The sequence below is a fragment of the Helianthus annuus genome, chromosome 13 (genome assembly GCF_002127325.2).
Source record: "Helianthus annuus cultivar XRQ/B chromosome 13, HanXRQr2.0-SUNRISE, whole genome shotgun sequence".
Lineage (NCBI taxonomy): Eukaryota > Viridiplantae > Streptophyta > Magnoliopsida > Asterales > Asteraceae > Helianthus > Helianthus annuus.
The window spans coordinates 72,794,016-73,082,373 of NC_035445.2; the positions used below are offsets into that span (position 1 = coordinate 72,794,016).

A 288,358-nucleotide genomic window follows, 5' to 3' on the forward strand; every position below is an offset into this window, starting at 1 on the left:
TAAACAATTATATTACAGTTCAAAGTAACTAACCGTGTGAGTGGAGGTGTTATGTATACGAATTTCTGAATGAGCAAGAAGTACACGAAATATGGGTATTTATAGGACTTTCATCATATAGTGGATATCAATTTTGGAAACCTTAATTTTTTAATATATGATTTCACCAAATAATGCAAAACTTATGGAAGATTTATTTAGATCATCTAGACTTATGATTAATTAGTGTTTCGAAATTTAAAAGAACATATATTTTAAACTATTTTTTGATTTTTTGTTATTTAATCAATTACATTAATCAAATAAGGGATAAATATTATTTCATCACTATTAAATTTCAAGTAACATGTTCTTTTAGAAACAAAGTTTAATATTTGTTACAATATGTGTATTATAAATTGTAAAAGATTATTCTTTAAAAAAAATAAAAAAAAGGCAGGGAAGGAAATAATCTTTTTTAATTTTGTAAAAGTATATTACAGTTCAAATACATTGAAAAGTTAATATCATAACTATCCAATGTAGATGTAGATTATAAATATGTCAATAATAACATCAAATAACATTTGCAGTTTATGATCTCATTGACTCTTTAAAAAAGTATATAAATATAAGTTTATACAATGCCATGTAACATAAAATAGAAACGGGTGACTTTTATTTTACAATCGGTTGGAATAGATGATCGAATATTAAGACCAATAAGATGTGATTTCGAAATTTCAGACAAAAAAATGATGTTAGTCTAATTCGTTGATCTCAAAATGTTTATTGTAAATTATATTAAATAGTTTTACAAAACTAATTGTGTAAAATTAAATGTTATGTAACAAAGTAAATTAATTATTCTCGTTATGTAAAATAATTTAATCCATAAAACTATACAATATACATGTAACAAAATAAAAAAGGTTTGAATTGATGCAATAAAGAATACGCAACTTAAAAAAAATTAAAGCAATCAAATCATCTTTTAATACCACGATAATAAACGAAATATCCATAAGAAACCAAACATCAAGTACTGAAATAAATGTTACGAAATAAATAAACCAAAATAAAACATCTCAAATTGTTCGAAAAAACTGAAATGACTGATAAAGGTTATTACTAATCTTCCAGCTTTGCTTTCAGCTTCAAACCTTCATTGTTCTCACAATCACCCTGACGCGGTTTAGTTGAAGACTGAGAAGAACAAAGATCCACATCATAAACCGCCTCCAAATTGCGCTTCAGCTCATTGTCCAGCATCTTTGAAGAACAACTAATATGAGCTCCAGATGGTGTAGTAAAGATGCTGTTGTTCAAATTGGACATTGGAGTGTCTTCATCAACAACACGGGAAACAGAATCCTGTACAACAAAATTAAAAAGGTAAAATATATAAATGGACATAAATGTTTAATACAAAAAAATAATACAGGTTTAATGAAATAAAAAAGTTGCTTAACAAACCTGGATGTTAACGTTAACAATTGGAGTTGGATCAGAAGCATGAGGACCTAAAGGTTCATCATCACTAGCCTGTATGCATTCATAAACAACAATACTTATTCATAAGTGGTACAAAAGATTTCTATAACAAAAAATTTAAGTTAACGTGTAGGGTACATATAGAACCTGGTAAACATCAAAATGAGCATCAAGATCTTTGATGATAGAAGGATTTTCGGTCAACTTCGAAACAGAGTAGCCATCTAATTTCTTATTTATATTAAACGAACCTATGGCTATCTTAAACGCAAACCTCCTGTTTATCAATGCCCTCAGCTCACTCGGAAAATTGCCTTCGCTTGCTAACTGTTACAAATGAGTTAATATATAAGTTAGATACGTAATGGAAAATAAGAAAATATATATACGTATAAAGAAATTAACATTTAGGAGTTTAACAACTTATATTTGGATACCATAACTTACCTCCATGTTATTATCCAAAAGTTGGTTTGCGTTAACATTTAGGAGTTTAACAACTTCACGTTCAAACAACGTCAAAGTAACAATCCCGGTACAATCCTGAACACGAATAAGCAGTTTTATCCTAAAAAATTAACAAAATAAGATGGTGTTAATAATCAGTATGTTTTATAATATAGCAACAACGGATTCAAGTAATTTCACCTGGGAACAGAGACAACTGTCCTTTTATTGCACCGATCAGTTTGGCATTCCAAGACAGTTACTTCATCATATCCTTCGCTACCATCTTCCTTGGCCTTGGAAATAGTGTTGGTAAAAACCTTTTTGTTGCAAGTTTTACATGCATTGTAAAACCATGAGTCTTCTGAAGCAAAGCTTTTAATTGTTCCAAGTATAATAACAAACTTTTCCTGCATACATATTTGTATTTAAGTGAATTACAGGAATTTTCTAAAACAAAGGGTATATCAATAAAATACTATTAAACGTAATATTACTTCTGATATTCCGGTTAATGCTCCAATTGTACTGAAGGAAATATCAGAAAGATACTCCTCAGCCATTGACTTCATAACAGGGGAACTCAAACCAGAGTAACCGGAAGACGTTGACGTATTCATCTGAGCAAGGAAACTGTACAGAAATAATGCCATTTTTTAGACTAATATGTACATAAAGTAGACTATAAAACAAAATCGTAATAAGATTACGTGCCTTCTTTTAAATTCCAAAATCTCGGGAATTTCAGTGTTTATGAACACTCGAGTTACAGTATACAAATTGGATACGAACAAATTTCCTGTACAGTTATATGAAAGTATAAAAAAACATATAGTTCAACAATTTAATATGAAGTTTTTTTAAAATTGACAATGAATATAAAAAAAATACCTCCCCAAAAACGGTACTTGCCAAACTGAACAACCACAACAACATTTTTTTCATCCTTATGTTCTCTTTGAAACTCAATAATCTGATCGGCATAAACCCCCCACAGAGTAACGTAAATCTGCTGGTGTCTACAACAAACAGTTTATAGAGTTTGGTTAGAAGGTGTAAACAAAAAAATATTTAATAAAGCGAATTAAATTTATGTATGTAGTAGACGGTACTGCAAATCCTCCAGAATAAAGGTAGCCTTCTTCTCATCTTTCCCGTTATTATTTTCAGTCTTCTCCTCTGACGGAAGACACTTCACCACAAAACCGATAACGTCTACATAATGTACAAACAGAACTATAATTAAAAAACGTCAAATCTAAAAAAGATTTAATATTAATTATGCAATAAAACATTTTGTTAAAACGTACCAATAGGGCTTTTGAATGACTTGCCGTCATTATCAGGGTCTTCAACAACTGACTCAAATGGAGAAAAATCAAATCCCCATTCAGCACCAACAGGTTCGGCAGATTGCTCGACAATGGTGTTCTCATTTAGATTTATCTTGAACGAACTATGAACGTATTTGGTTTTCTCCAAGAGAAGGATTACGAATAGTTAAACACTGATTTTCTTTCAGCAAATGCTCGTAAGCAGTAGTGTTTTTTTGTAAAACAAAAGCCTGCATTTTGGTGCCCTACACCAAGACATTGTATAAATAAAAATTCATAAAACATAATAACATGTTAGAATCATAATAAAATATGATGTGATTCAGACAATAAGAAAACCTCCTGATCCATGAATATCATGTCGTAGCAATAAACCTTCCTAGGATTGTTGAAAGAAGGTCTTGTCCATAGCCGAACAATACGGATTCTTATAGTGTAATCATCAACATTAAGATCAACATTATTTAGAAGCGTTATAGCTGCCTGTTCCATTTCTGAAATCAAAAAATAAAATAACATCACATTATAAACATTTAATATATAAATCAATTAAGACAGGTTTGTAAAGAACATAATTTGTTATATAATAAAAACAATAACCATGTGAAATGTATTGTAACTCTGCAAACTCTTACCAGAAGTAATGCAGTCAAATTATACCAAGTCCGTAGCTGGGTTGTGTATGAAACATAAGTAATTAGACTTATTTATAACAAAAGACACAAAATACTTTTGCAAACGAATTTTTGAATTTTAATTATAAATAGTCAACCTTTACTAAATTAAAAAAATACCCGTAAAATAAAGAATTATGGTTGACCAGTTTCCTTAATTCTGAAAATCATTAAAAGGAAGGACATATTTTGTTTTTAAAATAAAAATATATGATTGAACAGTTTCCAAAATTATATACAATAGTGTGTGCGACCAAAAAAACAAATAATGACATCCATTCATAATTCATACATACGAAATAACAACTGCAAATAGAAACTATAGTACCTAAACAACCTATACTAACAGTAATAATTATAACAATTATACTATATCCACTACCTATACTAAGAAATAAAAATAAAGATCGATTACAACCAACACTATGTATAACAGCGGATAAAACATTTAGTAGCTAATACCATAAATATCAAAGGTAAAAATGCATTTACCATTAGCCGTTTCAATCCTAACGTCAAAGGTTTTGTTGGATATCGATATCGTGTATATTAGATCAATGATTGTATAACGTCAATACGAAAGGTTACCGGGGTTGATAAATTACCGTATGACCTGTAAGATAAACAACAAAACAACTTATAACTTTAGTTTTAATATAAATAAAGAGCTAAATAAAGGCTTTAAGATAGATAAATTAAATAAATGACTTACATAAAATTGAGATGAGATGTGGTGATGAAAAGTGATTCGGATCAACTTTAATTAAGAAATTAATCTTAATTGAGTCTTGATGTAATAACAATACACGGTCAGTCAAAACAAGTTAAGATGATACAGGTTCAGTTAACAAAAAAAAAAAAAACCCTCTGTTGAAGAAGCAACCGGTTTGAGAGTTTTGATGGAGTTTTTAAGAGGGGTCGGTGACATTGTCGAGGAGTATAAGAAAATGCTATCACTAAGCATTCCCGGACACTCCTCGACAACATCACCGACACATCCATCTTTTAAGCAAAACCCTAAAAATGGTTGCTAATTCGACAGAGAGTTTTTCTTATTAACTTGAACATGTATCATCTAAACCGTATTTGACATATCCTTTGTGTATAGCTCACTTCCTTAATAGCTAAAATCGTGTCATTTACATCATCAACAACATCCTGAAAACTCCCATTAATAGGTGTTTAGAAAAGGTAATAAAATTACATATGTATTTTGTATAATTAAGCATCTTACTACAAAAAACGTGAAACAATTATACAAAAATTAAATCCTTCAAACGATATAAAACGATAAATTTAGTGAAATTGTAACAGAAATAGCATTCGAGTAACTAAATTCTATGTAGCATTAGTGAAAACAAACCAGGAATACATATAAGCAATAAGCATATGTAGCATTATCGTAAAGGTGTGACTTATACATAATACATAACGTAACACATAATCAAGAAATTTAAATCAACAGTATTGAAAAGTTATTACAATTGGAAATAGGTATTTTATCAAAATTTTGATGATAACATTGTACACATTGGATTTTTAATAATTTAATATTATCATTTACAAATCAATTTTATTGGTTAAAATAAAAAATAACAAAAATTAACATGTACTATTTTGATATTGAAAACCATAACAATGTTGAAAACAAAGAAACCGTAAAAAGTTAAAATATATAATAATGATAAAGGAAAAAACAACATCGAAAGAGTCAAAAAACTAAATACGACCACTAACGTAAGGTACAACCTTTTCAACAATTAGCACTTGCTCATTTTCGTCAAAACAATAGTCAACGGTGTCACGGACCTTAATTCCAGCAGTTTTCATGAACTTAGAACATCGCGTTAACGCATATCGAAAACCGTTATGTGTCCTTTCACGTCTTGTACCATTGGTAAACTGAAGTGGAGGTTCCAGATTCAAAAGTCTGACGGTTATATCTTTCAAACAAATATTAAGTTTGGCCATTTCAGAGACACGATCGGGAAGGATCTGTATTGTTAACAAAACATAATTAATAAAAAGAAAACGGATTATAAATAACGAAATGAATCTAATTAAAAAAATATTAATAGATCTTACAAAATCGGTACCAACGGTACGGGAAAAACGATACACACGACTATGTGGTTCTTCATAAATTTCATTCAAAGCATCAATAGGAGGAACTAAAGGCTGCAAATTAAATAACACATTTAGTGCAATATATTACATTAATAAATTAACAATTGTAACATATAATAACAAAATGTAACCTTACCACATCAACATCTACATCATGAAAGTTCTTTTCAACACAATTTTTTCCAAATACTTTTAAGTTAAAATCATTACCAAAATACTTTGTAAATATCAAAAAACAACCAGGCTCTAAATGTAACAAACTAACAATAACGTCGATACCAGCGGTAAATCCGAATTTACCGCCATACGTTTCAATCCTAACATGAAACGGATTGTTGTTTATCATTATAGTGGATATTAAATCAATGGATGTAGAAAAGGTTTCTGGCAGGATAACTTCAGGTATTACCTATAAAAATAATAATTAAATCATATAAGATAACTATTTTTAATATCAACAAATATAAAAAGAAATACTTTAAGATGCTTAAAAGTAAATGATAACTTACATAAAAATGCGATCATGTGCGTAGGAGATAAGTCCAAAAAGAGCTACCGCTAACACCATCAATGAAATGGGTTAATTTAAACGTAGTGCAATCGATGGGGTTGAATACTATAAAACATCCTTCTGATAGTCCCAAATGTTGTGTTACATTGGACCATTCATAAAAAAGGAAAAAATTTCCTTTAGAGTAGGTTAACCCTACATTAAAAATGCGGCCATCATCAGTATGTATGTCCACATTAATAGGGCCCATATCAACACCCCACAGCTTGCAAGCAGCATCAGAAGGAATAGACTAACAAACCAAAAAGTGGAAGATGAGAAATAATTAGAGAAAATAATTATAAAAAAAAATAATATAAAAAAGTGTAACAAATTTAATTTAATAATAACAACAGAAAGTATGAAATATTATTTACCAGCATTATCTCATCTGCTTTTTTCATATGCCTACAGAAACAGGGTTCTCTGATACTGATTTTAAAAATAGAATGTTAGTAAACATTTTATATATTATTGTTCGAAACAAATGATACAGAATGAAAGAACAATAAACAAACAATACAGATATATATATATACCTTAATGAAGAAGAAGATGACCCAGACATATTCTAAACCTGCATTCCAGTATGAAAAAGTTAACATAAGGAAGAAAATTAAAAGTGATGTATCGGTTTAGGTCTATGAGTAAGAATGAAAATCTATAACAAAGAAATACACAATAAATAAATATAAAGAACATGTATACATTGACAATCGGATTTAGGGTTTGTAATACATAAAAATTAAAAACAGTTTAGGATTATGAGTAACAATAAAATTGTATAACAAAAGAAGACATTAACTAAACATAAACAACAGATATTGGATGAAAATCAGATTTAGGGTTTTTAGAACAGAAAAAATTCTTATACTATATAATCGTTTAAATCTATGATAATCAATCAAAACATATACAAAAAAACTTGCAACAAATAAATATAAACAACAGATCGATGATGACAATAGGATTAGGGTTTGTACAACAGAGAAATTACAATCGATTTACGGCTAGGAATAACAATCACAAACAAAATCTATACATAAAACAACAGATCTATGCTAACCATGTTTCTAGCACAGAGAAATTACAATCGATTTAGGGCTAGGAGTAACAATCACAATCAAAATAATTACCTAAAACAACAGATCTATGCTAACAATACGATTATTAGAGTTTCTAGAACAGAAAAATTACAATCGATTTAGGGCTATGATTAACAATCACAAACAAAGTCTATACCTAAAACATACAGTTATTAAACATAAACAACAGATCTATAATTAAAGTCCGATTACACCAAAATTTTAAAAAGCAATACTTACAGATGTCGATATGGATTAACGAAAAAAAGACCCAAAATAGATGGATGAAAAGACAGACGAAGATGAAGAGGATGCAGAAAACAAATCTTTACATGAACTTCACTGCGAAAATGGATTGATATACGGAACGATATGATTACAGATAAATGAAGAGAGAAGGCGGTGTTAGGGTTTTGGTAATGAAAGGCATTGAATTGAATTGAATTGAATAGAATGAATATTCGTTTTATATAAAGAGCGCGTATGAAAGGAAAAAGAAGAGCCCGCCTTTGGCTGAATTATCAAGCTTTTGAGCAATGCCACATCATCAAAATGATTGGCTAAGATTAAACCTTGTGGCTAAAGAGAATTCATTTAGTATAATAGATAGATTGGTTTTTTCCCCTCACATGCACCCTCATTGCCAAACATCATTTTGGAGCTTATGACTTTTCAAAAAGCCAATAAGTCAATAAGTTGTTTCAAAAAGCTTAGCCAAACATGCCCTTAATCAAAATGAAACGGTAACATTGGTTCATTATGGTACGGGCTATTGGTTCCTTATGCATAATTGTAAATTTTATATGTTTTATATTTTATAAACTTGATTAGTAGTTATCATTTCATTTGTCTCTAAGATAATAATTCAATTTATACGAACTTTTATTAAAATAGAAGTTTAGAAAATTATTTCATTTATAAACTTTTATACAATGTTGTCACAGCTATAATTATCAAAGATGGTAAGAGAATTCATTTTTATCAACTTTAAATTATAAACTATGTCTTTAAAGATCCTCTTATTTGTTCCCATATCAACAAATAATAAAAACCCTTAATTTCATCTGACAGTTTTTGACTGAACAGATTTGAGGAACAAAAATCACCACCACCATCAAAAGACTAAAACCCAACCACTCTCACTCTAAAAACCCAGCCACCATTGCTCACCCCTACATGCAACCAACGCACCACCATCAAAATTGCCACCGACACAAACCACCGCAGCACTGCCACCACCGCAACACCACCACCTCCGTAGCACCACTAACACAACACCATCTCAACCGCAACACCACCAATAATCCGCGAGACAGTTTTAATGATATGTTTAGCCAATCTCAATGTGACAATGTCGCTAACCACAACCTACCACCGCTGCCGGAGCATGGCAGCGGCCATTTACCATTGTCAAAAGCTCTCGGATCCACATGATAACTTGAATGGTTGGGGTCATCGGATGGAAGAAGAGAGCTTGCAAACATTGTGCAAGTCTAAATAATGAGAGGAGAGAAATAGAGAGATGAGAAACAACAAAGAATGAGTGTCTGAGAGTTAGAGCTAGAGAATACATATGAAAAGCATAGTGCTTAACTTACTTGTACCTAAAGCATTAATAAGTAGTAAAAAATAAACAGTGTAAAGTACTCACAATACCTTTTTACAAAATAATATAGGGAAAAATGTAGCTAATGTTGTGTAATAACTAGAATCTATTAGCAATGTATAGAAGAGAATAGGAGTACAAGAGATGAATTTCTTATTGATATCACATATAAAATACATGAGCCACTATATATATAGGCTATAACATTAATACAAACATAAATATAACATGGGGTTAGAAATGTGGATAGTCACTAATAATGGATGCATTCATAACACTCCCCCTTGACTATCGACATGATGATATACTATTCTTTAATACGCTTGGTGATGCTGTCTCGTTAAAAACCTTGCTAGGAAAACCCAGTGGGACAAAACCTCAGCTAAGTGAAAAAGAGTGCAGCTCGTATTGTCTCCCCCTGATACTTCTGGATCAGGTATGTTGCCTCATTAAGGAAAAAGAGTACATACACTGTGTATATTATGGGTACATTACTCCCCCTCAATTTTACTTGTATATCTTGATGATGTTGAATCCAATCTTCTGTGACAATTGCTTGACTTGATATTTGGCGTAGTGTTCTTTGATTTAAGTGTTGTTGTCTACATTGTCTTCATATAGTATGGCTTGAGCTTCTCTTGATCAACTCTAATTTACATACTTCTTAAATATGCTGAAATCTTCGACCATCATAACTTGTATCTGGATTGAGATCGAACTCTATGCAAGTCTAATATATATCAATCATAACCCAGGACGCCATATTGTTCTTGTGGAACTATCCCGTGTCTCGAGATTGTAAATATGTCAAATAATTATTTAATGCGCTTTATAATTCTGCCTCGTTAAAAACCATGCCAGGAAAACCCAATGGGACAAAACCGTAGCTAAGGGAAAAGAGTGCACTACGCATTATACATAATTAACAACATGATTTATGATGATGTTAAATTAGTACTTCGGGACCTATAAGATAAACTGATACTACTGGATCAGTTATGTTGTCTCGTTAAAAACCTTACCAAGAAAAACCCAATGGGAAAAACTTAGTGAAGGGAAAAAGAGTGCAACATTTGAGATTAGAACTGTAATCTTACCAATACAACGTAATATCAGATGTCGTCTTGTTTGCAAGATACGTCAATGCTCTGATCGCAATTAAGTATGGTACTTCTTGACTAAGTAGTTCAACATCCTTTTCTTGGGGTTGATAAGAATAATTTTTCTATGTCAATCGATCAGACAATCGTTCATGTTCTCAACGAATGAGCTTTTTCTATATAACATCTTCTAGATGTAGTCAGATTGATGAGCAAAAATAGTACATATATACTCGAAACTACAGGTCGAGGATAACTACACTTTGTAAAGGTCATTCAAAATTTTCCTCTTTAGTTTGAGAGTTCCCTCTCGATAATGTTTACATTATCATTGTAAGAGTGAAATCTTGTTAAATAGATCTAGCTCATTTTATCAAAATTATACCTCTATTTTCAGAGTATAGTCGAATGTACCACATACGAGTAGTTTCCTTTAAGATTCATATATATAACACATATGGGGTTATTGTTTCATAATGCTTTGAGCATTTTTAATCCTTCAGGGGTTTTCATACAGATGCCATTTGCAATTGTCTCGTACATGTATACGGTGATGACATCCATAAGTTGTTTTATCTGAAGTCATTCTGAGATTGCGAGGCCGCTTAAACATCTAAAGATTATCGCATCCACTACAGGGGTATACGTTTCCTCATAATCAACTGCTGGGATTTGGGAAAAATCTTTATGTTAAAATGCGTGCCTTACATCGCAAAAACTCATTATTTACGTTTCCTTTAATTTAAAGACACCCATTTATAACCTACTGGTTTGACGTCTATGGGTGTTCGAACTGCTGGTTCGAAAACGTTTAGTTTGTCGAGCAAATTTAGTTCAATCTTAAGTCATGTAGCCATTTTGACTATTTGTGTGAGTACACTCTTGCACACTTTCTATATATGTAATCTTTTTCTTCATTGATTACATCTATTGCTATAGCATAATCAAATATATCATTTTACACGTGTTTCATTACGGTTCCATAGTGTACTTATTTTGTACATAATTCATCGCGATCTCATATTTGTTTGGTACTAGAGTTTCTTTTAGAACTCCATTAGCCTCTTTTGGGGTTTTGACAACAACCTTCTTTAAGGTTTAGTATGCAACCACTTCTGGGGTTTTGTATGCAACCACTTATGGTGTTTTGTGTGCCACCTCTTTTGGGGTTACACCAACTGCGTTACTCTGCTCTGTTTGTGTTTGTGGGTTATGTCTTTTTGGAACCGATTTATCTCTCACAATTTATTAATATGATAATCATTTTGTGAGTACTTCCATTCGAGCAGATAAGTTTAAGCTGGTATATGTGACTTTGTCACCTTATTTGTGTTAGTGAATGCATCTTGTATTTCATTTGTTATTATTTGCAAATACACGCTCTTTCTTTTGGACTTCAGATTTGTATTGACCACTTCAGGGGATTTTTTTTATGTTACCAGTCTTTCATTTTCTTGTCTCCCCCTAAGACTGGGAATACGATGTACATATCCCATTTATATGTTATGGTGGTGCTATTGGTACATAGGTTGCACAACAAAATATAAAAAAAATGGAAACTTGGTTCTCTTCAGGAGACCAGTTGTAATGGGGAGTATTTGTGATAAGCAGTTGGTTTTGAATTGATATAATCAATCGACGAATTCCGTCTCGACTACGTATGCCTCTCATTATATTTCACATTGTGCCCAACAATGGTCCCTACAATTGGGTTGTCAAAGAACAGTGTTAAACCATGTAAAAAAACAACGTTCCATAGTGTTGGGCATATGCTACATACGGGTAGCTAAAAACTCACATGTAACCATGTATGAATGCCACAATCCACACAACTGTACATTTCAATGGTCCCATATAAAGAGGGATTGTTTGTAGGAGTCTATTGTTTGGAAGGGCATAAAAATTTATTTGCCAAAAAAAAAAAAAAAACTAATTGTATTTTGGTATACAACAAAGTTGACTAATTAATGGTATTTTGGTATACAACAAAGTTGACTAATTAATGGTTAAACCATATAATGATATACAACAAAGTTGACTAAGTAGTTGTCATATTATAACATATTATCATATAAACATGTGCATTATTGTAATACCAATTGTATTTTGGTAGTTCATCATAAATTGTCTTAATACTAATAAAAAAACTAATTAATGGACTAATCAAGACTCATAACCATAATAATAAAAGCACATAATGATTTAGAATTTGTAATGTCTCTTTGAAACCCTAAAATCTAATTAATGGACCAATCAAAACTCATAACCATAATAATAAAAGCACATAATGATATCAAAATTCATAACCATAATAATAAAAGCAAATAATGATTTAGAATTTGTAATGTCTCTTTGAAACCCCAAAAACTAATTAGTTGACCAATCAAAACTTATAACCATAATAATAAAAGCATATAATGATTTAGAATTTGTAATATCTCTTTGAAACCCCAAAAACTAATTAATGGACCAATCAAAACTCATAACCATAATAATAAAAGCAAATAATGATTTAGAATTTGTAATGTCTCTTTGAAACCCCAAAAACTAATTAATTGACCAATCAAAACTTATAACCATAATAATAAAAGCAATTTATCCCACAAAGTAATAAGTTGATTACAATTCAAAAACCAAAACTAAATCTTCCAAGAGTTAGTAGACATACAAGTAGAATTATATTATTAAAATCTTTAGAGTGGTTTCAAAATGAACAATTGTGGAGATTTAAATATATATTGCATATTTGGGACAACTAAATTAACGCATAAATTCACTAGATACTTCAACTTTTCAAACCGTTAATGAAACATACCTATTCAGTTTAGTGTACCAAAACTTATCTTGAAATCCAATAAAATATTTAATGATAAAAGGGAGATAACCAAGAGGTGTAAGAAATTAGTTACAATACTGTAAATAATCAATTAGATAAACTAGAAAAACCATTGTGTTTCTGGTTTACTTTTACTTTCTTTTCTTCACATCTCAATGTTTTTCATAGGTGTTTGTTTGTGAAAAGAAAACTATTCAGATATGTTAACACATAGTAAAGTAAACAAAGAAGTAAAAGCATTATGATCCTGGTTAAATAAGGATGCTATCAATGTTGTTCATGATAATTCTAATCTTAAATCATAACCAATAAAAAAAATCAAGAAAATCGTAAGTTAATTTTAGAGTTTTATCATACCAACAATCGATGAGAAAAGAGGAAATAAAATTAAAACAATTAAGGGTTTTCATACCAGATCAACAATTTTGTCTTTTATCTCTTTCGCCAACGTTGATACGACATGGTGTCTTGTGTTGATACAATCCAACTTCAAAAGCAATTCGTGCTGATAACGTGTTGTGTAATAACTAGAATCTATTAGCAATGTATAGAAGAGAATGGGAGTACAAGAGATGAATTTCTTATTGATATCACATATAAAATACATGAGCCACTATATATATAGGCTATAACAATTAATACAAACATAAATATGACATGGGGTTAGAAATGTGGATAGTCACTAATAATGGATGCATTCATAACACTCCCCCTTGACTATCGACATGATGATATACTATTCTTTAATACGCTTGGTGATGCTGCCTCGTTAAAAACCTTGCTAGGAAAACCCAGTGGGACAAAACCTCAGCTAAGGGAAAAAGAGTGGAGCTCGTATTGTCTCCCCCTGATACTTCTGGATCAGGTATGTTGCCTCATTAAGGAAAAAGAGTACATACACTGTGTATATTATGGGTACATTACTCCCCCTCAATTTTACTTGTATATCTTGATGATGTTGAATCCAATCTTCTGTGACAATTGCTTGACTTGATATTTGGCGTAGTGTTCTTTGATTTAAGTGTTGTTGTCTACATTGCTTGACTTGATATTTGGCGTAGTGTTCTTTGATTTACATACTTCTTAAATATGCTGAAATCTTCGACCATCATAACTTGTATCTGGATTGAGATCGAACTCTATGCAAGTCTAATATATATCAATCATAACCCAGGACGCCATATTGTTCTTGTGGAACTATCCCGTGTCTCGAGATTGTAAATATGTCAAATAATTATTTAATGCGCTTTATAATTCTGCCTCGTTAAAAACCATGCCAGGAAAACCCAATGGGACAAAACCGTAGCTAAGGGAAAAGAGTGCACTACGCATTATACATAATTAACAACATGATTTATGATGATGTTAAATTAGTACTTCGGGACCTATAAGATAAACTGATACTACTGGATCAGTTATGTTGTCTCATTAAAAACCTTACCAAGAAAAACCCAATGGGAAAAACTTAGTGAAGGGAAAAAGAGTGCAACATTTGAGATTAGAACTGTAATCTTACCAATACAACGTAATATCAGATGTCGTCTTGTTTGCAAGATACGTCAATGCTCTGATCGCAATTAAGTATGGTACTTCTTGACTAAGTAGTTCAACATCCTTTTCTTGGGGTTGATAAGAATAATTTTTCTATGTCAATCGATCAGACAATCGTTCATGTTCTCAACGAATGAGCTTTTTCTATATAACATCTTCTAGATGTAGTCAGATTGATGAGCAAAAATAGTACATATATACTCGAAACTACAGGTCGAGGATAACTACACTTTGTAAAGGTCATTCAAAATTTTCCTCTTTAGTTTGAGAGTTCCCTCTCGATAATGTTTACATTATCATTGTAAGAGTGAAATCTTGTTAAATAGATCTAGCTCATTTTATCAAAATTATACCTCTATTTTCAGAGTATAGTCGAATGTACCACATACGAGTAGTTTCCTCTATTTTCAGAGTATAGTCGAATGTCGCTAAAAAAATGCACATCAACGGAAACCGTTGGGAATTATCTTTTACACGCAATGTCCCTAAGTACCCATCAATGGCGACTGCATTCAAATTGGTATTCTTTGCCTAAAAACGTAAAGAGTTTTGGTTGCTCACTCTTTCCTTTCTTTTGATGTCGTGACCAAATTTTCTATTTACACTGGCGTTTCATTGAGGTATGCCTTCAAACTTATTTTTTTCTTGTTATAGGATCCTAAAAAAAGGCCCAAAACCTTTTTTTTGTTATAGGGTCCTAAAAAAGGTGGGCTAATCACGAGAATAGCCAAGACTTCGCCAAAGTTTCAAAAAAGCCAGTTGACACCCCATAAAATGGGCTTTCACGAATTCCCACGCGGATTAAATTAAAACTTAAGAACTTTCCCCACGACCAATGTTAGAGCTTATGAGATCGTTGATACTTGTGCTGGATTAGTTTAAATAGTAGTTTGTAGGTATTTTGAATGTTTAGGGGCTTATTTTGTAATTGTCTAGAAGTTGTAATCCTGACTTGGTGTAGTTAAGATTCCAGCAAATTTATAAATTTGCTGGCAAGTCAGGAGTTCACTATAAATACCCCAAGCATTGTAACCTAGCTAAGCTTTTGGCTCCTTGATGAATATTAGTGTTGTTACTTTCTCTTGTTGATCTTGTGCTCAAATATGATATCCAAGGTTGTTTAATGCTATATCTTATTGTTTGGATTCAATACAACACTTGTTGTATTCATTAATCCATTAGCTTCACCTTCATCTTTGATTCTTCTTGACTTTTCATATCTCAAACACCTAATCAATAGGTGTTATGGGCTAAAACAACCAACCACTGTGATCCGGATACGTTTTGGGATCTACAATTTGGTATCAGAGCCTTTGTGCTCTTGGTTGTTGTGTTCTTGTTGAGATTTTTCATTGTTTTGAAGGTTTTTCAAAGTTTCAAGGTTTTTCAAATTTTTGAGCTTAAAATGGATTGATTTGGTGTGTTTAATCGATAGGTTGTTGTTAATACTTGATTAGGGAGTTATTTTGGACATTTTGTTGCATCAAAACATGGTTTTTGAGCTGTTTTTGAGTGATTAGAGGGTTTTAGTTCGTGTTAAACCCTCTGTCCAGCGAAATTAACTTGAAGCCAGCGAACAATATTTGAATGTGGCGAAATTATTTATTGAAGGCAGCGAACTCAGCGTTGAATATAGCGAAGTAAACCTAATCGTTGAGAGTCTTATCGCATAATCATCAATTTCGCTGACCATTGTTCGAGCGAAATTGTTGATCATTAGCGAAATAGTGTCAATCGTCCCTTGAGCGAAATTATCGAAGGCGACTTCGAGAGCCGTGATAGCGAACCACAGCGTTCTTATCACGGTTATCGGTGAAATTAACCTAACATCTGTCTGTGTTTTGATTTGTCAGCGAAGTTACGTGATCGCTCGTGCAGGATTACATAACTCTCCAGCGAAGGTAGCGGATTAGCTAGCGAAGGTCTTCAATCATCATTGATCATCGGCGAAATTAAGTCTCCTGTCAGCGAATTTAAGATCTGATCAGCTCACATTTGTCCAAAACAAGCAAAGATGTCGCTAAATCAACTAAGTCCAATTGCTCAAGCGGAACTTGAAACTGGAACTACCACTCGCCCACCAAAGTTGAAAGGGGCGGAAGACTTTAGCACTTGGAAAACTCGCATTCAATCGTTCTTCGAGTACACGGACTACAATCTGTGGCTCTCTGTTACCGCTGGACCTCACATTCCAACGGTAGTTCGAGGAGATGCAGTAGTTGCTAACAATGATGCTACTACCTTCACTGATGAAGACAAGGCTCTCATTCAACGTGATCGTCGCGCACACGCTGCTCTAACTATGGCTCTATCAACCAACGATTGCAACATGTTTGAAGAACACCGAACTGCAAATGCACTCTGGAATGCATTAATCGAGTACTATGAAGGAAATGAAGAACTGATCGAAAGCAAGAGAGATATGGTGCAGAAACAATACGACATGTTTTGCGGAGTTCGTGGAGAAAGTCTTTCTGATCACATTAGTCGCTTCTTGAACATGATGACCAAAATGAAGAAGGCAGGAAATCCTGTTACAAATCGTGCTGCAATAAAGAAGCTGCTTGATTCACTCCCCAAGGAATGGAGTCTACAATGCATGATGATCAAGAAGGATTTCCTCAACAATCCTAATCCCGTCACTCTGTCAGATCTGATCAACACCCTAAGAGCCTTTGAAATGGATGTTAACAAAAGAGAGATGAACACTGCTGGATATCAACCTAAGTCAACTCAACCTTCAGCTGGATTGAAGAATGTGGCATTTCTCGCTTCAGGGGGCATCACTCCACAAGCTTCTGACTTAATTTACGCGAACGCTTCCACAAGCGCATCAAAAGCCCCACAACTTGTTGAGAAGACCATCACTGTTGACACTCAAGCGTTGAAAGTATCCACTGAAAATGTGGCACTCTTCAACACATTTCTGAGCAGCTACGAAGCCCTAATGTCTGGGGAACTGAAAAAGGAGATGTTCACTGCTGAAGACATGTATCAGGTTGATCCAGATGATATGGAAGAAATGGATCTGAAATGGCAAATGGCCATGATCACTTTGAGGTTAAAGAAATTTCAAGACAAGACAGGAAAGCGTTTGGGTCTTGGAAAAGCTGGCTTTGACAAATCTAAGCTGAGGTGCTACAACTGCAAGAATTTAGGACACTTCAAGCGCGATTGTCCTCTGTTGAAAGAAGGAAACAGTGAAACTACTCCTGCTGTTAAGCAAATCACAGTTGAAGAGAACAAAAACAATGCGTCTCCCAGCACGCCAAAAGCTTTAGTCGTTGAAGACTATGATTGGAGTGAAGAAATCACTGGAGCAAAGGAGCAAGTTAACAAAGCCCTGATGGCCAAGATCTCAGGTGGATCATCTGCCAGGCAGTTTGAGAAGCAGACAGCTGGAATTCCGACTGGAGACAATGCTGCTGACAAGGGATTGAAAAGCATTCTTACTCCTGTGGAGACTTGTGATCAAGCAGAAAAGCATGTTGCTAAAGAAACATCTGAGAAAGGCAAGGATAAGGTCCAAGCAGCAGCCATGAAAGCAGACTCATCAAAAGAAAAGGCTGACAAGGACTTGGTAAATAGTATTCCACTTAGTTTTAAAGAAAAATTATGCTCACCAGCATGCGTTGATGTCGTGGCACATTACAAATTCTTAAACCTGGAATTTGAAAGGCAAAAAGACAAAGCTTTAAAATTTAACAACGAGCTTAAACAGAACGAGGCTGCATATCAGAGAAAGTTGAACTCAACTTTGGCTGAAATGCAAACTCTTAAAGAATTTGTGTTTAGAAAAGATTTTATCAATAATGATCTTACAGAAAGGTTAGAAAAAGCTTTGAACGAAAAGAACAAACTTCAAATTATAATAGATAAATGGAATGTCAGTCAAAAGGCCTTTACTGACATTAAAAATTGCCAACGACCAACGTTTGTGAAAGACGGGATTGGATATAAGGATAGGCACGGAAATGAAAGAAAACTCTTCTTTCCACCTCACAGTAAAAACTACGTGCCTATGCCGACTCCTCATCCCGAAAATGATCTCATAAATGAAAAGGCCTCAATTGAACAAAATGAAGTTTATGAAAATGAGACAACCGCTAACTGTTCTAAAAGCAATGCAGATACCATTGAGTGTAAAGAAGATGTGTGCGATGAGGATGGAGACTGCGGCGGGTCAAAAATAGGAATTGGATATTCAGGCGACAGTTATTCCACCGTTAACTGGTTCGTCTGGAATTGTTCTAAGAAAAACAATGTTAAGGATGAATGTAATAATTTAAGTAGGATGGATGACTGTAATGGCCAAGTGCCTAAATTTAAATCCTTGGATGACTGTAAGGGCCATGTGCCTACATTTGAGACCTGTGATCGTGAACCTTATGTGTCTGATTGTCATGATTTGAATTATGCGTGTTGTGATGATAAAGTTGCTTGTGAATCTCCTGTATTTGTGCCAGAACTAAAAAGGAATAGCTTTGGAAAATTCCTTACAAAGGAAATTCCCGAATTTATTCCTTCTAGAACAGGTATGACAGAATCAGAAAGGAGCGTCACTGAAAACCAAGATAAAGAAGATTCAAGCGTCACTACCACAGAAGACGAACAAACATCAGAAAGTTCAACTGAAGATCAAACAACTGGTGATGAAAGCTTCGAGTCTTCAAGTTATGAAGCAAGTGAAGAACAAAGTTCGAGCGAGGACAACACGTCTGAAAGCTCACTCGATTCAGACAGTGATGAAGAACATCAAGAAGATGAAAGCAGAGTGGACAAGAAAATGAAGAAAGCAGAAAGCTCAAGACTCTCATCACATACATCATCTTCTCACACCAAAAGACCCAGACATAAAAGATGCTTTCGCTGTGGTCATTTAGGACATACAGCGAAACATTGTAAAACCCAAAAGTTTCCTAAACCAGAGCATGATTTTATTACAAACGTCACACATCAACTAAATTATCTTAAGAAATCTGTTAAAAATCTGGTTGAGTCAACTGCGTATCTTTGGAAACAAAAAGAGGTCAAAGTTGGTCAAAACCACGATAGATTTGAAATGAAGCAGATCTGGGTTCCCAAATCAAACTAATTTGTATATTTGTGAATATCAGAATAAACTTCAGAAATGGCTTCGAATGCTCATGGAATACATCTGGCACGTCGACAGCGGATGTTCAAGACACATGACTGGATTGAAGGAACTGCTGAAAAACTTCCGCTTTATTGATGGTGATTTCGTGTCTTTTGCTGGCGACGAAAAGGGAGGAAAGATTGTTGGAGTAGGAGATGTGGTGTCCGAAGCCCTTACGTTAGAGAATGTCAACTATGTTCCTGAGCTGTGCTATAATCTCATGAGTGTCTCTCAAGTCTGTGATAAAGGAATCTCAGTGCTCTTCAATGATATGGAATGCTTGTTCCTGAAGCCCGGTTATGTTGTTCCTGCAGAAATGATCATGCTCACTGCTCCAAGACAGAACAACACATACGTGCTCAACATGAAAAATGCCAAGACAAATGACAACTTGACATGCTTAATCTCCAAAGCTTCAGAATCGGAGGTACTGCTTTGGCATAGACGACTGGGCCATGTTAATTTCAAAAATATGAACAAACTCTCTAAGTTAAACTTAGTTAGAGGTCTTCCAATTAAAGAATTTCCATTTTCTGAAAAATGTATTGCATGCGCCCAGGGAAAGCAGCATAAGAAACCACACAAGTCCAAAGCAGTGAACACGATTTCTGCACCACTTCAATTGTTGCACATGGATCTTTTCGGTCCTATCAGTGTTAAAAGTCTTGCTAAAAGCTCTTATTGTTTGGTTGTAACAGATGATTACTCTCGGTTTTCGTGGGTATATTTTCTTGAAGCAAAAAGCGAGACAGCTGAAGTATTGAAAACATTCATTCCCCTGATTGAGAACGTGACCAAGCTGAAAGTGAAGTCTATCAGAAGCGAAAACGGGTCCGAATTCAAAAATCAGACCTTCATATCATTCTGTGCAGAAAAAGGAATTCATCTTCAATATAGTGCAGCCAGAACTCCCCAACAAAATGGAGTTGCTGAACGCAAGAATAGAACGCTGATTGAAGCTGCAAGAACCATGCTGGTGGACTCCAAGCTTCCAATTATCTTCTGGGCAGAGGCAGTTAATACGGCATGCTACGTTCTAAACAGGGTACTCATCGTGAAACCTCACGGAAAGACAGCATATGAGCTTCTCTTCAAAAGAAAGCCACTTATAGATTTCTTTAGACCGTTCGGATGTTCGTGCACTCTTTTAAACACTCAAGAAAATCTCGTCAAGTTTGAAGCAGTGGGTGATATCTGCTACTTTATGGGGTATTCATCCACACAGAAGGCTTACCGTGTTTACAACAAACGAACGAAGATGGTAATTGAATCTTACTACGTTGACTTTCAAGAAGGAAATTACACCAACACCGGAAGTACTCCTGATTGGTTCTATGATGTGGGAGTGATCTTCAACAACTTTGAAATTCCGAAGATTGTACCAGACCATGAACCAGTTGAAGACACTCAAGTTGAACCATTGTTTGACTCGTCTGACATTGGCTTGACTCCTTTCACCACCCGCTTATCCCCATCATCCGCTGATCCCATTCTGGCTGTAAATGAAACAACTAGTGACACTTCGCCTGAGAACACCCAAGACAACTCAAGAAGATGATCCACCAGTGATTTACGTAGACGAACACTTCACCAACCTTCCGCAGTAGATTGAATCTCTGACAAATGCCGGATACAAGACAAATAGAAATCATCCTCTTGAAAACGTCATCGGCGCTGTAGAAGAAGGAGTACGTACACGCGGGCAGTCGTCTAGCATCAACAAAGGTCTTTTCGCAGCTTTTCTATCACAATCAGTTCCACGTGACATCGAAGACGCTATTCAAGACTCCAGTTGGGTTCAGGCAATGCAAGAAGAGCTGTCTCAGTTTAGGAAACTTAAAGTTTGGGAACTAGTAGATTTACCTGAAGGAAAGTTTCCAATTGGCACTAAATGGGTCTTTCGAAACAAGATGGATGATCGTGGAGTGGTGATCAAGAACAAGGCCAGATTGGTCGTACAGGGTTTTCGTCAAGAAGAAGGGATTGACTACGAAGAAGTTTTTGCTCCAGTCGCACGATTGGAGGCAATCAGAATATTCCTGGCATACGCCTCATATAGAAACTTCAAAGTCTTTCAAATGGATGTTAAAAGTGCGTTTCTGTACGGGAAAGTAAAAGAAGAAGTTTACGTATGTCAGCCTCCAGGGTTCGAAGATCCACACTTTCTAGGTCGTTACTTCAAGCTAGATAAAGCACTTTATGGTCTTCACCAAGCCCCACGCGCTTGGTACGAGACTTTGTCCACATACTTGTTAGAATGTGGATATACCAGAGGGAAGATCGACATGACCTTATTTACCAAGAAGATCGGAGAGGATGTAATGCTTGTGCAAATCTATGTCGACGATATCATCTTTGGGTCAACCAACGAGGCACTGTGCAGAGAATTCGAAACGGTGATGAAGGCGAAATTCGAGATGAGCATGATGGGAGAGCTGAATTTCTTCTTGGGGCTAGAAGTGAAACAAAAGGAGGATGGGATTCTTATTCATCAAGCAAAATACATTCGAGATATTCTCACAAAGTACAACATGAACGACTGCAAAGTTGCAAGCACGCCATTCGCCTCTCAGACAGAACTCACTCTAGATCCTCAGGGAAAGCCAGTAAACAAATCCTTTTATCGCTCAATGATTGGTTCCCTGATGTACTTGACGGCCAGTAGACCAGACATCATGTGGGCAGTTTGTCTTTGTGCTCGTTTCCAAACAAATCCCAAGGAATCTCATGAAATTGCTGTAAAGCGTATCTTCCGCTATCTCAAAGGAACTCCGAAACTAGGGCTTTGGTATCCTAAAGATAGTAATTTTGATTTAATTGCATATTCTGACAGTGATCATGCAGGTTGCAAAGTAGATCGCAGGTCCGTATCAGGAGGATGTCAATTTCTGGGAAACCGTTTGATTTCATGGCAAAGCAAGAAGCAAACAACAGTATCCACCTCAACCGCTCAAGCTGAATACACCGCGGCCTACAGCTGCTGTTCACAAGTTCTTTGGATACAAAATCAGTTGCTGGATTACGGAATCAACATCATGAAGACTCGTATATTCATCGACAATGAAGCGTGTCTAGGAATTGTGAAGAATCCCATACACCACTCAAGAACAAAGCACATCGAAATTCGTATTCACGCAATTCGAGATGCTTATGAAAAGGGATATATTCAAGTGGTGCCAGTGGATACAACACAGCAACGGGCCGACATCTTCACAAAAGCTTTCGACAAAACTCGTTTCAACCAGTTGGTAACCTGGTTGGAAATGGTCAATTTCCTTGACTGGAAATGAATCTTGTGTTCCTAAAAAAAAAAAAAAAAAAAAAACGTTTGTTGAAAGTAAAACAAGTATCGGAAAGCGTTGCTCACCAAAAAGATTTTCTTTTTAAAATTTTATTTTCGGGAAAATGGACTCACGAAAATAAAGATTTTAGGGGGGATATATTCAGAAAATCCAAACGATTGCTTATATCTGACTCCTGCGAGAGGAAGTGATAGAAAATTGCTAACACTCTGTCATTTCTTGCTATCACAGAAAACAAAAAGAAATCGGGGTACCAAGCAACGACATATCGGTAGATTCAGCAACACCAACGAGTAAACTGCTGTTAGGGAGCAAAACATAATGTCTACACAAGAATTCTGGCTTTTCTCAGACATTACGCATCTCAGTGGGTAACACGTTGCGGCATATGGCTTAATGGTCTTAAATCTTGCGTTGATAGATTGCCAAAATCTGAGATTTCGGGTCTTTATATTGGTATTTCATTCGGGGGATATCATAGTCGTTCTTCTGCTGCATCCAGATACATGCTGACCTAGACGCTATGATATTCCTTTAATAATAAGTGCCTTAAAAAAAAGGCCAAACCCTTTCTAATAAGCGCCATTTTTGGCCAAAATCCATAATAAGCGCCATTTTTGGCCAGAATCCTTTGATAGATTAGTTTGGCAACTCTGCTGTACGGTGGTACTGACCTGTTAGCCGAACTGTCTGTCTCAGCCCTCGATAGCTCTTAGGATCTCTGTTGTACGAAAGTACAGACCTGATCTTCGTTCTATCGTTGAAGAGAATGAAGCCAATATACTCACCCGTTATGAGGAATCTTTGTGCATACCTTGATCGCGGGGGTATGTCCTGATGTGGGACCCACGAGGGCGTAATGATTCTATTTTCAATAGCTTGTGTGGGGGCCATCGAAGACTTGTCAATATTACCGAAAACATGATAAACACGCTCTCCGAAGGTATGTTGAAAGAAGGATGCATGGATTTAAGCGGACAAACATACTGACAGTTTTTCTTGTGCCCTGGTTAGTAACATAATAATAATAATATATAAAGAATTTGGCGAGTGTTGGCAGTATGATTCTCTGCAGGTAAGTTCGGTGAGTGTCAGACATTTCAAGGAAATCTGCTTTAAATGGATCCTCCCAAAGCAAGTAAATTGAAGTTCGGAGTCAAAATGGCCCAATTTTTGGCAATATTGTAAATATTTCGAAATAAACAATGTTTTAAACAAAAATGGGCACGTTTTTCGAGAAAGTTTGAAATCAACAAGCGAAATTAAAAACTGGTTGAAAAGGTGTTCATAGCGGCGAAATTAAGATACCAGCGAACTTATAAGTTCGCTGGTTATCCTAATTCGTACATATATATATGCTTTTTAACCGTCAGTTAAAAATTTCAAATCTTTTCAAACAAGTCACAACCATCTTCTTCATCTTTCTAATTCATCACCGGTCACTCTAATAAAATTCTCACAAGATTCGAATTCAGTCAAGATCTTCAGGTAATCTTCGTTTTCTTATCATCGATCAGTATCATCTACACTCTATATCACATGATTGATGATTAATGTAACCTGATTGAATGTGTCTTGTTCATAATCTTCGAATATGGATTGTTAGTCAAGACTAGTTAATCTTAGGAGTAGGGTGTTAGTATGAAACCGATTGTTCATAAGATATCATAATGTTATCTGTATGCCGGGTTTAAATGTTGATATGTTAAAATCTGAGGGTAGAACAGTCGGCGTTTAAAGGGTTTTAATGGGGTTTTATAAGAAATTCTTGAAGATAGCGAATTTAACATAATGCCAGCGAAGACAGCGGATTTACGTGGGAATCTCAAAAGTCTCGAACGCGAGTTCGAGCAACCAGCAAACGATCTATTTCGCTCGTGTAGCGATTTAGATTGTTGTCTTCGCTGGTAAACTGTTTTCGGAAAAGAAACGTTGTCATCGTTATGTTCGCTAGCGAAATTATCCTAGAAAACATGTCAACAAGATCCAACTTCGTTGTCGGCAAACTTAAACCAAACCTCTAGCGAACTTAGCGAAGTTAATCAGGGTCTGATCAGTCAGCGAAGTCAGCGATGATCAATCTTCGCTTACCGATCTAGTGACTGACCCCGATAACCAGCATCAGCGATGACAATGCTTGTCTTGACAGCGAAATTAAAGTTTTTATTCATTTAATTCTTTTAATTAAATATTTAAATATAATTATGTATATTTCTTGTAAATTCTATTCTATGTACAGTTTATCGGGTAATTACCCATTCTAACTTGCCTCGTTTTTCGTGTAATGTGCAGTATGGTGAAGAATCTGGAATAGGATAAAACGCTTAAGCACAATCAAAGCATAAATCTAGATGAAGTGCCTACTGATTTTGAAGATGTTACCAGATGGGTGCGTACCAGTAGGATTGGATACGCTGTGGAGACATCCATTACAGTCTACCCCATACACATTCAAGACTTCTGGCAAAACGTGAAGCTAGAATCCATCAACAACAAACCAGGGATAGTATCAACCGTTCGCAACAAGAGAGTGGAAGTGACTGAAGACAGGATTCGCCGAGTTTTGAAGTTCCAAGACAGTGATCAGGATCCGTTGAGTCTAAGTCAAGATGATATCCTCGATGGTTTTAAAGGAATGGGGTATGCTGGAGACTTCCGCAGTAAGAAAGAAATCAAGAGAGGTGGACTCACCCGAGATTGGAGATTCATTGTTCATGTGATCTCTATGAGTCTAGCTCATCGAAAAGGTGGATATGATGGATTGAACCTGGAGTGGTCGGCGGCCATGTTGAATTTATGCCTAAATCAGAAGTTCAACTTCTCGGGCCTAATATTCAACTACATGCGTGAAAATGCAAACGGAGCTACGTGGGCGATGTACCCTAGATTCATTCAAATGCTTATCAACGATCAACACAAGGATCTCCCGAATGATGGAAATGTTTACAAGTTTCACGTCCCGACCAGCCGACAGTATACTGAAATAAAGACCAATGAATGGGTGTTGCTGCATGATTGGATGTACCGAGCAGAAAGAATACAAATTGTCAAGGCAGCTTATCAGAAGTGCAAAGAGGGAGTAAGAGAAAAACAGCAGAAAGCTGCTCAGGCTCAAGCCGAAGCAGCTGCAAGAGAAGAACGAAGTAAAGGGAAAAGAAAAGAAAAACAACCTGCTGAAGGGGAACCGCCCAAGAAGAAAAAGACAACAGAAAGCTCTGAACGTTTCATGGGTGCAGCCATAAGGGCAGCTGAATCTGAAGAGCAGCACCGTCAACACATCAAAGATTTAAAAGCAATTCATGCTATGCAAGAGAAGGAGAAAAGAGAGAAAAGTTTAAAGCGTAAAGAAATATCTCCCACTGAAAGGCCAGAAACGATACCTGAAGAGATTCAAACAATGAATGATTTTGTTGACACCATACTTGTTGATCCCGAAGAAGCTCAAGCAAGTCAAGGCCCATCAAATGTGTCACCAGTAAAACCCACAAGGATTTCAAGGCCTCCGGTTGCTCCGCAAAGGCTCCGTCCCTTCCAAGAGCTGTACGACAAATTAATCAAAGACTCCGGGCCGTACATGGCAAAGCAGTCCAAATTTATCAGATTCCAACAAGCAGGGCTGGAGAAAATGTACAGGATGATGCGAGGGATGTGTGAGAAAATGAAAATCGAGCCAATGTTCACGTTTGACAAAATCTTTGACTTTGATGCTTTTATTGAAGAAGAAACTTCTCGGAAAGAAAAAGAAGCTGAAGCAAAGAAGAGGCGGTTAGAGTCAGTTGACAAAATATCGGAAGGTGATGAAAGTGAGGAAGAAGCGATAGATCGGGACGATATGCCATCAAAGTTCCTTGAATGGGGGCTCGAGGATGAAGTTCTATACGAGCAAGCAAATGGAAAAACTTTCGCTCCCGAGCATCCTGAATGGTTCAAAAAGGAACGAGAACGACTTCCTGATTTCCATCAAGTTATAAAAGTTGAAAAATCTGAGGCTACTGATAAGATTATCAGTTGGATGTATGATAATCTTAGAGGAATGTTCGTGGTAAAGAGACGTGGTGGAGTAATTCAGTACTTTGAAACTGGATTTGATCTTTTCTTTCTTCCAAGGTGGGATCTACGAGAACTTGGGCGTCTAGACTTACTAAACCATGAAGACAGAGGAATCGGGAGGGATTTTGAACGGATAATCGCCAAAGAATGTAACAAAGGTTTTCAGAATCACACTCCGCAGCGCCCTAGACGCAGAGTATCAAAAACCACCATCGATCCTGTTACTGGCAAAGGAAAAGTGACGTGGATAATCAACCCAGCTAAAGTTGTCACTAGAGTTAAGCTTCCAGAAGAAATCCCTGTCGCTCTCAAGGATTTCAAGAAATGGTTTTACGATAGCAAAACCGGTGAAGCTGTGATCAGGTCGAATGAAAATGTAGATATTCGCATTATGGATCCGATGGATGTGTTTAAGTTCGGGCTCTCAGATCTAACCATGTTGAACGCTAGCCGTATTAATGTTGGAGCAGGCAATGCTAACCTGGAAGAGGCAGCGTTATTTCAACAAGCGGTAGAACGCGCCTGGAGATTGAAGAGAGAAATGCTTGATGTGGTAGACAAAATGGAGAAAAGAAAGGAAAAGGAACAAAAGAAGAAAGAATCGAGGAAGAAAAAGAAGCACGAGCAAACGAAGGAAGGAAGTTCTGTTTCAACAACTGATCCAAGCATCACAACCTCACAAACAACACCAACACCTCCGGCCTCATCCACATATGAGGCCACTAAGGAGGACCAACCATCGTGTGAAGCTAATGTCACTCAAGAAACTCCAGAAGCACCGACAGAGACCGTGACACCACCAGAAACAATAGTTATTGAAGAAAATCCAACCGAGCCCGAAAAGCAAGCTACTGAGAATCCAGCGGTTACTACCGAAGAATGAGAAGACAAGTAAGCAACGATCTAGGGGGGATATTGTTAGAGCTTATGAGATCGTTGATACTTGTGCTGGATTAGTTTAAATAGTAGTTTGTAGGTATTTTGAATGTTTAGGGGCTTATTTTGTAATTGTCTAGAAGTTGTAATCCTGACTTGGTGTAGTTAAGATTCCAGCAAATTTATAAATTTGCTGGCAAGTCAGGAGTTCACTATAAATACCCCAAGCATTGTAACCTAGCCAAGCTTTTGGCTCCTTGATGAATATTAGTGTTGTTACTTTCTCTTGTTGATCTTGTGCTCAAATCTGATATCCAAGGTTGTTTATTGCTATATCTTATTGTTTGGATTCAATACAACACTTGTTGTATTCATTAATCCATTAGCTTCACCTTCATCTTTGATTCTTCTTGACTTTTCATATCTCAAACACCTAATCAATAGGTGTTATGGGCTAAAACAACCAACCACTGTGATCCGGATACGTTTTGGGATCTACAACCAATCACCTTTTGCCACATGTGCAACTGCAAACAAAATTCTTGAAGCATATGTGCAGTCCCTGTCTTCTGCCCCTCTGTTCAGTCCCTGTCCCTATCTTCTTCCTCTTCACCGAGCACCACTACCACCCTCACGAAGCACCACCACCCTGCAACCAACCACCACCCTCACCGAGCACCACCACCCTCCACCCACCACAACCACCACCGTAAACCACCACCACTCTCACCGAGCACCACCACCCTGCAACCAACCACTACTCTCACCGCGCACCACAACCACCACCGTAAACCACCACGGTCCACGGTCACGTACCAACCAACCAACCACCATCATCACCTACCAACAATCGCCACTCTCCGCCCACCACAAATGTGACACTTGTGCCTTCAAGGCTGACAAACAAATACCAAATCAATGAAATATTGTATTTCATATTTGGGATTTGTATAAATATGTGTATCATTTGCACATATCAATTCTTGTTCGATTTCGGGCTCTAAATCGCTTTCTGGAAGGTTATACGCGCACTAATGCGTAAATATAACCAGTTTAATGCAACAAACACTCCGGAATAGTGACATAGGCTTAACATACCTTAAATAACCTTTACATAACTTAGAAATAAGTTTTGGAAGGTTTGGTGTGCCGAAATCAAGTTTATTCGCTTACAGGGACTAAATTCCACAAACTGCGAAAGTATGCCGATTTGTACTGTAACGAACATTCCGGAACATGACCATAAGTTAAACATACCCTAAATATCCTTTACATAGCTTAGAAATAGGCTTTGAGGGGTTCGGTGTGCTAAAATAAACTTTATGCTCATTCAGGGACTAAAAGCGTCAAAAAGTGTATAAGTTTGCATTTTCGCGCATAACTTACATTCTGAATACATCCGGACATCCAAAAATTTATGTAAGCTATAAAATATTTTGTTTTAGTGTTTGGAATGAGAAAAATCCATTCGTCGCGCAATTTGGATCGTTTTTCGCGTTCATGCGCATTTCGTCGTAATTTAGCGAATAACGCATTCGTACGACCAAATGAACCGACATCCGGCATATTTTTGAGCATGTTTCATGTCCCTCATACTTAGGCATCATTGTAGAGCCTTAAAATGGTTTAATGGGCCTTAAACGTATCGAAAAAAAGGCCTTAAACACATGCAGGGACTAAAACTGCAATTTTTGAAACTTGGTGTGCAGACCTGAGGCCCAGGCGGCCCGCGTAAGCTCCCATTAAACCTTACGCGGCCCGTGTGAAAACATCAGATGTGCAGAAACTAGTTTCCAGCTGTTTACAGCCTGTTCCAACTTGATCCAGCACTTACAAATGGTTTTTATACAAACTATGGGCTATTTTCATGTGCCCATGGTATTCTAAAACTATGGGTACATGTGTACGGCTCATATTTAAGCTCGGGAATCGAGGAACGATCCTAACGGTCCTAAGAAATCTATAAATACCCAACCCCTTTGCACTTGAAACCTACATTTGATCAGATTTTTCCCTAAGTTGAAGGATAAAACCTTCATACTGGGAATTATTAGATCAAACTTCCATTCTTGGACCCTTTGTAAGTCCTCTTTCATTCTTTTATGCGTTTTTAGCTTAAAAGTTTGACTTTCTGCATTCACCAGTTTATGGTCAATGCGAAGTTCGTTTGAACTTCATAACGTGAGCGTAATAACGATGGTTATAGTCCCTAGTGACTATACCTACTGATTACCACGTTATCTAGGCTTAGTGACGAGTCGTAGTTTCGGCCAAAATGCGTATTCTTGCGTATTTTGTAACCAAACTACTTTTAGGTGTCAAAACCATTTGTTTTGATACCAAACCTGTTTTCAAACCTCGTTAAACATATTTTAACATGTTTAGCTCGTCACTTTTAGATTTGTGCTTATGTAGGGTGTAAGGTAAGCGATCTAAACAATCGCTTATACTTTCGAACCCGACCCGTTTGGTCGATCATTATGATCCGACCAAACACATTAGGTGACCATAGTTGTATAGGGAATAACCTTCCGAGGTTATACCTTATGATCACTTCGTTTAAGTAGTCGTATGATAAGTAGTTATATGCCTTAGGAAAATTACCAAAATACCCTTTTTGCGCCAAAATTCATTTTAAACCTATGTAACTTAATTTTTGACATCTAAACTAATTTAGCAACAATATTAGACATGTTAAGGCATATTTTACTTGTCATAGGACTAGTTAGGCGGTCCGAACGCGTTTTACGCGAACGACGCATTAAAGTAGCGTAAGCCACCTAAACGAGTCGTAATGGGTCGTAAGCACTTAGGTTAGGTTTCATTTTAGTATGTAGGCTTTGTTAAACCACATCATATGAGTTCCAATACTCATTTGGTTTACGAAACCTCATACTATCTGATCTCCCAATTTAGGTCCGATTATTTACATAGTTATCTATATTAGGTGCCGTTTGATTTCCGTGATCCCTCTGGCCTTGCTTGGTTGTTGTTCAAGACTTCTAAGCACCCCCAAGTGAGTACATAGTCCCCTCTTTTACTGTTTTTCAAACATTTTGGGGTGAAACACATGTGCCTACTTGTTACTTTCGTGCTTTTCATGTTTTCATATCATATACTTGCTATGTTCATTAGTACACTTATAGTACATGATTTCATTATGTTTTGCTATGTATGTTTACTTAGCATGCTAGCACATTGTTTTACATTACATCTTCTTTTGCTATGTGTGTTTACTGAGCATGCTAGCACATTGTTTTACATTACTTTTTCTGCTATGTATGTTTACTGAGCATGCTAGCACATTGATTTACATGACTTTTCTGCATTGTATGTTAACTTAGCATACTTAGTACATTGTTTTACATTGCATCTCTGTTGCATATGTTCTCGTAACATATGGACACATTGTTTTACATCTCTACCTTGTATGTTTACTTAGCATACTAGGTACATTATTTTTCATAAAACATGCTTACATTTGGTATAACATTTGGTTTGTTTAGCGAGACTAATACATTCATTAACACGGATCATGTCGCTCGGTAGTAGGTAGTGGTACCATAGGACTTGACATCTCCCGTTCCTAAAATCCTAGGTTTGTTTGGGTGGAAGGAATGACCGAATCCGAAAACATTTTTGATAACCTTTACTCTAAGGTTATCTTACTGTCTCAAGGCTTGGATGTAGACGTTTTACAATACCGCATAGATGTTTGTATCAGTAAAGCATGCATTATTTTACAAAGCATAACTTTTGATTTATTCAAATACTTTGTTTTGTACATTTTTACATTTGGTTTAAGCAATCACATTTTACTTACCATACATAACATTTCTTTACACATTACATGATTTACATTTGATGGTTTTCACATAAACATTTGACATTTGACTATACATAAACATTTACATTGGTGGTTTGTTTGGGTAAGTGATTTGAGTAACGAGACGTGTGTAATATGATACAAGTATGGTGGATACGCTGCTGGTACTTCCTATATATAAGTGCTTGTATGATATTACATGTCGTAGCGTTATTTAAATCATTTCTATTTAGACATATTACATTTGACATAAACAACTTATTTTCACAAGATATTGTTTTACAAAAATAGTTTATTTTATTTAACTCATTTTACTTGGTTATTTAATTAACCACACACCTTTCTTTTATATAATCTGTTTCCTATTGAATTTTCATATGATTTATAAAAGAAAACACTAAAACAGATTCATGACTAAATTTTATTAAACATTTCTTTAAACTCAAGTCATGAATCCTATTTTCACAAAACCTATGTATCTTACAGACATTTTTATGCTGACGTACCTATTTTCACATGTGTTTCAGGATATGATGCATAGGATTGATCAAGATACACTTAGGTGGACTTGGGCCTTAGTGACGTTAAAAGATGCAAGACTAGTTAATCATGTTATACTTCTTTGTTGTTAAGACATTGTAACTCTTTTAATCAATAAAACAAAATTTCAAATTTCCATGTGTTATGAAACAATGATTCTGTTACAACACTCCCCGACGTTTCCGCCACGATTTGTTGTTTTACGTGGTCAGGGTGTGACAACAACCACCACCCACCACAAAAACTGTCACTAACCACAACCCCCACAAAGATTTTGTTATGGGGTTTTGTTGCGGAAGTGAAGAAGAAGATGTGCAGAGCATCATTAAAGAAGAAAGAAGATGTGCAGACAAAATTCTTGAAGTATATGTGCAGATCGAAGTTCAAGTCTTTATGCTGGCAAATGTGGTGTAGCTCCCCTGTATCATGTTTTGATTGATTTGTTGTTCTGTTTATTACCTTCCAAAAAAATGTATATAAACGAGATAGAGAGAGAAAAAGGAACAATTGGTGATGACAGAGAGGGAGACTGAGGGGGACAGCTGGTGATGACAGCAGCACACGTGGCAAAAGGTGATTGGTCGTGAGGAAAGTTCCTAACTTTTAATTTGCGCCGCGTGGGAATTTGTGAAAGCCCATTTTATTGGGTGTCAACTGGCTATTTTTTAAACTTTGACCAAGACTTGGCTATTCTCGTGATTAGCCCAAAAAAGGCCCAAAACACTTACTTTAGTGTCAAGTCAATTAGACCAATCTAGAGATGATGTCTATGCTAAAAATCAATGAGTAAATTGCCAAAATCGTCTCTGGGGTTTAGGCATGTTTATCATTTTCATCAAAAACAACTTTTTTGTGTCATATATTCGTTCATTTTTTGGATGTTTTTCCATTTTCATCCAAACGTCCGACTTTTTTTTGCCAAAATCGTCCCTGAGATTTGAGATTTTTTGTCATTTTTATCTAAATGTTTAATAGAAAAAATAAAGCAAATTAGATGTTTTGATGAAAAAGGCAAAAAATCCTAAAAGTGAAGGACTATATTGTAAAAAAAAAGTTGTTGGATGAAAATGTCAAACTTGCCCAAACCTCAGGGACGATTTTGGTAATTTACTCAAAATCAATTTATTAAACTCATTTCCCAATCTTTATCATGAGCATTTTTTACCAACTGAATCGATACCGATCAAATAAAATCGATACCGGTATTGATATTTGTTTTTAGGGTTTCGATTTCAGTACTAGTCGGTTTCGGTATTTTTACACTATTTGTACCCTACTGCTATAATCAATATGATTTTACTTATTATTTATAGTAGTGTTTTTCAATACGAACCGGTACAATACCGATCTCATCTTCCTTGAGAGGAAGTCCAGGGGCGGATCTAGGGGTATTCTGGGATACCTCTCAACTTTCTTGACCAACTAGCTTTTCTTCACCGGAGATCTGACGTCTGATGGTTTTCTTGGTACGTGAGCTCTTAAATTGCAGGTAAAGTAGGCAAAATGAAAAGAGAAAGTTGAATAAAATGTGGATATGAAAACGTTTCAACTGAAGATAGAGGTGTACAAAAAAACCGGTGTTAGAACCGAAACCAGAAAAAAAAAACCTAAACCGGTTTTTTAAATAACCGGTTTCAAACCAAACCGAACCATCGGTTTTGTATGTAGGTTAATATGTTTGATCTTTCTAACCGGTTTAAAAACCAAATTCGGTAAAAAAAACCGGTTAACCGGATAAAAAACCGGTTTTTTGGCCAAAACTGGTTTTTAACCGAATGGAGTAGCCCAGTTTGGGTTTCAACCATGTAAAACCGGTTTTTTTAACCGAACCGATTATTAAAATAACCGGGTTTTTTTTGAAAAAAAAAGGTTTAAAAACCGGACCAGTTATTCCAAAAAAAAACGATTTGTACACCTTAACCGAAGACGAAGGACTTAGGCTGCTAAGCATAGTGAAGAGAATTGGAGAAGAAGTGGGTTCGTGTCACTTTTCTTAGCATAAAGAATATTTTAAGACTCATTTTATTCTCACATTCTTTTTCATTCTATCTCTCTTTTTAGGTATTTCCACACCTTTTTTTTTACTATATCTCTCTCTCTATATATATATACTAGCTTATATCCCGTGTGACACACGGGTTTTAAAAAGTTAAATTTAAAACACTAAAAACTTATTTGTATACAATATTGAAATAATATTTAAACTGTGTATAATAATATTTAAATGAAGACAGGAGATTGGAACATTTTAACTACACTTACACCATGTGCTCCAATAGAAGGAAATACACCAGCTTTAGGAATAGGTCCGGCAAGGGAACTGTTGGTAGGGGGAGGACCCCAACCCCCATTGTTAGAATTACAAGTATGATCGATAAACAGAGTTTTAATATCAGGATTGGGACGTGGATTCTTGCAAAGCTGATGATGCCAATTGAGACTGAAAAATAAGATCATGTTAAATGAGATCCCATTACACATTGTAAATTTAGATAATAAAAAATGCAAAGTTCGGCTGAAGACCTCTAATTTATCAATGTCCTCTGTCGCGAGCTTTAAAAACTAGAAAAGCAAGCTTCCCTCTAAACAATGGATTTGCTTCTATAAGTTTTTTCAGCTCAACTAACATTATGCTTTGAGCTGATTTTGTATCCTCGTAGTTTGAAAGTTGCTCATTCTGCCTAATCACGCGTAAGGAGAATAATAAGGTCAACCTTGCAACAAACTATGATAAGTACATATAGTGAGATTTGAGACTGAAAAATAAGATCATGTTAGATGAGATCCCATTACACATTGTAAATTTAGATAATAAAAAATGCAAAGTTGGGCTGAAGACCTCTAATTTATCAATGTCCTCTGTCGCGAGCTTTAAAAACTGGAAAAGCAAGCTTCCCTCTAAACAATGGATTTGCTTCTATAAGTTTTTTCAGCTCAACTAACATAATGCTTTGAGCTGATTTTGTATCCCCGTAGTTTGAAAGTTGCTCATTCTGCCTAATCACGCGTAAGGAGAATAATAAGGTCAACCTTGCAACAAACTATGATAAGTACATATAGTGAGATGGTCATAAAAGTACCTAAAATTGTCAAGTGTTAGTAGCTGGGTGATTTCCTTGAAGAGCTCTTCATTAAAGGTGGAAAAAACCTTCAAATCCTTACAAAGAATTTCAACAGCTTTTGCTCGGTCATTCCTGAGATTAACAGCTCAAATATTAATAAGACAGACTTTATGTAGAAAATTAACTTGTAAAGGACGTGAGATTTAAATGTAATATTTGACTTGCCTATCAAGGGCTTCCAGGTACTTTTGTTTCCTAATTTCAAAGAATATCTTCATCGAGTACTGATTATTTTCAACCTTTGTGAAACCACATAGATATCGTTCCACTTCATCGAGTACTTTTTTGACAACCCACATTAAGAAACTCAAAAAAACTATATGAAAAATCTTTTAAGTTTTACCTCTACAAGTTTGTAGAATTTGTAGATGACTTCGACATATTCGCCTTGCGCCAGTTCATTATCAACGTCTCCGGCATCAATATCAACAATGTTTTTCGGTTTATAGTTCAGTTGAGTGTAGAAGTAAGTGAAGACTGAGGCTTCTTGTTTCGCGATCGCGATGATTCGGGCCTCTCTTTCTCGTCGACAACCCACATCAAGAAAACAATAAATTAATCCAAATTTGTGACTTTTTTTAACAACCCACATCAAGATACTTAATACAACATTAAGAAATTCAAGAAAACTGTAAATTAACCCAAATTTCATGACTTTTTTAACAACCCACATCAATTCAAGAAAACTGTAAATTTAACCCAATTTTGTGATTTTTTTTTTGGCAACCCACATCAAGAAACTTAATAAAATAGTAAACTTAACACAAATTCAATAAAAAAGGTAAATCAACCCATATTTTTTACTACCCACATCAAGAAATTCAAGAAAAGTGCAATTTTAACCCAATTTTGTGACTTTTTTTGACAATCCACGTTAAGAAACTCAAGAAAACTATATAAACAATCTTTTAAGTTTTACCTCCACAAGTTTGTAGAGTTTGTAGATGTCTTCGACATATTCGATTTGCACCAGATCATTATTGACGTCTCCAGCATCAAAAGTAGAAATAAAATCACTGTATGCGGATTCCCTTGAAGTCTGTCTTGACTTCCATTGATTAGGCGGTTTTGCATAGCTAATGAAAGGGGAAAACAAACTCAAAAAACATTTTATCATATTAAATGTGGTTCTTAACTCTAAACATGTATGACAAATATATAAAAACATCATGTGAGCCCTGCTTTGTTTCAGGAGCAACTTCCAAGATGACCTGCATTAAGAAAACAAAAAATGGAAAGATTAATTTAATAGTTTCAACTCAATATCTTTTTTAGCAGTTTTAAGAAGACTTAAAATTATCTGCACCTTTAGTATCCACTTCCATTTGATCAAGAAGACTTAAAATCTATATGCATTCAATAAAACAACAAACATAGTCGATTATATACATATTCAATTCAATAATCAAACTGTAAGGGTCAAAGATATTTAAAATCAAAGTTTAACAAAAAAACCCACAAACACAATTGATTAAATTGTTAAAGGTAAATTAGGGTTTATTGGCAAATAAATCAAAGATATCAAGCAAATCATCAAAGAAAAACAGAAAACACCAAACATAATTTATTAAATCGGTTGGCAATTATTAATTAGGGTTTCAAATCGAATAGATCTATGACGTATAAAGCAGGGTTTTGGAAAATGAACGACATACATGAATCCTACGATTTCCCAATAGACTTCCCGACTAAGTTCATCAAAAACACCAAAATTATCATCCTTTGTAATGAGATTAATAGATCTGAGATGAAAGAAATCTTACATGAAGAACAGGATCGAGAGGTGGTTTGCAACATATATGTGAAACACAAGCTTGCAATGATTTTACCCCAAATAAATCAAAGTCAATCAACAGAAATCGAACATCCAAATCGCTATTAGATTGCGATGAAGGTGAAGAGTAGAAAAAAAAAGTAGATCTTTGATGTAGGAGAAGCATCTTACAATCGATTGTGAACAAAAGAGAGAGAGGCAAGATAAGATAGAGAAATGGCAGAAATTTTGGGGAAGTGATTAGGGTTGGGAAGAATACATGGAAAAAAAACCGGTTTAAGAGAGTGGATAGCGTGGATAATCTAAATGATGAACACGTTAGCAAATTAAAGGAGGGGATGACATGTGTCTAAATGAATGTAGAGGGAACAAGTGTCCCAACATTTGTTCTTTTATTATATATAAAGATAAAGATAAAGATATCTATGTGTATATAGCAAGAGATAGAGGAGAGAGGTATAGAAATATGAACATCCTATTTTAAATAAAAAAAAAATATTTTATCTCACTTTTCTAAAAAGTTTTAAACGTGTATGGTGGGTTTGTGTCCAATAATAATTTATATTTTATTTGTATTTCTTTTAACAGTTTTATGTTTAAAACCTTTTACTTTACTTAACTGCTTTAAAAAAATGGGTTTTTATTTTTATTGTTTTTTTTTAGTTTTAAGTTTATTAACTAATGATTTTGTTTATCTTTTATGGATTAGTAACAAATTTATATATATCAATGTGCAAATGGTATAAATAATTAGAATTACTTTTACGTTATAATTTTGAACCCGTTCAGATTGTTGTAGAGTAATAAATTTTACACTAGATTGTATGAAAGTATGATAAAAAAAATATAATTTTAGGTAGGTCTCTGAATTTGTCTATCCGACACTCGAAAAAAAAGAGTTAAATATCATTTTAGTCCCTGTGGTTTGGGCCATTTTGTCAGTTTAATCCAAATGTTTCATTTTTCGTCTTTGAGTTTAAAAAAGTTTTATCGTTGTCATTTTAGTCAACTGGGTTAATTTCATCCAATTTTTCTGTTAACGAGAAGGACAATTCGATCATTTTATATGGCCGAATTGCCCTTCTAGTTAACATAATTACATATAAAATGACCGAATTGTCCTTCTCGTTAACAGAAAAACTGGATAAGTTAACCCAGTGGGCTAAAATGGCAACAGTGAAACCTTTTTAGACCTACAAAAGAAAAATGAAACTTTTAGACTAAACTGACAAAGTGATCCAAACTAGTGGGACTAAAGTGACATTTAATTAAAAAAAAATACCATAAAAAATATCTTTTTAGACCGGGGATTGGTCCGTTGGTACGGCGGGAGTCAAAGTAATCATGCAAAGGTTCATTACTTCATTTGCTAACCGCCCAGGGACATAACAGTAATTTCACATGGGTTATACCATAGATATTCGCAGGCGAGAAGAGGGAATATGTGGTAACAGATTTTTCTTGCAAAAATGTATTAACCAAAACTTCCACAACTCAATCACTCACAAATTCCAACAAATCATCTCAAATTCATCAAAATCTTCAACAAATTCATCAACATCGATCAAACGCTCGAAAAATCACATCAATCAATGGCTGAATTCACCGCAATCCAACGCCTGATGCCGATCTTCACTATCGACGAAATGCCGCTAGGTTTTGATCCAAAATACGTCATCGGAGCCGCCGTATACGGCGGCGGAAGTTGCAGAGGACTGAGAACAGCAGATAAACGGAAGATCACGAAGTTAAGCAGTTATAACCGTAATCGTACGGCTCGGAGTATGAAAGTTTTCGCGTCGATGTCTGGAAGTAAGTCGAAGAACATGAGAGGTAAGGATGTTGATGCAGTTGTTGATCAGGAAGCGATTTATGATGATCTGTTGGGAGATCCGGATTATGAGAATGATGATCTGTCGTGTTTTAGAGGTTTAGTGTTGGACATCTCGTATAGGTTTGTTTTTTGAGATTTTATATTAAGTTATATGAAGATATAAGTAGTTTAATTTGAAATTGATGAGGTGTTACTGCAGATTTGTTGTTAGTTAACTCTTTATATATGTTTTGATGCATTGCTGTTGCTTAATGATGAGGTGTTATGCAGACTCGTTATTAGTTAACTGTTCATATATGTTTTGATGCCTTAGAGTTGCTTAATTATCGTCTGTCTATCGATGTTGATGTCTGTAACTTTTTAGCACTTTAGCATGTATCTTATATTCTTATGTGCTGTTTGAGTTGATGTTGCGCTTTGTTAGCTGTATTTGTTAGAATTACTTTTGATCTGAATTGTGATGGATATTATTGATGGCTGTAAATTGATCTAATTGTGATTATCGTGTTAGGCCTATAAATGTTGTCTGCTGGAAACGTGCGATTTGTTTGGAGTTCATGGAAAAGGTTAGACATGTGTATACTTGTAACGATTTTGAATTAAGAAATCAGTTGATTTTAAGTCTTAATGCAGTTTAGAATGTGGTTGTACATTCTCCAGTTGAGACTTTTGATCTGCAGTTCCTGGATTTTAATTTTCTAGAGTCTTTGGATGTATGATATGCAGGCTGATGTTCTTGAATACTACGATCAAACTGTGAACTCTGTTAATGGATCATTCTATATACCTGCGGTTTTAAGGGTAATCTGTTGCTAACTACCATATTATCAGTTTCTGAATCCTTCTGGTAGATACATTAATCTATCTGAACCGTAATGCTTTATTTGTCTGTTCTGCCAGGTTCCACATTTGCTTCAAGTTGTAAAGAGGAGAAAAATCATCAGTACGCTTAGTCGAAAGAATATACTGGCCCGTGACAAGTTTTCTTGCCAGTAAGTACTCTGCAAAGTTATAGATGTTGAAATCTTTATTAAATTTAGCTATAATACCTGATTGTTGCTGAGAGATGTGAAAGTATGAGATTGGATTATCCATGTTGATATAGTTTGACTACTATGACTTGAGTCTCGAGCATAATTACATATATCTCCTCGCTGTTCCAGCAGTATGAGTAATGGTGAAAAGGATAAACATTGATTGTTTATATATAGGTTTACAGCTAAAAGTAGATATTATGTTTAAAATGTTTCAATTTCAATTTGTAGTATGACACATTGACGCGATGACATGTTATTTCTTATATCTACAGGTATTGTTCTTCAACCACAAACTTAACTATTGACCATGTTTTACCTATATCACGTGGTGGCGAATGGGAATGGGAAAATCTGGTACGACAAAAGATTTGTCACATTTGCACCCTATATACTATTTACTATAATAAATCAAAGTTATCGTATTATGTAGATGTTTTTATCAAGAGTAAATTGCCAAAATCGTCCCTGAGGTTTGGGCATATTTGCATGTTTCATCCAAAACTATTTTTTTGTGCATTGCAGTCCTTGAGGTTGGTTTTTTTATTGCGACTTTCGTCCCTTGAAAAATGGCTCAGGGATGAAAATGGCAAGATTTCAAACTTTTTGGATGAACATGGCACCTCAGGGACGAAAGTCGCAAAAGTGGCCAAACCTTAGGGATGAAAATGGCATTTACTCTTTTATCAATTAGCATCAGAAACAAATGTATTTCAACTTTGGTTTGATATGAAGAGAGCAATATTGAAATAATAGGTTGGAGTAATACTTCCACAAATAAACAAGTAGAAATCATGGGTACAAAGTATAACCATAGCGGTCAAAGTCGCAAGGCACAAAGGTGAAAAAAAAGCGCACATCGAGACAACAAGTCTCAATAATAGGAAAAATGAACAATATATAATAGGCATGGAAAATAAAAAAATAATTTCTATTACCTTAAAGATTAAAAAAAACCTGTGCTTCGCCGTCCTTGCCTTGCGTCTACTATGGTCATAATACTTGTGCACTTTTGACTACTATGGATGTAACACATTTATATTGTGTTTATGTTAATTTTCTTTCTTTAAAATAGTTTTTTTTTTAAGCAAGTGCTACTCTGATTATTTATCAGGTTGCTGCTTGTTTAAGTTGCAACTCAAAGAAAGGTCAAAAAACTCCGGAGGAAGCAAACATGAAGCTGCATAAGGTCCCAAAGGTATTCTTAAGTTTCCTTAATCAGAATTTGTATGTCGACAGGGCTCAGTTTCTAAACTCATCTAACTTTCAAACACCACATCTTAAACTAATAAAAGTACCAAACTTCCACTGAACAAAAACTTAACATACACTACTCTGATTTTTATGCAATGAAGTGTTTACTAACTATATGGCGGCGTTGCAGGCTCCGAAAGACTATGATATAATTGCCATACCCTTAACAAACACTGCGATAAAGATGCTACAAATGAGAAAGGGGACCCCAGAAGAGTGGCTTCAGTATTTGGGAGGGCCATCTCCTTGATTAAAACTTGTACATGTTCATTGATTCGACCCGGACATAAGTTTATATATATGATCTAATGGCCGAGGTAAGTGCCTAAATGTATATAGAATTATATAATTTAAGTTAGTATTATATGTATGTTCATGTAGGATATGATTCTACATTTATGAACATATATGTATAAACTCAAACCCACTTGTTAATAAACTGATATATATAGGCTCCTTTTACTCTTGATATATGATAATACTTGAAAACAAAGTTATTTTTTTGAGGGGCTACGATTTGACATACATACGTGCAAATGGTGTGGGACTAGATTAGAGGGGGTGTGGGTATGGTCTGCCGTATAGGTGTAAACAAGCCTAGAGACTCGAGAGCTACTCGGGATCGGCTCGGTTAAAATCTCGAACAAGTCAAGCTTTAACAAACCCGAGCCTGAAATACAGCTCATTTAGTTATCCAGCCCGAGCTCAAGCATGAAATACAAAGCTTGTTTAGATTCGCGAACCTAGACGAGCCCAAACAAAATTTTAGTTTTTTATATATATATATATATATATATATATATATATATATATATATATATATATATTATGATGATAATGATGATTATAACCCAATCCTAAAAGGCCCAAGTCGATTTCAACTTAGGCCCATATGATTTAAACTAATACCATTGGTGAGCCGAGCTCGAGCCGAGCTTTGGCTTGTTTAAGCAATATTAAAGCAAGCTCGAGCTTTTGGTTTTACTCACAAGGCGAACTCGAGCTCAAATAAGTAGACTCGAACCGAGCCGAGTTCGAGCTTGATCTTCATAAAAACATGACGAGCCGAACTCGAGCCTAGTCGGGATCAGGCTCGGCCCGGCTCGTTTACACCCCTTAATACATTACTTTACTTGGAATTTTTTTTGGAGGATAATGAATGTGTTAATGGCTCATCTTTGAGTGATGTAGACGGTCTTACGGTACAAATAAAATTAAAGATGTAGAAATTAGTACGGTTATGTTATTTGGATATGACATCATAATCTAGAAGATATGAATTGAGGTTGATTCAATGGCGTTTGGGATTTGCTTGTTTACAACTTATTTTATAAGATGGAAAATATAATCCATCATATTTATTAGATACAATAAGAATAATTTGTTTGAAATAAACTTTTCTATAACTACTTATTGAAAAGAATTTGTCTCAAGTGGAAAACGAGCCTAACATTTTTCTTAATTTAGTCACTAGTAAATGTTTATCTTCTTTTAAAACATGTGTTTAATTAAGCAATCCCTGTTGCTACATGGATCCGTCACGGTAGAGATCAGGATCATCATAGTAGCTTAGGAGATGAACCAGCCACACTTTGTCTTCTCCGTCTCGTGGTAAAACCATGAAGAACTTGTGACAATGGGTCAGAGAGTGGGCCTTTGGACCACTCTCCGACATCCAATGCAGTATTGATTATTGAGTTTCTCATTGATACGTGTATGCATTCGTAAGTGAATCACGGGGAATACGAGTATATCATGTATGTATTATTGAAGGAGAGCTCCCTCATCTTGATGAAGTGCCCTTATGGGGAATAGATGGGCTACGGTTTTCATGGGTTATTGTGTGTTAGACGTAAACATGTTGGACTAGGCCCATTCAGCGTATGCTCTAAGCCTCTAAGAGTCTATGGCTAAGAACATGTGTTTAATTAATCAATGCTGAATACGTGTGTAAACAAGCTGAGCTCATTTAATTTATTGCACTCGATGAATTGTTTGAAGTTGTATTTTTAAGCTTGAGCTCGGGTCGTGGGTAGTATTTTGTTTACATACATTTATAATGATTTGTATTTGTATTTAAAATTGAAATTTTTATATTAACATATTATATGTTATTTATTTATTTATTTATTTTTCATAATTTACATATAACTATTATATATATCTTAAAACAGGTCGGTGACTATCACATCACAGCCACCACCTTTGTTTATATATAACAATGTTTGCGTAAACAAATAATCAAATTGACATTGTACTTCAGTGGTTTGTGTAACACTTGATAAAGTAGAGGTCAAGAGTTTGATCTTTGGCACACTTCTTTATTACTGAAACTAATTATTAACACATAATTTCAAATTTATGTATATATTATAAAAATAAAGGTTGGTTCCTACACTTTCGAATTTGACCCACATACCTCTAACTTGACACCACAGTGTGACACATTATTATACTTCTTTTTATCTATGCCTAACCACGTTAATGTCTAAATTAATTTTAAGACTCTACAACGCAACGAACGAGGCATACTCTTTTTTATCTATGTCTAATAACGTTAATGTCACAAACGTGTAATGTAATGTCATGTGTAGGCGCCACACATTAATGTCATCATTGTAGCCGCAATGCTTATCTAGGTTAGACTGAGTTAGATCGGATACGTCAAAACACGCGTTTTTATATGGTTAACGCATCACATAACGTGTCGCAATCTATAAATAGCTAGGACGTTACCGCCGCAACGCGTGACTATGGCAACAATCTAGTTATTATTTGTAAATATACATTAAATGAAAACCCATATGAATAAAAGGTTCCTTCAAGTCCGTTCAAGCTCGCGAGACTAGTCAAACTCAATATGTAAAGCTTGGAATCAAGCTCGTTAATTAAATGAGCTTCAGTATAAAACCGTTCTCGTTTAAACTCGGCTCAATCCAATTTTTAGCGACCCGGTTTCAAATAACTCACGAACGACTCAACTTATTTAGACACATCTTGAAATCCTCTAGTTGATGATATGTGCTTTTTAAAATAGGAAAAAATGTTTATTCAAAACAGACACAACTATAAACACCATAAAAAGGTATACTTATTATATCCAATCAAAATAATGAGATTGGATTTTTCTTAAAGTTGTTGGTGCAATTAAATGAGCATGTGTCATTTCATGTCAACAGGCCATAGCCCATATGTATACCACATCAAACTTTGGTATTTTTACACTTTAAATACATAAGGCTAAACGGTATGGCGTCGTCGCCATCACCGTCCTCCCTCGGCGACGCCACATCACCACCATCCTCCCATGCCGCCGCCCCTCCGTCCCTCTCCGTCCCGTCGTCGCCGTCCGAGTTTAGCCGTTTGAGACGGACCAAAGATGTGGGCCTCCCCCTCGGCGACGCCGTCCTCCCACGCCGCCCCGTCGGTCTTGCTCCGGCGACGTGCTCTTCTCCGGCACCATACCGAGTAGCCTAAGGTACAAGCTATTACAGCATGATTATTCTTTCTGGTGCTACAAACAAGATTGGCCTACACATCATATGAGATCTGACATCAAGAACAGGAATTTAATTGTGAATTCAATGTTCATTTGTTTTTTTTTTTTTTTTTCTTTTTTAGTTATCCTTTAATAGTTCTTAAATTTTCAATGTCACGTCAAAAAAGAAAAAAAAAAAAAAAGAAAAAAACGATTTCACATTACTAGCACGTAGACATAAACTTAGTCACTTTTTTTCAACTTTGGTATGTAATGGCTTAATAAGTTTTGAACATCCACCATCTATTAAAAAAATAATAATTAAATAAATTTTAAAAAATAAAAAGATAAAAAAGGTCATGTGTTGTATGAAAACCTCCACCCCCATCACGCCCCTATTGAGGCGGTGTACGACCAGTGGCGGATCTTGCCCGTTGAACGTACCAGGGCCGAAAGACACGGGCACTAAAAAAACCCGGGCAAGCCCGGGCCAAACATAATATATATAAAAAATTCCGATCGAATGTGTGGGTGAGGTAATGTCGTTTCATTGGTGGGTGGATTTTGTGTTGGTTAATGTTTATTTTATTTTATTTTTTTATAAAAACGCTACTTGTCACGCCCTGTTCCACTCATTTTTTTGCACCATGCCATTTTTTTAACGCGTGCTGACGTGACACATGTCGTATAACGTACATTTTAACGCCCCTCCACACACACCCCGAATGGTCTAAGACTACATGGTATGGTGATGGACCATCCTTGGAGGATGGTCCGCCACGTAGGCGACACGTCACAATCCTCACTAAGATGGTCCATCCTCCAAAACTACAAGGCATGGTAGGATGATCCTAGTCATAGTTCTCACCATGTTTTTTTTATTTTTTTATTATTTTATTTTTTTTTAAATTTGACAAATATACTAATAAAATATTTTCATTAATATTAAACACACAATACATAAATGGCCGAGTTCAATTTTCGCCACTTCGAGGAAACCGAGTCGATATCTCTATACGGGCCTTGGTCCATCATGACGAGAAACTTGGCCAATACTTTGGACCAAAACCCGTCACCCGGTTGGTTATTACCTATAAAAAAACGAACAAATAAAATTAAATAAACAAAACAAACCTTAAAACATATAAAATAATAAAAAAAACTTACTGTTATGAATAAAAAATTAAAAACCTTAAACTAAACTTACTGTGAAGAATTAAAAAATTATTAAATTTGAAAACTTAAAAACTAAACTTAAAAAAACTTACTGTTATTAAAAAAAAATTAAAAACTAAACTTAAAAACTATTAAATTGAAACCAAAAAAAAACTATAACACTTAAAATGTAAACTTTATTCAAAATATAGAAATTTAATTTTTTTTTTTATATTAACGGTCATATTTTAAAGGGGGGGCCCACACTTTTTGCATCGTCGCCAACGTCCATTTTCGGACGGAGAAGACGGGGACGTATGGGGGCGGCACGGTGTGTGGACCGTCGCCGACCCGCGACGGGCCGGGGCCGACCCCCATACCGTATAGCCTAAGAGATGACCTTACTTCAACACCAATAATTATTGCTGAAAGCAACAGTTGAAGGTGCCAATGGAGGTACAACCTCATCTGCATGCTTTCAATTTAGTCTCTGTATTATTGCACAGGTATGGTCTACTCTAATCTGCATCAACACTTGTACATCCTGCTTTGTTAGTTGTTTGCATAGTAAAACTACAAAAATGGGGTAATTCATTCAAGTACAAAAAGAGGTTCTTTACGGGAAACTATGTACATCAGTACATATATAAAGTAAAAAAGCATTTTTACATCATAAAGTTGAATTGAACTAAGTTACAACTTTTAATGCATGATGTACAAAGAATCGTAACCCGATGTTATTCAAAACTGGTTATCTGATCATTGTTGTCGATAATTAGCTTATAGAATCTGATTCTAAAGTTTTTATGTGGGACACATGTGTGGACCTACATAGTGACATGGTAAAGAGTTACATCTTATATAGCAACTAGTATCAAGGACCTGCGCTTTGCGACGGGACCGTTAAACAAGCAAAATGTAAACGTAAAAATGGTGAATTATGCACATACGTTATAACGTGTTAACTCGCAAAAAAACTCTTGAATCTACACAGGAATACCCAAATGCTCGAAACAATCCTACTAGTCAGTATCAGTCGTTGGTTATCAACGTGTCATAATGACCAGTAGTTTTATGTCAAGCATTATAATTGAAATAAAAAAGTAAATTGTTCAATTGGACCAGTTTTGAGTTTGTCCTGGTCCGGATCATACGTTCTAGGGTTTTGAGTTGGTCCTAGTCCTGCTAGAGGAATGTACCAAATCGAACCATTTGGTTTCGTGCTAAAGACATGTGGTGAAGGATCAGCCAATGCACAACGTCACACTTTCTACCTTTTCCACCAATCAGAGCAGAGATGACGTCAGCACGCTCATACACATCTTGAGCATGGAATGCTCCCCACCAATAAGAGCATGGTAGGTGTCGTTAAAACCGTTAGAGCCATGGGGACCACCTCACCTGAAGGAAAACGACGTCTAACCAAATCTCCTATAAATAAAAGGAAGATTTACACCTCACAGGTACGGACTCTCTCTCTCTATCTCACACACACACATTTTTACTTTACAGAAATCCTAACTCACGAATAAGTATTAATTCTCACGCCTGAATGTCGATTAAGATTCAACGTTGCCGTCAAGGTACGACCCAAAGAGTTACACTTTGGGCAACGAACATTTAATGGTGTTTTAATCATTAATCACCGGATCACGAAATAATAAGCGTAATAAAAGAAACGGGTAATTATTTGGAATAATTACGTAGAGCCGGATTTGATAAGATATATTATAATTAATTTGTTAATTATAATAAAAAATTATATATAATATATATGTATTATATTATATATAATGTTAATGTTAATTATGAGTTAATTATGGAGGAGTTGTGTTTAGAATACAATTGGTTTAAAATAAAAGATATATATATCTTTTATATATTTACTCCCAAAAAATCTCAAGATTGAACTATCAGATTAATATGTATACGGAACTTTTTAGTTGAAAGAGTTTGCATGCTTTTAAAAGGTTTGTCATACTTTCATAGAAGTTGAAAACGATACATAGGATACGAACTTCAATTTTGGTGCTTTTCTTGTTCGTCGCAAATAGAGAAAGAGTAGCTTCTAATTGATCTTAACTCTTTAAGTTCGTGTTTCTTCAATTACGCAAAAAGGTAAGTAAAGTTTATGAACTTTATTTTTCTTTAATTTAAAGGTTTCGTTTGAAATCGTTTCAAACGAACAAATATGATTTCGTGGTCAACGATCATCTAGCGAGATCGTTCGTTGAACCAAGGTGTCTTTCTTGGATGTCACGATTCTTTAATTTTATTATAACCTATTTTGATTGTAATGAGATCGCTGGTGGAAACGGTTTAGAACCGAACCTCGTGTACATGTTTTCCGCTGCGTTCAGTTTGTTTGACAAATTGAGTAAAAATTATTTTCTAAAAGTTACACGAAAATTCCAACAGTGGTATCAGAGCCACCTTACAAATCAAAGTAGGTTATTTTATACATTTGTTTGTAGATCTATAAAATAGTTATAGGATTGCATGCTTAAAATCGAGTAGATTTGGCATAGGATCCTGTCACGTATAATAGTTATAGGCAAGTTTTATTAAGGCCAAACATGAACACTTGTCAAAGTTCTCTTTGACAAAATATTTGGCCTTAACCTATTTCGTTTAGCTTAATGATCGTACGATACAAATCCGGGTAAAGACTTACTTTTATAACACGCGTACTAATTAGTTTTTGGAGCTACGCGCGTTAAATAAATAAAAAAAATAAAAAAAAGAAAAACATAAATATTAAAATAATGATTTTTAATATACACCAAATTAAAATTTTAAATTGAAATTTTGTACGGAAATTTAAAATTTTGTTTTGACTTTTCCTTTTGAATATTTAAAGGAAATTTAAGTTTTCTTTATATTAAAGTTTATTTTATTAATTGGATTGGATCCAAGATTAAGTGGGAGGACAAAAGGGTTTGTGCTACACTTAATGGGCTCGGTTCATGTTCTTGGGCTCGAATGAACCGAACATAATTTGAACCCGGAATTGCATATTTATTTATTTTATTATGCGTTTTGCCATGAGATGTTTGTTACGTACATAAAATTAATAATTAATACACGATCATTAAAACGACAATTTTAATAAAAGGTTTATTAAGTATTGGATAGGTAATTAAAATAAACAGTTTATTTTAAAATACAAAATCAAAACAGGTTTTTCAAAAATTAAAAGTTAATTTGAAAACCATAATTAATAAAAGTTATTAATTAAAATAAATTTGCGACACGACCAATTTAGATTAAATAGGGTATTTAAAATTAATTGGTCGAGTGATTGAAAGGTGTTTCAAGTCGTCACAAATTAAAATGTAAAATTGACTTTTACAAAGGAATTGTATAGCCTATGTTCATGCCATAGGCCGTACAAGTATTTTAAAACGACCCGAACTGGTAATTTTAAAATATAACCCAAATTAAAATCGATATTCTACGCCACCCTAAATTAAGAACACCCGAACTGATCTATCCGAACCCCTGGTGCTAGTGTTTACCCTGCATCCAGGCCTACGGTTTTGGTTAGGGGTAGTTCCGCGATTTCCATGCTTACATGGGCCGGGCTACAGTTCTGATTTGAGGACAAATATCACTTTTGCGACACGAGAGCGAATGTTAGTGTTTACCCTGCATTCGTCTTTTACGGTTGTGAAAGTGGGTGTAGTTGGGGTTAACGTACCAATGCTTGACAACACTCGTCATGCGACCCCAAACCGAGAATTGTGTAGCTGACACAATTGGTGATCGTCACCTACCTTTCAATCTATGCCAGTGAAGAGTGCTAAGTCCATTCACTGAGTTATGGGGAGATGGGATCTCATCCTAATTCCTAAAATTTTGTAAATCTTGGGTCAAAATTGAATTAGGTTAATGCATGAAAATTACTAATAAAATTTTCTTCTAAATTCTACAGATGTCTACAAACAATTCTGATAACACCAAATTCTCGCTTAAGTCCATCCTTGAAAATGCTAAACTTGATAATTCTAACTTTATGGATTGGTATCGCAACCTGAAAATTGTTCTCAGGGCGGAGAAAAAGGCTTATGTCCTTGAAGGACAAATTCCCGAAGCACCTGCTTCTAATACGGGTGCAGCCCGTAGGACATGGGAAAAACATGTTGATGATTCCCAAGATGTGACATGTCTTATGCTTGCTATGATGATTCCAGAACTTCAGAAGAATCTGGAAAACTTGGGTGCATATGAGATGAGTGAGCAGCTGAAAAACATGTTTCAGCAGCAAGCTCGTCATGAGCGTTTTGAGGTGATGAGATCTCTCATTACATGTCGCATGCAGGAAGGTACTTCGGTCAGTGCTCATGTACTGAAAATGAAGTCTTTCGTTGATCAACTGGAGCGTCTGAACGCACCCCTTAGTAATGAGTTAGCTACGGATGTGATCCTTAACTCGCTACCCAATTCATATCATCAGTTCGTAATGAACTATAACATGAATGGGTGGGAAAGAACGATCCCAGAGTTGCATCAGATGCTAAAAACTGCTGAGACAAACATCCCAACTAAGGGCAATCCAGTGCTGGCGATCAGGGAAGGAAGAATTACCAAGAAGAAGCAATCCAAGGGAAAAGGCAAGGCGAGTAAGCAAGACAAGGGCAAAGGCAAAAAGGTTGCCACTCCGAAGGCAAAAGCCTCATAAAGATGCCAAGTGTTTTCACTGTGATGAGATCGGGCATTGGAAGAGGAATTGTCCCAAGTACCTGGCTGAGTTGAAGCTTAAGAAGCTGCAGATTGGAGAATCCTCAGGTATACATGTTATTGATCTATTTTCCTTTTCGAGCAAATCTTGGGTGTTTGACACCGGATGTGGTTTTCACATTTGTAATGATTTGCAGGGACTAAAAAGGATTAGGAAGCTGAAGCAGGGTGACTTAGAGCTGCACGTTGGGAACAGGCAGAATGTTGCTGTGAAGGCAGTTGGAGAATTTATTCTTGAATTACCTTCTGGATTGTTTATTACTTTAGACAATGTTTTTTATGTTCCTAGTTTGACTAAGAATATTATTTCTGTTTCTGCTTTAAGAGAACAAGGTTTTAATTATGCTTTTGATATTGTTAATGGTAGCATTTCTGCATTTTTAAATGGTGTGTTCTATTTTGAGGCTAAGCCTCACAATGGTGTCTATGAAATAGATACTTCTAACAATAGATCACATAATTTGGTATGCTCTCTTTCCTCTAAACGTGTTAAAACTAGCTTTAATCAAACATATCGTTGGCATTGTCGTCTTGGCCATATTAACATCAATCGCATGAGGAAGCTTCAGACCGCAGGGATTCTAGAATCCACGGGTCAAGAGACTTATGATTTATGCGAATGTTGTCTAAGTGGCAAGATGACTAAGGCCCCTTTTACCGGAACTAGTGAAAGGGCCAAAGACCTGTTAGGACTCATACATACTGATGTATGTGGTCCATTCAGGACTATGTCAAGGAACGGGGAAAGATACTTCGTTACATTTACTGATGATTATAGTAGATATGGATATGTTTATCTTATGAAGTTTAAACATGAAACCTTTGAAAAGTTCAAAGAATTCCAAAATGAAGTACAAAATCAACTAGGGAAAACGATTAAGGCACTTCGATCCGATCGAGGTGGTGAATACATTAATCAAGAGTTTGATGAACATCTCAAGAAGTGTGGGATTATATCCCAACTAACTCCACCTGGAACACCACAACTTAATGGTGTGTCTGAGAGGAGAAATCGAACCTTATTAGATATGGTTCGATCAATGATGTGTCGTACAAACTTACCACACTCCTTTTGGAGTTATGCTCTTGAAACCGCTACACGTCTTGTTAATATTGCTCCTACTAAAAAGGTAGAAAAGACACCATATGAGATGTGGCATGGTAAACCACCTAAAGTCTCATACCTTCGCATATGGGGATGTAACGCTTATGTTACCAGTGAGTCTTCGGACAAACTTGATCCTCGCGGTGAAAAAGTTGTTTTCATTGGATATGCATACCCGGTTGGTTATTATTTCTATAATCCTACTGAAAATAGAGTTTTCACTAAGCGTCGAGGAACATTCCTGGAGGATGAGCTTATGGCGCGAGGAATTGGAGATAATCTTGTGGATCTTGAGGAAATTCGAGAACCACAAATTAATCAACCAATAGTCGAATCTGCCTCTCAACAAAATATTGTTGGACCTGAACCTGATAGGATTCAGGAATCTGATGTAACACTAGGCGTACGCAGAAGTACGAGGGATCGTCATGAACCTAATCGGTATTCACCTGATAGGTACGTCTTGATAATTGATCAAGAAGAGCCCTCAACCTACAAAGCTGCGATTTCAGGTAACGAATCTGAAAAATGGCTCGAAGCCATGGGCATCGAGATGCAATCCATGTATGACAACCAAGTCTGGGATTTGGTTGAACTTCCTCCCGAATGTCGGACTGTAGGAAGTAAATGGGTTTTCAAGTTGAAAACAGACATGGATGGAAATGTGCAAACCTATAAGGCTCGGTTGGTTGCTAAAGGATTTACTCAGACTCAAGGAGTTGATTATGAGGAAACCTTCTCGCCAGTAGCCATGCTTAAGTCTATTAGGATTCTACTTGCCATAGCCGCGTATTATGACTATGAGATATGGCAAATGGATGTCAAAACCGCGTTCCTAAATGGACACCTTACAGAAGATGTCTATATGGAGCAGCCTGAAGGTTTTGTAGATCCTAAGAATCCTAAGAAAGTTTGCAAGTTGAATAAATCCATTTATGGATTGAAACAAGCATCTCGAAGCTGGAATCTTCGTTTTGATCAGAAAATCAAACAATTTGGTTTTATCAAAAATGAAGATGAGCCGTGTGTTTACAAGAAGGCAAGTGGGAGTTCTATTACTTTTCTAATCCTATATGTAGATGACATACTTCTCATTGGAAACAATATCTCGATGCTGCAGGACGTTAAGTCCTGGCTTGGTAAATGTTTCTCAATGAAGGATCTTGGAGAAGCTGCTTATATTCTAGGAATAAAGATTTATAGAGATAGATCTAAGCGGCTACTTGGACTTAGTCAAAGTACATATATTGATAAGGTCATTCGACGTTTTTCAATGCAAGATTCCAAGAAGGGTCTCTTGCCAATGGCAAGTGGAACCGTACTGAATAGTCATCAGTGTCCCAAATTGGACAAAGATAAAGAGGATATGAAAAAGGTTCCATATGCCTCTGCTATCGGTTCCATCATGTATGCCATGTTATGTACTAGACCGGACGTATCGTTTGCTCTGAGCTTGACTAGCAGATATCAACAAAATCCTGGTAAAAGTCACTGGATTGCTGTGAAAAATATCCTAAAGTACTTAAAAAGAACTAAGGATATGTTTCTGATATTTGGCGGTTTGGAAGAAGAGCTGAAAGTAAAATGTTACACTGACGCAAGCTTCCAAACGGATCGTGACGATTCACGATCTCAGACAGGCTTTGTTTTTACTTTAAATGGTGGTGCTATAACTTGGAAGAGTTCTAAGCAAAGCGTGGTGGCCCAATCGACCACTGAATCAGAATATATAGCGGCTTCAGAAGCTGCTAAGGAGGCTGTTTGGATAAAAAAGTTCATTGCTGATCTCGAAGTTATACCAAGCATACAGAAGCCTATCGAGATATTTTGCGACAATACAGGTGCAATTGCTCAGGCAAAGGAACCAAGGTCGCATCACAGCACGAAGCATATTCTCAGAAAATTCCACTACATACGGGAAGTTTTGGAAAGAGGAGACATCGTAGTAGAGAAAATTGATACTGGTCAGAATCTAGTAGACCCGTTTACTAAGCCTATACCTCAAGTGAGACACGAGAAGCATGCTGATTGTATAGGTCTTAGATATGACAGACAGTGGGTCTGATTTTGTAATTTAGTAATTTGGTGCATTTTGAACTGTAAACAGTATTTTATGTTTATTTGAATTTAATGGTTGAATGTCTTTTAAACTATTATATTTGTGTTCAAATATTAGTACGTTAAGTATCTATGAATATTGTATTCTAAAATGTCCGTAGTCTATCAGATTCGTGAGAACCAATCTGGTAAAAGACTATTGTGAATTAGATGGTTGATCCATATCATGGATACTCAAAGTGTTGAGAACCATATTCACTGATACGATTAGTTGAATCATATTGGGCGTAACTCGTTTCAAAATGATCTTCATGGATCTTAGTCACAAGACATTTTGAATAGGTATGATCATTGTATCCTTAGACCTGCGGTACATACTAGAACTAACTTAAATGAATGGTTGCTCTTTGATTCTATCTAACGCTGTACGTAACTGGCAGTAATAAGGATAGTTTTGGGAATGATCTGAAGTTTAGTGGGAGTTGTTTGTAGCCAAAGGGATCTGTGCTTCTATACTTAGGAGAGGAACACTCTGGCGCCTTTCGTTGGTTTGAACTGGTGTTAAACGCGTGGCCACGCCCGAACTAGTAATAGTTTGATAAACCACTTACAAATCAGGAACGAAATTAGAAATGGTTGAATAATATATGAGAATGAATTCGATCCATGTCTCATGTTCAACAAGTGTTCAATACAGAGGGATAAATGAGTCGATTACCAAGGCTATAGTATTTGCATAACCAAAGGTTTGATTAGTGCAAAGAATTAGTTGACATAAATTTGTCATACCTTGCCGGGGGCAATATGATGCAGCTAGGCACCCACTATTGTCTACATTGAAACTTAATCGGCCAATCGACCAAGTGGGAGATTGTTGGATATAATGTTCAATTGTCGATTAAGATTCAACGTTGCCGTCAAGGTACGACCCAAAGAGTTACACTTTGGGCAACGAACATTTAATGGTGTTTTAATCATTAATCACCGGATCACGAAATAATAAGCGTAATAAAAGAAACGGGTAATTATTTGGAATAATTACGTAGAGCCGGATTTGATAAGATATATTATAATTAATTTGTTAATTATAATAAAAAATTATATATAATATATATGTATTATATTATATATAATGTTAATGTTAATTATGAGATAATTATGGAGGAGTTGTGTTTAGAATACAATTGGTTTAAAATAAAAGATATATATATCTTTTATATATTTACTCCCAAAAAATCTCAAGATTGAACTATCAGATTAATATGTATACGGAACTTTTTAGTTGAAAGAGTTTGCATGCTTTTAAAAGGTTTGTCATACTTTCATAGAAGTTGAAAACGATACATAGGATACGAACTTCAATTTTGGTGCTTTTCTTGTTCGTCGCAAATAGAGAAAGAGTAGCTTCTAATTGATCTTAACTCTTTAAGTTCGTGTTTCTTCAATTACGCAAAAAGGTAAGTAAAGTTTATGAACTTTATTTTTCTTTAATTTAAAGGTTTCGTTTGAAATCGTTTCAAACGAACAAATATGATTTCGTGGTCAACGATCATCTAGCGAGATCGTTAGTTGAACCAAGGTGTCTTTCTTGGATGTCACGATTCTTTAATTTTATTATAACCTATTTTGATTGTAATGAGATCGCTGGTGGAAACGGTTTAGAACCGAACCTCGTGTACATGTTTTCCGCTGCGTTCAGTTTGTTTGACAAATTGAGTAAAAATTATTTTCTAAAAGTTACACGAAAATTCCAACAGTTACAGAGATGAATCTCATCCTGTGGCGATCCTAACGGTGTTATTGTTTTGTAGGTTACGTTGGTGAACGAGTTTTGGATCTGTCTTAGAAGTATTTTGCTGGTGGAACTGATCTAAGTCACCCCTGGCTAAGATTTAATTCTTTATATGTCAAGCATTATATTATAATTTAAATAAAAAGTAAAATGTTCAATTGGACAGGTTTTGAGTTGGTCCTGTTTCGGATCATACGTTCATGGGTTTTTTTTTTTTTTTTGAATCAATATACCAAAATTTGGGCAAGCTCACATTCAAAGCATTTAAACGAGGAATCAATGAAAAAACAGGATGGCGACGTATGTTTCGAAATAAAAGCAACAAATCAAAAAGAAATATTGTGTGACAGAACACAAAACTAAAATTGTCGGTCGCATTTACCTTCAAAATGAAATAGTTAATGTTCACTTTTAGATAACCCTTTTGCAATGTAATTATATTATTAGAAACAGTGGCGGATCTAGGATTCGCGCCAAGCGGTAACGTTTTATAAATAAGCGGTAACGAAATCGAAAAAAGGTCAAATTTTTCCAAAATTTACACTAATTTTACACTACCGCCAGAACGCCAAGCCGTAGCGGACGCCACCCCTTAATATATAGTACATCCGCCCCTGATTAGAAACCCATTATATTTAACGGGCTTAAAAGGTCATGTTTGTGGGGTTATTAGATAATGAATGTTTGATCAATGATGAGCTTATTAGATAAGCAAAACATCACATGCCTATGCCAATGCGCTGCTCTTTGGCCTAAAAGCAGCATATAGGTTCCGTTGAAAGACAAAGACTGACGGGTATCAGTCACCGGTCGTTGATCTGGTACCTATGCACTGCTCTTAGGCCAAAGAGCAACACATGGGATGTGAAAACAAACTAAAGAGGTGTGGGAATAGACCGACACTTTTTTTATTAAAAAAAACACTAACATATCTTACGTTTGGTTCCTTTTATCAAGGCTAAAAATAGTAGTTCTATGATAAGGTACGACTTTTAAGACGCAATTTACAGATCATCTATTGTTATTCATATGGATTTAGAATAAAGATGGCTCCTTTTCACCTTTTTCTACTTTTAAATAATCATAATCGTTTGAATTTGAATATTTTCCGAAACCAAGAAACTGGTAACTTTCAGTTTTTGCAGTAATTGTTTTGGGGAGGTGGTTAAAACTTAAATGCAGGATTTTTTTTACGGGTTGCCCCAAACATATGTCTATCTCCTATTGACTTTACTAATTGTACCATCATTACTCCTTCTAATGAATCAATCAAGTTCTCAACGGTGCTCAAAACGTTGGAGCAGAGATGAGCACGGTACCCGTTCGGTACTGAAAAACAGGGAAAGTGGGTACCGATACCGGTATCAAATACACCGGTTCGGTACCAGTATTTACCGGTGTTTTACCCGTAAATACCGGTACCAAAAAACAGGGAAAGTGGGTACCGGTAGCGAATATACCCGGTACGGTTCGATACCGATGCCAAATGCTCATCCCTTTGTTGGAGACTTAATTGCTTAAATTAAAAAGGTAAGGGTTCAACGTGCAACCATATTAGGTACTCAAATTGTAGCTTACTCCATAATTACTATATTTTTACAATTTAACTTGCCCAGGGGAGGGGGGTGCATTAAGCATATAAGAGGTACGTTTAGCCTCACACGTTAGTAATATGAGTGTGATGAAAATGAATTATTTAATATAGAAGTATGTCGTCAAAGGGCGAGTAGCCTAGTGGTATTAAAGTGTATGAAAATATGTAACTCTCTGTGAGGTTGAGGGTCCAAGTCATGTAGTGGACAAATGTGTAGATTTAGAAGAATAATTAGAGACTTTAAAACTCAATAAAAATTATTGTTTCTGTGTGAAAAAGATTTAAAAATAAACGCCTAGTTAATAAAAAATAAAAGAACAAGAAAACTCTTTTTTTTAAGTTAGGAAAAGAAACTTTCCTTTATCAGAAGTGAAACCATTAACAAAATTCTTTAAAAGATATTTCAAACATTTGATACGAAAATGATAAAAACTAAAATAAAAGAAAACCTATGAAAATAAAAATATCCAACAAAACCTTCAGTTATGTCCAAAACTAAAAACTGCTATCGATTATGCATTCGGTTTGATTAATTCGCTTAAGCTATATTGGTTAAGGGGTTGTTTGTTTACCTCTTAATGAGCCTCTTAATGGTTCAGACATCTTACTGATTCAGCACTTAATGGTTCAGACTGTTTGTTTCGTGAGCACATGTCTGAATGGTTCAGACATTTGTCTCTGAATGGTTAAGTTTTATACAGAGTCTGAAGGGTTAAGACCTCTAATCTTAATTGGTCAGACATTTTGTCTCTAAAGGGTTAATCATTATATTGGCTCTTAATAATTCAGACCTCTTACTGATTCAGCACTTAATGGTTCAGACCTCTTACTGGTTCAGCACTTAACTATTCAAAAGTTGCCAAACAACCCCTAACTCAAATTCGGCCCAGATGAGTGCCTTTATGATTTTGGGGTTTTAAAATGATGCATTTAAGATGAAATATTTTGAATTCCCATCTCTTTTTCTTTTAAAAAGTTATTTGTTATATATTTATAGTACGTATAAAAATATTGTAAAAAAGGAGGAACTATTTCATGTATTTGTTGCCTGTGGGCGAGTAGTAGGAGACTTAGGTTTTTCAATAGAGACTGAAGTTCAATTTCCATTTGTGTCCTATTGGGTGGATATTGGGCAATGATGGTGACAAACCCACCGAGGGGGGTTCGATCCTAAGCCGCACCTCGGTTTTCATCCGATTGTTACTTCAGTAAGGCTTCTCGTGTGGAGGCAGTACGGTTTCCGAGGAACACCATAACCAAGTCTGACCAACCCCGTGCGGGCACGGTTAAGACAACGTAGTCTGGACAGATCTTGGCTAGGGCCGCCGTTTAGATGGTGTGACATTGAGTCACACAAAAAGAAAGTCACCGTTCAAAAGTTGCTTTCTTTGTATATAACAAAAAATGTTTTAGAGCGTACAAACATATTCGGTTTTAACTATCATTTTTTACAAAAATAAATAAATAAATTCCCCCTTATCTATTTTTATGTTTGTGAGGAACTTTATGATATATCTTATATCTAAACACATTTTTAGATTTCACGTATAGGGAAAAGATCAAATAGGAAGTTAATTTTCGCTAGGAAGGATAGGAAGCCATAGGATTATGACATGTGGCAAATTTTAAAATAAAGAGAAAGGGTATTTTAGTCAATCTCATCATTTCTTCTTACTTCTTCTCCCCAGTTACTTCAAAACCCACCATTTTCAAAACCCACCATCTCCATCCTTTTCTTCACTTACTATCTCAATAGTCACTACATTATAGTGTGATTTTCGTCATCAATCAATGATTCGACCACCCGATCAACGTGTTCTTCAGCTTTTTTTCGAAGAAAACCCAGTTTAATTTCATTCAAAATCTCGTTTTTTTCTGATGATTTTGAAGATAATCACTTGATTGTTCGATTCAATCGCTGATAAGTGTTTCTATCATTCAAATTTCGTCAATTGATGAAGAAACCGGCTTCGATCCATGTAAGAAATTCTTTAATTTCATTTTCACGATCTGGGTTTTTATTTAGTCATTGCGTTTTACGATCTTGGCGGGGGTCCGGGGGCGGCAGCCCCTGGTAGCGGGGTCCAAGGGGCAGAGCCCCTGGTTGGGGTTGAGCTGCTAAATTGCTGTACTAAAAACGCATCAGAAAAATTAATTTTCCAGAAATTGACTCATTTCGAAGACAGTAATTCGTAGACAATTCAGACAGTTCACAGACAATTCAAAAACAGTTCATGATGTATTTTGCAATACATCAAACACAAAAACTTGATGTGTGCTAAACAGACTTGATGTGCGTGAAGTGTGTTATATTTTAGATATATATTTAATCCCTTTTTACACTTTTAGCCAAGTTTTAAATTTATAAAACACGATATTTACTAACACTAAACACACATATGGGCAAGTGCACCCATCGTGGACGTAGTATAGTGTTGGTAAGATACCGAGATCGTCCAAGGACACAAGAGCTTTTATTACCGGTTTATCCTCAACGTCTAACCAAATCAAAAAGTTAGAAAAGATTTTTAAACTAAAAAAATAAAAACTAACTAAATGCCGAAAAATAAAATAAACTAAAAAAAACAGATAGACAAGATGAATCACTTGGATCCGACTCGTGTATTAGTATAACCTTTGATTATTTTCGCACTTTTGCACTTGTTTAAGAGATTATCTTAGCTATTGTAGTAGGCCCCTCTTTTGAAGGCGACGTTACCCTCAACCCAGTAGTTTGAGTCAGCAAGGATACAATCCTAAAGGGTCGGATTATTGAAAGATAATGAATTAAGTTATTAATGCAAATTATGGTAGGCCTCGCTTTTGGCGGTGACGTTACCCTCGACTAAGTAGTCTGAGTCAGCAGGGATACAGTCCTAAATAGCCGGGTTATAGTATTAATAGTAGTTAACTTATGAGGGGGTCAAAGAGTTTGGATCCCCGCCATCCAATACCTATGGGCATTGAAGGAGATCCTACTAAATTTGACCCAGGTCCCTTGCAGGACCTCTAAACGCTGAACAAGGGCAAGACCCTTACCAAACCGTTCCCTTAACCCCCGACCAGGTAGCCAACATACCTCCATATAGACCGTGGAGATATGAATGGTGAAAATCTTTTATTTTGTATAGACAGTAAAATAATGCCAAAACACCACGGACAAACGATAAGGAAAGATCACCTTCAACATAAGCAACTAGTTATTAAAGTCATTAATACAAAACCAAATAAAAAGTGCAAAAGATTGAAAATAAAAAGTATTATACTAAACACTTGTCTTCACCAAGTGATGTAAGAAACTTAGGCAAACATAGCCTTGATTGTCAAGAACTCTTACGATCAATCTTGGATCCCGAGACGAGTCACACATTCTATGATGGACAATGGATGATGGTGGTGGATGATGGTGTTATTGTGGTGGTGGGTGGTGGATGAAGTGTGAGAGAGGTGGTGTGCCAAGGGATGAGTTGCAATGAAGCCAAGCACACCTATTAATAGGCTGAACAGAAGGCTGGGCACGGCCCCGTGTCCGCTGGACACGGCCCCGTGCCTGTCTGACACTCTCTCTCTTCATTAATTGTAATTCGCAATTACAATTAATGCGCCTGCTGTACTTTCGCCACGCCCCCGTGTTCACTGGGCACGGCCCCGTGGTGGGCAATAGAAACTTCTACTGGTTTGTCTTTTCTTCTGCTTCTTGGGCACGACCCCGTACCGGCTGAGCACGGGGCGTGTTCAGTCTTCTGCCTTCTCTATTTTGCTTGGGAGGATGCTGTTGAGGGGTCGGGCAATCCACTTATGTTCCTTTTCTTGTATTTATGTTAGATTTAGCTATCTTTTTACTTCTTTTGTGAATTTGAGCTCATTTAATCCTGAAAATACAAAAGGAAGACAAAAAACACTTTTTTTCCAACATTAGTACTTAAAAAGGGTTAGTTTTATGCCTCATTTGATGTAATTTATATGTTGCATTTTATACACATCAAATACCCCCACACTTGAATTTTTGCTTGTCCTCAAGCAAAACTCTTTAATACGTGGCTTACACTCCCAAAGAGAAGGTTTTGGCTTGTCATAGAGTGTCGGGAATCCAAGATCTTTTTTGGTTTTATTTTTATTTATTTACAATTCTATTCGTTATGATTTATTTAGAACGTTTCATAGGATAAATTACTTATTTGGGCATAGCATGCCTTTTTAAAATTCCATTTATATACAAGTTCACATACCTCACGGGAGAAATCACTCACACTCGGCCGGAGGTGTATTTTTAGTGAATCACTCGAGAGCGGCGTGGAACTTATCCCTACTATAGGCTTGCCAAGCAATCAATCCTCCTCCTTTTTAACTTGTTACCTTTGTAAAATATCAAGAGGACTTTTTTGGGTAAAGGCTTGGGCTAAAGGTGGGTAGTTGGGTTAGTGGTTAGTAGAAAAGGGCGAAAAGCGTAAAAAGCGTCGGTTTTCGTAAAATATTTTGTTTTAGTGACTTTTTATTTTTCTTATTATATATATATATATATATATATATATATATATATATATATATATGATGTGTGTAAAATGCAACATATAAATCACATCAATTAAGGCAAAAAACTAACCCTTTTTAAGTACTAATGTTGGAAAAAGAGTGTTTTTGTCTTCCTTTTGTATTTTCAGGATGAAATGAGTTCAAATGCACAAAAGAAGCAAAAAGACAACTAATTCTAGCATAAATACAAGAAAAGGAATAAAAGTAGACTGCCCGGACCCTCAACGGCATCCTCCAAAGCAAAGAAGAGAAAACAGAAGCCTGAACACGCCCCGTGCTCAGCCAGCACGGGGCCGTGCCCAAGAAGCAGCATAAAAGACAAACTAGTAGAAGCTTCTATTGCCCACCACGGGGCCGTGTCCAGTGAGCACGGGGGCGTGGTGAAAGTACAGCAGGCGCATTAATTGTAATTGCGAATTACAATTAATGAGGAGAGAGAGTGTCAGACGGGCACGGGGGCGTGTCCAGCGGACACGGGGCCGTGCCCAGCCTTCTGTTCAGCCTATAAATGGGAGTGCTTGGTTTCATTCCATCTCATCCCTTGGCACACCACCTCTCTCACACTTCATCCACCACCCACCACCACCATAACACCATCATCCACCACCATCATCCATTGTCCATCGTAGAGTGTGTGAGTCGTCTCGGGATCCAAGATTGATAGTAAGAGTTCTTGACAATCAAGGCCATGTTTGCCTAAGTCTCTTACATCACTTGGTGAAGACAAGTGTTTAGTATAATACTTTTTATTTTTAATCTTTTGCACTTTTTATTTGGTTTTGTATTAATGACTTTAATAACTAGTTGCTTATGTTGAAGGTGATCTTTCCTTATCGTTTGTCCGTGGTGTCTTGGCATTATTTTACTGTCTATATAAAATAAAAGATTTTCACCATTCATATCTCCACGGTCTATATGGAGGTATGTTGGCTACCTGGTCGGGGGTTAAGGGAACGGTTTGGTAAGGGTCTTGCCTTGTTCAGCGTTTAGAGGTCCTGCTTGGGACCTAGGTCAAATTTAGTAGGATCTCCTTCAATGCCCATAGGTATTGGATGGCGGGGATCCAAACTCTTTGACCCCCTCATAAGTTAACTACTATTAATTCTATAACCCGGCTATTTAGGGCTGTATCCCTGCTGACTCAGACTACTTAGTCGAGGGTAACGTCACCGCCAAAAGCGGGGCCTACCATAATTTGCATTAATAACTTAATTCATTATCTTTCAATAATCCGACCCTTTAGGATTGTATCCTTGCTGACTCAAACTACTGGGTTGAGGGTAACGTCGCCTTCAAAAGAGGGGCCTACTACAATAACTAAGATAATCTCTTAAACAAGTGCAAAAGTGCGAAAATAATCAAAGGTTATACTAATACACGAGTCGGATCCAAGTGATTCATCTTGTCTATCTGTTTTTTTTAGTTTATTTTATTTTTCGGCATTTAGTTAGTTTTTATTTTTTTAGTTTAAAAATCTTTTCTAACTTTTTGATTTGGTTAGACGTTGATGATAAACCGGTACTAAAAGCTCTTGTGTCCTTGGACGACCTCGGTATCTTACCAACACTATACTACGTCCACGATGGGTGCACTTGCCCATATGTGTGTTTAGTGTTAGTGAATATCGTGTTTTTATAAATTTAAAACTTGGCTAAAGGTGTAAAAAAGGCTTAAATATATATATAAATTATATATACACCAACACACATCAAGTTTTTGGCGCCGCTGCTGGGGACACAAGTATTTTAAGATAGTTAAGAATCAACGGCCTAATCATATTTTTACTTTTCTTTTTAATTTTTAGGATTTTCTTAGTTTTTTTCAGCTTCTGCAGAGCTCAGCACGGGCCGTGCCCGCTGAACACGCCCCCGTGCTCAATCATTGGAACTGGCAATCCTGTTTTAAGTCAGACAGTAAGCTGAACACGGGGCCGTGTCCACTCAACACGCCCCCGTGCCCAAGATTCTCTTACTGAAAACAGAACCGTTAGATCCCGGCGGTTGGTAATTTCTGACACAACCATGAGTGATAGTAATTCTTTTTACTTTCGGCACTCTTATGGTATGTGGTGTCAATTATGTGGAGGCGAACATGAAGAATTAAAATGTTATTTTCTAAATTATAGGCCCCACTATATAGACCCACCGATTCCTTATAGCCTTAAGAGGGGCGAAAGTAAAAATAAGCACTATCTCTCCCTCGAATGCGCCCAGCCAGATATTCTAGGGGAAATGCTCCTTGACGAGTTATTTCAACTAGAAGAACTAATTCTAAATTGGTCAAAGGAACTTAGGAAGGATTTTATTGATCCGCCCCAAGACGATGACCATGAGGAAATGTTGGAACCGCATTCCGACAACCTCGTTGCTCCCGAAAATACCTTCATACCTAGAAAAGACTTGGACGATAGTCGTCCCTGTGCCGATTGTGCCGTGAAGGACTCTCCATCGACTTCGTTCGATGCATACATAGACCTGAGCGATTCGGCATACACCTTCTTTAACGAGAGCCCGGGAAAGGGTTGGACTTGTCCACCTAAAATGAAAATAGGAATTACCCTCACCGATAACCTCTTGCGTTCTCGCCTTAGTATAGGACAATTAAGGTATCTTAGGCACTTTGGGGTTGTTCCAACAAATCAAGAACCACCCGATATAAATAAAATCCTTAGGAGCAACAAAACTCCATAAAAACAGCCTCCCGACACGGGGCCGTGTCCGGTCAACACGACCCCGTGCTCACCCAGAAGATTCTCTGCTGATTTTGTCAGAATACGGACAAAATGTGTCAGGATTTTCTCTGCACACGGGGCCGTGCCCAGCGGACACGGGGCCGTGTCAAGCGTGCTGTCGTTTTCTTTAAATGCAGCCTAATTCCTGCTCATTTTTGACCACTTCACTAGACAGAGATTCCTGGGATCTTCACATATACCATCCTAGGTAAGTGCTAAAAGAAGGTTCCCAAGGACCATCTTGTCCCTTCCACTTTTGTTCATTTCCCCTTCTTTCAAAATTTTTCAAACATCTCCTCCATGGAAGCTTGGAAACCCCATGATTCCAACCTTCTATGTAAAGTTTGTAAGATTATTTGCTACGGATTCTTGTTTAAAGTTGATTTTATAAATTTGTTTTAAATTATCTAAGCTTAAACCACAGTTAAAAGATGTGAAAATAATTTAAAACCCAAGAATCCTTAGCCAAAAATCCTGCAGACAACTGAACACGGGGCCGTGCTCAGTGAACACGGGGTCGTGTTCGAGGTGCTGTTTTGCAAAAATTTAGTTATCTTCGGTTTCTTTCACAGAAAATGGTCAGCAGAACTAGCGGATCATCTTCAAGAAATAACCGAAATGGAAGAATGTCGTCCACAGCAGAAGACTCCCTAGTAAACTACGTTTACGCCTTAAGGGAAGCCATAGACGAGATGACGGGAGTAGAAGAAGCGCTAGTGGACCGTATTAATCATCTGACGGTGGGATTGGAAGGCTGTCTTCGAGAAGTGAACCTCCTGCACCAGAGGTTAAACCTTCTCGCCTCCCCGCCTTTGGTTCCCGTAATAACCCAAAGAGCGTGGAATGTAGTACCCGAGGTCATCATTCCGGCCGAATGGTATGCCATACACCAAGGGCCTCAGCCAAGGGTGGTACAAGGAGTCCCGGTGAATGTTCCTCCTCAAGCCACTGAAGAGAATGAAGCTGCTTTCTTCCTTCCAAGGGAGATAGAAGAGTGGCTTTGAACAATAACCGAGGAGCCATCGGCTAAAGGTCTTACTACATCGGGAAGCTATTCCCGAAATTTTCTTAAATAAGTAGAACCCTTTATGATAACCTCATGTATCCCCTAGTTATTTAGTTAAAAACTATATGTAACTCTCTATGTTTGCAATGATATGATGGTTTCTAAGGTTTGATGGTTATTGATGAATAAAACACACTCATGGTGGTAATGGATGAAAAGGGGAACGAGAAAAATGGCCCCATGCACAAAGAACAGAGCAACCCGACACAAATCTCCATCACAGAAGGCTCAACACGGGCCGTGCCCAACCAACATGGCCCCGTGCTGAGCCACCTGCAGAAAAACGCCCAGTTCAGGTAACTGGACACGGGCCGTGTTCACCGAACACACCCCCGTGTCCAGGCTTCTGTTTCATTTCTTTAATTTCGGTTACTGGCACCTGACCACGGGGCCGTGCCCGGTCACCACGGGGCCGTGTCCAGACTGCCAGTAACATAAATCTTTGCTTTTTAACACCACACCACACATCCAATCAACCTAAAAATTTATTTTTGGGACACATTGAGGACAATGTGTAATTTAAGTGTGGGGGGGGGGGGAAGCTAACACTTTGAAATTTTGCAAGTCCTAACAACAAGCCTTACACAAAACTCTATTGGAACCGCTAAACACCCCAAATTTTTTTTTTCAAAAATTTTCATTTTTTTTTCCTACTTGTCTAAAGTTTAAGTTGGGAATCACAAGATTAATAAGGTTATATTTTTATAAAATTTACAACCGAAAGCGTCGTGATAACAAGAACCAACATAAGAAAATTATGAAACGGCATAACAAGTCTAGTTAAAATTTAATTATATATACTTGATCACATTAAAAATCCATTCCCACAAAAGTGAGTTTTGAGCCTTTATTGAGCATACAAATTTACATCTTTAGACTAAATGCTCATTTTTCGTTTCTTGTGTGAATAGCCGCTTGGTTCTTACAACTCTAGAACTTGCCACGACGATTCATTCCCGGTCCTTACCAACTTAAACCTAAGTAAGTAAATGATGGAGACATTAGGACTAACCATTTTTCTTTCTACACCATTATTTTTCATTTTTTTTACCACCTACCCAAAATCCCCCTAGTTAACCCCTTTGAGCCTAAACCTTTCGTTTCTTTACCCTAAACCTTTTTTACCCACCAAAAACCCTTTTTATTTTTCACCCTTTATTTTATTAACAAGCTCGGTTTTTCGCAAGCTCGTTCTTTTATGTGACTAAAAAAAAAAACAAATATATGATGATGAAGTTAAAAACAAACAAAGCTATACAAACAAAAGCTTGTTTGGAGAAATACTTCAAAATAAAAAGTCACTAAAAAAAAATAAATTTGTGTTACGAAAACCGACGCTTTTTACGCTTTTCGCCCTTTTTACTAACCACTAACCCAACCACCCACCTTTAGCCCAAGCCTAACCCTTCACCCAAAAAAGTCCTCTTGATATTTACAAAGGTAAAAAGTTAAAAAGGAGGAGGATTGATTGCTTGGCAAGCCTATGGAAGGTGTAAGCTCCATGCCGCTCTCGAGTGATTCACTAAAAATACACCTTCGGTCGAGTGTTGAGTGATTTCTCCCGTGAGGTATGTGAACTTGTATATAAATAAAATTTTAAAAAGGTATGTTATGCCCAATAAATAATTTATCCTATGAAACGTTCTAAATAAATCATAACGAATAGGATTGTAAATAAATAAAAAAAATAAAACCCAAAAAGATCTTGGATTCCCGACACTCTATGACAAGCCAAAAACTTTCTCTTCTACCTATTCCATTTGGGAGTGTAAGCCACATTTAAAGAGTTTTGCTTGAGGACAAGCAAAAGTTCAAGTGTGGGGGTATTTGATGTGTGTAAAATGCAACATATAAATCACATCAATTAAGGCATAAAACTAACCCTTTTTAAGTACTAATGTTGGAAAAAGAGTGTTTTTGTCTTCCTTTTGTATTTTCAGGATGAAATGAGTTCAAATGCACAAAAGAAGCAAAAAGACAACTAATTCTAGCATAAATACAAGAAAAGGAATAAAAGTAGACTGCCCGGACCCTGAACGGCATCCTCCAAAGCAAAGAAGAGAAAACAGAAGCCTGAACACGCCCCGTGCTCAGCCAGTACGGGGCCGTGCCCAAGAAGCAGCATAAAAGACAAACTAGTAGAAGCTTCTATTGCCCACCACGGGGCCGTGTCCAGTGAGCACGGGGGCGTGGTGAAAGTACAGCAGGCACATTAATTGTAATTGCGAATTACAATTAATGAGGAGAGAGAGTGTCAGACGGGCACGGGGGCGTGTCCAGCGGACACGGGGTTTCATTCCATCTCATCCCTTGGCACACCACCTCTCTCACACTTCATCCACCACCCACCACCACCATAACACCATCATCCATTGTCCATCGTAGAGTGTGTGAGTCGTCTCGGGATCCAAGATTGATAGTAAGAGTTCTTGACAATCAAGGCCATGTTTGCCTAACTCTCTTACATCACTTGGTGAAGACAAGTGTTTAGTATAATACTTTTTATTTTTAATCTTTTGCACTTTTTATTTGGTTTTGTATTAATGACTTTAATAACTAGTTGCTTATGTTGAAGGTGATCTTTCCTTATCGTTTGTCCGTGGTGTCTTGGCATTATTTTACTGTCTATATAAAATAAAAGATTTTCACCATTCATATCTCCACGGTCTATATGGAGGTATGTTGGCTACCTGGTCGGGGGTTAAGGGAACGGTTTGGTAAGGGTCTTACCCTTGTTCAGCGTTTAGAGGTCCTGCTTGGGACCTGGGTCAAATTTTGTAGGATCTCTTTCAATGCCCATAGGTATTGGATGGCGGGGATCCAAACTCTTTGACCCCCTCATAAGTTAACTACTATTAATTCTATAACCCGGCTATTTAGGACTGTATCCCTGCTGACTCAGACTACTTAGCCGAGGGTAACGTCACCGCCAAAAGCGGGGCCTACCATAATTTGCATTAATAACTTAATTCATTATCTTCCAATAATCTGACCCTTTAGGATTGTATCCTTGCTGACTCAAACTACTGGGTTGAGGGTAACGTCGCCTTCAAAAGAGGAGCCTACTACAATAACTAAGATAATCTCTTAAACAAGTGCAAAAGTGCGAAAATAATCAAAGGTTATACTAATACACGAGTCGGATCCAAGTGATTCATCTTGTCTATCTGTTTTTATTTTATTTTATTTTTCAGCATTTAGTTAGTTTTTATTTTCTTAGTTTAAAAACATTTTTCTCACTTTTTGATTTGATTAGACGTTGAGGATAAACCGGTATTAAAAGCTCTTGTGTCCTTGGACGACCTCGGTATCTTACCAACACTATACTACGTCCACGATGGGTGCACTTGCCCATATGTGTGTTTAGTGTTAGTGAATATCGTGTTTTTATAAATTTAAAACTTGGCTAAAGGTGTAAAAAGGGCTTAAATATACATATAAATTATATATACACCAACACACATCAATATATATATATATATATATATATATATATATATATATATATATATATATATATATATATATATATATATATATATATATATATATATATATATATATTTTAATGAAGTATTTCTTCAAACAAGCTTTTGTTTTAAGAGCTTTGTTTGTTTATTTCTTACTTCATCATCATTTTTTTTTCACATGAAAACCGAGCTTGTTACTAAAATAAAAGGTAAAAATAAAAAGGGTTTTGGTGGGTAAAAGGGGTTTTAAGGTAAAGAAATGAAAGGTTTAGGCTCAAAAGGGTTAACTAGGGGGAGTTTTTAGGTGGGTGAAAAAAAATGAAAATAATGGTTTTGAAAGAAAAAAGGTTAGTCCTAATGCCTCCATCATTTACTTACTTGGGTTTAAGTTGGTAAGGACCGGGAATGAATCATCGTGGCAAGTTCTAGAGTCGTAAGGACCAAGCGGCTATTCACACAAGAAACGAAAAATGAGCATTTAGTCTAAAGATGTGTATTTGTATGCTCAATAAAGGCTCAAAACTCACTTTTTGTGGGAATGGGTTTTTCTATGTGATCAAGTATATATAATCGAATTTTAACTAAGCTTGTTATGCCGTTTCATAATTTTCTTATGCTAGTTCTTTTTATCACGACGCTATCGGTTGTAAACTTACAAAAATATAACCTTATTAATCCTAGAATTCCCAACTTAAACTTTAGACAAGTAAAAAGAAAAAAAATTTTGGGGTGATTAGCGGTTTCAATAGAGTTTTATGTAAGGCTTGTTATTAGGATTTGCAAAATTTCAAGGTTTTAGCATCCCCCCCCCCCCACACTTAAATTACACATTGTCCTCAATGTGTCCCAAAAATAAATTTTAAGGTTGATTGAATGTGTAACATGGTGTTTAAAAGCAAAAATTAATGTTACTGGCAGTCTGGACACGGCCCTGTGTCCATTGGACACAACCCCGTGGTGAACTGCCAGTAATGAAAACTTACAGAAGCTGGACACGAGGGCGTGGTGGCTAGACACGACCCCGTGTCTGGCAAAAATTGCAGGAAAGTAACTAAACAGTAGGTCTGGGAGATGAGCACGGGGGCGTGTCGGCTGGACACGTCCCCGTGTGGACAGTCTGTAAGCCGAAAAATAGGTTTCTTCTTCCGGTTTTTCCATCCTGGCCTTATGAGTGCTAAGGCTTAGCACTCTAAGCCTCGGTTTGTACCTGTTTCATCACTTAATACCACACCAAGCAACACAAACATCCTACATTACCATAGTTAATTGTTCCAAGCATAAAGTAAAAGAAAAATAAAGCGGAAAATAAAAGTAGTCAAGGAAAGTAAATTGTTCAACACTTGGCTCGCAGGCCACAAACTGTTCGATAGATAAAGGGACTTTAACCTGTGGGCTTGCCATCAACCCGTTCCTGCCATCACCTCCATCCCCCTGACCCGCCATGTACTCCCGGATGCTACCGATATCGTCTTGTATATCGTTGATGTTTCGTTCGATAGCGCCGACCCGGTGGTATGTATTGTTGGCAAGGTTGTAGGTGTTCCTGGTACACATGAGATTTTCCTGCAAAAGATCATGTAAGCTTTGAAAGTTAGGAAAACCGCCTCCTTGTGAGGAGGATTGACCCGAATCACCATGGGGTTGATACTGGTAGTGGGGAGGTGGTGCGTGAAGAACTAGGGCCTCCTGCGGGTTCCATGCATAGCCTTGCGTCCTTTGGAAACTCACTGACCCGTCTTCCGGCTCATAAAGTAAGTTCATGGCTTGGCAAATGTGATTGTCAACTCGTCCCGACCATGGGCTTCTCTCGAAGGACCTAGGGATGTGTATGAAGTGCTTGAAGAGGCGGTACACCCATCCTCCAAAGAAGATCGGTGTTGGAGCACGAGCAAGGCGGTTGAGATGCATGTTTCGTAACAGGAGATATGGAACATCAAGAGGCTTCCGGTTGTGGATACAGTGAAGGACAACCAAATCTTTCAACCCTACAACACCACTACTGTCGTGACGTTGGCTAAGAGAGTAGGTGAGGAGCCTGTGAATGTAGCGATAGAGTGGGTCCCTCAACTTAGTACTCTTGGTGCTGCTAGGGTTGTAGATTCCTTCACCGATTTGGGCCCATGCGGCTTAACGTTCATTTTCATCCAAATCTCTTAATCCCCCGGTATTTTACTCATTTCCCGATTCCTCTTCCCCGTACAGTCCCACTATAGCTCCAAACTGTGCCATAGAGATCGAGTACCTCGTCCCGCCACAACGAAATGCAACCCCTTCATTGTCAAATGGGTCACACCTTGAAGTGAAGGTAAAAGTGCTATAGAACTCCAAGGTGCATTGATGCACCGACCTAAGCCGAGTGGTTAATGCAACCCTTAGTGGTCCCGTAACGATGTTGTTGAATCGGTCCAACTGGTTTACCAAGGTTAACAGGTCCGTGCATGCTCGTCTGGGGTACTCCTCGGGCCTTGTTTGAAGTGGCTCGTATCTTGCCCTAGCGTCGAGCTCACTTGCATTGAAACTTGTGAACTTTGCCATCTGAAAGAATACACCAAAAGTTAGCACGAAACAGTAAGATTTTGAAAGAAACTGCAACCAGTGGGCTAGACACGGCCCCGTGTTCAGCGGGCACGACCCCGTGTCCAGGCGTCTGTAACCCAAAAACTTCATTTTTCGTCCCGGTCCCGAAAATCTGAAAATTTTTGGCCAAGTAGGAACGGTTTCCCCCGAAAATGAAACCCCAAGTGCCGTTTTTCCCAAAATAACCCGTTTACCCCTTCAATTTTATCTTTTTCGGTTAAAAAACAAGGGTTTGAGGTTTTTGTGAGAAATCGGGCAAATCTATCAACAATACAAGTGTATTTACTTCCTATTATACTAATCTAAACTAATACTAACAGATTACATCAAAAATTTGAAGTTTGATCCGGATGAACTTGAAGAACCCTAGATTTTCCCCAAATTTTTGATGTTTAACTACATGCAAGTAACTAATCTAACTACTAATGATGATAGAATCATACCTTGATGTTGTTAAACGTGGAAGTAACGTCGGAAATCTGCGGAAAATCGCCTTGGACCAGAGCGTTTTCGGCAAAACGGGGCGTGTGGAATGAGGTAACTGTTATGAAATGGGGGTTTTATCCCGTCAGTTGCGTCGACACGGCCCCGTGTCCAGCGGACACGGCCTCGTGCCGAGCAAAATTTTTTTTTTTATTTTTTTTTATGTGCTCGTGTGAGTGCCCAAATTTCCGAAAACATGGTTAGAAGACTTACTGGTTTCGATGTATACTCTCTTGCTTGTAACATATTGGGTATGATGTGGGTGATTTTTATTCGTCAACCGTTTGAAGCGAGATCTCCTCCTCTTCATCCTTAATGGATCCTCGGTAGAGTTTTAGCCGTTGACCATTGACTTTATATGGACTACCATTTCGAGCTTTAATTTCTACTGCACCGTGAGGAAAAACATGGGTGATGGAAAAAGGTCCTGACCACCTAGATTTTAGTTTACCAGGAAATAATCGAAGTCGTGAATTAAACAACAGAACTCGGTCTCCTTTTCGAAATTCATTAGGCTTAATATATTTATCGTGTAAATTTTTCATTCTTTCCTTATAAATTTCGGAGTTAGAGTATGCATAATTCCTTAATTCGTCTAATTCATTCATTTGACAGAATCGATTTTTTCCTGCAGTTTCTAAGTCTAAGTTTACGCTTTTTATTGCCCAGTAGGCCCTGTGAGCTATTTCTACTGGCAAATGACAACTTTTTCCATAGACAAGCTTATATGGGGTTGTGCCTATAGTGGTTTTATAAGCAGTTCGAAAAGCCCACAAAGCATCATCTAATTTATCAGCCCATTCCTTTTTATTTAATCCTACGGTTTTTTCAAGTATTCGTTATAAACCTCGGTTAGTCACTTCGGCTTGCCCATTTGTTTGAGGGTGATATGCTGTTGAGACCTGGTGATAGACCCCATACCTTGTTAAGATTTTTTCGAGTTGATGATTGCAAAAATGGGTACCCCTATCACTTATCAAAGCTTTTGGTGTTGCAAAACGAGAGAATAGTTTTTTCAGAAATTTTACCACTACTCTTCCGTCGTTTGTTGGAAGAGCTTCGGCCTCTGCCCATTTAGACAAGTAATTGACTGCCACAAGTATATATTTGTTTCCTTTTGACGGTGGGAAAGGTCCCATAAAATCGAGTCCCCACACATCAAAAATTTCACAAACGAGAATGCCATTTTGAGGCATTTCGTTTTTGGAAGAAATATTACCTGATCTTTGGCAAGCATCACATGTCTTTACAAGATCTTGTGCATCTTTGTAAATGGTTGGCCAATAAAATCCTGAATCAAATACCTTTCGTGCGGTACTAGCGGCACCATGATGCCCTCCGTATGGACCTTCATGACAATGACGGAGAATTCTTCGTGCTTCATTACCATGGACACACCTTCGGATGAGTTGGTCGGCACACATTTTGAAAAGATAAGGGTCTTCCCAAAAGTAATGCTTTACATCAGCAAAGAATTTCTTTCTTTGATGATATGGCCATCCTTTGGTGACTATACCGCTAGCTAAATAATTAGCATAGTCGGCATACCACGGTTCCATCATTTCCAAGGATTCTGTGGGAAATTTTTCGTTGATCTGCTCGTCCCTGGTTGCCTCCAAAGCTGGGTCTTCTAGGCGTGAAAGATGATCCACAGCAGTGTTTTCTGCTCCTCTTTTGTCTTTGATTTCAATGTCGAACTCTTGGAGGAGTAGAATCCATCTGATCAAACGGGGTTTCGCGTCTTGTTTCTTGAAGAGGTATCGAATAGCTACATGATCTGTATAGATTACAGTTTTAGAAAGGACAAGGTAAGAACGGATTTATCAAAAGCAAATACCACAGCTAGTAACTCTTTTTCTGTAGTTGTGTAATTTTCTTGTGCATCGTTAAGTGTTTTACTAGCATAATAGATTGGGTGGAAATGCTTCTCTTTTCGTTGTCCCAAGACTGCTCCAACAGCAAAGTCACTTGCATCACACATGATTTCGAAAGGAAATTTCCAATCAGGCGCTATCATGATAGGTGCATTGACTAGCATTTCCTTGAGGGTTAGAAATGCTTGATTGCATTCCTTGTCAAAGATGAAAGGTGCATCTTTTTCAAGTAATTTTGTTAGAGGTCTTGAGATTTTTGAAAAGTCCTTGATAAACCTTCTATAAAATCCGGCATGCCCTAAGAAACTTCTGATTGCTCTAACGGAGGATGGTGGAGGCAATCGAGAAATAGTTTTTATTTTTGCTCGATCAACTTCCATACCTTCGGTTGAGATTTTATGACCGAGTACTATTCCCTCTGTTACCATGAAATGGCATTTTTCCCAGTTAAGGGCGAGGTTAGTTTCCTCACATCGGGATAGCATTCGTTCAAGGTTATCGAGGCATTGGTCATATGAGTCTCCAAAGATAGAAAAGTCGTCCATGAAGATTTCCATTGTCTTTTCTATCATGTCATGGAAAATGGCCACCATACAACGTTGGAATGTTGCAGGTGCATTACATAGACCGAATGGCATGCGTTGATAGGCGAAAGTTCCGTAGGGGCATGTGAAAGTTGTCTTTTCTTGGTCTTCAGGTGCTATTGGGATTTGAAAGTAACCTGAAAAACCATCCAAGAAACAGTAAAATTTATGACCGGATAGTCATTCTAACATTTGATCAATGAAGGGCAAAGGAAAGTGGTCTTTCCTGGTTGCTTCATTTGATCGTCTATAGTCTATACAAACTCTCCATCCTGTGACGGTTCTTGTCGGTATTAATTCATTTTTTTCATTAGTTATTACCGTCATACCTCCTTTCTTTGGGACTACTTGGACGGGACTTACCCATGGACTATCGGAGATAGGATAGATTAGTCCGGCGTCAAGTAGCTTGATGACTTCATTTTTAACCACCTCTTGTACATTGGGATTTACTCTTCCTTGTGGTTGAATTACTGTTTTGTAGTCATCATTCATTAGAATTTTGTGCATGCACATGGAAGGACTTATTCCTTTAATATCTACAAGCTTCCAAGCAATCGCATTTTTGTGTTTTTTAAGAAGATTAACTAATTTCTCTTTTTCCACGCTAGTTAATTTAGATGAAATAATTACAGGTAAATTACCATCTTTGTCTAGAAAAGCATATTCCAAACCTTTAGGAAGTTCTTTGAGCTCAATGGGTGGGTCTTTAGAAGACACCTTATTTTGTGGCTCAATTAGATCAAGAACCTTAAAAGTTTGTTCTATGGCAACCTCTTCTTCAACAAAGTGGTCATCTTCTTCAGTTGTATCGGTGGCTCATCTTCATCTTCAATTAGGGGGTCATTATTGCCAAAAGGATATTTCATTGAACGCTCAAGATGTATGCTCCTTTTGAATGCCCCTAATTGAAGAGGTAGGTTGTTAAATTTCCGGTTTTTCAAAGCTTCATGAGTTTTCACAAAAGGCTTTCCTAAGACTAGAGGAGCGTCATCGAGGATGACAAAGTCGGTTGGAATAACCATTTGATTTGTTTGAACCAAGACATCCTCAACCACACCGATTGACTTTATTACCTTTCGATCGGATAGAAAAATGGGTATTTGAAGTGGAGAAAAATCACTAATACTTAATTTTTCAAAAATATAGTTAGGCATTATGTTAACACAAAGATCTTTATCAATGGTGATATTACTAATAAAGGAATTTTGAAAGAAACATGGAACTGGTGTGATGTTAATTTCAAAAGGATCTTCTTTTATTAGCGAGGTTTGATCATTAGTTAACTTAACACTTACCATTTCTTCAATCTTAGTATTAGTGTTTAGCTCTTTTAAAAACTTAGCATGGGTGGTTACTAAACAATGATTTTCAAAAGAAGGTGACAAGAGATTAATTTCTTCAAAATTAGACTCTTCTTGTAATTTAACGTTATCGACCTCACCTCTTTCGTTGTTTAACTCATGTGTCGGTTTTTCACGTAGTTGTTCTTCCATTTTTACATTTTCAACTATCTTTACGTTATTATTACAATTTAATTCTTCTCTTGCGCGGGACTCCTCTTCCCTTGCGCGAGATTCTTTTATGCAACGTTCGATAGTTTTAATGTGTTCTAATATCCTATTGGTCACTTCGGTGATAGAAAAAGGATTGGGATCCTCAAAGCTTGAATCTGGTTGTTCGATCCTTGGTTCCTCATAATACCCATATGAAGTAGATGGTTCACACCATTGTTCTTCATTGTAAGCATATGATGGATAAGGGTCGTAATTTTGTTCTTCATAGTACTCATATGAGGTGGGTTGTTCACGCCATGGTTCCTCATAATAAGTGTATGAAGGTGGTGGTTCATATCTTGACTCCTCAAAGTATGAGTACGAAGGCTCATACCTTGGTTCATCAAAATATGAGTATGAGGGAGAAGGTTCATTCCTTGGGTCTTCATAGGATGTGTATGAAGTCGATGGCTCGTACCTGGGCTCCTCATAATGGTTGTATGAAGTGGATGGTTGAAACAAGTTACAATATTGTACCTAGTGCGGGTTTCCACAATTAGTGCAATAGTCTCTCATATAATCATCCTCCTCATAGGTGTAGTTGTAACCTCCTGAGTATTGATCCATAAGAATCACTCAACAGACTACAACTGAGTCTCGGGACTAGAAAACAAAAACAAAGACGGAAACAGAAGCTAGACACGGCCCCGTGTTGGGTGAACATGGCCCCGTGTTCAGGGTCTGTATCTGGGCGTTTTAATTAAAGTTACTGGTCTCGTTGGACACGGGGGCGTGTTTAGTGAGCACGGCCCCGTGTTCAGACTCTGTATCTGGGTATCTAACTAGGAAATATGCAGCACAGGGGCGTGTTCAGTGAGCACGGCCCCGTGTTCAGGCTACTGTAAATGCAAACTAAACTAAAATGCAGAAAAATGTGCGCGCGTTTTGAAAAGGTTTTGAAAAATAGATTAGGCCGTCGATTTTAAGCTTTCTTAAAATCCTTGTGTCCCCAGCAACGGCGCCAAAAACTTGATGTGCGTGAAGTGTGTTATATTTTAGATACATATTTAAGCCCTTTTTACACTTTTAGCCAAGTTTTAAATTTATAAAACACGATATTTACTAACACTAAACACACATATGGGCAGGTGCACCCATCGTGGACGTAGTATAGTGTTGGTAAGATACCAAGGTCGTCCAAGGACACAAGAGCTTTTAGTACCGGTTTATCCTCAACGTCTAACCAAATTAAAAAGTTAGAAAAGATTTTTAAACTAAGAAAATAAAAACTAACTAAATGCTGAAAAATAAAATAAACTAAAAAAGCAGATAGACAAGATGAATCACTTGGATCCGACTCGTGTATTAGTATAACCTTTGATTATTTTCGCACTTTTGCACTTGTTTAAGAGATTATCTTAGTTATTGTAGTAGGCCCCTCTTTTGAAGGCGACGTTACCCTCAACCCAGTAGTTTGAGTCAGCAAGGATACAATCCTAAAGGGTCGGATTATTGAAAGATAATGAATTAAGTTATTAATGCAAATTATGGTAGGCCCCGCTTTTGGCAGTGACGTTACCCTCGACTAAGTAGTCTGAGTCAGCAGGGATACAGTCCTAAATAGCCGGGTTATAGTATTAATAGTAGTTAACTTATGAGGGGGTCAAAGAGTTTGGATCCCCGCCATCCAATACCTATGGGCATTGAAGGAGATCCAACTAAATTTGACCCAGGTCCCTTGCAGGACCTCTAAACGCTGAACAAGGGCAAGAACCTTACCAAACCGTTCCCTTAACCCCCGACCAGGTAGCCAACATACCTCCATATAGACCGTGGAGATATGAATGGTGAAAATCTTTTATTTTATATAGACAGTAAAATAATGCCAAGACACCACGGACAAACGATAAGGAAAGATCACCTTCAACATAAGCAACTAGTTATTAAAGTCATTAATACAAAACCAAATAAAAAGTGCAAAAGATTGAAAATAAAAAGTATTATACTAAACACTTGTCTTCACCAAGTGATGTAAGAGACTTAGGCAAACATGGCCTTGATTGTCAAGAACTCTTACGATCAATCTTGGATCCCGAGACGACTCACACACTCTATGATGGACAATGGATGATGGTGGTGGATGATGGTGTTATGGTGGTGGTGGGTGGTGGATGAAGTGTGAGAGAGGTGGTGTGCCAAGGGATGAGTTGCAATGAAGCCAAGCACTCCTATTTATAGGCTGAACAGAAGGCTGGGCACGGCCCCGTGTCCGCTGGACACGACCCCGTGCCTGTCTGACACCCTCTCTCTTCATTAATTGTAATTCGCAATTACAATTAATACGCCTGTTGTACTTTCGCCACGCCCCCGTGTTCACTGGGCACGGCCCCGTGGTGGGCAATAGAAGCTTCTACAGGTTTGTATTTTCTGCTGCTTCTTGGGCACGGCCCCGTGCTGGCTGAGCACGGGGCGTGTTCAGTCTTCTGCCTTCTCTATTTTGCTTGGGAGGATGCTGTTGAGGGGTCGGGCAATCCACTTATGTTCCTTTTCTTGTATTTATGTTAGATTTAGCTGTATTTTTTATTCTTTTGTGAATTTGAGCTCATTTAATCCTGAAAATACAAAATGAAGACAAAAACACCCTTTTTCCAACATTAGTACTTAAAAAGGGTTAGTTTTATGTCTCATTTGATGTAATTTATATGTTGCATTTTATACACACCAAGACTATAAAAATTAATCAAATGAGACTCTCTAAACTAGACACTACAAAGCTTTAATTCTAGACTCGACCTAAAACCACACAATCGGCAAGTGTACCGATCAATGTAGTATAACCTAGGAAGTCCGGATATCGAACCACGATATGTATCACGTAAACTAGACTCTGACGGACGCTGACAGACGCGACTTAAACTTGTTTAATTGTTGGGGGGGGGGTTACGGAAAATCTAGGAAATCTATATTAAACTACTAAATTAACTAGAACTAGATTAAACACGAATAAAGACTGAGGACTTTTCTTATATGAGAACAAGACCACCTAGACGAGAATCCTGGATTGTTTTTAAGAGAATACCGATTAAGTTAAATGCACGAGTTATGGAACCGGGATCTTAAAGTACTAAACCTATTAAGAACCATCGAGGCCCCTCGACCCTTCTCAAGGAGAAACCTGTGGAACTACCTAGGCCGTTAATCCTACCGGTTATTAGACGCCTTTCCAGTTGTCTAATTATTGTGTAAGTACCCTAATATTGACCTACTCTTTTCCAATCATAGATCTAGGGTAGTTTGAAGTAATCAATTTGACTTGATAGACTAATAAAACCGACAGGTAAACCAAGACATGACCTTTTCCAAGGACTATCTAAAGCAATTCGCCGGGTAAGACCTACCAATAGCCCCTCACTTTCCAGGTATTAGGACTAGTAGAACACTAAGACTTAGCAAATTATTACCAATTACTTCTAGGGTTTATTGGCCAATTCTCCCTAAAGAGTTAAGGTTTTCTTACGTGATATAGACACTCACCGAAATCCTAAACTCTAATATGACTCTATGTTGTGATATAGACCGTCACTAAGAATCATATGAAGCAAATAATAACAATAAACCGAATCAAAGCATGCATACACATCAAACCATTAAATCAAACTTTTTACAAATCACAATTAATCCATAACAATCATGCAAATAACATAAACGGTAAAAACTTTAAATTAATCCATTCATCAAGTCTAGGCGGTTAATAAATTTAGCCGAGCATACTAAAACATGAAAACAATTCAAAGATGTCTGAACACGAATTCATCATAACAAGTTTTGTAAGAAAAGTCAAGAACAAAGAACTAGAAAACCCGATTAGATCTTCAAGTTTTCTTCCCCGAACTCGTACCGATGATTCCTAGGCTTCAAAATCTCCAAAAATGCTCCAAGAATGCTCAATAAGTCGCCCCAGAAGTCCCAAATTCGAATTAGGGTTTTTTTCCACGTTTTTGATCCTTATATATGACTTTCCAATACAAACCCTTACAAAATTCGCACAATTTGGCAGCTATAGGCTTCTGGCTGGGCGCCACCCACTGAAGGAATGGGTGGTGGGGTGCCACCTTGTTTTTTTTCTCTTGTAACATCTCCAGTCTCTCGCCAGGTGCCAGAAACTCCTCACGGGGTGCCAGAAACTCTTTTTTCAGCTTTTTAACTCTATTTCAACTCCCCGACCTTCCAACATGCTCCAAGACTTGGTGCATCAATCTTTTAACTCATTTTATTCGATTTCCCGCAAATTTAAGCATCAAGATCTGCGAAACACGATTTTATCAATAGTATGCATATTCTAACGAAAAACAAAACTAAATATAATGAAAACTATACAAACTGTACACGAATAAATGATGTATTTTGCAATACATCAAACATCCCCACACTTACTCTTTTTTCGTCCTCGAAAAAGAATTATGCAACGGAATCAGAAACAAATATTCACTCGGGTCAAAAGCATAGGTATATTTAATTAAAACCAATGCTTGCGTTAGCCGCGATTGCGAATATACTTGTCCCCTTAAACCCGAATCCAATCCTAAGCCCTTATCATGTGAATTTAATTTAAGTGCGGTCAATCTACCTAGGGTCTCACGCTAGAATCTACAGTCCACCTATTCCCGCCTCAAGCTTATAGGACTAAAAGAACGATCACTGGACCAATTCCTAACCGTCTTATATCAAAACCAAGAGAGTTTACAATCATATTTTTTTTCTTTTTCCATTTTTTTTCGCTTTTCTTTCTCTTTTTTTTTCATGAGCGTAGACGATGCTTTCCCTAACCAAGAGGCAATCCGGCTGTAGAGTCGCTATCCCCAACCACAGATTACTTAGGTTTCAGTACTTTTTACTTTTTTTCTTTGCACGATCGATTTCACACACCCTAGCGGTAATCTTGCTGTAGAGTCGCTATCCCCAGCTCAGACTACATAGGAATGCATTACTTTCATTTAGTTTCTAGCTCACTTTCTATTTAATTTTTTTCGCATGATCACAAACTCTAACGGTTTTAACTTATAACGGTGCCCCTTATACTATTATTGGCGGTTTTAATTTCCCATATCTCCCAGGCGAAAACCCACTAGCGGACCGACAATTAAGGTATATTAACTCAAAGGGACTTAAAACCAAACCCAGGCCTACTCACATATCCCTAACTAGACGCAAGCTCGATTTATTTAAATCTCATATTATTATTATTTCAACCCGAGCAAAAATTCATCTTTTCTATCATTTTCCGTGTAAATTTGCAAACTTTTTTATTTTTATTCGAAAAACATTTTCTATTTTTTCAATTTTTTTGGATTTTTCAATTTTTTATTTTTTATTTTTTTTTTGTATTTTTCATATTTATGACTCAAATATTTACAAGTATCCCATCCCCACACTTAGAGATTGCATTGTCCCTAATGCAAGAACGAAAACACGACTCAACAACTACCTAAAAATAAAAACTACAAACGAAATAGATAAAAATATACAACAACAACAAAAAGGGAAACGACTTAGCTGAGTATCTGAGACTGTCAAAGTGCCAGTCGTTTCCACATAAGCCCTCCAATTCGATAGGCGCTCAGCAAACAACTCCTAACCTCGGACACGCGAACGAAAACGGCTACAAATACCAACCTAAACACGCAAACACCAAGCACTAGCAAAAGATAATATGTAATATCACGTTCAACAACCATCCACAAGTGTACCAACCAACCCCAAAACCCAACCAACCTGTTTAAAATATTAGTACAGACCAAGATGTGATGAAAACAGCATAAAAGAAAAATATAACAAAAAAATATGCTCAATCACTGCTGCATCATCCTCAAACCACACCATCTACTTCTCATCTCAAACCCTGCTCCACGATAACTGACCACTCTCAGTGGTAAATTCGCCGGCTGCTCCTAAGCAGCCCCCTGAGATCTCGTGGAAGCACCTCGCCTGCGTTTGGTGCCTGACGAGGAACCTTCACCTGACATCCTGTAAAAATAATTCAAAAACGCGCAAAAACAGGTGAACAGTCAGTAAACACAAACTATTTTTGTTATTTTTGAGTTTTTTTAATATAATCTTGTACATTCAAACAACGGTCGTATAGCATTTAGTTCGCGGCCGTTGTTCGAAAACAAGTGACTTTATGCAACACAATTACAAACCGACTCCGCCCGAATGGAGATTGAGTACGAGCGAAGCGGTGTGAATATCAAGTGAGCATATCGACACTACACGACACTAGCAAGACTCGAAACACACTTAAAACGACACAAAGGACCCTAAAGACGCAAAACTCAACTCGACCGAAACTAAACGCAAAATACAAGACTTACAACCCTACCTCCTCCTGGCACTTTACTTTCACTCAAGTAAACCCAAGTGCCTACCAAACCAAAATCCGACTCCTAAGTATGGAAGCAACGGAAACGGGCCGCAAAGTTAGATAAAAATCACCTTTTATAGCAAAAAAATTAGCCGGCCCGGTATCCCCACACTTATTTCCAACTATGCCCAAAACAAATCAACCGTTAAATCCAATAAACAAACCCGAACAGCCCCTCTAGAACCTGTAAACAGCCTAGACAAACTCACACATGGTATCCGAACTCACAATAAAGGACGTTAGGTGTCAATAACTTGAGTTTCAAATTTTTGAATACAGCCCATATATTGAAACCATGTTAAAAATTCAACTGCTTTGTAAAAATATGCACTTCATCTTAACCCAAAACCAACCGACTCCTATACCATTCCTGTCGAAAATAACTTAACATGACGAAACCCAAAAAAAAAATAAGTCTCAAAGATATGACCTTTAGTTGCCAATCCATCTTCCCGCAACCTGTAGCAAACAACAACTAAACCGAGCCTCCCGCACCCAAAACTCATCATTACTTGACAAAACTGGACCAAAACTTGACCTGAACTAACACAAGGATCTGACCCGACATCACTGACCAAACACAGACCTAACCGAACACGACTGCAGACAAATACCTCACTAACTCGACTCAATAAACAAACAGAACAGACTACTCGACTAGTAAACTAAAATACAAGAAAAGTTTTGCAGGAGAACATACCTTATTGTGACAACCCGAACTTTCAAGGTTAGTGACGTGTGACCTTGTAATCTTAACTTCATTAAACTTAAACGTTCGGTAACCAGATTAAATAACTTATTGACATTTTTCGGATCGTGTATAGGTTGGGCTTTATAACTATACCTATGATATCGACCCAAATAGAACTCCTGAGCTCAACTAGTCCTTAACGTGCCTTGAATGATCATCATGTGTGTTTTATTAATTTCGGCCCATAGGGAGTAACCAATGTAAACTTGTAACCGGCCCACTATAATTAGATATTAGCCCACTTTAAATGGTTGTTAACCCTTATATGTCATGAACGTAACTTGTTGGTACGCATATCACAACAAACCCTACCCTACCTTACCTCCTACGTGCGGCAGTAGCGAAACCCAAGACCCCCAGTCGAGATCATCACAGTCGGTTAGTATCTTGTTTTATTTGTCTAACTTGTTGATGGCTTTGATTAAATGTGAACGTGTTGATTGTGTGACATATACTTGATTGTGTGAAAATGACTAAATGTTGGATAATAATGTTGACTATCATCGATGTGTGTGCATGTAGTAAGATCCATAATAAATTTTGATGTAATAGTGGAAGATATCAAATCAATTTTGGTGCACACTAACCTTAAAGGTCCAATAGAGTTGTAGAATGGTGGGTGAGGATTTGATAGGGTTGACTGATTTTGAAGGTGTAAATGGCGGTCATGTAATTGCTAATTTTGATGTCACCAAACCATGTGCATCCTAAACATATCACAATAGTCAAAATATTAAATGTTGATGACAGGTGCATGTGATGATAGTGTAAAGAATGGAGGTCCAATAGGAGTTTATTTGTTTTCATTATCACTAGAGATGTTATTCAAAATTGCATGATTTAGTTAATGTTAGGTCCTGGCATGAACATTGTACTCATAATTGGGGATTTTTGCTTGTGCCGAGTGTAGTAACAGTTGGTATATATATACACATATATTAGACTGGGCACATTAACAGTTGATATATACACATATATTAGACCGAGCACATTAACAGTTGATATATATATTTTGCTTGGACTGACATTTGTTATTTAGATTGTTAGAGTAATGAGATTGGTTGTTAGATAGGGCCGCATATAACTATTGGATACACAGATGCATACAATGTGATTGTTCGATTTGGGCCAGGTGTGAAGCCGTTGGGCTGCATTTAAGCGGGGCAGTGCCTAAGGCATAATTGGGCTGGGCTAGTTTGGGTCATAGGGTGCGGAATGGTTGTGGTCTAGTTGACCCGGGGTCACACCCGCACCTATGTAGGTAAGACTAGTGGGCCGTGTCTTTAGTAGATTGATGAAATGGATGGTTAAGTAGCTATTCATCGGTTATAGTTGTGAAACAAAATGACGTGTGACCTAAATGTCTATAGTGTAATGTGTGGTCTAGCTTGAGAATTCGACTATGTGATTGTATGATATTGGGAGTATGACTTGCAACATGAGGGTATTAGGGTCCGTACACTTGCTATGATAATCTGTCGGATTATGTGCTATATGTGTTTGTTACTTGTGGAGTCTGTAACGATCTATGCGATGCAATGTGAATACAACACTGATGAGTAATGGTAATTATTCTAGGGTTTGTCGGTCAACGGTGAACACATAACATAACAAACCGAGCAAATCTAAGGTGAGTTCACTACATTCGAGCATGCGTCCCAGTGGTTGGGGACAGTCAGTGGTTTGGGTAAAAACGGGTATATTGGTTAATATTCTCACCTATCATTTTTGTAAGTCCCTTATTATGTTACCTGGAGGGTAACGGGTATTAGTTGGTAGCGCTACTTAGGTTTGGCACCCTCACACCGCTCCTAGATAGGACGGATGTGAACTAATGACCCAGTCGTTGCCCAGTACTAGATAGGAGTACGTGGGAAGGGCAGTCATGTATTTCAGGAGCCGTCTTGTTCGGAATTGAGATATTAACAATATTACTTTCATTGGTTATCGAACCGTTTTACAATCAACGGGTAACAAACGTTTTCTTAAACTGTAGACTCGCCAGCTTTGTCTGATACACTTGTTACATGCTCGCAGGTCGTTAGGTACTTGGGAACAGGAACTTGCTGGCTGGAGGGCGTGAGTGGTCATGGTTGCATTGATGAGTTATTTATCAAACATTTATTTACTATGGTTGTTTGGAAAGTATTTACAATATGTCACGTTAACGCTTCCGCTGAACTTGTTGGTTTTCGAATTACTTATGTTTGGATTTTATTACTACTAAATGATGAAACTTTATTTTAAATTTATGGATTCAATGTAATTGGTGGCTCATTACTAGTGGTCACACGCCTAACAGGGATACTCCCTAGGTGGTAATTGAGGGTGTGACAGTTTGGTATCAGAGCCACTGGTTATAGTGAACTTGGTTTTAAAACGTTTTATAAAACCAGACTATAACTGAACTGATCCGACATTGACCATGACACTCAGCTCCAGGCAGCAAGGTTCGTCTCTTATTTACTAATGCATAGCATATTTAGTACATACTCATGATTAGTATCACACTCAAACGCACACTTGACATTACAATACGAACTCATATGTTATCGGTCTATGCTACGTGTTTTAAGAGTAGGACTCTTCTTGAACTTACATGCTCTATGTTGTGATGTCATTGGTCGTGCTGCTTGAATTTGGGGAAACCATTTAACACGAGTTGGGAGGAACTGAGATAAACATGCAAACTGGGTTATTATTATGGGTGCACACATAATAACAACGTGGGGTGCATGTGAGTCCCAGTAAATCTCGACTAGTGTGTAAAAGGAATTCCGCGTTGTTAGTCAATCTTGTATTAGAACGTCGAAAACTGTGAATCCCATAGCAATACTTGACATCTACTTGAACTTGTCTGTTAATTCGTTCCTTTTCTCATATTTATAGAATCATGAACGGAGGTGGTGGAGGCCGCGGTGGTGGACGTTGCCATATTGCTATGACTCAGGCTGAGTTAACCGATCTTATTAACACTCGCGTGGCTGAAGCCTTAGCGGCTTATCAAGCTGGTACGATGTGTACCAAACATTCTTTATCCTTGAGTCGCATGCTTGAGTCTTACCCGTTTGTTTTATGTTCTTTCTTTAATAGGTCAACAGGTGCAACAGAATCCGCACCATCCGCCTGTTTGCACGTTTAAAACCTTCATGGATTGTAAGCCGCAGACCTTCAGTGGGACTGAAGGGGCTGTAGGACTCTTGCGCTGGTTCGAGAAGGCAGAGTCCGTATTCGCGATGTGTAACTGTCCGGTTGGGGACAGAGTGAAGTATGCTGCGGGCACGCTCGAGGATGGTGCCCTGACATGGTGGAATGCCCAGGTTCAGCTGTTGGGCATTGAGGCGGCGAACGCCACTACGTGGGACGACTTCAAAGAGTTGATGAGGGAGGAATATTGCCCTCGTGATGAAATACAGAAATTAGAAAATGAGTACTATGATCTGAAAATGGTGGGGTCTGAGATTGAAGCATACGTGAAGCGGTCGTACGAGTTGGCTGACTTGTGTCCGAATTTGTCCCGACCTATGTCTCGAAGGATTGAGTTGTTCATTAAGGGGTTACCTCCACGGGTGAAGGGTTTGGTTACTGCGGCAAACCTTAATAACTTAACTCAGATTGTTCGTTTGGCTCACAAGATCGTTGATCAAGAGGTGGAGAGCAACTCACTGCCACCACGTATTTCTAGTACTACTACAGCCGCTACTACTTCCACTGCACCTACTACTGATAGCAAACGTAAGTGGAACGATATGGACAAGGGGTCCAACTCCGCACAGCCTCAGAAGAGAACGGATACTGGCAGCAGCCGCAGCTTCAGCCAGTCATCATCAGTGAATCAAAACCAGAGTAACAAGTCAGGGCAGGGATCATATGCGGGGAAGCTACCTTTGTGCAACAAGTGTAACTATCATCACAAGGGACAGTGTGCTCGGGTTTGTCATCGGTGTAACCGATCAGGGCACGTGGCTAGGGATTGTAGGGCTACACTTCCAGCTCAGCAACAGCCATCACAGCAGTCGGGTAGACAACAGACTCAGTAGAACCAGGGTACTCAAAAAGGGTGTTATCAGTGTGGGGCCGAGGGGCACTTCAAGCGAGACTGCCCTCAGCTGAAGCAGAACAAGGGGGTAACAACGGGAATAATAATGCTGGAAACAATGGGGGTAATGTTGCGCGTGGGCGCGGGTTTGTTATAGGAGCAGGGGAAGCACGAAACGACGGCAATGTGGTTACTGGTACGTTTTCAGTAAACGGTGTATACTCTTCCATTTTATTTGACTCTGGTGCCGATTGGAGTTACGTGTCTTTGGGATTCAGTCGTCAGTTAGGGTTAAGTCCTACACCTCTTGTAACGAAACACATAGTAGAGATAGCAAATGGTAAAACAATCGAAGCTTCGCATGTCTTAGTTGGGTGTAAACTCGATCTTCTGGGTCACGTGTTCGACATTGACCTACTTCCCATTACTCTTGGAAGCTTCAACGTGATTATCGGTATGGACTGGTTGTTCAAGTATCAGGCGGAGATTCTCTGTAAGGAGAAGATCGTACGTGTCCCCCTTCCTGGTGGAGAATCTTTATCGGTTCAGGGTCATCGCAGTGGGACCTCGGTTAGCATTGTTTCAGCAATGAAGGCTCAGAAGTACCTGCGTAAGGGCTATCCTGCTATTTTAGCCCTTGTCACTGATTCACAGTCTGATGAAAGGAAGATTGAGGATCTTCCAGTTGTTCGTGAATTTCCTGACGTCTTTCCTAAGGAACTCCCTGGTTTACCTCCACATCGTCAGGTGGAATTCCAGATCGACCTCGCCCCAGCGGCAGCCCCGATTGCTCGTGCTCCTTATCGTCTTGCGCCAGGGGAACTGCAGGAATTGTCAAACCAACTCCAAGAGCTGTTGGATAGGGGTTTCATCCGACCTAGCTCTTCCCCCTGGGGAGCCCCAGTCCTATTTGTGAAGAAGAAGGATGGGTCTTTTCGGATGTGTATAGATTATCGCGAGCTCAACAAGATGACGGTCAAAAACCGTTATCCTTTGCCTCGTATCGACGACCTGTTTGACCAGCTGCAAGGGTCAAGTTTTTACTCTAAGATCGACTTAAGGTCGGGATATCATCAGGTGCGAGTCAGAGAGGAAGACGTTCCCAAAACAGCGTTTCGGACGCGATACGGTCACTATGAGTTCTTGGTTATGCCATTCGGGTTGACCAACGCACCAGCGGTCTTCATGGATCTCATGAACCGCGTGTGCAAGCCATACCTTGACGACTTCGTTATCGTTTTTATCGACGACATTCTAATTTATTCCAAGAACAAGGAGGATCATGAGCGGCATCTACGCCTTATCCTAGAACTCCTGAGGAGGGAGCAGTTGTACACGAAATTTTCTAAGTGTGATTTTTGGATACGGGAGGTACATTTTCTGGGGCATATAGTTAATGAGATGGGCATACATGTGGATCCTGCCAAGATCGACGCCATTAGAAATTGGGCGGCACCAAAGAATCCTTCGGAGGTGCGGCAATTTCTCGGTCTAGCAGGGTATTATCGTCGTTTTATTCAGAACTTTTCGAAGATTGCTCAGCCACTCACCTCATTAACACAAAAGAAGGTAGTTTACTCTTGGGGAACGAAACAGGAGGATGCTTTCCAGCTTTTGAAACAAAAATTATGCAGCGCGCCAATTCTATCTCTACCAGATGGTACCGAGGATTTTGTGGTTTATTGTGATGCTTCGATTCAGGGTCTCGGTTGCGTGTTGATGCAACGCGAGAAGGTAATAGCTTACGCTTCTCGACAGTTGAAAGTACACGAGAAGAACTATACGACACACGACTTGGAGTTAGGAGCAGTGGTCTTTGCACTGAAGATTTGGAGGCATTATCTGTACGGTACAAAATGCACCATCTATACGGATCACAAGAGCCTTCAACATATCTTCGACCAGAAAGAATTGAATATGCGTCAGCGTCGTTGGGTAGAGTTGTGCAATGATTACGAGTGTGCCATCAAGTATCACCCAGGTAAAGCTAACGTTGTAGCAGATGCTCTTAGCCGCAAGGAAACGAAGCCGAAGCGTGTTCGTGCTCTACAGCTTACTATTCACTCTGATCTACCCACACGGATTCATTCAGCTCAGGTCGAGGCCTTAAAGGTTGGAAACATTGAAGCAGAGGGCTTGCGTGGTATGAACAAGAAGTTCGAGCAAAAGTCTGATGGCATTTACTATTTTATGGGGAGATTATGGGTTCCTCTGTTTGGCGATCTCCATGAACTTGTGATGGATGAAGCACATAAGTCACGATACTCTATTCACCCGGGGTCTGATAAGATGTATCAGGATCTCAAAGTCTTGTATTGGTGGCCGAATATGAAAGCTATCATCGCAATATACGTGAGTAAGTGCTTGACTTGTGCTAGGGTCAAAGCAGAGTACCAGAAACCTTCGGGTCTACTCCAGCAGCCAGAGATACCCATGTGGAAATGGGAACAGATCGCCATGGATTTCGTTACGGGATTACCGAGAACGCAGGCTGGGAACGATACTATTTGGGTGATTGTCGACCGTCTCACGAAGTCAGCACACTTCCTGGCAATCAAGGAAACAGATAAGTATTCACAGCTTGCAGCAGTCTATCTTAAGGAGGTTGTATCTAGGCACGGGGTACCAACTTCTATCATTTCAGATCGAGATCCGCGTTTTACTTCTAAGTTATGGCAGGCTATGCACAAATCGTTCGGTTCACGCCTCGACATGAGTACTGCTTATCACCCACAGACAGATGGTCAGAGTGAGCGCACCATTCAGACGCTTGAAGACATGCTACGGGCGTGTGTGATTGATTTTGGGAAGGGATGGGAGAAACACTTGCCGTTGATAGAATTCTCCTACAACAACAGCTACCATACTAGTATCAAGGCAGCTCCGTTCGAAGCATTGTACGGGCGGAAATGTCGTTCTCCTCTTTGTTGGGCCGAAGTGGGAGACAGTCAGATTACGGGTCCTGAGCTTGTACTAGAAACTTCGGAAAAGATTGTTCAGATCAGGAACCGCATGGCAGCAGCGCGTGACCGCCAGAAGAGCTACGCTGACAAGCGTAGCAAACCGTTAGAGTTTGCAGTAGGTGATCGTGTTATGTTGAAAGTTTCACCGTGGAAGGGTGTTGTACGTTTCGGGAAGCGTGGCAAGCTTAATCCGCGATATGTTGGGCCATTCAAAATTCTGGAGCGGATCGGTAAAGTCGCTTACAAGCTTGAGTTACCTGCTGAGTTGGGTAATGTTCACGATGTCTTTCACGTTTCACAGTTGAAGAAGTGTTTGGTTGACGAAACACTAGTTGTACCGTTTCAAGAGCTCAAGATTGATGACAAGCTGCAGTTTGTTGAAGAGCCTATTGAGATCATGGATCGGGAGGTCAAGGTACGTAAACGTAGTCGTATTCCGATTGTGAGAGTTCGTTGGAACTCAAGACGTGGACCGGAGCTCACATGGGAGCGTGAGGATCAGATGAAGCTCAAGTATCCTCATCTTTTTCCTAACGACAAGTCTAAACCGGGTGAAACAAGTGGATTTCGGGACGAAATTCCCCTTCAAGTTGGGGATGATGTAACACCAGAGCAAAATCCACAGCAATCTTGATTCCTCACTTCACTCCTCTGTACCTATCTGTCAAATTTCGGGACGAAATTTCTTTCAAGTTGGGGATGATGTGACAACCCGAACTTTCAAGGTTAGTGACGTGTGACCTTGTAATCTTAACTTCATTAAACTTAAATGTTCGGTAACCAGATTAAATAACTTATTGACATTTTTCGGATCGTGTATAGGTTGGGCTTTATAACTATACCTATGATATCGACCCAAATAGAACTCCTGAGCTCAACTAGTCCTTAACGTGCCTTGAATGATCATCATGTGTGTTTTATTAATTTCGGTCCATAGGGAGTAACCAATGTAAACTTGTAACCGGCCCACTATAATTAGATATTAGCCCACTTTAAATGGTTGTTAACCCTTATATGTCATGAACGTAACTTGTTGGTACACATATAACAACAAACCCTACCCTACCTTACCTCCTACGTGCGGCAGTAGCGAAACCCAAGACCCCCAGTCGAGATCATCACAGTCGGTTAGTATCTTGTTTTATTTGTCTAACTTGTTGATGGCTTTGATTAAATGTGAACGTGTTGATTGTGTGACATATACTTGATTGTGTGAAAATGACTAAATGTTGGATAATAATGTTGACTATCATCGATGTGTGTGCATGTAGTAAGATCCATAATAAATTTTGATGTAATAGTGGAAGATATCAAATCAATTTTGGTGCACACTAACCTTAAAGGTCCAATAGAGTTGTAGAATGGTGGGTGAGGATTTGATAGGGTTGGCTGATTTTGAAGGTGTAAATGGCGGTCATGTAATTGCTAATTTTGATGTCACCAAACCATGTGCATCCTAAACATATCACAATAGTCAAAATATTAAATGTTGATGACAGGTGCATGTGATGATAGTGTAAAGAATGGAGGTCCAATAGGAGTTTATTTGTTTTCATTATCACTAGAGATGTTATTCAAAATTGCATGATTTAGTTAATGTTAGGTCCTGGCATGAACATTGTACTCATAATTGGGGATTTTTGCTTGTGCCGAGTGTAGTAACAGTTGGTATATATATATACACATATATTAGACTGGGCACATTAACAGTTGATATATACACATATATTAGACCGAGCACATTAACAGTTGATATATATATTTTGCTTGGACTGACATTTGTTATTTAGATTGTTAGAGTAATGAGATTGGTTGTTAGATAGGGCCGCATATAACTATTGGATACACATATGCATACAATGTGATTGTTCGATTTGGGCCAGGTGTGAAGCCGTTGGGCTGCATTTAAGCGGGGCAGTGCCTAAGGCATAATTGGGCTGGGCTAGTTTGGGTCATAGGCTGCGGAATGGTTGTAGTCTAGTTGACCCGGGGTCACACCCGCACCTATGTAGGTAAGACTAGTGGGCCGTGTCTTTAGTAGATTGATGAAATGGATGGTTAAGTAGCTGTTCATCGGTTATAGTTGTGAAACAAAATGACGTGTGACCTAAATGTCTATAGTGTAATGAGTGGTCTAGCTTGAGAATTCGACTATGTGATTGTATGATATTGGGAGTACGACTTGCAACATGAGGGTATTAGGGTCCGTACACTTGCTATGATAATCTGTCGGATTATGTGCTATATGTGTTTGTTACTTGTGGAGTCTGTAACGATCTATGCGATGCAATGTGAATACAAAACTGATGAGTAATGGTAATTATTCTAGGGTTGGTCGGTCAACGGTGAACACATAACATAACAAACCGAGCAAATCTAAGGTGAGTTCACTACATTCGAGCATGCGTCCCAGTGGTTGGGGACAGTCAGTGGTTTGGGTAAAAACGGGTATATTGGTTAATATTCTCACCTATCAGTTTTGTAAGTCCCTTATTATGTTACCTGGAGGGTAACGGGTATTAGTTGGTAGCGCTACTTAGGTTTGGCACCCTCACACCGCTCCTAGATAGGACGGATGTGAACTAATGACCCAGTCGTGGCCCAGTACTAGATAGGAGTACATGGGAAGAGCAGTCATGTATTTCAGGAGCCGTCTTGTTCGGAATTGAGATATTAACAATATTACTTGCATTGTTTATCGAACTGTTTTACAATCAACGGGTAACAAACGTTTTCTTAAACTGTGGACTCGCCAGCTTTGTCTGATACACTTGTTACATGCTCGCAGGTCGTTAGGTACTTGGGAATAGGAACTTGCTAGCTGGAGGGCGTGAGTGGTCATGGTTGCATTGATGAGTTATTTATCAAACATTTATTTACTATGGTTGTTTGGAAAGTATTTACAATATGTCACATTAACACTTCCGCTGAACTTGTTGGTTTTCGAATTACTTATGTTTGGATTTTATTACTACTAAATGATGAAACTTTATTTTAAATTTATGGATTCAATGTAATTGGTGGCTCATTACTAGTGGTCACACGCCTAACAGGGATACTCCCTAGGTGGTAATTGAGGGTGTGACATTAGGATCGACGACTTGGAACAAAATTTGACAAGAACGACCACAAAATGGAACCCCACTTCGAATTGAATATGAAATCAGTGGATTAATGGCGGAGGTGAGGTGAATCGGTGGTTATGGTGGAATGTTGAGGACTGATATGGGGTGTTCGATGACATTATTTAGGCATATAAGAGTAGGCGGCTGACATTATTCAGGAGAGGCACAAGGACGCACCAACAGAAGGCAGCATCAGAGGTCAGACGGCCGTGTTTGAGTGGGTATCAGTGGTGAGGAAAGGGGGTGGTATGTGAAGTGGTGTAGTAGTTTATAGGTGCTAATGGAGCACTTAACAATAAACCAAATCATGTGACTCGATTAGGGTGATGAGTGGAGAGGAAGGGTTAGGTGAGGGTCGGCGATGAATGGTGGAGGGTAATTTCAGGTGATAGTGGAAGTAGATTAAATTGAAAGGCCTTTATTTGGGGTTCAAAAGTCAAAGGGCTGCAAATGATAGTGGAAGTAGTTTTTTAGTGGAAGTGTGGGGATGGGAATTTTTGGTGAAAAGCGGTGAGGGTGTAAGGAGTTTACGGAGGTAAAGGGGGGTGAGATATGGGGTGGTCGGTGGTATAGAGGTAGGAGAGAGGTTACGGCGGTGGGGAGGTAGAAGAGTAAGGTGTGGCCGGCGGTGTAAAGAAGAACGTTAGGTCGGCAGTGGCATATTTTGGGCTTTAAAGTGTTTTGGCTACAGTTACACGTTCTGGCGGCCCACCAGAAAAGTCTGATGTGGGTGGCGGACCGCCAGCACGTTAAAAAAACAACTACGTAACTCTGGCTACGTTCTGGCCCGGGCGACAAAACTGTGGAGTTGGTGGCGGCCCGCCAGTGTGTGTTTTTCACAGAACGGTTTGGCACAGTTTTTTTTTCAATGCCTTAGAAAAAAAATTTGAAGCTTTTTTTTTTTCAAACATCCCAAAAATCAACCAAAATTTTCCAATGTATAAAAACTCACCTGGAACCTTAATTTCTCTCGCAATTTCCTGCAAATCCTCGGTAATGCTCTCCTGCAAATGACTCAAACCACAAACAAGGACCCGAAAAACTACGAAGAACAACTGTTAGCTACTGAAAATTACGAAAAATTATGAAGATACAAACGGTACAAACTCTACAAATGAGTAACAACTTCTCACATAATTATGGGGGATCATAGAGATGCAGCTCACCTCCAAACACACACTCACGGGCTGTAGCACCATTATACTTATTGCCCGAATCAACCCAAACACCCTTATCTCTCTCATAACCTCTCAACTCCTCATCTGGCGGTTTGAATCTAGACTCGTCATATCGAAATCTCTCCCCAAACTGAACTTTTCTTAGTATCTCTAGCTTAGATTCTAAACGCACCATTCTCTCTTCTAATTCCTCTACTCTCCTATCAGGTGGGTCCCCACACTTAAGTCCTATTACTTTCTCTAGACTCGGATCACTCACCACCTTCTCCTCCTCTTTCTCGTCCTTCTCACACTCCCCTACTGACGATACCGCCTCCATTTTATCACTAGGCCCTCTCGAACTCATAACCTTAAAAATTACCGATTCCTCGCCCGCTCTAAGTGTGATGGTGCCTAAAAAGACATCTATGAGAGCTTTAGCGGTGTTCAAGAACGGGCTTCCTAAGATTAACGGTACGTTTTCATCGGCTTCCATGTCGAGAAAGACGAAGTCAGCCGGAAAAACGAACTTGTCCACCTTAACAAGCAAATTCTCGACTATGCCCCTAGGGTGTTTCACGGATCTATCAGCTAAGGATAATGTCATTCGGGTGGGTGAAAGCTCGCCTAAGTCTAGTTTTTCGTAGAGAGAATAGGGCATCAAATTGATGCTAGCACCTAGGTCGGCTAAAGCTCTAGTATTAGTGTTACTACCGAATAGACAAGGAATTGTGAAAACACCGGGATCGGTAAGCTTTTCAGGAAGCTGATTTGAGACAACGGCCGAACATCCTCCATGCAATGGGACATTCGACAACTCCCCTAACTTCTCCTTATTTCTAAGAAGGTCCTTTAAAAATTTCGCGTATTTAGGCATGGACTGGAGTGCCTCGATAAAAGGAAGATTAATCTTCAATTGCTTGAAGATGTCTAAGAATTGTCCGTATTCCCTCAAGTATTTTTGATTCTTAAGACGGGAAGGGAACGGGACATACGCATGGTTCACTAAAGGCGAAGGCCTAACATCCACGGGAGGTTTCTCTACTCTCTTCTCACCTTGAGACTCACCGGGCTGTGCGGTACTTGCTGGGCGCAGCCTCGATTGCACTTTGCCGGGAGCCTCCATCTCTATCTCTTCGTCTACAATATCCTCATCCTCATCGACTACTCTCTCCTCTACGCTCGGGTCCCCTACGGTTTTGCCACTACAGGTGGTAATGGCCTTTACATGAGCATTCGGGTTAGGTTGGGTGTTACCCGCAAACTGACCGGGTAATCTCTCCTCTAACTTCCTAGACATATCACCTACAACCCTTTGAAGGTCTTGGAAAGCAGCTTGGTGATTCTTAAGCATAAGGTCATGTTCGCTAAGTTTCTTTTGGGTGGTTTGATCCCTAACAATTAATTGACTCATCATGGACTCCATCCTTTCTAGACTACCCCCAAGATCATAGCTCGACCCTTGACCTGTTTGAACCTGACTACTTGACCCCCCATCATTAACCTGCCCATTTGAACCCCCACCAAAGAGTGAACCTAAACCCCTATTTGGATTTTGAGCTATTTGAAAACCAGGGGGTCCGTTTGAGCGAAAATTGTTGTTAGAAGCAAAATTATTATTATTATTACGCCAACCCGAACCAAAGTTATTATTACCAAACCCACTAGGTTGACCTCTACCTTGACCCCCCCTACAAAATCGACTTGCACCTCCCCTACTAGCAGCGGACACGCACTCGTGTCGTGACCCCCTCGACAATACTCACATTTGTCTACCTTAGCCTTAATTTCCTTAAGTTCCCTAGACATGTTTTCCAATACAGCGGCTAAACTAGGATCCATGGTGACATGGTTCACCCGTCGGGTGGGTGCACTAGTAGTGGTATTAGAATTACCACTTTGATACCGCTGATCGGATCGTGATTAGGATTGAGACTGAGCAAATGCCTCAAAACGCTCTAGACACTCAGCAACTGTAAGAATACCCATCATGTGCCCCCCGCATTAGTATCGAACCTATCACGAGTCTCCTGGGTGAGACCGTTATAAAATTTCTCACATAACGCCCAATCAGAAAGACCATGCTGGGAGCAACGAGCACACAGGTTCTGGAACCGCTCCCAAGCAAGGTAGTAAGGCTCGTCGGGCTCCATGCGAAAAGAGTGGATTTGGTCTCTAAGACGTGAGGCTTTAGCGGGCGGGAAATACTTATTCAAAAAGGCTTGACGAAGCCCCGCCCATGTGGTGAAGGTACCGGTTGGTTGAGAGTCCAACCAAGTAGCCGCACGGCCAGCTAGTGAAAACGGGAAAAGCTGTAAGTAGGTGGCATCATTGGGTGCACCATGAAGGCTAAAGGTGGCTAGGATACGGGAGAACCGGTTAATGTGGGCCAGGGCGTCCTCATCCTCGCGGCCATGGAACTGGATGCTATTGGTAATGGCCTGCATGGCGTAAGATGGAATCTGCCATGAGTTCTCGCTGACTATGGGTGGAACGGTGATGGGTGAAGCGAGGCCGGTGAAATTCTGGGTGGCTTGTTGGTGAACGGTTTGCTTAGGGTTGGCCATCTTTTCTAGGTTTTCTGGGATGGTAAAAGCGCTAAAAGTGGGGCTATCGGGTGGGGAAACCTTAGGTGATGTTTTGGGTGACTGAGGTGGGGTGGGTAATGGAGTGGAATCGAAATTGGGAAACTGAGACGTGAATGAAATACTAACCTGTGGGCCTTGGCCCAAACGAGACGATGATGATGACTCGGTGACTGGTGGCTTCGGTGGCGGTCCGTGCGAACGCAGATGTGGCATCCACTATCAGCAAAAACCTGAATGTAAGAAAAGCAACACTAGTCACTATGACTCAAACGAAAATAAAAACACAAATAAAAGACTCAAACAAACAAACTAAACACGTAGCACGTATATGAAAATAAAGTCTATCAAAGCTAATGAACGCGATTGCCAAGAGTCCCCGGCAACGGTGCCAAAAACTTGATGTGTGCTAAACAGACTATAAAAATTAATCAAATTAGACTCTCTAAACTAGACACTACAAAGCTTTAATTCTAGACTCGACCTAAAACCACACAATCGGCAAGTGTACCGATCAATGTAGTATAACCTAGGAAGTCCGGATATCGAACCACGAGACTCTATGTATCACGTAAACTAGACTCTGACGGACGCTGACAGACGCGACTTAAACTTGTTTAATTGTTGGGGGGGGGGGTTACGGAAAATCTAGGAAATCTATATTAAACTACTAAATTAACTAGAACTAGATTAAACACGAATAAAGACTGAGGACTTTTCTTATATGAGAACAAGACCACCTAGACGAGAATCCTGGATTGTTTTTAAGAGAATACCGATTAAGTTAAACGCACGAGTTATGGAACCGGGATCTTAAAGTACTAAACCTATTAAGAACCATCGAGGCCCCTCGACCCTTCTCAAGGAGAAACCTGTGGAACTACCTAGGCCGTTAATCCTACCGGTTATTAGACGCCTTTCCAGTTGTCTAATTATTGTGTAAGTACCCTAATATTGACCTACTCTTTTCCAATCATAGATCTAGGGTAGTTTGAAGTAATCAATTTGACTTGATAGACTAATAAAACCGACAGGTAAACCAAGACATGACCTTTTCCAAGGACTATCTAAAGCAATTCGCCGGGTAAGACCTACCAATAGCCCCTCACTTTCCAGGTATTAGGACTAGTAGAACACTAAGACTTAGCAAATTATTACCAATTACTTCTAGGGTTTATTGGCCAATTCTCCCTAAAGAGTTAAGGTTTTCTTACGTGATATAGACAGTCACCGAAATCCTAAACTCTAATATGACTCTATGTTGTGATATAGACCGTCACTAAGAATCATATGAAGCAAATAATAACAATAAACCGAATCAAAGCATGCATACACATCAAACCATTAAATCAAACTTTTTACAAATCACAATTAATCCATAACAATCATGCAAATAACATAAACGGTAACAACTTTAAATTAATCCATTCATCAAGTCTAGGCGGTTAATAAATTTAGCCGAGCATACTAAAACATGAAAACAATTCAAAGATGTCTGAACACGAATTCATCATAACAAGTTTTGTAAGAAAAGTCAAGAACAAAGAACTAGAAAACCCGATTAGATCTTCAAGTTTTCTTCCCCGAACTCGTACCGATGATTCCTAGGCTTCAAAATCTCCAAAAACGCTCCAAGAATGCTCAATAAGTCGCCCCAGAAGTCCCAAATTCGAATTAGGGTTTTTTTCCACGTTTTTGATCCTTATATATGACTTTCCATAACAAACCCTTACAAAATTCGCACAATTTGGCAGCTACAGGCTTCTGGCTGGGCGCCACCCACTGAAGGAATGGGTGGTGGGGTGCCACCTTGTTTTTTTTTCTCTTGTAACATCTCCAGTCTCTCGCCAGGTGCCAGAAACTCCTCACGGGGTGCCAGAAACTCTTTTTTCAGCTTTTTAACTCTATTTCAACTCCCCAACCTTCCAATATGCTCCAAGACTTGGTGCATCAATCTTTTAACTCATTTTATTTGGTTTCCCACAAATTTAAGCATCAAGACCTGCGAAACACGATTTTATCAATAGTATGCATATTCTAATGAAAAACAAAACTAAATATAACGAAAACTATACAAACTGTACACGAATAAATGATGTATTTTGCAATACATCAGTTCACAAACAGTTTTATGTGCCCATTGCGTTTTAGAAATAAGAGAGTTTTATGTGTTTTCTGGCTATTGCGTTTTAGAAAAAACACATTTTTAAGTATCTTTAGTCATTGCGTTTTAGGTAAAACACATTTTTGAAGTGTTTTTAGTCATTGCGTTTTAGGTAAAACACATTTTTAGGTGTTTTCAGTCCATTGCGTTTTACAGAGAACACTTTCTTTTGTTTTTTTAGGTCATTGCGTTTTAGAAATGAGACATTTTTAAGTGTTTTCTGGCATTGCGTTTTACAAATAAAACATTTCTTTGTGTTTTCTGACCATTGCGTTTTACAAATAAGACATTTCTTTGAGTTTGTTGTGCATTGCGTTTTAGGTAAAACACTTTTCTTGAAGACATGCTCCGAGCGTGTGTCATAGATTTTGGTGGTAGTTGGAACAAACACCTGCCATTGGTGGAATTCTCATACAATAACAGCTATCATGCCAGCATCCAAATGGCACCTTTCGAGGCTTTGTATGGTAGAAGATGTCGATTGCCTATTGTGTGGCATGAGATCGATCACTCGCAACTAACCGGTCCCGAGATTCTACAAGAAACGACTGACAAAATCCACCAGATTCGAGACAACTTGGTGAAAGCTCGGAACAGACAGAAAAGTTACGCCGATAAAAGACGCAAGCCCCTTGAATTTGAAGTTGGTGACTACGTACTCCTAAAGGTATCCCCTTGGAAGGGTGTGGTCAGATTCGGCAAGAAAGGAAAACTAGCGCCTCGATATGTTGGACCGTTTAGGATTCTGGAAAGGATCGGAAAAGTTGCCTACAGACTCGAACTACCGGAGGAACTCAGTAACGTCCACCCGACTTTCCACGTCTCTAACCTCCGAAAATGCTTTGCTGATCATGATCTAAACGTACCACTCGACGATCTTCAGGTCAACGAAACCTTACACTTCGTGGAAAAGCCTATCGAAATCATGGATCGCCAAACCAAGCAACTCAGGCGCTCACGCATCCCTATCGTGAAGGTCCGATGGGAAGGCAAACGAGGCGCGGAGTTCACTTGGGAACTCGAAAGCGACATGAAGGCCAAGTACCCACAGTTGTTTAAATAGATCTGGAGCGTCAAATTGGTTAAACGATGCACGGTGATGTGCAGCTTCGAGCCTAATTTCGGGACGAAATTCCCTAAACAAGGGGAGGCTGTAACACCCCGTGTTTTCGAATGTCAAAGTCAAAGTCAAAGTCAAAGTCCAAGTCAACTTTGACTTTCTTTGACTGTAGATAGTCTATTTTATGTTTTAGTTGTATTATGTGGAGTAAGTGTTGTAATCCGCAAGAATCGAAGTAATCGAATGTTTTTTAACGCGAACCGATCTACGACTGTAAATGATAGGAAGTAACAATGCGATAAAGTTAACTAATCAGTAATCAAACCGATCTAACAATCATCGAACTCGAGACTCGAATTATGCGAATTTTGGTATTGTTATACGTGTGTGTGTACCTTATATGTTACTTGTGCGTGTTTACTTTATGTTTGGTATGGTATTCAAGCAAATCAATCGAAAATCGAAAGGCAATCGAACTCAATCGAAACCGACATCGAAACGTGACCTATAGAAGATTGTATGTTAGATATAGTAGTTGAGACTGAAAGTAATTTGACTAGGAACTCTATCGTATTCGTATCATCGTCCATCTAAATCGAAACGTCAAAAATCGTCGCAAAATACTCAAGGTGTGTCGCGGATCGAACAGGAGGTATCCTGATCGAACAGGCCAGCCGATCGGCTAGCATCTTGCCAGCCGATCGAGCAGCCCATTCGATCGGAGCTCCTGGCCGATCGGCTACCACTTTCCCCTTTTGGAAGCCTATAAATAGGGCTGTCCTTGTCTTCATTTCCACTTTTGGAAAGTTCTGACCGGCCAGCTCTTATTCTTCATCTTTTCTCAGATTTCTCTCAACTCCGGTAAGTTTTCACTCTAACTCTTGTACGTTTTTTACCATTACCTGATTCTACACCTTTCTATCTTTCAAAACTTGGATTTTAACCGTGAAATCACCAAGATCTAAGTGTTCTTGAGTGATGTCATCATGGTGTTCTTGAAGAACATCAAACTTTGGCTTCATTCAACCATGAATAGCTTAGATCTAACCGATTTCCACATAAACAAGTTAAGATTTATCAAAGGTCTAAACATCCACAAGTTGTGAAGGATTGAAAGAAGGAATCCCAACTTTCTTTCAACTCTTTTACACTCAATGCCCTCAAACCAATAGAAACGGAGCTTGAACCGGCTAACAAATCATTCAAACAGTTAAAAGGTTCAAGATTCGGATTCTATGTACAAGGTTCACCGACAATGGGTTAAACTCTAACCAACGTTCCGAACCGTTCACCGGCCGGACTTGGGTGATTCCTGTCCGAGCCAAAGAAACAAGTAGGAACGGAGGGTATCATAGTTCAACTTGTTGTCAAGATACCTTGAAAGAATGACAAATAATCAAGCAGCCAAGTGTTAGACGAAAGGCCGACCAGGTCAGACTTGCTGGCCGAACGGCTAGGCTGTTCGAACAGCCCAGCCGATCGGACATACCAGCCGATCGACCGGGCCAGCCGATCGGCTAGAACATGGTCCCACACTTTTAAAATTTCATGAAGTATAGTATTGAAGAAGAGATGTTAAATTGAACTGCGTTTGGTGAACATTACTCTTCGGATCATGAGATACTACTCTTCAACACTTAATCGTTTTTACAACTCGTTCGTAGTTTAGAATGCCACCCGATCGAACATGCTGTCCGATCGAGTGACATTCAGTTGAGGACTAATTCTGAAGTTCCTAGCCGATCGAGTGAGCTAGCTGATCAAGTGATCTAGCCGATCGAACGAACCGTTCGATCGACCGACTTGAAAGGTAAGAACACTTCAGTGTTCTCATATACTACAATGAAAAGTTCGAAAGTTCAAATCCTCAAACACAAACACACCAGAGGAAGAAACAATCCACTCGAATGGCCCAGCCGATCGAGCCAGCCGGCCGATCGAACAGGACTGTTCACGGACTTACCAGTCGATCGAACAGCCCGCTCGATCGAACCTGCCGTTCGATCGACCAGTCCATTCGATCCATCTACACTTGTTTACTTTTCCGCGTTACTTATCGTTATGCTATCAAACTATTCGGGCTAATCTTACTCTCAGCGCTCCCTTCAATCCACAATCAATCACTGTGAGTATACTCGATCCCTTTTTGCTTTTAGCACTTTTGGGTGTTGCATACGTTACCTATCAAATCAAAATCAAACACAAACTATTTGAATGCTAACCATTTGCATGTGCTACTTGACTAAATGAATGTTGTTTATTATGTTTACACGTGGAGTGCTATCTACCTGCCTTAGCAACATAGTACTATAGTTTGGACTCAGCACCCGTTCATACGGGGGTTGTTAAGGACAATTACTTGCATGGATTACGGTGGTAATCATGTATTGCGAACCATCTCGGACGGTCAACCCACAGTCGTTGGTATCGATGGTCCCATGTCGATAATTAACATGCATCGTTTTCCTCTGTGTACGTGCCTGGTTATGCGTAAACTATTCGAACTCTATATGCTATTATCAAACTTGTGTGCTCACCTTTACATTTTATGTATTGACTTTATTTTAACGTATGTGACAGGTGCTTAAGTTGCTAGGATGCTTAGGCGCGTGGTGATGAAATCGAGGCTAGGGAGTCTAGAAATAATAAACAATTTGTCTGTAATAATAATTGAATCTGAGTTGTCGGAACGGAATTATTTGCCTAGTTGCTTTCTATGATAACTTGTTTATTTATTTGGGACACGGTATGGGACGTGTCATTTAAACTGAATTTATATAATAGTTGTTGTGGAAACTTCTAGACAATCTGTTTCGCTCAGTGCCGCGCCCAGATGATTCCGCCATCGGTTGGGGTGTGACAGATTGGTATCAGAGCCATAACTATAGGGAATTAGGTTAGACACGACCTAGTTCGGGTCGCTGTCTTAGAGACCTAGACTATAGTTAGGAACCATCAGACCAAGTTTATGTGCTTACTTTGCAATTCTTCACTACCACTGCACTCAAATTTTCAACAAAAGTCAGACGATTCAGTCAGGAATAGATGTGAAAACCGCAAACTCCCGACTAAATTTCCTGACTTATGGGGATTTTACTCCTTCATCTCGATATTTTCGCCAATAAACGAGGAGAATTATACCAAATCAGGTGCGAAACCCCCATTTTGAAGAAATTCTCCTTAAAATTTTCTTAAAACAAGGAAGAAATTGCCAAGCCAAGGGGTGAAACCCTAACCTTGGCAGTTTGTTCTGGACTTTATTTATCTCACCAAGGCCTCGATGGACTCCAACGACCTGAACTCACAAGTATGACCTAGGGAACGCGTGTGGAATGCCCAAGAATCAAGGCAGAAACACGACCTCTAGAGTCGAAAATGATGACAAGTCTACTCTGAATAGTCGAGTTGCCTTGGGTAGTCGATGTCTAGTAGCCGCAGACAATCTACCTCTCGATTTTTATATGTTTCGATTCTGAGAACCGCAGTCGCGTACTCGGATGACTCGTTGATTTTATGTGTTTTTGTGTGCTTTCTCTATTTTGTGTGTTTATATTTTGGATATTATTCGATTTTGCTACCATTTCAATCGACACACACGACTCGTACTGTTATTCTGTCCCTATTCGATCTCCAGTTGCTGCAATCCAGACGATATCATGCGATGTTATGCTATACGACTAAGTTAGGCTATACCATACGATGTTATTCGATACGTTATACGAACGACACGCGAACTTTGAATGATAGGTTTCTGTATTCTGACTGCCTCTGTAATTAAATAGGAATACGTTCTGTGTGTATGTGCTTCTGTGCTTCTGTGTTCTATGTGCCTATGTGCTTCTCTGTCTCTATGATCCTGTGCTCTGTGTACTTCTGTGCTCTATGGTTATGTGTATCTGTGATTATGTGCCTACATGTTACGTGATGTATGATTCGACGTGATTCTAAGCTTTAGTCGTCTAGACGTGTGAGGTGAGATTCGATTTCGTTTTGTTGAGTCTCGTGACGATGTCTAATGCAGACCATGTCGTCGTCCGGACACCGAACCCCACTGACTCGTCAAGAAAAGAGAGACCGACGCCTCGCTGCCATCATCTCCAAGCAAGTGGCGAAAGCCGTGAGTGAGGTGTATGAAAATGCCAGCAAAACGTCTGAAGAATCCCGAGCTGAAAACCCTAAGGATTCAAGCAAGGCTGCTTTCAGCTTCAAGCAGTTCAAAGCATGCGGACCAAAAGAATTCACTGGCGAAGATGGTCCTACAGCTATGTTTCACTGGTTCGACTCAGTCGAAGTCACTCTGCGCCAGAGCGGATGTCCTAAACATCTCCGCACTCTCAATGCTACAGGCGTCTTCCAGTCCCGTGCACTAGACTGGTGGACGGCCGAACGAAACAAGCGCGGAAATGATGCAGCTTACGAGCTAACATGGGAGGAGTTGAAGGTAATTATGATCGACGAATCCTGCCCTCCTCATGAACGCCAAAAGCTGGAGGACGAATTCTGGGGAATCAAGCAGAAGGATGGAGACAACGCTGCTCTCACTGCTCGCTTCAAGCAGCTTAGTATCATATGTCCCGATCAAGTCAAGACCTCAGATCAAGCCATCAAGAAGTACATTCGAGCTCTACCCGACTGTGTAGCCGACTTTGTTCACGCCGCCAAGCCAGCAACGATCGAAGAAACCTACCTGCTAGCCGCTGAGATTAACGACAAGCGGGTAAAGTCTGGTTTCTGGGATAAGCAAACCAAGTCCATGCATCAAGCCACCGCAACACCCACCGACCCATCTGCTCAACGCTCCAAGTCATCGAGAAGAAAGAAGAAGCACAACAACAACAGCTCCAGCAACAGGAACTGTGCTGTGACAACTACTGCTGCTCCTCTTCAAGCTGTACCAGCTCAGCAGCAACAAGACCCTCGCTCAGCCCCAGTGATCAATGCACCGCCAGCGAAGCGTGCATACACAGGCCCTCACCCACTCTGCCCGACATGCTCTTACCATCATCCAGTGGGTCTGGCTTGTCGTTTTTGCGCTCACTGTAACCTTTACGGTCATTTCACTGCGAACTGTCGCTATGGTCCCCGTCAAGCCCCAGTTCAAGCCACTATCAACCAAGCTCTTCTCCCTGCCCCTCAAGGCCAACAAGCAGCTCCAGCACCTGCAGTCAATGCTCGAGTCTGCTTTGCATGTGGTGACCCTAACCACTTTGCAAACAGGTGCCCGAACAGGGTGGTTAAGCAAGAGCCCCAGCAGCAACAACCACAACAGCAGCCTCAGCAACAGCAGCAAGCAGCCCATGCCCGAACCTTCAACATCAATGCCCGTCAGGCTCAGGTGGATAACAACGTGGTTAATGGTACGTTCCTTGTGAATGGTATTTATGCATCATGTTTGTTTGATACTGGAGCCGATAACTGCTTTGTGTCATTTGAATTCGAGAAGCTCCTTAGTCGTAAGCGCTCTTATCTGTCCTCGTCATTCGAAGTCGAAGTCGCTGCGGGAAGAACTATTTCCGTTAATTCAGTACTCCGTGATTGTACTCTCGAACTCAACAATCACATTTTCCCAATCGACCTTATTCCAATGCAACTCGGAAGCTTTGACATCATAATAGGCATGGACTTTCTTCGTGAAAACCATGCCGAAGTTGTGTGCTTCGAAAAGATGATTCAATTCTCGCTCGCGAATGGTGATCTATTGTGTGTGTACGGTGAAACAGCGTCGAAAGGTCTTAAGCTCATGTCTTGTATTCAAGCCAGCAAGTATCTCCGCAAGGAATACCAAGCCTTCTTGGCCAACATTGTAGTAGCGGAGAAGGAAAAGAAAAAGAAAGTTGAAGTCAAGGACGTTCCAGTAGTTCGTGAATTTCCTCAGGTGTTCCCTGACGATCTTCCTGGACTACCACCGAGTCGTGATATCGACTTTCGTATCGACCTCATTCCTGGAGCTAACCCCGTTGCCAAAGCCCCTTACCGACTCGCACCATCCGAAATGAGGGAACTCTCGAATCAACTCCAGGAATTACTCGAAAAAGGCTTTATTCGCCCAAGCACCTCTCCTTGGGGTGCGCCAGTCCTTTTCGTCAAAAAGAAGGACGGGTCGTTCCGAATGTGCATCGACTATCGGGAATTGAATAAGCTAACCATCAAGAATCGATACCCCTTGCCCCGAATCGATGATTTGTTTGATCAGTTACAAGGTGCATCATGTTTCTCTAAGATCAACTTGCGTTCAGGATATCATCAGCTACGGATTCAAGAGGAAGACATTCCTAAGACCGCTTTTCGAACCCGTTATGGCCATTACGAATTTGTTGTTATGCCCTTTGGTCTAACCAACGCACCCGCGGTTTTTATGGACCTAATGAATCGCGTGTGTAAGCCTTATCTTGACCGTTTCGTCATCGTGTTCATCGACGATGTCTTGATTTATTCCAAAAAGAAAGCCGAACACGCGCAACATCTACGTTTGGTTCTTGAGTTACTCCAGGGGAACCAACTCTACGCCAAGTTCTCCAAGTGCGAATTCTGGTTGGAGGAGGTTCAGTTTCTGGGTCACATCGTGAATAGTCAGGGTATCCATGTCGATCCAGCGAAGATTGAAGCTGTCAAAAGCTGGATTACGCCTAAGAACCCGTCTGAAGTTCATTCTTTTCCCGGGCTCGCGGGCTATTATCGACGATTCATTGAAGGATTCTCCAAGATCGCTGTGCCACTTACCGCTCTTACTCATAAGGACAAGCCTTTTGTGTGGGGAAACGCACAAGAGACTGGCTTTCAAACGCTCAAGCATATGTTGTGCAACACTTCGATTCTTACGCTGCCCGACGGAAGCGACAACTTCATTGTCTACTGTGATGCTTCTAACCTTGGTCTCGGCTGTGTCCTCATGCAGCGAGACAAGGTTATAGCCTACGCATCTCGTCAGCTCAAGATCCATGAGAAGAACTATACAACCCATGACCTCGAGCTAGGCGCAGTTGTCTTTGCATTGAAGATTTGGCGACACTACCTGTATGGCACTAAGTGTACAATCTACACTGATCACAGGAGTTTACAACACATCTTTAATCAGAGGGAGCTTAATATGCGTCAACGCCGATGGATAGAACTTCTCAACAATTACGACTGTGAGATTCGTTATCACCCAGGCAAGGCGAATGTGGTTGCCGACGCGCTCAGCAGAAAGAGTTACGTGCTCAGTACCCGAAACATCCAAGCCCAGCACAACCTCGAAACCCTTATTCGTGAAACTCAACATGCTTGCTTTAACGAGCGTACATTGAAGAAGGAGAGAATCTATCACGATGTAGCTCAGTTAGTAAGCAAATCAGATGGGATATTCTATTATCTGGATCGAATTTGGATCCCTAAGCGGACCGAATTGCGAAAGATTATCATGAATGAAGCCCACAAGTCCCGATATTCTATTCATCCCGGTGCAGCCAAGATGTACCAGGACCTGCGTTATAAGTACTGGTGGTCGGGTATGAAACGGGATATCGCTCTTTATGTTGGAAGCTGTTTAACTTGCGCAAGAGTCAAGGCTGAACATCAAAGACCTTCTGGCTTACTCGAACAAACGCCGATACCTATATGGAAGTGGGAGAGTATAGCTATGGATTTCATAATGAAACTCCCGCCCACGCCATCAGGTCACGACAGTATTTGGGTTATAGTTGATCGTCTCACGAAGTCAGCCCACTTTTTGCCGATACGAGAAGACTACAAGGTGGAACGACTAGCCCAAATCTACACCGACGAGATCATTTGTAATAATGGTATGCCTCGTGACATCATTTCAGACCGTGACGCTCGGTTCACTTCGCGATTGTGGGAAACGTTTCAAGCGGCCCTTGATACGTCGCTTAATCTGAGTACTGCATTCCATCCTCAAACCGACGGACAGACTGAAAGAACGATCCGTACTCTTGAAGACATGCTCTGAGCGTGTGTCATAGATTTTGGTGGTAGTTGGAACAAACACCTGCCATTGGTGGAATTCTCGTACAATAACAGCTATCATGCCAGCATCCAAATGGTACCTTTCGAGGCTTTGTATGGTAGAAGATGTCGATCGCCTATTGTGTGGTATGAGATCGGTCACTCGCAACTAACCGGTCCCGAGATTCTACAAGAAACGATTGACAAAATCCACCAGATTCGAGACAACTTGGTGAAAGCTCGGAACAGACAGAAAAGTTACGCCGATAAAAGACGCAAGCCCCTTGAATTTGAAGTTGGTGACTACGTACTCCTAAAGGTATCCCCTTGGAAGGGTGTGGTCAGATTCGGCAAGAAAGGAAAACTAGCGCCTCGATATGCTGGACCGTTTAGGATTCTGGAAAGAATCGGAAAAGTTGCCTACAGACTCGAACTACCGGAGGAACTCAGTAACGTCCACCCGACTTTCCACGTCTCTAACCTCCGAAAATGCCTTGCTGATCATTATCTAATCGTACCACTCGACGATCTTCAGGTCAACAAAACCTTACACTTCGTGGAAAAGCCTGTCGAAATCATGGATCGCCAAACCAAGCAACTCAGGCGCTCACGCATCCCTATCGTGAAGGTCCGATGGGAAGGCAAACGAGGCGCGGAGTTCACCTGATCTTCTTTGGCACATTTACTTATTGCAATTACTGCTTCGGTTTTCTCTAACCAACGCAGTGTTGCAGTTGCCCCTTCATTACCTGCAAACTCTGCTGGTTTACAGGCAAGAAATCCTTTGTAGGTGCAACCAGGTGTTGCAGCTTTCATTTTCTTAAGGAGTGGGGCTTGCCGTGGATCGTCGTTATGATTATCATGATTGCCGCCTCCGTTTACACTATTACTAAAATTATCTTCCTGAGTACGTTTACTAGGAATAATTTGTTGCGGTTCAACAGGTTTCTGAGCAGCAGCCATGATTGCTGGAATAGCATTGGCTATCCCCTGAGTAATGATATTTTCAATATCTTGTCTAGTCATATACTGGTTTTCCTGGTTTTGCTCAGATTGTTTCTCTTCATTAACTGGTTCATTATTAGCGTTTTCCATCTGATGATTATTATAGATATAAACTATTAGTGTCAAATAATTGATAATCTAACAAACAATTACACATAATCACGAAATCTTATCAACACACATATCTAGCCAAAATTGTCGATGCTTCGACTTCTATTTTGTTTTATAAGTTGTATAGGCATCCATACACACTATTTATCTTACAAGGTCTTATTTCCCATTTTACAGAGTTATATTTTACTACTATTGCTATTATACAAACAACCTCCCAAACCCTTTCATTTTTTTGTCAACAGGTAGATTAGTAGTGACGCTCCCTCTCGTCATACTTCCAGGAGATTTGTTCTCCCATCTCCCGAATTCTATTTCCTGTACCTATCAGCTCTTCACCAAACTGGCGAAGTTCGGCCAAGTTTTCATTGCTCAGTGGCTGGTTTGGTATGGGTTCTAGGTCAAATTGTGGGAGAAAGGAATAAGGACTATTAATCATGTTTTGAAATTGCCAGTCATTCGTCCACCATTCTTCCATTTGGCCTAAGGGTCGAGTGTGGATTAGTGGGTCTGGAATAGATGGTTCCAGATTTATAGGAAGTTGAATTTCGGCTGGGTAAGGGTATAGATTATTGTGAATAGGGCTAATGATATCAGAATTTGCCAGTAGACGGTCTATTTCGTCTTGAAATGTGATTTCTTCAGGTTGTCTAGAGCTCTCTCCAATTTCTATTCCTTTTTGTTTAGGACTTTCCCTGATTTCTATCTCTGCTGGTTTAGAATTCTCTCCGATTTCGATTCCTTTTCCTTTGTCTATAGGGTTTTCTACTTTAGGGAGTTTCCTAGTGGCTGGCTTCCTCCTGCGCACTTTCCTCCAACCTACATATCTTCGTCTTTTCTTAGCTTTTGCTTTCTCAGGAGGTGGAACTTGAAATTCCACGGGTTCCTCCACATCAGCAAAGTAACCAATAAAATCGTGAGAGACTTCGATTGGTACTGGGTATAGATTGAGATTCTGAAATGCTTCTGATATCTCATTCATGTTGTTTAGCATATATGCAAAATGCACAAAAAATGCTAAGTTAAAACTTTGGAACAAAGTTTAACAAATAAACATTGAAGTTTTTTATTGCATACTAATTTGTACAAAAGACAACGGGAAAGTGAACACGCGAGGATTTATTTATTTACTGGGTAGTATTTCTAGATCAGGCTTATTGATAGTTTAGATGTTGGCATTTTCTGCTACAGTAGCTAGCATATAAAGATTTGCCCATTTTTCGTCTAATTTGTCTTCCCAGGGTGGAGTATTGCCTATTTCCTGGGTTTCTGGGTTAAACCTCACTTTCTTTGGTTGGGATTTCTTTCCTTTTTCCTGACTCTTTCTAAGTATTGAATTTCTTTTATTGGGAGAAAGTGGTTTTTCAAACTGGACTTTACGAACAAATATTCCCTCATCCATATTTGCGGGATATTTTGAGGAGGTTCCTTTTTCCTTGGGTGCAGTATCTAATTTATGATAGATATCTGAAAGTCTCTGCTTACCCATACTGTAACTAACAATTAATCAGTTAATAAAACAAATAATCACAAAATAGTAATTGATAGAATTAAGTATTTTGCTAAATACTTAATTTATCTAAATCAGTAATAGGCTTAAATCAGTGGCTCTGATACCACCTTTTCCTGTCACGACCCTAGCCCTGGTTTGACTAGGTCCAGAGCCGCGGGACAGGAATCCCGTGGTATCTAATTTAGGCGACAGCGGAAGTCTTTTTAATACAGGATCTTTTAATATTCAAATGCTCGTTTACTTTATTACATAAAGTTTAGGGATAAACCCTGTAATTTACAACAAGATGATTTCCCGGGGAAATCTTTATTTCTTAAAACATGTTTCGTTATTTATTTACATTGAGCCAGTTCTCTAAGCTTTGTAGTGCTTCACGGCACTTTTCTTGGATCACAACAGATCACCTGAAACATGTTTGAAAAAGGTTTTGTCAGCGGGGAAATACTGAGTGAATCATTCTTTTTATGTAAAACAACATTTAGTTATAATCTACAGTATTAAGAGCGATTACAATGTTTCTAATATCAAACCAACTACCCACGGTACTTTGTCACTCGACCCATTGGCCCTCTCAATGTCCAATGGTGTCTGTGATTATGGTCATATCACCCATTGGCTGCCCCAATGGTGAAGATTATCAAGTAATGTATACAAAACCCCACATACCGGCTGTAACTTGGTGATTACAAAGACTTAATCCCTGTAATTATAACTTTGAAAAATAATTTGGAGTTTTGTAAATTAGTTGATAAAAAGAGAATGACTCACATTGCAGATTTAACGAGCAGAGTATAAGCCTACTGATTAGCCTTGATTAACCTAATTTAAATAACAATGCACACAACTGGGTTAGTAACTAATACAGCAGTTACGACAATTCACGAGATTAAACCCTCACAACGATTAACCAAGTGCAATACTTAAATATCCAGCGGATTCACAACGAATAACAGAGCGTAGTCCGGATTTGGACAATACTCAAATATTCAAGTCGAAATCACGACGAATAACAAAGTATAAACTCAATTTGAGCAGCACTCAAACAATCGTTGGATAGTTACAATCGATCTGACGTTGAATCGTAATAGCGATCGAGTTATTACCCTGTTTTGCGGCAGCGATTCGTGAATCGTGTGTGTTTTTATAGCATTTCGACTATATCTCAGCGGACATTTGGAATTTTAACGTCGTTTCAGTGTCAGAATTCAAGTCCCAAGGCCCTCTATTTATACCCGAAATTGGCGCCTCCCGCTAGTCGCGGAAGAATTCGTGGTACGTGCCGCGTATCGCCTGGGGTGACAATTTAGGGTAGGGTAGGTTAGTCACCTGCCTAGCCTTGCTGAGTTGCTGGTTTCGCGAATTTTATTAGTGACAACGAATAATAAGGATAATCGTCCATTAGGGTTTACCCCCCTCGGGTTTTAGGGGCCCTGATCCTAATTCCAATTGTTATGAAAATTTTAGGGTTTATGCAGAATTACTTGGGTTTCTCAATTAGGGTTTCCTTAATAGACAATTAGCATAATAAGTATTGATTTTAGTGAGAGTTGTTACATCTATCGTATTCGTATCATCGTCCATCGAAATCGAAACGTCAAAAATCGTCGCAAAATACTCAAGGTGTGTCGCGGATCGAACAGGAGGTATCCTGATCGAACAGGCCAACCGATCGGCTAGCATCTTGCCAGCCGATCGAGCAGCCCATTCGATCGGAGCTCCTGGCCGATCGGCTGCCACTTTCCCCTTTTGGAAGCCTATAAATAGGGCTGTCCTTGTCTTCATTTCCACTTTTGGAAAGTTCTGACCGGCCAACTCCTATTCTTCATCTTTTCTCAGATTTCTCTCAACTCCGGTAAGTTTTCACTCTAACTCTTGTACGTTTTTTATCATTACCTGATTCTACACCTTTCTATCTTTCAAAACTTGGATTTTAACCGTGAAATCACTAAGATCTAAGTGTTCTTGAGTGATGTCATCATGGTGTTCTTGAAGAACATCAAACTTTGGCCTCATTCAACCATGAATAGCTTAGATCTAACCGATTTCCACATAAACAAGTTAAGATTTATCAAAGGTCTAAACATCCACAAGTTGTGAAGGATTGAAAGAAGGAATCCCAACTTTCTTTCAACTCTTTTACACTCAATGCCCGCAAACCGATAGAAACTGAGCTTGAACCGGCTAACTGAATTTATATAATAGTTGTTGTGGAAACTTCTGGACAATCTGTTTCGCTCAGTGTCGCGCCCCGATGATTCCGCCATCGGTTGGGGTGTGACATGCAATTTCCTCCCGTCTTTTTTAAACGTCAATAACTTTTTATAGGTAACTTTTTTTTAAAAAAAAAATTACACCATAATAACGAGCGTTTTTTTATCTTTAATATGAGTACCATATTGCTATACTTATATAGAGAAAAAATGTTTTTCGATTAGATGATTTGTCTATGTTTATACAGTGGTGTTTTAATTGTATTATGATTCAAAGCGTGGTGTTTTAAACACATACTGGAATGCTGGTGTACTATACGATGAACATGCGAAGAACATCTACTGGAATGTAGGTTTAAAATGCCATGGTGTTTTAACATATGGAATCTGGAACATCTACTAGCATGCAGATGTAAAACACCATTCATGCAGGTTTAAAACACCATGTACAATAATCATACTATGAACATTATACTAAGAACACATTCTGGAAATGGAGGTAGTGTTTTTAATAGTGTTATATACTTATTGATTGGTGTTATATAATTATTGAATGGTGTTTTATACTTATTGAATGATGTTATATAATTATTGAATGGTGTTATATATGTGCTGAATGGTGATTTTGCAGTGTTATTCGTAGTGTTTTTTTATAGAGATCTTTAAAATGGTGTTATATATACTTATTGAATGGTGTTATATAATTATTGAATAGTGTTATATACGTGCTGAATGGTGGTTGCAGTGTTATTCGTAGTGTTTTTATAGAGATCTTTAAAAAAAATCATGTTCCTATAAATAAGGTAGCGGTTATGAAAAGTTTTGAATTAATTGAATCAATGATAAAATTACTTGTTTACCCTTTAAATTAATTTAGATTGATGACACATGTCATCTCCGCAATATTTCTCACACTTCTCACACTTTTAACCTTTTTACAATAACCTTACCCCCCTAATTCATCTATTTTATTTTTTTAACTACGATTTCTTGTGTTTTGGTTATCCCACTCCTCAAATTGAAGAGCATTTTTGTCCCACTTCGGTCAGATTATGTTGTTTTAACTGAGCTCATGTTGGCTTCAGAGTTTGGTTTGAGCGTTCACCCAGGAAATCATACCACCCACTTGACAGTTGTGTCACCATAAGAACATAACTCTCTAGCACACGGTAGGACGAAAATCCGAATAAACTAAGGATACAAACTGACAAATTCGCACAAGTACTAGCTCAAATCTTTCTTTGCAAGTTCATCGGTTTTATAATATTTTTTTTGATATTCTCAATTTAAATTTGATATTCTCCATAACTAATATTCTTGCATTTAAATTTGCTTACATTTTATTTGCCGACACGAAAAAGAAGAACAATAAAAAAAATCGCTTTACTCCAAATTTTCTCCATAAATAATATTCTTGCTCCAGTTTCATCAGTTTATTTATATCACTCTCTCAACTCTGTTTAAACCTCTATGGATTTCTGCCAGAATATCTCTCTTTCCGGCGGTCTTCCGGCCACCTATCCGCCGGAGCAACACCTTCATTGCAGCCTTGATAACCTCCTTTCCGGTCACTCCACCATGGTACCTTTCATCTCTCTCCTGTTCTTAATTCAAATGCACCTTAATCTATATGTGTTTTATTTGAACTTATTTAAAAAAAAAAAAAAATCTATATATGTTTTATTTGAAAAAAGGTACAAAAAAACAGAGTATGAGTATCAAATAAAATAGGTCCTAACATACAAAATACCCTTAAGGTAAGGAATGAAAGAGAATTTTTTTTCCCTACTAGTTAAAAAAGATGTTTAATTGTAAAATGTAAAAATAAATTCGTGATTTTATAGTTGTAGAGTAATTATTGTAGGGTAATTATACTTACTCTACAATTTTGTAGAGAAATTATAATTACTCTATAAAATTATATAATTACTCTACTAGTATAAAATCACGATTTTTTTTTTTGAATTCTGGGACTAAATACGTAAAAAAAAGTTTTATAAAAAACAAAACATCTCTTCTTATTTTTTTACGTTGAGGGTATTTTGTATGTTAAGACTTATTTATACAATAAGTTAACCATAAGTTCAATCAACTACCTACTTCTAGTCTTTTTGTGGTCATATTACCTAAAAATCTCATTTTAGCTTTGCCGGTTACAACTAGACATGACACGAACCAAAAATTTACGGATATCTAGTTAAGAGACATTCGATCACCCAGAAAAAAAAAACAACCCTAATGATTTTTTTTTTTTTTTTTGAATTTTTTTGTTGTACCTCATGAATTTATTGTTGTACCCATTTTAAAATGCAGGAAGAAGGTGATATCAACATGGAATGGCTATCAGTTTTTGTGGAGGATTGTTTATCCAGCAGTGGAAATTGCATGCCACCAGAACCAAAACCAAAACCCGAGAGTACAACTTGCAATGCACAAGGTACAAACACATCAACACAACCCGAAGTGAAAGCAACCCATTCCACGCTTAAACTAGTTGTACCTTGCAAAGCAAGAAGCAAGAGAAAAAGAAGCCCAACATGTTGGTTAGCCGAGAGTGAGCTCATTTTACCAAAAAAATGTACAAGTCCATACAGCAGTAGTTTCGGGCAGGACAAGGGGAGCGAAGGGCAGGGACCAAAAAAATGTACAAGTCCCTACAGCCGTAGTTTCGGGCAGGACGAGGGGATTGGCGGGCAGGGGCAAGGAAGGAAATGCACACATTGCCTCTCACAAAGAACTCCACAATGGAGGGCAGGACCACAAGGGCCGAAAACATTGTGTAATGCATGTGGGGTGAGGTACAAGTCGGGCAGGCTGCTGCCCGAATATAGGCCTGCCAAGAGCCCAACTTTTGTGAGCCATAAACATTCTAATTCTCATAAGAAAGTGTTGGAGATGAGAATGTCTCTTTTGCCCTCTTCCTCTATCAATTCCTCTTCTTCTTCTCTTTAGTTAGGGTGAGGGCTTAGTAGTAATCTTCCATATTAGCCCATCATGTAAAAACTAATGGTGATGGTTAATTTTTAGAAACTTGTGTTTTTACTTATTATCTAGCTAATATACAATGATTAAGGTAGTTTTTATTCTTTTGGAGTAGTACACAATAACTTTTTCCATTAAAAATTACACGAATAAATGCCGTGGTTAATTAAAAAGTGCAAAAGTTATTGTCACGTAGAAAGTAAGATTTTAACTAAATTACGTCTTCACATGGCTAAAAAACTCTCATGCCTCTCCCTTCACACTCATAAAGGGCATAATGAAAACAGGGGGCGTGAGCCCCTTGGTGCCCTTCTCATTTGGAGTGTAATGGTTTAACAGAGAGGATGGTGGTGACTTGGCATGGGCTTAACGCCCAAAATGTTCAGTCTAATGACAAACCACTTAAAAAACCGTTACAAAAGTTTATTTTTTTTAACACCAAACTAATATACTTTTAATCTACTTCCATAACCACCGATAGATGTAACATACATAATTTGAACCCTCCACCGTTGGTTACGTCAATTTTATCCTCTTAAAAATGTGACTATTTTTTAAAACAAGAATGAAAAATATAATTTCTTTACCTTTAATCTGTTAGAAATATTTTTAATAAACATTTGAAAAAAATGCTAATTAGACCATGTGTAGTGGTAAGTGAAACAAATGCCTCACCCTTGGGCATGAAGCGACACGTGGCTGCCTAGTAAGCAAAGGGGCATTTGTTAAAAATGGTGTAGTGGTATAATGCCCCGTGATGCCCCAACAATGATTACCCAATTATTATTTTTTTTAGAAAAAGATAAAACAAATAAATGAGTTGGAAATTTGTTATTGGTCAAAGTTTGAAACTTTTGAACAATCCAGCGTTTTAATCAAAACGTCCAAAAAAAAAGCAAAAAACACACTACTAGATGGTGCACAGGCGTTAAAAGGCATGGATGGGGGAAAACACCCAAATTAATATCCACTACGGGTGATCTTAGGTCGATGGAAAGAAAAAAAAAAACCTTTTAAAGTCCTTTAAAATGAATAAATTTAGGATAGAAGAATGAGATGGGGATGTCAAAACACAAAACTATTTTAGGAAGGTCATAAAAGTAGGTTTGACAGAAAAAGTAGGAAAAGAAAAGATAAAAAAACTGTAGCCTATAGGTTTGCAAATCAATTGATTCCACAAAAATGAGTTTAATCACTCCAACCATTTATCATTGTTTAATTTAAGGGACCCGGGGCGGTCCATGATGGATTCCAAGCACGCGTGATCGAAAAAAAAAACACGATCACCGGTTGATTTTAAAACACGTTGACTTTATAACGCGTCATAACTATCACGCGTGAAGAATGATAAAGATGTGCGATGATAATGAACACTCTGATGAGTGACGATAATGATGATGAAGTGATAGGCATTTTCACTAAAATCCATCACTAGTTATGGAATAATGCTTGATGACATGGCGGAACTTGATTGGAAGTTATGAGTGAGTGATGAGTGATGGGCGCCCCTACCCCCTAATCATCCTAAAAAAAACTCTGGACCAATTGATTTTTGATAGTATACTTGACATATGAAAAAAGTGTGAGGTTGCTTAACCTCGGTCCCTTTAAGATAGATCTACCCTTATTGAAGTGTCTTAATGTTTAAGATGTATTGTGTGTTACAATAGCAATAGCGTAGTTACCTCAGCACCACACTAGTTGAAAGTTGAGGCACTCACTTAAAAAGGTCAATACATGATAAAGCTTTAAAAAACCTCAATTTGTTGTATCCAAATTAAATATTTTCGGACTTTTTTAACCGCAAATTTGAATTATTGAGAGACAAAAACTAAATAATGTTGAAAAGATCTTATTTTATAATATATTTTATATTAAAACATAAAAAAAAGAACTGAATAAAAAAGCATATTTAAAAATATATTAAATATTATAAGTTATTTGAGAAAAACTAAATAATATCTTGAAGAAAATAAAAGGGGGGGGGGGGGGGGGGGGGGGCTCGAGCCATTGACGTTCTCACATTAGCTCATGCACTTTAGTTAAAGAATCTCACGTGTAACCCATCCTGCTTGGGGCTATGTCAAAGGTCGACTTCTCGACCGCTATAAGAGCGTGCCCCCTGATGCGCGGGAACCGGATGGAATCCGTAAACTCCCGCCCCCGTTAGGTTCGGGTTGACCCGTATTAAAAAACGGGTCAACTTCAGGTTGACCTGTACAAAAATGGGTTGACCCGTTAATCCGTTTAACTATTTAAAAAAAAAACTTTTATATTTTTGTTTTTTCCGTTTTTATTCTATATGGTTAGTCATAATAACGTTAGTTTGACACATTATATTATTTACTTGTCACACTCATACTCAACATTAAACACATTATCGATAACCCGCTTAAAACTCAACAACTCGCTTATAAATCGTCAACTTGTATGACTCATTCAAATATATGGGTTAAACGGGGTGGGTTCGGGTTGACCCACATCTATATGTGTGCGGGTTAGGGTTGAAATCTTTGACCCAAATTATAATAGGAATATTGGATTTTAATAATCCCAACTATTCGTTGTTGGCCGCCAACAGTCCCAACTTAAAAAATAACCACTGGCACTCCCAACTATTGACATATTGGCCATCAATGGACCTTGAGTAACAGAAATCTAACGCCGTTAGTTATTTTTTTTCAATGTTTTATGTTTCGGCTTAATTTCTTTGCATTAACACGCCACAACGGGCGTACATGGTTCAAAGATTTTACTTTGCTTTTCGTTCGGTGTTATTTTTTTCTTTTTAATTTATTTTGTTTTTATGAGCTTTTCCGGTATTGGTGGTCACCGACAGTGGTGTAGTATTGGTGCTACTTGGCACGATTTACGCCCCTGCCGCAACGCGAGGATATGTTAATACTAGTTATTATTAATTAGTAACATTTTTGTGCATGAGATGTTATACCTCATGGGGTTTTAGAAAAACTATTTTTTTAGTTTTAACCCAAAACTTTTCTTCTTTTGTAATTTTAACTCTACAAAATTTGTTTTTCTAAATTTTAACCCAAAACTTTTCATTATTTGCAATTTTACCTCACAGCTTTTTTTATCTTTCGTAACTTTTGTTTACGTTTCTTTCTAAATTTTGCGAGTTAACATGACACACTGTATGTGTGTGGTTCAACGTTTTTACGTTTCGTTCAAAATTTTGCGACTTAACAAGGCGCAATGTGCACGTGTGGTTCAATGTTTATACGTCTATTTTTTTTGTTTGACAGATTCAACGCAACATGCGGCTTCTAGATCGAACCAGTGTTAGTAGTTGCTGGCAGTGGTGTGACATTAATGTTATTTGGCACGGCCGCTTAATTGTAGTTATATATAATAAAATGAGTCAGATTTATACATTTTATTTTCATGGTACCCAATAAACCAATAAATATTTCTTATCTACGCTCTTAATAATTTTAATAAAAAAAATGCTAACTTGTTTGCAATAATACACCGATTTTCAAATGAATAAAAACAAAATCCCTTTGCAAGATTTCTCATGTAAAATTAAAGAATACATCCTCATCATCATTGTATATGTACAACACTTGCTGCAAAGTGTACAACTGCTAAAGAAGCAGATTTTGGCTTCTTGTGCTGGATTTTGACTATTGAGACCATCTCTATTCTTTACACATATCATCATATCAAATGCACATGCGAGATTTCAAAATTGGAGACACAAAAGGTCCCAAGAAAGTACAAGCACCCATGTTCACCTTTATAGTTTTTATGAATATGAATATCAATTATGAATATGAATTATGAATATGAATATGAAATATGAAATGAAAAAATATATATTAATATATTTTAAATTCATCTGTTAATTTAAGTTATCTAGTTTTATTTGATTGTGAGCAGGCCCACTTCTTTCATTTTTTAGTATCATTGGGAAGATGAACCAAGTCACTCGTCCTTGATATGGCGTTTGCAATGCTACATCCTTGGGACAAACGGCACGCATTACAAACGTTAATTTATGTCCTCTCTGGATAGACAGAGTTAGCCAACAAGTCAAAACGAGCAATCTTAGAGAAGAAACAAGTCGTTTTTAAGAAGTATCAATTGGGTTCGGGTCAAATTAAGTTCTAACCAGTTTAGACTCTGTTGACATGAGTTGTTTTAGAATAAGACATAAAATATCAAAGTGGGTATACCAATTCATCTCATATGGTGTAGTAGGGAGGTGGGAAGTGGTGTGGGTCCGGGTCAAACCGAGTCCTAACCAAAACTGACTCACTTGAAATGAGTTGTGTTAGAGTATTCACATCCCTTTCACCAAATTCCGTAAGGGTGGTCTATATATTATAAAAAATGGTTGCAAGTGGATAAGAGAGAAATGTCCATTTATATATTTTAAATCTTATTCAAAACCAAACTAAATTTGAAACATAACCAGAGAAACCTACATCATGGTAACCTTTATACGAGCTCGCCTGTTTTGTTATATACACATTTTAACAAATTTTTTCAAACCATTTTCGAGCCAAGTACTGGTTCAAGATAACTCGCTGGTTAACACGCTCAAATAATATATAACATAAGACAGCTAGCCATTGGCAGAATTTGGCACTTGTAAATTTTCAAACCCATCCTTTGATTCTCACTTGCTTTCCTTAGGCAGTTTAGTATAATGTAATGTTATTTGAGACTAATATAATTTTTTAATAAACACGATGACGCAAAATTATCAAAAGTAAAAAAAGAACAGGTCAACTTATCTTGTTACGAGCTGACTCTAGTTGAATATGAGTTAGGGGCTGTTTGTTTACCTCTTAATGAGACTCTTACTGGTTCAGCACTTAATGGTTCAGACTGTTTGTTTCGCGAGCCGATGTCTGAATGGTTAAGCATTATACTAAGTCTGAATGGTTAAGACCTCTAATCTGAATTGGTCAGACATTTGCCTCTAAACGGTTAAGCATTATACTGGCTCTTAATGGTTCAGACCTCTTACTGATTCAGCACTTAATGGTTCAGACCTCTTATTGGTTTAGCACTTAACCATTCAGAAGTTGCCAAACAGCCCCTTAAACTTCTATCTCGGATCGTATTGTCTCCATTACCATTGAGGAGACAAAATTTTGCGTCTTTTCTAATAGTTTTACGATTGAAGAGAGTTTGAATACGGATGTGGTTGACATCATGTCTAACTACTTATTTATATATCTCTTCGGTATTAATAAACCTAGAAAAGAAATCTGACCATGTAGGCGGCAATGCAACTATGCAAAACTTGAAAATATGCTAAAACATTAAAAGCGGCCACAAGTGTTTACACAAGGAGCTCATCTTCAAGAAAACTGTACTCGAATTTGAATTCGTTTTTGATTCTTTGGCACCTGCAAATCAATAACCAACTGTCAGCATGATGACCTCGTGCATTTGAATTCATTTTTTATTCTTTGGGTACATTTGTTTGTTTGGTAATTCAATAAGATAAACGATACATGAAAAGCGAGATTTTAAGTAACCATACCAGCCTTGTTGCATCTCTTCATTGCCCATGTGAAAATCAAAGTAGACATAAGTTCCGAGTTCATAATCATCGGTAGCAACCTTGGGTTCTTCATGTCGTTGAAACCATGTGTTGAACTTTTTATGGTATCTCCATGATTGTTTCTTCAGTTCTTTTGCAGCTAAATACTGTTGATACGTGTTCTGTATAAAAAAACAAACACATTAAAGAGCAACATTCATGTAATTTTACCCAATATGCGTGGCTATATGTATAACTGTAAAAGAGAAGTACCTGCTGATAGTAAAATGCAAAAAACAGAGTATCGGTCCCAGTGTTATCAGATCCGTGACGTTCCCAAAAGGCTGGATTGCTAACGATCGGAGCCTGCACTTGGGGATAGCTTTGAGGGGTCACAGCAGGGTGCCTCTGAAATCCAGATAAAGAAAAATAACAAAAAAAAAAAAAAATACAAGATGCGCACAAATTGTAGAGGTGGCAAAATGAACGGGTCAGGTAATCTGAAACACTTTTTTGTTAGCATTACTTCTAAAATCTTTCATTGATAATTAGCGTCTCAGATACTCAGATAGTTTAGGATTATTGGTCTAATAGAGTAAGAGCAAGCGTTGCTATTACAAAAAAAAAAAAAAAAAAAAAAAAAAAAAGATACTCAGATATGATTACCAAACTATATCATTTAAAAAATAAACTTTTTTAACAGAATGATTACAAATACATAACATGAACTTCACCATGGGTACATTTTTGGTATCGGTCAGGTTGACGTGAAGCATTTATGTCATTACATATTTTATATCTAACTAGGGTCGGATATTATTCAAAAATATTATCATTTCAGCAATAATCTAATTTTTAGAGTACTGGAACGGGTACGGGATCGGGGTACGGGGACGATACGGGAACGAGGAACGGCAAAACTCAAAATTCCAAGATACGGGTACGGCAATAAAAATTATAAAAGAATAAAAAATATATTAAACAAATTCCAAAAATACTACATCTTCCAAAGGTAATTAATTATCAATAATCAAATCATTTTCAAATTCCGGTTCATCTAGTGAGAGATCGGCAATCGATAGAGAATTAGAGATGATGAGACTTGAGAGTTTAGAGATTAGAGAAGCCGAATATGATAGTTCTATTTATTTCATGGCTGGTTATGGAATTTGAAAGGGTTAAAACCCTAAAAATAAATGGAAACGGGCTGGATACTTCTACCTGATACGTCCCCGACATTGGAAACTTTTGGGAAACGTCCCCGACGAGTACCCATCGCGTTTCCGTCCCCGACAAGTACCCGAGACGGGTACGACCAAATAAATGGAGTCCCCGTGCTACATAGCTTTGGGAACTTTCAACCACACGTCTGACATGTTTCTTTTCAACCTACTTTTTTTTTTAATTTCAGCTATTTCACCGGTTAAAAATCAAACAAGAAACTAATTCACCATTTGGTATGGGTCAGGTTGGGTTGACCAGATCAGATGCACTTTTGTCTAGTGTGCTTCTATTAAATATTAATGTGTCAAGATATGATTACAAAGAACTATATCATTTCAATAATAATCTAATTTTTTGAACAAATGATTTAGGGGGTTTTATGCGTTAAAACTATACTTAAGACATCTTTCAACCCATCTAACCTGTGCTTTACCTAATTTTTAACAGTTACAGAAAACAAAACCGAAACTAAAAGATGCAACTAAAAGTAGTATAGCACAAGGAAGACAAAGTCTTCATACCGGAATGTAAGTCTTTGCACGTTCAGAATCTTTGGGTTGTGGAAGCTTGTAAAAGGAAGACTCTAGCAACTGCAAGATGTATTGCTGATCATGAGTGGGTCCCACGGTCGAACTTAAGCCACTGGGGTTGTCACCAACTGCACCAAGGTCAGACACACTTCTTCTACCAATCACCCCCAAGCTAGCAGTTTGACCAGGCTGTAATGGTTGACCAGGAGAGAGATCCACATCTCGGGTCACTTTATCTGCCTCGGTCACTGAGCCAGGTACTCCAGCCTACAGTAACAATTGCAGAAGCAATTAAAAATTACAAAATTTTTAAAGTTTTGACAAGCAGACACCAAAACTTGCTTAAATATAAACCTGAGTATCTACTGTGTATGACACCTTTGAAACATCCTCATTGGCGGTATTTTTGTCAAGCACATTACTTGTGACAGAATCATCCAACTGATTTTGATGTTGCTGAGGTTCATCTACTTGAGAGTACAGATTGTTATTTACAAAATTATTATACACTTTTTCAAGGCAAATATCAACTTAGACCGCTATGTTTAAAACACAAAAGAAGTCAAAGGCTATTATTTAATCATTTAAACATACCAGTATCTTTCGAACCCGTTGGTATGAGTATTGAACTTTCTTTTTGCTGTTCTGATGTGGCAACAATAAGGCCTGCACCTTGAGGTGATGCAGCTGAACTTTGAGAGTTGAGCTGTAATCATAAACAAAGTGAATAACATCCAATTATCCAAACACATTTAATAGCGTTATATAATAACGGACAAGACAAAAGACGTACCTGTTTAAGAAGTGGGTTCTGCTGTGTAGTAAATTGTTTATGATTTCCACCAGAAAGGGAAGGCATGCCAAGTAGGGTACCCTGACCCTGTTGCACGTGTTGTAACCGTTGCAAATAATTCTCCCTTTGGTCTGGTACAATTTCAGGTCTTCTATGAATCTGTCATAATAAGTAGCATAAAGATATCTACGGTTCATAGCTAGCAAACTATTTATACCATATTATCATTAAACAGTTTTATGTATTACAATTCATAAAACTTCTTTTTTCTTCGTAACGTCAAAGCTCTTGTGATTTCTAATTAATGATACAATCAAAAACCATTGGCAAGATGGCTAAAAATGTTGATGTCAGTATATATATATATATATATATATAGAGAGAGAGAGAGAGAGAGAGATTAGCAACATACCCCTTCATGTTGACTTTGAAAGGGGCTTCCAGGCCTCCATTGTAAGCCTGAAACTCCAGAAGCCGAAAACACCCTGCTTGTAACCCCTGCCGCCTCACCATTACTGCCACTGTCACCGCCGCTAACAGCATCACCGGCCTTGCCACCTGGCGGCAATACCATTCTACTATTCAAAGAAGAAACCAATGGCGACACAATTCCACTACCACCAAGTCTCTCATCAGCTCCTAACATAGCTCTCCGTGGCGTTTCTAACGAAACTCCAAGGGACCCACTGCTAGAAACCGTACCACTAGCGGTAACTGGTATGGAGATTGCGGGTATATTGGTCACACCAGTTCTACCAACATTCCTTAACCCTGATTCGGGAAGGGCTGGAGATGGTTTTCGACCGATCTCTTCCCCCTTGGCTGCAATGTTTATCGAAGAGGGAGAAACGGAAGAGGTTGAATTGTCCAAAATGCCCTTAACGGAACTTGAACCTACAGGGATTGCTTGGGTTCCTGTTGGGGAAGCAGACAATATTGAAGCGTTTTTAGGGCCCGCATCATTAACTTGCTCCTGGGTTGTATCTCCCTGTTGAATAGATGTTGTAGTTGTGGCCTAAAAAGGTTTAAAAAAAAAGAAGATGAAGAAGCCAAGACCACATTTGCATATTAGAAATATATAGACAGACACATAACAAAAAATAGCATAAAAGTCAACTTGCTTAAGGAACAAATTTCGCATATTTACAGTATTACCAAGAACCATATAGGGAGTAGGGGTGTTCATCGGTTCGGTTTACGGTTTATTTGGTTTATTAGGTTTTCAAAATTTTCCAAATTCAACTAAATTTAATCGGTTTGGTTACGTTTAAAAACCAAAAAAGCGGATTTCAACCAAATTCAACCGAATTAAACCTAACTCCTAAGTACTTTTTTCCTATATTATATTCTTGTTTGTGTTCCGAACAACAAGTCAGCAACTGATTTAAACCGAATAATCAAGCCACACAACATATTAATAAACCCTAGTTTATACTTTGAAGTTCAAAGCCTAGATTGCATAAGAAATGAGGGGGCTTTATTTTGAATTGGGCTTTAGATTTAGCATTTGGGCTAATAAATTTTATATGGTTTATTTAAATATTATTACTTTTATTTATTAATTAATAAAATTAGCGGTTTATTCGGTTATCCAAATAAACCTAATAAACCAAATAAAAAAGTTGTGGAACCAAAAACCAAATTCACAATTCGGTTTCGGTTAAAAACCAAACCGAACACCGAATTCGTTATTCGGATCAGTTTTTTTGGTTATGACTATGGTTTTATTTGGTTTTGGTTTTTTGCTGAACACCCATAATAGAGAGTATGAGCTGTAAGCCTGTAACTTGAAAATATAATACCGCAATTTAGAATTCATTTATATTTCTAAGTAGAGGTGTTGCATACCACAGACGGAGCCGATGATGGAGACAACGCAGATTTTATGCTTAAACCAGCACCAGTAGCGCCAGCACCCTGCAAAAACATAACATTAACTATGAATCTATGATAATGGCATATTCTTTCATGATATACTGACAGTTGGTATTATCAACAATCAATTACTGTGTGATGATTGCAATATTACAAAGGGTGAGCATAAAACCGAAAAAACCAATTTAACTGAACCGAAATTTACGGTTCGGTTACGGTTTTACATCTTTTAAAAACCGGAAAAAAAACGAATAACCTAAAACACCATTTTTAATGTTTGTCATATACTGATTTAGGAATTATTAGTTTTATTTTTGAATGTTAAGTATTTATCATAAAAACATTAACATGTTTATCTATCTTTAAAAAAATGTATCTATTGCCTACAAGTAATAACAAAATCTAACATATAAATTAAACGATTTTCAAAGTATTATAAAAAACCGTCTTAATTAAAATTTTTGGAGAAACATAAAAATAGATTAGAAGGTTAGGTTTATGTGAACAATATTAATTAAAAAGCTTAAATATAAAAACTTAAATGTAAACAACTAAGAAAGATTCTTGAATCTTGGATTATACTTTTTTATTTTGAATCTTGCGTAGTTTTGTTCCAAAAACCGAAAAAACGGAACCAAACCGTTGCTAAAACCAAAACCGAACGGTTTTCAAAAACCAAAAACCAAACATTTCAGTTTACGGTTTCAGAATTACCACAAAACCGAACCGAACCGTACCGTGCACACACATACCCATTGTCGATAGGTGTCTTAAAAAATGTATGATAGATTAATATCATAAATAAAGAGATGAAAAGGAGTGTGAGTTAAAAAAGAACTCAAAATTAACGGAACAATAAAACATGTTTTCAATTTACCTTAACAAGACCAGGTGGACCGCTGGTAACTAGATCTTCGAGTGACTCAACCTTGTCCAACGGTAAGGTGCTGTATAGCATGTCCACGTCATCAAATTCATCAAAATCTTCCTGTAAAAGAAATGAAAAAAGTCCTTAGTATTGAAAAACGAGCAAGAACCCAAACTTTAAAAAATCCATGAAAAAATGTAAAAGAAAAAACCTGATTTCGTTCCACATAGTCGTCCAAGAAATCCTTAATATCATTAACTTGCTCGGGACTCAACTCATCATTATCCAGCAGTCTCAATAGCAACTCTAACTTCATTATGTGAGCTTTGTGCCGAGTAATTGATGACTCTAGATGGGTCTGTGAAACATAATTATCGGATCATGCGATTGTAACATATAAGTATATAACTGTCAAGACGTTGAAGTTCTAATTTATCTTACCAATCTTGGTGGCCTTGTTTTCCCCTTTTTAACAGATAGTCCCTCCATCTCAGCTTCAAAACTATCAATTTGAGATTCCAGCTCAGACACCTAATAAAAAAGTATACTTACAAGTTAATGTCCAATTGATGCATATAGTAACAAAAGCAATAGTTTCATACCGTATTGTTCAGCCAGTCTCTGGTCTCTGACTTCGCTTTCTCTTTCGGATCCTACAACAGAAAATCAACAAACAAGCCTCACTAAAACAAACTTAAACCCCTTGTTAATCTTACATTTTATCAGCATATGTAGAAAAGGGCGATGTCCACATATGCTCAATCCAGATTCATAAAACATAATGGAATATATCAATGCCTACTGTTTTAGGCTGCTGTCCGAGGCCTTCCTTAGAGAATGCTTTTGTCTTTGTTTCCTTTTCACAGATCTTAAACCGTTCCATTTCTTTTTCAATAAGCTTCCGTGCATCCATCAGAGCCTGCTCATAAGACGCACTAACCTATGTCAACATTCGTCAGAATGAAAAATTCTGTTGTCAACAAAGAAATGGACATTCAATAAAGAAACAAGTATCTTTCTGTATACTTGGTATTAAAACGCGAGAAGCGCGCAAAAGCGACAAGGTCCAAAACCAAGAAATGAAGCACCAAACGCAAGAGCGCACCGCTTTTCGTACCCGAGGGCCGAGGCACAAATAATTATATATATTTTTTTATATGTTTCCTATAAGTTTCTAGCATCATTTACATATATTTAGACACAAATAAGCTTTATATATGTTATAAATTATAATACTGAAATTACATACATGTACAACCTAAAAAGCACGCTATACAACAACCTGCTGCAAAAACGCGCCTCAGGAGCGCTTCTTGTAAAACGCACGCCTTGTGTAGGCTGAAGCACTGCACGCTTTTTTAAACAAGCATATACAAACTAATACTTCACTACTTAAGACAGAATTGTGAAAGAACTTGAAAGACAATTAGACAAAACAGCTCTGCAAGAATGACAGAACAACATTTAGCTAATGCTGCAGATTTCACAATTATTATCAATACTACAACACTAAGGCAAACAATAATCATTACTTCTATAACTTATACAAACAAAATTCATAATAAGCATCTATGAATATTGTTAGTGTGGTAAAATATCGGACATCGGTCAAGGACCAATATTTGAGATATCGGTTATCACGGTGGGATATCGGTAATTTTAATATCATGCTAAATTTATATATATAGCAATTTAACACTAACAACTCAGTATACTCTCCTACCATTAACAAATTAACCTTTTGCAACTAGCAAAACACTAACAATTGTAGCAAGTAGGAACTGACTAAGACTTAAAACACAAACATTTAACAATTAAGACTTAAAACACTAATAACAACAACAAGAAGAAGAAAGACGAATGGTAGAACCATGGTTTTAAAAAACGCCTGAGGCGTGCGTCTCAAGGCGAAACGGCCAAAAAACGAGTCTGAGGCGCGCCTCATCGGGTTTTTACCTGCATATGCGCCTCAGAGGGGCTGAGGCGCTAAGAAAGGCTGCATGTATGTTTTTGACCTTTTGTGTCAATTTCAAGCATTACATGTCTTTTTTATGTATGTTTTTGATGAATCCGATGATGAAATTAGTTAGTATTATTATTTTTATAATATATATAATTTTTATATTTATTTATTAATACCGCCTCGGCCTTACGTCTCGTTTCGCCTCGAGGCTTACGCCTATGAGGCGAAGGGAAAACGCCTCGAAACTCGTTTCCGTTCCTTTAAACCTTGGGTAGAACTAAGAAGAAACGTATTGATATCGGGAAAATCAGTGATATATTGGTCAACTATCAGTCCATAATCGGTTAATATCGCCGATATTATCGGTACCGATATTTTGCACCGATATCTCGGCAGGGGACGGATAACCGATATAATGAAACAACCTAACTCCAATAGCAAACAATATAATAAAAACTAAACTAAACTAAAGTGAACTAATCTAACCTTCTTATCCTTGATCTCACTAGACTGTATCCATGTCTTAATCTGATCTCTATACCTCTGCAGCTTCTTAATCTCCTTCTTCAAATCAGCCTCAAACTTCTCCTTCTGATTCGCATTATCCGTATCGTAAACCTAAACAACAACATTTCAACCAGCGATCGTTACACATTAACACACTCAAATCAACAACAAATTGAAGAAGATCACTCAACAATCACCTTGTTCCAGATGCTATCGAACACATCGACGCCTTCTTGAACCTTTTTCAAAACCCTATCGATCTCAATTTGAAGTTTTCTACTGGCTCCCATTGAGTGATTGTTGTTGAATGTGGTGATCTGGTTGAGTTGTTGGAGAGGGTTATCATGCAGAATATGAGTATGGAGAGTGTAGGAGTTGTGTGATTTGGGGAATTAGGGTTTTGATGTTTGTAGTGTTTGTTTGTTACGTGAAGAAGAAGATGATAATGACGGATAGTGTTTTGTAACAAACAGTTTATATAAAGATTTGGGTGTCATTGTTAAAGATTTGATTTTATATGAGATGGAATGAGTATTTGAAAATATTTGAATGTTATGTTTTTCTTTTTTTTTTTTTTTTTTTTTTTGTGAAATAAAGAAAAAATATTAGATGGTTTGTAATGTTGACATTATGACATTGTTAATTTAGAATGTTACATAATATATACATTATTTTAAATGTCGGTTTTTATCACATTCATCTAGTGTTTATAAATTTACTTCTAACCATCTGTCTGCTGTCTGCTGACAAGATTTACAATTTTCTTCGGTCACCCTCCACCCCCTTAACCATGGACAACATCCAACATGCACTCGGGCATTGTTGATTTTGATTGCTTCGACTAGTATTTGACGATGACGTGGTATGCACATTTTTAATTAAGTTATTTTTTTCTCGTATCTTGGTGGAAAGTTTAGAGTTGCTTTTCTGCCATACATGTTAAACATGATTATATTGGAATTGTGCAACTCCAAGGGTGATATTAAAAGTTTCCAAGCATACTCAAGACTTCAAATCATCATTGTTTATAAGATCTTGGAACTCGAATGTGTACTTTCCCAATAGTCCCTCAAAGTATCCTTTGTAGCGTGTATCTTCTCAACATATTGCTTGATCTTGATTGTTGATTTTGATGAGCTCGACCTAACCATATTCCGTAACGTTAAATCAGTTACTTCAAATTTGGATTCGGTAACTGAATTGAAAGCCCTATAACAAAGAAACGATATATAAATTGAAAGTCTTTAAACAAAAGAAAATTTAACTAAGGTGTTGTTTGTTTTTTCTGTAGGAAAAGGTCTGCAGTCTGCGGACCACATCTGCAGGCATCTCCAGGAGAAGAGGTGGACCAAAGGTCTGCAGTCTGCAAGAAGAAGAGGGTTTGTTTTTTTTTCTACATAAACCTCTTCACACACACATTACACACACAACACACACACCAGACTTCTCTCTCTCTCTACTTTCACCACCGCCACCACGTCACCACCGCCACCACTTCACCACCGCCACCACTACACAACCGCCCTTCACCGTCTCTCTCTCCTCTCACAGATCTCTCTCTCCTCCCTCGATCTCTCTCTCTGCCTTCATCACCACCACCAAGCACCACTGCAAACCCACCACCACCACCGTCACCTCCTCCCTCTGCCTTCATCTGCCACCACCACAACCAACAGCCACCACCGCCTTACACCACAACCAACAGCCCCCGATTTTTCATCTTCGACACACAACACACAACCGGTCATCTGTTTCTCCGGCGAACTGAGAGGTGAGCAGCGGGTTCGAGTTGTCTCACCGGTAAGTTGCTGATGATGTTCATTGATTCGATTTGGTGGGTTTTATTCGATTTGGTGGTTTCGATTTGGGGGTTTTAGTTTGTGGATTTGGGGGTTTCGATTTGGTAGCGGAGCAGGTGTGGGAGGTGGTGGCGGAGTGGAGGTGGGCGACGGAGGTGGAGGTGGAGGTGGTGGCAGGATGTGGGGGTGGAGGTGTGGAAGAAGAGCCAAGAAGAGGTTTGTGTCTGTGTGGTGAAGACATGGGAACATGTCTGTGTGGTGAAGAGGTCTCGCAGACCTTTTTTAATGAAAGGTCTGCGAGAAAACAAACAATCTGCGGCATCCAAACGTCTGCCCGCGTCTGCGCGGCGCAGACATAAGTGGCCAGAAGTACTTCTGGCCAAAAAACAAACAGAACCTAAATTAGAACCCTAAAACAAGAGAATCCATACTTAAAAAATAGTGAATTCTCACATGTGCTAGAAAGATTGCTTGTGCGTGAAAATAAAACAGTAGTTTTTTTTTTTTTTTTTTTTTTGAAGGGTAGTCGCTTCTTCTAATATTTGAAGATGAAGAAAGGAGAATGGGAGGGGGAGAGGTTTTCTTTCTATTTTATATCAACTAGGATTGCGACCCGCCGCAATGCGGCGGGGATTCTTTAGTTATAACTAAGTGGATCTAGGACCCGCATGTTATGTTAAACCTGTCAAACGTGGAAAAATAGACGATGTAAAAACGTTCACCCACACACGCACGTTGCGTCGTATTAACTCGCAAAATTTAGAATGAAACGTAAAAATGTTAAACCAAAGACACAGTTGCGATGTGTTAAGTCACAAAATTTAGAACCAAACATAAAGCGAAAAATTTGCGAAAAATGAAAACTATAAATGATCAAAGTTGAAAGTAAAAAAGTTATAATGATAGATTGCAAAAGATAAAAAGTTTTGGGTTAAAAGTAAAAAAACAAATAGTTTTGGGTTAAAAGTAATTTATGAAATATTTTGGGTGAAAAGTAAAAAAAAACATTTTTTTTTGGAAAACCCCCAAAGCCAACGTTACAACAACAATATGCATAACCATTTTTTCTTTGAAAACCCCCAAAGCACACCTCGCGTTGCGGCAGGACATAAAACGGTGTCAAATAGTACTAATGTCACACAACCGTCATCGACCACCAACACTGACTCGACCTAGGATATGCGTGTTGTGACGAACCTGTCAAACATGAAAAAATAGAGGTAAAAATGTTGAACCACACATGCACGTTGTGTCGTATTAACTCGAAAAATTTAGAACTATACGTAAAACAAAATTTTGCGAAAAATGAAAAGCATAAGTGAAAAAAGTTGTGAAGCTAAATTGCAAATAATGAAAAGTTTTGGGTTAAAACTAAAAAACAAATTATGTAGGGTTAAAATTGAAAAAGGTAATAACCTTGAGGTTAAAAGTAAAAAAAATCAAGTTTTTTTTTAAAAAACTCACAAAGCACAAGTTACAACTAATAATGCACAAAAAACTTGTAAACTTATATATGGAATAATTTTGTTTTCTAATAAAAAAATAAGAAAACTATGAAATGATAATTTTATACTTACTCGTTTTTAGTGTTTGCTATTTATATAATCTATACTATATAATAAAACAAACCACTTTGGGGACACTTGTCATCATATTAGAGCATCTCTTATAGATAATTATTATTTTAATTTAATATTTTCTAATTAATTATAGATAATCCTTTTATTAAATATTATTTAGTTTAATATCTTATGGATAATTATTATTTAGTTTATTCTTCTTCTCCTTTATAATATTATTTAGAGAAAAATACGATTTTGACCCCTGTGGTTATATCACTTTTACCCTTTTAGCCCAAAAAATAATCTTTTAACATCTGAGCCCCCGACTTTTTTTTTCTAACTCTTTGACCCATAACACTAACCCCATCCATTAAATGTTAGGGGGCCAAAAGGGTTAAAAAAGACGTATTTTTATCATTTTTACCCTTTTAGCCCAAAAATGATTTTTTAACATCTAAACTCTCAACGTCTATTGTTCAACCCGTGTAACACACGGGGAACTAAACTAGTTAGTAATAATAGTAATTAGTACCCGCACGATGTGCGGGAGCGTTAGAAATGTCGAACTATGCACGCACGTTAACTCGCAAAATTAGACAGAAATATAAAATATAGAAAAAGGTACAAGTATTATATGGTTTTCACAGTCATCTACTCAAAGCTAATTATACTTTATTAATCCTTCATATGAAATTTAAATGAATTAATTATCGACTTTTATTATTAGAATTACAAAGTACAAAATCAATAGAGGCAACATGTAGTTAAATCCAAGCAAGATTTATCAATTGCACAACTAGCAAGGCGCTAGAACACAACAACAACTGAACAAATACATCACATTCACAAACCACATGTAATCAAACTTCTTTAATATCACATATCTAATGATTCCAATTTGGATCGACTTTTAATCCAAAGGAATCCTAACGCCTTGATCTCCTCAAAGCATTTAAAATCCGCCTTTTTGCTATTGAAAATAAGGTTTTACGAGCCTTCCATATATAACCCAACAAGCTAAAAGCAACACCTATATTGAACTTTCTTTGATGCATCTTTTTTTCTTTTTTAATCTTTTTGGTTCTCTCTTTGATGTGCGTAATCACTAGATGTGGTAATATCGACCCATTTAGGTATGAACAGATTGACCCGGTTATGTTCTTAAATGGGTTGAATGCTAAAAAGGGAACGTGTCAAATCAGTATAATGGCTTGAAACTATGGTGGCAATTCATCAGGTTTGGGTTGGTGAATTCGTATATGTCTATACAATATAAGTCTATAACCAAAGGTGAACACAACCTGATTGCTTCAGCGTGTTGAAAAACTTGAACCCTAGCTCTCCCTCTCCTCTTTTTTTTAGTTTCTTACTTATCTAGACTGCCCAAACGCGTTGCTTTCTCAACGGCGATACACATCTCGCGACACCTAATACAAGAAGCAATAGAAATGCCTTAGATAAAAAGCGACCGCCTCAAGCTACTTCTCAAGATCACTCCATTTCAAAGCATATGAGTGATTTCCATGTTGCCTCACGCCGGCCTGAGGCGCGCTTTTTTTAAACCATGTTTACTATAGCTTTAAGGGTTATGTTTATCAAATTTCTTAACAATTTTTTATCTATGTATTTAATTTACTCAAATACTATCTTTATTACAGATGACTGGACTAGGGTTTTAGTAGCTGATATTAACATGATCAACTATGCAGTTAATGCAGTAAAATACCGGATATCGGTCAAGGACCGATATTTGAGATATAGGTTATCTCGGTGAGATATCAGTGGGATATAGGTAATTTTAATATCAGGCAGAATTTATATATATAGCAATTTAACACTAACAATTCAATGATATATCGGTCAAATATGGTGATATATCGGTTATATCAGTCAAATATCGGTGATATATTGGTCAATATCGCCGATAATATCGGTACCGATATTCTGACCGATAACCGATATATCACTGATATCAACTGCATAGATCATCAATATATAGACTAAAATAACAACCATTTTATCTACCCTTTTAATGGTTAAAGAATGTCTTGCCTATAATCAAACATGACAAGCATCAAGCATCTATATCACCAAATTTCTAACTTATTGTCAAAAACAAAAATGATATAACTATTGTTACAAAATTCGTTCTAGAATGAATTACCTCTCATTCTTCTAACGTCATTCGACTCGCTAGCTAATCCCGATCAGAAGCATCATCAAACTCTTCATCTTCATCATCATCTTCAACCCATTCGCCACTAGATTCAACCTCTTCATCCCCCGAAGACTCTTCTCCATCGATCCCAACCGCATCATCCTCAACCAACTTATCCAACTCCGGCAACATCTCCAACCCTTTCTTCCTATAAATCAATCCAGTCCTCATAACATGATGAAACTTCCCTCTATACTTGGCAATCCGACACGGATTCACCAACTTCCCTCTCCTATACCCTTCTTTAAGCGCCACAGACGTCGTCTTACACTTCAACGAAAGATAAAAAATCCCGGGGTACCTCGTAAAGATCCGCGTAAACCTAAACGGCATATTATACTCATCAGTCAAGTTCCTCAAGTAGTTCCTTTTCGTCTTTTTATAAACAGTCAAACTCAAAAACTCATGTAACACACCCACAATCCTCTTCTCCATCAAGTCACTTTCCGGATCGATTTTACTCGAATCCTCATACGGCGATATGTACGGCAGCTTTTGAAACTCATCCATCCAAGTTTTCACCTTCTTTTGGCCCCCATAACCTCTAGGAAAACTTAAAGGAAATTCCAACACACTTTTCCCCCTTAGAAACCTTTTATAACCAATTTCTACAACTTCATTACTCTTTTGAAGCTCAGAAACAGCAAACTCATCAACCCACTTGACAAGTTTCAAACTTGACGACAACCCATTTGAGCTTTTCACAATCTCAAACATATCCCCATACTTTCCCGCCAAAACCTGATCATAGTCGTACGGAAACCCTAGATCCCATCTTAACAAATGAAGCGATCGAAGCGGCAATTGCTTGTTTCTACTCATCATCAAGACTCTACAGAGTCTTTCAACGATGTTGGGCTCTTCAATTTCGTAAATCTTTTGTTCTAATTTGTGCAAATTTAGGGCGATATGGGTGAGGCGAAAACAGGGGAGTGAGGCGTATTTGGGGTGTGGGAACTCTTCGAAGAGAGTGGGGTAACGGCGGATGAAACGGAGGGTGGGGATGGTGATTCCGAGGAGTTTTTGGGTGTCGGAGAGTGATTTTGCAGTGAGGAATTGGGTGGGGCGGTGGAATATGGCGTCTTTGAGGATGTTTGCGGCTTTGAGATCGGTGTGGATGTCGATGATGTTGTCTAGTGATCGGTTTTTGACCCATTTTAATCGGACTTTTGTGATGCTTCGTGATTGTTGGTGGTGGTTGAAGATGATGGGGTGGAGTGATGATGAGAGGAAATGGAGATCGGCAATGGTGATTCTGTGTTTCATGGTGTTTTCTGAATGTCACTTGTTTGCGGCTTAGAGTTGAGTTAACTCAGTTGCAAGTTCTTTTTTTTTTTTTTGGTTTTGGGGACTGTTTTCTTTATTAATTTTCTGTTTACGATTTAGGGTATGACGCGTGTTACGAACTTAATCGTTACCGATTGATTCAAAGAAAGAGAATTCAGATTTTTCATTCATAATAATATCAACACGACTATGGCTTATATAATAGCCTTACGTGTTACGTATGAAATAAAACGTGAAGAAGGAGAAGGAAAATGGGAAACTCTACCACTCCACTACTTGTAATACTGCACCACTACTTGTATAATTAACTACTCATAATAATATTACTAAAAAGAAGGAAAAGATCGTGGACTAGGTAAAAGTAATCCGCACGTCCACCACCTGGCTCACTTTACATCTTGAATCTAGAGAGAAAGAGAGGATTTCATTATCATCAAGCTAACCAACTATGACTCTTACATCCTGTTATTATACCCTCTAACTACCAACTACCTTCTAACAACTAACTAACTAAACATTTACCATTCTAGTCCTTCAACAATCACTTGTTTTACAAACTAGACTTACTATTGATATTACACTTTTAACCCTTTGACTATTCAGTCGTAACACAACCTAAGTACCTAATAGGCTAATACCTTAAGTAAATGGCTAGAAAATCATTCATAATGCCTTAGAAAGGTCATACACTGATCAATTTAAACATACCTAACTAAATTAAACGCCAACGTTTGTTAATGTTGTCTACCAAATTTAAACATACCAAACCCTATACAGAACACCCACACTAAACGTTTGTTAATGTTGTCTACCAAATTTGTCCAAAGTTGATATTGTAATACAACTACACGCTAATCAGCAAAAATGTGTGCTAACTAGGGGTGTAAACAAGCCCAGAGACTCGAGAGCTACCTGTGATCGGCTCGGTTAAAAGCTTGAACGGGCCAAACCTTAACGAGCCCGAGCTCGACCCTTATATAGAGCTCGTTTAGCTATCGAGCCCGAGCTCGAGCCTGAAATTTAAAGCTCGTTTAGGCTCGAAAGCCTGAACGAGCCTAAAAAAATTTAGTTTTTTTATATTATAATAATAATAATAATAATTAATAAGGAAAATTGGTATTTAATAAACCAACCTTTGCCCAGTTGGTAAATAATAATCCAACGTACAGAATTGGTATATAATAATCCTACCTATCAACATGTTGGCACTCAATGGACCTCCGTTAGTTTTTTTTAACTGAAGTTAGTTTTTAAGTTTTATTTATTACACAAACAGTCCCTGTAGTTGTAATTTACTAGTTTTAACTATGAGTTAATAGCCAAAATGGTCCCTGAGGTTAATAGCCACAGCACTGCCACCACCACCACCACCGCACCGCCACCGCCACAGCACCGCCACCACCACCACCACCACCACCACCATCGCCACAGCACCTCCACCACCGTAACCATCGCCACAGCACCACCACAGCACCACCACAGCACCGCCACCCGTCAGGACTAGCACCACCGTCGCCGGCCGCCAGAAAATACAGCCGTCGCCGTCTCCACTGCTCCGTTTCTCTGTCTCCTCACCGACACTCTCTCTCCTCGCCGTTCTCTCTTCTTCTACGATCTATCGCCGGAAAAGCAGGGAACCGGGGTGTGGTTGTGGCTGTCGTCGAAGATACAGAGGGAGAGAAAGAAGTTGAGGGTGAGGCAGGAGGTGAGAGGGGAGGCTGCCGGAGTCTTGAAACACCACCATAGTCGCTCAAATCGGCAAACTAACTTCAGAAACGTGCTCGGGAGGTGGTGGTGGTGGTGGTGGTGGCGGTGATCTGGTGGTGGTGGTGCTGTGGCGATGGTTACGGTGGTGGAGGTGCTGTGGCGATGGTGGTGGTGGTGGTGGTGCGGTGGTGATGGTGGTGCTGTGGCGGTGGTGGTGGTGGCGGTGCGGTGGTGGTGGTGGTGGCGGTGCTGTGGCTATTAACCTCAGGGACCATTTTGGCTATTAATTCATAGTTAAAACTAGTAAATTACAACTACAGGGACTGTTTGTGTAACAAATAAAACTTAAAAACTAACTTCAGTTAAAAAAAACTAACGGAGGTCCATTGAGTGCCAACATGTTGATAGGTAGGATTATTATATACCAATTCTGTACGTTGGATTATTATTTACCAACTGGGCAAAGGTTGGTTTATAAAATACCAATTTTCCTTAATATAATAATAACAACAACAACAACAACAACAATAACGACGACATTGGCGAGCCGGGCTAGAGCCAACCTTTGGCCCGTTTAAGCGATATTGAAGCGAGTTCGAGTCTGTTTGAGGTTGTTCTCAAAATAGCTCGAGCTTTTGTGTTTTACTCGCGAGCCGAGCTCAAGCTCAAATAAGTAAGCTCGAACCGAACCGAGCCAGCTCAAGCTTCATTAAAACATGACGAGCCAAGCTCGAGCCTAGTCAGGCTCGGGCCGACTCGTTTACACCCCTAGTGCTAACCCATGATTGAGACAATGTAGACTTTAATTTTGGACTTGAGCCATATTTCAACGATTCAAACATGTACTTCACAGATATCTTCTTAACTTTTATTCTTAATTTGCAAATCCAATTACAAAATACATTGAATAACCCTACAATCACCAACACAAAAAACTATACTAAAAACAGAACCCAGAAACTGCAAAAAAAAGAACAGATCTTCTACGTCGAAAAACACCAAAACATACCCAAAAAACTATCACATTCATCAAAATTCTGGGACCGTAACCAATCAAATCCATAGCACAACTCGCAACTGTAAACACTAAATATATTTGTTGTTTTGTACAAAAACCAATTTTCAGTGTCGATGGGAATGCTTTCTACTGTTTCGGTTTCTTCTTTCCATAATTCTGAAAATAAATGATACCACTCCTATGGCAGCTATAGCATAGAAAGCTTTGTAAGGAGCTAAATCTAAACCCCAAAGATAACAACAATACCCAGCAATCATGTACACAAACCCTTGTCTAATTTCATACCCTCTCGTTCCGGGTATCTGAAAGAAGACGTTAAACTCGGGTTTCGAGTTGCAGATACCGTGCAGAATGATACCCATGCAGAGCATGGAATCCAAGAGCCATGGGAAGTTGTGGCTCATGCTTAGCCTCTGCAGACAAAAACATTCATAAGAAATTGTCGAGAAAGCTTCCAATTGCACACCTGTATACTTACTAGTTACACCCATTGATGTGACATTTTTATTTTTCTGTTTATAGTTTAGATTGTAGTTTTGTCTTTTCTTATATAACTTTTAATAATATATAAAAATACAAGTATAATGAGTTTACGTTTATCTCTAACGAGTCAAATTAGAAAAATAAAATAAGTAGCTAAAATAAAACAGGCTGAACTGGTTGAAGGGCACACAGTGTTTTTTACTTTTTCAACGCATAAAACATCCCAAATCATTAATTAAAAAATAGTTTTTTTAGATATTATAACGTTTAACCGGATTGGGTAAGGTTATTGTACAAATGAGCTTAACATACTAAACGTGAGAAGTGAAGGAGAATTTTTTTATTTTTTTTTTATTTTTATTGTTCATCTTGTCAAGCACGTATTTAGTCTCAAAATCTAAAAAATATAAAATCCGTGTATTTACACTAGTAGAGTAATTATGTAATCACTCTAGTGTAATTGCACATAATTACTCTACTAGAGTAAATACACTAATTTTTTTTTTTTTTACATTTTGCAACTAAACATCATGCTTAAGTAGATGGAACTATGGATTATACCTCCAACCAAGCAACGAGTGAAGGAAGAAACATGAGCAGACAAAGAAGATCGAGAATTAGCAAGCCATGGCGGTGGTGGAACATCTCTAGTTGTGTGTCACCATAGCTTCTCGTAGAGTCCGGGGAGCTGGAACTGTGGTCATCCACAGGTAATCCCACCTCCGATTCAATTTTCTTGATTCCACTTCCAAACCCGAATAAATCTTCGGCCCGAGCCTCACTGGACGCTGTAAGAAAGCTGTAACACAGAAAAAAAAAATCCTTAAGTTGTTTACAGAATTATGGATCCAATCGACCTTGGAGGTCAAGAGGGGAAGAAGTGGTATTTTACCTGCACAATGCATGGTGACAGCATAGCACATGTGAGAACACCAGAATAAGGAGACCTAAAGCTGGATGGACAAAATAGACTAAAACGATAGCAAGAAGTGATGTGGCCAATGACGGATTGGCGTTTATGACCCTAGTGACCTGTCACAAAATGAAAATAAATACTTTTTAGACAATTAAAAAGGAAAAGGGAATATTTGTAACGCTAAAAACCAAATAAAAATTACCTTAAATGAGAAAAAACTAGTGGAGAGATCAAGTATCCACCATCTCCACCTGCAAAGGATATTCATGAAACGAGTTGATTTGGGTTATGCTCTATCTCTAACGGGTCAAACGGTCATATATAAAAAAGTTGAAAAAAACATTTCTTTTTGCTTTAATGCATACCACACCCTAAGTCAGCTTTAAGCAAAAAAGAGATTAGATTTAAGGCGTATTAATATAGTGTGAAAACTTGAGAACAAAAACATCACTTTCTACTTTATTAATGATTTAACACTTGTTAATATATAGATATAGAAAAAAGAGTAAAATGTCATTTTTGTCCCTGAGGTTTGGCCAGTTTTGCGATTTTCCTCCAAAGATTTTTTTTCCCGCATCTAAATCCAAAAGGTTTGAAATCTTGCCATTTTCATCCTGCTTGTTAACTCCATCCATTTTTCTTAGTTAAGTAGGATTACTTTCGTACATAAAGTGAAAAAGACCGAATTGCCCTTTAAGTGAATACTTGTACATTATGCTAAATGCTTGTACATAACATTAAAAAACCCGAATTGCCCTTTAAGTTAACAAAAAGACGGAAATACCCCTGACTTAACAGAGAAAAATGGATAGAGTTAACGAGCCGGATGAAAATGGCAAGATTTCAAACCTTTTGGATCCAGATGCGGAAAAACAAACCTTTGGACGAAAGTCGCAAAACCGGCCAAACCTCATGGACGAAAATGGCATTTTACTGTAGAAAAAGTATGAGAAGCTATTTAATACTTATTGCTAGTGCACACATGGTCACACGTTTTAAGTGCAGTCTTTTTGACGACAATAAAAAATTTACGTGATTGATAGTGGTTCTTTTCTCAAGTTCTCAAATAACTTGTGGTTCTCTCAGGATCCTCACCCTATATATATATATATATATAGAGAGAGAGAGAGAGAGAGAGAGAAAGTATAATGTACTTCAAGGCTTAACCTACATTAACATACATGACAAAAAATATAACGTGCGTTATTATCGTAGAACGTGCGTGATTATAGTCCCATGCGTGATTATGTGGTCCCATGTGTGATTATGTGGTCCCATGCGTGATTATGTGGTCCCATGCGTGATTATACCCCTGATCCAACGGTTACCATTGTCTCCTACGTGATGTATGATAAGGCTTTTTGTATGTTAACCTTACTCTCTCTCTCTCTCTATATATATATATATATACACACACATATATATATAGTGAAAGTGTAAAATACAATATTTCTTAACGTACGAGCGTACGCTATGGAAATTACGCATGTTGAAAGGATTCCGAGTTTGTGAAGTAGATTCCGAGTTTATGATCTTTTACGCATGTTGAAAGATAATTACGCATGTTGAATGAAGGTTCCGAGTTTGCCAAAGAGATTCCGAGTTTATGAAGTAGGTTCCGAGTTTGCGAAGTAGTGTTCCGACTAACGAGTTTATGTCAACACGCGTGATTATGTTTTTCACATGCGTGATTAGGGTTTTGAGTTTCACAATGTGCGTAATTTCACAGCGTACGCTCGTAAGTTAAGGAATATTGTACGTTAACCGGCCTCTATATATAATAATACTGTTACTTTTAATTAACCTAACAGGGTAGGGAGAGATTTATGAACTTCATAAAAGTTGTGTTTAACAAAAGGAACAACCATTTTTATGATAAGAGACTGTGATCCACCTACGCAGTTGGTCCAACAGCAAGCACCAGTAATTGATTGACTAGTAATAATATGATTTAGTGGTTTTATTCTTCAGGTGATGCTATGCTAGGTACTAGGTAATATATAAGACTTGTGTAGATACAACGAACAGAGCCAAAATCTCCGCACAATTGCTTATGCTTTTTTTTCTCTGATAGCTTGCAAGTATTTTCTCTTTAAAATAGTATTATAATTCTGAAACAATATTATAGTTACTGATAGTGTCTATGGTAGACTACATTATAATTTCTGATAGCTTACTTTAAGCTCACAACTTGATAGTGTATATGAAACTTGGAGCAAAACAAAGAAATGACTCGGAACCTGCTTTGCTCGTTTTAATAGTCGTAAATGCTACCCAGTTATTTCCCTTGATCAATTAGATCATCGTTTTGTATCACGTAGTGAGTGCATATGTAAAACAAAAAAAAAGACACCAATTTGAGCTCTCTCTACTTATAATAATTGTAGTAATTTAATTTAACACCTTAGTTTTAGTATATAATTGAAAGATGGGATAGTCAGTGTTTCCCTCAAACCAACCTTACCTGTGACTCGTACCAAAATTAGACGTTTGACCCGCCCAATCACCCACTTTGCCTCATTTGTTGGGTATTATATAGAAGTGATGATTTACATTAAACCAAGTTAAAAGTGAGGCTGAAAGTTTCCTTGCTACTTGGAGGAATGCAGTGTTATTCTTTATTTTAAACAGAGCTAAAATACTGGCACACCTTAATATTTTGTTGTTGAGATGTTTGTTATGTGTTTGATGACAAAAATTAAATCCCTAATCATTTTTTAAAACATCTATTTATAACATGTATATTAGTTCAGCCCATGTATCACACAGGTAACTAACCTTGTGTGTGTGTATATATAGCGCGCGCGCGAGAGAGAGAGAGAGAGAGAGAGAGAGAGAGAGAGAGAGAGATAAACTGACCTTGTCTTGAAGAAGACGTGTATTCTGGCAACCAAATGGGAGAGGATTAGTGTGGTTAATACTAAAACTATTACGGTCCCGTTTGCTATTAGATAGCAAATCATTGAGACAACAAAGAAACTACCAACTGAAGGTAACGACTTTGAACTTAGATAGGAATAAAACAAAGCAATCAGAACGGGTGAAATAGCAAGTGAAAGAAACGGCAGTGGCATTCTCAGATTTGATTCTACTGCAGACAGCAACGAAGGAACAGGAAAACCAAGCTCCCATGCATTAGCTTGCCTCATTAGGGCAAAGAATACTACAGAAAACGAGAAACCAACGATCTGCATAACGAAAGTCAGTTTAAAGTTATAAGCTAAAATAAATACGAGTGTCACTAAATAACAAACATACAGAAAACCATAAAAAATGTAATTTCTAAGCATATAGTAATCCCATAAGTTATTAGGGGCTGTTTGGCAACCTCTGAACAAGTAGAGGTCTGACCGGGTAAGAGGCTCTGAATTAGTAAGTGCTATGCCAGTAAGTGTTGCTTGGCTAAAGCTCCGAATAACTGTGCAAAATGACTATTTTTATCCCTGTGAACTATTTTGTGCTTGTGCTGAACAAAATGTATCTGGTGGTGGCGGGTGGGGATGGTCGGTGTTGTTGGTAGGTGGTGGTGGTGGCTATGCGGTTAATGCGGTAAAATATCGGATATCGGTCAAGGGACGATATTTGAGATATAGGTTATCTCGGTGAGATATCGGTAATTTTAATATAATGAAGAGTTTATACATATATATATATAGCAATTTAACACTAATAATTCAGTGATATATCAGTGATATATCGGTCAAATATCGGTGATATATCGGTCGCATATCGGTCAATATCGCCGATATTATCGGTACCGATATTTGACACCGATATTTTACTAGGGAACCGATATGGCCGATATAACCGATATATCACCGATATTAACTGCATAGGGTGGTGGTTGACGATGGTGGTGGGTGGTTAACAGTGGTGGCGGGTGGTTGGCAGCGGTGGGTGGTGGTGGTTGGCAGTGTTTTGTCATGGATGGTGGTGGTGGTGGTTGGCGGTGTTTGTCATGGGTGGTGGTGGTAGCAGTGGTGGCGGGTGGTGGCTGAAGTTTTAGGGTTAAGGAAGTTTATTAGGGAAGGGTAAATCTGTCTCTTAAGAGTCTTAACCATTCAGCATCATCTTATCACTTAATCATTACGAGGTCAACTGAACCATTAAGAGGTTATTTTTGTGAGCCAAACACCCTTACCTCTTACTGATTCGGAGGTAACCTCTTAATGGAATCATTAAGAGGCTACCAAACAGCCCCTTATACAAGTAACACTTAGGAATGGACTTATAAAGGTTACCTGGGAGTTATATAGAAGCATAAACCTCCGGGCAGAAGCAGTTAGAGAAACAGCAGCACTAGTTTTATACGAACAATGTGGGTCAACCTGCATACGGATCACCTTTAGATTAGAATTTGAAAACTTATGTGAATTTAATAAACTAATAATGAACACTGTATACATGTTAAATCTACCAGTAACAAAACATTGCTCTGCTCAGATCCCTGAGTTGAGCTCCAAAGTGCAGGTGATGAGTCAACTTCTATTGTACGAGAATTTAAATTAGGAAATATGTTAAGACCAGATGCAGGGTCCCACGTAAGGGCGACAGGTGGAAAGCATCTTAGCTTGCAAAGTCCTACAAGATAAAAAAAAGGAGCAACCATTAATACAAAATTTATGAGAATAATTTACTGTAAGTGAAAAAATGAAGCAAGTAAAAATAATTCTTACTGCCACTATTCATGTCTCCAGCTTCTTCAACAGGAAGTCCAGACTTTTTTATTCCACAACCTGTAGTTTCTAGAGAAACTGTAGCTGGCAAAAGCCCTAAGTTGATACTGAATGTAATATTCATGACAATAGGATGATCCTCCTTAATGAAAATGTCCTGCAACATGTTAATTCCAGTGGGTCCCACTTCAATGAATCATGAGGAAATGAGGAATGGATTTAAACCTCATAAAAATGTTGGTCGTATGTGCGTTTACAAGATGAAAAAAAAAGAGGGAGCACAAGTCCCGACACGATACAAAAACCAACACAAAACAAATGGGTCGACATGGCTAACCCGTTTTGTTACGCCGGGATGACCTGACCAGCCCGTTTTCATCAGGTTAAATCATTAATTATTAGAGTAACAAATTTAACCTCTTTACAACCTGTTTGGTCCATTGATCCGACCAAACCATTTAACTCGCCAATCCCTTGACACGGTTTTTTACCCGACCAAACCATTGGACAAATCGGGTTTTTAAAAAAAACTGGTTCGGTTTTTTAACCGAGCCGGGTTTTTTTGGGCACAAAAACAGGTTTGATATGATGAGAAACCGAACTGGTACGAAGCGGTTCGAACTGGGTTTAAAACCGGTTTGGGACAAAAAAAAAAACAGTTTTTTACAGCCGGTTTGGTTTTTAAACTGGTTACAAAGATCGCGTATATGAACCGTCTACAAACCGCCGGGTCGGTTTTTTTTTTAACTGCTTTTCCACCAAACCGTTTATTTTTCTTCAAACCCGTCCGTTTTTTTTTTCCAAACCTGTTTCTTTGCCCACCTCCAGATAATAGATTATACGTGTGCAGGTTAGAGTTCAGCTTTTTAACACAATTAAGTAATCGGGTCGGGTTAAACGTACCTGACATGAATTGTCGCCAAAAAGGTATAAAAAGGCCAAATTAAAATCATCATTGTATTCAAGTAGTGTAGATACTTCTATAGAAAACTACTAACCTTCTGAGAAAACACAGAAAGAAGCAACGATTTAGGAGAAAATTCTTTACGGCCTTCCTCTGGGTTGAAAAACTGCCCAACTGCCATTGAAGCTGCGGGTGGAGGTCTCCCTGAAACAGTCTGCAATAGCTGTCAGTTGCTAAATTCAAGCAAATTACACAAGTGCTTATAATCTTTGTCAATATAATATAAAGTACTGACTTAGTGAGACCAATATAAACAAATACAACAAAGGTTTTTTCTAATATCCTAGACTAATTGGGCATGCTAATATGCTATAACATAATATATTACTCTTCACAAGAAATGTAGCATGCAAACATAATCAACATCCATAAGATCACTATTTATCTGCATGATATCCAAGTGCGTGTTATATGAGTGAAAACAATGCATGTCATTCATTTTACAGTAAAAAGAATGAAACAAACTTGAAGCCATCTTATTTGTTGTGCTTTATAGGACACAAGAACACAACAAGGGCTGAAAAAAAGTAGTTACCGATGGGAATAACATGGAAACGTGATTCAGTTCAGTTCTAGAATTAATTTATTATTATAACCTCAACTCATTATAATACATGATAAATTTATAAATAATAAATAAGGAGGCATTACTGGGCTTGGTGCAACTGAGATTGTAAGGAATCTGAAACCATGCATATCCTTAGGGTCCAACCAAAATACAGCTGATGGTGGTGGTTGTTCCGTCTGACTTCCTGGTTCAATCTACAGACATGACAGTCAATTCAAATAAATAATCAAATTCAATAGCTCATCACAAATTATACTTGCATCATGGATATCATAAAATCTTTAGATTTTTCATCAGAAACACATAGAAACTGCCTAAATCAGATGAATTGGACGGGTTGGGTAATGGGCCAAAACAGTTTATTTTTAGTGCGGGTTAAAAAGAGTCGAACGGGGTTGGATTAAACTGAGTCATATTTGATGTATATAGAAATGCTGCAAAAAGGATAAAAAGATTACAAGTTAAGAAAATGTTATGCAAGGGTTTTAGTACCTGCCTTGGTGCTGGTCCTGATGGAACCTGAACAATTCTTGATGTCACTTCTACAACCCTTTTGCTAAGAGGCGAATTTGACATAGAAGTTCCTTTTTCGGGCCAAAGATGAAGTCTGACTCCATAGCAGGGAAGAAGATTTGTCACAAGAACAAAGTTGGTTCTTCCATCTGACCCCTGATAATTACAACTTTTATATTTGTACGAAATGTATTATAACAAAACGTAACTAAAGCGTATATTTAAAGTAACTTGAGATTTTTAGCTACCATCAGATGTTAAAGGAAAAAATGCCAATTCAGCTCGGTATAGTATCCTTATAAATATAGTGTCTACCCTGATGAAAAATAATACAAACTGGCCTGTTAACCTGTGCATCATATGGAGCCTAATGTAACTATATATGTAGTAATACAAAATTATTATTAAAACGATTGTTCATAAAATGTCTGAAAAAATTGTTGAAATTGAGCAGGCACAAATGACGTAATTATAGTAAATAATATACATATCATAGTTATCAAAAGCGCTCGCCTGTTGCGCCTAGGCGCAATTTGAGCTCATTTTGAAGGTAGGGAAGAGAACTTTTAAATGGCATAATCCGTATAAAGACATATTTCAGCTTTCGTTATATATGCATAGTCACATACACACACATATTCATAATTCATTGGCATCTATAAAAATTAGAAAGGGAGAAACATTAACTAGAAATTAAAAAAGGGATACTGGTAAGTTTTTGGTAATTAATTCATGAAAGGAGGGGTATTTCTATAACTTTTTAAGTAATCACTTAATTATTGGAAGTGTACCTATGCCCATTAATTAAATAGACGGCATCATCAAATTTTATCGATTTCTAATTGAAGGCCGACTATGACACCATCGTTATTTCGTATTATAACATATAGAGAGAGTGAACAATCACTATAATATGTGAAGTGTGACTAACCAGTTCTTTTATGTCCAACCAACGTCTTCTGCCATCCATTGCTAAAATAGTTACTGTTGGTGTCTTGATGTAAAGATCCCTTTCAAGTCCCTCATCGCTCCAACGAATTTTACTGGGACATGCGGTAATATTTTTTCTCACAGATCCTGAATAGCCAGCCATACAGGTGATCTTTTATGCTTCTATAATGTAAATGTAAATGTGCAAGTATCAGTGCATCACAACTCAAGTATCTTTATGTTTCAGCAAAAAGCTCATTTGTATGGGACTACGATGATAAGACCAACCCCAACAGAATGTAGAATACAAATTCCAATAAGATAGAACAAACACAGGGATTACAAGATCATACAACTAGAGCAATAATAAATAGTGAGCATGTTAAAAACATCACTATCAATCACATTAACACCCTTCACGTTCTTAGGTTGTTTCCTTCTACTTCCATAGAAATATAATTTAATCATCCACTCTTTTTACATGTGTGCATGCATCATGAAATCCACTGTAGGAAACATCTTTGGCATAAGGAAAATGCTTAAAAAGATGACGAATTTCATAACCGTGATGTAATACCGTAGGTGAATACCACATGGGCCGTGGACACGAGAGATGTTGGGTTCATAAGGAATGTCCGGCCATGACGTTTGGGCACTGCTGACCGAAGTTAAGTTTGTACTTAGTTCTATGTTCAAGATTGTGTTAAAAAATCATTTTCTAACCGGCCTTTGATCTTTGATTTCATATCATTTTAGATCTTCAAAAGATTTGTGACACTGTCACGATACCAAATGTTAATGTGCTTCCATTACTCATTGCATCATTTGTGGCATCCATCATATACATGTTTCAACAAAGCCACATGAGTGTGTCATAATTCGTAAACTATATATCACAGAAACATGTCGTAAACTATATATCACAGAAAGACGGTTTCCAGCATAAGCATGTCGTAAAGTATCGTAAATTTACACCCCATGATTTCCAGAAAGACAGTTTCAACAATTATACTCCATGGTAAAACTATCGTAAATTTATAATGACGGTTTCCAGCAAGCAAGTCGTAAACTATATATCACAGAAAGAAATTGTACATTTTCTGTTTGATAAGGATTTAGAAGTGGAATATACCAAAAAAGTTTCTCCCTTTCAGTAAAGGAAGACGTGGCGATTGCTGATGAAAATCCGATCGCCCTGACAAACTTCCTGGCATTCCACTTTGAAGCATTTTTGTAAATATTGCTAGTCTTTTCCTTGGGCCAGAAGTCGGGTGACCCGTTTCAGGGTCTACCAAACTAAGAAGAGTATGTGAAACCTGAAAATCATTTAGCAGATCAGGCCCATTTAATGGTATAAAACTTGGAAAATTACAAAGGAAAAGTAAGACTCACTTGCACAACAAGTTGATTACACCATAAGATAACCTGGTGTTCCATTGATAGCCATACATTCTTCACCCCCATGCTACTGATCATAAAACCATGGGTAGTTGGGACTATACCATCAAGAGATTCCAACCTTGACCTTATCTACATTAAAAGGCTAAGGAGTCAAACCTATTCAATCCTACGTTTATAATGAAGGTCATAACTAATATCATGAATATTAAAATAGATAAAAGAATATACAAGAATGAATAATCACCTGGTAATCATTACCACCACCAGAAATGGAGATAACAATCACTCTAGATAGTTGAGCTCCTGTTCTAGAGTTTTGAACCTCATATCCCTTTCTCCATTCCTGATTTATGTATTCAAAATAGTGACCTAATGACGGTTGCAGTGCCAACGGAGGTGACCTGGAATATAAAAATACAAAATTTACGGTATAATTGTCACATCAATAGATATGGGATAACGTATCGAGACCACAAAAACTCACTGATGTGGAGCTGATAGTGTAAGAATGGTTTCAACAGCTGATTTTCTCAAATTAGGATGCACAACAGCAGCTCTAGCAACAAAACCGCCCATAGAATGGCCAACCAATATGACACTATTCGGCAGGCTACCAGATGCAACAGCACCTTCTTTTACTCGAGCATCTTGAGATTCTTTATATTGATCCAGAATCTACAACCAGAAGCAGATACTTCAAACTTAGCAAAAGAACTTACTACAATGCTGTTGTTTTATAGGTGTTTTAAGCAAAGATATAGTTGATACCCTGTTAATGGCATGTACTACATATTCTGTGTGTTCTTCGAGTACTTGACCATCCATTGCAGAATGTTCACCTTCAAGGTCAACTGCAAACCAGTCAAGCCTTCGTGCATATTGGTTGAGTATAGGAATATTCGTTTCATCTATCTCTAATCCCTCAAACATTAAGGAAGCCTCTTGGTACAACATAGGTTCAGGTGGGCCCCCTTGATACGCTCTGTCAGATTCTGCCGCTAAGGACCTGACCTGTGAGAATTATTTCAGGAAAAAAAGGCATATCAGATATCTTGAGGATAGATGGTTCAACGATGAATGCATATCAGAAACAATTGAGAAATTATATATCAGAATAAACTCAAATTCACCTGCTTGTAGCTACCTCCATTGCCAGGAATGAAAAGAACAGGAACCCCGTTAAGTTGTTTAAGATGTTCATCAAAATCAATTTGTTTCCACCCTTCATGATACAAATACAGTCCATACTTTGAAGAAGATAAACTTTTAGGTGCTGATATCGGAATGTAGGTTGGGTACATGTATGTCATGGTACAACCATTTGAAATTGGCTTTAACAAATCATATATAGCAACAAGAGCGATCCCGATTGAAAGAACAACAATCGTTGCTAATCGAAATTTAGCCTTGAAGCCTATCATCTTTTTTTATCCACAGTAAGAAAATCCTCTCAAACTTGCATCCTTCAAGAACAACCAAACAAAATTATTAAAGCCATCATGTTTGTTATAACCAATATAAATCTGTTTCTGTCATAGTCATTAAATACAAGAGTTTCATTTTGACATAGAAACCCTCACATTTATGGTGTCTGTATAATTCTCTGAGACCTACCGTGCATTAAATATCAACTCTTATATTGTTACTGGTTTAGCAAATTACGAGCTGAAAACATAAGCCTACTGCGTGATTTATAGTGTATATTAAATTCATATGTAACACTTGAAAAGCGTTTCAATCTCGAGTTTTCATTATTTCAGGTCGCCTGTAATAGATTCAGAGATACAACTCAATCGTCTCTATCAGCATCGTATTTTCATACAACCAAACAATCAAGTGTATGAAAGCGTGTGTGAAAAACAATTTCATCTGAAATTGGGAACATTATGACCTACGATTTTTTGATCTACAGTAAGAAAACCCTCCTTCATACTTGCATCCTTCAAGCGCAACCAAACAAAATTATTAAAGCCATCATGTTTGTTATGACCAATATAAATATGTTTCTGTCACATTCATTAACTACAAGAGTTCATTATGACATAGAAGTGCATAATTTTCTGGCACCTACTTCTGCATTAAATATCAACTCTCAATCTCTTATATTATTATTACTCTTTTAGCAAAATACAAACTAAAAACATATAAAGTAACATGAGAAACTAACATAGATAAGCGGCACAAGCCTATTGCGTGATTTATAGTGCATGTGTATATCAAATCTATATCTAATACTTGAAAAAAACCGTTTCAATCTCGAGATATCACTAGCTAGTAAATGATTCGTGATACAACAACTCAATCGTCTCTATCGGCATCGTAATTTACTCTAATTAACTTAATATTAAACAATTAAGTGCATGAGTATATAGAATTTACATCTAAACTTGAAAAAAAAAACCGTTACGATCTAGAGATATCACTATTTCAAGTAGCCTGTAACAGATTCATGATCGAACAACTCAATCGTCACTATCGGCATCGTAACTAGCTATAATCAAACAATTAAGTGAACGAAATCATGTGAATGCGTGTGTGAAATACGATTGCATCTGAAATCGGAAACATTATGACCTAGAAATGTTGAAATCAAAAGTTAGATCTACAATAATAACGCATACCTTAGATTGATCCACCAGCGGCAATATAAAAGTGACCGGCTACCGTATTGAGTGAAAGTATGTGACTCGGATTGTGTGATCGTGAAGTGTGATTGCTTCCTCCGCCGATGATCGGAGATGAGCGACGGTTGTACGGTGGTTGTGTTGGATTTTCCGGCGACGTGAAGAGACTAGAAATGGACTGGTGTAAATACTCAGGGGGTTTAGAGGAATTTAATTAAATGCAAAAAATGTCATTAAAATTAAAATTAAAAAGTATATTAAAAATAAAAAGCCTTTTGTTGACGTTTTTTTAGGGGAATGTTGTCTTTTGTTGACGTTTTTTTAGGGGAATTTAATTTAATTTTGCACCATGATGATTGACCAGTGTCGTTCGCTTTATTATTATTACTAGGTTATAACCTCGTGTAAGGGGCTGTTTGGCTAAGCTTTTCAAAATGACTTATTTGCTTATTTGCTTTTCTGAAAAACAAATAAGTCAATAAGCTGTTTTGAAAAGCTTTAAAATGGAGCTTTTCAAAATGACTTATTTGCTTATTTGCTTTTCAGAAGGCAAATAAGCAAATAAGTCATTTTGAAAATCTTAGCCAAATAGCCCTTAATACATGGAGTTGAATAAATAAATTTTATATACTAAATAATAAAACAATATATCTTTAAAACATCATTTATTGTACGAGTTGAATAAATATAATTTTATATATTAAATAATAAAAAATTATATCTATAAGAACATATTATACAGGTTGAGTAAATGTAATTTTATATACAAAATAAATAAGTTATATCTTTAAAACCACGTGTATTACACGGGTTAAGCAAATGTAATAATGTTTATCAAATAATAAAATAATACATCTTTAAAAAACCTCATTTATTACACGGGTTGAATAAATGTAATTTTATATACCAAACAATAAAAAAAAAATACATCTTTAAAAATATGCGCATTACACTGTTTGAATAAATGTAATTTTCTGTACTAAATAATAAAAAATATATCCTTAAAAACCCCCGTGTATTGTATGAATTGAGTAAATCTAATTTTATATATCAAATAATAAAAAGTTATATCTTAAAAAACCTCATTTCTTACATGGGTCGAGTAAATGTAATTTTCTACAGTGAAAATAAAAATATTTAATATATTAATACAAAGTTTGGTTTTCGTGTTGTAAAATTTGTTAACGAAGTCTCAATAAATTTAACCCTTTATTTAACTCCGTAAATGTATAAATGATAAATAATATTAGTTAATTTTATTTTAAGTTTCGTAAAATTTATTTTATACCAAACTAAACAAAACGTTCAAATATAATTAATTCAAATAAATCTATACATATAATAAAAGAAACCATGTTAGGGACACATGACGTTCTATGAGACAGTCTTAATTATTTTTATAAATATTTATTATGGAGAGTCAATTATTGATAATATTAAATTTAAAATTTATAGAAGAGATTTTAATGATAAAGACAAATATAATTGATAATAATATATTAATTATTATAATTATATATTGAAATAATGATGAATGGAGACCAAAAATATGGTTTATGTCGTCTCTATAATTTCTATTGATACGTTATTTTATTACTTTTATTTTTATGATAAACAAAACATAAGTAAGTTTAGTGGTGTAGACAATGTATAAGGAGGGGTAGCCTGGGTTATCCCTAAACTCCACATTTGTAGTGTAAAAATACTTTTCAACCCCGTCTACGTAGTGTAATTTTTTTTTATACAAAGAATACCCTTAATCAAAAAAATAAATAAAAATTTGGGACACCCCTGAAATTTTTAGGCTAGCTCCACCACTGAGAACATATATATTTTTTATACATGGTATATTTAGAATCCTATTTCTAATAAAGGATCTCATTATCCCGTTTTACACTCCAATGAAATAATAATATTAAATCATAATATCCAGCCTATCTCTTATATATTTAATATTTTTTACTAAAATATTTCTTTTCTTTTTTTTTCCTGCTAATTATCCAACAAAGTAACATGTTATAAACCATGTAATACACAACTCTTTAATCTAATAAAAAATAAAGTGAGATGTTACAATAAGTAAATAGTACCTCAAAGTTATTTTTGTTAGAAAACACATCTTAAGGACTAAATGTTTTAACGGATTACATTATTCGTCTAAGACATGTGTTTATTTAAATCGTGCGATACACGAGTTTTTAAAAGATATAACTATTTTATTACTTAGTATATAAAATTATATTTCTTTCAACCCGTGTAATACACGGGGTTCTAACCTAGTAATATTATAAATGAGAAGGAGATTAAACTAAATAATTATTATTCATAAGATATTAAACTAATAATATTTAGTAGTAAAGTTATCTATAATATAAGATATGAAATTAAATAATATTTTGTAGGAGGATTATTTATAATTAATTAGAAGAGATTAAATTAAAATAATAATTATCTATAAGAGATGGCCTAATATGATGACAAGTGTCCCTAAAATAGTTTCTTTTATTATAGTAGTTAGATTTTTTATTTTGTCATAAATAAATCACCTAGTTGAATCATAATCGAAATAACTGTAAAAAGTTATATAGTCAAATTATCGATCTTTGATCAAGAGACTCTTTATAAATTATTTCTCTTTTATCTGGTAGAGATCATCGTTACAATGACACACTTTTAAAGGGAGTGATGAAGTCTTCACATCTTCCTAATGTTGACAGTGGTCATCGGTTTAACATCTCATTAAAAGGTAGTAATGATCGGTTTAACATCTCATTAAAATGGTAGTAATGATCGTAACGTATTTTTAATAAGGTAGAAATCACTTATGTTTCTCCCTTATTACATATTTGAAGATATCATAAATAATCAGGTGACCAATCTAGGTATTGGTCACCTCTTGATCTTCTCAATTTAGGTAGTGATCACATTTCTCTTCTCGCTTATAAGATAGTGATTACAATCATTGAAGATGGGGGTAGGCCCAGCACCGTCTCCCCGACTAGGAAAAGACTCGTCATCCTCTCCCTTTAGTGTTCGTAGCACAACAGCACTTGGCACCAAGATCCGTAGGGAAGGATGATACAGCCTCCTCACATAAACTTTGGGGCCAAGGAATGATGGGACAGTCGAGATAGCTCAGAGTCAGTAGAGCAAAAGGTATCAGGAGTGTGGAGATAAAAGATGAAACACAAAAGGTGTTATTGTTCGCCAGATAAAGTAGGGTCAAATGTCAAACACGTTCCCGACTAGGAAAAGATGAAGGATTGATGTGCAATATATGGTCAGCTAAATTAAACCTAACTTAGACACTCTAGTTTTACCTAGACTCTCCTAATACTAGACCACAAGACAGGCAAGTGTACCTATTAACTATAGCCAAGCCTAATGAAGTCTGGATATCTATCCCACGAGACACTGACGCTAACTAAACTTTGTCTTAACTATCTGACTTGCGGTTTTATTTTATTTGTGGATATAATAGGTTTTTAACTAATCTAGAAGGCAGTGAATACAAAGACAAGCAAGCAAACAAAACTCGACTGGACATGAAAAATATCAGATAGGGGGAAGACGACAACCTAGGCTCGGAATCGTATCAACTGACTCAACTACTCTTAGGAAAGACTAAAGTATGTAGTCGAATCTAATGATAATACCCTTAGGACTAAGGAAAGTCTAGATCTCCTCCGGTTACACCAAACTCTCAAAAGGATCCTAAAGGCTAATAAAGCTCACCGGAATGTAAAGTTGATCTCCTCCCGATCTTACCACGATACGTATTACTAAGGTACTCTAAAGAAGGATCTTCTACCGGTCTCACCAACTACAATGCTATGAAAGATTGAGTCCCACAATCCCAGAACACAGGAGCCAATCTAGTCTAAACCAATTACTAACCCGAAAACACTAAACCACGCTAGCAACAGTGGCGACGGCGAGAGGTGGGCCAGTCGCAATTAAAGGGGGAAAGAGAGTGAGGATTTTGTGTCTAGGGTTTTTGGCTTAATCTCTCATGTATTTTTAGGGTTTGTAATTAAGGATCTATTTAAATATCAACTAATAACAATTTAACCCATTAACTCTTGGCTTCCTACTTCTTTAAAAAAACTATTGGTTTCCTCTCCAAATAGTTAAGCATGGATTACTATTAATTACCGGTCAACCCTTTTACCTTTGTTTAATTATCTAATAATAAAAGAACCCTATTTACTTATTATTTAATAATAATTATTTCCCGTTTCAATCAAATAACAATAATTCTTCGCTAATATTAAACCACTAGTCAAAAACATTTTTACTTTATTTTGTTATTCAATAACAAAATCTTTTAATTTATGTTAGGATCTAAGGCTGTCTGTGATTGTGTTTGTTTGCATAAAACGAATAAGTGCAGCGGAAATGAGTAGCAAACTTTGTAAACACAAACAAAGGAAAGTGTAGATTGATAAACAATTGCTTTTCATTGAGTCAAAATATTTACATAAAAGCAAAAGATTACAGTGCAGGCTTACAATCTAAACTCCCCCTCAGCCTGATACACCAGAGTTGGTTGCACAAGATGAAAGGATGAATTGAGGAGAAAAACTCACTCAAAACGATCAAGTGTAACAGTACAGAGTACTGTCATACTTATAGGCAAACCAAACTACTGATATGCTTCAGCTGACGTCACCATGATAGTGACATCTAACGACCTAACAAACTATAAATATTGTTCTATACAAACTACTGTTATGTAACATCTGATAATCACTAAAGTACAAAACATAAGGAAACTACTGCTTCACGTTCCACTGTTGTAGCCTTAGCACAGATGTTGAGTCTTCAGTGCTTTCTTCAAAGGTGATCAGTCTTTGAGAGGGCAGTGCTTGAGTCTTCAGCAGTACTTAGGATACAGCAGTAGATAGAGCAACAGAGTTTGTCTTCAGCAGTTGTTAGATAATCATCAGAGTTTGGTTTATCAGTTGTTGTAGTTGAGCAGCACTTAACACCCATCAACTATTAGATAACCACTGTCAAGGGGAGAGATTAGAGTAAACTGCTGCTTATTAAGTGTCCACTGATGGGATCCGGTTTTGGCTTTACATTATCTGTTCCTCTGTTAGGGTTCAATCCCAACAATTTATTATATAAATAATAAATTGTTACTTGTTTAACTCTTTAAACGACACCAATTATTTCCACTAAATTAATTGTTTCATAAACAATTAATATCCTAAGTATATCATCAAATACTCATTTTTCATAATTAATATCTGTTTTTGTGATTTATAATATTTAACAATTAAATTTTATTCTTTGTCCGTCGTCTAATGTGTAACCCTTTGGATCGTACTATAATAGCAACATTAAATAATCGATAATTGGACACCTAAATCTTAGGCCTTTGGGTATACTTTAACCTATCTTAACTCCACCTAAGTGTCACATCAACCTTTTTTCCCCATTTCACCTTGCCTCACTCCAAGGAAATGGTTTAATCTCATTAACTTCATCTAACCCTATCTTTTAGTGGTTTTGGTCTAAAAAAGAAAAGAATAATTAATTCAATCTCTTAACATTGGGTTAACATGTTAACACATAACCCATTTAATGCCCTTTAACACAAGAAGGGAGTGGTTTGCAATGTTGGTTAACATGCCATGTCATTGTTAACACTTTAAATGTTAGAGTACACCCTATGGCCTAACAATAAGTCATTTCACCGGTAAGGATTATATACAAATTTATGATTTGCATTTCCGTTAATGATTAGATACAAATTTATGATTTGCATTTTTTTATATTTAACTCGTGTAATAGACGTGTTTGTAAGCTAGTATCTTAATATACATACATACAATTTTATCTCATGTTTGTTGCAAAACTCTATCCCACATCATCCTATCTTCACATAACAATTTCATATAGATCCTAGCAGAAAGTAGAAAGTATGTAAAAGAAATGATAAGATAAAACAAAAAATGTATGATTGTTTTACTAGATTTTAACAAATTCATCGTACCACTACTCGAATAGGGTTTAGGATCATAGATTGTCAAATGATGTTTGCATTTTGATGATATTTTTTAATAGTATGATGAAATTCTATGATTATTGTGTAAAAACAATTTTTTATTTAAAATCGTAAACTGAACAACTTGGTCTGAGCTAACTTGAACCCCACCAACTCGAATTTTAAGAGGGTTGGTTATCAGGTCACTTTTTCTGGAAAAAGACCCAAACAACCCAGTCCGAAAAACTCGAAACAACCTGACCCAAAAAACCTGAAATCTAAAGAACACTCCTATCCCGCACCCTGCCCCACTTCCCACCCGCTCACACACTTTCTTCACCATTTGCAAGTAGAGCACCATCCTTCCCGACCTTCTTTGCCTCGATCACAGATTTTATCCAACATGGACATTGTGAGTGGGGTAGACTTCGACCACCCTAATGAAAGTTAGAAAAAAGACCAAAATAAATGGTTATATACCTGTTGAGTTAATTGCCAAAATCGTCCCTGAGGTTTGGGCAGGTTTGTCATTTTTGTCCAAAATGACACTTTTGTACCAAATTGCCCCCAACGTTTGTAACTTTTTGCCATTTTCATCCAAACCACTAACTTATTTTATTTTTTCTGTTAAGTTGAGGATATTTGGATGAAACTGGCAAATATAAAACCACAGGGACGATTTTGGCAATTTACTCAAACTCTTTTAAATTTCTTTTATTTAATTAATTTTTTACATATATAATAAAAAAGAATATACATGCAATTTTTATATGAAAAAAATAATAGCTTTGTCACATAATTTTAATAAATTTTCATCCAACCACTAACTAAGTTAATTTTTCTATTAAGGCGAAGGATGTTTATAAACTAAGACAGAAATTAATTTCTAATTTTTTATATAGATCAGTTTTATAAAAATAAAATCTACTTAAACCTCTAAATTTTATAAAACTAAAATGCTGGTGACCTTACTGAAAAAGGTCAATAAAAAATCTTATCATATGTACCAAGTTTGTAATTCATCTTCTACTCTTTTAAATTCGCTCCTAAGGAAAAACAGAAGCCAGTGCCCCCCCCCCAATCTATCAAACAACGTATCGTTACCAAACCTTAAAATTACCCACCAAATCGTAATTATAATGCTATGAACCAAAAGTTTCTTTAATCAAGCCACTCAAGATAAGTATTAGTTAGTTACCCTCATAATCTTAATTAAATAAATATTTTATTTCTACCTACATATTTCGTAGGTGCTCAACACATTTAAAAAATATGTAACGTTTTACAATTTTTTTCTATCTCTACAACTGATAAATACTAAAAGTTGTAATCGATTGTTATGTGTTGCACACCAACGACGTTTTCTCTTTACAAACTGATTTATATAAAGAAGCTGTAAATTAATTTTTGTCTTAATTTATAAAATTTAAACATCCTTCACCTTAACAAAAAAATAAACTGAGTTAGTGATTTGGATGAAAATTTATAAAAATTATGTGACAAAACTATTAGTTTTTTTTTTCTAAAAACTCCGTGTATATTCTTTTTTATTATATATGTAACAAAATTAATTAAATAAAAGAAATTAAAAAGGGTTTGAGTAAATTGCCAAAATCGTCCCCGTGGTTTTATATTTGCCAGTTTCATCCAAATATCCTCAACTCAGAAAAAATAAACTAAGTTAGTAGTTTGGATGAAAATGGCAAAAAATTACAAACAATGGGGGCAATTTAGTACAAAAGTGTCATTTTGGACGAAAATGGCAAACGTGCCCAAACCTGAGGGACGATTTTGACAATTAACTCTTTATTGAATATATTAAGTAAAAAATAATTCAAAAAATCTAAAATATTTCCCAAAATGTTGCCAACAACTTCATGTTTTATCACTAACAAACACAAACACCAAACCATCCCAATCAATGTCACACCCCAACCGATGGCGGAATCATCGGGGCGCGGCACTGAGCGAAACAGATTGTCCAGAAGTTTCCACAACAACTATAATATAAATTCAGTTTACATGACACGTCCCATACCGTGTCCCAAATAAATAACAAGTTATCATAGAAAGCAACCAGGCAAATAAATTCCGTTCCGACAACTCAGATTTAATTATTACAGACAAGTGTTTATTATTTCTAGACTCCCTAGCCTCGATTTCATCACCATGCGCCTAAGCATCCTAGCAACTTAAGCACCTGTCTCATACGTTAAAATAAAGTCAATACATAAAATGTAAAGGTGAGCACACAAGTTTGATAATAGCATATAGAGTTCGAATAGTTTACGCATAACCAGGCACGTACACAGAGGAAAACGATGCATGTTAATTATCGACATGGGACCATCGATACCAACGACTACGGGTTGACCGTCCGAGACGGTTCGCAATACATGATTACCAACGTAATCCATGCAAGTAATTGTCCTTAACAACCCCCGTGTGAACGGGTGCTGAGTCCAAACTATAGTACTATGTTGCTAAGGCAGGTAGATAGCACTCCACGTGTAAACATAATAAACAGCATTCATTTAGTCAAATAGCACATGCAATCGGTCAGCGTTCAAATAGTTTGTGTTTGATTGTGATTTGATAGGTAACGTATGTAACACCCAAAAGTGCTAAAAGCAAAAAGGGATCGAGTATAGTCACAGTGATTGATTGTGGATTGAACGGAGCGCTGAGAGTAAGATTAGCCTGAATAGTTTGATAGCATAACGATAAGTAACGCGGAAATGTAAACAAGTATGGATGGATCGAGTGGGCTGGTCGATCGAACGGCAGGTTCAATCGAACGGGCTGTTCGGTCGGCTGGTATGTCCGGTTGGACAGTCCTGTTCGATCGGCCGGCCGGCTCGATCGGCTGGGCCATTCGAGTGGATTGTTTCTTCCTCTGGTGTGTTTGTGTTAGAGGATTTGAACTTTTGAAGTTTTCGTTGTAGTATTTGAGAACACTGAAGTGTTCCTATCTTTCAAGTCGATCGATCGAACGGTTCGTTCGATCGGCAAGCTCACTCGATCGGCTAGCTCACTTGATCGGCTAGGAGCTTCAAGGTTAGTCCCCAACTAAATGTCACTCGATCGAACAGTCTGTTCGATCGGCTGGCATTCCCTACTACGAACGAGTTGTGAAACGATTAAGTGTTGAAGCATAGTATCTCATGATCCGAATAGTAATGTTCACCAATCGAGTGCCATGTTCGATCGAACACTACTTCATCAATACTATACCTCATGAAATTTTGGAAGTGTGGGACCATGTGCTAGCTGATCGGCTGGCCCGGTCGATCGGCTGGCATGTCCGATCGGCTGGGCTGTTCGAACAGCCTAGCCGTTCGGCCAGCATTTCTGACCTGGTCGGCCTTTCGTCTAACACTTGGCTGTTTGTTTATTTGTCATTCTTTCAAGGTATCTTGACAACGTGTTGAACTATGATAACCTCCGTTCCTACTTGTTTCCTTGGCTCGAACAGGAATCACCCAAGTCCGGCCGGTGAACGGTTCGGAATGTCAGTTTAGAGTTTAACCCGAAATCGGTGAACCTTGTTCATAGAACCCGAATCTTGAACCTTTTTAACTATTTGAATGATTAGTTAGCCGGTTCAAGCTCCGTTTGTATTGATTTGAAGGCATTGAGTGTAAAAAAGTTGAAAGAAAGTTGGAATTCCTTCTTTCAATCCTTCACAACTTGTGGATGTTTAGATCTTTGATAGATCTTAACTTGTTTATGTGGAAATCGGTTAGATCTAAGCTAATCATAGTGGAATGAGGCTAAAACATGATGTTCTTCAAGAACACCATGATGACATCACCCAAGAACACTTAGATCTTGGTGATTTCACGGTTAGAATCCAAGTTTTGAAAGATAGAAAGGTGTAGAATCAAGTAATGATAAAAAAACGTACAAGAATTAGAGTGAAAACTTACCGGGATTGAGAGAAATCTGAGAAAAGGTGAAGAAGATAGCTGGTTCGGTCAGAGCTTTCCAAAAAAGGAAAGTATGACAATGACAGCCCTATTTATAGGCTCCAAAAGAGGAAAGTGACAGCCGATCGGCCAGGAGCTCCGATCGAGTGGGCTGCTCGATCGGCTGGCAAGATGCCAGCCGATCGGCTGGCCTGTTCGATCAGGTTGCCTCCTGTTCGATCCGCGACACACTTTGAGTATTTTGCGACGATTTCCGATGTTTCGATTTCGATGGACGATGATACGAATACGATAGGGTTCCTAGTCAAATTACTTTTAATCCCAACCGCTATATCTAACATACAATCTTCTATAAGTCACGTTTCGATGTCGGTTTCGATTGAGTTCGATTGCTTTTCGAGTTTCGATTTGATTTTCGATTAATTTGCTTGAATACCACACCAAACATAAAGTAAACATGCACAAGTAACACATAAGGCACACACACACGTATAACAATACCACCATTCGCATAATTCGAGTCTCGAGTTTGATTGATTGTTAGATCGGTTTGATTACTGATTAGGTTAACTTTATCGCATTGTTACTTCCTACTATTCACAGTCGTAGATCGGTTTGCGTTAAAACACATTCGATTACTTCGATTCTTGCTATTTACAACACTTACTCCACATAATACAACTAAAACATAAAATCGACTATCTACAGTCAAAGAAAGTCAAAGTTGACTTGGACTTTGACTTTGATTTTGACATTCGAAAACACGGGGTGTTACAGCCTCCCCTTGTTTAGGGAATTTCGTCCCGAAATTAGGCTCGAAGGCTACACAACGCCGTGATTTTACCAATTTGATGCTTCAGATCTATTTATTTAAACAACTGCGGGTACTTGGCCTTCTTGTCGCTTTCGAGTTCCCAAGTGAACTCCGCGCCTCGTTTGCCTTCCCATCGGACCTTCACGATCGGGATGCGGGAGCGCCTGAGTTGCTTGGTTTGGCGATCCATGATTTCGACAGGCTTTTCCACGAAGTGTAATGTTCTGTTGACCTGAAGATCGTCAAGGGGTACAATTAGATCATGATCAGCAAGGCATTTTCGGAGGTTAGAGACGTGGAAAGTCGGGTGGACGTTACTGAGTTCCTCCGGTAGTTAGAGTCTGTAGGCGACTTTTCCGATTCTTTCCAGAATCCTAAAAGGTCCAACATATCGAGGCGCTAGTTTCCATTTCTTGCCGAATCGGACTACACCCTTCCAAGGTGATACCTTTAGGAGTACATAGTCACCAACTTCAAATTCAAGGGGCTTGCGTCTTTTATCGGCGTAATTTTTCTGTCTGTTCCGAGCTTTTACCAAATTGTCTCGAATCTGGTGGATTTTATGTCGTTTCTTGTAGAATCTCGGGACCGGTTAGTTGCGAGTGACCGATCTCGTGCCACACAATAGGCGATCGACATCTTCTACCATACAAAGCCTCGAAAGGTGCCATTTGGATGTTGGCATGATAGCTGTTATTGTACGAGAATTCGACCAATGACAGGTGTTTGTTACAACTACCGCCAAAATCTATAACACACGCTCGGAGCATGTCTTCAAGAGTACGGATCGTTCTTTCAGTCTGTCCGTCGGTTTGAGGATGGAATGCAGTACTCAGATTAAGCGACGTACCAAGGGCCGCTTGAAACGTTTCCCACAATAGCGAAGTGAACCGAGCGTCACGATCTGAAATGATGTCACGAGGCGTACCATGATTACAAATGATCTCGTCGGTGTAGATTCGGGCTAGTCGTTCCACCTTGTAGTCATCTCGTATCGACAAAAAGTGGGCTGATTTCGTTAGACGATCAACTATGACCCAAATACTGTCGTGCCCTGATGGCGTGGGCGGGAGTTTCGTTATGAAATCCGTAGCTATACTCTCCCACTTCCATATAGGTATCAGCGGTTGTTCGAGTAAGCCAGAAGGTCTTTGGTGTTCAACCTTGACTCTTGCACAAGTTAAACAGCTTCCAACGTATAGAGCGATATCCCGTTTCATACCCGGCCACCAATACTTATAACGCATATCCTGGTACATCTTGTCTGCACCGGGATGAATAGAATACCGGGACTTGTGGGCTTCGTTCATGATAATCTTTCGCAAATCGGTCCGCTTAGGGATCCAAATTCGGTCCACATAATAGAATATCCCATCTGGTTTACTTACTAACTGAGCTCCATCGTGATAGATTCTCTCTCTCTTCAATGTACGCTCGTTAAAGCAAGCATGTTGAGCTTCGCGAATAAGGGTTTCGAGATTGTGCTGGGCTTGGATGTTTCGGGTACTGAGCACGTAACTCTTTCTGCTGAGCGCGTCAGCAACCACATTCGCCTTGCCTGGGTGATAACGAATCTCACAGTCGTAATCGTTGAGAAGTTCTACCCATCGGCGTTGACGCATATTAAGGTCTCTCTGATTAAAGATGTGTTGTAAACTCCTGTGATCGGTGTAGATCGTACACTTAGTGCCATACAGGTAGTGTCGCCAAATCTTCAATGCAAAGACAACCGCGCCTAGCTCGAGGTCATGGGTTGTATAGTTCTTCTCGTGGATTTTGAGCTGACGAGATGCATAGGCTATAACCTTGTCTCGCTGCATGAGAACACAGCCGAGACCGAGGTTAGAAGCATCACAGTAGACAATGAAGTTGCCGCTTCCGTCGGGCAGCGTAAGAATCGGTGCATTGCACAGCATATGTTTGAGGGTTTGAAAGGCAGTCTCTTGTGCGTTTCCCCACACAAAAGGCTTGTCCTTATGCCTAAGAGCAGTAAGCGGCACAGCGATCTTGGAGAATCCTTCGATAAATCGTCGATAATAGCCCGCTAGTCCGAGAAAAGAACGAACTTCTGACGGGTTCTTAGGCGTAATCCAGCTTTTGACAGCTTCAATCTTCGCAGGATCGACGTGGATACTTCGACTATTCACTATGTGACCCAGAAATTGAACCTCCTCCAACCAGAATTCGCACATGGAGAACTTGTGATGTGTGTAAAATGCAACATATAAATCACATCAATTAAGGCATAAAACTAACCCTTTTTAAGTACTAATGTTGGAAAAAGAGTGTTTTTGTCTTCCTTTTGTATTTTCAGGATGAAATGAGCTCAAAATCACAAAAGAAGCAAAAAGACAACTAATTCTACCATAAAATACAAGAAAAGGAACAAAAGTGGATTGCCCGGACCCTCAACGGCACCTCCCAAGGCAAAGGAGAAGAAACAGAGTCTGAACACGCCCCGTGTCCAGCGAACACGGGGGCGTGCCCAGGAAGCAGCAGAAAAGACAAACCAGTAGAAGCTTCCATTGCCCACCACGGGGCCGTGTCCAGCGAGCACGGGGGCGTGGTGAAAGTACAGCAGGCGCATTAATTGTAATTCGCAATTACAATTAATGAGGAGAGAGAGTGTCAGGCGGGCACGGGGCCGTGTCCAGCCTTCTGTTCAGCCTATAAATAGAGGAGCTTGGCTTCATTCTCTCTCATCCCTTGGCACACCACCTCTCTCACACCTCATCCACCACCCACCACCACCATAACACCATCATCCACCACCATCATCCATTGTCCATCGTAGAGTGTGTGAGTCGTCTCGGGATCCAAGATTGATCGTAAGAGTTCTTGACAATCAAAGCCATGTTTGCCTAAGTCTCTTACATCACTTGGTGAAGACAAGTGTTTAGTATAATACTTTTTATTTTTAATCTTTTGCACTTTTTATTTGGTTTTGTATTAATGACTTTAATAACTAGTTACTTATGTTGAAGGTGATTTTTCCTTATCGTTTGTCCGTGGTGTCTTGGCATTATTTTACTGTCTATATAAAATAAAAGATTTTCACCATTCATATCTCCACGGTCTATATGGAGGTATGTTGGCTACCTGGTCGGGGGTTAAGGGAACGGTTTGGTAAAGGTCTTGCCCTTGTTCAGCGTTTAGAGGTCCTGCTTGGGACCTGGGTCAGATTTAGTAGGATCTCCTTCAATGCCCATAGGTATTGGATGGCGGGGATCCAAACTCTTTGACCCCCTCATAAGTTAACTACTATTAATACTATAACCCGGCTATTTAGGACTGTATCCCTGCTGACTCAGACTACTTAGCCGAGGGTAACGTCACCGCCAAAAGCGGGGCCTACCACAATTTGCATTAATAACTTAATTCATTATCTTTCAATAATCCGACCCTTTAGGATTGTATCCTTGCTGACTCAAACTACTGGGTTGAGGGTAACGTCGCCTTCAAAAGAGGGGCCTACTACAATAACTAAGATAATCTCTTAAACAAGTGCAAAAGTGCGAAAATAATCAAAGGTTATACTAATACACGTGTCGGATCCAAGTGATTCATCTTGTCTATCTGTTTTTACTTTATTTTTATTTTCAGCATTTAGTTAGTTTTTATTTTTCTTAGTTTAAAACATTTTTCTCACTTTTTGATTTGATTAGACGTTGAGGATAAACCGGTATTAAAAGCTCTTGTGTCCTTGGACGACCTCGGTATCTTACCAACACTATACTACGTCCACGATCGGTGCACTTGCCCATATGTGTGTTTAGTGTTAGTAAATATCGTGTTTTATAAATTTAAAACTTGGCTAAAAGTGTAAAAAGGGGCTTAAATATACATCAAAAATATATTACACTACACACGCATCAAGTTTTTGGCGCCGTTGCCGAGGACACAAGGATTTTAAGAAAGCTTAAAATCGACGGCCTAATCTATTTTTCAAAACCTTTTTAAAACGCGCGCAATTTTTCTGCATTTTAGTTTAGTTTTGCATTTACAGTAGCCTGAACACGGGGCCGTGCTCACTGAACACGCCCCCGTGCTGCATATTTTTACTTAAATACCCAGATACAGAGTCTGACCACGGGGCCGTGCTCACTGAACACGCCCCCGTGCTCAACGTGACCAGTAAATTTAATTAAAACGCCCAGATAAAGACCCTGAACACGGGGCCGTGTTCACTCAACACGGGGCCGTGTCCAGCTTCTGTTTCCGTCTTTATTTTTGTTTTCTGGTCCCGAGACTCAGTTGTGGTCTGTTGAGTGATTCTTATGGATCAATACTCAAGAGGTTACAACTACACCTATGATGAGGATGATTATAGGGGTAATTATTGTACTAATTGTCGTAACGCACGCTCGGTTCAATATAATAACTCATATCAACCATCCAATTCATACAACCATTATGAGGAGCCCAGGTACGAGCCATCAACTTCATACACATCCTATGAAGACCAAAGGTATGAACCTCCTCCCTCATACTCATATTTTGATGAACCAAGGTATGAGCCTTCATACTCATACTTTGAAGATTCAACATATGAGCCACCACCTTCATACACTTATTATGAGGAACCATGGCGTGAACAACCCACCTCATATGAGTACTATGAAGAACAAAGTTTCGACCCTTATCTATCATATACTTACAATGAAGAACAATGGTGTGAACCATCTACTTCATATGAGTACTATGAGGAACCAAGGATCGAACAACCGGATTCAAGCTTTGAGGATCCAAATTCTTTCAATCTCACCGAAGTGACCAATAGGATATTAGAACACATTAAAACTATCGAACGTTGCATAAAAGAATCTCGCGCAAGGGAAGAAGAATCCCGCGCAAGAGAAGAGCTAAAAAATGGTAATAACGTAGAGATAGTTGAAAGTGTAAAAATGGAAGAACAAGAAAGTGAAAAACCGACACATGAGTTAAACAACGAAAATGGTGAGTCCGATAATGTTAAAATTCAAGAAGAGTCTAATTTTGAAGAAATTAACCTCTTGTCACCTACTTTCGAAAATCATTGTTTAATAACCCCTCATGCCAAGTTTTTAAAAGAGTTAAACACTAGTGCTAAAATCAAAGAAATAGTGAGTGTTAAGTTAACTAATGATCAAACCTCGCTAATAAAAGAAGACCCTTTTGAAATTAACATTACACTGGTTCCATGTTTCTTTCAAAATTCATTTATTAGCAATATCACCATCGATAAAGATCTTTGTGTTAACATAATGCCTAACTACATTTTTGAAAAATTAAGTGTTAGTGATTTTACTCCACTTCAAATACCCATTTTTCTATCCAATCGGAAAGTAATAAAATCAATCGGTGTAGTTGAAGATGTTTTGGTTCAAACAAATCAAATGGTAATCCCAACCGACTTCGTCATCCTAGATGACGCCCCTTTAGTCTTGGGAAAACCTTTTGTGCAAACTCAAAGAGCTTTGAAAAACCGGAAATTCAACAATCTACCTCTTCAATTAGGGGCATTCAAAAGGAGCATAGATCTTGAGCGCTCAATGAAATATCCTTTTGGCAACAATGACCCCCTAATTGAAGATGAAGCTGAACCACCCAATACAACCAACGAAGAGGACCACTTTGTCGAGGAAGAGATAGCTATAGAACAAACTTTTAAGGTTCTTGATCTAGATGAGCCACAAAATAAGGTGTCTTCTAAAGACCCACCCATTGAGCTCAAAGAACTTCCTAAAGGTTTGGAATATGCTTTCCTAGGCAAAGATGGTAGTTTACCCGTAATTATTTCATCTAAATTAAGTAATAAAGAAAAAGAGAAATTAGTTAACCTACTTAAAAAACACAAAAACGCGATCGCTTGGAAGCTTGTAGATATTAAAGGAATAAGCCCTTCCATGTGCACGCACAAAATTTTAATGAATGATGACTACAAGACGGTAATTCAACCACAACGAAGAGTGAACCCCAATGTTCAAGAAGTGGTTAAAAATGAAGTCATCAAACTACTCGACGCCGGACTAATCTACCCTATCTCCGATAGCCCATGGGTAAGTCCCGTTCAAGTAGTCCCAAAGAAGGGAGGTATGACGGTAATAACTAACGAGAAAAATGAATTAATACCAACGAGAACCGTCACAGGATGGAGAGTCTGTATAGATTATAGGCGATTAAATGAAGCGACTAGGAAAGACCACTTTCCTTTGCCCTTCATTGATCAAATGTTAGAAAGATTATCCGGTCATAAATTTTATTGTTTCTTAGATGGTTTTTCAGGTTACTTTCAAATACCGATAGCACCAGAAGACCAAGAGAAAACAACTTTCACATGTCCCTACGGAACTTTTGCATATCGACGCATGCCATTCGGTCTATGTAATGCGCCTGCAACATTCCAACGTTGTATGGTCGCCATTTTCCATGATATGATCGAAAAGACAATGGAAGTCTTCATGGATGACTTTTCCATCTTTGGAGACTCATATGACCAATGCCTCGATAATCTTGAACGAATGCTATCCCGATGTGAGGAAACTAACCTCGCCCTTAACTGGGAAAAATGCCATTTCATGGTAACAGAGGGAATAGTACTCGGTCACAAAATCTCAAGCGAAGGAATGGAAGTTGATCGAGCAAAAATAGAGACTATTTCTCGATTACCTCCTCCATCCTCCGTGCGAGCAATCAGAAGTTTCCTAGGACATGCCGGATTTTATAGAAGGTTTATCAAAGACTTTTCAAAAATTTCAAGGCCTCTAACAAAATTACTTGAAAAAGATGCACCCTTCATCTTTGACAAGGAATGCAATCAAGCATTTCTAACCCTCAAGGAAATGCTAGTCAATGCACCTATCATGATAGCGCCAGATTGGAAATTTCCTTTCGAAATCATGTGCGATGCAAGTGACTTCGCTGTTGGAGCAGTCTTGGGACAAAGAAAAGAAAGACATTTCCACCCAATTTATTATGCTAGTAAAACTCTTAATGATGCGCAAGAAAATTATACAACTACAGAAAAAGAATTACTAGCGGTGGTATTTGCTTTTGATAAATTTCGTTCTTATCTTGTTCTTTCTAAAACAATAGTCTATACAGACCATGCAGCCATCAGGTACCTCTTCAAGAAGCAAGACGCAAAACCCCGTTTGATAAGATGGATTCTACTCCTCCAAGAATTCGACATTGAAATCAAGGACAAAAGAGGAGCAGAAAACACTGCTGCAGATCATCTCTCACGCTTAGAAGACCCAGCTTTGGAGACAACCAGGGACGAGCAAATCAACGAGAAATTTCCCACGGAATCCTTGGAAATGATGGAGAGTAGACAAGAACCATGGTATGCCGACTACGCTAACTTCTTAGCTAGCGGTGTAGTCACCAAAGGATGGCCACATCATCAAAGAAAAAAATTCTTTGCTGATGTAAAGCATTACTTTTGGGAAGATCCCTATCTTTTCAAAATGTGTGCCGACCAGCTCATCCGAAGGTGTGTCTATGGTAATAAAGCACGAAGAATTCTCCATCATTGTCATGAAGGTCCATACGGAGGACATCATGGTGCCGCAAGCACCGCATGAAAGGTATTTGATTCAGGGTTTTACTGGCCGACCATTTACAAGGATGCACAAAACCTTGTAAAGACATGTGATGCATGCCAAAGATCAGGTAATATTTCTTCCAAAAACGAAATGCCTCAAAATGGCATTCTCGTCTGTGAAATCTTTGATGTGTGGGGACTCGATTTCATGGGACCTTTCCCACCTTCGAAGGGAAACAAATATATACTTGTGGCAGTCGATTACTTGTCTAAATGGGCAGAGGCCGAGGCTCTTCCAACAAATGATGGAAGAGTGGTGGTAAAATTTCTGAAAAAACTGTTCTCTCGTTTCGGGACACCAAAGGCTTTGATAAGTGATAGAGGTACCCATTTTTGCAATCATCAACTCGAAAAAATATTAACAAGGTATGGGGTCTATCACCGGGTCTCAACAACATATCATCCTCAAACCAATGGGCAAGCCGAAGTGACTAATCGAGGTTTAAAACGAATACTTGAAAAAACCGTAGGAATAAATAAAAAAGAGTGGGCCGATAAATTAGACGACGCTTTATGGGCTTTTCGAACTGCTTATAAAACCACTATAGGCACAACCCCATATAAACTCGTCTATGGAAAAAGTTGTCACTTGCCAGTAGAAATAGCTCACAAAGCCTACTGGGCAATAAAAAACGTAAACTTAGATTTGGAAAATGCCGGTAAAAATCGATTTTGTCAAATAAATGAATTAGACGAGCTTAGGAATTATGCATATTCTAACTCCGAAATTTATAAAGAAAGAATGAAAATTTTGCATGATAAATATATTAAATCTAATGAATTTCGGGTTGGAGACCAAGTTCTATTGTTTAATTCACTACTTCGATTATTTCCTGGTAAGTTAAAATCTAGGTGGTCAGGACCTTTTTCCGTCACCCATGTTTTTCCACACGGTGCAGTAGAAATTAAAACTCGAAATGGGACACCATTTAAAGTCAATGGCCAACGGCTGAAACTCTACCGAGGATCCATTGAGGATGAGGAAGAGGAGATCTCACTTCAAACGATTAACGAATAAACTCATACCCGACATGTTACAGGTAAGTGTACGTTTAAAAAAAAAACCGGCAAATCTTCTAACCATTTTTCGGAAATAAGGGGCATGCACACGAGCACATAAAAAAAAAATTTCAAAAACTTTGCTCGGCACGGGGCCGTGTCGAGGCGACTGTCGGGGATAAAACCCTCTTTTCCTATCAGTTACACCATTCCACACGCCCCGTTTAGCCGAAAACTCTCTGGTTTGAGGCGATTTTCTGCAGTTTTTCTACGTCACCTCCGAATCTAACAACGTCAAGGTATGATTCTATCTTCATTAGTAGTTAGATTAGTTACTTGCATGTAGTTAAAACATCAAAAATTGGGGAAAAATCTAGGGTTCTTCATGTTCATCCGGATCGAACTCAAAATTTTTGATGAAATTTGTTAGTAGTAGTTTAGATTAGAGTAGTAGAAAGTAACTAGGCATGTATTGTTGATAGATTTGTCCGATTTCCAAATGAAACCCCAAACCCTTGTTCTTGAACCGAAAAACACGAAATTGAAAGGGTAAACGGTTTGTTTTGGGAAAAATGACACTTAGGGTTTCATTTTCGGGGGAAACCGCTACTATTGGGCTAAAAATTTTCAGGTTTTCGAAACCGGGACGAAAAATGGAATTTTTGGGTTACAGATGCCTGGACACGGGGCCGTGTCCGCTGAACACGGGGCCGTGTCCAGCCCACTGTTTGCAGTTTCACTCTGATTTTCCTTGTTTCGTACTAACTTTTTATGTATTCTTTTCAGATGTCGAAATTTACAAGGTTTAGCGCAAATGAACTGGACGCTAGGGCACGGTACGAGGTTCTACAAACAAGACCGGAAGAGTACCCAAGGCGGGCGTGTACTGATTTGCTAACCATGGTGAACCAACTTGACCGCTTCAACAACATTGTGAGGGGTCCACTGCATGTCGCATTGACCACCCGACTACGGTCGGTACATCAATGCACGATGGAGTTCTACAGCACCTTCATTTTCAACTCGAGGCGCGAACCGTTTGATCATGACGCGGTCGAATTTCGATGTGGAGGGACCACGTTTAGAACCTCCATGGCACAGTTTGGAGCCATCATTGGGCTATATAGTGAAGAGGAAGCGGGGAATGAAGAGAATACAGGGGGGTTACGAGACTTGGATGCAACTGAACGCCAAGCCGCATGGGCTCAAATAGGTGAAGGAATCTACAACCCGAGCAGCACCAAAAGTACCAAACTGAGGGACCCACTGTACCGATACATCCACAGGCTCCTATCGTACTCGCTGAACCAATGCCACAACAGTAGTGGCGTTGTTGGGTTGAAAGATTTGGTTGTCCTTCACTGCATCCACAACCAGAAGCCTCTAGATGTTCCGTACCTCCTACTGCGAAACATGCACCTAAACCGCCTTGCTCATGCTCCTGCACCGATCTTCTTCGGAGGATGGGTGTACCGTCTTTTCAAGCACTTCACGAATATCCCAAGGTCCTTCGAAAGGAGTCCATGGTCGGGACGGGTCGATTATCACATTTGCCGATCCATGAACTTGCTTTATGAAGCGGAGGACGGGACGGTGAGCTTTCAGAGAACGCAAGGCTATGCATGGAACCCGCAAGAGGCTCTAGTTCTTCATGCACCACATCCCCATTTTCAGTATCCACCCCAAGGCGATGCGGGCCAATCCTCCTCTCAAGGAGGTGGTTTTCCTAACTTTCAAAGTTTACATGATCTTTTGCAGGAAAACCTCATGTGCTCAAGGAACACCTACAACCTCGCCAACAACACACACCACCGGGTTGGAGCTATCGAACACAACATTAACGATATACAAGATGATATCGGTAGCATCCGGGAGTACATGGCGAGGCAAGGGGGTGGAGGTGATGGTAGTGATGAAGACATGGAGTAGGAGGCTTGGAGGAACAAGGGGCTGGTTGGTGATGAGCCCACAGGTTTAAGTGCCCTTCTATCTATCAAACAATTCATGGCATGCGTGCCATTTGTCGAACAATTTACTTTCCCTAACTACTTTTTATCTTTATTTTGTTTTTACTTTATGTTTGGATAATGTTTGACAATGGTAATTTAGGATGGTTTGTGCTTGGTTGGTTGGTATTAAGTGATTAAACAGGTGCAATGCAAGGGTTAGAGTGCTAAACATTAGCACTTGCAGCCCCAGGATGGAGAAACCGGGAGAAAAACCTATTTTTCGGGCTAACAGACTGTCCACACGGGGACGTGTCCAGCCGACACGCCCCCGTGTCCATCTCCCAGATCTGCTGTTTGGCTACTGACCTGCAATTTTTTTTGCCCGACACGTGGCCGTGTTCACCCGACACGCCCCCGTGTTCACCTTCTGTAAGTTTTCGTTACTGGCAGTTCACCACGGGGCCGTGTCCGCTGAACACGGGGCCGTGTCCAGACTGCCAGTAACACAAACCTTTGTTTTTTAACACACTTTTATACATTCTAATCAACCAAAACATTATTTTTGGACCCATTGAGGACAATGTGTAATTTAAGTGTGGGGGGGGATGCTAAAACCTTGAAATTTTGCAAAATCCTAAACACAAGCCTTACACAAAACTCTATTAGAACCGCTAAACACCCCAAATTTTTTCAAAAACTTTTTCATTTTTTAATTTTTTTTTATTTTATTTTTTATTTACTTGTCTTAGTTTAAGTTGGGAATAACAAGTTCTAAAAATGTTATATTTTTACAAGTTTACAACCGATAGCGTCGTGATAAAAAAGGAACCAACATAAGAAAATTATGAAACAGCATAACAAGTCTAGTTTAAAATTCGATTATATATGCTTGGTCACATTAAAAACCCATTCCCACAAAAGTGAGTTTTGAGCCTTTATTGAGCATAAAAATACACATATTTAGATTAAATGCTCATTTTTCGTTTCTTGTGTGAATAGCCGCTCGGTCCTTACAAATCTAGAACTTGCCACGACGATACATTCCCGGTCCTTACCAACTTAAACCCAAGTAAGTAAATGATGGAGGCATTAGGACTAACCATTTTTTTTCTTTCAAAACCATTATTTTTCATTTTTTTTTACCTACCCAAAATCCCCCCTAGATAGCCCCTTTGAGCCTAAACCTTTCATTTCATTACCCCAAAACCCTTTTTACCCACCAAAAACCTTTTTATTTATTTTTTTTGTAACAAGTTCGCTTTTTCGTAAACTCACCTTTTTATGTGACGGTTGAAAAAAAAAATGAAGATGATGAAGTCAAAAACAAACAAAAGCTATAAAAGCTTGTTTGGAGAAATACTTCAAAATAAAAAGTCACTAAAAACAAGGTACTTCACGAAAACCGACGCTTGTTACGATTTTCGCCCTTTTTATTAACCACTAACCAACCACCCACCTTTAAACCCAAGCCTTCACCCAAAAGTCCTCTTGATATTTACAAAGGTGAAAAGTTAAAAAGGAGAAGGATTGATTGCTTGGCAAGCCTATGGAAGACGTAAGTTCCGTGCCGCTCTCGAGTGATTCACTAAAATATACATCTTCGGCCGAGTGTTGAGTGATCTCCCGTGAGGTATGTGAACTTGTATATAAATGGAATTTTAATAAGGCATGCTATGCCCAAATAAGTAATTCATCTTATGAAAAGTTCAAAATAAATCATAACGAATAGGATTGTAAATAAATAAAAATAAAACCTATAAAAACCTTGGATTCCCGACACTCTAGGACAAGCTAAAAAAAAACTTCTCTTCTACCTATTCCATTTGGGAGTGTAAGCCACATTTAAAGAGTTTTGCTTGAGGACAAGCAAAAGTTCAAGTGTGGGGGTATTTGATGTGTGTAAAATGCAACATATAAATCACATCAATTAAGGCATAAAACTAACCCTTTTTAAGTACTAATGTTGGAAAAAGAGTGTTTTTGTCTTCCTTTTGTATTTTCAGGATGAAATGAGCTCAAAATCACAAAAGAAGCAAAAAGACAACTAATTCTACCATAAAATACAAGAAAAGGAACAAAAGTGGATTGCCCGGACCCTCAACGGCACCTCCCAAGGCAAAGGAGAAGAAACAGAGTCTGAACACGCCCCGTGTCCAGCGAACACGGGGGCGTGCCCAGGAAGCAGCAGAAAAGACAAACCAGTAGAAGCTTCCATTGCCCACCACGGGGCCGTGTCCAGCGAGCACGGGGGCGTGGTGAAAGTACAGCAGGCGCATTAATTGTAATTCGCAATTACAATTAATGAGGAGAGAGAGTGTCAGGCGGGCACGGGGCCGTGTCCAGCCTTCTGTTCAGCCTATAAATAGAGGAGCTTGGCTTCATTCTCTCTCATCCCTTGGCACACCACCTCTCTCACACCTCATCCACCACCCACCACCACCATAACACCATCATCCACCACCATCATCCATTGTCCATCGTAGAGTGTGTGAGTCGTCTCGGGATCCAAGATTGATCGTAAGAGTTCTTGACAATCAAGGCCATGTTTGCCTAAGTCTCTTACATCACTTGGTGAAGACAAGTGTTTAGTATAATACTTTTTATTTTTAATCTTTTGCACTTTTTATTTGGTTTTATATTAATGACTTTAATAACTAGTTACTTATGTTGAAGGTGATTTTTCCTTATCGTTTGTCCGTGGTGTCTTGGCATTATTTTACTGTCTATATAAAATAAAAGATTTTCACCATTCATATCTCCACGGTCTATATGGAGGTATGTTGGCTACCTGGTCGGGGGTTAAGGGAACGGTTTGGTAAAGGTCTTGCCCTTGTTCAGCGTTTAGAGGTCCTGCTTGGGACCTGGGTCAGATTTAGTAGGATCTCCTTCAATGCCCATAGGTATTGGATGGCGGGGATCCAAACTCTTTGACCCCCTCATAAGTTAACTACTATTAATACTATAACCCGGCTATTTAGGACTGTATCCCTGCTGACTCAGACTACTTAGCCGAGGGTAACGTCACCGCCAAAAGCGGGGCCTACCACAATTTGCATTAATAACTTAATTCATTATCTTTCAATAATCCGACCCTTTAGGATTGTATCCTTGCTGACTCAAACTACTGGGTTGAGGGTAACGTCGCCTTCAAAAGAGGGGCCTACTACAATAACTAAGATAATCTCTTAAACAAGTGCAAAAGTGCGAAAATAATCAAAGGTTATACTAATACACGTGTCGGATCCAAGTGATTCATCTTGTCTATCTGTTGTTACTTTATTTTTATTTTCAGCATTTAGTTAGTTTTTATTTTTCTTAGTTTAAAACATTTTTCTCACTTTTTGATTTGATTAGACGTTGAGGATAAACCGGTATTAAAAGCTCTTGTGTCCTTGGACGACCTCGGTATCTTACCAACACTATACTACGTCCACGATGGGTGCACTTGCCCATATGTGTGTTTAGTGTTAGTAAATATCGTGTTTTATAAATTTAAAACTTGGCTAAAAGTGTAAAAAGGGGCTTAAATATACATCAAAAATAAATTACACTACACACGCATCAACTTGGCATAGAGTTGGTTTCCCTGAAGCAACTCGAGAACCAAACGTAGATGTTGCGCGTGTTCGGCTTTCGATTTGGAATAAATCAAGACATCGTCGATGAACACGATGACGAAACGGTCAAGATAAGGCTTACACACGCGATTCATGAGGTCCATAAAAACCGCGGGTGCGTTGGTTAGACCAAAGGGCATAACAACAAATTCGTAATGGCCATAACGGGTTCGAAAAGCGGTTTTGGGTATGTCTTCCTCTTGAATCCATAGCTGATGATATCCTGAACGTAGATCGATCTTAGAGAAACATGCTGCACCTTGTAGCTGATCAAACAAATCGTCAATTCGGGGTAAGGGGTATCGGTTCTTAATGGTTAGCTTATTCAACTCCCGATAGTCGATGCACATCCGGAACGATCCATCCTTCTTCTTGACAAAAAGGACTGGCGCGCCCCAAGGAGAGGTGCTTGGGCGAATAAAGCCTTTTTCGAGTAATTCCTGGAGTTGGTTCGAGAGTTCCCTCATTTCGGATGGAGCGAGTCGATAAGGGGCTTTGGCAACGGGGTTAGCTCCAGGAATGAGGTCGATACGAAAGTCGATATCACGACTAGGTGGTAGTCCGGGAAGATCATCAGGGAACACCTGAGGAAATTCACGAACCACTGGAACATCTTTAACTTCAACTTTCTTTTTCTTTCCCTTCTCCGCTACTACAATGTTGGCTAAGAAAGCTCGGTATTCCTTGCGGAGATACTTGCTGGCTTGAATACACGACATAAGCTTGAGACCTTTCGACGTTGTTTCACCGTATACACATAGGAGATCACCATTTGCGAGCGAGAATCGAATCATCTTCTCGAAGCACACAACTTCAGCATGGTTTTCACGAAGAAAGTCCATGCCTATTATGACATCAAAACTTCCGAGTTGCATCGGAATAAGGTCGATTGGGAAGATGTGATTGTTGAGTTCGAGAGTACAATCACGGAGTACTGAATTAACGACAATAGTTCTTCCTGTAGCAACTTCGACTTCGAATGACGAGGACAGATAAGAGCGCTTACGACTAAGGAGCTTCTCGAATTCAAATGACACAAAGCAGTTATCGGCTCCAGTATCAAACAAACATGATGCATAAATACCATTCACAAGGAACGTACCATTAACCACGTTGTTATCCGCCTGAGCCTGGCGGGCATTGATGTTGAAGGTTCGGGCATGGGCTGCTTGCTGCTGTTGCTGAGGCTGCTGTTGCTGCTGCTGCGGTTGTTGCTGCTGGGGCTCTTGCTTAACCACCCTGTTCGGGCATCTGTTGGCAAAGTGGTTAGGGTTACCACATGCAAAGCAGACTCGAGCATTGACTGCTGGTGCTTGAGCTGCTTGTTGACCTTGAGGGGCAGGGAGTAGAGCTTGGTTGACAGTAGCTTGAGCTGGGGCTTGACGAGGACCATAGCGACAGTTCGCAGTGAAATGATCGTACAGATTGCAGGGAGTGCAAAAACGACAAGCTAGACCCACTGGATGATGATACGAACATGTCGGGCAGAGTGGGTGAGGGCCTGTGTATGCACGCTTTGCTGGCGGTGCATTAATCACTGGGGCTGAGCGCTGGTGCTGCTGCTGTTGAGCTGGTACTGCTTGGAGTGGAGTAGCAAGGGTTGCGGCAGCACAGCTCTTGTTGCTGGAGCTGTTGTTGTTCTTCTTCTTCCTTCTTCTTGAAGACTTGGAGGATTGAGCAGATGAGTCGGTGGGTGTTGCAGTGGCTTGATGCAGAGACTTGGTTTGCTTATCCCAAAAACCAGACTTCACTCGCTTATCATTGATCTCAGCGGCGAGTAGGTAGGTTTCCTCGATCGTTGCTGGCTTGGCGGCGTGAACAAAGTCGGCTACACAGTCGGGTAGGGCTCAGATATACTTCTTGATGGCTTGATCTGAGGTCTTGACTTGATCAGGACAGATAATGCTAAGCTGCTTGAAGCAAGCAGTGAGAGCAACGTTGTCTCCATCCTTCTGCTTGATTCCCCAGAACTCGTCCTCCAGCTTTTAGCGTTCACGAGGAGGGCAGAATTCTTCGATCATAATCGCTTTCAACTCCTTCCATGATAGCCTGTAAGCTGCATCATTTCCGCGCTTGTTTCGTTTTCGGCCGTCCACCAGTCTAGAGCACGGGACTGGAAGACGCCTGTAGCATTGAGAGTGCGGAGATGTTTAGGACATCCGCTCTGGCGCAGAGTGACTTCGACCGAGTCGAACCAGTGAAACATGGCTGTTGGACCATCTTCGCCAGTGAACTCTTTTGGTCCACACGCTTTGAACTGCTTGAAGCTGAAAGCAGCCTTGCTCGATTCCTTAGGGATTTCGGCTCGGGATTCTTCAGACGACTTGCTAGCATTTTCATACACCTCACTCACAGCTTTCGCCATAGTTTTGGAGATGATGGCAGCGAGACGTCTGTCCCTCTTTTCTTGGCGGGTAAGTGGGGTTCGGTGTCGGGATCCAGACGACGACATGGTCTGCATTAGACATCGTCACGAGTCTCAACACAACGAGATTGAATCTCACCTCACATGTCTAGACTACTAAAGCTTAGAATCACGTCGAATCACACATATCACATAAACACATAAGCACATAACCACAGATACGCGTAAGCACAGAAGCACATAGAACACGTAGGTCACAGAAGCACATAAGTACTTAGAGCACAAAACACAGAAGCACGCAAATACCTAGGCACTTAATCACTGAAGCAGTCAGAAAACAGAAACCTATCCTTCAAAGTTCGCGTGTCGTTCGAATAGTATGTTGGATAGCATCGTATAGTATAGTTTAACTTAGTCGTATAGCATAACATAGCATGATACCGTCTAGATTTGGGATAACTGGGTGTCGAATTGAGATAGAACCGGCAATTGCGAGTCGTGTGTGTTGATCGTAGTGGTAGTAAAATCGAATATTACCTCAAAATAAAACAGAGAAAGCAAATATAACACAAAACAGAGAAAACACACATAAACACATAAAATCAATGAGTCATCAGAGTACGCGGTTGCGGTTCTCAGGATCGAATCACATAGAATCGAGAGATAGATTGTCTGCGGCTACTAGACATCGACTACCCAAGGCAACTCGACTATTCACAGTAGACTTGTCATCACTTCCCTAGGCCATACTCGTGAGTTCAGGTCGTTGGAGTCCATCGAAGCCTTGGTGAGACGAATAAAATACAGAACGAACTGCTAAGGTTAGGGTTTCACCCCTTGGCTTAGCAATTTCTTCCTTGTTTTTAGTAAAATCGAGAAGAATTTTCATCAAAATGGGGGTTTCACACCTGATTTGGTATAATTCTCCTCGTTTATTAGCGAAAATATTGAGATGAAGGAGTAAAATCCCCATAAGTCAGGAAATTTATCGGGAGTTTGTGGTTTTCACACCTATTCCTAACTAAATCTACCGATTTTATTTGAAAATTTGAGTGCAGTGATAGTGAAGGATTGTAGAATAAGCACTTAAACTTGGTCTGATGGTTCCTAACTATAGTCTAGGTCTCTAAGACAGCGACCCGGACTAGGTCGTGTCTAGCCTAATTCCCTATAGTTATGGCTCTGATACCAATCTGTCACACCCCAACCGATGGCGGAATCATCGGGGCGCGGCACTGAGCAAAACAGATTGTCCAGAAGTTTCCACAACAACTATAATATAAATTCAGTTTACATGACACGTCCCATACCGTGTCCCAAATAAATAACAAGTTATCATAGAAAGCAACTAGGCAAATAAATTCCGTTCCGACAACTCAGATTTAATTATTACAGACAAGTGTTTATTATTTCTAGACTCCCTAGCCTCGATTTCATCACCATGCGCCTAAGCATCCTAGCAACTTAAGCACCTGTCACATACGTTAAAATAAAGTCAATACATAAAATGTAAAGGTGAGCACACAAGTTTGATAATAGCATATAGAGTTCGAATAGTTTACGCATAACCAGGCACGTACACAGAGGAAAACGATGCATGTTAATTATCGACATGGGACCATCGATACCAACGACTGCGGGTTGACCGTCCGAGACGGTTCACAATACATGATTACCACCGTAATCCATGCAAGTAATTGTCCTTAACAACCCCCGTGTGAACGGGTGCTGAGTCCAAACTATAGTACTATGTTGCTAAGGTAGGTAGATAGCACTCCACGTGTAAACATAATAAACAGCATTCATTTAGTCAAATAGCACATGCAATCGGTCAGTGTTCAAATAGTTTGTGTTTGATTGTGATTTGATAGGTAACGTATGTAACACCCAAAAGTGCTAAAAGCAAAAAGGGATCGAGTATACTCACAGTGATTGATTGTGGATTGAAGGGAGCGCTGAGAGTAAGATTAGCCTGAATAGTTCGATAGCATAACGATAAGTAACGCGGAAATGTAAACAAGTATGGATGGATCGAGTGGGCTGGTCGATCGAACGGCAGGTTCGATCGAACGGGCTGTTCGATCGGCCGGCAGGCTCGATCGGCTGGGCCATTCGAGTGGATTGTTTCTTCCTCTGGTGTGTTTGTGTTAGAGGATTTGAACTTTTGAAGTTTTCGTTGTAGTATTTGAGAACACTGAAGTGTTCCTATCTTTCAAGTCGATCGATTAAACGGTTCGTTCGATCGGCTAGCTCACTCGATCGGCTAGGAGCTTCAAGGTTAGTCCCCAACTGAATGTCACTCGATCGAACAGTCTGTTCGATCGGCTGGCATTCCCTACTACGAACGAGTTGTGAAACGATTAAGTGTTGAAGCATAGCATCTCATGATCCGAACAGTAATGTTCACCAATCGAGTGCCATGTTCGATCGAACACTACTTCGTCAATACTATACCTCATGAAATTTTGGAAGTGTGGGAACATGTGCTAGCCGATCGGCTGGCCCGGTCGATCGGCTGGCATGTCCGATCGGCTGGGCTGTTCGAACAGCCTAGCCGTTCGGCCAGCATTTCTGACCTGGTCGGCCTTTCATCTAACACTTGGCTGTTTGTTTATTTGTCATTCTTTCAAGGTATCTTGACAACGTGTTGAACTATGATAACCTCCGTTCCTACTTGTTTCCTTGGCTCGAACAGGAATCACCCAAGTCCGGCCGGTGAACGGTTCGGAATGTCGGTTTAGAGTTTAACCCGAAATCGGTGAACCTTGTTCATAGAACCCGAATCTTGAACCTTTTTAACTATTTGAATGATTAGTTAGCCGGTTCAAGCTCCGTTTTTATTGATTTGAAGGCATTGAGTGTAAAAGAGTTGAAAGAAAGTTGGAATTCCTTCTTTCAATCCTTCACAACTTGTGGATGTTTAGATCTTTGATAGATCTTAACTTGTTTATGTGGAAATCGGTTAGATCTAAGCTAATCATAGTGGAATGAGGCCAAAACATGATGTTCTTCAAGAACACCGTGATGACATCACCCAAGAACACTTAGATCTTGGTGATTTCACGGTTAGAATCCAAGTTTTGAAAGATAGAAAGGTGTAGAATCAAGTAATGATCAAAAACGTACAAGAATTAGAGTGAAAACTTACCGGGATTGAGAGAAATCTGAGAAAAGGTGAAGAAGATAGCTGGTTCGGTTAGAGCTTTCCAAAAATGGAAAGTACGACAATGACAGCCCTATTTATAGGCTCCAAAAGAGGAAAGTGACAGCCGATCGGCCAGGAGCTCCGATCGAGTGGGCTGCTCGATCGGCTGGCAAGATGCTAGCCGATCGGCTGGCCTGTTCGATCAGGTTGCCTCCTGTTCGATCCGCGACACACTTTGAGTATTTTGCGACGATTTCCGACGTTTCGATTTCGATGGACGATGATACGAATACGATAGGGTTCCTAGTCAAATTACTTTTAATCCCAACCGCTATATCTAACATACAATCTTCTATAAGTCACGTTTCGATGTCGGTTTCGATTGAGTTCGATTGCTTTTCGAGTTTCGATTTGATTTTCGATTAATTTGCTTGAATACCACACCAAACATAAAGTAAACATGCACAAGTAACACATAAGGCACACACACACGTATAACAATACCACCATTCGCATAATTCGAGTCTCGAGTTCGATTGATTGTTAGATCGGTTTGATTACTGATTAGGTTAACTTTATCGCATTGTTACTTCCTACTATTCATAGTCGTAGATCGCTTTACGTTAAAACACATTCGATTACTTCGATTCTTGTTGTTTACAACACTTACTCCACATAATACAACTAACACATAAAATCGACTATCTACAGTCAAAGAAAGTCAAAGTTGACTTGGACTTTGACTTTGACATTCGAAAACACGGGGTATTACAATCAATCACAACACAAACTCTGAAACTAAAAAACATTCCCATAATCCCCATGCAAACCCTAATTCCTCAACCAACAATGGCAACAAAAACAAGCTTTCAAATACTCCGATAGCCTAACCATCGCCGGAACCTCCATCCTCACCGCCATCGTCTGCAAATCCATCTCATATCTCTTAATCTACCGCTGCACCTCCTACAAATCTCGCAAATTCACCATCCATAAAGCCTCCAAAAAGCCAGATTCACTCTCACTAAACAAATCCAAAACAAAAAAATTTGATCGCGTTTCAACGCCGTTGAAAGAGTCCAGCAGAGACCTATCATTGTTTAAATTCAAATTGGGTGCGGTTGTTGCGTTTGTTTTGTTCGTTGTGTTTGGGCTCTTGAACAGTTTGTATGACGGGAAAACGGTTGCGAAGCTGCCGTTTGTGCCGTTGAGGATTGTGCAGAAGATGAGTCATAAAGGATTTTGGAGGGGGAAGATATGACGGATTGTTCGATGTAGTGGCGGAACTAGAACATTAACTCAGGGGTATCCCAAAAAAAAAAAAAATTCACCGTTCAATCATACAATATTAAAAAAACAATAAATAAATAAAGTAAAACAAATACCTAATATATTTGTCCTCTTCTATTTTTCATAGCTTGAAATCGTTCCATCACATCGCCGTCTTTTACTTCACGTAAAAAATCCTTTTCGACCGCACAAATCATAACACTATTCAAAAATTCCGAGCCCATTCCATTGCGTAAATCCGTCTTGACAAGCTTCAATTTCGAAAAAACATCTTTCAATGGTTGTGGTTGCAACTGGTAAAAGCAAAGCTAGTTTCACTACCCGATAAACTGAAGGACAAGAACTATGCGTTCCTGTTTCAACCATAACACGCGCAAGATCATTTATTACATTCAAGTTTGCAAATTTATCATCATCGCTTATAGTATGACGAAATGACTCAAGATATGACCTTCTTATGTCATCTATTTGATTTGGGTGATAACTAGCAATAGGTGGCCTATCATATGGATCCAAAGGAAGATCATCCAAATCAATAATACCTCGTGTTGTTGGAATTGAAGTTGTAGGATTATCATTATCAACATTCGGACTTGCATCAACGTCATCATTTGCTTGGATATCATCATTATCAACATTCGGACTTGAATCGACATCATCATTTGCTTGGATATTATCATTATCAACATTCGGAGGAGTTGCTTCATTCGGACTTGTATCATCATCACCAACCCGATTTTCATTAATTTCTTCGTATTTTCTTTTGAAAAAGTTCCCAATTAAAGATTCTTTTTTAGATTGTGATTTCATTATCACTTCAAAGCATTCAAGATTGAACAACAATCCCTACAAACAATACAAAATACATTTTAGCCCAAATTGCATATAACAGTCATTCAGTCAACAAGTTTGAAAACATTAATACTTCTAAGTTCTAAAAGACAATAACTTGACACCAAAAAACCAAACAAATTAATTAATAAATAAAGTAAAACACACTCCAAAAAAGTCAAGATCTAATGATTTATTTACCTTGTATCCTTAATCAGAATCAGAATCAGAGCCGATGAAGTCGGACTCAATACTCACGTTTCGTATCCTTAATCAGCGTAACAGACGTTTGATGATGAGAAAGATGATCAACGTTTGGTATCCTTGCCGTGCATTAAAACTTCAAGGCATATTTTATTATTTTGGGCTAACATATTGGGCAATTGGGCTTATTATTTTCAATTCATTTAGGCTTACAGACTTTTTTAGGGGTGTCCTCGTAGTTGTTCAGGGGTATCCTTGGTATAAAAACCGAAAAAAAAATTACACTACCGATAAAAAGTTGAGCCGTAGCCCGTGCTACGGCTCGGTATACATTAAGTGCGCCCCTGGTTCGATGGGTTTTTTGTATTTTTTGTGTTCGATTAGTATTCGGACGAATATGCAGAAGTTTTTAGGGTTTTCTCCGCCGCGTGGTGGTGGTGGTGACGGTTTGTTTCCGGTTTCAGATGGTTCGAAGAGTAATTGATGTTTTTTGCTTTGTGTCTGGACTCCCGGTTTCTTGCTGGTCCTATGCTATTTGAATAAAATAGTCTCCATTATAAAGAAAAAAAAAAGTTGTTATTTGTTCATGATCATAAAAATTGAGAGCATTGATTTTTGAATTTAGGTTGAATGTTAAATAGATTGGAGAATCATTGATTGTATTGTTGATCTTTTTTATTTGAGATGTAGATTATGAATCATGGTGTCCCAATTGATTTGATTATTTGAAACTAATATATAATCATATAAAGCTTTGTTCATGATGATTACCATTATATGCAAATTAAGTAAATTGAAGATTATTTTGTTCATTCTAGGGATGGGAAATTTTGTACCGAATGGCAAATACATATACCATATTGGTACTGACCAAACAGATATTCACTTTTGAATTTAACTCAATTTCGTTATCGGTACTCTGTGGTACGGTACCGGTTGAGGACTTTTAACAATACTATTCGAACCTATATCAGACTGTGGGGTATGGTGGGGCGTGGGTTGGGGGCATGGTGCGACACGTGGAGTATGGGGCACCCAAGACCAAAAGCCAATTTTAAAGGGGTATGGTGGGGCGTGGCTAGGGTGGCGTGGCCAGTGCACTTGGCCAATGAGGTTTCACCATGTCATGTGGGTAGCCCCGCCCAACGCCCGGGCTTAATCCCACGCCAATGGGGCAACGCCCAAACCCAAGCCCACCCGGGGTGGTGACTTGGGCGTTTCTCTCCAACCCACGCCCCAACCCCCGCCCCATACCCCATAGTCTCATATATTGTATTCAGTTTTGGTTTTGGTTTTTAACTAACTTTTGGTACCGGTTGTGGTTATCCCATCCCTCGTTCACTTGATCGTAGATTAATATTGCTAGTTGATGTTAATGTATCATATGCTTTTGTGTATTGGGTTCCAAAGTCCAATGTGGTGAGGTTTATGTGACAACTCGAGTTTCCGAGATTCCACTTTCGCATTTATTGCACGTTCACTGTTTGTTTAGTTGTTTACTTGCACAATTGGTTTGCTTTGTAACTGTATACGTTCTGGTTCAATAAAGTGTATTATGATTATGCATGATTATGTGTTATTTTATGAAAGATTTGACAACTACATGAATTTGGTGGTGAAACTGTAAATTATGTTGTGAAGGGTGTGCTTTATGTAAAAGATGATACTTAGGGATGTATAGAGTAATTAGTGAAATTCTAATCACTCTTAACCCTAATCCTCTCCACTAATCATCACACAAAAATCAATACACGTACTTTCACATTCTCCAATCCTCTCTGCAACCATCCTCTTCATCATTGGCACAAGCTCTTCATCACTCTTGATTCCTCTCTTTGTCTAGAATCAATCCAAGGTAATTGTTTAATGATTGTTTGTTGTTAATCGTTGATTGATTGATTCATGCTAAAACCCTAGTTCTTCATATGATAGTTCTGTGCTGCATGATTTATTCTGATTACTGAGAAATGAATATGATTGTTGTGTTATCATTTGCCTGATGATTAAGATGTATGATATGTTGGAACTATTGATGGTTAATTTGATTTCTGCACTGTGAAAGAATGAAATTAGGGTTTTGATCGTAGTCTGCGTGAATGTAACTGTTACGTTGATAAACTGAGACTTGGTTTTGATTACTGCATGATTTCTAGTCCGTAGATTATGTCAGGGTTTTTGTGAAGTCACAAAAGTCTGAGTTTTGATTATTAGGTTTGTCTGAGTTTCTTGCTTGATTGATAAAGGTCCGAACTTTGTAAACACATGAGGTCCGAATTTCAAAGGCTCAAGCCTTGTCCGAGTTTTGCTAGCTTAAGTATTGGTCCGACCTTTGTATTACCTTAGTCCGACTTTTATCAGGGGACCCTAGAGTCCGAACTTTTGATCATGGAAAGCATGGGTCCGAGTTTGTAAGGGGGAAGCCCCCTGTCCGACTTTTGCGAGGGGGAACCCCTGTCCGACCTTTGAAAGGGGGAGGCATCATCCGAGTTTTATAGGGGGGGATGTTGTCCGACTTTTGATATGCAAGCATAAGGGGTCCGAACTTTATAAGTGGGTTGTGTGTCCGAGTTTTATAAAGCATGCCTTGTCCGACTTTTGTGGCTTAAATAGTCAGGGTTTCATGCTTGTTATTCTTGTCCGACCTTTTGTTTGTGATGCATGATGATCCGAACTTTGTGAATGCTTGTTGGCCTGAGTGTGTTAATTCAATTAAGTGTGTAACCCTGATTAAGTGAGTATTTGATGATGATACTAGAATAAACTGTGAAAGACTCTGATGTGAGGTATTAATGTCATGAAATTGATTAACTGCTTATACGATACATGAGATGCTTATACGATACATGAGATTTACTGTCAAGCACTTTGTGACATAGAATGTATGTGAAACTTAACCAACATGAACTGACGGTGTGTAAATGCATTACCTTAGGCCTTGATTGATTGATTGATTTGTTACGAGCACATAGTTAGCATACCGAGCAAACCAAGGTGAGTTCACACAGCCAAGGCATGGGATTCCCGGGTTGGGAATTGGGTTGGAAGATTTGAATTGGATAATTACTCATACTTACGCTATTGCTAGACTATATACCATCGTCCTCAGGTTAGTCAGGACACTTACGTAAATCCTACGTAAACTAGTATCTACCACTGTCTCCCGGGTCGGGAGGACACTTACGTAAAGCCTACGTAAACTCATACCTACTACTGTCTTCCGGGTCGGAAGGACACTTACGTAAAACCTACGTAAACCCCACGCGTACCACTGTCCTCGGGGAAGGGCACTCACGTAAAACCTACGTGACCTTGTACGTATTCCTGTTCTCGGGTTAAGAAGAACACTCATGGTTGCAAATAGTCTAGTAAGGATAAACATGGGAAGCCCCCGCTAGTAATAAATATAATCATGGGAAACCCCCACTAGTAGTACATACATACATGGGAAGCCCCCACTAAATGAACATACGAATTGCTGCTACGAACTTACTTTCTGTGAACTCGCTCAACTAGTTGTTGACTCTCTGTTACATGCCTTGCAGGACCTTGGATACTTATGGAGCTTGCACAGGGAGGAGCAGGTCGTTGTGGACAAGGGTCGTGATGCTTTGATTAAACACTATGGCTTTACATACTTTATTTACATTGGGCTTTTACTCAATTGCTTCCGCTAAACTTTGTTATTATACTTATGTTTTGGAACACCTTTCATATGGATTGGTTTGGTTTAAATGCAATTACTTTTACTATTTACATTGTTCTATATAATTGGTGGCTTGATCCTGGTCAGTCACGCTCCCAAGCGGTGATACTCCACAGGTGGATTTTGGGGGTGTGACAGTTTAGACCTTAGTTTATGTTGATCAAGTCAATATAAGAGACGTTTCAACTAGCGTTGTTCATGGTTTGAATCCGAACTGAACCGTCTTAAGTTGAAAAAAGCCCGGCCGGTTTAATATTAAACATTATAAAGAAGCAACATCTTTATGCATATATGAGTTGTAACTTTGGCTTAGGGTGTTTTTCAAAAAAAAATTGAATTTTCCTTTTTTAACCCTGAAGTTTTATTCTTTGACAATTTAAGTTTAAAGTTTTAATCTTTGTTTCCTTTTTAACCCTAAAGTTTTAATCTTTAACAATTTAAGTTTGAAGTTTTAATCTTTGGTAATTTAACCCATTTGATTAATTTGATTTTTCACTTTTAATCCAAAAGTTTCCATATTTTGCGATTTAACCACTTTGATTTTTTTATTTATGTGTTGTAATCTTGGTTTTGAGGGTTTTTCAAAGAAAAAATGGTTATGCATATGGTTGTTGTAACCTTGGCTTTGGGGGTTTTTCAAAAAAAATTGATTTTTTTACTTTTCACTCAAAAGTATTTCATAAATTACTTTTAACGCAAAACTATTTGTTTTTTTACTTTAAACACAACTTTTTAATCTGTCCTCACAACTTTTTTTACTTTCAACTTTGGACCTTTATAGCTTTCATTTTACGCAAATTTTTCGCTTTATGTTTCGCTCTAAATTTTGTGACTTAACACATCGCAACATGCGTCTTTGGTTTAACGTTTTTACGTTTCGTTATAAATTTTGCGAGTTAATATGACGCAACGTGCGTGTGTGGGTGAACGTTTTTACATCGTCTGTTTTTTTTTCATGTTTGACATGTTCAACATAACGTGCGCGTCCTAAATCGACTTAGTTATAACTAAAGAATCCCCGCCGCAATGCGGCGGGTCGTAATTCTAGTTAATATAAATACGGTTCAATTTTAACGGATTGACTGTTTATGACTAGGAACTTGCAAACTGAACCATCTTTTATTTTATTGTTTTTTTTTTCATTTTAAGAGTAGAGTAAATTGCCATTTTGGTCCCTGTGGTTTGGTCAATTTTGCCACTTTAGTCCAAAACTCAAACTTTTTGCATCTAGGTCCCTGTGGTTTCACTTTTATTGTCATTTTGGTTCAAAAATAAAATCAGATCATATTTGTCTTATAAAATGCTGTTATTTTGTCATTTTCTACAGGAGCAAAATGATCATTTCTTTTTTATAAATAAATACCATATTTTATAAGACAAATATGACCTGATTTGCCCCTGAGGAAAATGACAAAATTGCAGGATTTTATAAAACAAGTATGACCTGATTTCATTTTTGGACCAAAATGGCAATAAAACTGAAACCACAGGGATCCAGATGCAAAAGGTTTAAGTTTTGGACTAAAGTGGCAAAAGTAACCAAACCTCAGGGACCAAAATGGCAGTTTACTCTTAAGAGTATAAAGTTTTGTATGTATATATCCTTATCATTTTATAAAATTGGGGAATTGGCCTGTAATAATCCCACCTAGACCTTATTGGCCATTAATAATCCCACCTCAGAATATTCCCCCCACTAGTCCCACCTTTCATTTATTTTTCCTACAATGGTCCCCCGTTAAAAAAACTTAACGGAGTTAAGCTTTTTTGCAAATTACAAATAGATTTTTTAGGGCTTTTGATCAGAATGACAATACGAGTCCATTGATGTAAAACTTGCCTCGAAATGATGCTCCAAGTGACTTGATTTTGGTTAATTGGAAATTTAAACACCCGAATTGAAGCGTCGTTTTCATCGTTTGGAGCACCGTTTCGAGGCAAGTTTTACATCAATGGACTCGTATTGTCGTTCTAATCAAAAGCCCTACAAAATCTGTTTGTAATTTGGAAAAAAGCCTAACTCCGTTAAGTTTTTTTAACGGGGGACCATTGTAGGAAAAATAGGTGAAAGGTGGGACTGGTGGGGGGAATATTCTGAGGTGGGATTATTAATGGCCAATAAAGTCTAGGTGGGATTATTACAGGCCAATTTCCCTATAAAATTTAATGCATTCATCTTTTTTTTTTTTTTTTTAAAGTCATGAACCGCTAAATCAGCTAATCTGGTTTGTATTTTTCCGAATACGTAGTTAGGGGTTCAGCCCAAAACCTGGCGAAACCGGACCGTGAACATATGTAGAGCCTAAACGTCTCACCAACTTCGATTAAATACATGATTAACCTAAAAATAGGGGGGCTTAAAGCTCCTACAATAAGTAAAAAACACACCTCTTTACACAACACACAATCCCTGTTCCTAATCCCAAACACTACCATCTATTCCTATTCATTTACTTGCAAACACAAATCTCCCGAAATTACACAAAGTCCTTCGTCTGACCGTAAATGTCAAACCCGTCAACCCCGTGGCTCGACTCCGACACATCAGTATGGTTATTGTTTCCCTGCGGCTTCTTTAGCTTTGCAATAAGCACCCACATATTCGCAAGCTCGTTTTCAAGATACGCCTCTCTCTGTTTCGACTCTTCAACGGTTTTTTGTAAATCAGATTCTATTTGTTCTTTTTCGGAAAGCATGGCTTCATAAGCCATTTCTCTTTCTCTGCTTATCGCGAGTTCTCTCTTCAATTCCGATTGTGTAGGACTAGGTTCTTTTTGTCGGAACTGGGAACTGTTGTCTTTACGTCCGTTTTTAGTGGGTCTACGGTGGTTGCTCGGGGAGTTCTTGTCTGACGCCAGCTCAGCGGATAGTTTCTCATTGTGGTTCATTAGTTTTGCGACTTCTTCAGAGAGTGCTTTAAGCTCAACCGCAGCGGCTGAGGCTAACCCTTTGGCGTATGAGCTTTCTTCTGCTAGTTTGTTGTTCCGGGCTTCTAATTGTGTGTTTGACTCGGTCAACTCCGTCACTTTCTCTTTAAGCTTTTCAATCTCATGTGCCTGTTTTGATGCAATGGCACATTAGTTTTCATGCTGCTTTGATGATTTAAAGATGTTTCTTATTAAGGTTTCTCTTCATGAAAATATGTGTTGGTTGGTTCAACATAAGCATATGAATAAAATGCCATTTTCGTCCCTGAGGTTTGTTTTTTTTGCGCCTTCCGTCCAAAGGTTTGGTTTTCCGCATCTGGATCCAAACGGTTTGAAATCTTGCCATTTTCATCCGGCTCGTGAACACCACCCATTTTTCTCTTTAAGTCAGGGGTATTTTTGTCTTTTTTGTTAACTTAAAGGGCAATTCGGCCTTTTTCACACATCTCCAGCGAGTTTACATAAAGTGTAAAAGACCAAATTGCCCTTTAAGTTAACAAAAAATACGGAAATACACCTGACTTAACGGAGAAAAATGGATGGAGTTAACGAGCCAGATGAAAATGGCAAGATTTCAATTCAAACCTTTTGGATTCAGATGCGAAAAAACAAACCTTTGGACGAATTTTGCAAAACTCGCCAAACCTCAAGGACGAAATGACATTTTAAACATATTTGAGGGTCAATTCAGGTTAGATTTATCTCTTAATAGGTAGATTTTAAAAAAAACTGTTGGAATGGGAAGGAGTTGAAACAAAACCAATTCAGAAATCAGAACCGAACTGATTTTTTCCTATTTTTTTGTTTGTCAAACTTGAAATTACGTCGTTTCATATTTAATAAATTTAAACTCCAAGTAATAAGTTAACAGACTGGGACTTTTGCCACCTGTAACTAAACACGAAAATGAAAGCAGTAGTATGAGAATAAACCTGAGATTGGCGAAGCAACATTATTTTGGCATCTTTTTCTGCATCGAATTCACTCCGTGCATCGGAAAGTTGTTGTTTCAAGGAGTTAATTGTTTCTTGTAGTCCTTTGCATTCATCAATCTGGATGTAACATAAAATCATAAGCAAGAAAAATCATAACGTATTAGAGAAAAATAAACGTACTAACATCGGGTTCTTAGTTCTTACCTTTTGGTTAAGCTGCTCTTGAAGTACTCTATTATCCCCTGCTTTGACCTGGCAAAATAGACAGAAGAATTTGTCTCGACTCTCGATTAGATCATAATGTTTTGTAAACTACATCTTTCAAAAAAATTACCAAAACACCCTTAAGGTGTTATAATTATTAGAGTAAAATGCCATTTTTGTCCCTGAGGTTTGGCCAGTTTTGCGACTTTCGTCCAAAGGTTTATTTTTCCGCATCTGGATCCAAAAGGTTTGAAATCTTGCCATTTTCATCCGGCTCCTTAACTCCATCCATTTTTGTCTATTAAGTCAGGGGTATTTCCGTCTTTTTTGTTAACTTAAAGGGCAATTTTGTCTGTTTCAGGGGTATTTGGTCTTTTTACATAAAGTGAAAAAGACCAAATTACCCTTTAAGTTAGCAAAAAAGACAGAAATACCCCTGACTTAACTTAACGGAGAGAAATGGATGGAGTTAACGAGCCCGATGAAAATGGCAAGATTTTAAACCTTTTGGATCCAGATGCAGAAAAACAAACCTTTCGACGAAAGTCACAAAACTGGCCAAACCTCAGGGACGAAAACGACATTTTACTCTAATTATTATTTTGGGCATGATGTAGCTAATTTTGTGTTTGTGTTTCTAATAAAACATACCTCAAGCTCAAAGGACTTCTCACTTAGTTGTGCTTCTAGCTCAGAAACAGACTGCATAAGAAAAGATACCGAAATCAATTCATTTATAGATAAACGGGTGAAAAATTCCACCTCTAGTAGTAACACTTACCCGTGTGTGTTCGTCTTCATCTATCTTGTGACAAGATGATACAACAGAACTGGAAATGTTATCTTCTAGTTGTTTGATTTGATCATTCTTCAGTTTGATTTGTTCATTCAATCGGGCGATCTCCACCTGTAGATTATAATTAAGCGTTCTGATCAGTATATCAACAACACTTGCATTTTGTTGAAAGATTTTAAGTTATAAATTACACTGATAAACTCCCTCTCGGAGTCTCTTGAAGCACCGGGTGACAATCGCTTGAGAGCACTTAATTGAATTGCCATCTCCTCTGACAAAATCTTTTGCTGCTCTTTAAGGAGGTCAATTTGGTCAATTGTTTTTAGGCTGATCTGTCAAATCACATACAAAAGTGGAAGAATTCTAAATACCAGTTCACAACCAAAAGTGGACTCATGTATGTACTTTCAACAGAACTCCTATGTCCAAGATTCTTCCAAGTTCTTTTAGCTATATGACTAGCATCAATGCGACCCAATATTGCTACACTTCTTGATTAGTGTCAAACTAGTAAAATATCCCGCACGTTGAGGCGGTACGTCACGTTGTATATTAAACTCGAGTAAAACCATGGAAATTAGGTTTAAAAAAACACTCATGACGAAATGTAGATAAAAACACATGTGATCTATATTCACAAATCACGAAAAAGTTATGTCCTAAATTAAACTCAAGTAAAACCGTGGCATATCCAAATTTATTACAATTAATAAATAAACTTAATAAAAAGAATCAGATAAAACTATAACTATTCTAAGAGTTAAAAAAAATATAGAAAATATAACACACAAATTGTTTAACTTTAACATATTTAATACATAGGAAAAAAAGTATTTGAGTATAAAATTATGAATTATTTATATTTTCTATTTAATTTATAAAAATAAATAGAATATGCCTAGGTTTCATGTGTGGCTAAAGTGGAAAAAGAAAAACTTTTAATGACCAAAATAAAAACGAAATAATTTTACTGTAGCTAAGTTGATGTAATTTAATATATAATAATTATAATATAATATAATATAATGGGTAAAGTTCTTGTACAAATAATCTTAACATACTAAACATACAAATTGAAGGAAAACTCAAAAAGACAAGGTGGCATTTTTGTAATTATCAATAACTATCAAAGTTACTCTACAAATATACCTAAAAAAACCTAACCACTCCCCCACCCCCAAAAAAAACCTAAACCCCCCACCCCCCAAAAACCTAAAAAAAACCTACCCCCCCCCCCACCCACCCCCCAAAAACCTAAAAAAACCTAACCCCCCCCCACCCCCAAAAACCTAAAAAAAACCTAACCCCCCCCCCCCCCCCCCCCAAGCTAAAATGCTAAAAACTAAACCCCCCAAAAAATCTAAAAAAATAAAAAAAAAAACACACAAATTATTTTATTTTATTTTTTTAACATTTTTTATTAAAAAATCGCTACTTTTAGTAGCAGCAAAAAAAATTTTTTTTTTTTTTTGCTAACGAAATGTAGCGATTTTTTAATAAAAAATGTTAAAAAAAAATTGTGTTTTTTTAGGTATTTTTGGTTGTAACTTTGATAGTTGGTGGTAATTACAAAAATGCCACCTTGTCTTTTTTGGTTTTCCTTCAATTTGTATGTTTAGTATGTTAAGATTATTTGTATTTGATCTTTTGCCATAATATAATATGACTAAGATTCGAAGTTTTTTTTGCATTTAAGACACTTTGGGCGGCTTTCTACTTATTTTTAGCTGTTTTTTTATTCTACCCGTTTGATCCGTTAACATAACTTAAAAACTGGTAAGTAGACGTGTTGAAATTGCCACAAAGAATATATGACCAGGAACCCGAGATACAGACTACCGACTACCCGCTTGAAGAGACGGTAGTTCCAATAATCTATCTAATATTTGCTCATGCAACTACGTGTAGATGAATTTATTTATTCACGTACGTAGAGATAAAAATGAAGGGAAATGCTTACTAGAGGACTTTCTTGTTGCAAAAAGGCATCATCGTTGAGTTCTTGATCTTGTGGGGCCCCCGGTGAGAATTCAGCAGACCTGCATTCTGTCAGCAAAGAGTGTGAATGTCGGGATTCAGTAGGATTATCCGCTTGAGGAGTCGAAGGTGTGCTGATAGATTTGGCCCCACTTGACTTATCACTAGTACTGGTCAAAGCCCCAGATATACTGTGATGTCTCTGTTAAAAGAAATAATATTGATTGAAATTATTATTAAACCTCAAAAGGTGTAACTAAAGAATTATTGTTATTGGATAGATAACAACTCACCCGTGGTTTCAGCCAGTTAAGTAAACCGGGCTTTTTGGTTTTTTTCTCCTCCTTCAGTGCATCATTATTATTTTCCACACGTCCATCAAAAGAAACATACAACTCGGTGTTTTCATCATCCAAAATTAAGTCACGTTTTCGTTGAGGAAGATATGCAAGCTGGGCAACACAAGAGATTATTTAGATTATTTAAGTACTAAAGGTGGCAATTTAACCGTTTGCTTATTAACGGGTCAATCCAAGATGCATTTATCTCAAACAAGCCACTTCAAAAAAATTAGCAAAAAGAGAAAGTGGTCATGAGGGTTGAAAGTAGCCCAAAGTCTATTTTTAAAGATACAACCTCCTAAATTAATTTATACAAAACTTTAGACTATTACCCAAACAATATTGTTTTGTATACAAAAAGAGTAAAGTACACGGATGGTCCCTGTGGTATACCAAAATTTTGGATTTGGTCCCTAGCTTTCCAAAAGTACATAGATGGTCCTTGTAGTTTGCACTTTGTAACGCATTTAGTCCCCAGCTTTTTCCAAAAGTACATGGATGGTCCTTCTGGTTTGCACTTTGTAACACATTTAGTCCCTAACTTGGACACGCTAAAACCTTTAGATTTGTTGGCTGGGGACTAAAATGCGTTACAAAGTGCAAACCACATGGACCATCCGTGTACTTTTGGAAAGCTAGGGACCAAATACAAAATTTTGATAAACCATAGGGACCATCCATGTACTTTACTCATAAAAAATTGAAAAATAAACAAAGAAAACTAGCAGGTCAACCCAACCCGGCCCAAAATGACCCGTTTCAACGCGATCTTTTGATCCGTTATCCAACCTGTCTGACCCACCCATCTTGCCACCACTAACAGTTACATTACGTTTACGGATGCAAATAGAAAAATGAGAAAGAAATCAGTTGATATTATCAGAGTACCTCTTCTTCTCCAAAAGAATGCCGTCTTCTTAAAGTTGACCGATGGGGAAGTCTAGATGAGGGTGAGGACTTGGTGGAAACTAAAATTAATTTGGTCAGCCTTTGTATGCGGCTTAACAAAGCAGCTTTAGCTTCTTCTTCTTGCTCCAATCTTGATTGCAGCTTCATTTGACCATCTTCTAGCTTTAAATATCAAAAATACCCATGAGAATATGAATAAATGACAAAAAAACGGCTTCTTCTTAAAGTGATGTGAAGTTTAGACAAGACTAATTCCCTTCGCTATTTCATCGTTTTCATTATTTTAAGGGATAACGTAACCTAAGTATTCAACTTTTTTTCATTAAGGAACACACATATATTGAAACTACTTAACAGTTAATAGGCCAACCAAGTATTTATCTGGTTCCGTTTATACCAACTTCAGCCAAAAACATGTGAAATGACAAAAATGACGATAAAATTGAAAAACAAAAATTATATATACTATAAATATGCTATTTTGTCACATCATCCAACTTTGGCCCCTGCCGCCCCTCAACTTTGGCATTAACCAACTTTAGCCCCTCAACTTTAATAATAATATGTTTAGCCCCTCACTTTAACAATAAACAACTTTAGCCCCTCAACATCAATAATGACAAGTTTAGCCCCTCAACTTTAATAATAACATGTTTAGCCCCTTAACTATATCAATCAACTTTAGCCTCTCAACTTTAATAATAAACAACTTTAGCCCGTCATCTTTAATAATGACATGTTTAGCCCTCAACTTTAATAATGACATGTTTAGCTCATTAACGAAAAAAAATCAAACAACTTTAACTCTCGTGATTTGCTTATTTTTATCTACGTTTAGAAGAGCGCGGGCGGTAACAATTTATTTTTATTACAATGAGTGGTCAAGATAACTTGTCCAAAAAAATTAAGGGCAATTTCATCATTCTGCATTTCTTTTGACGAAATTGGAACAAATGAAATCAAATACGCATTAGGGGCCTATAAGTCGTTTCACGAAATGTGAAAACTTGAAGGTTCCATCAGCCGTACAAGAATGCTTTGTCTTTGATCACTATGACCTCATGTTACATAAAAAAGAAAAAAGCATGTGTTGAAGGCAATTATCTATATATTAAAGAAGAATGTCGGTGCCATTTACAGATTTGGTCCCTGCTTTTGATTTTTACACTTTGATCCTTTTACTTTTGTTTGTTTTTTTTTCTTTCATCCTTTCAAGGTAATACTCATTTATTACTGTAGCTATCCGTACTGATAATTAAAGTGCACATGTCGCTTTCGTTTTCTTCTTTCTTGCCAAGTTACACATAGTTTTACAAATAAGAATAGTGCACTAATTTAACATAGAGTTAATTACTGTTTTCGTCCCTGTGGTTTGTCAAAAATCACTATTTCAGTCCATTAGTTTAAAAATTGCGATTTCAGTCCCTGTGGTTTCACTTTCGTAACCATAAGGGGTCCGAACTTTATAAGTGGGTTGTGTGTCCGAGTTTTATAAAGCATGCCTTGTCCGACTTTTGTGGCTTAAATAGTCAGGGTTTCATGCTTGTTATTCTTGTCCGACCTTTTGTTTGTGATGCATGATGATCCGAACTTTGTGAATGCTTGTTGGCCTGAGTGTGTTAATTCAATTAAGTGTGTAACCCTGATTAAGTGAGTATTTGATGATGATACTAGAATAAACTGTGAAAGACTCTGATGTGAGGTATTAATGTGAAAAACTTGAAGGTTCCATCAGCCATACAAGAATGCTTTGGCTTCGATCACTATGACCTCATGTTACATAAAAAAGAAAAAAGCATGTGTTGAAGGCAATATTATATTTAAAGAAGGTACCTTTTGTTTAAGAAGAACTATGTCATCTCCTCTATTATCCTTAAACTGAGGAACTACCACAATGCCACTTTTTAATTGTTCTAGCTCCTCCTTCAATAATCGAATTTCATTTTGGTATTTCTTGATAAGAGATTTCTCATCAATAATCTGCAAAAAGATAGGTGTGCTTTATTATACTGTAGTAGAAGATAACTTCTGAGGCACCAAAGGTTTGATATAATACATATTCCATACCCTATTTTGTGCGGCCTGAATTTCAATGTGTTTTGCACGGTGGGCAAACTTTAATGTATTATGTGTCTCCTCGGAATTGCTTGATGAGGGAGTCACGGTGCAAATAAGCTACAAAAGAACGCAGATAAGCACGATATTATGGGTCAAAAGGACGGTGTTTCCTAATACATGATTAAATTGAAACTTATATGCAAGACTTACGGAAACTCGTCCATGACCGCTTAATGAAGATTGAAGAATCCTAGTCAGCTTTGAGTCCCTGTATGGTATATGAGCTGCTCGAACGTCTGTCAATTTTGATATAACCTGTGCCAGTTTCGAGTTAGCAAACTCTAAAAGAGATACAACTATCAATATAAAAAAAACAAACAATAAATGCGTCTGTCATAGGTTAGACTCATACAACTATACCACACATGTTCAGTCATTCCAATACATATTAAGAAATTGGTTGCCCAAAGGTTTCAGGTATAAATGTTATGAAGCGTTGAGGGAAACTTACGGGTAATGATACCTGTTACTTTTTTCACCACATACAAATAGTAGTGTTTTATTGCAGGGAGGGTTTTGAACATAAATATGACCAGAAGTAGACATTTATAGAGCAAACTATTACACTGAAAAAATAATGGCAATGATTGAGGCCTCACAGTTCCAAGAGTTAGAAGACTTTTGTTTATATAGGATCCTTCTTTTCGACGAACTCCAACTGTCTCAGCTTTAGAGCTCTCAGAACCTGCCAGATCTATAAGGTTCTGCAATAGAAGGCGAATAAAGACAAAAGCAATTAAGAGCCAATTACAAACCGAACATTGTCATTGATAGAAACAGAAATGAGAAAATGAAAGGTGGGGTTAAAAGCATACCAACTGTGACAGGTTAACATCCCCTCCATCATCATATTCACCACAAGGGCTACTCTCGATCGTCTGTTACAAAGTAGAAGAGTAATGAGATATTAACAAAAAACTAACCAGAAAAACAAAAGGTATGAAGAAACACAAAATGATAAACAATAACACGGATAATACAAGATCAAGTAGTACTGTAGTAGTGAATGTTTACATAGAAAGAGAAGCTCAGTCCAAAAACACCCGCATACATTTATCGTTCTATTTTATTGTGAAATGAGGGTCCGTATTATTTATGAGGATGTACAAGCATAGTGGAAAACTACTACTTTTCCCGTCAATTTCATATTTTAATTACTCATAACTGATGCAACTTTATGTTTCCTATAACAGCATAACTGATGCCAAACCTACATAGCCGTTTTACTTTTATCCTCCATTGTTGATGACTAGATCACCTTAGAAGCATTCTAATCAGATCAATATAGTTATATACATATATTGTACTTGTACTGAATTTATACCTTAGTCACTATGAATCAGGCACTGTATATAGTGTTCGATTGATTGTTTTGTGCAAAAAGAAACCGCCTTTAAGGCTTTAACATGTAAAATTATCAAAATGATTATATAAGCTAATTAAGAAAGTTACCAATGTAAATATTGTGTGACTTCTGCTGCTGAGCAAATTAAAGTTTGTTGAACCGACATGTCTGTGCTCTGTTATAGCAAAGAACATAAGAATGGAAGATCAATACCATTAAAAAATGTAAGGATCAACAAAAATTGTTAATTAACCATGGGTAGAAACCATCTCATTAGATATTGTTCCATCGATACCGATCCAAAACAACAACAAAAACTAAAAATGTTAAGTGACCAACACAAACAAAAACTAAAGACGAACCTTCTCCAGCTGCAATAAGGGAAAGTGCATGAGCAGGAGATAACACAACTTCTTCCTTAACACCTTCAACAAAGGTTCCCTACGGGCAATACAACCATCGCATAATCTCATTTAGAATCGTTAAGGGTCTGATAGAAGCAGAACAGAATGCTTCCTAACTAGGGGATAAAATGAGAAAGCAAGTATCAGAGTGATACACAAAATTACCTGACTATCCTCCCTTATTCTTAAATTTTGCCCTGCTGGATTCAACAAGTCATTAACCACCTGAAAACAAAACGGAAAAGTTAAGATTGCAAAATTACATAAAAAGAGACCAATGCATCTGCAATATATGACTAAGGAAAACTGGAACCAGCGTGGTTTCAAAGGGTGCATACAGTAGCCAATATGCAAGTTACTTTCAACACTTAAAGAACTTCAAAGAAACCAATACAAAGGATAGCAAGAATATAAGTTGATGCACAACATAAAATACAAAGAAACTACGGAAAAAAAAGATTAAAAGAATTGGTAATCAACACGTATATAGGCAGTCACATAAAAAGAAAAGCCTGCACGGATTATAAGTGAGATTGAAAAGGCATTTAAAGCAGATGAAGATAGTGGCAAAGGTAGGACCGAGTCACCGACCCGTTATCAGGAATGAATATATAAAGATCAGGTTTACTTAACGAGTAGTGAGCGCCGGAAAAGATTGTACAGAATCATACCTCGTTATAGATTTCCAAATATGAAACACGAAGGAGAAATTCACGACTTGGAGTCTGAAAATACATAAAGATTATCAGAATATCAGAAAATTCTCTTAAAATAAGTAAAACTTGCATATATGGTATTAAAAGGTTAGCAATACGCACCTCTTGAATTATACTAAAAACATCTTTTACCGCCAATGGGATTATTCCAGGAGACCTCTGATCGCCCTGATTTGTTCATATAACAAATACAATCAAAACAAATAATAACACTGGAAGGCATAACACACAAATATCGTAACAGCTTTAAGGTTCATTTATTCATGTGGCTTATGGAAGTTGAAACTTTAAGCTTAGAAACTGGAAATCTGAATCTTATAATAACAAGCTACAATTTTACATGAAAAGGAAAAAATGTACTTACATGCATGGTGTGAGTCTTTCCACTACTTGTAACACCATATGCAAAGATAGTCCCTGATATTGAAGTAGATCAAAGAACATTTATGTGAGGTAATGCAGGCATATACAATGAATTGATAACAACTAAGATTAAAATACTACTGGTCTGCGAATGCTTAAGTTACAGTTATATGCAAATGAACTTAATGTATTGAAAAGGGGTGCTGGCTTTATTCATTAATTAACCAAAACATTATCTGCACAAGAGCTCCAGATATCTTGAACTTTAGAACAATAATTAATAGATGCTATACATGCTCTTCTAGTTCAGATCCACCCCATCCAGTGGCAATACCGTTAAGAACTAATTCAAATAGATATATTGCAAATGGTAACAAATTTACATACCATTGACACCTTCCATAGCACCACCAACAACATGATGTGCGGCAATATCGTACACATGACGTGTTGTCGTGGTAGGCCCAAACACCCGATCTACATACGAAAAAGGATGAGAGTTACAATGTTAATCGAGATATCCAGGTTTCAAAGGAACCATAGCTAGATATATTTGTGATGTGAAAGTGGAAGAATATATGAAGATAATGTGAAATGCACCAAATTTGGATCTACAAGTATAATCAACCACATCTACCTACGAAAGAAATGTTGAAAACTAAAACAAAGATGATAGAACAAAAAGATAGCGATAGTATGTTCCTTCATCCAGAGATCTTATATAGGACTAAAAGATGAACCAAGAGTCATCCTTAGGAATCATATTCTAAACAGGTTTGATTGCTGAAGGTGATTAAACGAGTTTAAACATGAATTAGCCCTCTACTCTGACTATATAGCACATAATTGGTTGGATACATAATTCTGATATATTACAAGTATATTGATCTGGCTAAAATATATTTCGCTGCTATTCAAAAGTAGAACACTAAAACCTGTAGTTATTGATGCTTAACCTGATCAACTGCAGATCATGCTGTTTACAATGAAGCTTTAGAAAACTGATATGCATAAAGAAGGAATGGAAGCACATGGAAACCAGATTACACACTTTTAAACAAGTCGCAAACTGTTGATGTAGTCTCCTAATATGACTATATGAGAACATAAAAAAGCCATACTGATTCATGGAGATAATGGCTTGAGTTCGACTAATATGGTCAAAAGTCAAAACCATTACTCAGATTCAAAAAAAGCTGTAAAAGAATCTACAATAGTAAAACTTCAATCTACATTTGGGCTTGGAATGGAAACCTTGTATACTTAACATATGCCCATATTGACATTAACGATTTTGGCGCACATATTCATGCTCTTCAATTTGAGCTTGACCACTAAGGTATGGTGAGAAATGCTTATATATGGCCTCTCACAAAATACTCTAGCTAAACTAGAAAAATCTTTAGCTCAGTTCAGCTTTTGACTCTACTTGAGTAACAGTAGATCATCCAGAAAAAAATACAATGGCGTTCTGGTAGAATCTCTGAACCTCAAAACGCCAAACAACAGTATCCAACTCTGTCATAATTTTCTCCATATACATTTTTTGTCTTTTCTATGTTCTTACAACTCAGCTTAACTAGTCATTAGTTTTTTTAATTCGTTTTCTGCTCTCTTGTACACCGATATCGGTTACAGACTAGTGTTTGCCAGCATGGAATCCAACTATCCAAGTTCTAAAATACTACTTTGCGTCGGCTATCAAGCTTGTGTTATTTACCTAACATGTGATTACCATACTTCAACTCAATAAGTTCAACTACTAAATACAAGTATAAGCTTCACCATAAGTCCAGTAGTCCACAAGATACCATACCGTATGCATAAGCTATCGACGGTGTATGTTCATTCCGCACAATTGTTTCTCCGTCTGCATACCACGCAATCTCCTCCCCCTGCCTTATTTCCCTAGGACTACCGGAAACAAAAATAATATCACTTCTAGCGTTAAATAACCACATAGAAATCAAATAATATCACATTTAACCTGCAAATCAACACAGTGTAATCACCTGAGTGGCCGAAACCGGACTGTAACCGTGACATTCTCCTTCGATCTCTCTGAACTCACCGGAAAACTCTCCGGCTGAAAGTTTCGTGGCTTACTCTTACCAGACGAAGCCGGAGAACTCAAATTATCAACCGAAACTTCTGGAACATGCTTCGAAGACGATGTCGTAGAAGACGCCGGCGAATTCGAGTACTTCGAAGTCGATTTTCGAGATTTGAATCCACCGTGACTCGACGCCATTGCTGAATTCAACTTCTACTTGTTCTAAACACGATTACGCACAAACTGATAACACATAACCGTTTTCTGTAACGTTTTTGTTGAAATTTTCGGTGAAATTTACAGTTATTGAATGGATTGTGATCTGGAAGACGAAATGAGGATGAAGATTACAGTGATTTTAGAGAGATTGAAGATTTGAAGGTGAATGTTGTGAGTTTTGGAAGTATTTTAGGGTTTTGAGGTGAAATATGTGTGATTGACTTGAAGCGATGATCCTTCATGACAGGCAACATGTGTTCTCCGTACCTTTTCAGGGAGATTTTCAGGCCACGAGAATATTTATTATTAAAAAAACAAAATAATAATAATAATAATAATAATAATAATATCAAAGTGGATAATTACAAAATTAGACATTTATGACGATAGGATTAGACTATGGGGCGTGGTTCCATGTTTTCCAAGTTCATATAAGGCTGGAGGGTATGGGGGTCGTCCTCAACCCGTCCAGCTTCGTCGCCGCCTCGCCCCCCATTTCCACAATACCGGCATCGTCCCAAACGGCTATACCCGGACGTTAAAGACGCTCCAATACAAGACAAAACCATACTCACACACACATATACATACAACTCATATATATATATATATAGGCCGATCCTACATTTCCTTACCTCCATCCTCTGTGTCCCATCTTCACACCCGATCTACGTGGCGCTTACGTAACGGATCATTCTCCAAGGATGGACCAGCACCATACCGCATAGACTAAACACCACATCACTTTACCAGTTTCCCCAAAAAATGAGGTGTGGTTCCCCTTCCTCTTTCTTTTTTTTATTTTTATTTAATATATTTTATTTGTTAATAACATTTTTTATTACTTATAAATTAAATTTAGAAAGGAATGAACAGTAACATATATATTAAAATTAGAAATGGAAACTAACATATGAGTAAGAGGGTGTTTGGTGTTGCGTTTTCAAAATAGATTATGCGTTTTCAAAATAGATTTTGTGTGTTTTGAAAAAGCATGTAGGTACATGCTTCTCCAAAACTGCGTTTTGGAGGCAGATAATCACTTTTTCATCCAAACACTTTTTTAGATTATTTATGTTTTACAAACGCAATAATCAAATAATCACTTCAAAACGCAATCCCAAACATCCTCTAGATGGTATTGGGTACTTGTACCGGTATCAAATTTATCAAACTGGTTACCTATATATTAAATTTAGAAAGGAATGAACAGTAACATATATATTAAAATTAGAAATGGAAACTAACATATGAGTAAATGGTATTGGGTACTTGTACCGGTACCAAATTTATCAAACCGGTTAAAATTAGAAATGGAAACTAACAGATGAGTAAATGGTATTGGGTACTCGTACCGGTACCAAATTTATTAAACCGGTGTATTTTCGGTACCGGTTCGGCACCGGTATTCACTGGTTTTTACCCTCAAATACCGGTGTCGTACCAATACCAACCGGTACCGAACCGTACCGTACCAGGTATATTCGGTACCGGTACCCACTTTTAGGGATTTCGGTAACGGTATTTTCGGTACCGGCTGGTACCGAGCTCATCAAATCCTGTAGCAACGCAGCAGTGCAAGTAATTGCACCGTTTAGATTATTTTTCATACACACAGTAAGTAAACTGTATTTCGTTCAAATGAGGTTTTATATACACAACTTATTTTGCTTTCTTTTTTGTCTTTTTCTGTAATGAATGAATTGTAACATGCAAAATTAACTTGGATATTTAGAATATTTTTGAGCAAATCGTATCAAATCCTGTAATCAAATCGGTATCGTATCGGTACCAAATTTATTATACCAAATCATTTTCGGTACTAATTTGGTACCCACCTTTTGGCGTTTTCAGAATCGTTACTTTCGGTTCGACACCGGTCTAGCACCGTACCTGTATTTATTGATTTTTACCTTCAAATACCATACCGTATTGTACCGAGCATTTTCGGTGCCGGTACCTAATTTCGATGATTTTCCGGATTGGTACTTCCGGTAGCGTTACCGGTACTGAGCTCATCCATATTTTAACGTGTTAGCTCCGTAATAACTGAACTGAAAACAACTGAATTTCCAACGTGTGGGTCCTATTACTATATATTAGGTTATTTAAAATCGTTTTCTAGGACGGAGTGACTATCCTTACCACGTCATTTTTATTTATGTTTTGATATTCGGTATCTGCTTGCTGTTGTTGACACGCCTTTTGTAGTCATTGGGTCCCCGCCGCAGTGCACGGGCGAAAAATCAACTAGTTCATTTAATTTGTTAAAATAAAAGTAACTAAACATATTGCTAAAATTTTAAGGTGTATTAAAACTAAAACAAACTTTAAAGGTTTGAAAGTTTTAAAAAACAAACTTAAGGGGTTGTATTTTAAACTTAAACCCCCTTCTTCCTCAACCTTCTTTCTCGACCTTTTTCTTAAACCTGCAAAAATAGAGCACAAAAACTGAAACAGAGTTAACACAAATAACATAGTTAATAAACTTATTAAAACAATAAAAAAATTATAAAATACTACAATTCATGTTCGGGGGAGAACGGGGAAGAACTCCCGACGGCACTGAATATAGAGTAGGGGGTTGGGGGCCTGTCGGGGTCACCCGCCACATCACCTCCTCGAGGTGGTTCCCGTGCCCACACCCACCAGCCATTTAGAATTTAGACTTAAAGACCAAAATAGAACGGTCTAGTGTTTTGAGTTAAACTGGTTCGGTAGACACATTAGTGTCACGATTAAAACTTAAAAGGATTGTTAAAACGAGTTGAATCTATCTAACACACTTATGATATAAGCAATATGTTTAATTAATCGTTATACCGTGTTATCGTGTTGACAGTTCGATGCAACATGTATTGGACATGGTTACAAAATGACATAGATTAACAAATTTTTAAATAATTAAGTATGCCATAACTAAGTTTCTTTCTTAACTAGGGAACATGGTTTGTTGATGATTTTAAAGAATGTAACTATTATTTTAAGGAAATCATAAAGATACACATGTTGATGCACTTTTAAGCCAAAATAAATATTGATTTTTAGAGCATCTACAATGATAACGTTACGTCCAATCCAAGTTGTCTAGTCAGCATGTCATATAATTCCAAACCATCATCATTTCCAACCTCATTTTCCCCACAATAACAAACAAAAAAAATGCCAAGAAACAGTTGGACCGAAGAAGAAGAAGAAGAAGAGATGACTCTAGTCAACTCTTGGATGGACTTATGCGACAACGGACAAGTAATCAGGTCAAATAGAGAACCCTTATTTGGAGGATTTCATCAACATGTTGGAGAAACTAATCACAATTCGAACGTCACTTTGTCAAGGTTTCATATTCTGTTTAGGGAGGTTCGCACATTTCATGCATGTTTCAACCACGTGATGGCTCAATGTGACGGCATAACAGATGCACAAGCGATTGCCATGGCCCATCGGGAATTCGAAAAATACAAAATAGGAGATTTTGCACATGGCAGCCTGGCAAGTAATAAGAAACCATCCCCATATGCAACCCGCTCCCCCTCCAGATGCCGACTCTGACGGTTCAAGGGTTGGCGATTAGGTTTAATTATCTCGTTTTGTTTAGGTTAAATTGTCTTGTTTGTTTAGGTTTAATTATCTCGTTTTGTTTAGGTTTAATTATCTGGTGTGTTTATGTTTAATTGTGTGGTTTGTTTACGTTTAATTGTGTGTTTTGTGTAATGTTTTAATTTTAATAAATTTGGTTTTTTAGTTTGTATAGAGAGAGAGAGAGAGAGAGAGAGTGTGTGTGTGTGTGTGTGTGTGGAGTTGGCTAGAAAGCCTAAGTTTCCTAGAAAGTTTAGGAAGCAATAGGGATGTGACATGTAGCTTTTAGATTTTTTTTCAAAAGGGCATGATGGTAATTTGATTATTAATTTAATTTGGAATATTATATATCCTAAGTTAACTATCCAGATATTTATGGAAACGTATATCTATTTGACAATTTCAAATCATTACGATTTCAAAAGGGTAGTTACTTTATATTACGAAGTTCAAATTACTAACAATTTCTTCACGTTGTGTTTTATCAGTTACTGGTTGATATGATTTTTGGCATTCTTGATGTTGTGTTTTATCAGTTACTAGTTCACGTTTTGTTTTATTAGTTACTGGTTTTGTCACAATGTGTTTTATCAGTTACTGGTTTCAGCTACTGTTTTATCACAATGTGTTCTATTATTTACTTGTTGATGTGATTTTGGCATTCTTGATGTTGTGTTTTATCAGTTACTGGTTTCATCGCAATGCGTTTTAGCAGTTACTGGTTTCAGTTACTCTTTCATCACAATGTGTTTTATCAGTTACTGGTTGATATGATTTTTGGCATTCTTGATGTTGTGTTTTATCAATTACCGGTTTCATCACAATGTGTTATACCAGTTATGATTCATGAGTGGCATGTTCTTTTGTATTTTATCTACTATTTCATCACAATGTGTTTTATCGGTTACTGGTTGATGTGATTTTGGCATTCTTGATGTTGTGTTTTATCAGTTACTGGTTTCATCACAATGTGTTTTATCAGTTACTAGTTGATATGATTTTGACATTCTTGATGTTGTGTTTTATCAGTTACTGGTTCACGTTGTGTTTTATCAGTTGGCATTCTTGATGTTGTGTTTTAACAGGCAGTCACTAGTTCGTCACATTGTGTTTTATCGCTAAAACACACTACTATGAACACATCTAGATCTGATTTATCGTTATTTTTTGTATGATTTGGTGTTTTCAAATGTGAAGGATTAGAGAGAGAGAGAGAGAGAGAGAGAGAGAGAAATTGTGACATTTTTGGAGGTGGTTTATGATTCGTATTTATTTCCTTATTTAAAAGAACTTAAATGACACATTTACCCCCAATCAATTAAATCAGCCTATTTTAAAGACACGTATATTACCAAAATGCCACCAAAATGATCTCAACCATTAAACACACTCATCTGATGGCACAGATCGCTTCCTACACTTTCTAGGAAAAACACGTTTTTCGTAGATTACCCTCTCTCTCTCTCTCTCTATATATATATATATATATATATATATATATATATATATATATATATATATATATATATATATATATATATATATATATATATATATATATATATATATATATATACTCTTTAAGGTTTTATTTTATTGAAATTAAAAAATTTTAAGGTTTTTTTAATTAAAATCAGTTTTTTTATTTAAGACAAAAGCCCCACACATGAACCCACCCAACACCCGTTCACCTTGTCGGCTAGAGTGGACCAACACACCCCAAACCATCCTAGTCATCCTCCTCCAACAAGATCATCAGCTTTTGTTATGGTTTGGTGAGCGACCTCCTCCAACGGACCACCCGTTGGAGGTGCTCTTAATGCACTACAAATTATACCTATCCAAGAGCAATCAATCAAGAAACACCATATAACATAAGTTGGTTGAGAAAGCTATGGTTTAACCTGCACAAAATCCTTGCAAAGTACAACAGGTACAAAACAACCAATCAAAACAATACACATATAAAGGGATGGCTAAAGTTTAGTTTTTTTTATATAGAAAAGTGTCAGCTAAGCAGTTGGAAAAGCCAGGTAGATTTAGTTGGTGCTTTACACATGTATTGTTTTATTTGGTTGTTTTTGTGAACCGTAATACCTTTCAATTTTTTTTTTTTGTGTTAGCTAAATTCTAGCATTCTTAGCCAACCGAGTTTATGTGATTTTTTTGATTGGTTGCTTTTGAATATGTTTATTTTTCAGGGAGATAGAAGTCTAGAACTGAATGTCTATTAAAAAAAAGTAACACAAAATGTCAAATTACATGATTTTCTTTTATTAATCATGTTATTTATATGTTATTATTTACTAAATGTGTTAATTGAGTTGTGTCATTCATGTTTATTAATTGCTTATATTTAATCGTGTTAACGTGTGGAAATCTTGTTATCGAAATCATCGACAAAACCAAAAGGCAGGTTACTCTCCGGTTATCGGAGTTCCCATCAACTACGTCTTTAGCATAGTCGATTTTCTGAAAGTGAAATTATCGAAAATTTTCCTTCGAACGATGGCAAAGAGTGTGGGGAGTACTTTTTTTAAAGACAAAGAAGAAAATAGAACACATGCTATTGTAGAAACGCTCTTAATAATCTTGATGGTATTTATTTGGTTGCGTATTTGTTAACAAACTGATCTTAGGGGGTGTTTGGTGTTGCGTTTTCAAAATAGATTTTGCGTTTTCAAAATAGATTTGGAGTGCATGTAGGTACATTCTTCTCCAAAACTGCGTTTTGGAGGCAGATAATTACTTTTTCATCCAAACACTTTTTAGATTATTTATGTTTTACAAACGCAATAATCAAATAATCACTTAAAATGTAATCCCAAGCACCCTCTTAATAATTTTGATAGTATTTATTTGATTGTGTATTTGTTAACAAACTCATCATTTTATTAAAACGAAAAATGACATTTCCTTTTTGAAAAAGTTAAATTAAAATAACTTTACAATGCTTTATTCTCAATCTTGTTGTATAACGATTAACGATTGTAAAAAAGTTAATTGATCACACTAAGAATGTAAAAATGTTATATTGTGACCTCTTGTTAAATGTTTCTGGTTCGACCACTAATTTAATTGATTATACATGTTAAACTTGTCATGTTGTGTAGGTGTTTATTAAGCATATTAATGCTAGTTTAAGTAAATGAAACATTTAGTTAAACTTGTCATGTTCCGAATATATAGTTGTGCTTAAGTGCTTAACATGTCATGAGACACGAACAAGTTAACACAATACGTATTTTGTCGCCTCTATACCAAAAAAAGTTTTAGACTTATAATTTTTATTTCTAGAGTAAATTAGCTCGATCGTCATTTTAGACTTAATTTTTTTCCACAAATTATAAATTTGTCGTTTTTCATTATTAAAGTGTCTTAGTTAATGTGTGACAATGGGTTATCATTTCAAGCACTTTCCCATTTACTTTAACTCTTGATGGACAATGTCGTACTTGAATGTTTGACTTTAAAAAAGTTTCATAAACTCAATAAAAGATAAGTAGTTAGGCAGTTAGGTACTAACATCATTGTTAATGATGAAGACGACAAGAATAAATGTTATATTTGTAGCCTTTGTTATGTAATCATATAACAAATAAAGGTTAAGAGACTTTTATTCTTTGGATTGGTTCAATATTGGTTGCTATATTTTATGACAAAAATAATACATAAGTAGCATGGTATTTTTCTATAGGTCATGAGTGAATTGTTGACTTGTGAATATTAGTTGATGGTAATTACATACATTATACTTCACATCTAATTGGGACGTGTTGAAGTCTTGAAGAAGTAAACATATTGTAACATGGATAGAAATTAGAAAATCAAGATGACGAGTTCATGACTAGACAAAGGAAACTAAAGAATACTTGGAGGATTGGCATAATTATGTGTACTACAATTATTAAAGTCTTTGAACAATTTTTAAAATTTCGATGCAGTGTTATATGTATTATATAGAAGACTAATAGTCATCTGGTTAAAATACGGTTGTTCACAAGTCGAATCGAACCGAACAGACCTTTGCTCGTGCATTGGTTCGTTTACAAATTGAACCGAGCCAATCGACTCGTTTTCAACCGAGCAGAAAACCGAATGAGCATTGTCCGAGCATTAATTTTCTGAGCGAGTGTCGAGCGAGCAACGAGCGATGACTAGATTGTAGAGAACGATGACGAGTGAGAGCGAGAGACGATCGACTTACAGTGAGAGTGAGATACAATGAGGCGAAGAGTAGATTGTCCATGTCAAAGACTAAGGCTTAGCAACTAAGGGTTTTACTTTTAGATTTAGGGTTAAAGTTTTTATTGGGTTGTTTGTAGTAGTATGTATTAATATAATTGTATATCTGTGTATAGTGGTGCAAAATTCAATAGAGTGGTATCATATAAAACTAGGAGTGAGCAAGTTATGGTTCTAGAACCTTGAACCCGAACTGGAACCACAATGACTGGAACCTTTTTGCCTTGAAAAGGTCGGTCCGTGGGTTTAATAATTCATCAATAAATGGTTCCGGGTCGGTTCCGGTTCCGACCCGTGGGTATTAATTTAGAACCACCGGAACCTTGAAAAAACTACAATCGAACTTCCATTTATTCCTAGTTCCTTGTATTTCTCCTAAAAAATAAAATTAATTAAAACCATCAAACTTTCTTACATATAAGTAATCCCTCCATGATCAAACTATCGGCCAACGAAAAGTTAGGACTTCAGCCGATGAAATCTTCGAGGATCAATCCTTCCAAGCTCAACTCATCAATTTTTTTGTGATTCCGTTTTTCAAGGTTGTATGATGTGTATGCTTTAAGGTTTTTGGTGGAAAGTTTTTATATTTTTGCTTTTCGATTGATGTTACTACTATTATGGTACATTTTTTATTTTAATGCAACCTACTTTACATGTCCAAATTAAATTAAGGTTCTCGCTCACTAGACCCTTTACCCGACCCATCAGACCCTTTTTAGACCCGGAACCGGATAAACATAAAAGGGTCGATTTGTGGTTTTCATTTTACAGGGTAAAGGTACTAGAGGTTCTAGGTCCATAGGGGTTGGGTCTCACGATTTGCACGACCCTATATAAAACTACAAATATAATCATATTTGTGTGTATGTGTATATATAGGGTTAAGATAAAATGAGAACTACGTTGAGTTGTGAGAACCATGAGAACTAGGCCTTTCAAAAGGTTTTTCCATTTTTTTCTCAAAAATCTTAAAAAATCACTTGTTTCAGTAAATGTCTTTATAAAAATGTCACATGCACAAATTTACATGTGGTATAAAAAAAATCATCCCCGTAACAAAATTTACATCAGCGCGTAAACAAAACTTACATTAGGCAAAACTACCGACTCGATGTTTTTTTTTTGTTTTTTTACAGATGTGTTTATAATATTTTCATCTATGTTTGTGCAAAAAATTGTGGCCCAACTCTTGCGGAAAGTAGGAGTTCTCATGGTTTTCACAACTCGTGGTGGTTCTTAATTGAATCGAAGCCTATATATATGTATAGTGTGCGTGTATATATATATATATATATATATAGAGAGAGAGAGAGAGAGTGTGTGTGTACTGTACAATTGGCATTAACGTACGAGCGTACGCGATGTAAATTCCACACGTTATAAACTCCTAAAACGAAACCCCGCATGTACAAACAGACATACAAATCAACAAATTCGCATGTTATAAAAAGGCAAATCCACATGTTTATAAAAATCTAAATCCGCATGTTATAAGCAGCAAAAATCTGCATATTATAACATGACACATTGTCACAACCCCTGATCCCTAGTTCCCGGGAAAGGGCGGCCGCGAGCCAGTTTCGGTGGTATCACGTTTATTTATTCAGTTTGGCAGCGGAAATTTTCATCAGGACCGTAGTTAGGAAATATGTTATCAGAGTAAACCACCACATTTTATAACACTAAACACATGGGTAAAACCCAAGTTTTCAATACATACATTTTATAGGAATAAATCCTATTTTATTTAATAAAAAACATCTATTTTATTCTTAGGTAACTTTATTACCACTTTTCCAAGCCTTCAGTGCTGTCCAGCTGGCTTCTATTTGGCTTTCACATTTTGTTACCTGAAACGCGTTTTAAAAAAACATTTTGTCAGTGGGAAATACTGGTGAGTGAATCCCAGTTTAATCAAGTTTAAATAAAAAGTCACAGTGCACAATATTGAGGGCGATCCCGCAAATACATTTGTTTCCAAGTTATATCAATTATCACTCGTTGGTACTGTCAGACCTGACTTGTGGAAATGTTACTCCTTGACCAGGTGGTAACAAATTTTGTATACAAAACCCCAACATACCCACGATAATTGTATTTTTACAAATACTCAATAACTGTTATTCGCATGGAAAATTATGTAAGGTTTTGTAAAAACAGTTAACAAAAAGTGGATCAACTCACATTGCTGTCTTAGGGTTTTCAGTAATGATTTCCTGGGAATAATCTATAATTTACACAAATGCACGTGTGTTAGTATAATAACCCATTTTAACATTAGTAATATCCTCCCCGAGACGGTATTCCAACGACTACGTCGGGCAGAACCACGACAGCCGTTACGGAACCCTAGATCAATCGGGCAGCGTATCTAATACGTCTCCAGGGGTTATAATACTTACATCGTAGTAGAACCTTGTTACTTAGGGGGGGTATAATACCCGGCTATAATAACTTTCTACAGAAATTTGAGATTCGAGATTGAAATTGTGAACGTCGAAAACGAAACCCGATGGCCTTCTTATATAATGCTGAAATCTGGTCTCCACGCGGCCCGCGTAAAGAACAGGCCAAGGTTACGCGGCCCGCGTCAACCTTGGTCAACCAAGTAGCTTAGCTGGGTCAGCTTGTAGACCCGCCACGATGATGACACGTGTCATCACCGGGCTGCGCCACCATTTGGGACACTCGCGACCCGCGTCAACTAACGGGAACTCTTACACGGCCCGCCTAAACTAAAGAAATCAAAGGAATCCGGTTGACCTTCATACGGCCCGCGTGAATGGTTGGGGTGGGTCTACGCGGCCCGCCTCAACTTAATATTTAATGTTTTTAATTTATTTTATAGGTTATGTTATATTTCGGCTCGGTTTTCACATACGGGGTGCATATAAAAACATATTGAGACATTTTAAGATATATTAGGGTGTCGGAAAAGTTATAAAGGTATCGGTTTACGTTAGGGCTGTTATATCCTCCCCACCTTGTTTTAGAGCTCGTCCTCGATATCTACTGGAACAAGTGTGAATATTTCTTTTGCATTTCTGATTCAAGCTCCCATGTGTATTCAGGTCCTCTTTTGGAATCCCACTTCACTTTGACCAGAACTAGTCTCTTGTGCTTGAGATTTTTAATTTTTCTATCTTCAATCTGTAGAGGTCTTTCTACGAATTTGAGTTGTTCATTAACCTCTATATCCTTGAGAGGTACTACGAGTGATTCATCGGCTAAACACTTTTTGAGATTAGATACATGAAATACATCATGTATTCCTGCCATTTCTTCTGGCAGTTCTAGCTGATAGGCTACAGGTCCTATTCTTTTAATAATCTTAAAAGGTCCAATATACCTGGGACTTAGCTTTCCTCTTTTGATAAATCTTACTATTCCTTTCCAGGGAGAGACTTTTAGCAATACCTTGTCACCTACCTGGAATTCTAACGGTTTACGTCTGTTATCAGCGTAGCTCTTCTGTCAATCACGTGCGGTTTTCAGTCGTTCCTTGACTTGAATTATTTTGTCAGTTGTTTCTTGTACTATCTCAGGTCCAGATAGTTGCTTTTCCCCAATTCCTGCCCAACAGATTGGGGTTCTGCACTTTCGTCCATAAAGTGCTTCGAATGGTGCAGCATTGATACTTGAGTGATAGCTGTTATTATAAGAAAATTCTATCAAAGGTAAGTGATCATCCCAATTACCTCTGAAATCAATTACACAAGCTCTAAGCATGTCTTCCATTGTCTGGATTGTCCTTTCGCTTTGTCCGTCCGTTTGAGGATGATAAGCGGTGCTTAGATTCAACTTGGTTCCCATTGCTTTTTGGAAACTTGACCAAAAATTAGAGGTAAAACGGCTATCCCTATCAGAAACAATTAATAAAGGTATTCCATGTAATGAAACAATTTCATTTACATATAACTTAGCTAATTGTTCCATGTTAAAGGTTTCCTTCATCGGTAAGAAATGGGCTGACTTGGTTAGCCTATCTACAATCACCCAGATTGTATCATTACCTTTTCTTGTTTTGGGTAGCTTGGTAACAAAATCCATTGTTATCGATTCCCATTTCCAGACTGGCATTTCTAATTGTTGTAATAAACCTGAGGGTTTTTTATGTTCAGCTTTAACTTGTGAGCAAGTTAAACATTTGGAAACATAAGTTGCTATGTCCTTTTTCATTCCTATCCACCAGAAATTTTTCCTTAAATCCTGGTACATTTTATCACTTCCTGGATGCATCGTATATTTAGATTTATGAGCTTCTTCTAATATACGGTGGCGTAAATTTCCGAATTTAGGTATCTACATTCTCTTTTTATGGAACCTCCAAATTCCATCTGTTCCTTGTTCTAATTCCTTAATCATTCCTTTTAATTTTTCAGTATCTTCCTTGATTACTGATTCTTGTGCTTTTCTAATCTGATTATTTAAATCTACTTGTAGATTTAATTTAAGAGAACGTACCCTTTTTGGCTTTTCATGATACTTTCGACTTAAAGCATTTGCCACTACATTTGCTTTTCCTGCATGATACTGGATATCACAATCATAATCACTAAGCATTTCCATCCAGCGTCTTTGTCTCATATTTAACTCTTTTTGCCCAAAAATATACCTTAAGCTCTTATGATCTGTGAATATGGTAAACTTACTACCATAAAGATAATGTCTCCAAATCTTAAGGGCAAAAATTATGGCTCCTAATTCCAAATCATGGGTTGAATAATTCTCTTCATGACTCTTAAGCTGTCTAGAGGCGTAAGCTATAACCTTTTGACGTTGCATCAACACACTTCCATAACCTAACTTAGAAGCGTCACAATAGACTACAAAGTCTTCAGTTCCTTCTAGTAACGCTAATATGGGTGTATGGGTTAATCTTTGCTTAAGGATTCTAAATGCTTCTTCTTGTTTTGGTCCCCATTCAAACTTAACAGATTTACAGGTTAACTTGGTTAAGGGAATGGCTATTCTAGAAAAATCTCGGATAAATCTCCTATAATAACCGGCCAATCCTAAGAAACTTCTAACCTCGGTTGGTGACTCCGGGGTTTTCCATTTAGTAATTGCCTCGATCTTTGTTGGATCCACATGAATTCCTTCATGGTTAACTAAATGTCCAAGAAATTGCACCTGTTCTAACCAAAACTCACACTTTGAAAACTTAGCATAAAGCTTTTCCTTTCTCAATAAACTTAAAAGTAATTGCAAATGCTTTGCATGTTCTTCCTTACTTTTAGAGTAAATTAGAATATCATCTATGAAGACAATTATGAATTTATCCAAATATGGCTTACATATTCGGTTCATCATGTCCATAAATGCGGCTGGGGCATTGGTTAAACCAAATGGCATGACAGTAAATTCATAATGACCATACCTTGTTCTGAATGCGGTTTTAGGAATGTCCTCTTCCTGTACCTTTAATTGATGATATCCTGATCTTAAATCGATTTTTGAGAAAAATCGAGCTCCTTGAAGTTGATCAAACAAATCATCGATCCTCGGTAATGGATACCGATTCTTAATCGTGACTTTGTTCAATTCACGGTAGTCAATGCACATACGCATTGATCCGTCCTTCTTTTTAACAAACAAAATCGGTGCTCCCCATGGCGATGAGCTTGGTTGTATGAATCCTTTCTCCAACAGTTCGTCTAATTGGTTTTTCAGTTCCTGCATTTCAGCGGGTGCCAAACGATAAGGTGCTTTGGCAATTGGTGCTGTCCCTGGTAGCAGATGGATTCTGAATTAAACTTCCCTATCTGGCGGTAGTCCTGGCAATTCTTCTGGAAAGACATCTGGAAACTGAGACACTACTGGAATGTCTTTTAATTCTTTTCCTTTAGTGTTAGTGATTATAGAAATCAAATACACTATAGATCATTTCCTTATATAACTTGCAGTTTTCATCACAAAGATGAATTTAGTGGATCTAGATGGGTTATCTCCTTTAATTGTGATCTTTTCACCCTTTGGTGACTTTACTTGAATTGACTTTTGATCACATAAAATACTGGCTTTATTGGTTATTAACCAATCCATTCCTAATACGACATCAAATCCTACCAGATTCATTGGGTAAAGGTTTGCAATAATTTTTTGATTAAAAATTTCTATTCTTGCTCCCTGCAAGATTTCAGAAATCCTAACGGTTTCTCTATTTGCTGTCTCTACGAGACATTCTTGTGGTAGTTTAGTTAATGATTGATTTAAGAGTTTGCAAAACGAAGTATTAATAAAACTTTGGTTTGCACCAGAGTCAAATAATACTTTAGCAAAAATATCATTAACTAAAAACGTACCAGCTATGACGTCTGGGATCATCTTGGCTTCATCTGCAGTTAGAACAAATGCTCTGGCATTTTTAGTGTTCTTGTTGTTTGTAGCTGGGGCTAACTTCGGACAGTTTGGCTTGATATGACCTTTTTCTCCACAGTTGAAGCATATTCCATTACTGGTTTTTCTCCTGCAATCTTCTTCCTTGTGTCCTGGTGCCTTACAATAATTGCAGTGAGTGGAGCATTTTCCAGAATGCTTCTTCTTGCAGATCCTGCAGTAGGGTGCAGAGGTAGAACCTACATTCCTACGGTTGGAGTTCCCAGAACGGAATTCTTGGGTAAGCCTTTGGGATAGGTTTCTTTTCTGGTCTTCTTCTCTAGTTCGTACCAGTTCATCAGTCAAGGTATTGGCTAGTTCTACAGCTTCTTCTATGGTTTGGGGTCTAGCTGCCTTGACTACATGTCTAATCTCTCCAATTAATCCCCAGATGTAACGGGAGATTAATGCCGGCTTAGGTGATGCAAGGGTTGGTACTATCCTAGCATATTCAAAGAATGTGGTAGTGTAACCCTTACTGTCTACCCCGGTCATTCTAAGATTCAGAAACTTATTTGCTATCTGTTCCTTTTCATTGGGAGGGCAGAATTTCCTTTCTACCATGTTTTTGAATTCTTCCCATTCCATGTTATAAATCCTATCACTTCCTCTTGATTGGAGGATAGTGTTCCACCATTCTAAGGCTGCATTTTAAACAGATTTGAAGCAAACATTATTTTATCTTCTTCAGCACACTTGCTTATTTTCAGAACAGCCTCAGTTTTCTCTATCCAGCGTAGAGCTGCAATGGGTCCTTCATTGCCCGAGAATTCTATTGGTTTAGAGGACCAGAATTCTTTATAAGAACAACCATATGACATGGTTCTTCTTCTTTTGGGAATGGGCGCTTGAAGTACGAGTCCATTGTTCACGCTGTGTTCCGGTTCAGTTGGTCGCTTACTGCTATGCTTACTTTTATTATTCGCTTCTTGAACCGTTTGGATAATAAATGGCATTGCATCTATAATTCCTTGTGCCACTATGTGTTGAACTGCACTATTATCCATTTGGTTTCCATTGTTGTTTGGATTCTCATTAACCACGTTATTGTTACTCTGGTTATCGTTATTCAGATTATCTTGATTTCCCTCGTCGGCCATCTGAATTTTAAACATTTACCAAATATTAATATCACAAATAATATTTGAATATAGCCAATCACATGATACGCACTTTTAGTCAAAAGCGTCGAGCATTGCGACTTTTACTCTAGTCATATATTATGCATCTATTACACATCAGTACTGAAATTAAAATTACAATACCAACTGAAATGTAAAGCTACAATACTAATAGTATGCATCCGTAGTTTTTTTTTCCTAACACGTACACACATATATTATATTATTATTATTATTATTATTATTACTACTACCGTTTCCACCATCACATTTACTGATATGGATTCATCCAAAAATCCATATTGCGCTCGTCGTATTTCCATACGAGACGCTCTCCCACCTGTCTCATTCTCTCACTGCTTTCTAAAATTTCCTCACCGAAAGTCCTAAGTTCTTGTACGTTTTCTGCACTCATTGGGGGTGCAGGTTCTAGGACTGGGTTTGGAATCTGGGGTGCGGGTTCCTGGTACGGAGGGATAGGGGCCTGGTATGGGTAGGGATTCTCTAAGATCTCTCTAATGTATGCATCACTAACATAATAGGGATCTTGAGGATCTAACCCTGGGTAGGCTCCTAAGTTGGGTATTGGCACATTTTCCTGTATCGGGTTTTGTTGCACATAGTCCCTAATATCGTCCCACCAGGGGTCGTAATTTTTTGGGTCTAGGGGATTTGGTGCAGGTACCCTAGGTATCTCCTCCGGGTTGTAATCAGGCATTTCTATTTGGTTTTCAGGGTTTTCTAGCTCCATGGGCTGGTCAGGAATTGGTGGTTGTGGTTGGGGTGCTAGCATTTGCTCCAGGTTTGGGTCAGCTGCAGTGGTAGCTAAAATATGGATATTAGCTATTCCCCTATTGAGCATATCCTGGGCATAGGCATCAATTTCTCGTTTAGCTGCGGCTAACACTCGCTGTTCCTGCAACTTTTTCATACGTTTCCTACGCTCGTGTGCTCCCCTACTGAACCATCCCCTCTTTTTCTGAGGAAATGGCTCTTCAGATTGAGCCTTAAACACAAAGATTCCTTCTTCCGTATCAGCAGAATACCCTGAGAGGGCAGGCTGAGAAGAGGAGGTGCCTTCGCTCCTAGGCGAACCAGACAATTGACGATACGCGTCAGATGGTCCTTGGTCGCTCATACTGTAAACTAACAAATAGTCAGATAACAATAACCAGAAAATACAATTATGCACGTATTCCCGTAATTTATTTCCTAACACTTTGAATTTTGATGTCAGCAGAACACTTCTGTGGCTGAATCAGTGGCATAGCTCTGATACCACCTTCTGTCACAACCCCCGATCCCTAGTTCCCGGGAAAGGGCAGCCGCGAGCCAGTTTCGATGGTATCACGTTTATTTATTCAGTTTGGCAGCGGAAATTTTCATCAGGACCGTAGTTAGGAAATATGTTATCAGAGTAAACCACCACATTTTATAACACTAAACACATGGGTAAAACCCAAGTTTTCAGTACATACATTTTATAGGAATAAATCCTATTTTTTTTAATAAAAACATCTATTTTATTCTTAGGTAACTTTATTGCCACTTTTCCAAGCCTTCAGTGCTGTCCAGCTGGCTTCTATTTGGCTTTCACATTTTGTTACCTGAAACGCGTTTTAAAAAAACATTTTGTCAGTGGAAAATACTGGTGAGTGAATCCCAGTTTAATCAAGTTTAAATAAAAAGTCACTGTGAACAGTATTGAGGGCGATCCCGCAATTACATTTGTTTCCAAGTTATATCAATTATCACCCGTTGGTACTGTCAGACCTGACTTGTGGAAATGTTACTCCTGGTAACAAATTTTGTATACAAAACCCCAACATACCCACGATAATTGTATTTTTACAAATACTCAATAACTGTTATTCGCATGGAAAAGTATGTAAGGTTTTGTAAAAACAGTTAACAAAAAGTGGATCAACTCACATTGCTGTCTTAGGGTTTTCAGTAATGATTTCCTGGGAATAATCTATAATTTACACAAATGCACGTGTGTTAGTATAATAACCCATTTTAACATTAGTAATATCCTCCCCGAGACGGTATTCCAACGACTACGTCGGGCAGAACCACGACAGCCGTTACGGAACCCTAGATCAATCGGGCAGCGTATCTAATACGTCTCCAGGGGTTATAATACTTACATCGTAGCAGAACCTTGTTACTTAGAGGGGTATAATACCCGGCTATAATAACTTTCTACAGAAATTTGAGATTCGAGATTGAAATTGTGAACGTCGAAAACGAAACCCGATGGCCTTCTTATATGGTGCTGAAATCTGGTCTCCACGCGGCCCGCGTAAAGAACAGGCCAAGGTTACGCGGCCCGCGTCAACCTTGGTCAACCGAGTAGCTTAGCTGGGTCAGCTTGTAGACCCGCCACGATGATGACACGTGTCATCACCGGGCTGCGCCACCATTTGGGACACTCGCGACCCGCGTCAACTAACGGGAACTCTTACACGGCCCGCCTAAACTAAAGAAATCAAAGGAATCCGGTTGACCTTCATACGGCCCGCGTGAATGGTTGGGGTGGGTCTACGCGGCCCACCTCAACTTAATATTTAATGTTTTTAATTTATTTTATAGGTTATGTTATATTTTGGCTTGGTTTTCACATACGGGGTGCATATAAAAACATATTGAGACATTTTAAGATATATTAGGGTGTCGGAAAAGTTATAAAGGTATCGGTTTACGTTAGGGCTGTTATACACATGAACAAAATCCGCATGTTATAATTGCATCTCGTACGCATCGCACGTTAAGCACAATTGTACGTTAACTAACCCATATATATATGTTATAAATCCAATTCGAGCCAAACCGAGAGAACCGAGGCGAGTGGCCACCTTTGCTTGTGCTTGATTCGTTTACAACCCGAACCGAGCCGATCAACTCGTTTACAACCAAACCAAACTCGAACAAGCATTTTCCAAACATTTTCTGAACAAGAATCGAATGAGCGACGAACGGTTTGGACAACCCTAAGTTATAAAAGACATGCTCTAAATTATCTTATACAATATTAATAAATAATATAAATTAAAGTCAAAGCACGTGTGTTATATTTGCTTTGAATTTTAAATTTTGACTTAGGTAATGGTGGCGGTGATATATAGTCATTGCTTTGAATTTTAAATTTTGACTTTCGTAACGGGTGATGGTGACATAATATGAGCTTGTTTAAATGCACCCCCTCTTTAATAATTTTACTCTCTTTTGTGAGAGAAAAAGTACCGTCTCATACGGGTCTCACCCATAAGTATGTGAGAAAGGGATATATTTAGTAAGGGGGGGGGGGGTTGTTATTTAGCAGAGGTGTTTAAATAGTAGTGATGTCAACATGTTTCTATTAACAAAGCTGAGCTAGTATAAATCAAATTTGACCTAACATAAAACTCAATAGGTACCATTTTCAATTTTTATTAACCCAAGGGTCTGCAAAGAAGAAACATTTCTTCAAATATGGTCTAAAGTTCGAAACTTGTAAGCCATAAATCAACAAGATCACTTTTCTAAGGTTAGTTCTCTACGTGTAGTGGATAAGAGTTTAAGTTAGCTTATAAAATTTTCAATTATAAAAACCACATTATAACATAAATAACCCTTAAAATCGAATTATCACCCCTAAAGCCATGTGTAGTGTTTGGGCTAAAAGTGGTGTCACGTTATTGTCATGTAGACAAAGTGGTTTCACTTTTCACACTTACTAAATGAGTGTAATGGTTTCACATGAATGAGAAGTGTGTAAATGTGATTGGTCAATATATGAGTCGAGCCACCCTCCGCCCACACTCGTGGTCTGGCCCGGAACTCCACCCATCACAACCCCGAAAACGTCCCTCCAAGGCGGTGTTCCACACTCTTTTGGGTTGATGTGACATGAGTTGTGAGCCGATTGTAGATTGTCTAATGATCACTATTGTCTAATAGTCACTATTTAATCAGGATCACTATTGTCTAATAGTCACTATTTAATCAGGCGCACATGAATACCATATGTTGGGTTTTTATTCTTATGTTTCATGATTATTATGTTTAAATTTGAAAGAAATGCAATTTTTATGATAGAGATTGTAACCACCAAATCATTTGTGTGGTACCAACAGATTACAATGGCGTTAGATGCATGATCATAAGGGGGTACTTGGTTAATAAAAATGTACACTGTATATTCACATAAGTTACCGTTTTCCAAATATTTTTGTTTATTTTGATTATTACGGTACAAAAGGTTTATTTTATTACCAGGCACTAGAGATGCCGAAAAATGATTAAACCTTTTGTACCGTAATAAATTGGCCAGTTTAACGGTTTGATTTTGGCAATCTAATGGTTCTGCCAAACAGTTTAAAACCTACATTCATGTACACCACTAAACTGAACATTTAACCTTTATAAATATTATTATTTCTTATTTTTAAAACAGAGTAGTTAATTACGTTTTTCGAGGGTTTGTCAAAAATCACTATTTCAGTCCATTAGTTTAAAAATTGCCAAAAGAGTCCATGTGGTTTCACTTTCGTAACTATTACAGTCCACCCTTACTAACGTCATCCAGTTATTCTGTTAGTTTATTTGAAATGACCATAATGCCCCTATTATTAAAATTAAAATAAATAAAAAATTAGTTATGTTTTTTGTCCCTGTGATTTGTTAAAAATAACCATTACAGTCAATTGTTTTGGCAACTTTTAGAACTAATGGACAATAATAGTTATTTTTAACAAACTACAGGGACGAAAAATACAACTAACTCTTTATTCATTTTAATTTTAACTAGAATTAAGCTCCCCCGCCTTGCGACGAGGGCGTAAAACTATGTCAAATAGCACTAATGCGACACAATCGCCAGCAACTACCAACATTGAGTCAATCCAGGACACGCGCGTTGCGACAAACTTATCAAACGAAAAAAACAAACATAAAAACATTGAACCACACGTTGCGTCGTGTTAACTCGTAGAGTTTTGAACGAAACAAAAAAAAAACGTTAAACAACACACGCACGTTGCGCCGTATTAACTCACAAAATTTAGAACGAAACACAAAACAAAAATTTGCGAAATATGAAAAATATAGAGGATCAAAGTTGAAGGTAAAAATGTTATAAGGTTAAATTGAAAATAATGAAAAATTTTGAGTTAAAAGTAAAAAAAATATATATATATGTGGGTTAAAATTGCAAAACATAAAAAAGCTTTTGAGTTAAAATTATAAAATCATTTTTTTTTGAAAAAACCCCAAAGCATGAAGTGTAACACCCTATGCACAAAAATGTTAGTTATTTATGGTTTTATAATAACAAGGGTATTATGGCCATTTTAAATAAACTAACAGATGTGTGGTTGGACTGTAATATTTACGAAAGTGAAACCACATGGACTGTTTTGGTAATTTTTAAACTAACGGACTGAAATAGTGATTTTTGACAAACCATAGGGATGAAAAACGTTATTAACATGTAGCACACTAATAAAAAATAATCTTTATAGTTTTAAATTTATTTAAACAGCCAAAGCTGAACCGGTCGACCCAGACGATCCGGATGATTTGGTTTGTCATTTTTCAAAACCATAACTAGCAGTTCGGCCAGAATTTTCATCATAACCTGCCGAACCAGAACTAAACACACCAAACAACTTGATATCAACCGCACGCGTCCATTCTTTTGTAGTCCATTTCACACAGTTACCAATATTTATAAACCGCCTGCGAAATAATCTGTAATGTGTCTTTGAGAGCTGACCATTTAGTGACATACTTATAAGAAACGATTCTATGAAAAAAAGAAAAAAAAAACAAAGGCTCAAAGTTACTGGTCTTTAATCTTCATTTTAGGCATCCGTAAAAACAATTTCACGTAAATCATATTCTTGAAAAGCGTCAAGCGGCAACTGAAGGCGTCATATCAGCAAGGGCGCGAACGAAAGTACTGTGTTCTGAAGTCGTTGCAAAACCAGGTATGAAATCACGAAAGAATCTAAGAACCGCAGCTAGGTGTTGTGGGTCATTTGATGCATATGCTGCTTCTAGAAACAATGATGGCCTGACAGTATTAACCTGATTTATATACAAGTTCGGTAAGAAGTCAAACGAGTAATTTTGGATCCAGTTTAATCCATGAAAACTTAGTAAAGCTGGTGATGAGCTTTAGTGTGTGATGGTTTATATTATCCTGTAGAGTAAAATGCCATTTTGTCTCTGAGGTTTGGCCAGTTTTGCGACTTTCATCCAAAGGTTTGTTTTTCCGCATATGGATCCAAAAAATTGAAATCTTGCCATTTTCATCCACCCAACTAACTCCGTTTATTTATTCTGTTAACTTGAAGGGTATTTAGTATTTTAACTAAAGTACAAGTTCATAATGCATAAGGTACAAAATACCCTTCAAGTTAACAGAATAAACAAACGGAGTTAGTTGGGTGGATGAAAATGGCAAGATTTCAAATTTTTTGGATCCATATGCGGAAAAACAAACCTTTGGATGAAAGTCGCAAAACTGGCCAAACCTTAGGGTTGAAAATGGCATTTTACTAAATGCTGTAGATTGAGGTGAAGAAAAATAACCTTATTTTTTCGTGCAAAACGCAAAGCTTCGAGATAACATCCATCTTGTACAAGTAACACGATATAGTCGTGATGCAGCATGAGCTGTCTCATCATATCCAGACCCAGCTTCCTTGTTTGGATGTTTTGATGGCCTGTCTCGAGCAGTTGAAGGGCGACCTCTTTCGACGGCTCAATTATCTACAAAATATAAACAAATTACACTTACCAAAATAATCTAACTTTCTTTTGCTCAAAGTATACCTATAAACAGGACAGAAAGTGCTTCCGCTCAACACAATCCAACCTGTTTTGACTTTTGACCCATTACCCAACCCGCCTCATCCACCCATCTTGTCACAACTATTGAAGTGACCAAAATTTCCATACCTTATTCATAATAAAGAGTCCAAGTTCAGCATAGCGTTCATTACGGGCAAGCAACCGCACTGCTAGCACATAGATGTTTGGGTGCAGTTTTATTTTCTCCAGGCTGGCACTGCAAAAGCAGAGACATGATAAGGACCTCTAAAATTTGTAAAAATAAGAGGAAAAAAGTTATCAACAGGACAGAAAAACATGAAGGAAAACTGGTAGAAAAATAACTACTTCAAATCCATAGTCTGACTGTAAGATGGTAAAAGACTCAATTATCACTATTGAATAGTTAGGTTACAATATATAGAGATTACGAGTAACCCTAGAAACCTAACTGAGCCTGTGGGCCCATAATAATATAGTCTAATACTGACTAGGTGTTTAAAGTTGAGGTGGCAATTCCAACCCATTTAATGGGTCCAATGGGTTGAAAGTAGGTCTGTTAACTTAACAAACTGAACGTTCATGAACTGTTCGTGAACAATTCAGCGGGAAGTTCATTTATGTTGGTCTTTTAAATAAACAAACGAACATGAACAAATTTTCTTGTTTATTTTTCATTTCTGCTCATGAACGACTGTTTATGTTCGTTTATGTTTTTTCGCTTATATTCTAAATAAATACATAAATAGTTATATTTATATAAATAATAAAATAAAAGGGGATTTCTAACTACTTGTATAATAACTAAGTAGTAATTGGGATTTCTAATGGAACGTAACGTACTTAATAACCAATTTATATAAAAAAAAACTACGTAACTGAATCATGTACATTTAAATCACTAATTTAGATTTTAGACTTTTTTTTTATGAATTGTGATGTATTAGACTTGTTCGTTTGTGTTGCTTAATGTTAATTTATGTTCGTTTATGTTTGTTCAATTATGTCCATTCGTATTCGTTTATGTTTGTTTGGTTATGTTCATTCATGTTCCTTTACAAATTAAATGCAGACCAAAATTAAACTAAGAGCCAGTTACCTCCATATAAGCTTTTTCAAAAAAAAAAAAAAAAAAAAAAGAAGCAAAATAAATTACCTCCTTATGAGCTCTACGACAATGGCAAACAAATAAGAAGCATCTGCAATCATCTCTTCCTCCACCGAAGCAAAAACAAAACTATACAACTCATCTGGTGGAATGGCTGCTGAAGTAACTTGAGACTCTTGCTGTTCAGAAACATTAGCATTCAATGGTTGATTCACTGAATGATCTCCAATTCTAGAAGCTTCTTCTATATTTTCACTAGAAGAATTAGTAGTAATATTAATATTAATATTTTTGGCCTTCACGTTTCTGACATTAGTATTATTATTATTATTATTATCCTCAGAGTCTGATGTTGAGAAGCCAGAATTGTGTACGGTTCTACTTTCAACTCCACTTGCAGATTCATTTTTGACAGATTTACCGGATTCACTGTTCTCTGGTGCGCCGGAAACTGTGGGTTTCTCGGGCTTACCGCCCTTCAAATAACTACCGGTTTTTAGTGAATACGCGAAAGATTTAAGTAAAACGTCTATTGCCCAGAAAACCATAGGTAGAGGTCTTCGTTCAATGATGACAGAGCGAGCTAGTTCCAAGCATAAATGTTTAGCCTGAAAAAGTAAAAAAAAAAAACGGAAATCACAAAAAAGGAAGCAAGTGTGAACGGTTACCGAATTTTACCTTCAAATGCCGGTAAATGTTTAGCCTGGAACCGGTATTTAACCAGATTTTACCTTCAAATGCAGTACCGTACCGTACCAAGCATTTTCGGCCGGTACCGGTACCGAGTTCATCCCTACCTAAAACACCCTGTCCGAAATTTTTATTTTTTATAAATAGTTAATGAATCACGTATTAAAAGAATGATATAATTTATATGATTATCTAAACTTGAAAAAAAAACATTTAGGCAGTATTTTAAGCATTAAAAATAAACTTTTGGCAACTTTTGACCCATTGACACTCTTTAACTATTAATGAAACAAATAAAAATATTTTAATGAATAAAAATTAATTGTCCAAAAAATACTGAGAAAAGTTTATATTATATTGATTCAGTATTATCTTTTTATATTAATCTTGTTTTGATATTATTCTAATTTTAATACAATGGTCTACAAGGTTTATGCATTAAAAATACACTTTTGAGTAACTTTTGACCCATTTGACTCGATTCCTTTTAAGCTAGCTTTTCTGATTTTCCTGAGTTGAGAGATAATAACCATATTTAGCAATTCATAAGCAAATGGGCAAAAGTTTTCACCTCTAGACTAATTTTTAATGGACATGTGCCACCTCAAGGCTAATTTCGGAGAAAATATATACTTACTTTCTTTGCTTCTAACTTCCTCCGCTGCAAGAACTCTAGGACAGCTGGCACTTCTGAGTTGCTTGCGGAAATTGCCTGCAATTATTAGAAACAAAAATAAATAAATAAATAAATAGTACAACACTACCATCACAGTGAGTATAATTAAAAACATAAACAGACACCAAAACTTGCCTCCAAATCCAAATGTATTTTCCACAAAAATCCGTTGGAAACATCACATACAAGATCAGGGACGAGAAAAATCCAGTCATCACCGTACAAATTAGCCGTTGCGTTATTTGTCAATGTTGTTTCTGAACTTTGTGCATTTGTCCTACTTGGCGAGCCCCTTATCAAAAGAGGAAGTGGAGCAGATACAGGCGTACGTGAATCCGCAAATATATCGTATAACAGAATAACCTTTGCATCCACTTGATGAATCAGCAGAACATTGTCAACCACACTCACAGCTATCTTGCTAGAATAGATAGGTAGAGAACCCTAACGAAAAGAGAAAACAGTAAATAAGTAGTTATCAACTTATTAAAAGAAAACAGTAAAAATACTATTTACCTGCTGGATAACAGCATCACGGTAAAACCTATATGAATGCAGTAGCATTGCAACCCTATCAACTTGTAAGCAGTATATCCTTCCATAACTGTTATTTAACTAGAGTGTTAGCATCAAAAAGTCAAAACCTTCACAAGTTCAAAAATCAAATCTAACTTCTAATGAAGGATTCCAATTAATGCCACGTGGCATTCTCTCCTTTAACCACAAAAAAATTATTTCTGTTTTCTTTTTAAATTAATACATAGATATCACTTATCCTTATTCTAATTACTCAATGATTATCACTTAATTTTAATCATCTTAAATAAGTTATCATTATGCTAAACAAATACTTTATAAAGTATTTAATTGTATCTTTCCTTTCACAGTGATATGAAATTATTGCTGATTTATTATAGTAGGCGTTTAAAAAGAAATTTAAAATATATCATAAATAGTATAAAAGAAATTTAAAATATATCGCAAATAATTGAAAAGAATGTGAATTAATATGACGATGACACGTGCTATTTTTTTCAAATCATTCATAGTAAAATTTATTTACAATTCAATTGCCACAACTTTATAACTTACGCTTTATTTTTGAAAACACTTGCACTCTTATCATCATTATTTTTTTTTATTTTTTTAGTGTTACTGTTTTACAGTCATATATAATAAGATAGCTTATAGTGACTCAAAAGATAAATGAAAACTTCGAAAAATATAAATGGATAGCTGAAAATGTAACTTTTCTTTTTGGTTCACATTTTATGCAATAAATCCTTTCACTGATAATGATTATATACAAATTTATGATTTACATTTTTTTTTATATTCGACTGTGTAATACACGGGTTTGTAAGCTAGTAAATACATAAAACTTACACAGTGACAATATGAACATCTTCAGCAGCAAGAACAGGCTTACTGTTAGCATCCAACTTTGCCATTGCCATCTCAAACCTCGGTAACCGAATTACACCAGCAGCAGAAAGCTGAAACAAAAAAAAAAGCAATTATAGATCTCTTTTAACGATTAGATATTTTTAGAGCAACTAAAATGCAAGCAGTTTTGTGGTAGTTTATACCTGATAGCCAGTAAAGCTTTTGCATTGCATTCCTGAAGCAAGAAGGACCAAACGGCTTTCATGTGTGTAGATGTACCAACTCACATTCATTTTCTTCGTTTCAACTAAATCCAGTGACTTTAGCTCTGGCATGTAAGTGTAGAGGTCCAGTCCACTGTAAGTCAACTCTAAAAAGTCAAAATTATGAACGAAGAAGTAAGCAAATCTTATTTCCTAACAGATGAAGCAAAACAGTCATTCAAATTAAGTTATTTTAAGTGTGTTTTGTGTACGACATGCATACACTCAAAAGCTCACATTCGCCAACTTCACTGCATTGTATCAAGTTATCTCTATATTCTTCCACAAAGTCACTTGTTAAAATTTTAAACTTTATATTAAATATTTAGCGAGTACCTGGTCTTGACAAACACGATATCACAAACTGCGCAATCGGTCCAAAAGAACCCCAAAATACTATCTGACTCGGACTTTGACTTTTGACTAAAAGTCTCCCCAGTTTCTCTAACCCAAAACTGAACCTCATGATTTGATCTTTGAACAGCTATAAGCTTTGAATCTAAGGAATATCGAACAGACAGTATCGGCCCTTCGCTTATTGTGTCAGTTGTTGGAGCAACATCAGAACTAAAGGGAGAAATTTTCCAAGATACAACCTGACACATCAGCACAAAAAGATTTGAACTTGTACGAATTTAGCCAAAACATAACTAAAATACGATGAAATGAATGAACTGGCCTACATCATCTCCAAGGTTTAATAGGGGTGTGCACGATTCGATTCGGTTATTAGCATTAACCGAAACCATAACCAAAGTCATCGGTTAATCGGTTTGGTGTATTCGGTTAATTTATCGGTTTTTGATTCGGTTAATAACCAAACCAAACAAGGGCTAAACTTTATTTACTTAGAAATACATGTAATGGATGTATAAATACATGAAATTGAGGTATAAATAAATGAAATAGAGGTATAAATACAGGAAATGGTAGTATAAAACATGAAATGGAGGTATAAAAGCTAGAAATATATGAAAATATAAATGGTTCGGTTCGGTTAATTTTGGTTGACCGATGGTACAAAACAATAACCGACAACCAATTTTCTGTTCGGTTTCGTTGGTTTTCGGTTCGGATTCGGTTCACGGTTCGGTTATTGCTCACCCCTAGTTTCAGATTAACAACCGAGCATATCACCATAGTTATTAAAGGCACTAGGCGCACTCAAGGCGCATAGGCCTCGCTTGGGGCCTAGGCGCAAAGCGCAAAAATAGCGAGGGCCTGAGAAAAATAAAGCGCATAATGAAAAAAATTTAAAAAAATATTAGGTATTAGAAAAAGAATACTATTCTTCAAATAAAATAAACAAAGTCTATTATGTAACACTTTATATCATCTAATTAGTACCAAAATATTAGTGTATTAGTGTTGAAAAGTAGTTTTCCTTGATTAAAAGTAGAAATTTGGCTAGAATCTTGTCGGAATTTAGCCGGAAACTCTCCGGAACCTAGGAATCTTTCCGGAATGTGCGCCTTAACCATCACCTGGAGAGTTAAAGCGCAATTTCCTCGACTTAAAGCGCAACTGCCTCGCCTCGCCCGAAAAATGGGCCTAGGCGCAAGAGGCGATGGCTTTTAATAACTATGCATATCACTAAAGAAATTGACATGGATTTAAACAGTATCTACCTGGTCAGTGGTCGGTGAGATTAATAATTTATTTCCATCATCATAAAATAAACCTCGTGATCCATCATATCGGCATTTTAAGGGCGGATACTGAAGGTACGCATGTGAAAGCGCACCAGATCCACCGAACCCGGGTTGAGAACTGGACGTACTCCCAAACATTTAAACCAGATTACTTTTTTTTAAACGCTCGAGGTTTAATGTTAACTTCACAATAGTCACGATCACAGGGAAAACTTAACTGGAGATATAACACTGAAATATTAAAAAAAAAACCCGATGAAGTTTAGTTTAATGAGAAATTAATACACAACAAAAAGTATTTAAAAGATCTTTAAGTTACGATAGATCGATATCTAACCTTTTTTATGGAACTATGGAAGTACAAATATATACTTGTAGCTCTGATATATCTGTTAAAGAAAATGTTGTGAATTTATGGCTTTCCCTTAAGCTGCAGAAGAAAGATAAGAAAATTTGGTCGAAGTATTAGTTAGAGAAACTGAGAAAAACCACAAACAAGTTTAAAAAGTTTCTGAACATATTATTAAAAAATCAATACCACATTCTGCATGCAATTCTTTAATGCAAGAAATTCTTTCAAACACATATCACGTTCAATTTGAGGAACCTTTGCTGCAACACAACTCCCGTATTCTTTTGCCTGCAATTGTTCATTGATAGATATATTGACAACATCAAGAATGATACAGTCTAGTTCCCATTCAATCTCATCTTTGCACGGTTGCACCCATCGCGTTTTTCAATGCATGATCGCTAAACATGAGTGTTGAACAATTAGAATCCTAGAGGGTTTTATATCAGCTTTTGAACTACTGACATAAATTTTCTCACATTCTCTTTGGTCTTAATGGATAATTACAACTAATTAGCTGCAAACACTATATAATAATATATAATGCGCACAACCTACATTCAGATCTAACTATGTCAAATGTGAAAATATCTTTTTAGTGTAAAAATTATACAGATCAGTTCGTATTTTGTGAATAAGTTGCAAAATCAGGCATTCAATGTATAAGGGATAACTTATCAGATAATTACGCAAGTGCATTTATATATCCACGTTGATTTTTGTTCTTATGATCATGATGTTGTGTAATATTAATGATCAAAGACTAAAGAGTGAACTATACCATTTTAAAAATTCTTGAAGGGCAAATTACAATTAACATGGTTCCATGTCTGGTGTCTGTGACAAACTAGAACTTGTGTTACATTATATCCAGTGTACTTGCTTTCTTGAAACCTTTTTCCCAAATGTAATTTTGTGAATCTTAATTTTTTTCTTTAAAAATTATATAGAAAACACTGCTTTAGAGTTGAGTCTCATTTATGCACTCATTAATAGATGTTCAGAAGAAAAGTAACAAATCTGTAACACACTAAACAAATAGATAAAAAGTCTAAGCATATTGCTCTGGTTTAACAGCTTACCTGAACTCCACAATTCACCAGTATACGTTTAAGTGGGGAGGATGTGGTCCTTTCTTTCATTATAAACTACCTGATATATGTAAATTACACAATATTTAGGTTTCCAAGTTTTCAACTCAATTCACAGCTACAGTTATAATTTCTTCAATCAGTTCAACATGAATATACTCCATCGCTTTTTATTTAGGGCTGTCACAGAAAATGCAATGTTCTCTGTTTTAAAAGATTCCATTTCAAATACCTATTTGCTCAGCAAAGATCATTACAAGAAATTGGTGAAACTGAGCTTGGTCCTAATGTTGTTAATGAGTATTTTACTTGATTGAACATTAGTCAGACTTGTAAATAAACTCTGAAGATTATCTTCAGTATACTCTGCCAGTTTGGCCTCTGTCAAGATCATTGTTATAAACTTCTGGCATACGTGATCATCAATGAACTCAGTGGTAAATTACATATTTACATTACATCAAGATCAATTCTAGTAATTCAGCATCGTGTATCGGTAACCTACTAAATTCAAACATCATAATAACTCTTCATTACAGAGTAAGTAGATTGGATCAATAAACCCCTAACCAACACCTAACATTCGACAGACAATATCCATGTAATAACAGTATATTGCGTCCGGTCCGGATCACCTATTAAACATGAAATTAACTCATTACAGTCTTATAAACCTTAATAATCATAAACTTCAATATACTTTAGCCTCTACCAAGATCATTGTTATAATTTTTTGGCACACTTGATCACCCATGACCTCAATAACATGTTAGATTATATCAACTATCAAAACTAGCAATTGAGCACCGTGTATCAATATTCAATAACTTACTAAATTCAAACCTTATAATAACTTACATAGATTGGATCCATAAACCCTAACTAACACCTATCATTCCACAATTTCCACATAATAACAATATATACACAAATTGCACCAATCAGATATGAATTTAACTCATTACAGTCTTCTAAACCTAGACAATCATAAACCTAGGGTTTAAATGAATGTTCGATCTCTAATTTCCGACATTAATAGCATTCTAAACACAAATTGCACCAATCAGCCACGAATTTAACTCATTACGGTCTTCTAAATCTGGACAATCATAAACCTAGGGTTTAAATGGATGTTCGATCTCTAATTTCCGACATTAATAACATTATAAACAATAATTGCACCAATCAGACATGAATTTAACTCGTTACGGTCTTCTAAACCTAGACAATCATAAACCTAGGGTTTAAATGGATGTTCGATCTCTTAATTTTGACATTTCGGATAACGAAATCAGTCATCGACTCAAAATTACCTCATGAATTGGATTCAAACTATGCGAGAAACATTGGTGGATGATCAGAAAGGTTTCCGTACTCGATAAATCTTACAGCAGTAGCTTCAATGAACAGCAGAATCAGGAACCGACCTTGAAGAGAGAGTTTTTGTGTTTTTGTGCACAAATGGAAAAAATAGTAGCGGTTGATTTTACCGATTATTCCACTGTCGTGTCTTTGGGCGGGTGGAAGTCGGGTTTCTGCGCATCTGAGAAGAACCAAGGCCTTGGTCACAGCGCTCGGTGTCACTGTGGTTGACACGTCGTTCCTTGCCGTTTAAAAAAAGATGAAAGAGTATATGACCGGACCCGACCCGGCCCGAAACCAATAGTGAAACGGGTTTCAATTTGATCTGATTTGCCGGTTTGAAACAGGGCTAAAAATATATCAGTTGAAACCAGATAATACGGAATGGAACCAGATTAAAATAGGGTTTAAGTCGAAGCGGTTTTTCTCCTTATAAATTGATTTCTGACAGTAATGGTAATGGTTAGTCCGGTTTTGACTTGCTTCAAATTGGTTTAAAACAGATCCGGTTTGGCCTAATATCTAGGTTTGTTCACCTCTAGTTTTAGGCCCTCATTCTTACGAGCCCATATATTTTTCTCAAATTTTGATTTGTTTAATTGTAGGATATCAATAATAATTCATGATGCGAATTGGTGGTTCTCATAAAACCAATTCACACCATTCAAATGATTAAGTAGTAAAATCGGAGTGTGTTTATAAGTTTAAACACAAAAAATATCATGTTTTGAAAAAGGATAAATTTTCAATTTCGTTTTAACCCCTATATAGTCAAGGTGCCTGTGATTCTATCTACGTAATCCATCTATTTAAATGAGTTGTGGATATAATCAAGTTGTAAAAGTGTCATAAAACGCAAACTATAAATGATTTACGAGAGTTTAAATTTAGTATATAACCTGAACCTGAAATCAACGTGGGTTTTACATCAATAAACTGGGCTTGTTTGGTTTCTACTCATATTGGACTGGGCCTTTTATTGAAGTTGTTTCAGAGCAGCCTTTTATGCAATACACTCATGACTCATGAGTCATGTCAATAAGTCAAGTCCAACAAGTTTTCTAAATTGATTGGACTACCCTTAAACAGTTTTGGGCTTGGGCTCACAATCAAAAGGCCCATTGTAGAATAATGATCTTTTATGTTATTTCCAAATTTTTATGCTAACAATATACTGTACATTTTAGAAAAATATAAGAACTTTAATTAAGTTATTTAGTTGATTCTTTTTTACAAAATCAGTCTTATTTATGGGTTTACGAAGCTTCTATTATATTGCTTTTTGTATTTACTAACAAAAGTTGGTAAACTATCTTAAATAATGTATAAAGTAGAGACAAAACTATATGTATACTAAAAAAAACTCATATTCATAAATATAACTCTCATATATAAAACAATTATGTCGTGTTTGAAAAGTAATCTAGCAATTATCAACACATTGAATCCATGATCGAAAACTTCTAATTTTCTTATAGAAACTTATAGGAGTTAATTTTTAGAGTTGGGATGCTTTAGGTGCACTTGAAACTTAGAATTATTAAAATTCAATCATTTTCAAACTGTAGGTGCAATCAATTCAATTAAGGATGCTGCAGATGCACTTGAATCTATTAAGGAGACCAAATTTTATATGTTATAAAATGATAATGAGGGTCAAATTCTTACAAGTTGAGATCATTGGAGGAAATTTTTAGAGTTGAGATTATTATCGAGTAACAGGTAAAATTTAGGATTATTAAAATCCAATAAACCAAATTTCTTTTAAAATCGGGTTATATATACATGGGACACATCCATAAATATGTAAGTGTCCACTTAACTTTATCAAAAGAGAACATAAATGAACTTTTTTTAAAAGAAGTTATGGTAAACTTTAATAAAAACTAGGGCTGTAAACGAATCGAACGAACACGAACAAGGCCATGTTCGTATTCGTTCGTTAAGGAAATTAACATGTTCGCGAACTGTTCACGAACGCATACCGAACATAGGTTTATGTCCATGTTCGTTCATTAAGGAAATTCAATTGTTCACAAACAGTTCGTGAACACTGGTCTCGAACATAAACGAACACAAGCAAATAAAAATGAACGCAACCGAACATTTAACTTGAAAATAGAAAAAATGAAAACATTGTTATCCTTAAACATTAGATATAAGTAGTTAAATACAGCCATCAAATGCTAAATCAAAACACAAGAAGTTTACCACACCACCAAACGATTAATAAAGTTTAACTAACTTAGACATAATTATCCCAAAAATGTCTTAGAATGTCCAAATTTTAGCTAACTTAGAAAAAAAAATAAGGTTTCAATTTTTCAATAAGTTTAGATATAAGGTTTATTATTTATTATTTTTTAATATAATCAAACGAACATATTACCGAACGTTCACGTACGAAGTCGAACGAACGAGACCTGTGTTCATGTTCGTTCGCTAAGCTAACCGAACGAAAATTTTTGTTCGTGTTCGTTCGTTAAGTTAATCGAACGAACATAAACGAACTTCCCGCCGAACGGTTCACGAACTGTTCGCTGAACGTTAAGTTCGTTTACAACCCTAATAAAAACCGGATTAGGCATCGAACCCTCCATACTGTCGATTTCAAAAAGATCCCATGCAGTGCCAGACCAAGGGTTTATTTTATGAGAGGCAAACGAGAGGTTTAACAAAACTTTTAAGAGCGGCGATCTAAATTTTTGTCTAAAAAACACACTCATTTTTTTACGGGGGCGCGCAATCACCTTTGATCTCATGTCATGAATAACGAATAACATCTCATCCACTTTTATTCTCTTTATGATCATCTCACCCATTTTTATTCGAATTTACCAAACCGTAATTACCAATTTAACTGCTTAAAGTAATTCCACCTATCGATTTGATTTTCAAGAGTAATCCCATGTATATATTGTAATCTGGTTCTTTGCCCGTTTGGGTCAGGGGTGTTGTTTTGTATTGGCTTTTTATCCGTTTGAGTTGGAGGTTTGTTTTAATGAAGTTTAATTTAAAAAAAAAATTGATTTTCAAGAGTAATTCTAAAGTCCCTTTCTAAACATTCATAAATACAAATGGACCCCCATTAAGTAGCTCTTAAAGGCTATGGGAGGCAATGCTATCATCATCTAATGACAAATGTGTTGAAAACTAAAGCTTTCTGATTTATATCTACTCATCTCTCTCACGAAAAGGACAAGTAATATATAGCCAACTTAAGGATACCATCAATGAGAATATCTAAAACTTGATTCATTAATTAAAACATGTTAAAACTAAATACTTGCCTACCTTTATTAATTTATATTAATTATATGAGAGCCCGGTTAATTGTCTTTAAAATTGAATATATATCATTTGTATATTAATTGAATAACGACTGACACGATTATTCAAGACGTCAAAGTTATTGGTTTCTTTTGGTATAAAAACAGGTCCAAAGATAGAGTGATTACATGGGATAGGTGGTATAGTTTTGATTTCATGTAACGGTTTTTTCTTGTTGGTTTGGCTGCCCTTTATGTTATAGGGGTGATTGTTTTATGAATAATACGTGCTTTTCAAAAAAAAAAAAGTATTTTAATTTGTGTTTGATTTTGCTTAATGAATGAAAGTTAGGTTGAATTAATGTCTACACACATCTATGTTATTAGGGATATCATCAAAATGATTAGGTATTCGAACACAATAGATAATCATGTTATCATGTCCCTTAGATTAGTCTCTGATACCAATATCAGACGTTGATAAATTAGACCTAATATAGCCGGACATAGAAGATAATTCTTAAAATTTTGTTAACATACAAATATTCCATTTGACCCAATCGTTTTGTGACCGTGACAACTTATGTATAGTTGTATTTGCACAAATAAGCGCGTAAACGTTCTAATCATATTCTATCATGATCTTTGGATTTGTTTGTGACATTAAAGTTCACATGTGCATCCTTTATATGTTTTGGAAGATGCAATGTTTTCAGCTAACAAACTTCCATGTAAAGGGTCCTACCATATGTCAAAGCTTATAACTAAAAGATTGAAGTTGAGAAGTTTGTGTGGATGAAGTTGTAGAACAAAAGAAGTTCAAAGGAGAGACATATTTGTTTGTGGAAATCTGAGTACTTTGTGCCATGGACCACATTGATAATGGCAATATATAACAAAGATGATTATCATAAAGAGAGGCCAAGAACAATAATGGTCCACCAAAACATGTGTTGTATCAACTTAAACCTCAATCTATATTTTATTCCATATAAGAATATTTAGTCAATCATTGACATGTATTTTAGTGACTTGTGTAATCTATTCACATTTTGTTAAAGTTACATATCCTCAAAACATGTGGTTGCAATGGGAAAAGAAGAAACAAATGACATATACTATTATGGTAAATAAGTTGACATGTATTAATTCCATCCACAGTTGATTGTGTTCATGTGGCTTCTTGGTCACGCTTGACGCCTTGACGAGTAGGGTAATTTCTTGCGAAATTTGTGGCATCTGTCTTGTTTTCATGTGTTGGATTGCTAGATATAAACCTCTCCTATTCATGTGTGTGTATGATTGAGAAGATGTATAATTGATTTGTAGTATATATATATATATATATATATATAGTTTAGCTGTTTATTTGTTTTAATTAATTAATCAGTTATGTAAAAGTCATATTCATTTTAATTAATTAATTAGTTATGTAAAAGTCATATTCATTTTGATTGAGTTTGATTTAGAATATTTTGTTATACTACTATATGTTGAATTTGTGTGACTTCTATTAATTTTTTATGAATGAATAAACTTATTAAAAGAACTTAATATGTAAAGATTAAACATCTATACTAATACGAATTATATTTCTTCTCTGACTCAAATACTAAACAATAATGATAAATTTAATACTAAAGATAATTCAAATAATAATTAAACACATTTAATTATTATTTTACTCGTTTAGTTTTTTGACTTTAGATCAACATCAACTTCTATAAGTCCCCCTCTCAATCTTGACTCATTCTGTCTCAATCTACCGCACCATCTTCGGTAAACGCATGACCTCCATATGAATCTTCAATAGATACACTACCATTATCGCCACTGCTTACATCATCATTACCAGTACTAACATTACGTCTTCCGTTAGTCTTAACACTACTTCATCCTAAGAACCTGAGCGACACACGCTTTGCCTTGGGTGATTCGCCTCTTCATGTAGATTCGATTAATAGTCACAGACTATGTGACCCTTTTGACAGGACTTCAAGAGGCCTCTCGAACGCCTTTAAAGTAGCTCTCAGACTATCCTTCAAATTCACTTCGATCGAACCATTGAACTTGACTAATAATAGACCTCTATCAAATGGAAGAAGGGATAACTTGCCAACTGCCTTTAACCGAATTGAATCAAAGAGTTTACCAAGATCTAATCGGGATCTTTAACCACTGCCTTTGTTCAGTCTCCTCCTGACACACAGTAATGATACATAATCGTTGAAACCTAGAGAAGAATAAACAACTCTGACCGCCTTCACCGCCATTGGTTCCATTGTTGGCTTGTTGTTGGTCACTACTCGGACCACCCCGTAGCCCACCATTAACACTTGTTGGAATCTCTCGAACTCCATTGGAACACCATTGTCCCGATCATCACATGGAAGCTAGAAATCCGTACATGTTCAAGTTGTTTTGTTGATTCACCACGAAACAACTTTTGAATCATATCTTCTAACCGTCAATTTGATTTTATTCATATTAGATCCAATTAAAAAAACTACTTCACGTTCAATTTATTAACCAATCGCCACAAACTAGTCATCATTAAAACTTGTTGTTTGACCCCTTTTCTTCTTGTACAATAACTGTTTGCATCACACAAACATCAACCATAAACCAATCTCTTGTTTTTATTTTTCCTTTCTAGACAATTGCAAAAAGAAAACTCCATTTTCGAGCCTCACAAAAAAGCAAATATTATAATACTCACGGTTTTGCACATACGATTACAATTGGGCTTCATATAGAATTCGATGACTCTTTGACTTCACACATAAACGAACTGAATCACTTTTCACGATCACAACGACTACTTGTTTCACCACGGTTGCAGCCCCACGGGGCTGCTCTCTCTTCTCAGAAGAAGACGACTCTCAAAACCATGCAAGCTCTGATACTACTTATTGAATCTGTGTATGAGATCAGAGTGATGAACACAAACGATATTCACTGATTACTTCTATTAATTTTTCGTGAATAAATAAACTTGATTACAAGGACTCAATATTTAAAGACTAATTAAACATCTTATACTAATATGAAATCTATTTCTTCTATGACTCAAATACTAAACAATACTTATCTAAACAATAATAATAAATCTAAGGCAAATTGGAAATAAATAATCTCAACTCACTGTTATTGGCCAATAATAATCCCAACTCATTTAATCACCAATAATAATCCGAACTATTCACTTTTGTTTGTAAAATACTCCTACATTAAAAAAAACACTAACTAGGTTAAAATATTGCTGATGTGGCTTAACATGTGTGGGCTGACGTGGCTGGTTAACATCTTACCTGTGTATAAAATGATTATCAGCCTCATTTGCACACACAATCGACTGAATTTGCCCAATTTGTAGAATTAGGGTTTTGAAGGAGAGTGCGATTCTGTGTGCAAATGAGGCTGATAATCATTTTATACACAGGTAAGATGTTAACCAGCCACGTCAGTCCACACATGATAAGCCACATCAACAATATTTTAACCTAGTTAGTGTTTTTTTAACGTGGGAGTATTTTACAAACAAAAGTGAATAGTTCGGATTATTATTGGTGATTAAATGAGTTGGGATTATTATTGGCCAATAACAGTGAGTTGGGATTATTTATTTCCAATTTGCCTAAATCTAATACTAGAGATAATTCAAATAATAATTAAACACCTTTAATTATTATTTTACTCGTTTAGTCCTTCGACTTTAGATCTTCACCTAACCGCCCTTTGAGATCGTCCGTACCTTCATAATTGATGTTATAATTTTATCACTATATACTTGTATAATAGGCAAGGACAAGGTACACATGTAATTTACTCTACATTTTAAAACGTCTAAGACAACTTTAATACTTAGGGTACAAATGATATAAGCAATAGTTCTAATATGTCCCCATGCATTATTTTTTTACTTTTTTACTTTGTCCTATATCGATGGTTGATGTCAAGATTCATAGAGCAAATTGTTAGATATATTAAATACGTCGTTATTTTATAACGTTTATTAGGATAGGGGGTTTGTGTAATTATGTAACCCTAATTTCTGTACCTAGTTAAACGAGTCGTATTCATGTTTAAAATTTTTATTGTTCGCGTGATCAGATACCTGTTAAACCTGCTAAGACACGATTTGCCAGCCCTAGGTGATATGCAAACCTCGTACCCTCATGGAGGGATTCCACAGTTGTTTATCATAGTATCAAGCTGCTAAACTCTAGCAATCCTGGTCGCCACCCTCCTCGACCAATTTTCTTTTTTCTTTTCTTCGGGAATCAATCACAACGTCACCAAGGTTTTTTTTTTTTTTTTTTTTTTTCAAATTGTCACCACTATATATAGAGGAGTCTTCTTGCTTATATAAATTGAATCATGCGTTCCATGCCCGTCATGCCCTTTTTAGCTAAGTTGGGTAAGCAATGAGTTTAAATTTTATTAGTCCCTTTCACTCCTCAAAATCGGCTAGGTTGTAAATGATAAACATGCTATATGCATTAACTCATTTAGGCAAAAGAAAAAAAAAACTATGAATACAATATTTTATAAAAAAATAATAATAAACAAATTAAAATCAACATACTTTCTATCCAATTTACATAATAAATAGTACAATGATTAAATCAGTTTATACAGTTTTCAACATACTACCGTTTTTGAAATGAACGACCCTCTAGACACACATACATATATTAGAGAAAAAGACTTTCGCCGACGAAAATTAGGCTGATGGAAAAAAAAAAAAAAACCCGTCAGCGTTATTAACGGATCATTGACGAATCAAACAATGCTAAAGAACATAAAAAATAAAGATTATTTTTTAAGGATGCTCGGTGATTAACAACATGTTTCTGTTTCCTACAAACCAAACAAATTCCTATAGAAAATTGAATTTTTTTTATTAGCTAGTCAATAATTTTGATTTGATGGAGAAAAATAATATAGATGTTGAATATTTGTGAAACAAGTGAAACAACGCGGCGTGAGATAATTTGATGAATAAAAATTATTTTACAAGGTTGAGAAGGGGACACGTGAATCTATTTGAATTTTGAAATACAATAATAATTACCTAACACGTACATATTGTAATCAAGAAAGGGACCATGTAGAGGTATCTTTGACATAAACTTCAAGAGCTCCATTGAAAATGGGTTGTACATGTTAATGCAACATCAGAAAAAGATGTCATGGTTTTTGGTGGTCCATAACTAGGAGTTCCGACAACAATGATGCACATACATCACAATAAAGTAGTATATGTATATATGTGTATATATACATGTATTTTGAATACATGGTTTAGATTGTCTATAATCTAAGATTCATGTTCGCTTTTTCTCACGGAGTTTGGACCAGCGAATTACCCACAGTTCGTATCTTCACTACTATTCGATAGTAAAAGTATTCACATTTGTAAATGGTCTTTGAGTTTAGGTCACTTTTGCCAGTTCAGTCAAAAAATGAAACTTTTATGTATTTGGGTTATTGAGGTTTCATTTTTGCTGTCATTTTTATCCAATTGGCAAACTGGGTTAGAATTTTCTGTTCACTTCTCCCCTCTTTGTCGTTTTCCTCAAATTTGATTATTTAGGATTTACTATGTTTAATTAGATGGATCTTATATACCTAAGGTCAAGTTGAAAGTGTATAGTTCTTTAGTCTTTTAATGGATGATTTAATAATAATACATAAAATAAAAACATGTTACAATCCTTTGATAATTATACGTATCTTTAAATGGAAATTTATAGAGTGGGCTATCCCTTGTCTCTAGTTTTTATTGCATGGACATTCTTGGTAGTTAGATATAGGGTTATCATTTGTGAGAGAGATAAACATTTAAGTGTCTCTCTCACATACGTATAAGTTTTGTGATATATGTGTTATACACTTATACATACCACATGTATATATATACATATATATGCATCATATGTCATGTTCAAGACACCTAATTTTGAAAGTGATATATCGGAACATCCGGATGGTGACAATTTTATTTTATATTAACACCTCTTTCGAAAGAAATAAAGAGGGAGACCAAAATACTCTTTTAAACTTGTTAAAGGAAAGAAGTTAGGGTTTCAGAAGACGGCGACCCTTTTCTTGTCTTCTACTCATATATATCCATCACCATGCCTGTATTGCAACTTTTAGTCCTTCAACTTCTCCAACTTTTGCCTTTTGCACCCCGACTAGTATTTTTGAATTTTGATAAACCTAAGTTTATGTATTTTGTTTTTCAGTATTGTATTTTGGTCATTGTATCACCACCTCTGGTGTACAGTTTGCAATATCAAGGATTGGTCTAGGGGTGTTCAGAAATAAAAACAGTAATCGAATAAACCGATCCAAAAAACAAATTCAGTGTCTAGTTTGGTTCTAACCGAAACCAAATTGGGAATATGGTTTTGGTTCCACATCTTTTTTTATCTGGTTTATTCGGTTTATTTGGATAACCGAATAAACCGTTAATTTAATTAAATAAAAATAATAATATTTATTAAACTATATTTAATTTATTAGCCCAAAATACTAAATGTTTGAAGACTATTTATATTTTGTGTCATTAGACTTGTTGACTATTTATAGTTTTTATGATCTATGTTTTGAAGTTTTAACTTTGTCGTTATATGTACGACTATTTTATGGATGCGTTTGTTTTATTTTGCTACGAAACTTTCTTTTATTTATATATTGTTAGGTTTAAATTAGTTGGTGACTCGACAACATACAGGAGATAAACCATAATGCGTGCATGGTGTTCATGAGACTAGCCTAGATCTGTTGACGGTAATTTTAAAGTTATAAAGTTAAACTCAGAGTGTCTAGTTATTAATATATTGGTTGAACTACCCCTTGGGAATGTTAAGTATGGGCCTTTTAAATGAGAAAAACTAGTGGAAGATCATAAATATATTATATATATATATACTACCATAGGATAGTATATTATATATACTATTTTTAGGGATATAAGTAAGATTGTCTATATTTTACTCTCTTCAGATCCTATCTTAGCTTTGTTATTGACAGGATTTACTGAGTATGATGATGATACTACCATGGGCTCAGTTGACTACGTATTTCTAACCATTTTTTGCAATATATAGTGAAATATCTTCAGGTCCTACCTTATCTTTGCTATTGATAGGATTTACTGAGTATGATGATGATGATACTACCATGGGCTCAGTTGACTACGTATTTCTAACCATTTTTTTTTTTGCAATATATAGTGAAATGGTTTATTTATTTATTTCTTTTTTGCAAGCTACAAAAAGAATGTATGTGTGTGAGTATGCATACATGCATGGATTTATCTAGCCAAGAGACCACTTGTAAACAAAATTCTACAGTAAAGCAATAAAGAAACAAAAACAAAACCCAAGTGGACTGGGAAACCCTATCCCTAAAGAATCACCATACAAAGAATAGGATGTTTGTAATAGTGAACATGCATTTGAAAGCCACCAGATAAATTCCAAAGAGAACACACACACATGTGTGTGTATTATACTAAGGATCAAATCATAACTCTAAAATCTAATATATATACTTCTTTTAGATTCATACATAAGTTGATAAATTCAAAAATGAATGTTTAACAATTTCGTGGAAGCTTTTTTATAAAAATTCAACACATGAGTTCGGTAAATCTAAAATATTTTATTTATGCATCGATCTCATGCATATGTGCATGTAAATTTTATTGAATTTTCAATGAAAATTGTTATTATGAATATATTGAAAACACTTAAGTGAAGATATATAAATTATAAATTAATTTGTTGATCATCATCATCATCATACTCAGTAAATCTCACTAATATCAAATCTAAGGTATGGTCTGAGGAGGGTAAGATGTAGAGAACCTTACCTTTACTCTGTAGGAATAGAGAGACTGCTTCCAGTGAGACCCTCGGCTCGATAATTTGTTGATCCATTTATTAAATTCAAAATAAAGATTAGTTTTTACATATATTTAGTTCTTACTAGAATTATACATCCTTTTAACATAATGCGTGCGCACATACATATCTAATTATGTATAATCAAATGAGAAGGTAATACTTGATATAGTAATCAAGGGGTAGACCGTTGATTGATAGTGTGGCTTACGTGTTTAGAGGTCAAATAGTCGTGTACTATGGGAAGTCACATAAGTACATTACAATGTGCAACTTATTGCATTGACCTGTCCTTTCACCTTCAGAATTTCTCAGTTTTTTAGAGTGAACGAGATGGTTATGTGTTTAGCTTTTATATAGTCGTGTCGATCGATTTAAAAAATCAAACGACTAAGTGATTTTTCTTTACACATACATCTAATGTCCACTTTATTTAAGAAGTTTGTCAAACAAACTATAAAAGGTATTAAGTTTAAGTTACTATGTATAATTTAACATTTGAGAAGATGAAATTAAACCTAACTCAAGCTCGATAACATGTTATGTTAAAAGCCATTTGGTAGTTTGGAGGCTCACTTATGCTATGCTCTTGGTAACCACAATAAATTAAAAGGATGTGCGCATGCATTGGTAGTTTGGAGGCTCACTTATGCTATGAATTTGTTCATATTCGTTTGGTTCGTTTACAACCTTATTGGTGGTTAATTGGTCAAGGGATTACGGTGTCAAATCTAGGGACCAAACTCGTAACCTATAGTAAAAGCAAGGACCTCCAAAAGTAAGGGGTTTTTTATAAGGTTTTACATGCTATGATGACAAAGTTATACTTTCATCTATTTACAATATACTATTTTACTTTAAATTGAACATAAGAGGGAAGACTGTAGCAAAAGTCCAAAGAGAGGACGGGGCGGTCCAGTGATAATATAACGGAAACAATAATAACGCGTGATACTTTCCAAAATCCCATCCCGCCTCCTTGCTATAACGCGTGATACATTAACGCAATTCCATTTTCGTTATTTTTTCCACGCCGTGATAGTTTTATTTGTGAGGGTATTTGTTGGTTGGGGGGAAATTGTTGGGTGTGGTGATGAGTGATGACCACCCCCACTAAAAAAGGTTGTGAGTGATGGAAAAATGGTCGATGACATGACGGAACTTGATTGGTGCTTGTGAGTGATAAATTCTATCACTAGTGAACCACCCCCCTCCCCTAAGTACAAGTGTACAACAGTTTGAGGCATGAATCGTCCGAATAAATTTCCTTTTTTGTTTAACTAGCTTGAGCTAGCACATCTAGAAATTTTTGGCTCAACTAGCACACAAAAGTTTATGCAAATCTTTCTTTCACATGTATTAAACAAACTTAAAGTCCTTTAGTGAATTAACATAATTAAACAATGTATGACTTCACAAGGATGAATAACCATTATTCTTAGAATCAAATCGAATCAGCATTCAGGAATCGCCAACGTAAGTCTAGTTGACTATACTCTTGATCGGGCTTCATTTGAAGTGATTGGTTATGGTTTAGAGCAGTTGAACCCGCAAACTGGATCGTTTGTTGGATCAAAATAAAAAAAAATTACTTTCAAAATCTCGGATTGTGATTTCATCCGTGTTTTTTTTATTAAACTGTTCTGTCCAATAAACATGTAAGATGGCCAGTTTGATAACTTACAATTCCGATTAAGATAACATTGTTAATAACACGTCTAGTAGTCAAATATAAAAAAAAGCTATAAAACCAAAACCTTAGGCTATAGGGTGTGGTCATGACCCTCAAGACCATTATTACCCTTCATGTCAGCGTCATGTCACCCCACTTTCATCCACCATCCTATATGGTGTGGTCATAACCCAAGCCACCATCCCCATTTTTTTTTTAAATTTATTTTGTATAAAATATATTTAATTAATTAAGAAAAGAGATGTGCATGTTGCTATGGTTTAATCCATGCCAACCGTTGTGGGTGTAGCACATCATCCACCATTCTAGATGACAATTTATGATCCATCCCAATATCCCATGCCCCCATATCCCTTAGCGTTCTAATTAAGGTGAGATATTTTAAGTAATATTACTTTGTAGGCAAAAGATCAAATACAAATAATCTTAACATACTAAACATACAAATTGAAGGAAAACCCAAAAAGACAAGGTGGCATTTTTGTAATTACCACCAACTATCAAAGTTACAACCAAAAATACCTAAAAAAACACAAATTTTTTTTTAAACATTTTTTATTAAAAAATCGCTACATTTCGTTAGCAAAAAAAAAAATAAAAAAAAATTTTTTTTTTTGGCTGCTACTAAAAGTAGCGATTTTTTAATAAAAAATGTTAAAAAAATAAAATAAAATAATTTGTGTGTTTTTTTTATTTTTTTAGAATTTTTTAGGTTTTTTGGGGGGTTTAGTTTTTAGCATTTTAGCTTGGGTGGGGGTGGGGTTAGGTTTTTTTTTAGGTTTTTGGGGGTGGGGGGTGGGTGGGTGGGGGGGGGTTAGGTTTTTTTTAGGTTTTTGGGGGTGGTGGGGGGGGGGTTAGGTTTTTTTTAGGTTTTTTTTTTGGGGGGGGGGGGTTAGGTTTTTTTAGGTTTTTGGGGGGTGGGGGGGTAGTTTTTTTTAGGTTTTTTTTTGGGGGGGGGGGTGGGGGGTTTAGGTTTTTTTGGGGGTGGGGGGAGTGGTTAGGTTTTTTTAGGTATATTTGTAGAGTAACTTTGATAGTTATTGATAATTACAAAAATGCCACCTTGTCTTTTTGAGTTTTCCTTCAATTTGTATGTTTAGTATGTTAAGATTATTTGTACAAGAACTTTACCCTTACTTTGTAAGCACGACTCTCTTACTAGAGTAATCCTAGGAATAACTTCAATACTTGACATGTCTACATGAATAAAAAAAATTGTTACTATTTAATTTGTAAAAAAAAACAAATTTGGATTCAAGTTTACTTATAAGTTATAACGTATAAATAAAATAGTAAATAAATAAACCTTAACATATAAAATATCTTTAACGTAAGAAGTGAAGGAGGATTTTTTTTTTAAATTTGTTTGCCCTACTTATTAAGCACATATTTTAGTCCCATAATAAAAAAATTTCATGATTTTACACCAATAAAGTAATTATATAATTTTGTAGAGTAATTATGATTACTCTACAAATCGTAGAGTAATCATAATTACTCTACTACTGTAAAATCACGATTTCTTTTTGTTTTTTTACATTTTGCCAACGTCATTCTTAAGTAGTAGGGAAAAAATTTCAAAAAAGAAAAAGAAAATTCTTCTTCACTTCTTACGTTAAAGGTATTTTGTATGTTATTTGTATTTGAACTTTAAATAAACCTGATTCCGGAACTAGTAACATAACAATTAATAAGTATGTCGACTAAATTGGCAGTCCACATGAATGCAAACAAAAAGTGCATATGGAGTTTGTTACTCTTACCATGCCAGGAATTGATTTGGATAGATAAATTGCTCAATTTCATGGCAAAGTATTTATGGATATCGTAATTAATTATTAGTATTTATTTCTATCATTATTTGATGTGAATAAAACTATTAGATTCTATTGTTGGCAGCTTTCCATATATAGCAATGTAAAGTTGTTGCCATCTTCGTACACTTTAACCAATTCATATATATTGTGAAGGTTATATAAATTGCTATATTTAGTAACAAGTGGCCAAAGGCATCATGAAATATGACCCATTAATAGTGTTACAGTATATCAGTTACTCAAATAATTGAACCAGTAAGGTAAGAGAGTGAGATACAAGGGTGATATAAGACAAGCATGAAGTTATATATGAATTCGGATTAAGCTAAAAGGGATTTTTTTTTTTAGCATTAAAGTGTAAGAAGCTATCAGAACATGTCACGTATCCAACTTAGTAAAATACACACGGAAACTATGGGGGTGATGCATGAATAGTTGTATAGAAAACTATTTTCCTATCTTATGTAAAATATATAACTTCTTTCAATATGTACGTTTATCCATGCATTTCATATAACATTGTATTTAATAATAAGATTGTAAGTGATGAGTGTGTGATCTACAAATATTCATTTATGGATGTGCGAATGAGTGAATGACACTGACAAACCCATATCTTGTTCATAGATAATAAGAGTCAAGGGAATGGGTGTTAAGGATGATACCACATTCATTCTTCATTCACTTATTGTGGTGTTAAGGATGATACCACATTCATTCTTCACTCACTTATCGTGGATGTTCTTGAATCTTGAGGAAAGTTAATAAAGGAATATTGAATTTTAATAATCTCATTTGTCGTTAGCCGTCAACAGTTCTAACTTCAAAAATAACTACTGGTAATCCCAACTGTTAACATATTAGCATCCAATGGACCCTGACTAACACAACCTTAACACCGTTAGTCTCTAGCGGCGGAAAAACGTTTTTGGCCGGAAAACATCCTTTTTGGCTGGAAACTCAACATTTTCGTCCCAAACCTCTTTGTAATTTTATTACGGACCTTTAATAACCTTTTTCGAGTAAAAGCTACAATTATTGAGGTTGTCTGAAAACTCATTTTTGGCTGGGAAACTCAACAAACCTCTTTGTAACCTTAGATCGGAACTTTAGGAACCTTTTTTCTGGCCAAAAACGTTTTTCCGGCAACCGGAGACTAACGACGTTAGGGTTCTGTTAATCAGGGTCCATTGGAGGCCAATATATGTTAATAGTTGAGACTAACAATGATTATTTTTTAAGTTGGGACTGTTGGCGGCTAATGGTGAATAGTTGAGATTATTAAAATCCAATATTCTGTTAATAAATGATTCTTCCACACAAGACTCGTCGTTTTGCTAGCTTTGTGAATGGAAGTCTTTGTACGTTACACAACATCCGTCTTTAATTTGCAAAATTCACAATTTCGATAACTTGAACCGCCTAGTCAACTTCTCGACAAAATATCCCGGTTGTTGTAGGCACAATATGTATACTTAGAACGAAACACTTGCACATACTCTTCACATCATATCAAATGATTTATATGATCCAAAAATGTGATATTTTTATCATAAGAAGATAATGTTACTAGTTACTAGAAGGATTAGCTAGCCATAGCCATTGAAAGTTGCACAATGGACCACATTGGCAGGAAGAGGCATCGAAAATGATGGGTGGACTCAGCCAATATTAAAGAACCAACACCAACTAATAGGACCAATGTTAAGTTGGTCCTCATAGTGTCATTATATCTTTTGGAAACTTTTGTCATCTTCTTAGATCTTGAATTTCACGTGTAAACAACGCAAATTAGATTAAAAACTTAATTAGATATCACTAAAACTAAAAGGTTATGATATTCTATTAGCCTACATATTTTTGTTATTCGTTTGTGCAAAAACATGTTCATTTTGGCTCGAAACCAATTAACTGCGAGCAAGATAACATTTTATGTTTGTTTTTGCAACGACATTTTGAGTTGTTAAGACTATGTTTATATCGTAACGTTATACGTAAAACTTATTTACTCGTAAACCGGTAACACTTAGTTATTATTTATTTATTTGTTTGATTGTTTTTATAAAAAGAATAACGATCACCTACAAAAGAACTTCTTGACTATGGTGCCAGATACGTCGATGATCTACCAGTCGTTAATTCACTAGTGAACTATATGTTGCTAATTTGCCGGTGATATCATTACAATCATGGCGTTATTGGACGTTAATATTCACCAGTGAAAATGCTATCAGCGATCTGTCAGAAATATTGATTGTTGGTTCGTCAATGATGTCTTTATCCACGCTCGATCATGAACCATTACCAACAACTTCCTCATGGACCATTACCGACAGATTCTACCTTGGTTAGACAGTCTCATGTAATATAACAAAAATAGAGAGAGAGAGAGAGAGAGAGAGAATTCTAAGATAAATGTATACACAAAATGAAATTAGTGTGCATGCATAGTTATGTGTGTAGTTGTGTATATACAAACTAGAAGAACCAATGTTTATCCGGCATATAATTAAACATACCCCTAAAAGTTACCAGTAAAAACTAATTTCTTAGATACTCATGACAATCCCTTAGGTTAACCTTCAAAATTTTAAAAAGAATAAAATCATTAAAATTACTCTATATTACAACTTATACGGATCTAATCCAAGATGACAAAGCATACTTGAAGTCATGGTTGTAAAACAAGGTTTCCAAGGCCGAGTACTCTCCGAGTAGTCGCTACAAGGTAGGATGCCGAGGCGACTTTCTTTGATTCCGCCTAATTACTAAGAATCGGTCAAACGCGGTCAACCATGGCCAAAATCGTATCTAGTAGGTCAACTCGGGTCGAGTTTGACATAGAAAATAATAAAACATAATTTCTATGCCTATCATATTAAAGAATGAATATCATTTTCACTTATTTTGTTATAGATATTAGTAAATTTATGTTATTTGACATATATTTAATTTCCAAAAACTAATTTCTTTATAATTTAACATGTCCGAGTACTCTCCGAGTACTCTCCGCCTAGGCCGAGTACTCTCAACTCCCCAGTCGACCGACTAGGGAGCGCCTAGCGACTTTTGCAACCATGCTTGAAGTAATTGGACAAGCGTTAACGGTTAGGAAATGACAACTTTCGCGATGTTTGAAGTTACGATATCCATAGGTGTTTGGCGAAAACGTCTTAATCGACCTGAACATGTGGCAAAAATGTTTGCCTAAGTCCAAACCCTTTAACCTAAATTACATCATCTAAAGCCATGATTTCAAATTTCAAGAATATTCTTCAACTTTAACTTTTCATTAGACAGGGTGTTGTGGGTTTACTAGCTACCCTACTCATTAACAATGTCACATAAGCTGTTGGCGATGGTTAACCCACACCGACTAATTAACAGTGGTTGTGAATGGGGATTGAATGGCTTCATCGTTAACTCATTAACTATGTTAATGGGAATGACGGTGGGGCCGATGGATGTCGGAACCAATCACATGGTATTTAGTTAATGTCAAGTTTTTATGTGACAATGACATGATGGTAATATGACAATAAATTTAGTTAACCCACAAAACATAATCTTATTAGCTTCTAATTCTAAAGGTATGTATATCATTGTTCACATTAATTAATTACTTGTTTATTTTTTCCTTAATTTATTAATTAACTATCATTTTTTAAAATCAATTTTAAAAATATCTGAATTCAATTATGAAAAAGATAATATATGATCTTTCCTAGCAAGAATGTTCTTTTACTGTTTTAGTGCTTCCAATCACAAACAATGGATAAAGTTCTTAAAAAATCTTGACAATAAGATAAATTAGTATTTTTAGTTCTTATTTTCTGAGTTTTTCTTAAAAGCTGAAAAACTACCAGGCATCACAATGCCATGGTGATTGGTGTCGGTTCACTTGTTTTTGTTACTTCGCTTTCCTAATCATCATGAAAGGTGGTGGAACCCTAATAACCACAATTTTCATCCTTTTCAAATTTCAAGTCTTTACAAGTTTAATGAACCACACACATTTTTTCATATTTTCCCTTTGTTTAATTATTTTTTTTCTCATTTTATCGATTTATTTTATATGCTTTTTATATTTTTTTTAGCATTAGTAAAAAGAAAATACCGTGGATGCTTGCATGAGACATTTTTTTTCTTGCATTATATTATAATTCATTAATTTTGAAAAAGTTTAGGCATCATAAAAAAGAAAATCGAAGAAGGAGTTAATTACGTTTTTCCTTCTTGTATTTTGTTGAAAATAACCATTACAATAGGGTTGTCCAAAAAGCTTGCGGTTCGGAGATCACTCGGATTAGCTCGGATAAAGCTTGCTCGGTATGACTCGGTTTGAAACTAAGCCAAGCTGGCTCGACTCAATTAGAAAATGAGCCTAGCTCGGCTCGGCTCGTAATGAGCCGGATTGATTACTATTTACATGTATTTAGGAGTGTAATTTCATATCTATCGCATATTTGAAGGTTGATTACTATGTGAATGAACTAATATTGTATTTCATTGAAACTTTAAAACTTATTTTGTGTTGTTGAACTTGATTTTGGCTTGTAATGTATTAGGTTAAACTTATTTTGGATATATTCTTTTGAAATATTGAATAATATTAATTTAACTTTTTAAAATCAAGTCAAACTAAGCCGAGCCAACTCGATTTAAAACCAAGCTGAGCCCCGAGCTTAGATTTTCAGCTCGATTTCAAATCCGAGCCAAGCCAGCTCGATTTATAATCAAGTCGACACCGAGCTTACCTTGGATCGGCTCGGCTCATGAACAACCCTATATTATAGTTCATTAACTTAAAAGTTGCCAAAACAATATCAGTGTTTTCACTTTTGTAACAATTACAATCCACCTCCCTTAACCTATCCACTTATTTTGTTTTTTTTATATGAAATGACCACAGTGCACCTCTTAATTAAAAAAATATCTATATATATATAGGTTAAGGGTGGGGTTCGGCTATAAAGTCTATTTTTCCTACAAAGTGTACAGAGTCATAAAATACCACAATTTCAGCCATAAAACACACTAAAAACCCACAACTAACATAATGAAGACACTAAAACACAATATCAAAACCCTAACAGTCTTTAAAAACTTCAAACACACCATTGTATAACTATGAATATAAAACACAACATGATAATCAACATAAAACACACTAATGTTAGTCATTCGAAGATCAAAGCCTTATCATCCAAAACACAACACAAAACCCACAAATATGGTGTTTTATTAATCTTCACTATGTTATTTGTGGGTTTTAAGTGTGTTTTATGGTTGACATTATCGTGTTTTATGACTTTGTACACTTTGTAGGAAAAATGAACTTTGTAGCCAACTCCCACCCTATAGGTTAAATAAAAAAATCCATCTATCTCCTTTATATATCTCTCTAACCTCTTAAATCCACTAAATAAAACCCTAATAACCTTCTCCACCCACGTTTACTCAATCCAGATAATAAACGCACCACAACCACCACTAATTTCAGTTGTGATTCTTATGCCAGCAACCATATCTAAACCAACATACACACCAAAACCACCACTAATTTCAATCCAGACAACGAAGCAGACAACATGTGCTTTATGGCGTCTGATTGTCGCTCGTTTGTGGTGGTGGTGGTGTATAGTGGGTGATACCAGAAGATTCAGTTGGTTAGTGATGTTAGTGACCTTTAATAGTGGCTATTTATAACAACCCTCCAAAATATTTCTGACACCCTAAAAATAATTAAAGTCTATATGTCCTAAAATACACCCCGTATGCGAAAACGGGCCCCGAATACCGTTACTATTATTAAAATTAATTAAAAACAAATTTTAGGGGTCTCTGGCGGGCCGCGTAAGACCACATCAGGTCTACGCGGGGCGCGACAACCCAAAGTCAGGGCGACACCCTAGCGTGCCACGTGTCAACATCGTGTCGAAGCTATATGTGAGACCGATCATAGCTAGGCCCTACAAGCCTAGGTCGCGGGCCACATAAGCCCATTCCCTTTCTTATGCGGGGCGCGACAAACTCAATTTCAGCTCCGATAAATTGGGAGCTCAGGCCTTCAGTCCCAACTCGCACCACACTATTTCTCTATCGAATTTCTTAAGTGTAGAAGTGATTCTCGGGCATAATACCCCCCAAAATAACGAAGTTCTGCCTCATTGTAAGTATCATAACCCCGGTTATGTATTAGATACGCTGCCCGATTGATCCAAGGTTCCGTAACGGCTGTCGTGGTTCTGCCCAACGTAGTCGTTGGAATGTCGTCTCGGGGAGGGTATTGCTAATATAAATATTAAGGGTTATTATACTAACGCGTGTGCATTTGTGTAAATTATAGATAATCACCAGGAAATCCTTAAAGGAAACCTTAAGACTGCAATGTGAGTAATCTCCTTTTTGCAAACTGTTTTTACAAAACCTCACCTAAATTAAACTGCATTAAACAGTGATTGAGTATTTGTATTCTATAATTATCGTCGGTATGTTGGGGTTTTGTATACAAAATTTGTTACTACCTTGCGAGGAGTAACATGACCACAGGTCGGGTTGACAGTACCGTGGGTGGTAATTGAATAGATGGAAACAAATGTAATTGCGTGACCGCCCTCAATATTGTACAATGGTTTTTACTAAACTTGATTAAACTGGGATTCACTCACCAGTATTTCCCACTGACAAAATGTTTCTAAACGCGTTTCAGGTAACAAAATGTGAAAGCCAAATAGAAGCCAGCTGGACAGCACTGAAAGCTTGGAAAAGTGGCTATAAAGTTACCTAAAATAAAGAGATGTTTTATTTCAATAAAATAAGGTTTATCCCTATAAAAATGTGTGTACTTGGAAACTTGGGATTTTCCATGTATTTAATATTATAAAAGCGCGGTATTTTACTCTGATAAAATATTTCCTAACTACGGTCCTGATGTAAATTCTGCTGCCAAATTGGATAAAACACAGATACCACCGAAACTGGCCGCGACCGCTCGTTCCCGGGTTTGTTAGGGGACGGGGGTTGCGACAGAAGGTGGTATCAGAGCTAAGCCACTGATTCAGCCATAGAAGTGTTCTGCTGACACCAAGATATTATTCAATATGTTAGGAAATAAACTACGGAACAACGTGCATATTTGTATTTTATTATTGTGTGTTATTTGACTATTTGTTAGTTTATAGTATGAGCGACCAAGGACCTTCTGACGCGTATCGTCAGTTGTCCAGCTCGCCTAGGAGCGAAGGCACCTCTTCACAGCCTGCCCTCTCAGGGTATTCAGCTGATAATGAAGACGGGATATTCGTGTTTAAGGCTCAGTCTGAAGAGCCATTCCCTCCTAAAAAGAGAGGATGGTTCAGTAGAGGGGCGCATGAACGTAGGAAAAGAATGAAAAAGTTACAACAACAGCGAGCCCTAGCAGCCGCTAAAAGAGAGACAGATGCCCACACATAGGATATGCTTAATAGGAGTTTAGCCAATTTCCATATTCTAGCAACCACAACTGCCGACCCTAACCTGGAGCAACTGATAACACCCTAACCATTACCACTATTCCCCGCTCAGCCAATGGAAATAGAAAACAACCCCGAAAATCAAATCCAAATGCATGATTTCAACCCAGAGGAAATACCCAGGATACCAGCACCCAATCCCTTAGACCCAAACTACGACCCGTGGTTAGATGACAATAGGGATTACCAGCAGCATTACCCAATACCAGAAGACGAACCCATGCCGAATCTAGCAGCCTACCCAGGTTTGGACCCTCTAGATCCCTTCTATGATAGCGATGAATACATTAGGGAAATTTTAGAGAATCCATACCCGTACCAGGAACCCATGCCCCAGTTCCCAAACCCAGTGTCAGCACCTGCAACCCCAATGAGTGCAAAAAACGTGCAAGAGCTCCGAACTTTCGGAGAAGAGATTTTAGAAAGTAGCAAGAGAATGAGGCAGGTCGGAGAGCGACTCGTCTAGAAGTACGACGAACGCAATAAGGAGTTCTGGATGAACCCATATCCGTGAAAGTGATGGTGGGAGTAGTAATAGTAATAGTAATAATAATAATATAATAATATATAATATGTGTGTATGTTGAAAAAAAATCAATCTAGATAATAACTACGGATGCCTACTAGTAGTGTCATTTCAATTCCACTTGTATTGTAATTTTAATTTCCAGTATCAGTTTGTATTAGATGCATAATATAAGAAAGAGTAAGTCGCAATGCTCGACGTTTTTGATCAACATGCGTGTTGTGTGATTGGTTGTATTAAATATTATCTTGTGATATTAATCCGTGGTAAATGTTTAAAATTCAGATGGACAATGAAGTGCACCAAGAAATTCAGAATGACAATAACCCGAATAATGACAATCCGAACAATGATAACAATGGAAACCAAGTCGATAACAGTGCCATCCAACACATAGTGGCACAAGGGATAATATATGCGATGCCATTTATTATCAAAACAGTCAGAGAAGCGGATAAAAAAAGTAACCATAGCAGTAAGCAACCAACTGAACCTGAACACAGCATAAACAATGGACCCGCACTTCAAGTGCCCATTCCCAAAAGAAGAAGAACCATGTCTTATGGTTGTTCTTATAAGGAATTATGGTCTTGTAAACCGATGGAATTCTCGGGCAATGAAGGGGCCATTACAACTCTACGCTGGATAGAAAAGACTGAGGCTGTCTTAAAAATAAGCAAGTGTGCGGAAGAGGATAAAATAATGTTTGCCTCGAATCTGTCTTAAAAGAACTCAGCCTTAAAATGGTGGAATACTATCTTCCATTCTAGGGGAAGTGATAGGATTTACAACATGGAATGGGAGGAATTTAAGAATATGGTAGAAAGGAAATTCTGCCCTCCCAATGAAAAAGAATAGATAGCAAATAAGTTCCTAAACCTTAGAATGACTGGAGTGGATAGTAAGGGGTACACTACCTTATTCTTTGAATATGCTAGAATAGTACCAACCGTTGCATCACCAGAACCAGTATTAATCTCCCGTTACGTCTGGGGATTAATAGGGGAGATTAGGCATGTAGTCAAGGCAGCTAGACCCCAAACCATAGAGGAAGCTGTAGAACTGGCAAATACATTGACAGATGAGTTAGTGCGTTCATGAGAAGAAGACCAGAGGAGAAACCTAGCTCAAAAGCTTACCCAGGAATTCCGCTATGGTAATTCCAACCGTAGGAATGTAGGTTCTACCTCTACACCCTACTGCGAGGCTTGCAAGAAAAAGCATTCGGGAAAATGCTCCACTTACTGCAATTTCTGCAAAATACCAGGGCACAAGGAAGAAGAATGCAGGAGGAAACCTAATAATGGAATGTGCTTCAACTGTGGAGAAAAAGGTCACATCAAGCCGAATTGTCCGAAACTAGTTCCAGCCATGGGCAACAAGAACACCAAAAATGCTAGAGCATTTGTTCTGACGGCAGATGAAGCCAAGATGATTCCGGACGTAATAGCCGGTACGTTTTTAGTTAATGATGTTTTTGCTAAAGTATTATTTGACTCTGGTGCGAACCAAAGTTTTATTAATACTTCATTTTGCAAATCTCTCAATCAACCATTAACTAAACTCCCACAAGAATGCCTAGTAGAGACAGGAAATGGGGAAACCGTTAGGATTTCGGAAATCTTGCAGGGAGCAAGAATAGAATTTTTAAATCAAAAATTTATGGCAAATCTTTACCCAATGAATCTGGTAGGATTTGATGTTGTATTAGGAATGGATTGGTTAATAGCCAATAAAACCAGTATTTTATGTGATCAAAAGTCAATTCAAGTAAATTCACCAAGGGGTGAAAAGATCACAATTAATAGAGATAAACTATCTAGATCCACAAAATTCATCTCTGTGATGAAAACAACAAGTTATATAAGAAAAGGGTCATTAGTGTATTTGATTTCCATAATCACTAACACTAAAGGAAAAGAACTAAAAGATATTCCAGTAGTATCTCAGTTTTCAGATGTATTTCCAGAAGAATTACCAGGACTACCTCCGAACAGGGAAGTTGAATTCAGAATCCACTTGCTACCAGGAACAACACCAATTGCCAAAACACCTTACTGTTTGGCACCCGCATAAATGCAGGAATTGAAGTAACAGTTAGACGATTGTTGGAGAAAGGATTCATACAGCCAAGTTCATCGCCATGGGGAGCGCCGATTTTATTCGTTAAGAAGAAAGACGGATCGATGCGTATGTGCATTGATTACCGTGAATTGAACAAGGTCACGATTAAAAATCGGTATCCATTACCAAGAATCAATGATCTGTTTGATCAGTTGCAAGGAGCTCGATTTTTCTCAAAAATCGATTTACGCTTAGGATGTCATCAATTAAAGGTACAGGAAGTGGACATTCCTAAGACCGCATTTAGAACAAGGTATGGCCATTATGAATTTACTGTCATGCCATTTGGTTTAACCAATGCTCCAACCGCATTTATGGACATGATGAACCGAATATGTAAGCCATATTTGGATAAATTCATAATTGTCTTTATACATGATATTCTCATTTACTCTAAAAGTAAAGAGGAACATGCAAAGCATTTGCACACACTTTTAAGTTTATTAAGGAAAGAAAAGCTGTATGCAAAGTTCTCAAAGTGTGAATTCTGGTTAGAACAGGTACACTTTCTTGGACACTTAGTCAATCATGAAGGAATTCATGTAGATCCCACCAAGATCGAGGCTATTACTAAATGGAAAACCCCTGAATCACCAACCGAGGTTAGAAGTTTATTAGGATTGGCTGGTTATTATAGAAGATTTATTCGAGATTTTTCTTGAATAGCCATTCCCTTAACTAAGTTAACCTGTAAATCTGTTAAGTTTGAATGGGGACCAAAACAAGAAGAAGCTTTTAGAATTCTTAAGCAAAGACTAACCCATGCACCCATACTAGCATTACCAGAAGGAACTGAAGACTTTGTAGTCTATTGTGACGCTTCTAAGTTAGGCTATGGATGTGTATTAATGCAACGCCAAAAGGTTATAGCCTATGCGTCTAGACAACTTAAGAATCATGAAGAAAATTATTCAACCCATGATCTAGAATTAGGAGCAATTTTTGCCCTGAAAATTTGGAGACATTACCTTTACGGTAGTAAGTTTACCATTTTCACATATCATAAGAGTTTAAGGTATGTTTTCGGACAAAAGGAGTTGAATATGAGAAAAAGACGCTGGATGGAGATACTTAGTGATTATGATTGTAATATCCAGTATCATGCAGGAAAGGCGAATGTAGTGGCTGATGCTTTAAGTCGAAAGTATCATGAAAAGTCAAAAATAGTACGTTCTCTTAAATTAAATCTACATGTAGATTTAAATGAACAGATTAGAAAAACACAAGAATCAGTAATCAAAGATGATACTGAAAAAGTAAAAGGAATGATTAAGGAATTAGAACAAGGAACATATGGAATTTGGAGATTCCATAAGAAAAGAATGTGGATATCTAAATTAGGAAACTTACATCACCATATACTAGAAGAAGCCCATAAGTCTAAGTATACGATGCATCCTGGAAGTGATAAGATTTATCAGGATTTAAGAAAGAATTTTTGGTGGATAGGAATGAAAAAGGATATAGCAGCTTATGTTTCTAAGTGTCTAACTTGTTCATAAATCAAAGCTGAACATCAGAAACCCTCAGGTTTGTTGCAGGAGTTAGAAATGCTAGTTTGGAAATGAGAATTGATAACAATGGATTTTGTTACCAAATTATCCAAAACAAGGAAATGTAATGATACAATCTGGGTGATTGTAGACAGGCTAACTAAGTCAGCTCATTTTCTACCAATGAAGGAAACTTTCCGTATGAAACAATTAGCTAAGTTATATGTAAATGAAATAGTTTCATTGCATGGACTTCAGTTAGGATCTGAGTTTGGATTGATTGTGTTTTATGTTTGAATTAATGAAAGATGAACAAGTAATGCAGCAGAATATAAATGGAAACAAACTTTGCACACAATCAAAGAGGAGAATTGCTTTCAACACACATTTTCAACAAAGAATCGAATGATTGAATTTATTTCAATAACGATTACAATGCATGCATGTAACAAACTCCCCCTCAGCCTGAGCTCACAGTGATTGTTCGTACAGGAAGAAAAGTGGTGAAGAGCTAATAGAACAGTACATGGTACTGTTCTATTTATAGGCATGCCCAAACCACTGTGGCATCTTTGCTGACATCACCATGAAAGTGACATCTAACCTCCTAACAAACTCTAACAACTGATCTAATACAAATACTGCTATGCTATCAACTGTTTACAATACATTTCATAATGAAAACTAAACTACTGCTTTATCCTTCCACTGTTGTGACTCCAACAGTACTTGTTTCCTTCAGCAGTGCTTGACCCATAGCAGTAGATTGATCAACAGGGCTTAAGTCTTCATTAGCCTTTATCTTGGACAGTAGTTGTAATCAGCATATGTTGTAAAGGATCAGTGGATGGAGGTCATCAGATGTTGAAACCACTTTCAAGGGGAGAGACTTGTATACATAACTTCTGCGTATTTTGGATCCACTGCTCTGATCCAGTTTTGGCTTTAATTATTTGTTTCTCTAATAGGGTTCAATCCCAACAATTCCCCCTGGAACAGATAATGCCAAAACCCTTCATTATTTGTGGAACTTTATTGCCTCATCAACAGTTCCCTTATTTGACCTTTGAGTTGTAACTCAAAGTCTAAGGCATCTGTGTCATCTTCATCCATGCACAGTGGAAGATCAAGGAGATCCTGCAGATCTTCAACACTTAGGCCAAGTGCTTGTTCCCTTGTTATCTTCTTCACTTCTCCACTAGACTTGATCACAGTTAGTACATGGGTCTGTTTGTCAGTTTTCCACTTTAGTATTTTTGAGTCTGATGGGCTTCTTGGGAGATTTTTATTGGATGAGGAGTTTGGAGATGCTGGCCTGGTGATGACTTGTAAGACCCTAGCTTATTATAATACAATATTTTATATAAGTTTCGTATAAACACATGTTTATACGATTACACATACGTTTGACAATACGAGTTTACTAAAACTTTTACAATTTAAAAGTTTGAACAACTTAATGTAATTGAATTCGTTGTTTAAAAGATACGACGAAACGCCACGCTGAAGCTTTTAACTTTATCGTGTTCGGTTCTTCTTCGAGCTTGATCTTCATCCGGACACTCTTGGCAATCACCTATGATCAAAACCAACTTAAAAGTTAGTTTTGATAGTTAAATAACAAGTTTAAACAAGTTATATGGGTCAAACAAACAAAATTAAACGTTTTTCATGTTCAGGGGCCTAGGGGCTAGACGCCCCACCTAGCCCCCTTTTTGGTAGAATGTTTTTGTTCTGTTGCTGCATATTCTCAGCATGACCCGATTTCACGGAAATGGCCATAACTTCTTCGTTATTGATCCGTTTTATGCGATTCTTTTTCCTACGCGTCCGTAATTTAATTCTCCATCATATGGAGTTAAAATACAACATATAACTTCACAAAATTTTAGACTTCAAGCTCTCGGCTTGAAGTTCAATTACGACACTTTTTAACCCGTTCGTGGTTTCATCTAACAAACTTGTTTGTGGTCCTTGTTTCTTTTGTAAACATATTATTATGATTATTTCCTATTGTACAAGGTTCAAATCACGGGTTATTACACATTCTTAACCCGTTTCGCTAATACTTCTATTTTGACCCGTTAAGGGCATTTATGCACTTTTTAAACTTAATTCACGTCCGTTCCTTGTATGCATCGTAATTCCACCCATCCATATTAATTGGTTTTCCACCACAACTATGATTGTGGTGGGTTTAATGTGATAGACTATTAATTCCCAGTTCTATCCCTCAGATATGTCATTTTACGGAAAATACTCGTTTCAACTCGTTGGACACTAAGGTTCCATATCATCCCTTTTTATACTTATCCTAAGGATTTAATCTATCAAAACACTTATTTCTAACAACCTTTAAAGGTTTTTACCCAATTTTCCCATCAAGGGCATTTTAATCAACTTTAGCCCCCCATTTACGATGAAGGGCATTTGCTAATAATTTGACCCAAAAATGTATGTTTAACCACAATCGTATTTATACGTACCTGGCTCGAGTCAACCTAGTGACCCGTTTCGACACCTTGCTTTTATTACCGATATTCTATGGCGACGCAATTATCCAAATTACTATTCGCTCCTGTAACACATGACTTGACCACCACATTAGTTGATTTCGTCAAATGGTGTTATCCCCACCATTTGACCCGTTCGGCCTATAAAACCCAACATTTTCATATGTAACGAAACATGGTTTTTAATTACCAATCACACATCTGACCCATTTCGGATTTTCTCACTAGATCCTTTTTTTTCTCCTAAAGTCACTTCTTATATTTTTAACCCATTCAGCTTACGCTATGGGTGTCCTTTGAACTTTAATTTACTTTAGTCGATACTTGACTAAATTTCCATTTTTTTGCCTCTTTCGCCATTAATCATGGTTTAAAATGTTTTTATTCGTTCCGACCCAATTCGTTTCGTGTCGGAACCCATAACTCAAACCTAATCCTTTGTCGTATTTATCGCCTATAAAATAAACACGTATACTACAAGTGGGTGTAAGTCTTACTTACCTTGCATCCGAAACTCGTTTTTCCTTTACAATTGATTCGTTTGACCCGCTTCCTTCCCAAGCCTTCACCTAGCTTGTCAAGCATCAAATTATAATTAGTAAGATGGTTAGACTAGTCATTATCACACACGACTATTCCATCTTACGAATTCCATGTTGATCTACTATTCGACTTCATCATTTATTTGTTCAACTTATAAAAAGCTAACTACTTTTAAATCGCATGATTTTACATAGTTAGTCTAAATCAACATGATGTTTAGAACCCCTATTGCTTCATATTACACATAATTTGTTATATCATTTAATTGCGCGTTTCTCTTTAAATTTCAACACTTTGGTTCTTATTTAGGCATTTTAACAAACACCTAATGTGCATACGTTTACATATTTATAATCAAGTTCACAACTTGTTATTTTTACCAAGATTTTAACATCTTTTACAAGGCAATCATCTAATTTATAGTTCAATATCAAAATTAACCTCATAGGATTCAAATAACACTAATTTACTCATCATGGTTCCAGTGTTCACCTTGTTTCTACAAAACCCACTACACACACATGGTGGATGATCATGAATTTCATAGTTTAAACATTAATTCCACAAACTAATGACTAGGTTTTACTCCTAGACATGATTTCATTACTATTTCACCCAAATAACGATCATGCAAGCTCAAATCTCAAATCTCATGTGTTCATCCAAATTTGAGATGGAACCAAAGTGGGAATTTTGACATACCTTATGATTCCCATGATTAGGTGATCATTAATATATGTTCAAATCTGAGTTTGACCTTCGATTGATCCTCCAATTTGAGGTTATTATTGAGCTAGGGTTTGAAATCCCTTTCTCCTTGCTCCTGGTCGCCATACGCACACACACACACACTAAGTGTGTGTGTTGTGTTTTTTTTTTATTAACAACTAGTTTGCCCACTAGGCAACATTAGTCCCTTGTGTTTTATCTCACTCAAAAGAAGCTATAACTTGCTATTTATTATATAGTCACATATTACTAACTAGGTTAATTATTCCTAGTTAACTTAAAGAGTTCGGAAAATTATAACCGGTTCTATTTTAAGTCCCGTTAACTCGGGCTCTTATAAACTCAATTCCTTAAAACTCTGATTCACTTGTATTTAATATTAGGATTTCTTATTTAATCCAAATATTTACCGGGTTATTTTTACTACTAACGGTACTTTACCCGTCTTTTAGTATTAACGGAGTTTGATTACCAAACCCATTTTCGGGATGTTACAAGTCTACCCCCTTAAAGAGGTTTCGTCCTCGAAACCTTTTCTTACATAATTTATTGAGTTTAAACTCAATGTATTTGATCCAAGAAATCTTTTAAACATTACATATACTTTTAACCAATTGTTAGTATTACCAGATAAGTATGGTAACATCTTTTTGGTCGCTAATTGTCTACGTATCTCATACGACATAGTGCAACTTGAAATAACGTAATCTCGTTATTTCCACCAGTTTAGTTAACTTAGCGATATCCATCGTTTTCATATACTATCGAATTCTTTATGAATCCATTACTTTGACCCGTTTAATGGTCTTTAGTGAAATCTTTCACTTTTAGCATCAAATTCTTTTGTTTTCAAATTTATTTATTCGGTTCAGTTATACCGAATCTACTGCTTACAAGCAAGCCAAATTTCTTGATTTGAATTGCTGACCTTAACCGGTCTCACTAACTGGACTTATTAGTCCAGTTACTTTTTACCGCTCGCTTGGTTATAATGTGATTCTACCTCACATTGCATTTCTTGACCGTGATCGTGTCACATCATGTTTAATTCATATCAACCTTTTATTTCCGAAAACATTACTTTTTCGAATATATCGTCTTGCGCCTATTAGCGTCAAGACTTGTATCCTTCATGCTTACTATTTAAATTCCTATCAGAATTTATATTTGTAAAAACGTTATTTCTTACTAAAACTGAATATTAGTTTAACGTTTTTCTCTTTAACTATGTCAATTACTCATATCAAGGAAATTGATAACCCATAATTTATTGTTTTCCGTTCTCGTTTTACACGTACATCTTTCATGTGTAAGGTCTCGCGGGCCGTTACTTTCAGCTTATATCCTTTATCTCTATTGACCGAGTTGTCACGTGTCCACTTAGTCTCATTAGTCTGTTAACAGGTTTATCACGCGCTTGTCTTATATTAACAAGCGTTTTGTATTTGTCATGCCTTTTTCTTAACTTTGAATAGTTTTGCCGGCTAGACTTATTAGCTACCGTCACTTCATACCCCGTCACACGGGTATACTATTTTGCCATCTCCGGCCTTATGTGTGATTAAGATTTTCTAAATCACCCCGTACCACTTAGGTTTTGTTAAAACGTTACTTTTGACTAAAAACTAAATTCTTAGTTTACGTTTCCTCTTTGTCGTACATCTTTCTCCCGTTTCTAGGAATGTTACTTCCGAGAATTCTAGTCCTTTCCGTTATTATTTAATGCGGGGAATTATAACAATTTCCCAAGCTTACAACCCCTATGACTCGTAGGTTCTTTCCCTTAGTCTCGTAGGCTATTTATTTAGATTTTCACCTTTTTATCCTTTCTAAGGTGAGACCTTTACAATTCGTTTCTTTCTAATTGCGGCTTGAAGGTCTTTTTGATCCCGTAGACTTTAACACTATTTAAGATCCCGTAGGTTAGGATGATCCCGTAGATCGTCTTTTATCCATGTCTATGTTCAAATGTATATATACATATGTAGCTTCAAAGCATCTTTTATTATGTTTGGAATTGCTTATTTATGTTTGGAATTGCTTATTTTCGTTTTTTGAACTTTAGTTGGCCTTGACCGTAGTCTAAAGCTTCGTTCGTTTACTCTTGGATTAATCTTCCGACTTTATGACTCTTTACGTCATTTACACGTCGGTTTGTTCTACGCTCACCGTTTCCCCGGTTCATAATTATACTTCTCTACGCCCCGTTACCCGGGTTCTTTATTATTTCGTGCTTCCATTATTCGATTTGCGCTTACTTGCACTACCGAGCTTTTTCTTTTATTATTATATTTTATTTATCTTGTTTGATTTATTCGTGTGAGATTTCATTACTCACGAACGTCTCACTTCATTCTTTATTCGACCGTTCAACTTTAGAATAGTTGAACAAAGTTATCAAAATTTCTGTTTGCAAATTCTCATCGTCTTTTAGTCATGACTCTTAATCCGAGTCCTTTAACTTTCTATTTCGCGTACCCGTCTCTTGGTTTACGCATGCTTTCAAACTCCTACCCATCTATCGGGTATCTTTACCAAAGTCATCATCAAGTAACCATTCTTATATGGTTTTAGACATCATCTTAATTTATTTGATCATCTTAGCGAAATCCATTGCTTTTATTTAGTCAAGTCTTTTATTCTTTTATTCTACCCCTTTGAATTGTCTGTGTGAATTTTCATCGCTTATGACTGTCAAATTTTATCTTTATGCCTTAGCATTGTCATTAGTTGGTCTGTATTTCCTCTAACTTTGATCCTTGTCCCTTCTCTCGGGCTCTTTACTCTAACGTAATACGCTTCTGTCATCCGACTTGCGTTTACGTTTCTAATCAAACGTCTTGCTTATTTGGTTTATTTGGGTACCTTTTAAGTTAGTCTCATTCACCCCGCCCTTACTACATCGGATGTAAATGTGTCCGCTATAAGAAGTTCATGGTATCATATGCCACTACTTACTTGGCCAGAGTAAGCGATTAACACATAACACACATGACCTTTTTATAGTTTTCACTTCACGCCCTATGTAAGTAATGCCTCTATTTGTTTCTCTTGGAAACAATATCCCGAATACATTTTCTATTCGGTTTTCCAAGTTTCTAATTTACATATGCAACAATCATTCCCTACATGTTTGTTGCATATTGCTATTTGTGCGTTTACATTTAAAAGCGTGCACCTGGTAATGTTTGCCCTAACGGGCTTTCCATGCCTTTATCCTTGTTTACGATCACTACGCGATTTAGGTCCTTGATGAGTATGCTCTTCTCGTCATACCTCGGACCGTTCCACCGTCATATCCACAATTCGTTCAACTCTCGTCATCTTCAGATGCGAGTGTCCTTCAATTAAAACATTCACAAAAGTTAGCAATCTCGATATTAATGGATGCCCGCATTATAATACAAGCCTTTTCTACTATACGCATCAACGCGTGTAATTTCGTTGACTATATCTGCTCTATATCGTTTTTATTGGTGTAACGTGTATTACATGATAACCATATGTGTTGTTTACAACACTTAAACATGCTAAATCATTAACATACATGTACTTACCGGATTTGCGATCAAGCCTCGAACCGAACACACTTTACTTTTTAACCATGAGCTCTGATTACCAACTTGTAAGACCCTAGCTTGTTATAATACAATATTTTATATAAGTTTCGTATAAACACATGTTTATAGGATTACACATACGTTTGACAATACGAGTTTACTAAAACTTTTACAATTTAAAAGTTTGAACAACTTAATGTAATTGAATTCGTCGTTTAAAAGATATGACGAAACGCCACGCTGAAGCTTCTAACTTTATCGTGTTCGGTTCTTCTTCGAGCTTGATCTTCATCCGGACACTCTTGGCAATCACCTATGATCAAAACCAACTTAAAAGTTAGTTTTGATAGTTAAATAACAAGTTTAAACAAGTTATATGGGTCAAACAAACAAAATTAAACGTTTTTCATGTTCAGGGGGGCTAGGCGTCACACCTAGGGGCTAGACGCCCCACCTAGCCCCCTTTTTGGCAGAATGTTTTTGTTCTGTTGCTGCATATTCTCAGCATGACCCGATTTCACGGAAATGGCCATAACTTCTTCGTTATTGATCCGTTTTATGCGATTCTTTTTCCTACGCGTCCGTACTTTAATTCTCCATCATATGGAGTTAAAATACAACATCTAACTTCACAAAATTTTAGACTTCAAGCTCTCGGCTTGAAGTTCAATTACGACACTTTTTAACCCGTTCGTGGTTTCATCAAACAAACTTGTTTGTGGTCCTTGTTTCTTTTGTAAACATATTATTATGATTATTTCCTATTGTACAAGGTTCAAATCACGGGTTATTACACATTCTTAACCTGTTTCGCTAATACTTCTATTTTGACCCGTTAAGGGCATTTATGCACTTTTTAAACTTAATTCACGTTTGTTCCTTATATGCATCGTAATTCCACCCATCCATATTAATTGGTTTTCCACCACAACTATGATTGTGGTGGGTTTAATGTGATAGACTATTTATTCCTAGTTCTATCCCTCAGATATGTCATTTTACGGAAAATACTCGTTTCAACTCGTTGGACACTAAGGTCCCATATAATCCCTTTTTATACTTATTCTAAGGATTTAATCTATCAAAACACTTATTTCTAACAACCTTTAAAGGTTGTTTACCCAATTTTCCCATCAAGTGCATTTTAGTCAATTTTAGCCCCCCATTTACGACGAAGGGCATTTGCTAATAATTTGACCCAAAAATGTATGTTTAACCACAATCGTATTTATACGTACCTGGCTCGAGTCAACCTAGTGACCCGTTTCGACACCTTGCTTTTATTACCGATATTCTATGGCGACGCAATTATCCAAATTACTATTCGCTCCTGTAACACATGACTTGACCACCACATTAGTTGATTTCGTCAAATGGTGTTATCCCCACCATTTGACCCGTTCGGCCTATAAAACCCAACATTTTCATATGTAACGAAACATGGTTTTTAATTACCAATCACACATCCGACCCATTTCGGATTTTCTCACTAGATCCTTTTTTTTCTCCTAAAGTCACTTCTTATATTTTTAACCCATTCGGCTTACGCTATGGGTGTCCTTTGAACTTTAATTTACTTTAGTCGATACTTGACTAAATTTCCATTTTTTTGCCTCTTTCGCCATTAATCATGGTTTAAAATGTTTTTATTCGTTCCGACCCAATTCGTTTCGTGTCGGAACCCATAACTCGAACTTAATCCTTTGTCGTATTTATCGCCTATAAAATAAACACGTATACTACAAGTGGGTGTAAGTCTTACTTACCTTACATCCGAAACTCGTTTTTCCTTTACACTTGATTCGTTTGAACCGCTTCCTTCCCAAGCCTTCACCTAGCTTGTCAAGCATCAAACTATAATTATAATTAGTAAGATGGTTAGACTAGCCATTATCACACACGACTATTCCATCGTACGAATTCAATGTTGAGTCTACTATTCGACTTCATCATTTATTTGTTCAACTTATCAAAAGCTAACTACTTTTAAATCACATGATTTTACATAGTTAGTCTAAATCAACATGATGTTTAGAACCCCTATTGCTTCATATTACGCATAATTTGTTATATCATTTAATTGCGCGTTTCTCTTTAAATTTCAACACTTTGGTTCTTATTTAGGCAAACAAACACCTAATGTGCAAACTTTTACATATTTATAATCAAGTTCATAACTTGTTATTTTTACCAAGATTTTAACATCTTTACAAGGCAATCATCTAATTTATAGTTCAATATCAAAATTAACCTCATAGGATTCAAATAACACTAATTTACTCATCATGGTTCTAGTGTTCACCTTGTTTCTACAAAACCCACTACACACACATGGTGGATGATCATGAATTTCATAGTTTAAACATTAATTCAACAAACTAATGACTAGGTTTTACTCCTAGACATGATTTCATTACTATTTCACCCAAATAACGATCATGCAAGCTCAAATCTCAAATCTCATGTGTTCATCCAAATTTGAGATGGAACCAAAGTGGGAATTTTGACATACCTTATGATTCCCATGATTAGGTGATCGTTAATATATGTTCAAATCTGAGTTTGACCTTCGATTGATCCTCCAATTTGAGGTTATTGTTGAGCTAGGGTTTGAAATCCCTTTTTCCTTGCTCCTGGTCGCCATACACACACACACACACACTCTCTAAGTGTGTGTGTTGTGTTTTTTTTTATTAACAACTAGTTTGCCCACTGGGCAACATTAGTCCCTTGTGTTTTATCTCACTCAAAAGAAGCTATAACTTGCTATTTATTATATAGTCACATATTACTAACTAGGTTAATTATTCCTAGTTAACTTAAAGAGTTCGGGAAATTATAACCGGTTCTATTTTAAGTCCCGTTAACTCGGGCTCTTATAAACTCAATTCCTTAAAACTTTGATTCACTTGTATTTAATATTAGGATTTCTTATTTAATCCAAATATTTACCGGGTTATTTTTACTACTAACGGTACTTTACCCGTCTTTTAGTATTAACGGAGTTTGATTACCAAACCCGTTTTCAGGATGTTACATGACTGACTGAGCAGTGCTTTGAGCTTGAGCAAGTTCAGGAATATCAGCCATCATCTGTTTGTAAACCATTTTTATAACTTCATTACCAGCAGCTATTTCCTCTGTTGTTTCTGCATCCATCTGTTTTTGCCTTCTTCTTTGATAAAGAAATGCATCAGGTGGAGCAGTGGCTCTCCTGATTTGCAGCTTTGGTGGTCTTGTTGAAACCTCTGCTTCAGGATAGTCAGGTTTTTGAGGAATTTTTGGATTTTTCTTTCTTAATTCCTCCAACTTTTTGTAAGTGACCCTGACTTTGTCTTCTTTCCACCTCATCACTTGGTTCTTTGACCCAAATTCAGCAGTGATCAATTCCTCTTTCATTCTCTTCAGCTCCAATGTCTTATCAGGTACATTCTTCTTTTGTATTTTGCCCAATCAGGAGGAGTATGTTTAACCTTGTTTTTAACCATTTCTTGAATCCTGGCTGCTTCACTTTCAAGCTCAGGAGTGGTCCATTCTTTGTACATGTGTTTTTCTCCCTTATATTTCTTATAAGCCATGATATTTTCAATGTAGTCTTTTCTCAGGGATTCATCTGCTCTTTCTGATATTTGCTGACAAATATTCTTTGCAAACTGTTCCAAAGATCTGACTTGTGTGAGCAGAAATTGATAATGCCTTTGAATTTCTTTGTCAGTTTTCCCTTGTGAATTTCTTTTAGAGATATCCTCTGCTTGTTGACCCTTAATTTTAAAAAATATTCTTCAATATTGTTAGGCCTGGGATGTCCTTTAACTGATGGCAAACTCCTTTTAGCAGGGTCATCCTCAAAGTAGAAGGATTTGATCTCTTCTCTGACTGCTGCAAGCTCTAGAGGATATTGGACACCTGCAGGAGTAATGTCAGTGATTGGCTTTTAAACCTGAGCTGATGAGAGAGGAACAGGGTTTGGTATAGTAACAAGTGATAGAGGTTGTATAGATGTTGGTGGTGGTGAAGTGTCATCATCTTTCAGAATTAACCTTCTCCTTTTTGGTTGAGGAGAGGCTGATGATGTTTTGGATGGGTCAGTGGTGGTGATTTGAGTGGTGGTTATTGTAGTGGAAGTGATTGAAGTGGGAGGTTGCTAACTAACAGTTGTTGAAACAACTGGTGTTTCAACCATTATTGTCATTACAACTGATGACGTGTCATCAGCTGTTTTCTGCTTTTTGACAGGAGGTGATGGTGGTGAGATTGTTTTTGGTGGTGATGGTAGTTTTGGTGGTGATGGAATATTTGGTAGGGCAGTGGTTGAAGTGGGAGCAGTTGTTGTGGTTGAAGTGGTGATTTTTGGTTTGACAACTGCTGAAACCACTGAAGTACCAACAGTTGTTGATACAACAGGTGTTACAACAGCTGTTTCGGTGGAAGATTGATGTGTGAGGTTTTTGGTAGGTTTAGGAGTTTGCTTTGTGGGTTTGGATGGTGTGTGTTTGGGTTCCCTCACTTTTCTAGTGGGATTCTTTCTTTTTGGCTTAGGATTTTATCATCCTTTGGCTCAGAAATACCCTGCTCATTCAGCTCCATAAATGCTCTTTTCTCCTGTTCCCACCTGGATTTATCCTTAGCCTCTCTATCCTTTTTTACACTTACTTTTGCTTCAGCAAGTGCATTTGTGGTTACATCAATCTTCTTGGTTCCATATGGTAAGGGAATGTCTTTAGTCATGCTCTCTTTTTCTGGTTCAATATACAGACCATCTTCATATCCCCTTTTTTTCATCTGCTTCAATTTCTCCCCCTTTTGGCATTATCTGGTGGTGGATTATCCACAAAGATAACAGTGGGAGGAGTAGTGCCAGTGGTGTTTAGTATGTGGGCCTTTATAGCCTTGAAATCAGCTTGGGTATTTTTAAACCTTGACTCCATGAGATTTCTGAATTTTTGGATTTGAATCTCATGCTGCTGATCAGCTAATTGTCTTTGATGTTGGAGCAGTGGTTGAAATAAACTCCACAACTCATTTGTTGAAGGAGCAGATGATGGAGCAGCTGTTGGAATTGGTGCAGCAGTGGGTATCTTTTGAACTTTCAACAACTGTTGCAGCATGTCTTTGATTTCTGCAACAGAAGTGTCCAGTTTATCAATTCTAGTCGTCAATTCTTGGTACATTAAACCATCACCCAATTTAATGGGATCATCTGATTTCCCACATTCAGTGGTTGTAACAGTGGTTGACTTAGGGAATGTATTCCAAAAGTCATCCACTGATGCCCCTTTGTCTTGGAACTGGGGACTTCTTTCTTCAAATTGAGAAACACTTTTTAGTGAACCAGTGAAAACTGGATACACAAGTGTTCCCAGAGAAGAAATTGCCTCCAAGGAAGTCTTATTGATGTAACCACTGTCCAAATGCAAACCAGTGGGTTCAGCACTTGTAGTGGCTGCTTCACCTAGACTACCACCAAGAGTTACTTGTAACTCAAGGGGTGTAACCTTCTCAGGTGTTGTTGGTGGGTTAGCAATGGTTGATACATCAGACCCAGTCACTTGTTGAGGTATGTTCTCATTGACAGGTGATTGAGAAGGACTGGTTTGTGTCTAGTTCAAATCAAGAGCATCCAACAATAATTTTGTTTGTGGGGGAATTGTGGAGGTGAGGTTAGGTGTAGAAAGTGAATTGGCCCCGGGCTGTGGGCTGTGGATGATGGAAGCAAGTGATTCCAGAGCATCATATTGTGGTGTCCCTATTGATACAACCTGTTCTTTTTGAGAAGAAGCAGGAGGAGTTTCAGGCATGGGTTGAGATCTTTCTACCATCTGCTATGAGGAAGTAGCAGCAGTGGTTTCTTGTGACTTTTGTGTTGTCACTGGCAGTTGCTCTAGGATCTCATCTTCCAAAGTTGCCTTTTTTGTAGGTTTGGGGGGATTTTGAGTTTTCTTTTGTCTTGGCTTTTTGGTTATTTTAGGTTTGGGTTTCACAACAGTTGTTTTGCTGTTGTGATCACCTAGAGCACTGGGCTCAGCAGCAGATACCTGAGGAGCAATGATAGCTGCTAAATTCTGCTCAGGGACCTCTGCTTTTGTTTTGCAAGGTGTTAATAATCTTGTGAAAGTTTCAGCAGTTAAGCTATTTATTTTAAAAGAATCACCTTGGATGAGCACATGTGCATCATCGTTTCCAAATTTCTTTTGAAAGTAATAACTTAAGAACCTTGGAAATAATAAGAATGATTTTGTAGAAACATTTTTGACTAAGTCATCAAAGATTTCCTGGAAATAGTTAAAATTTTCATTTTGTAAAATGGCATATCCCAGGTATTGAATCTTTAATGGTATCTCATTAAAAGCAGTTGTTTTGTTTGAAACACACATCAAGAGGGTATGAAATAAAAATCTTGTTGCAGAAGGAAAGTTACCTTTTTGTAAGGTATCCCTCCTCATCTCTTCTGCATACCCCCTCTCAAGAAAATCAATTTGATACTCGTTTTTGAGAAAAGAAGTTTTACCTTGCTGATCATCGAGTTCAAATACTTCGGAAATGGACTGTGGTGTGATTTTGACTGTTTTACCCATCTGAGAGGAATTAATGGCTATGATGTCTTCACCTTGTGTTTCAAGAGTAGCATTTTTCCAAAATTCTCTCTGGGTTTTCAGGAAAATCGGAGCATCTGCTGTCAAGAAAGTTTTGTACTTTGAAGACGACTTAGTGTCAATGATGGAATCGTAGGTATCGATGGTATCGAGTTTTGTAAGGAGACCCAGATAATTGTGAGAAACTTTGTATGGTATTTCAATGGGTGTGGTAGCCATTTGAGTGGCTTTTTTAGAAGATGATTTTCAAGTGGATTTCGCAGATGACTTTGATTTTGTCACTTTGAAGAAGAAAATCGATGAAGGGTTTGAGAGAAAGAGATGGAAACTGCTTTGAGAAAGGAATTTTTGTGAATTCGATTCGACAGTAAAACCCTGTTTGGGGGTTTTGCTCAGGGTTTTATAGTGAAAAAGTGAATGCCGACGTGGCAGCGGTTACAAAAGATCTGACCGCTATGTACTGTCCACGTGCCAACCCCTGATGAAATGAAGGACAAGTGTTTTTATGAAAACCACTGATGGAACAAGATCAGTGGTTGTAACGGTAAAAATGAAAGCAGTGGGTGATTATTACTATCAGTGGATAGCATATCGGTGGATAAAAACATGAGAATTCGACACTACACAATTGCATGGTCAATACTTGGAAATTTGCAAGATTTTTGGCTTCTGGCCATCGGTTAGGGACCGTATGGCTTTAAGCTTACGGTCCGCAAGGAGCATATCTGGGCGCATCAAACCAGGGTCGGTTACGGACCGCAACCACCTAAGCTTACGGTTCGTAAGAGATGGATACGGACCGCAAGAAGGTTGGCTTACGGTCCGTAAGCCTGTCGCTGGCAGCAGAAAATGGACAGCTGCCTGTTCAGCCAGTTGCACCGCCTTCTTAACATGGTTTTTGAAATCAGGGGCTTGCTAGGCAGTATATAGCCACATAGGGGCACCTGGGATCATCTTGCAACCTTAGTAGACTAATTTGGCATCATCTTGTGGCATCTTGGTTACTATATAAAGAAGTGACAGTTTCAACATTTGTTCATTCATATTGAAACTCACTTGGAGCATTACTCTGGAACTTCTCTGGACTTCAACAAGCTTCTCTTAAGTCCCTAATCCTATTTAGGACTCTTATAAGTGTCCTTAATCCTTTCTAATCCATTTTAGCTTAGTTAATTAGCTAAAAGTCAAACCATCGTAATTTAGGTTTGACTTCGAGATTAGTCAATAATTAGTCAGTAAAATCTCGAATTAAAAATACCTATAAGTAGGTAATTAGGTGGGTAATAAACCCTTAAAAGGGTATTTTCAGATTCCCACTCTAACTATGTTAATTATCGAGTCAAAGCTTACTTTAAAAAGTCAACAGAATGCTTATTTTCAAATTAATGCATAATTAACAATGTAGGATACATGCAACCTGTTTGATCATTAATATAACTTGGTAATTAATATAAGACCATGTCCTAACATGTTCAACTCGACAATTTTTAGTTTAGGCTCGGTTTGGAACCGAAAGTCGCATAGTTTGACCTCTGCTTTGACTTTCAGTTCTGACCCGTTTAAGCCAAGTTTAGGATTGCCTTAGAGTTTCTTTTGGACCTACATACATGTTAGTATAACCCCCTGTGATTATACAACTTGGTTCATTAGATATCTGATTCACATGCATGTTTCCGTTAAATGCTTATATGTTGACCATTATGCCCAAATGACCTTAAAATGTGATTTTCGAAAATGTAAAAGGGTAGACACCTTAGCTACTGATTTATAAACTTGCACCTAAAATTTGAGATCAGTTTCAGGTATAGATTAAGAGTTATGCTCATTAGCGTAATTAGAGGCTTCTTTAGTAATTAAATGGCGTAGATTGCATATAGCCTATCTAAACCCAAATTTTTATACAAAACTTTGTACCTACTGATATAAGATATTATTTTGGGATTTTTAAAGATTTTTATTCAATTTTAGGCTGAGCATAACTTAGTGTTCTAAGCTTAATTCGGTTATTGCCGGTTTTGCCCTTTTGGGCTATAAAATGAGTTTTAAACATTCTATTGACCCCAAACCTTTTTCTACTGATATAACATATTAAATAAAGTATTTTGAGCCTTCTGGAATTTTAAAAATATCAGCTTTCTATACCAAACCCGGAAATGGCTCCAAATCGCCTTTTTAAGCGTTGTTAACGCCTAGGTATGTACTAGAACCTTTTTAGGCATATGGGGTTGGAACCTACTGATGTATTCAGTAAAATTTTTATATTCTAACAGTAGGCAAGTATTTGAAACTCAGAATTCCAGTTTTGACCTTTTAAGCCTGTGTGAAATTACCAAAACGCGCTTGAGATGCATAGTTTGGTTATAAGTGATAAATTTCACATATAAGTTATACCTTACTGATGTAACTTAGTAAATTAAGTATTTTTACTGATTTAATCAGACCTGTAACCCAGGTTATTATTTAAACTCTTTTACACCCTTTAAAATGACCAAAATGCCCTTATGAGGCATAGTTTGGGTTTAAACCATTTGGGGCATAATGGAAGGTATCTTACTGATATCACAACATGTTTAAGGCAGATTAACTTCGGAAACTTGTATATGACTCTTATGGTTACTCGTTATACACTTTACACGTTTAGATCGGCTTATGTAACTAGTTTACCTATTTTAGCCGAAACAGGTCAAACCATATCAATTTTGTCTCAAAATCCAGAATGTGATTAAGTTACCCGTATTAAACAAGTATGCAAACTTGTCGGGTCAAAACCACATTCTAAAATGGTCTTCTCCTTATCGTGCGTTTAAACCGTAAACTTCATTTAAGACTAACCGGTCTAAGCTTAGGCTAAATTAAAAGACCCGTTAGGATTCTAATAGGTTATTTAAAACCTTCATTCCAGATATAGGAGCCCAGTAAAAGCTACGTGCACTTGCTGTATTTGATTTATACTTTGCTCAGGTAAATACATTTAACTTATTTTCCCTTATACGAGCTTGGGGTACGGGATATAAAATACCGCTTGGTCGGGTAATTGACCTTAACCGGTCGGTGGTTAAGTGTTGTCAAAATGACCCGTTTGAAAATGTTGTTTTGTTTGTTTAACGCCTTTGGGGTTTAATGACCATGTCCCGGACATCCTTTGCATCATTCAAAGAATGGCCACGACCTTAGCACACGGGTGTAGGCGTACACCTGTAGTGCATTCAAATCAATAAAGTATAATCGTCGGTACGAGAGAAGTCTCGCGGCAGAACTATACTAAGTGGTGTGTCTATTAATCTTTAACCCGGCACGACCCGGACAACTGAACGCATAATAAACATGTAATTCTTTTACAAGATTATAAGCAAATAATTATCCCAAGTTATAAAAAGTTTTGTGTCGCGGGCATTCAGATCAATTTTAAACCTTTTCAAAATGAGTCAGTTAAATTGTATTTACCAGTGTAAACTGACGTATTTTCCAAAAAGGCTAAGTGCAGGTACTACGCTTAATAGGCTGGCCACTCCTTAGCATCAATAAAAGTCTCGCAAGCTTAGGATGCATGAAGTCTGTTGAATAAAAGTTTCCTCTTTGTTTTTGATCCGCCTGTGGATCTATTTCAACTGTTTGTGATACTTGATATTACAATTTTATTCGGTTGAAATAAATCTATCTTTTGCTTTCGCTGTGTATTTATATTTTGTATTGTTTGACTATGACGATATCAACTACGTCACGGAACCCCCACCGGTGACACGTGGAAAACAGGGGTGTGACAGGTTGGTATCAGAGCCAACGCTGAGTGAATTAAACACTAGCCTTTTGTGTTTAATCTCAGTTAAATAAATGCACATTCCTCGAGTTCCGAGTCTAGACAAAGAACATAGGACAAACTCTGTTTTGTTTTATTTTATTTGGTCTTTATTTTCTTATATTTTTGTTGTTGTTATCTTAATCATGTCTGCAGGTTCAGAATGCCGCCAAGATTTTTGAGAGGAAGAGGCAAGGGCCCAGGTACGGGCCATGACCACGAAGCCGGGCCTTCGCACCGGCGTACACTGCAGGATCGTATTTTGACCTAGACGAGTCGTTCAGAGGCGTTTTCGTCAATTACAGGTGCGGAAAACAAGTAATCAACGTAGGAATAGCTCGTAATTCACTTTAAACTCTTTCTGTATTGATTTGACAATGATTACAATCAGTTCTCGATCCGGCAGCACTTCGGTACGAGATTCGACGCACACACTTCTGACTGATTCGCTTATCAGCCCTTATATAGGAGATTGGGTTCGCTTATTGGACAGGCCCAATAAGCGAACCACTCGAGCGGACCACACTTTGGACACTCGAGCGAACCGGACCATTGACATTCGAGCGGACCTAACCACTAATGTCCGTTCGAACGAACCGACTATACAATTGGACCTATAAGCGAACCAACTAGCCCAATTATATACAATTTCACTTTTTCTCGTATTTCGTGCCCAGATCTAACATTCTAAGACTATGACTCTATCCAAGACGAAGTCAACAGATGAAATGCACCAACAAACTCCCCCTCAGATGTTGACGGAGTGTCATCGAACGGAGTGTCATCGAGTCATATCACATTGTCTTCAATTCTTCTGTCTTGATCAGCCACTGGACTTTTCTCTCTTTAACTTCTTCTCTCTGTCTTCATCACCAACAGACTCTCTCACTTTGAAATTTGACAGCTTTTAAGTTTCTCCAATCCAATATGAGCTCCCCCTCAAATGTTGAATATGTCTGCATAACAACTCAAAAACACCATAAGTTTTATGATAAACGATTTAAAATTATAACCATCACCTATTAACAAATTAACCTGCCAATCAGATACTGATGAACCACTTGGAATTGTGACATTTTCTTATCAATTTAAAACACAATTTCCCAAACCAATTTGTTCATCATGTTTAGCACTTAGAATTTTGAAAATCAGCTTTTCAATATCTGTTGTCGAAAATCTTTTTTACTTTTCAAAAATTTATGCTAAATCACACTAAAAATGTTTTTGGATTTTTTGAAAGGAAATACATGCAGAAATGAACTATTTACAGACAATATTTTTGTGAGTTTGTGCAAGAGGATCATATCAGTATATGAGACATATCACCAACACCGTTAAGCTTTAAACATTCTCAGTTCTAAACAGTTTACCTAGTTGTCAGTATGTTTGTCCACTTAAATTTTCACACAGACTTCAATTGATTCGAGATATGATATTAATGTTTTAGAGACTTAAACTTAATTGTGTATCACTCCACTTGAATATACTCCTGTATCCAGATCCCAAATATTCAGTCTTACAGGTGAGTATACCACAGATGATATCTGTAAAGGGGTTATGTGCGAGGGCCGTGAGAGCTCAGGTCGATACTTCCGTATACGCAGAGAGATGACGGCTTCGACTTTTGGTGGGTCCCCTTTAGAGGATCTTTTGATTACAACAGCAGCGACTATCAATTTTATTGTTTCATCAGTTTGCTGAGGGCGATGCTATATTTAAAGCATTTTGCGAAAAGTATTATCCGGGGATTAGGTCAGTACTTCCATACAGCAGAAGTCCCGGGATAATACCCCATATATCACTGAGTATAAAGACCTAGTATCACAGAATACGGGACCTTTCAAACAAGATTTCGGGGGTTACCCATATATTCAAGAATAGTTACCCACGAATCAAGCAAGTTTGATTTAGGTTTATATCTCGTTTCAATTTACTAAATTTGCGAAAATCTACTGACACATCCGCAGTAAGATCCTTTATCACATTTTGACTTTCCAATTCTTTTGCATGTTGTGATAGTCCACTGATGTACTATCATTTCCTCCTTTTCGCAACAAAACTCATTTTTGATTTTATCATGTTTTTGACTTTTTCAAATTTTCTAATGTTTTTGGATTTTCTGAAAAATTTTCTAACTCCCCCTAAAATGCAAACACATTAACGAAAATATGAAAACAAACTGTACAGAAACATGACAACCGATATCAAAACACCTCAAATCGCCATTCACTAGGCATAAACAATCAGAACTCCCCCTATCAACAAACTATTTTCCCATTTAGATTTCAAAACACTTAAGTTTGTTTTAATCAAAATGGTTTTTCCGGAAAATAAGTTTGATTGATTTTACCACTTGTAGATTTATCAAACAAATGTTCGGGGATGTGGTTCATCATCTTGACTTCCAACCAAAAGTAGGAAAATACAAGTACAACTTAATGTCCTTGATTTACCATATGCAATCAAAACATCTAACCACTTGTAATTATAACCAACAAACATAAACAAACCTCTTTACCGATTGTATGATTGACGTTACCGAATAAAATTCAAGAAAGATGTCGATTCATGCTCCACGCTTACCAACCTGGGAGCTCCGGCAAGTCCTGAGACCTACTGTTCATAATATGTACCATCCCAGTCACAAACCAGGGATGGTTCAACCTTTTCTTTCGTTGTTTTCTTCTCATAAAATTCCTTAACCCCTTTGACTTTTCGGTCAATCATCTTGCCAAAGATGTGTTTTACCTTGGGGTTAAAGACCTTCTCAGCATCAAATTCCTGTTCATCATGATAAAATTGGTTAGAAATTTCAACTTTACCAATTTTCTTTTTATAATTCTCAGCCCGAAGTAATGGAAACTCCTCATCATTAACAATCGAAACTGATTTTTCAACTTTTACATCAGCTTCACATTTTGAAACAACTTGTGGCTCAACTGACTTTGTGGAATCAGTTTCATCACCCGAAGATAGTTCCTCTGATTTTGATCCATCAGAATCATTGCTAGAGCTTTCACCAACCTTCTTAACAACCCATTTCTGGTTGTCAGATTTGGCTTTCTTCCTGTAAACTTGTTTGAACTCTCACCAATTTCAAAAATAGAATTTTTAAACAGTTTGGTTCAATCAATTGGTGATTCAAACTCAACCACCTGTTCTTTAAGTTTACGAGATACTCCCTGTTTTGATTTTATTGCCTTAGAACAATCCTTGGCAATATGTCCAACATTGTTGCACTTGAAACACGTTCTCGAGTCTCTCTTCTGCTCAGCTATCTTCTTCAACTCAACTTGCTTCTTTGTCAGAAACTCACTGTTTGATTCTTTCCAGAAGTTTGTCTTTTCTTCTTCATCAGTTGATGTACCTGAAACAAATGACATTTTGGATTTAAAATCACGAACATATTTTTCATTTTTCTGTTTTTCTGTAGGAGTAAAACCTAAACCTTTCTTTTTGAAATTACCGTTATGGTTTGATTTCTTTTGGAAACCTGAACCAGAACTGTAATTCTTTTTCTTGTTTAACCTTTGTTGTACTCTTGAGGTGTAAAATTTTGGTTTTTCATTAAGACATAAGCCTTTTATTTCATAAATATTAATTTCTGTGAATATAAAAACCTTTTTTATCAATTATGTTTTGACACCTCTTATTGGAAATTCTTCGTCAGAATATAATTTGTCCGAATTATTCAAAGTATAAGCAACTTTAAACAACCCATCATCCAAATTAGATTTTGACAGCAAAAACTTTCTATCATAAACTAATTTACCCTGTTTTTCTGATTGACTCTGTGTGCATGACCCAGACTTTGACTCTTCTACATCATCACTCTCTAACACATGATCCACGACTTTCTTCATTAATTGAGACTGTTGATCAGTGTCAGATGATGTAAATACAACATCAATATTTTCTGGAAGATTGACCGACGACTCTGACTCCCACTGTAAATTTGTAGCCTTTTTGACTCTTTCATCGTTTGGATATCTAGGCAAATATCCATTATCCAGCGGGGGTGGACACTTGTTGTAACTGACACCTTTCTTCTTACCAGATGAAGCCTTTTCAGTGTCCTTTTTCTGATCACCCTTCTTTTTGTCAGCAATCTTTTCATCAGCACCTTTTCCAGCTGCTTTCTCTTCAGTTATCTCATCATCTTCCCATACCTTCATGCTTTCAACCGTCGGATAAATCCTGTCAATCACATAGGAAGTGCATGAGTAACTTTTTAATAAACGATTAACTCTTTCCGTTTTAATTCGTTGCAGCTCAAGCTTCTGTTCTAAAGCAGCACATTTTTCAATGTAATTGTTTACAACTTTTTGTTTTGTCATAAACGCTCCCTGAAGTGTCTTCATAGCAACAGCTTGTTCTTCACTCGTTTGATTGTACTGATTCATCGTCTTATTCAGCACATCATAAGACTCCTTCAAACTGTTCAAGTTGTAAATCAAGGTGTTGTTATGCTTTTTTACAGCTTCACAGTTTTCAAACTTCACCGGAACCTCTTTAGCATCAACACCTTCTTCAACTTTAAACTTAGGCACTTCTGTCATCTTTTGCCTTCTCACCACCGGCACATCTTCATCATCACTACTCACCGGCGTTTTGATCTTCTTTTTCTTCTTTGCTCTTTCATCTTCACTGTCACTCTCAGCAAGCAGCTTCATGTCAGCTCTGTACTTTCTCGCCCAATACTCTGTATCATCATCACTATCATCTACAATTTTTGCTGTAAATGCAGTGTAAGCTGTGGTTTGATCAGGAATGTAATCATCCCAAGTGAAATTTGCCCAGCTAAAACCCTCTGCTAGCTTTTCATCTTCTTGATCAATCAAACAAGCTTTTCCATTATCTGGGATATATTTATCCCAGTTAAACGACTGCTTTCCGTCTTGATTTACCACACATGCTCTCTTTCCCGAATCTTCAATCACATCCCTTCCATGTGCAGTTTGAGCTTGATGTTTAGATTGTTGAGATGATTGACCAACTTGGTGATAGATGGCTTTGCGATAGTAATCGTTGTTGTTGTTGAACGGATTTTGAGCTCCACTTGATTCTCGGTTAGTGCACTCTCTCTTGAAGTGTCCCTTTTCCCTGCACCGAAAACAAGTAACTTTAGATTTGTCAAAACCTAAAGTAGAAACATTTGCATCACGAAGATCATCTCTCCCCGTGATTTGTTTGAACTTCTCAGCTCTCTGTAAAACACTAGCCAGACACCACTTTATGTCCATCAGCTCCATCTCTTCTGCATCTATCTGGTCGTAATCTTCTTTAGTTAACATTGGATTGCCGATACAACCTGCAACAAAACAAGTGTAAGATTCCAAAACCATTCCTAATAAAGACATTTGGTTTTTGGCAACTTCCTCAGAATAATCTTGATCATTTTCAAGATTTAATACAATGTTGCATTGTAACTTTCTCCCATTTTTAGTTGCAGAGATGTTTGGATCATATGATGAAAACGACGTAAAGCTGGTTTTGCTGTTGGACCCCGATGATGGACTTCCAGATGAGTTCTTAGCGCTATAGGCAGTTTCAACCTCCGGAGATAAATTTGAAGGCTTCTTCTCATTCACCCCTGCCTTATAATACAGCCCGATGTCCTATTCACCATCGAAATCTTTCATTCTGATCACTTTCCGTTGTTCCATTTCTTGAGCCTCTATTTTTTCAATAAACTTACTAAGCGTCAGATTGCTAAAACCTTTCTTGTTTCTGAGCATCATCAGATATGTGCCCCAAGTCTCATACGGCAAAGCATCAGCAAGTTTTTCTATCAGCTCATCAGTACTCTTTTCAATACTCAACCTTTTCATATTAGCAAGCAGATTACAATAATGTTCAATAATTTCTCTCGTACTCTCATTCTTCAACCCTCGGAATAAATCAAACTCTTTCTTCAGAAGTGACTTTTTACTCTTGACCATCTCCTCACTTCCTCTAAACTTTGACCGTAACGCTTTCCAAATTGAGTACGAAGTTCCATTATGCTGTAAAAGAACCATGATATCTTCTTTCACTGCCTGTTGAAGAAGACTAAGCATCATTTTCTCGTCTTTGTACTTTTTCCTAGCATCAACAGTAAGATCTTTGATCGGAACGGGTTCTTCATCATCATTTAAAGGTCGAACATACTTCGTTTCCACGCATTCCCAAGCGTCAAGATAATTCGCTTGCACCCAATTTTCAAACCGACCTTCCCAACCCTTATACTCTTCAATATTCATGAGTCTTGGTGGTTTTTGCAACGTGCCCGTTTCGTTCTCGAGCATAGTATTTTGCGCAAACGTAATCGGAGTCACCGGGGTAGCGAACGCATTGAAAAATTCCTCGTCCATCTTCAAAATTCTCGAAAAGTTCAATAATCAGCCTTAAAAGCGAACCGGGATGCCAAATGGTCACAAAAGCGGACCAAACAGATCAATAAGCGGACCAAACTGCAATTCGGACACAAAAGCGGACCGGATGTGTCTTTGGAGCGAACCGGATGAGTCTTTGAAGCGGACCGGATGGACAAATGAGCGAACCGAATGTACAGATGAGCGAACCGGATTGATCAGATGAGCGGACCGGATGGGTCAGATAAGCGGACCAGATGTTGGAGCGGACCAACTAAGTCAAATAAGCGGACCGGATTGTAACTCGGTCGAATAAGCGAACTGGACGTGTTAATTTGGAGCGGACCAACCGTGAGCGAACCGGATGACCAAAAAGCGAACTGATTGAACTGATTTTGGAGCGGACCAGTGTGATTCGACCGAAAGAGCGGACCTGTATCACCCGACCGAATAAGCGGATCTCCAATCGGACCTCATTTTTCTTCGAATTTTGGCTCCAAACTTTCAAGGGTTTGTCTCTGTAGTATTACGCACGATCTGTGAAATTTTCAGCTGATTCTGACCGTTGAAAGTGTCTGAAATGAATAAAGAAGGTGTAGAAGTCAGAAATTTTGAAGAATTTCAGCTATTCTCTGCAGAACTCCTCCTCCTGAAGCTCTGATACCAATTGTAGGATCGTATTTCGACCTAGACGAGTCGTTCAGAGGCGTTTTCGTCAATTACAGGTGCGGAAAACAAGTAATCAACGTAGGAATAGCTCGTAATTCACTTTAAACTCTTTCTGTATTGATTTGACAATGATTACAATCTGTTCTCGATCCGGCAGCACTTCGGTACGAGATTCGACACACACACTTCTGACTGATTCGCTTATCAGCCTATATATAGGAGATTGGGTTCGCTTATATGACAGGCCCAATAAGCGAACCACTCGAGCGGACCACACTTTGGACACTCGAGCGAACCGGACCATTGACATTCGAGCGGACCTAACCACTAATGTCCGTTCGAGCGAACCGACTAAACAATTGGACCTATAAGCACTAGCCCTCAGGAGCCATGGAGGGTATACGTGGAACCCGGGAGGCGATCGGTCTCCTTAAGCTACTCACCGTCCTATTTGCATTCTTTCGGGCCACAATCCGAAAATGAGCCCGACCACCCTCCGCCTTCCTTCATATCGTTGCAGCGGTCATACTCGCACCATTCTTTTGGTGACCCTACCCCTGCCTTCCAGAGCCGGTTCAACTCGGCTAATTTCATTCAAGAACCTGTGGGTTTTAACCCACTAGGACCCGAGGATCACTTCTCGGGTAAAAATGACATGGACGAAGATACGGATCCCATGGAGCTTGCCACTGGGACCCCGAACCACCCCATTGAAATCTCCGATGGGTCATCTTTTCATGGATCACCTTACCGTGGTCTTGACAGCAACCAGGCGAGGTTCAACCAGGCGAGGTTCAACCAGTGGGACTGGTATTTTACCCCATCTGAACACTCGTCCCCATACCAGCAGCAGCAATAGCAGCAGGATCCTTCCGAGGATCCCCGATTTGTGGCAGTCACTCCGCCACCACCACCACTAGTGGAGCAACCGCTTCCGGAACCACCGAGGCGGAGAAGGTCAAACGCACGGATGTCCGTGCAAGGAGGAGTCCGCATCAGCACTCCTCAGCCCTCGAGTGGCAGTCATTATCCGCCACTCCAAGAAGAAGAAGACCCGTAGATGGGGGGACCATCAAACCCCGTCACGGAGGCGAACTCTGCACCTGTGGTGCCACCATTGGGTTTTGATACCCCAATCCCTGCTTATGCCGGTTCAACGGCATATAACCCGTTCGAGCTACCGGGCCACAACAACTACAACTATGCCAATGTGGACCCATACCAGGAGGCATGGGACTACAATGCTCGTCACCCAGAGGGACCCTATGGTGGTCTTTGGACCACTGGTTACCCAACTTATGGGTACCAGCGTCCGCCACCTCCTCAACCTCTGTACCAGCCGCCGCAGCCGCAGCTAATCCCGCCGGAACGCCAACAAGAGGTTCTCGATAGGTTGAACCAAGTTGAGCAAGAAGTTCGAGAAGACCGCAGGGAACGTCAAGGCTTCTTCAATGGTCTGTCAGACCTACTCAAGGGGAAGTCCAAAAGAAGGGGTCATTGAAGACCTTTGTTTATTATTTTATTTGGTTGTAATCCAGTCCCTATGTGGACTTTTTGTTTCTGTACTCAGCTCCTGCGTGGGCTTGTCTTTTTGTACTCTGCCCCTGCGTGGGCATGTCTTTTAGTTAACCCCTGCGTGGGTTTGTTGTTTGTTTTTTCGCCCCTGCGTGGGCATGTTGTTTCTTAGAAAGTCCCGTTTAGGGCAAATGTTGTACGTGTTACATTTTAGTAATGGAATGGTTGAATTTAAATTTTCATTATTTGTTTATTATTAAGTATATGCATAAACTTAAAACACAAAGTAAATGAAAATAACATTCCTATAAAAAGATCTACCATTATATTTGGCAAAATCTAAAACGGACAAGACCTAGCCATGTGTCATTCTAAGACAAGGCCAAGATGGTATCTCCATAATTAGATTCAGATCCATAATTAACATCTCAACTTAGGATTGTTCTGCGTTTAATATTAAAAGAGAATCTTAGGGGTAAGACCTAGCCACGTATCATTGTAGACATGGCCAAGATGGTAGAACCTGTCCAAAGATTCCAAATTTTGTTAATATCTGTAAGTATGTTAGCATGTTGGGCAAATTGTGATGCAGTAAAAATCACACTTGCCACCTTTAAAATTGGGTTAATTTCAATTCCCTGTATTTGTATAACCATCCTTTGAGGATGAAGTGCCTACGGGTAATAATTAACGTCCTCTAGGACTAAGAGACAGTTGAAGTTTGCAACTTAGGTAGCGTTTGGTATGAAGGAATGAAAGGTGGAATGGAATGGATCATTCTGATGGAATGAAAATAAACATGTTTGGTTATCATTGGTAATGGAATGGAGCATTCCAAGGGAATGTAACTCCTTCCAAATATAACAATTTCCATTCCTTGGTATGTAGGTGTTTTTTTTCCATTCCTTCAAGGAATGGAAAGAAATATGTTATTATTATTATTATTATTATTATTATTATTATTATTATTATACTTTTATTTGTATTTATATTTATATTTATTAATATTCATACTAATATTAATATATATGA

At 37.2% G+C, this 288,358-nt stretch overlaps 8 protein-coding genes, 1 non-coding gene and 1 pseudogene across 19 annotated transcripts; 3 read left to right on the top strand and 7 right to left on the bottom strand.

Moving 5' to 3' along the window:
• Positions 1-2,903: 2,903 nt before the first annotated feature.
• On the bottom strand, positions 2,904-3,371 carry LOC110898166. Its single transcript, XR_004877202.1, has 3 exons — positions 3,231-3,371; positions 3,033-3,135; positions 2,904-2,939 (listed from the first exon to the last, which is right to left on the bottom strand). It is a non-coding gene; the product is annotated as an uncharacterized LOC110898166 (transcript).
• A 31,330-nt stretch (positions 3,372-34,701) lies between these two features.
• LOC110898167 (topless-related protein 2-like) lies at positions 34,702-37,621 on the bottom strand. Its single transcript, XM_035981981.1, has 10 exons — positions 37,582-37,621; positions 37,400-37,449; positions 36,773-36,847; positions 36,556-36,675; positions 35,980-36,154; positions 35,802-35,875; positions 35,595-35,708; positions 35,354-35,511; positions 35,038-35,195; positions 34,702-34,954 (listed from the first exon to the last, which is right to left on the bottom strand). Coding segments are annotated over exons 2-8 (708 nt in total). The 5' UTR covers positions 37,402-37,449; positions 37,582-37,621; the 3' UTR covers positions 34,702-34,954; positions 35,038-35,195; positions 35,354-35,363.
• A 1,225-nt stretch (positions 37,622-38,846) lies between these two features.
• LOC110898169 lies at positions 38,847-42,033 on the top strand. The gene is made up of 7 exons (XM_022144927.2): positions 38,847-39,364; positions 39,756-39,810; positions 39,971-40,045; positions 40,145-40,236; positions 40,554-40,635; positions 41,393-41,476; positions 41,663-42,033. Exons 1-7 carry the CDS (start codon positions 39,003-39,005, stop codon positions 41,780-41,782), a joined length of 870 nt encoding a protein of 289 aa, XP_022000619.1. The 5' UTR covers positions 38,847-39,002; the 3' UTR covers positions 41,783-42,033.
• Positions 42,034-114,640: 72,607 nt separating this feature from the next.
• Positions 114,641-116,399, top strand: LOC110868160 (GATA transcription factor 12). The gene is made up of 2 exons (XM_022117258.2): positions 114,641-114,897; positions 115,630-116,399. The coding sequence occupies exons 1-2, from the start codon at positions 114,787-114,789 to the stop codon at positions 116,266-116,268; spliced, it is 750 nt and encodes a 249-aa protein (XP_021972950.1). The 5' UTR covers positions 114,641-114,786; the 3' UTR covers positions 116,269-116,399.
• Positions 116,400-121,024: 4,625 nt separating this feature from the next.
• On the bottom strand, positions 121,025-130,066 carry LOC110868158 (general negative regulator of transcription subunit 3). 6 transcript variants are annotated; one of them, XM_035981982.1, is made up of 16 exons: positions 129,774-130,066; positions 129,556-129,687; positions 127,909-128,025; positions 127,709-127,759; positions 127,548-127,637; positions 127,318-127,464; positions 127,116-127,226; positions 126,212-126,280; positions 124,776-125,378; positions 124,364-124,522; positions 124,165-124,276; positions 123,925-124,037; positions 123,562-123,837; positions 122,090-122,224; positions 121,817-121,998; positions 121,025-121,679 (listed from the first exon to the last, which is right to left on the bottom strand). In XM_035981982.1, the coding sequence occupies exons 1-16, from the start codon at positions 129,864-129,866 to the stop codon at positions 121,613-121,615; spliced, it is 2,457 nt and encodes an 818-aa protein (XP_035837875.1). In that variant the 5' UTR covers positions 129,867-130,066; the 3' UTR covers positions 121,025-121,612. The 6 variants fall into 6 exon arrangements, with proteins under 6 accessions (XP_035837875.1, XP_021972946.1, XP_021972948.1 ...); XM_022117254.2 differs by having other exon boundaries at positions 123,925-124,040; positions 129,774-130,060; XM_022117256.2 differs by having other exon boundaries at positions 123,949-124,037; positions 127,909-128,046; positions 129,774-130,048.
• A 184-nt stretch (positions 130,067-130,250) lies between these two features.
• LOC110868157 (protein WHAT'S THIS FACTOR 9, mitochondrial) lies at positions 130,251-136,521 on the bottom strand. Of its 3 annotated transcripts, none has more exons than XM_022117251.2 (2): positions 135,102-136,521; positions 130,251-130,719 (listed from the first exon to the last, which is right to left on the bottom strand). In XM_022117251.2, exon 1 carries the CDS (start codon positions 136,419-136,421, stop codon positions 135,135-135,137), a length of 1,287 nt encoding a protein of 428 aa, XP_021972943.1. In that variant the 5' UTR covers positions 136,422-136,521; the 3' UTR covers positions 130,251-130,719; positions 135,102-135,134. The 3 variants fall into 3 exon arrangements, with proteins under 3 accessions (XP_021972943.1, XP_021972941.1, XP_021972942.1); XM_022117249.2 differs by lacking the exon at positions 130,251-130,719 and adding an exon at positions 131,875-132,572; XM_022117250.2 differs by lacking the exon at positions 130,251-130,719 and adding an exon at positions 134,128-134,364.
• Positions 136,522-139,155: 2,634 nt separating this feature from the next.
• LOC110868156 lies at positions 139,156-152,448 on the bottom strand. Its single transcript, XM_022117248.2, has 19 exons — positions 152,240-152,448; positions 150,749-151,081; positions 150,387-150,629; positions 150,103-150,293; positions 149,863-150,019; positions 149,610-149,747; positions 149,350-149,533; positions 148,219-148,364; positions 147,267-147,443; positions 146,858-146,968; positions 146,241-146,360; positions 145,243-145,399; positions 144,984-145,147; positions 144,808-144,894; positions 143,426-143,754; positions 140,769-140,817; positions 140,543-140,682; positions 140,212-140,449; positions 139,156-139,580 (listed from the first exon to the last, which is right to left on the bottom strand). Exons 2-19 carry the CDS (start codon positions 151,037-151,039, stop codon positions 139,272-139,274), a joined length of 3,231 nt encoding a protein of 1,076 aa, XP_021972940.1. The 5' UTR covers positions 151,040-151,081; positions 152,240-152,448; the 3' UTR covers positions 139,156-139,271.
• LOC110901057 lies at positions 152,347-185,449 on the top strand (annotated as a pseudogene).
• A 5,432-nt stretch (positions 185,450-190,881) lies between these two features.
• LOC110898193 (kinesin-like protein KIN-7K, chloroplastic) lies at positions 190,882-204,246 on the bottom strand. The gene is made up of 23 exons (XM_022144949.2): positions 203,716-204,246; positions 203,520-203,617; positions 202,091-202,180; positions 201,705-201,757; positions 201,443-201,508; positions 201,296-201,349; positions 200,790-200,849; positions 200,583-200,661; positions 200,328-200,395; positions 199,691-199,753; positions 199,475-199,579; positions 199,026-199,130; positions 198,825-198,932; positions 198,591-198,737; positions 196,737-196,919; positions 195,801-195,959; positions 195,491-195,709; positions 193,722-193,862; positions 193,516-193,641; positions 193,386-193,436; positions 192,735-192,782; positions 192,528-192,647; positions 190,882-191,724 (listed from the first exon to the last, which is right to left on the bottom strand). Exons 1-23 carry the CDS (start codon positions 203,952-203,954, stop codon positions 191,146-191,148), a joined length of 2,961 nt encoding a protein of 986 aa, XP_022000641.1. The 5' UTR covers positions 203,955-204,246; the 3' UTR covers positions 190,882-191,145.
• A 20,707-nt stretch (positions 204,247-224,953) lies between these two features.
• LOC110898194 (regulator of MON1-CCZ1 complex) lies at positions 224,954-234,929 on the bottom strand. Of its 4 annotated transcripts, none has more exons than XM_022144951.2 (16): positions 234,652-234,929; positions 233,330-233,399; positions 232,434-232,535; positions 232,233-232,325; positions 231,872-232,126; positions 230,580-230,839; positions 230,184-230,337; positions 229,981-230,090; positions 229,111-229,198; positions 228,730-229,038; positions 228,556-228,630; positions 227,907-228,035; positions 227,277-227,836; positions 226,250-226,358; positions 225,881-226,060; positions 224,954-225,373 (listed from the first exon to the last, which is right to left on the bottom strand). In XM_022144951.2, exons 5-16 carry the CDS (start codon positions 232,031-232,033, stop codon positions 225,197-225,199), a joined length of 2,313 nt encoding a protein of 770 aa, XP_022000643.1. In that variant the 5' UTR covers positions 232,034-232,126; positions 232,233-232,325; positions 232,434-232,535; positions 233,330-233,399; positions 234,652-234,929; the 3' UTR covers positions 224,954-225,196. The 4 variants fall into 4 exon arrangements, with proteins under 4 accessions (XP_022000643.1, XP_022000644.1, XP_035837876.1 ...); XM_022144952.2 differs by having other exon boundaries at positions 232,434-232,648; XM_035981983.1 differs by lacking the exon at positions 227,907-228,035 and having other exon boundaries at positions 232,434-232,648; positions 234,652-234,910.
• Positions 234,930-288,358: the final 53,429 nt, after the last annotated feature.

Bases quoted from the DNA above. Each gene is read 5' to 3' on its own strand.
- LOC110898167 (XM_035981981.1), bottom strand. The intron at 35,709-35,801 runs GCAAGTCAAATA...TGTTAATCTCAG, and splicing joins TACCTGGAAGCCCTTGATAG to GAATGACCGAGCAAAAGCTG. The intron at 35,512-35,594 runs GTACTTTTATGA...ACGCGTGATTAG, and splicing joins CTAACACTTGACAATTTTAG to GCAGAATGAGCAACTTTCAA.
- LOC110898169 (XM_022144927.2), top strand. From the start codon at position 39,003: ATGGCTGAATTCACCGCAATCCAACGCCTGATGCCGATCTTCACTATC. The intron at 39,811-39,970 runs GTTAGACATGTG...TATGATATGCAG, and splicing joins GTTTGGAGTTCATGGAAAAG to GCTGATGTTCTTGAATACTA. The intron at 40,636-41,392 runs GTACGACAAAAG...ATTATTTATCAG, and splicing joins AATGGGAATGGGAAAATCTG to GTTGCTGCTTGTTTAAGTTG.
- LOC110868160 (XM_022117258.2), top strand. From the start codon at position 114,787: ATGGATTTCTGCCAGAATATCTCTCTTTCCGGCGGTCTTCCGGCCACC. The intron at 114,898-115,629 runs GTACCTTTCATC...TTTAAAATGCAG, and splicing joins TTTCCGGTCACTCCACCATG to GAAGAAGGTGATATCAACAT.
- LOC110868158 (XM_022117252.2), bottom strand. From the start codon at position 129,866: ATGGGAGCCAGTAGAAAACTTCAAATTGAGATCGATAGGGTTTTGAAA. The intron at 127,760-127,908 runs GTAGGCATTGAT...TTTCTGTTGTAG, and splicing joins TCGGACAGCAGCCTAAAACA to GATCCGAAAGAGAAAGCGAA. The intron at 127,227-127,317 runs GTTTTTTCTTTT...TTTCTTTTACAG, and splicing joins ACTATGTGGAACGAAATCAG to GAAGATTTTGATGAATTTGA.
- LOC110868157 (XM_022117251.2), bottom strand. From the start codon at position 136,421: ATGAAACACAGAATCACCATTGCCGATCTCCATTTCCTCTCATCATCA.
- LOC110868156 (XM_022117248.2), bottom strand. From the start codon at position 151,039: ATGATAGGCTTCAAGGCTAAATTTCGATTAGCAACGATTGTTGTTCTT. The intron at 149,748-149,862 runs GTGATTATTCAT...CTTTTAATGTAG, and splicing joins GTGGTGGTAATGATTACCAG to ATAAGGTCAAGGTTGGAATC. The intron at 144,895-144,983 runs GTAGATTTAACA...ATCCGTATGCAG, and splicing joins AGAGCAATGTTTTGTTACTG to GTTGACCCACATTGTTCGTA.
- LOC110898193 (XM_022144949.2), bottom strand. From the start codon at position 203,954: ATGGCGTCGAGTCACGGTGGATTCAAATCTCGAAAATCGACTTCGAAG. The intron at 193,863-195,490 runs GTAAGCATTTCC...GTGATTTGACAG, and splicing joins TGCAACAAGAAAGTCCTCTA to ATCAGCCTAAAAACAATTGA. The intron at 192,648-192,734 runs GTAAGAACTAAG...TGTTACATCCAG, and splicing joins AAGAGCAGCTTAACCAAAAG to ATTGATGAATGCAAAGGACT.
- LOC110898194 (XM_022144951.2), bottom strand. From the start codon at position 232,033: ATGTTTGGGAGTACGTCCAGTTCTCAACCCGGGTTCGGTGGATCTGGT. The intron at 229,199-229,980 runs GTAAGTTTTATG...GTTAAATAACAG, and splicing joins GATGTTCATATTGTCACTGT to TTATGGAAGGATATACTGCT. The intron at 228,631-228,729 runs GCAAGTTTTGGT...TAATAATTGCAG, and splicing joins AAATACATTTGGATTTGGAG to GCAATTTCCGCAAGCAACTC.